At 37.5% G+C, this 288,358-nt stretch overlaps 3 protein-coding genes across 3 annotated transcripts; 2 read left to right on the top strand and 1 right to left on the bottom strand.

Annotated features, from left to right (window-relative positions):
* The first annotated feature begins 147,385 nt into the window (after positions 1-147,385).
* LOC150086425 (uncharacterized) lies at positions 147,386-157,800 on the top strand. Its single transcript, XM_090372163.1, has 2 exons — positions 147,386-148,384; positions 157,255-157,800. The coding sequence occupies exons 1-2, from the start codon at positions 147,386-147,388 to the stop codon at positions 157,798-157,800; spliced, it is 1,545 nt and encodes a 514-aa protein (XP_090228289.1).
* An 18,629-nt stretch (positions 157,801-176,429) lies between these two features.
* LOC150086424 (anaphase-promoting complex subunit 13) lies at positions 176,430-176,817 on the bottom strand. The gene has a single exon (XM_090371375.1). The coding sequence runs from the start codon at positions 176,730-176,732 to the stop codon at positions 176,505-176,507; it is 228 nt and encodes a 75-aa protein (XP_090227501.1). The 5' UTR covers positions 176,733-176,817; the 3' UTR covers positions 176,430-176,504.
* A 9,288-nt stretch (positions 176,818-186,105) lies between these two features.
* On the top strand, positions 186,106-278,907 carry LOC150086423 (maternal embryonic leucine zipper kinase-like). The gene is made up of 16 exons (XM_090372162.1): positions 186,106-186,171; positions 193,836-193,924; positions 199,013-199,098; positions 200,148-200,264; positions 206,183-206,326; positions 218,328-218,396; positions 221,865-221,957; positions 229,655-229,753; positions 232,602-232,763; positions 237,745-237,831; positions 252,346-252,453; positions 259,016-259,319; positions 261,715-261,790; positions 264,673-264,895; positions 268,085-268,188; positions 278,730-278,907. The coding sequence occupies exons 2-16, from the start codon at positions 193,858-193,860 to the stop codon at positions 278,905-278,907; spliced, it is 1,917 nt and encodes a 638-aa protein (XP_090228288.1). The 5' UTR covers positions 186,106-186,171; positions 193,836-193,857.
* Positions 278,908-288,358: the final 9,451 nt, after the last annotated feature.

Below are 288,358 nucleotides of genomic sequence, written 5' to 3'. Positions count from 1 at the left end.
AATTTTGAAATTGAGAAAGGACTTCAACAAGGAGACATAATATTGCTGAAGTTGTTTGCTGCTGCCCTTGAAGAAGCTTTCAGGAGCTTACTTTCAGAAGCCTACTGGTCATAGAAAGGAGTCAATGTGAATGTAGAGTACCTAAACTATTTATGATTTACAGATGATGTTGTGATTATAAGCCATAATCCCAAAGGTTTAGAGGAAAATCTTAATCAGTAATGCAGAATTAGTAAGGATTTTGGACTAAAGATGATTATGACTAAAAGCAAAAGTAATGATGAACAAGTATGCCACAGAAAGAGATGTAATCATTGAAGGAGCAGTAATTGAAAAGGTGGATTCATATGCTTACCTGGGACAAGTCATTAGCTGTAATAATAAATGATTGGAAGTCAAGAGAGGGATAGATTGCAGATGTATTGCATTCAGAAATATAGTCACATACTGAGGAGCAATAACCCAGTTTGTCTGAAACATAAAATAATGAACCAATGTATACTCCCCACTGTGACTTATGGAAGTGAAACTCGGGCATTCACAAAAAGAATGGAAGAGAAGCCAAAAACTACACAGCGAAGAATGGAACGAATTATAATAGGAATCAGATTGTTGGATGAGAAGAGAAACACATGGATTAGACAGCAAACGACAAGTAAAGGACATTCTTATCAAAACTTAAGAACTGAAATGGACTTGTGCAGGACACATAGCTCGATGACAGATGAACTAAAAAAATAACAGAATGGTACCCAAGAGGAGCTAAAAGAAAACCTGGAAGACAACAGAGATGGACAGGTGAAATTCACGAGTTCCGGAGTAGTTAATGGATGACCATTGCACAAAACAGAAGGAACTGGAAAGTTGCTGGAGAGGCCTTTATCCTGCAATGGATTGAAAATGGCTGATGATGATACACCTGGATGTTAAAAGAATTTTAAAACAGAATATTAAACTGAATATTAACATATTTAAAAAACTGAATATTTACAATTTTTGTTAATATTCAGTTTTTTGGTCTGTAGTGTTGATATGATTGACTTACACCATGCTTTAGTTGCTTGCAGAATGATCATAAAAAAGGTAAGACGAACATAATGAATTTAATTATGTAAAATATGGTTGCAAAATTTAAAAAAAAATTAGTTTTTGTTGATCTCATTTTAATTAAAAAAAAAAAAAATTAAAAAGTCATCATCACTAATTCGACAATCATGAAACATTGTCACCACAAACAAATTACTGTTGATGCTTCATCCTCTTCATTATAGTCAGATAAGAGACTTAAATCATTAACTTCTTTTGAGCTTCTAATACATTTAAAGAAGGCATGGTGAACTGGAGGGATGTATTTGAGAAGGTATAGCATATCTGTTTGCTTTAGAAAGTTCAGCATTCTAGGGCCATCGTACAACTTTTCTTGTTCAGTGCTTTTCAAGCTCTTAGGTCAACCCTCCTTGTTGGCTTAGACATTGTTTGCTGAAAGGGATGTCTTCATCCAATGTACACTTGTAGAAAATCATGAATGGGTTTTCCTTTTCATAATGCAGCCACTGTATATTCAACCAGTTTACATTTTCACCTTCAACATCCTTCTTCTGTTTGTTATGCCTTTTTCAAGAGCTTCTGTTTTCAAAAAGTCATCTTGTTGCATCTTTACAACCATAAACCTGTTGTGTCTTCTGGCAGACTTCATAATATTATACCATCAATCCGGAACATTGATAATCTTGTTTTTTCCAGCTTGCTCGAGTAGCCCAAAGTCATTTGGAAGGTAAGAGTGGCCAGAAACCACAAATTTGTGGTCTATGAGTTCAACCAAAGTTTCTTGAATCGTTTTCATTAATGATAAGGAACCTTGATGTTCTGATTTTGGCCAGTGCATGTGTCACTGTATAATATGGTATGCTTTTTTGTTCAACTTGCAAACCTAAATTAGAGCAGTACATATTACACTTATAGTAGGCCTCAGAAACAGTTAGTTTTGGGAATGGCAGGGCTTTTTGTAAATCTGTCATGATTGTATTGATGTCCAAATTTTCTTGGGCCTTTTCCTCCAACAGCCTCCAAATCGCCTTTCTTTTCTTCTTCCTCTTCTACATCAATCAACTATTTATACTTGTCACAAGTCTTGCAAGTGTCCTTTCGAAGAATGTGAAAATGTAAATTCTATGTTGAAGACGTGTCTACAGTACTACTCTTAAAGAGGTACAGTCTCTTTTTGCTCACACCATTCACAATAAAGCACATACATTTTTCTTGCATTCAAGTCGGTGCTAAGGAACTTCCTGTTTGGATTATCTTTTTGAGTATAATGACTTTGAAATGCTGGGAAAATACTAATGTTGTCTTTAAGTAACTGTTTTTGTTTGTCAGTTATCTTTTATGCTGTTACATGTTTACCCATTAAATCTTCTCCTGCAGTCTTCTCTTTCCTTACTTTTTCTAAAGTTATTGTCATCCTTCCATCAGACACAACAAGAGCGTTGAGAAAGAATTTTTTGCATACACATACTGTGATATTTTCATTTTGAATGTAAAACAGATTTGTACATTGCTTTCCTGCCTTACTGCCATTCCAAGGCCATCTTTGCTTTATAGGTTCTTGATGTATGAGACCACATAAATATGCATTCTGTCAAGGAAAATCTGCCATGGATATAAAATTATCAAATTGCCTTCTCCTTTCCTTTTCTGTTAAGGACTCCATGCATAATTTTTCCTTTGACAATTTCTAGGTCTGAAGGAAGTTTCCTGGCATGCTTCTTCTACTTGGCCTCTTAACATGCTGAATCCTTTCCTACATTTGTATTATCACCTCCATCTTCCTGTGCATCCCCATCTGAAACAAACACATTTCAAATCAGAACCAATGAATAATACTTAAAATTGTCTCATATCCTACCGCTAAAATTTCGAATGTGTTTAGTTAAAAATTTTCATAGTAGAATCTCAAGCCAACAATAAAGTTTAAATGTAACCAATAAAAATATAGCCTATAATTTACTGAATATAATTTTATAATGACTTGCTATCATCACTATTGAGTAAATAATCCAACATTTCTTGAGATTTCAACTAAAAAGACATCTTGCTACAACAATACAAACTTGAAACATAACCTCCATCACCCAAGCTGTTTAGGAACAGAATTGTGTAAGTCAGACTTAATTCACTATGATTCTAAACCTTTTGCTCATATCATTAGCTATTCAAAACAAGTGCTGACATTTTTTGGTTAGAACCCTAACTCTGACTTACTTTGCTATAAAACTAAACAGTGGACACCTATGGAAGGAGGGGTGTTTTTTTTTTTTTTTTGGCGCATCGGCTTCTGTGGTCATAATGCATCTCCCAAGGTTTTTGCAGTACTTTGATCCAAGCCCGAGGCAGGATTCGAACCCGCGACCTTTGGATTGCCAGGCAGGCGCTTTACCCACCCGGCTAGCCCGGTCGGCCTGGAAGGAGGGAAGTATGAACAACCCATATTTAAAAAACTGCTGACAAGGGGGACAATGGTACTCTTCTGTGTCACCTGCTCAGGAAAGTCTGGATTGGTCATGTGACATGATACAGTTGTTTAGCGTCATGTCCTTTTTCTCAGTATCTAACTTCTGCATCACCCATGAGTGCATGCATGCACACCTTTGACATCCCCAAATCTTTGTGGGTAATTGGAAACTCTTAGAAAGGCCTTTGTACAGATGTCCTCGGTTATCAATCACCTATCCTACACCAGTCAGTTTCTCCACATAAGCAGTGTTCAAGTATGTGGTGAGTGAGTTTGGGCATGCTGTGGTTCACCTTGAACAGCTGGTCATCACAAGTAGTCACCACAAACTGCAACATGCTTACCTGCCTTTTGCAAACAAACTTAAATTGGCTGCTCATTCTTCCTCCTTCAAACACACTTCAGAAGAAATGAGCAAGCCCAGCAGCAGAATTTTGGAAATTTAATTTTGTGCAATATTCCCACTTGCTTTATGCAATAATGTCAGTGGACAGCTTCCTTGTAGATTTAAGTACTGTTATATTTGAAATCAGCACCAGAGGATGTGCTGAAAGATTTAGGGTGACTGAAATTTTTAGTGTATAAGTTTAGCCCAGCTGTTAACAGTAATGTTGGCTTAGTAATACTCAGAACTGTAACATAATAACTCCCGTTTATCATTTTCATCTTGTGTATCTAATAAGTCAGTACATTCAAAATACATGTCATTATGGTGGTTCTGGGTTACAAATAATTGTCTTTATTTTATTTATTTGCAGTACTTAAAGCATATTGTGGTATTGAACCTGCCTCACTGTGTATGTGATCTGTCAATCTGCATATGATAGATCATTGCATTACAGGCAAGATAGACAATGCCCCCCTCCCACAAGTTATAATATATTATGTGGTGATAAATTTTATTGCGTTGCAAACTTATTTTTTTTAATAATAATATATTTTTTTTATTATTATCATTTTTAGGTAGAGCCCAGAGTTCAATTAGAGGAAATAACAATGAATATGCTCTTCGGTGGGAAGCGGTTGTGAAATATTTATAATTTTTAAACTCAGTGATTGTAAATATTAAAATAAATATCAGACATGTTCTTGTGATTAGTACCAATTGTTCCATACTAGCAGTTCTGGAATGTATTTATTTTTAACAAAGTTTGATTTAATAAAGCAAAGTCCCTTTTATTAAATTACTGTCTAAATTAAAGGTAGACATAAAATCAGTGGTAAAATCTGAATAAGTGGAGCTGCCAAACATGTCAAGTTGGTTTCCTCTTGCTCATCGGAAGGTGTGTGTGCACATGCGCTTATTCCATATATGATGCTATTTTTATTTCTTTAAGGTGTTATTACGTGGAACAAACATAAATTTCTGAATGGAACTGAATTTTACCTGCTGCTGGAACTCATTTTTGCACTGCATTTTTAACTTGCATGTTTCCTCAGTAACATAGAGCTTGTTGCATGAATTCATGCTGTCAGAGCTGATTTCCCCTTCTGCAGGTTTTACAGATAAGTTTCATAGAATTTTTTTGTATCTTGCCTAACCATCCACCTTGGCAGGGACAGAGTGATGTGTGTATTTTTTACCGGTGGCATAAAGGTTACCTAGCATTTAACATTTGTTTCCGTATGCATGGTTAAGAAAATTCCAAACATTGCCTGAGTATTTATCTTCAGACAGACCTATTTTGCGTGAAAGTTTGGTGTTTTGTTCTGCTATTTTCCCTCCTTACATGTTATCACTGTGTTTTACAGTTGTGTTTTTTTTTGGCACCCCACATCTGCTATTTTTCCTGTCACCTTTGAAGGAAGGTAATGCAAGATCATCTTAATAAGAGTAGAGCCACAAGGCAAACAGCATGGATTTGCTAAAAGCAAATGGTATCTGACCAGTCATGTCTTCATGGGTAGCACTGTTGGTAGAATCACTTTCCAGCCCCACACTGGGTGGAAAAGACAGTGTTCAAGTCCCATTGATGACGAGAGGAATTTTTATTGGTCATTTTCACAATGTGGCTGACTAACGCAGCAAAACAAAATCGACCACAGAACACATGTGATTTACAGACAGTATATACATAGCAATTATGGCCTTAGTTGCTAATGCCCATAAAAAACCCAACAACTAGTCATGATTAACTACCATGAGATTGTAAAGGAACTGGATGCAAAAAAAATAGCTTTGATATTTGGATATCCGTAAAGCCTTTGATTAGGAGCAAGTAACTAGGGATAAAGGAATGGTTAAGTTGTATGAGACAGAGTGGCTGTAAATGGCTGCTCTTTGTGTACTAATATGATGAGTGGTTGGTTGTTGGGCCCGTTACTGTTTTTACTATTTATTAATGATATTGATGTAGGTATTTAAAGATTATTTGCTGATGAAGTGCACACTGGTTGATGAGAGTAGTCAGGGTTTGTATTTCAAAAGGATTGAAATAAACTAAGCAGAACAGCTGGAAAGATAAAGTTTAACAGTGTTAATTGGAAGTTGCAATTTGAAACAGTAATCCCAGAATAACATCATTTGGGTGTATACCAAACTTCAGGTAGTCAATTGTGAGAATTTCAGACATAAAATTCAGAAAGGGATATTCTTTAACCAAGGAAGACTGATGGAAAGGTTCTGTATATTACAGCCCGCAAACTAGGCACCTATGTGGTGAGCTAACTGCAGAGTGTAAGGCTTTAAAAGGGATAAATAAAGTAAATGCTGTGGTGCAGCTGCAACCTACAAAAGTAACAGCAATTGTGGTGTAGCTTGTAATGGAGTGGGACAAAATTTGCTATGGTGGTGTTCCATAGAATAACAATGAAAGTCACATTACAGAAGTTGATACAAGATGCCTGAAAATATGGTCACATGACATCAGTACACTATATGATTCCTGCAAAGTCTAAACACGCCCGACAGTAGTGAACCATACTAAATGTAAGGGTGTCTAAGATTCGTGCCAGAAAATCCCATTCTTCCACCAGTGCACTTCTGCTCACTAAGTGACCGAGAAGTTGGCATGCAATATGAAGTACAAGGGCATCCCACACATGCTCCATCAGACAAGTCTGATGATCGTGCTAGCCATAACAGTCAGATATCTTGTTTCAAGATATTCCTCCACCGCTTGAGTTCTATATGCAGTTGCATTGTCGTGCATGAAAACATCAGGGCCTAACTACACCCCTAAAAAGTTGCACAAAGGTTTCAAGGATCTGTTCTCACTAACTGCACAGTTATGGTACTCCTGTCAAAAATGAGAGGTGTGGCCATTGATCATTATTCAGACCCACAAGAGGACACAACCTCCACCATATGTGTCCCTTTCTCTGATGTTGGAGGAGATGGTACTGCATTCCTCATTGTCTGCAGATGAAAAATAGTCTAAAATCTGTATGCTAAAATGAGACTCAGAGTACAGAACTGCACCCCATTTGTTAGGGCTTCAAGTCACGTGTTCATGGTACCGCTTTTGATTAACTCTGCCAGTGGTTTGGGGTTAATGGGATACATACCACTACCTTCCTTGCATAGAAACCACTTGAATTGTGCCGTCTGGACACAGTACAGTTGGAAATGTTTTCACCTGTGGCTTCAGCAACCTTGAGACATTGATGACAAAACATTGTAAGGTTCTGTCTTGCATTAGAACCAGGACACAGTCTGTTCTGCTTAACGTAGCCCTTTTGGTGACCTTGGCCATCTCTTATACTGGTTCCTGTTTCCTGAAACTGCTTCCATAGTGCTGAGATGAAACTGCATAACACATTAAGCAGTGGTGGCTCGTGACTGATGTATGAGGTTGGGGGTGCTGCTTCTTAGTTAGGTGCCTCCGTAGCCAGGTGGGAAGGAGCAGCAGTGCGTAGCACACGCTTCTTGATTAGACCGGGGTTCGAGCCCATCACCACCAAATACGGAGGATGCGGAAAGGTCAGGGAATGACCACCGCATATCCCGGAGCAATATGGCCTTAGTTGCTAATGCTCCTAAAAACCAAATAACTAAACTAAAACTTCTTAGTTACATTAAACTGCATTTGCTATAAGACATGGGAAAAATGTGTATTGGCAACCCACCAACCAGGCATTGACTCGACCACTGGGAGCAAAATGTGGAACTATCCAGCACACAGTTCTGCCTGTTAAACTTTAAAGTGGAAAACAATTTCGTGTTTTTATTTGTTTATAATTGAAATGATTATAAAATAGTTGTTTCCCCATGAATCAAAGGCCTTGGGCTATGGTGGATGGCCTGGGCTCTGTTTAATGTTTTAAATAAAGCATTTTTTTTTTTTTTTTCATTTATTGATTATTGGAAATAGAGGAGGAGTATAGTATATGCAAGTCCAGTTAATAAAAATATTCACTGTGTTGCATTGTTCTTCACAAAATTTCATATAACTCCGTTGGCTGTATATTTACATTTAAAAGGCTGGGAGTGCTGCAGTGCCTTACCAGCGAGCTACCCCTGGCATTAAACCAATCTGCCACCTCTCCCTATGATTGCCCAGCTTCAAGTTGTCCAGCAGCCTGCCAGCTCAAAGAATCATAAATGATGTCTTGCCATCCTGAATACTGGAGATGTGGCTATCCCACTGAGCAAGCCAAAACACCACAATGAAGTGGTGTGGTTACAACCCATATTTTTATAGGCATGAATAATTTGCATAATGTGTGGCTCTGTAAGGTGTTAAATCAATTTCTATTGGTTACTCGGAATTTTCACACCAGGATGCCAATTATATCCAATTCAGAAACACTATTTACAATAAATTATTCCTGAAAAACATTTTTTGTTAATTTTGTCAACCAGTGTAGTTTGAAGGTTGTGGCATCAGAGTCCAGCTACGGGCTGGTTACAAAGTCCTTTTCCACTTTTAAAAAATAATTCAAGAACCACATAGACAGTATCAAAAATGTTTTTTTTTTAATGAAAAGGTATGCAGTAGCGGATTAAGGTTGGTTGAGGCCCCGGGCGCAGAAGAAAATATTGGGCCCATTAAAAAAAGAGAGACAGGGAAAATAAAAATACATGTTAACCATTTTTTTAAATAAATAAAAAATATGTGCTATTAATGTTTTATTTCCAATAAAATTTGAATATAATATATGTATAATATAATTAATAATAGCATAATAATCACAAAGTTTTGAACTAATAGTTCAACTAATTTGTTGGGGTTTTGCGTGGGCCCTTCAGAAGTCGGGGCCAAGGGCGCGCGCCCGCCGTTAAATCCGCCTCTGAAGGTATGAACTCAGAGATTGAAGAATTCGAGTGCTGTCTTTGTTTGCTGTGATCTTATTCTTTGTGGTTAAGATAAAAAGATTGATGAACCAAGTCCGAACAACTTATTTAAAAAAAAAACTTTATTAGGGTAACCTAGAAAGTTACTTCATCTATCCAAGTGTATTGTGTCTGTAAATTGCATGTGTTCTCTGGTCGATTTGCCTGCTTTGCTGGACGAAAAAAAATCCCCAGGTTCCAGAGGGGCAAAATTTGTTGTCTATGCATGTGGCCGACTAGCTCAGTCATGGAGTGAAAAATTCCCATAAAAGTTCCAAGTCATCGACGTGATTCAATCCTGGGCCATTTTCACTCACTGCAGGGAAGACTTATGACATCACTATGCTACCTGCGCAGACTCTAAGTTCATTTTAAAATGTTGCCTAAAATGAAAGCACTTTTAATTCAACTTCATTACCATTGGTAGAGGCTTAAGCAGCAGCAACAAAAAAAAAAAAAAAAAAAAAAAACTTCATTGCACTCATCCATTTGCTCTAAAAGTTTGTCCAGTTCTTCCTTGAATTTAATTTATATAAGTTATCAACTTCCACAACAACCACCAATGGAAGTTTGGTCCAGTAATCAACCACCCGATGGCTAAAGGCACGTTTCAGCAAATCTACAACTGTCCTCAACTTGAATTTGTGCCCACTCAGGTGTGCAATCTGAGCATTAAGCTCAAACCATTCAAAGCCTTGTACACCTCAATCAGGTCACCTTGCAGGTGCCTAATCTCCAGACGTTGCAATTTGCAGAACTTAAATCGTTCTTGGTAAGAACAATACTTCGTTGCCTTCACCAATCTCATTGCCAGTCCTGGATTAAGGTACAGGCTAGTAGAACTCCTGCCCAGGGTGCCATTCTCTAAGGGACACCTTAAAAAACAATGAGGCAAGAAATATATATATATCCTTGGTAAAAGGGTGCCAAAAAATATTTCTTCCCAGAAAATACCTTGGGCCAGCGCTGTTCATTGCCATCTCTGTACTTCATTCCAGCTCTACATCCTTTCTAAAATGAAGATTCAGACCTGTAAGCAGTACTGAAGGTGTTGCTTGACCATTGCCTTATTACACCAATGTCAAAGAGAAAAATGTCTGAAGGCATCATTGTTTGAGATGAACTGGACATTGTAGGCAATTTGAAGATCATCTAACTCCCAAGTCTAGAAGTGATTCAAAGAATTGATTAGGCGAAAGTTTATTTAGTGTACTGGTCTAAAGGATGTCATCCGTCCACAGTTAGTGAACATTACTGGAAATTTTACTGGAACATTACTCCAAATAATGATGGAGATGTGATTTAGTCGCCAATAGAAGTTGGTTAGTGTTATTTTTCAAAATTAATCCTAGTCAAATTTAAACCAATTTTTTTTGTTAAAAAAAAAAAAAAAAAAGACCCTTTATATATACTGATTACAGTGAAAAGAGAGGGGTGGGGTGGTGAGTAATCAGGAAACTAGACAGCATTTATTCCAATGTAAAAAAAAATTACCAAAAACATTTATCCCATTTTAGGGCAAGTTTAAGAAACAACTCCAGAAAACGCATTTAGAAATAACTCTTCCCGAAGAAATAAATGAATATTGTAATCATAATAAAAAAAAACATTTTTTAATTTCTTGTTTTCTATATTTTTTGACGTTTGCATTGCAATAATTTACTTTTAACCTGTATTTAAAGTTTGAGAGGTTATAAAATTATGCACAAATATTAAAGAGGCCGCGAGCATTGGGGGTTAGACATAAAAACCAAAGTTTATTGAAACAAAAAGATATTTAAAATTAGACTTAAAAATAAAACAAATTAATTTAAAACATTAAAATACAAAGTAGGAGTAAAATCAAGCAAATGGGGAAGTAGCTTTCGCGGCAGAGGCTCTTTTACTTGAAAGGCATATTTTTTTTTTCAAAATATATCAGGATCTTTGAGTAAGAAACAAACAGACTTAAATGGCCTACAGCCCTTTGTTGCTACATTATCTGTTAACCTTGACGACACTGGTGACCTCGGATTTTCTTTGTTCTTCAGGAAGATGGGATATTTATAGCATGAGGGGGTGATACTGGGAGAGGCTGTTGTTGAATCAGTCAATAGACAGGAGGACAGGGTGGGCAAATGTCGCCTTTTTTGATGTTTACTACAGCACCAGGGGCTCGCATCTGGTAAGTATGGGCTTTGCACACCCAGGGCTGGATATCATTTTTCTCTTTCTTGGTGATTCCCTTCTCTCTCTCTCTCTCTCTGTCTCAGGGTAACTCGGGAATTTTTTTTTTTTTTTTTTTTTGGATGGTGCAGCATAAGCCTCAGACTTCCTTGCACCATGTGGCTAAGTAGTAGTAGTAGCAGCCACTTGGCATTTTAGGTCACGTGAAGCGGGCCAACTCGTACATCCCCACTGGTATGGCATTGCCGCGGGGTCTTGTCGATTGGCAAAAGCCGACGCCCTGCGGACGAGCTTAATAGATCTCTCTTAGGCAATACCCACATGTTCTCATCATCTTCCTGGGGTTCGGTTGAGTCTGGAAGTGATTAAAACAGATTCTGGGATGTGTTTTTAATTGTTTCCTGGTGTGTTTGACTTGACTCTTACTCATGGCTACTCTAGAGATGCCTGTTCCTCAGTGGTAGGAGAAGGTGAAGAGGGTTTTCTTTTTGCTCAGTCCTTCCCTAAATGAATGAGTGGTAGCTAGAATTTCTCTACCATGGGAGATATTATTTTATAAAATTTCTTGGGATATCTGTAGTTCTCTAGGAGTTGTGAGTTTTGTGATCTTGCTAACCTCTGTTCCTAAGTTTCTGGGATTTACACAGGTTATCACGATATCTCAATTTGCAACATGGCTTTCAAACATATTAGTCTGACGATAGCTTACCCTGGTATTTTACAACTAACTTGTAGCCATGAAAATAGAAAACTAGAAGTCGTAAGATTTATACTACATAAAGCTAAATTTCATATGGCTGTTATTTGCATACTCATAAGGAACTATATCCGCATGGAGTTAATCGAGTATCGTGTTTTTTAGTTTTTTTTTTTGTAAAATATCCTGTCCATAATACGATTTTTTTTAAACCAACGACTGTGCATAATGATGTCATCCCTAGAAATCGTGACAGTTGGGTCTTGATTTTTTTTTTTTTTTTTCCGGATAGCTTTCTAAAAATTCGGTAATTTCCAGAATAACTCTAACGTATCAGCTAACTATAACACCCCTGTATATATAATTCGAAAGGTATTTAAAAAAATAAAAACGTGAACCAATTACGTATATAATCCTAAACAGGATTAATTAATTTTAAATTACAAAATCATGCATTTGAGCGAATCGCATGATCGTTTTTGGTACAGTTGCCCGATTTTCATATCAAATATACAGTAAAACTCTTGGAAACCTGCGAAAACAGCAAAGGAAGAGACGTATCGCACACTAGGTGGCGTTGTCTAACCGCACAGACAGGCTTCAGTTATGGCGATCCTGGCCTTGTACAAAATGATGATTTAAGTTGGTATATATATATATATATATATTTTTTTTTTTTTTTCTTAAGTCAACCGTATTCAAGAATATTTGCGTATTTTATACAAGTAAATAATTCCTGGAACCTCAGGGACACATTTGTGAGTATGGGCTTGGCATACCCAGGATTCTGAGTTGGATATCATCTTTCTTGGTGATTCCCTTCTGCTTCTCTCTCACAAGGTAACTCAGAAATGTTTTTTTTGGCTGGTGCAGCATAAACTCCAGGCGTCATTGCACTTCATTCATATAAAGTTTTATTCCCATATTTCCACTTACATGCCTTTTTTTTTTTTATGAAAACCCCAAACACGAGAGGTATTAGAACCTATAGTACTTATTACCGTGCTAGGGTTGGAGGTTGAGAAGACAAAAGAAGATATTTCTTCACATTAGACTTGAACTTCTGTAGACTGTAATTTTCAGGAAATACGTAAGAAGGAAGGTTGTTCTAGAAAACGGCAGTTGAATGAATAAACTGCCCTCTTCTGAACGGAATCAAGAAACCTGAGAAAGGTTTTGGGGGTTTCACCCCAGTTGTGGGAACAATATTCCATGGTAGGGCAGATTTGCGATTTGTACAGAGTAAACAGCTGTTTGGAAGAAAAGTAACGCCGAGAGCGAAAGAAAAAACCAAGTTTTTTAGATGCAGAGGAAGCAATATCTAATATGCTGGTGCCAAGAGAGATTAGAAGTCAGGGTAATCCAAAAAAGAGATATATCATTTTTCTAGAAATCTGATTGTCACCCAAGATGAGCATAGCAGCAAAAGAATCCTTTTTGTGAGATATAAGACAAGACTGAGTTTTACAAGGGTTGAAATCAACTAAGTTGTCTTTGCCCCACTGGAGAATTACCTGGAGATTGGCATTTAAGGAATTGGTAGCGGATATTCAAGAAGTTGGAGCTGATTAAGCAGGGCAAGGTTTTTCAAAATGGAAAGTGGAATGCAATGTGCTATCATCAACAAAAATATGGATTGGATTTCCAGTCAATGGATGAAGGTCATTAATATACAATAGGAAAAGAGTGGGGGGAAGAACAACCTTGGAGAACACCAGCATTAGTGGAGAAGTTAGAAGAGAGAGAGCCATCTACGATCACCTTCAGTGAGCAATCATAGAGAAAGGTGGATAACCAATTACAAAAAACAGTTGGAAAACCATAAAATGAAAGCTTGTTTAGAAGATATTTATGCCAAACACGATCGAAAGCTTTTCAGATGTCAAGAGCAACTGCTTGTGTTTCACCAAACTTTTCCATTGAATTTGTCCATAAATGAGTAACATAAGTCGTATATCGACAGTGACGGAATCCATACTGGCGATCGTTGATCAGACGGAAGGTTTCTAGATAGTTTAAGAGTTGGTGGTTAATTGATTTCTCCATTACTTTAGAAAGAGTAGATGTAATTGCAATGGGACGATAATTGGATGGGAGGGATTTGTCACCCTTTTTAGGAACTTTAGCATTAGCATTAGCATTAGTAGAGGCATTTGATGCAAGAAAGCAAGCTTATGCAGCATCAGCCAAAAAAAAAAAAAAAAAAACCACTTCCACTTCACCCCTCTGTTCGTTCAAAATACCTGTCCAGCTGAGCCTTAAACTTATTTAGGCTATCAACCTCCACCACAAGGGATGGAAGTCTGTTCCACCAACCAACCACCCGCTGGCTAAAGGCAAATTTCCGCACGTCTATCCTACATCTGTCTTTCCTCAATTTGAATTTATGCCCTCTCAGGTGATTATTCTGAGCTAGAGGAAGAATCCCATCAGCATTGAGCATGCTTAAACCATTCAAGGCTTTATACACCTCTATCAGATCACCTCGCTGGTGCCTAGTCTCCAGACACTGTAATTTGCAAAACTTAAGCCTTTCTTCGTAAGAGCACCCCTTTGTTCCATTCACTAATCTTGTTGCCCTTCTCTGTACTCGTTCCAGCAGCTCTACATCCTTCTTGAAATGAGGCCTCCAGACCTGTATACAGTACTCTAGGTGTGGCCTGACCATCGCCTTATACAATGGAATAATCACCTCCTTATCCCTGCTGGAAAAATTCCTGTATATCATTGACAATACTCCATGAGCTACTCTTGCAGCCCATCTGCACTGCTCAGAGAACTTCATATCTGCCTGCACAATCACCCCCAAGTCCCTTTCATTCTCTACCACTGTCAGTGTTGTACCATAGAGTTGATACGTTGCTCTGGGGTTGCTGTTTCCCATGTGTAGTACTTTACATTTGTCAATGTTAAACTTCATTTGCCACCTCTCAGCCCATCTGCTCAACCTTTCCAGATCCTGTTGCAGAAGCATAGTGTCAGTAGTGTCCTTGACAACCCTGCCAACCTTTGTATCGTCTGCAAACTTGGACATTAATCCCGATATACCATCATCAATATCATTTATAAATACAGAAAACAATAATGGACCCAACACTGAGCCCTGAGGGACTCCACTAATAACATCAGTCCACGATGAGCAGTGTCCATTGATTACCACTCTCTGTCTTCTCCCCCTCAACCACCCCTTTATCCATAGCAACAATTTGCCTCCAATGTCACACTGCTCCAATTTGTGTAGCAGTCTTCCATGTGCAACAGTATCAAAAGCCTTTCTAAGATCCAAGTATATAATATCAAAGTTATTCCCTGCATCCAGTTCTTTTGTGACTGCATCATAGTATCCAATCAAGTTGGTCAGGCAAGACTTCCCCTTAACAAAACCATGCTGTGTCTGAGCTATAACTGAAGTCTTGTCTAAATGATCCTGCAGTGCGTCTTTAACCAGTGCCTCCATTAATTTTCCTGGAACAGAAGTCAAGCTCACAGGTCTATAATTACTTGTGTCAGCCTTTGATCCTCCTTTGTGAATTGGGGTCACATTTGCACATTTCCAGTCTATGGGTACCTCCCCTGAGTCCAAGGAAGCTCTCATAATTATGGCTAAGGGTTTGCTTACTTCCTTTGCTGCCTCCTTTAATATAACTGGATAGATCCCATCCACCCCGGGTGCCTTTCTTGTGTTTATCTTCAACAGTTTCTCCTCCACTTTACTCCCAGTTATTTCAAGATTCTGTAACTTACTGCTAGAGTTGAATACACCTCTGGCATTCCCCTCGCTGAATAACTCCTCATGTGTGAATGTCGATGCAAAATATTCATTTAGTTTGTTAGCCACCTGAGCAGGATCATCAACACTTGACCCATCAATATCAAGTGGACCAATCTGATTCATCCCTTTCCTTCTAGAGTTTACATAAGTAAAGAACTCTTTGCTGTTTTTCTTTGCATCCCTTGCCAAGGATTTCTCGTAATCTGCCTTCGCCTGCCTAACCTCCTTTGTAACTTGGTTGCATATCAACTTGTATCTATCATAGGCTTCTGTGTCATGTGTTAATTTGTAAGTATCCCATGCATTTTTCTTCTCTGCCATATGCCTCATTAGTTCATCTGACATCCATTTTGGCCTAAACCTTGAACAATATTTCTTAGTTGGTATGTAAAGCCTAGTAGCTTCCAAGATAAGTTCTTTGAATGCTTCCCATTTTGAATTTGCTGTTGGTAACATCATCAGTTGGTCCCACTGTATAGAATTTAAATACTGTCTCAGTCCATCGTAGTCGCCTTTACGGAAGCAATAACCCTTCCCTTTACCCCTAATGGTAGTTACCTCTTTGAGTAAATCCCACTTCAGCACACTGTGATCACTGCCACCTAGTGGTTCATTTATCTGCAGATTCTTGATGCATGAAGAATCACTGATGATAATCAAATCAAGAGTATTACTCCCTCTAGTTGCCTCCCGAACATGCTGATGTAGAAAACAATCATCCAATAAATCCACAAAAGCCCTGCTAGTGTGTGAGTATCCAGCCCCCAAATTCCAGTCAATATCTGGGAAATTAAAATCTCCCATTATAAGACACTCTGATTTACTGGCCCACTCTATTTCCCTGTACAGTTCCTTATTATACTCATCAGAGTCATTAGGCCTATAGCACACTCCTACTCTCAATTTTGATCTCCCAATGCTTATGTCACACCAAACTGACTCCACACTGCACTGTCCAGTGATGTCCACTGGCTTCACTTCCTTGGATTTTATGTGTTTCTTAACTAATAGCATAACACCTCCCCCCTTCCTATCCTGTCTATCCTTTCTGTAGACGTTGTACTCCCCAAATTGCAGTTCCGCATCCCTTATATCTGTGTGACACCACGTCTCTGATATCCCAACAATATCTGCCTTCGATGTTTTGAGCAATACCTCAAATTCATCAAATTTATTTACTAAACTCCTAGCATTGGTGTACACGCAAGTATACCTGCACCTGTTTCTATTCTTAGCTACCCTAACACAACCCATATGTTTACTTGTACCACAATGGCTCCCAGCAGTCTCTGAAATACCATGCATCTTGTTTTTCAGGCTTCTGCTCATTCTAATAGAAGCAGTGCAAGAATCGCTTTCACCTCTGCCAGTGGCTACTGTCAATCTATTGGTCTTTGTCTCCCCCCAAGCTAGCAGTTTTCCGACCCACCTAACACTGCCTCGATAGCATCAGCAAATATTCTTGCACCCTTTCTATTTAAGTGTATCCCATCCCTGTAGAAGCAATCTCTCCTGTTAACAAGTACAGTCCAGGCTGAAAAAAATTCTACCCCTTGAGCCTTGCACAATCTTTCCAGGGCCGAATTGATCGACAAGGCTCTCATCATATACTCCCTCCTATCGTGTCTGGGCAGAATTGCAGACACTTTCAAATTCAACCCTAATTCTCGGCTTTTGTTCAACAGTGACCTGTACTTGTTAAGTAATTCTGCCGGTCTCCTACTCTTAATATTATTAGTGCCAACGTGTACAACTATATCACCTTTTGTGCCCTTAAAAGATGATATTCGCTCTACAACGTCATCAACCTTTGCCCCTGGCAGACATACCCTGGTCCTGTTCCTCCTATCTTTTTTACAAAGCATGTTCCCCGTTTCCCTGACAATAGAGTCACCAACAACTACTAGTTCCTTCGGGACCAGCGCATTCTGCCTTGGGGGTTGTCTCTGTGTCACGCAATGCCCAAGTGCAAGCTCTGGCGTTGATGTGGGCAGCTGAGAGCTTGATGGGCCCCTCAATTTAGTTTCTTCGAGGGCATCCACCCTGTCCTTCAAGCTCTCATATAGGCCCAAAAGAACGCCGAGTTGTTGCCTGATATCGTTACACTCCTTGCATCGCGCACACACAAAGACATCCCCCTTGGCAGTATCAAGTCCCGTACCCGATTGCTCTGCAAACATCAAGCAAACAGTGCATTTTATAAGGCTGTGAGTCAGAGGACAACTGCCCCCCTCAGTTCTGCTCTGAGCCACAGCACTTCCATTAGCTTGAGCCTTTTGCTTTGCTGCTCTGGTCTGAGTCATGATTCTATTAATTTATTAATTAATTATGTTATGTTATTAATTATATTACGTTTGTAATCTAAGTCGTTATATGTATTTATTTAAACGTACAATTTAACTGCTAACGAAGTTCAACTAACGCTATCTAGTACGGTATATAACCTACGGTATATCTAGTACGGTATCACAATGGCGGGAAAGTTAATAACGGTAGCGGTAGTTACGAACACGTGGAAACCCTTACCGATACTTTTACAAGGCCGAGTAAAGAATAAATACACCAAATTAATCAAAAAATCACAAAATAATGTTATACTACTAAATTTAAATCAAAAGTGTTAGAAAAACAATAATTTCAAATCAATAAATAAGAAAAATCCACTTAGCGGCTTGGAACACGACCGTCACTAGTATACTTCTATTCCATGAGAAGTATTGGCAAAAAACTAATGTTTCATTTAACGAAGGACAAACCATAATCAGACAGAGCACACGATAAGCCTATAACACTGATTTATAAATGGCTTGCTGGATATGAGCAAATTTATAAACTTGCTGGATATGAGCAAATTTGCAAGCAGAAGGAAAAACACCTTTGGAATAGGAAAGTGAAAAAAGCGGCAAAGAACAGGAGTAAGTTCAGAGGCACAGGTTTTGAGAACAAGTGGAGACATACCATCAAGATCTGGAGCTTTCTTAGCATCAAGATTTGTCAAAATCCTTTTGACGTAAGACCACAGGAGGTATTTAATGGAGTGTGCTAGGAATGGTGGGAGGTGTTTTACCAGGATCATCGATAGAGGAGTTGGATGAAAAATGTGATGCTAGCAGGTCAGCTTTATCCTTGGCTGAAGTGACAACAGAACCATCTGGTTTTGACAAAGGTGGAAGCAGAGATGGGTTACGGCCGATAGCTTTGGCAAGAGACCAGAATGCTCGGCTAGCGTTAGGGCGAGAAGCAAGTTTTCTACCCTTAGCCTGTTCAAAATCTAGTTTGGACTGATTAATAACTGCTTTATAATTGTAGTGAGCTTTGATGTAGGCAGAAAACGAAACTGATGAATTGGAAACAAGCCAATTACGATATGCAACGTTCTTCTCTTGAACAGCCTTAGCACATTTATTAGAAACCCAACGTTTAGATAAAGGACGAGATTTTAAAGTGATAGATAGTTTAAGAGTTGCAGGAGTGGAATAAAGGCTTCCACTCCTGCAAGAATAATTTCACTGACACGATATGAGCAAACGTTAACATCAGAAGTTTTGAAAGAGTAACCCGACCAAGGAAAAGAAGAAAAGAAATCTCTTAGGTCATCCCATTTTGCATTGTTGTAATGCCAAACAATACGAGGTTGGGAATAGCCATGAGATAAAGGCTCCATTGGAGAAGAGACAATCACAAAGTTGTGATCTGAGATGCCTAAAGGACACTCACTTCGACCGTGTACTGTACTTAGAAGGGTTCTTTGCGAGAAAAAGATCAAGCGTATTGGCTCTATGGGTAGGATTGTCCGGTATTGTTGTAGATAAATGAACAATCTGTGCAAGGTCATTATTAATTACAAAATCCTCGGCATCTCGACCAGCTGGATCGGGGTGACTAGAAAACGGAAGCCAGCTGCAGTTGTGAATATTAAAATCACCAAGGAAAATTACCTCACTGTGAAGAAAGTTCGATTGGAGAAAGTCAAGTTGCAAAGAGAGGAAGTCAAAGAGCTCCAAGTGATTAGTGGAGTTGGGAGAACGGTAGAGACCACAGATGAATTTGACACAATGAGGTAGAGAGATTTTAATCCAGAGGAGATTACAAATTACCAAGTCTGACTGGGAACATCAGAACGGACATATGCACAAGTACCACCTTTGAGACGAAAGGAATCACACAGCGAATAATTTTGGCAGATAAGATGAGCAGTAGTTGAATCAACCGATAACTGAGATTCTGTGAGAAAAAGTACATGGTATTTGGCAGACTGCATTTCGAGGCAGCTATAGAGTATTGTGGAATGGTACCCAATAGTTTTTTTTTTTTTAACTTGCTCTCCATCAAAGAAATGGTATACGCTTGCAGAGTCTTAACATGAGTTGTTTATTACCTTAAGCCTGCAATTTAACGCAGATGTTTTAGTTTAAACTTTTCTCCAATTAGGTTCTGTAGCAACTCAATCATCAACGTATTACTTATGAACTATTCTTAGGTAAGGGAGAAAAAAAACAGATTCTTGACTTAAAACAAATTTAATGGATGAAATTTAGATGAGTTACATAAACACATAGAGATGAGTTCTAAAACACCATTGCATCTGAGGAGTACTGGCTTCTTCGGTGGGTCCTCTTCAAGCATAAACTGCCATCCCCCTCACACATATTTCAGATGTTACCAAAGTCCTTCATTACAGAAAGGTCACGGATCGTATCTTCACCCTCCGCTTACTCGTCTAAATTAAAATGATAGCTGGTGAAATCAATACGCCAAGTTTTTAGCAGACGTGCAATTGGAGACTGGCGTAGAGGCTCAGGATTGATAATGATTCCTGCCCAAAGAGATACTTCACAACGTCCATCCCACAATTATAAAAGTTACTAAAAGAAACTAACTTATTCGTACCTGTTTTCTGTTCGTATGTGCGTCTTGGTATCCTGATGAGTAAGTTAAAAGTGATGATAATAGGAAAGAATTAAATTAACTCTTACCACAGTTATCTTTTAGAATCTTTGCAAAAGTCTGTCGTAGCTTCTTGATCGAATTCTTACTTTGAAGACAAATAAGGAATAAGAGAAGAAGAGGTAGTTAGCCTGCGCGACTGCAGCCAACTGTATAACTTGTAGTTTGGATTACAAATGTCAATAAGTTTTTATAAAAGAAACTAGCATCCCTCACCACACATTCATACATACACTCCATATCAGCCACCAACAGCTCTCTTATGTTCCGTGTGACCAGGTCAATATTATTTCTTGTCTAGGGCCTAGGTACCCGACAGGAAATTATTTCCGATGGTACAAATTTGTATATCTCACACACACTAGTTATTTTAGTTGTTATTACTGGTAGTAGGTTTAAGCACATCAGCAACTAAGGCCATATTGTGCCATACATAATATTATCTGCGAATTTCTTGTGTTCTGTAGCTGATTTGTTGTTTGCTGGACATAAAATCTGAGTTAAGAGGAGGAAAGCCATGCTACCCTTGCCTGAGACCGACTAACTCGGCCTTAAAAATTCCTCGCGTCATTAGTGGGATTCAAAATCAGGTAAAGACCTAATTTCGAATCCCATCAACTTTTATAATCTCCATTCTCCCTACAAAATTATGGTGCCCTCATAGAATGTGGAGGGAACGGCAATTCTACCAATGCTACCAACGAGGGCAGTCATCGTAGCTTTTAGAAAAAGTACGACTATCCGTTAGAAAGTAAAAGAAAACAAAGCATTCTAAGTAGTAATTACATAACTGAATTTTCTAATGATTATCAGCTTCAATCCGATGGTGGTCATCACTGACTCAGTACAATAAAGAAAAAGAGCACAAAGAGAAAAGAAGTAAAATATACTATCAAAACGAAAATATGGACAATGGACAATTTTTGTCAGTAGTTCTTCATATACCTGTAAATAAAGATGCAAACTGAAAGAGTTTTTACGTATTCAGATGAGAGCATGCAGGGCAAAACATGTGTTACTGAACATTTCTGTCCAATTCAAGCACTGCCCTTTTCCACCCAATCCACCTGATTCCCAAATTATTATCCAGGATCTGAGGAAGTTCACCTGCCTTTTCCTTCTCAACACTCCTGGTGGGCACTGTACGTAAAATTTGATGGTAAGTCAGATTTTGTTATAACTTAGAGGTGAACAGAACAATTTCAGCATATTTGGATTCCAAAGGAATACGATGATGGTATTGTACTGCCCAAAAACAATTATAATATAATTCGTTCTGTGGCAAACAACATATTGTTGTTGCCTCTGCTGAATATTATGCATGAAAAAAGGAAAGTTGAGAGCACAGAAGAGAATAAACTTAATCTTATTCTAGCTTACAATCAAACAATAGCAAGAAATGAAGCTGCCATAATAGATTAATGATTTTTGATCGAATTGAAATTATTAGCATTAGCATTCGCAGAAGGACAAGATGCAGGAAAACAAGCTTATACAGCATCAACCAAATAAAAAAAAAAAAACCCTTCCCATTTCACTGATCCATTCGTTCCAAATGTTTGTCTAGTTCTGCCTTGAATTTATTTAAGCTATCAGCTTCCACAACAACCGATGGAAGTTTGTTCCTACAATCAACCACCCACTGTTTAAAGGCAAACTTCTGCACATCTTTTCTACAATTGTTCTCAGTTTGAACCTATGATCCCTCAGGTATGTAATCTGAGCAAGAGAAAGAAGCCGATCAGCATTGAGCATGCTGAAACCATTCAAGGCCTTATACACCTCAATCAGGTCGCCTCGCAGGTGTCTGGTTTCCAGAAGCCTTTCTGCATAAAAGTACCCCTTTGTTCCATTCACCAGTCTTGTTGCGGTTCTAGCAACTGTACATTCTTGCTGTAATGAGGCTTCCAGACCTGTATGCAGTATACAAGGTGTGGCCTGACCGCTGGCTTATACGAGGGGATAATCACCTCCTTATCTCTACTTACAAAATTCCTGTATATCATTGACAAGATCCTATTACCTACTCTGGCAGCCTGTACGTAAACTTCATATCTGACAGCACAATTACCCCAGGTTTCTTTCATTCTCCACTACCCTGAGTGTAACACCACTTAGTTGGTACATTCTTCTGGGGTTACTCCTACCCATATGCAGTATTTTGCATTGTCAATGTTAAACTTTAGTTGCCACTTCTCAACTCATTAACCCAACCTTTCCAGATTCTATTGCAGCATACTCGCATTACTATTATTAACAACCCTGCCAACCTGTGATCATATGCAAACTTTGACATTAAACTTGATATACCTTCATCAATATCATTGATAAATATACAAAACAACAATGGGCCCAACACCGAACCCCGAGGGACACCGCTAATAACATTAGTCCATGTACAACAGTATTCATTAATTACCACTCTCTGTTTTCTCCCACTCAACCATGCTTTTATCCATTGTAGCAACTTGCCCTTAATGCCATACTGCTCCATTTTGTACAGTAGTCTTTCATGTGCAACAAAATCAAACGCTTACTTGAAAACCAAGTATATCACATCAAAATTACTTTTTTTTATCCAGTTCCTTTGTAACCACATCTTAGTATCCAATCAAATTGGCCAGACAAGAATTCGCTTTGACAAACCCTGCTGTCTGAATTATTATTGTTGTCTTGTCTAGATGATTCTGCAATGCTTCTTTAACAACTGACTCCACTATTTTTCTGGAACAGAAGTCAAACTAACAGGTCTGTAATTAGTCGTGTCACCCTTTGTCCCCCTTTGTGAATTGGAGAAACTTTTGCACATCTCCAGTCCGTGAGGACTTCCCCAAAGTCCAAGGATGCTCTCATAATTGTGGCTCAAGGTTTGCTTACTTCGTTTGCCACCTCTTCAATATAACTGGATAGTTCCCAGCCACCCCAGGTGAACCTTTAACAAAATCATTTAACTCCTTGTTAGAGTTTGATAAACGTTTGGCCCTCTCCTCATTGAATAATTCCTCGTATGTGAATGTAGATGCAAAATACTCATTTAGTTCGGCAGCTATCTGGGAATGATCATCTACAGTCAAATCATTGATATCAAGTGGACCAATCTGATTCATCCACTTCCTTTTAGAGTTTATATAGGCTTGACGTAGCCGAGTGGCCAGGAGCCCGAGTGGAATAGCACACGCTCTTTGAATGGATCCGGGTTCAAGCTGTTAAATACGATTAACATTTGTATTGATTGGTTTATTGTAAACTCCACTAACGTGGTAGTCGTGCCGGAATATAAAGAAGAACATTTTTTTTTTAAAGAAGTCTTTACTCTTTTTCTTTGCATCCTTTGCCAAAAATTTTCATAATCTTCCTTCGCTTGCCTAACCTCCTTTGTGACTTGATTACAGACTAGCTTGTATCGACCATAGGCTTCTGTGTAGCTTGACAATTTATGTGCATCCCATGCATTTTTCTTCTCTGCCACGAGTCTCATTAGTTCATCTGACATCCATTTGGGTGTAAACCTAGAGTAGAATTTCTTAGTTGGAAATAAAAGCCTAGTAGCTTCCAAAATTACTTTCTTGAATGCTTCCCATTTAGAATTTGCTGTTGGTAACATTATCAGTTGGTTCCACCGTATAGAATTCAGACCTAAAAAATGTCTGAGACTACTGTAGTCGCCTTTACGAAACAGAAACCCTTCCCTTTATCCCTGATGGCAGTTACATCTTTAAGTAAATCCCACATCAGTACACTGTGATCACTGCCACCTAGCGGTTCCTTTATCTGTGCTCATTCCAATAGAAGCAGTGCAAGAATCATTTCTACCTCTGTCTGCGGCTACTGTTAATCTATTAGTGTTATCCTTGACAAACTGTTCCCGGTGAATGATCTCAGAACTGATTCTGTTGTACATTCAAATATTCCAGTTGCAAATTCGCTTTATACCACCAATATTCAGACAGACGAATTTACCATTGATGAGTTAACCTCTGTTGCTAAAAAGATTAATATTAAGAAATGTCCAAAGATAGACCCGGTTGAAAATATATTTATTTTGCGATGCTGCTTTTGCTTTTTAACAAATGTCTCCAAGAAGGTCTCTTTCCTGATATGTGGAAAATCCCGCTTTTAAAACTGATTACAAAACCAGATAAACCTAGATCTTATAGGTCTATAAGATCTAGGATCATTAAATCCTAGATCTTATAGGTCTATTGCACTTTTGCCAAATCTTGTGAAGTTGCTAGAGCGTCTAATGACTCTGCTTGTTACTGATCTTCTTCAGACGAAAAATATGGTGTTATCTAATCAATACGGGTTCTGTGTAGCAAAGTCCTGTGAAGATGCACTTGTTGAATTTTTTCGCAGCATTGGAGTTCAACATCAAAGTACACGTTAGCTACCTTTGTCGATTTCGAGGGCGTTTTTGACTCTCTATGGTGGCAGAGTGCTCTCGAACGGTTACGATCAGCTGGATGCTCTCAGCAATTATAGCACCAATTCACAAGCTATTTCAGTAATCGTCACATTTTAATGAAATCTAAATTTCAGGAGGTGTCTAAAGAAGTTTCACGAGGGTGTCCCCAAGGGTCTATCTTGGGGCCTCTTATATGGAATATGGTATTACAGGATTGGATTTCCCGTTGTGTCAGTAGTACTAAAATCATCGCTTATGCCGATGATCTTACTATCTTAATTCATGGTTCATCCAGATCTGCTATCGACAGTAATGCCAATGATGTCTTACAAAATTTATTTCAATGGACAGTGGATAATAAATTGACAACAAGTTCATCTAAGACTAAAATGATGATCTTTGGATCACATTTAAAACCTCAACGACCTCCTTTAGTGAAGATTAATAATAGCAGGATTCCACTTGTCTCTGAAACTAAATTACTTGGGATTACAATCGACTCAAAGCTTCATTTTGTCTCTCATTTAAATAATGTAACAACAAAGATCAGAAGATTCACTGGTGCTATTGTAAAAATTTCTCGTTCAGACTGGGGACTTTTCTAGAAGTACCATGAGAATCTATTATAACGCCGTATTCCTTCCTATGGCTACTTACTCTGCAGGTATGGTTTCACAGGGTTAGAACTGAAATTTCGATTGAAGTTGGCTACTATGCAACGTATAATATTCTTAAGCATGTTAAGAGCTTGTCGTACTGTTTCAACTTCTGCACTGCAGGTTCTTGCAGATGTATTGCCATTGGACCTTCACGTAGCTTACAGCGGTCTTTGCTATAGGTTAATAAACCAACTATCAACTGAATTTATGGGTTTGGTTCTGAATATTCATTCAGATGTTAAGCAAAAACGTAATCGTTTGTGGAATTGTAAGATTGGAAGAAATCAATCTTAGGGTAAACCTTAATGTGGCTAAACTAGGCAGGTTCGTAGTAATAATATAAGTAGGTGGAGTAGCCTGAGAAAGGAGTTTGGCAAAGCCACCTATTGAAAAGGGGCGAAACTAGGCTATCTACTGTTCGGGCTATAAAATGACGGGTTAGCGAATGAAGGGGGAGACTCTTTTAAAAGTTGTTAGTATTGGTGAAAAGGAGTGAAAGTTGGTAAGTGAGGGAGAACAAAATGCGTGGGAAAAAGAGAAGAGTAGAAATATAGTGAGGAGATAGAGTCGAAGAGAGTTTGTGTGAGAAAAAGGGATGAACGTGTAAGGGAGTTCGTTAAAACAGTAAGAATGAAAGAAGAAGATATACATAGATGACTAAGTCCACTGAGAAAGGCGATAATATCCTAGAAATCGCCCTGGAAACAGAAAGTGGCAGCCCTGATATGCAGAAGATAGCAGTTATAGAACGCAGTAAGAAATGGCCCTGGGAGCAGAAAGTAGCAGTCCTGGATGCAGTAAGAAATAGCTCTGGATGGCGGAAGATAGCAGCCCTAAATGAGGAGGAAGAGGAAGTAGAAGGCCCTTACGAAAACATCTCACCAGAACATAGAAGTGCCAATTTAGAATAAGCACACTATAGATTATTGGAAGGACTATAAGGAGATAATAAGAAATTTAAGGAGGAAGGTCATATGATTAATATACCCTAAGATATATATGTATATGTAGATGAGTTGAGTATTGTTATTAGAACATAGTAATGAATAGAGAAATAGAAGGAGAAATTAAATATCTCTTTAATTATGTATAATTACCTTCAGATTGGCTGAGTGTCCAGAATAACAATACACACCATTATCTTTCGGACTAGTGTTGTCCATTTGGCTATGACTACAACAACGTTAGGTTATTAGACTCTTATTGGATCCTTACATTACAACAGGGCCTACATACAGTAATATAATTATTCTTAATGTCTCTCGTATTCTTCCCTTCCAAAATTTCTTTAATTATACATCTCCTAAAACAATACAATTATCATATATCTATCTATTCCCTTTTGTTTAACGTATTTCAGCACTAATTCTTCACTAACCTATACTTACATTTATGTACTTCTTTGAATATTTCCCAAATTTCTTTTAATCCATTATCAGTGTCCTTACAGTCCTTTATATATGAGTTGAGTATTGTTATTAGAACATAGTAATTAAACATAGTTTGAAATGTCTAGGAGTTGAGAAGAACTATTCTTTTCAACTCCTAGACATTTCAACGAGCTAACATTGACTATATTTTTCCTCCTCGTCCACTTATTTGTCATGGACACTTACTAACAACACTTCTGTTTTTTTTTTTTTCATTTTTCTTACTGTTCGATTTCCCACTACACTATATTACTCTACGCTCTTCAACACTCCTGCATACTCTTTTCTCTCTCCCCTACATCCCCCTTAAACTTCTCTATCTTCTTTTCCACACCAACAATCCGTTTTCTTCTTTTTTTTCCTTTCTGCCTCTGTAAAATTTTTCATTCCTCCTCCCCTTTTTTTGTTCTCTTCCTCTCTACATCGTACTCCCAGGCTGCCACGCCTATTTTTGAGGCTCTATCCAATCCTATCATTACTATCAAACTTTGTTCCGTTTCATTTGTTAGTATTTTTCCTCAGACTGCCCTATAGCATGTGTCTCAATCTTCTTTTTGAATATTCCTCCTGTTCCGTTCCCAGACCGTACACCTTTTTATGTTAACCGACCATCCCCCTAAAACACTCAAATCTCATAACGCCTTGCCTTCAATAGCGTCGGAAAACACGCACCCCAATCTGCTAACCGCAGGGTCTAATTAGGAACCGATTGCTGGACAAGTACCCACATCCTGTTTGTTCTGACAGTGTTCCGATTAAAGTACGTGGGGTAAGGAAACGAGAATAGAGTAACGGTTTAAACAGACTATAGGCATTCTTACAGGTTACAAAATAGAAAAATTTAAATTAAAGTAGAAACAACAACAACAACAAAATCCACCACAGAATGAAATGATAAATCTGTGGCAGACCCGCTGGGATACGTCATCTGTTGGATCTGTTACTAGGACTTTTTTCCCTGAGGTGAGCTTTTGTGTAAAGCAGAAACCTGTCTGGTTCTCTTTAGACTTATATACATCCTTCCTCTTAACGGGACATGGATCTCTTAACGAAAAACTATTTCCTTTTGGTCTTTCTAGGACGGAAGCTTGTCAATGCGGGGAAAATGAAAATTGGAGCCACATTTTATTTGAATGTCCGCTGTATAATGACTTGAGAGATGTTCTTCGTTCGTCAGTTTGTACACTCTCTCATGGGCATGAAACTTTGCTGGTGGGAGACAAGAATTCTTATGTTGCTCTTCAGCAGTTTGGTATAACTATAACCAACTAACAGCCACATTTTGAAAAAGATCCAAAAAAGGGATAATGAATCATATTAATTTAGTTTCTGATTGGTTGGTTTAATTTTCTATGATTACACATGCTTCATCTTTCGTGCCTTATACTACAACCATATTGCGAGAACAATCATCCTCTATAACTTTTGCACAAACTTCAGCATTGCATCTGAGATGGATGCTCGGGTTGATACATCCATAAGCCTACCCTTGTTTCAGTTACCATTACTCAAAGAATGTACTGACATCAGGGACCAAATTGAGGAGTATCAATCAACGACAAATTTACTTTATGGATATGCTCAAAGAATGCATATCCATGCGAATGTCAGTACCACCGCTTCTGTTTTATTCAATTCTTTCTGGTTTCAACCTTTTTGCTTTGGCGACACTTTTAAATGATCCAGCTCCCGCGACACACCATGAAATAAAAAGTCATTTTTTTCTTTTTAGTTTAAACGTAACAAAAATATACTTAAACTTCTTTATTTGAAAAAACATTATATTGTGGGGAAATTTTGACAGCGCCCCTGAGCGCCTTTCCCTTTTTCTACCTTTTATATCATTGAGTACCGAAAATGGCAACTCACAGGACATCGAAAAAGGCATTATTATTGTCATAGCTTCTTTGACAAAGTTTGAAACTCTTTGGTTACAGTTATCGAAAAATTGCTTAATTCGACCCCATTAAACTCAATTTCAAGAAGCGATCATTCCTCCATTCGATAAGTTTTTCCAGTCTTTGGGCCCTTTCAAGAGGCACGTCTTTCTTTAGGTGCGTTCTCCATACTTGAACACAGTGTTCCAAGTTTGGTTTAACAATAGCCTCATGGCGAATTCCATAAATTGTTTTTCAAATGAAACTATACACTAATTCTAGAAATTTAAAAGGCGAGTTAGTCTAGAGAGTCTGGAATGATTCGATGATTATAAAGAAAGCGGTGTAGAAATTAGAAATCAAGGCCAAGTTTCTCCCCTCTGCTCTTTGTTTGAAGGAGGTGAAAGGCTCGACGGGGATCTACAAGCATTTCAAAGTCCCTAATCACTAACTGTTCTCAGCAGCAGGTTGACCAGTAGTGGGTAAGTCACTGAGGCTCACTGTCCTCTTCGAAAGCTCTTTTTCTCTAACGGTTTCGAGAATTTCCTCATCAGTCAGTATTTCGGCAGTCACAGGTTGTTGTCCACGGTCCACACATACGAACCCAGTGTGCAAGTTATGTTTCTCCAACCACACTGTTAATGGAATATTGACATTCTTTTCTTCAGTGTTTTGATAGACTTCTGGAGGCTTTAGTCCTGCCTTATTAAAACAGTTTTTGATGGTCTGTGATGTGACCTTGTTCCAAGTCCCATGAATCGGATGACATCAAGAAATGAGATTTTTCCTTTCTTTCAATAGGTTCTGTAATTTCCAATAATGAAAGTTTTCTAAAATGGCATTTAAAGCTTCTAATAACACCTTGTTTCATAGGTTGCAGAACAGAAGATGAGTTCGGTGGTCAGAATACAAGTTTGATGTCGTTTAGATTGAGAAGAATGGGGTGTGATCGTGCTGGAAGATTTTTAATGTTTCTAAAACACCTTCGGTTCTTGAATTTGCCTATTACTAAGAGGTTTCTGTTCAGTTCCACTGATATTTGAACAAATCAGAACAGTCAGTCGCTCTTTGGTTAATTTTTCGCCTGTGCACTTTTCACGTTTAAACATGTAGGTCATAAAACACAAAGGTTTCATCAGCATTAAAAATATCACTTTGACATAAACCTTTTCTTACATTTCACCACACATTTTCAATCCAATCATTACTCACTTCTTCGTTCACACCACCAGATTCGCCACTTTTCGTAACATAAACAACATTGTTTCTTTTGTTTTTGAATCTGTCAAGCCACCTGTTATCGCAAACAAAATCTACGTTCAAGTTGATCAGCCAATTTTTGATTTTGTAATTTCAGTAGAGGGCCACCAATAGGAATATAATTTCTTTTAAATTCAAAAGTGCCTTATTCAGATCAATTTTATCATACCACGTAACTTTTTTTCGGAATGATGCTTTTTCGAAAGCACTTGTAATTCTTTCGCGATTTTTCTAATTGGTTGACACAGTTAATGTTGTTGTTATTGATGGGGTTTTAGGAGCATCAACGACTGTGGTCATATTGCTCCGTGTATACTCTCTGTTAACCGCGTGTGTTCCGAGGTCGGATTTTCTGTTTGATGGACGAAAAACCCGACTTTCCGGTAGAAAAAACCATGCTACTATCGCCTGATACCGACTAACTCAGCCACGATGTGAAAAAGCCCATGAAATTTCCTCCCGTCATCAACTGGACTCGAACTCAGGTCTTTTCCACCCGGGTTTATGAGAACGGCAATGCTACTAACCTATGAGGGAAAAACAGTTGATGAGTTCAGTCTTAACTTTTTGCTAATGGACGTTTTGCATGTTCCATTATCTAAGTCACGAATAATTTTTACCATCTCGCTGATTTTCAATTTTTTTCTTTCTTTTCTCCCATGCCATTTCAAGGTAAAAAAAGAACTTGATTTAACGCAGCACAACAATTTAAAAATTCCAAGTATTTCTACATTCACCCTCAAAGATTTGAAATTGCAATGAATTCTTCATTTGGACTGAATCTGAAAGCTGAATGATTCATATTGATACAGACACAGAGAATTATTATTATTATTATCATCATCATCAGTTTATTCAACAAACACTCCTGTACAGAAATTTTCTAGGAGGGTGGCGCATACATACATCCAAATACACTTATTAGAGTGCAACATAGGATTAAATATCAGCAAATACATAAGATATATAAACATAGAGGAAGAATTACTTATATACAGAAATCATGCATTCACAGAAAAATTACAAAACAATATATGTACATAGAAAAAATTACAAAACAATGTATATACATAGAAAACTGACATCGTCATTTACGCTATGAATTGGTCCTCATTTTTATTCTCTGAACAAAAGGAATACCCTCAGTCCTATAAGAATCTTTTGGAATATAATATATCGTTCATTTAAGATTTTTATGAGTTCGAGGGCACTTGAAGTCTTTCTTCAATTACGTTCTTCATCATATCTGTAGTTTCGTATACAGATCCGCTGCAATGAGCTTCCTGTAAGTTTTCTCACGGCAGTACCTGTCCGGGTCTATTTTGAGGTCTCTAAACAGCTCCAGAGTATTGGCAGGAAACATCCGCTTTAATCCGTACTTGTGGTGGAGAGCGCTTCGGAGACTATGAGGGTTGTGGAGGCGGGCTCCAGGGCGGGGCCTAACTACAAGATTTTCAATTTGAAGTCGTGCTAGAGTGCAGATGTCGTGCTAGAGTGCAGATGTTACGTATTGTGGTCATCTGAATCCACGGAGCTGTGTTCAAGTTTGCGTACAGTATGGATTTCGAAATTGTGAAGGGCTTCCCGGCGATCCTATTTAACCACCGGAGCAACCAGTATTCCAGGCTGAGAAATTTCCTGATATAAGTATTTGGAGCAGAGGACCAAATTGTCCAAGCATATAAGGAACCAGGAACGATACATCTTTGGATATATTGGGTCAGTAGCTGCTGGTTTCGAATCCCAGTTATTTCCTGTCTTACAGCCCATATGGCAGCGAGAGTTTTTGTTCTCGTGTTCTGAAAGTGCCTTTGGAAGGTAAGGCCCTCGTCCCACGTCACTCCTAGGTCGGTGTATGAGTTGACTTTCTTAATCTGTGCTCCATTTATGCATAATTTGATTTCATTTTTTATCTTCTTATTAGTTATTGTCAGTTGTGCTGACTTGTCTGAGTTTAGCCACAAACCGATTTTGCGTAGGTATGTCTCCAGTTCATACAGCTTAGCGTTGGCATTGAAATTGACGTCGGACACCTGAGATCCTTCGTTAGAAACAACAAAATACTTAATATCATCGGCGTAGGAAATAAAATTCTGATTTCGCGCCAGAAAAGGCTCTAGGGCGGCAGCAACCAGCAAAGCTGATAAAACTCCTCCTTGAGGGATGCCCCAAGTGAAGGTGTATTCTGCACGGAATTCTTGGTGTTGTACAATAAGGTGCCTTGGCTTCAAAATGGTCTTGATGATCTGCAATAGTTTGCCCTCAATGCGGAAATAAACTTTCAATATATTTTCAAGTGCAAGTACCGACACATTATCGAAAGCTGCCTTTATGTCAAGGAATATAATGTCAATTTGGGCTTTTTTATTTAATGCGTGCTGCATTCTGAAGAGAGTCTCCAACAGATTAGTAGTAGTGGATCGTCTCGGTACTACGGTATGGAGGTGGGGTGGCCTGTGCGCGAAACACTGTTGGGTTAAAGCAGGAAGGATGGTTTTCTCAAAAAGCTTTAAAAGAGAACAACTGATGGATATAGGTCGAAAGTCTGAAGAAGCCTTAGGATTCTTCTTTTTTGGCACTGGTCGCACAAAGTAGTGATTCCATCTCTCGGGGAGGATTCCATCTCTCAAGATGTTTTGGAAAATGTGCAACAGCACATCAACAATATAGGCACTGCATATTTTTAAAATAAAGATAGGAAACCCGTCGGGGCCAATCGTAGATTTGGTAGGCAAGGAATTGATGGCATTGATGAGATCTTCTCTAGAAATCGTGACTGTTGATAAAGCATTCTCACAAACGCCTCCTCTCACTAAAATATTTTGTGCCATATTCTCCAGCTGATATCCTTGGGCATTTTGTGCTTTACCTTCAACTGGCAGCCTTTCAAAGAACTCCTTAGCCCAGTGTCCGAATGTGGTTTCTTCCATTTCAAATTTAGCGGCCTTTTTGCCCACGATTCTTTTCGAATATCGAAGCTTTCTTATAACCTCTTCGTAGCGTGAATGTCGTTTCTTTTTCAAGAAAATGGCTCTTTTTTTCTTGTAGTCGGTGAAGTCTTCATTCAATCCTGATTTTTTCCATCTCCTATAAGCCTTTTGCTTGGCCACAAACGCCTGTTTTAAATACTCGTTGAACCACGGTTTAGTTTTGTCCGTGACCCTTACCTCTTTTGAGGCACCCAGGTCAGCAATAAATAGGAGCTCTTTCTCTATCAAGTTGGCAGCTTCTTCCACCGGTTTATTGTATAGAGCATTCCAGTTGTAGGTCTTGAGATGTTTTAAAATAATCTCAGGTCTAAATGAACTTAAGAGAGTAAATCTTCTTGGTTTGACGAGTTTGCTCATCGATGCGCTGCTCACCTGCACTATTGGATAGGGGAATTTCACAACATATTGGGTTGTGATCTGACTGGAATTTAGTTTGAGGGGTGACATTTTTGATGTTTATCAGATTATGATATAATAAATCCAAATGCTGCTCTCCCCTAGTCGGAAGCGTATCAAGTAGGGTCAATCCTAAGGTTTGGAGGGTTGCATCAAGGTATTCTTTAACTTGATCGTGTCTTGGGCTAGACATATTAAAGTCACCAATTACAATCATGGGAATATCTGTGCCAAGATTCTCTGAAATCCACACAAGAAGCTCGGTCCTGGTGTCAGCACTGTGTTCCGGCAGAAAATAGATAAGGCAGACTTGGATTTCTTGAGCCTTCCTCGTGAAAGACGCGGATATGGCTTCAAAGTTTTCAGACTGACTTTGTTTAATTCTTATAGGATGTAAACTTTCATGATAAAAGATTGCAACTCCTCCACCCCGCTTATCTATTCTGTTGTTCCCAATAAATCTGTAACTGGAGGATTGTACCAGCAGATCCAGTTGCCTGTTATAATTTAGCCAAGTCTCCACTGTACACATAAAGTCATATTCTTCAAGGAGTAGGCAGGTCTGCAATGTGTGCAGTTTGTTAACAACACTTCTAACGTTCTGAATAAAAAAGCAAATGGTCTGGCATTCTCCAGAAGGGGCATTCCGTTGCTTTAGTGGCTATATAGGTTGATACGTACTACTGGTTCTTTGCACATATGCGGTGTCCTTTTCTCGATATCGTTTAACTAGTGAACCCACTGGCCAGTTGTTGTCTTCTAGGATTAGATTTAGGTCATCAGGGAAGCATGTGAGCAAAAATGACGCATAAGAAGGATGCCTTGTTTTCAGCTGTCTTACTTCTGTGTGGACTCCGAATCCTTGAGCAAACATGGCCTTTATGTCATTCGCCTAAGTGTTCTGGGCAAGCCTAGTAACAAAGACTTTCTCTCGGGTTCTGACGGCTGTAACATTGAACCTCCATACCAATTGGCCATCTGTAGGGAGGTTTGTATGCACTGTATCTACGTTAAAATTGTAGTTCGGAAATTGTGTAGAGGGATAACAGTTATTATTCCGGATCTGGCTATTGCGTACATTTGTTATGGAAGTTGCTCTTCGGTTGGTAGCCTTCGCCAAACTCTGATCCTGCTCTCTCTCATAAGTCTTCTGGGATAAGGTTTTCCTTGTATTCCCGTTTGATGTTATTTCCGCATATGTCAGCCTGGGATACTTTTCAGGGCACACTCTATCAGCTTCACACATGGCCGGAGAGAAAGAGCAAGATAGATCCTGTGGTGAGGGAGAAGGGGGAGGGGGCTCGGGTAGGGGTCTTAGATCCTTGTTGCATATATTCTAACAGGGGCTGTTGCTCATGATTATCTATCACCGGTGGTTGCTCGATTAGTCCTCTAGTTTCTCTGTTTCGCCGATAGGGAGTGACGGGAGGGATATTTAATATGGCCTCTTTTGGTCTATGTCCCACTAATGGTTCAGCATTAATAACCGAGAAGGGGGCATGAGCTTGGGCATCCTGTCCGCTTCTATGGAGTATAGCGCCATTCTCTTCACCTTCAGGCTCCAAGGTTTGAGGCACTCGCGGTATTGTTTGGTAATCTGGCTTATCCCATAGCATCATACAGCTTTTCAGGTCAGTGATCTGGCCTCTTATCGAGCAAATTTCCTGTTTTATTTCTTCGTTCTGTGAGCGGAGTTCTTGGTTGATAATGAGAAGGGTGGACAAGCACTCGAAAATTAGGGGAAATTTTTCTTCTAGATTATGCATGTATTCTTCGGCCTGGATTGCAATAGGTTTAAGAAATTCCCCGAATACTTCATCTGTTACGCTTTTGAGCATTTGTTTGGTGCCACTGAAAAAGGCGGTGTTTGACTGATTAGCCAAGGCCTTAGGTGGGTTTGCCTGTGTGCTGACAGGGGGATTTGCATGCATGAAGACAGTCCTCGGGACATGTATCACAACCAAGGACGTTTAAAATGTCATAATCGAGTCCTGTACTCGTCTATTTCCCATTAACATCTTTTAGACAGTCATTTGTTCGTTCATGGCCATAATTTTCGTGATCGTTCTCGTCTTCTTTATTATTTTCTAAATTATTACTTCTACCATTGTTTCCCGAGTCACTGTGATGCGCATCAGCGGTGGGGTGAGGGGTAAGCGTAGCCACTTCTTCCGATGTGTTGCATTCTTCGGTCGGCGCATTTCTTTCTCCCTGCCGGGGGGGGGGACTCGGGCTTCTGATTGGAGGTTCTTGCAGCGCGTATGTCAGGCAAAAGGCTAACTGAAGGTTCGAACGCTTTAGCAGACTATGGACGTCCAGTCAAGGTCACACAGCTTGTTCTGCTACATGCGTGGGGAGAACTGTCGCAACAAATGGACAATGGCCGAACACGCTGGTAAAGCAATTACAGCGACGAGCATGCAGAAATTTAAACAGTACTTATCTTTTGTCCATTCTTAAAACGAAATGGTCTCATCTGGCATTTGCACGAGCCCTTCTTGAAGTAGTAGCACTAAAAGGTAACTAAATACTGCTTCCTTAATAAACAAAACTCTTAATAAACAAAAGAGTAGTAACATATCTTACCTCTCTGTGATTTGCCGGGTAATTTATCTTCCTAGGTCTTCTTGAGAACCTATAACAATAGGGAAGAGGTACAGTACAAAAGAGGATTAAGAGATTGGGGAAAGAAAACAAAAAGCCAAATGTGGACGTGCACCCGCTGTGTGGGACATTCTATATGTACAAAAAAAAAATTACTACATTAGGGTTACCCGTAAATGATTACATTAACCCGTATTCGTGTCTGTAAATTGCGTGTGTTCTCTGGTCGATTTGCCTGTTTTGCTGGACGAAAAAAACCCCAGTTTCTGAGGGGGAAAACATTGCTATCTACGCCTGAGACCGACTAACTCAGCCACGGAGTGAAAAAATCCCACTAAAGTTCCTCGCGTCATCGACGGGATTCGGACTCGGGCCTTTTACACCCGGTATGGGGAGGATACCACTGTGCTACCCACGCAGACATTCTATATGTACAGTAAGGTGTAACGGAATTATCCTTATCCCCACTCCGTTACAGGTGACCAGTTGAACGCACCCCACAGACCTTCAGCACATACCTGCCACACGGGGTGTTCACGTTGTCTTTCTAGTTGATATAGACCATGAAGCGTCTTAGCCTGTTAAAATCCCCTTTCCCCAAATTGAAATAACAAATCTTCATCTGCCTTAGCTAAGGATTTCTGTACTGTCAACTCTATAATATCTGTAGTACAGGTGATCAGGTACAGAATATTCTTATCCCCAGTGCCTGATTCAGGTCATCTCTGTCCCTCACAGAAATATTTTAAAGGCATTAAAATAAGGTCGAGGAGTACCTTTAAACTGATTGTAATTCCGTTGGTCTCCATTAACTTGGGCACTGAAGGCATTGCGCCATTGCAAATCGGAAAATTTTCTTACTTGGCCTCAATGCTTTTCCTAATATGCTTGTTAGCGTGAGAATGCATAAGTACATGTGCTTTGAGTAACCATGATTCAAGCCAGTGACTGCTAAATACGGTGCTGTTTCTTGTATCCCTTTATCTTTAGGACTCGTTTAACCATGCGATCTTCCCGGAGTATAAACAGAAAATTTATTTATTGAAACATCCCATAACACTGCTCAAATTGCTCACATTTATGCCCTCGTGGATAGTATAGTTGGTAGAATTGGCGTTCTCCCCAAATCGGGTAGAAATGACCTGGGTTCGACTCCCTTCGATGACGTGACGAATTTTTATGGGCCTTTTACACAACGTGGCTGAGTTAGTCGGTCTCAGGCTAGGGTAGCATGGTTGGTTTTTCCTTCCCGAAACTCGTCTTCCTCCCTTTGTCTCTGTTTGGTGCTGGTTAAGACTCTGGAAGAAGTGTTTCCATATTAAGTCACTGTTTTCAGAGACACCAAGTTCCAGAAGCCCAGCCGAAGTTAAAGGAGGAAATATGGAACCGTAGGGTTCAAATTTAAACTGTTTGTTGACCAGTTCATTAAAGGGGTGACTATAATGACCGAGGAATCTCTCACCGAAGTTTGTGATAATTTCCAGACAAGGCTTCTGCAATACGATAAACGATAAAATTTTAATAGGTAGATTAACATATCCATTGTATCCGACTGCATCTTTGAGTATTTCAACATTTTTAGGTCCCTAAATACTAGGGGCTCTGCGCGTGTGTTTGTGCAAATTCGGCATTGGGTGAGTGGTGCAGCTGGGGTAGCTGTACTAGGCCTCAGAGCTCAGGAGCAGGGGCCCAACAGGAAAAGGGAATAATGACATTGAGCATCAATAAAAGAATGTTACAGGGCCTAAGCTTATGAGAAATGGGGTGGGGACCATATTGTACATTCAGGAATTGTAAATTATGAATACGGAACAGAACTGCTAATAAATTTTCTCTTTACTCACCCTCGCATCCACATATTTAATCTAATCTTAATGTTCCCTCTTAGTCACAACCATGGCACACTAGGTCTTATCTTTAATCACTATTATATGTATTTAGTATTTAAGAATTTAAGTGTAGTTGTTGCAGACCCCAGGGTTGCCCCCATTAGCCGCTTTTACACTTCTTGTGGTGAGGCTTGCGCCAAGTCTAGTCATGTGCGTGTAGTGTTTTGTGTTTAAATTTTGTGCTCTGTTCTAGTGTTATGTTGTGCGACCTGTCAACTTACCAAAAATCTCATCCTGGTATCATGATCAGCAAAGAAAGAAAGCTCGTCAGGCATTACTGTCTTCTTCAAGGAAAGAGTCCAAAGAACATGGACCAAATTTCATTCCATTGCATTTCACAACTATGTAAACTGTGTACAATCAATGGCAAGTGTAAGTTGGCTTCAATAGTTAGCCAGACAATACAAGTCCAAAAGGAAAATCCACAGGAGTAGCTTTCCCAATAATCAAATAGAAGAATCCTGAGAAGCAGTAGAAATCCGAAAGTACTTCTAATAGATAACAAAACATTGTTACCATCTAATGAAATGTAGTCACTGTGAGGAATCGTTGTTAGAAGTAACTTTTCAGTACACTAACTCTGAGGTACAAAGAGTCAGAAGAACAACAGTCTATCTCGAGTTAACTAATCGAAGTTCATCTCTCCTTTTGAAGACACCTGTAGCAACTGTATTAAGAGCATTAAATGCAACCCGAGATTGAACAAGAAAGGATTTATTTTCATTTGTGAAGAGTCCTGCAATCAGTTCAAGTTCTTGTTGGTAGTCCAAATAGTAGTGACAATCAACTAAGATATGATCCACGTTCTCTTCACCCTCACACAGACAAAGTGCAGTAGGAGACAGTTCCAATTTAAAGTTTACTTTAAATTAATGCAGCCATGACCCGACAGCAGGAATGTGCCGTACAATCCTGGAGAAAACCATAAAAATTCTTTCTTCTTCAACTCTCTAACTAAAGCTAAAAATTCGCTAGTTACACTACCAAGATTTGAGGTATTCCAATGTCTTTGCCACTTTTTTAATATAGATGGAATGCAGTCTTTTCCTTTCAGAAGCCAAAGAAACACTCAAATGAAGCTGCACATCTTTCAGATGATAATTCATTTATCTGTATTGGATCCACGTTTCACGTTTATTACTAAGATATTGTAAATGTGGAGCAAACGTTAATCTATAATTAGTTAACAAGCCCAAATATTTAGTTTCCTTCACAAGTGGTCTTTGTCATCCCTTAAGGTTAATTTTCGGAGGTCGGTTGAAATCCAGACTATTTTTAAAAAGCATCATATTAGTCTTAGTAGGACTTATAGTAAGCTTTTAATTTTTTGCCTTGGAGTGCAAATTATTCAATACCGTATTAGTCTTATTCTCCAAGTCAACTCTTGATCTACCAGCAATTATTATTGTTAAGTCATCTGCAAAAACAACGATTTTTGAGTTTAGAAAAGATTGAACTAACCAATTGTGCAATACCATATTCCAAATAAGGGGTCTCAACACTGATCCTTGCGGACACCCTCGCAATGGCTGCTTTTTAACATAATAATATTATGATTTTACCACCACATATCTGTTTGTGAAATAACTTCTAATCAACTTGTATAGTTGCAAGCAGCAGTCAGCAGCTGTTAATTGTTCAAGGGCAGACTCACACCATAGGGAGTCAAGAGCTCTCTCAAAATCTACGTAAATCGCTAGTGAGTACTTAGCCTTAGAACCTCTAATATGTGTTATAAAGTCGACCAGAGCATCCTCACACGATCTGCCAGGTGGAAATCCGTCTGACGCGCAGAAACCAGATCACAAGTTGTCATTAACTCAAAGACACGAAATGCCATAAGCCGTTTTAAGACCTTTGGTAAGACCTTACCAAAATTAGCTGAAAGAGCAATTGGTCGATACGACCTGGGTTCCTTCACTGGTTTTCCTAGTTTTCAAATTAACCTCAATAGGCCAACTTTCTATTCGTCAGGGAAATATCCCTCTAATAAACACTTATACATTTCCAGAAGCAAATATGGAAACAATTTATGAAACCTGAGTAGGAAAGCGTTTTCAATGAGATCCATACCAGGACGTTTAGTAACATTAACTTTCTTCAAAACGTTAAACTGAGCCATAACTGTTTGAGTTTGATATATTTCATTATCCATCTGAATAGCTGACTGGTCATACGTATTTTTCTCAACAACATCTGTTGGAAACAATTTAGTCAAAATTGCGTCAACGGTATCTTCCCAGTCTATCGTCTCTTGGGAATCAACTGTAACTGATCCAAATACGTCCGAGGAATGCAACTTGTTCCTGGAAATTTTATACAACAACCCCCATGGGTTCAATCCATTCAAAGCCTTAAAAGCCTCAATGAGATCACCTCGCAGGTAATTAGTCTCCAGACGTTGCAATTTGCACACCTGAAGAATTGCTTAATACATTTAACACGAACATCTACTAATTAGACAAAGTGGGCAGGGCCAGCGCTGGGAGTGCGCCCATGAGGCACTGGTCACAGGCGTCTCCTAGATGCGCTACTGCATATATGCGCGTTAAGATACGACATGAATTAGGCGATCTTACAAGGTTTTGCCTCAAGCGCCATAATCGCTAGCCCCAGCCCTGAAGATGGGTTAAACTATACGGAATTATTTTTAGTTTTTTTTTTTTATATATATTATAATTACAGGGTCGGGTTAAAGCAATTTTTTTAGAGCATTTTATCCTCAGAGAGAATCATTAGTTGGAGTATCCAATTGAAGATATTCTTATATGCTTGAAGGATGGTCAATTTAATCCTTAAAATATGCAGTCCGCTTCCCCAAATTGTCTAATACAAATGTTTAAGGTGGCGTATCTACCATTTCTGTCCGCTGACTAATCGCCTTGGTCTTTACACCCGTTCCAACAGATCCTTGTCCTTCTTGAAATGCGATGACCAATGACGATTGTTAGGCTCAGGATGCATCCTAACAAGCGTCTCATACAATAGGATAATCATCTTGTGCCTGCTGGAAAAACTCCAGTTATATCATTTACAGAACCCGATGAGCTGACTTAGCAGCCTGTCTGCATTCTTCCATTGTATTTTCGTGATGGCATTGGTTTTCCAACAATATAATTTACCATCAGTGTTCGAATGTTTCTCTTCATTCTTATAAGGAATCTGAAACATTTAACAATCCACTAATTGTGATTACTGTAGGTGAATTGGTAAACACTAAAGTACTTCAGAGTAATCGGCATCTCTTTAGCTGGTTCAATTAGCTTTCAAGTTGACTAAAAAATCTTCAGATCTGCAACTTTGGAGCATTGACCCAGTCTACAAGGTATCATCAGCAAGGTGTCCCTTCTTACCCAACAGGAACTGCAGTGTAGCAAGTAGGTAAACCATCAAATATCCTCCGATGGAAGTTATCGCTGCTTTGCTGTTGGGAACAGCAAAGACTGCAACGTAATATTGTAACCATCTATCCATCCGAGGATATTTACTCAACTGGGAGATGATTGTATTATCGCACCGTGTACTAAAACTAATTTTAAAATAATTTAAATAAATTATTTATAATCATTAGTATTAATGCAACTATTTAATATTTTTTTGGCTGCCTTTGATAGTTAGCTATTATTTATTATTACTGGGCGATGGATGTGTTGGATTCTCATTGAGCAGCACGTTCATTATTCCTACACCGGGTGCTGCATAGTGGAAACCCAACATGTCCATCAAAGGAGCTCATCGGGAGGGTAGTTAAGGGGAGAAACCAAAAAAACTGTTGGGTTTTAAGAACAGGGCAGAGGGTGGGCTAATTCAAGACGGATGAACTGGATCCCAACGATGGGGTGGGGGCACTGGTGCGGCAGATGTTTGCCTGTTAGGAGGAGGAGGCACACGGTGCACTCATCTGTTTGTGCTGGTGTCCTTCCGTAAGGGCAATTCCTTATACGGATCCAGTTCACTAATTGCGGATTCTTTTTTCCCTTTAGGCATCAACTAATTGACGGATTTTCATACCCGACTTTTCTAGTGAGGATCATTTCGTCCAGGATGCTTGCTTCAATCGAGGTTGGACAACTCAAGAACCTGTTGAAGAGGTGCTGACAGGAGTCCAATGGTGTACAATTTCTATATTCTTAAGGAAGTGCGTTTTCTTAAAGTTTCCAAAGAAGAATGATCTTCCTTCAAACCAATATGCACTTTACAATCTACTGATGATGGAAACGAGAGTGTAGATGAATTATAGAAACTTACTATTGCTGTTCCCCGTATCACACATTCAATACTTTCCACCATGATTAAAGAATGTTAGGAGCATGGCAAGGTGTTCCACTGTTACTTCTACTACTGTATACAAAAGGATAATATGCAAAACTTATCGTTGCCTACCCACAATCTACGTGACTTCATCTGGGGTCAACCACCCAAACTGAAAGTAAAATAGCGATAAGGGGTTCTCTGTTTCTGTTTTACTTTCAATTTTGGTGGTTGACTAAAACTTATCGTTGCTTACCCACCTATAATCTTCGCCATAATATTATAAATATACGACATATATACATTACAGGGACCTCAAATTTAAATATGGCCGGGGGCCTATTTCATCCTTAATCCGCGCCTGTTATACTAAATAACGTAATAATTAAAAAACAAAGACGATCCAATCAATTATTGATTTAAAGCTGACGAAATATTTCGAGTGTATGATGTAGTAACGGTCATGCCATTATGAATCTCTTTCCCATTGTACAGAAAGACCAGATAAGTTTTGATTTGTTTGTCTCTTTATTAAAAATGCGACTCCTCCGTTATTATCTTGAAGTAATTGTACTTTTTGTTTGAGAAATTGTATTCAAATAATTGTTGTCAATATTCGTGAAGAAGAGAGACCTAGAAGTGGGTTATCGGGGGTACTGACCAGCAGAGCCGTCCTGGTGCAAACTTCTTATTGCCGTCCCTACCCCTCGTTTATTTTTCTTATATCAATATTTTTGGGGTAATTTTAAAAAATATATTTTTTCAAAATAAAATATAATTTTATGTATTGTAAAATTTAATGCAGACAATAAAAGTTTCAGAGAAAGATTTGAAACTTTGTTTTTTAATATTGCCACTAGAAAAAAATTATAAAGTTCTTGTTTAATTCCAAAAAAATCAATTGTCTCCAAAGATATTTTTGCCACATCATTCACCACTAAATTCAAAATATGTGCAGTGCGAAGTACGAAAGAGGCTCAGGGTTTATATCTAAATTTTTTCCTAAATTTTTTTCCTTTCATGTTGGCCCCTAGCCTTGCCCACGCATGTTTTGAATATTAAATATGATTTCCCCAGGAGCTCACGTCTGGTGAGTACGGGCTTGGCACACCCAGAGTCCTCAGCTGGATATCATTCTTCTCTTTCTTGGTGATTCCTTTCTACTTCTCTCTCTCAGGGTAACTTTGGAATTTTTTTGGCTGGTGTAGCATAAGCCTCAGGCTTCCCTGCACCATATGGCTAACGATATGGAAAGCTGGGAAGTTCTGTGTAAGGATTACTGACTCGCTGGTTAACCAAGGTCAGTCACGTTACTGTTTTTGTCTGATAATAGCCGGCAAGGTCACCTGTCATTGTTCTTACAAAGAGGACCTTGCCTTTCAAAAGACTCCTAATTAATCTGCAGTAGTGCGACCTTAAGTACTGCATGTAGTTCAAATTAGGACTGTTCTAAGCTTATGTCTTAAATCTCACGTAACCCTTTGAATGTATTTTAAAGAATTCTAAAGATAAGTTTCCTGTAAAATTAGACTCGTGGAAGGGTCCATGTTGCATGAATTACAGGCAGACGAAGAAAAGCAGACGAAAAATGAAAATAACTCAGGATTAAACCCAACGGATCTTTTAAGACTTTCCGACGGTGAATCTGTGTTTCAACTGCCCCTCATCGTCAAATGGTAAATGGAGTGGGCTATACGAGGACAGACCTCATGACGTGGTATCAGAGCAGACAAATTGCTCCTTCTCTCATCTTCTTAACCATGAAGTCTCGCAAGTTGAAAAGCCAAATGAGATGACCACTAAAATCATTTTTCAAATCCTGGACACTCAAAAATTCATGATGGCCTCTCTCTCTTCTTGACTAAACTAAAAAAAATCAGGTCAGAAAACGCCCAACTTCGCGAAATAAACTATATTTTACTATAGAAAATTTTGGGGTTAATAGATCATTCAGTCCTACATGCAACTTGGAGAAACCCATGGAAAATTCCACATTTCCACTAACTCCTACTCCTATAGCATAAGTCACTTACACATCTATTGTAAAGCAACCTCCAGTATATGCTCCGGTTACTAGCCAATCTCAGAAACCATGTAAATATGGAAATCGATCGGTCAATCCACTCCTAGAAGATGTCATTTCCTCCAGGACGCAGGCAGATAGATCACATCGGAGGACAATGGAGGCCTCTAATCAGACAGGAAGACATCGACATCTCCCCCACTGCTGTTGTGGTAACAGCTATCAACTCTTCAATCTGAGCAGTCACCAGAACTAAAAGTTCAACCAAGGGTATTTTCTTCTCGAGATTCGAACCCCAACTGTCCTGTACAGAAGTAGAGCAGCATATCAGAACTCAACTGCAGATAGAAGTAAAAGTCATAAAAATTAATTCCAAACACGATTTGTACAGCTCTTTCAATATTCAGTGTCAACAAACGGACTTTGATCTATTACTAAAGTATCACTTTTGGCCTGAGGGAGCCATTATTCGGCCTTTCTATGGACGTTCCCCGCTCTTCCTGGTACTAGGTCATCAGCCAGTGACTTAGCTATCAAAACTAGTCAACGGGAATGACAATTCGTGCATTTTTCAGATTTTCTGGAATGCCTACTGGGAAGAAACTCCATAAATGATTCATCCATCTCTTCATCCTGCCGGAATTTGAATGATTCTAACTCTTGTGAAAACATCTTTCTGCCCTGTCACTTGCCAGCAATTAAGCCAAACAACTTATGCTTTACTGCAGCATCAAAAGATGCAATTATATGAAACATAATGATGAAATCCTTGCTCAGCTGACATCATGGAATCTCCATCCAGAACTGACAGTTTTTACTGAGACCTGGTTCTATCCTGAAGTTTCAATCTGATTTCAAGACAATGCTCTCTTTCACAGTTGCAGATGTGATTCTAAAGGGGGTGGAGTTGCTATTTACTTTCACAATCATCTGCGATGCTCTGCCTTTCCTATCTCAAAACTGCCTGATCAAGATTGTGAAATCACTTTTATCCGCATTGCCTCTTTGGTGATTGGGTGTCTATTACCGACCTCCCTCAGCTTTGTCAATAGCTTCTTTGTAACTCTTGACAATATTCTATCTCACTTCACAAGCAAATCCCTTAGCCTTCTGCTGATGGGAGACTTCAATATTAACATTCTTCAAAGCTCTTCCTCTCGAGTGCAACACCTCGTAGATGTCATTTCTTCCAATAGTTTCTCTCTTCTGACTGACGGAAATATCCCGACTAAAATGGGAGAGTCCCACAATTCCCTTCTTGACTTCGCAAATGGGGAATACTCACTAACTTATGCAGTACTGGATGCAACTATTTCTGATCATTGCCCATCCTAATGGTAATCGAAAATGAAGCAATTCTGGAAGAAATCATGCACAGTTACAGATCTGTCACTCCTGGCTCTCTCAATAAGTTCTGTTATGACCTCCAGAAGTCTTCATGGGATGGGGCGCTTGCTACAGATGATCCTGAAATTGCGACGAACTTCTTCGAGCATATCCTAAATAGTTACTGAAAATGCGCGTCATATAACAGTAGCCCAGGGAATAAAAACACCACCAGGCCAAGAAGGAAATTATGCCCATTCATCTCAAACAAAATTTGTAACATGCTAAAGAAACGGGACAAACTTGCAAGATAGCTAGAGCAACACGAAAGAAGGTAGATAAAAACACGAACGTCTTGGACGACCTGCTACCTGGGAGGAAATCGAAATCACAGATCTACGTTACAGATGTAGCTGAGAACGAGGTACTCATTTCAGATTACCATGATAAAGCCACAGCCTTCTGTAATCACTTCTGTAAAGGTTATTCACGCTTGAGATAACTTTATCTCAAGCGTGAATAACATTTTTAAAGACGAATTCGACTCTAGAGAAAATGCAACGAGAGAATCTGTCAAGTACTCAATGAAGAGCTCTTTTTTTCTAGCTCTGCTCTCAGATCAAGAGATTTTAGAAGCAGGACATCAATTAAAAGGAAAGGGAGCCCCTGGCTTTGATGAAACATCTCTTGCTCTGCTGAAGAAGGTCCTTAACTCAATTCTAACACCACTGAAGTATATTTACAATCTTTCCTTTCAATCTGGTAAATTCCCGTATCAATTCAAAAAAGCAGTCATTGTTCCTGTTCCTAAGGGGAAAAATTGTAACTCTATCAACAATTTTCGTCCAATAGCTCTACTCTCAGGTTTTGCAAAATTATGCGAAAAAATTCTTCATGGTAAACTCATGGGCTTCCTGGAAATCAGTCAGCTTATCCATCAACAACAGTACACTTATCGTTCAAAAAGATCCACTGACCTTGCAATTGTTGCCTGCTCTCGGATCATGGATTCTCTTGAAAAGAGCCACTACTCAATAGCACTATTTCTAGACCTATCTAAAGCTTTTGGCTGCATAAATCATAAAATCCTACTCAACAAGCTCAAAAATCTTGGTTGAGAGGAAAAATTAACCTTCTCCTTGAAGACTACCTTACTGATCGGCCATTTGTCGTAAAAAAAAAAAAACCAGTCTTTTTCAAATATTTCTTATTTCTCCAGGGGAGTACCTCAAGGCTCACTTCTCGGACCTATCCTATTTGTTCTTCACATTAATGAATTTCTCTCTCTTCTTCCATCTTCCCATCTAGTAGCGTACGCCGATGACATTTCCATTCTGATCACTGATAAAGACCCTAACCAGCTTCAACTCAAAATCTCTGCTTTGCTCTCTGTAATATGTAGTTGGCTTCATAAGAATCAGCTTATACAACCCAGAAATATCCAAATATATGGTGTTTCGGACGAAAAATAAACCATTAAATATTGATTTCGAAATAACATACAAAGGAAAACAACTCGGAAGGGTGAATGATGCCAAAGTTTTTAGGAATCTGGCTAGACAATAAGCTGAGTTGGGACAAATAAATGGTCACCTTACAACAGAAGACTTAGTCACTAGCAGGGATACTCGCCCGAGCATCTGCTGGTTGCCTCTTTTCCTTCTCAGACTCGCACTGCTTTCCTTAATACAGCCTCACCTCACACATGGATTCACTTCATGGGGTACTACGCTGGTGTGCAAAATTTAAGGACCAGTCAGGTTTTCACCTGTATCTTCTCATAGGATGGGCTGGATATGGCAAAAGCATACCAAAGGAACCTCGTGAGGTACAGAAATGATTAAGGAAACAACTCCGACAGAACAACGGAAACAAAACGGTACAGAGGGACTTGATTCAAAAATGGCAACATAGTACTGGCTGCCATGATACAGATGCATCACTGCCAAAGATGGAACAAAGGGAAGAGGTGGTCCTCAGTAGGAGATATGGCCACCTCTAATGTCGAAGCACCGCCTGTCCATACTTAGACCAATGTTGTTGATAAGTTCTTGCGGTAACATCGTCCAATCCTCTGTCAGCGCCATCTTCAGCTGGTGAACATTTTCTGGTGGGTGTGGATGTGCCGCTAGGCATCTCCCCAGAGTACCCATACGTGTTCGATGGGATTTAGATCGGCGGTGGAACGGGTAGGCCAATCCATAGGAACAATGTCCTCACTTTCCAAAAGCTTGTCTGCACGTGGGGCACAGTGGTATTGTCACCGTTCTCCCCACGCCGCATGGAAAAGGCCCTGGTTCCGAATCCCGTCGATGACGCGAGGAACTTTAGTGGAATTTTTTCACTTCGTGGCTGAGTTATTCGATCTCAGGCGTATAACAAGGTTCCCCCCCCCCCCGGAAACTGGGGTTTTTCGTCCAGAAAACAGGCAAATCGACCAGACCTATCACAGATCAGACCCCGACTGAGGACAAATGTCAATTCACGAAGCAGGCTAACAGCCTTCTACTATAAACACAACAAAAGAACAGATAAACACTCGAGGATTGCCCGCACGGACGAGACCCCGACAAAAAACAAACCGGACTTGACCATAGGTACTTCTACTGTGACAATGAAGAAGGAAGAACAAGAAGTGAACTTAATAATGAACACCCACGAAGTACACGACTAATCGCCTACAACCACAAGCAGAACCTGAGGACATCCAGGTAGCTGGAACAAAGGGATCCTTGTTCCTGTTCCAGGACAAATACCGGATCGACAACTGGGATGGAGTTGAAGTGTGTGATACGCAGCACAGCTGCCAACGCCACATGGCGATCTGAGCCAGCAACCTAGCCCGACTCTCTTTAAATCCTGGTAATTTTTAAACAAAATAATTCCATACATTTTATTTCATCTTAGACATATTAAGAGTAATAAATATTAATTAGTAGGAATTTATATCACCGACAATTTTAAATAAAAATATTGAAGATAACAAAGGCACAATACTATGCGTCACTCCCGCAAGCACTGAATGAAGAGTCTAAACGAGGCAAGTTTCAAATTTTTCACGAAAGAAATTTTTTATTTATTTACTTGCAATTTTTTCCACCCAATTAAATCTATTATATTTTCAAAATTACATAAAAGCTAAATTTGGTGAAGCTGCTTTTTGGAGAACATTTGATCGCAAATTTAATAGGAATAAAGAAGCAAAAAACTTTCTGCGATTGAAATTTGATGCAATATTCAGCGAATCTGTTTCTAGTGGGTAACCATCAATAAGGCGCATTCCATAACTTGCCTGGTGAACAAGATAGATGGAACGGAGAAATGTTGAGCCTTTTCTTTTATGCTATCGTTCCGACTCACTCAGTCGTAAATGAGTACACCTGCATCGTGCCATGATACAGGTGGGAAGATAAAAGGTGCCCCTCCTAGATTTGGGTCACTTACCCATGAGATTCGTACCTAAACATAAAATAAAATAAAATAAAATAACATGTTTAAAATATAAAGCAGTTGAACGATCCAGACAAACGATCCAACTAAAGAAAATGTGCGTAACATAAAACTATATTCGAGGGCTAACTAAAGAATTATTCGAATCCGGTTTTAGAAGCTCGGTTTCGGTTTTAACAACTCAATATGAAAACCGAATTTAACTGGTTAATAAAACCGGTTTGCAAGCCCTAGACTATGGACTAAGTTTCCGTGTCATTTGGCATCCAATACATCACCTTTCTTCTTACCATTAGGCAAATAACACTCTCTTGAGTTTGATTTATTTTAACTTCATTTAAAGCAATTCACATTTATTCCTACTGGTCAAGCATAATTCTACACTCAATTCCTGCGTTAATACAATACTTCTTCTTAAGCTGACAGCCCAACTGACAAACCTTTCTAAGCTAAACTCACCTTGACACAATTCAAACCACTATTTAATTTTAACATTCCTGTCTCCCTTTTTATCCCCACCTTTGTTCTCTCAGGTGAATTTCAGCAATCTGCTGTTAATAGTGCCACCTCCTTACTTCTGGAAACATCATATATGTGTTAATATTTAACTCTACCATTTGAGATGATTAACCCGTCCAAAATTATTAAATTCCATCCATTAATTTGGATGACTGCCATTTCACAATGGCAGTCATCGTGAAATAAGTGGGTATATGGGATGTGTTAGGGTAACTAATAATAAGGATAGGTGCATGTATACTTGAATGTACACCAATGCTAGAAGTATAGTAAATAAATTTGAAGTGTTGGTCAAGACATCAAAGGCGGATATTGTTGGGACTACAGAGACGTGGTGTCACACAGATATAAGGAATACTGAACTGGAATTTGGGGAGTACAATGAGTACAGAAGGGATAGACAGGATTGTAAGGGAGGAGGTGTTATGCTGTTAATAAGAAAATCATAAAATCAAAAGAACTGCATCCAGTTGATAGAGATGAACAGTGCACTGTTGAGTCAGTTTGGTGTGAGAAAGCAAAAATAAGAGTAGGAGTGTGTTATAGGCCTAATGGCTCGAATGAGTACAATGAACAGTTGTACAGAGAAATAGAGGGGGCCAGTAAATCAGAATGTCTTATAATGGGGGATTTTAACTTCCCAGATATTGACTGGAACTTATGGGTTGGTCACTCACACACTAGTCAGACTTTTGTGGATTTATTGGATGTTGTTTTCTGCAGCAGCATGTTCGATAGGCAACCAGAGAGGGTAATACTCTTGAGCTGTGTAAGATGTAAAATCTTACAAATATAATATTTTATAGAAAAGTGAGATTGATTTAAAATAAAACTTATAATATGGCAATATGGGGGAGCGAAACCATACGTAAAGAATATTACTAAGATCACTCGGAAAGGATTAAATTAGACAACGTCTATAGGAGGGGAGCGGTAGGCTGAAAAGCTATTAGCAACCTAGGGACACTGGACTCTCAGCTCACACAAACAAACCAAACAATAGAAACTAGTAGCAACTGCTATTAGTAGAAGGGTCAACTCTGGTAAACAATAGCGCGGTGGACCATGTGTTGTTGGGACATTTATTTAATCGGTGACACCTGAAGAAGATAATAAGGTGGTAAAAACGGAACAAATGCTGGGAATTAGATTTAAGTCTGTCTGGCTGGCAGTGATGGCAAGTTTTTAGATCGTGGGAAATTAGTCTGCTACAGTATAACTTATAAGCGGCTGACTTCAAAGGTACAGACAGCCTGAGAAGATTTACAAATTTCTTAAAATAAGAAGTTAGATCGAGCAACAAGGAATCAGCTTGAGAAAATAAAATGGGCAAATAAGAAGAGAGTGGAAGTTGATAAAATGAGTAAGATTGGTTAAACAGAAAACTAGGGCAGATTTGACAAATGTAGGCGGTACAGAAATTGAGATGAATAAAAAGTGAGTGAACAGGAGGAGAAAGTCTCAGTACCCCGAGTTGAGATCTTGTGGGTATTTATGGAAATGAGTAAGGGGGAGACAAAATTTAGATTCTTGTCGGGTTTGGGAAAATGAAATAGTAACATGGACAGTTGAGGGTTCTGTTGTGGTAGGAAATATGTGTCAGTTAATAGTTGAGTGTTTGGTCGTGGTGGGAAAAGAGAAGTGTAGCGCCCTGAGAAGTTTTCTTCTTGAAAAAGTTCTTAATAGATGGAGCGAAAAAACGAGAGTAGCACCCTATGAGTTTTTCCTTGTGATAAGTTTTAATAAAGTGGAGTGGAGAAGGAGTTAGCGTGAGATGCCCTATGAGTTTTCCTTGTGATAGGTTTTAATAAGGTGGAGAAAGAACGCCAGTCCCAGTGCAGCAAAGAGTTCCTAAAAATCATCTGTAGCAAATTCAGGTGTAGCTGATGAAAGAGATCCCCAGAAGGTACCCTGAGAGCCAGAAAAGCTTGGAACCTCCCCGGAAAGGAAAGAAAAAAGATAGAAGTAGGTGAGATATTGTTAAGTTCTGTAAGTTAACAAGGACTGTTGGTGAAACAGTATAGTGATTAATTAATGAAAAAGGGATAGCACTAGAAGTAAATTGATTGATAAATTATCTCTTAAGTAAATTATATATATACTAATAGATTTAATTAATTCAAAAAGGTTATTGTAAAATGCAAGAGAAACGAAAGATAGTAATAGATTAAATTGTTGTTCAAAGGATTATAATATGTTAGAAGGATAGTAGATTTTATATGAGAAGTTTTGACTATGTTTTAAGGATAGATAATTGAATATAGAGAGAATCTTGGAATATTCTAAGGATAGGTAATTGAACATAGTGTTTGTATTGATGAAGAATTGTAGGTCCAACTGATAGACTAATAACAAATAGAGACTTTAGGAAAGTTAAGAGTGGTCTTCAGTATATTGTAACAGAATGGCGAGAACACAGATTATAATGATGAAAATAACATATTGATTGTTAAAATAAGAATAATTTATGCAATAAGAATAATTTATGCATTTATGACTTACCCTTGTATGCATATTACATGTTTTTTATTCAATTGTATATTTTGTTGTATATACATATGTAAATAAACTTTGTTGTTGTTATTAATTCGTGTGCTTTTGATATTCCTGAACACTCAGCCTTTCTGAAGGAAATTATACACAATTGAGAAGTTCCCACGAATCTGGAATTCTCCTAGGAAGTTAAGTCAGATGCGTAAGTGGGGGAAATAAGAATAAAGTGGACAAACACATAAGAGGGAACAAAACGAAATAAGAACAATAAAACAATAACTAAATATATAAACAATCATCTTTGTTTTCCACCCCCCACAGCTGGTTATCAGCAGTGATTATTCGTGTATTAAGAATTTGCAGATAAAGGAACCACTAGGTGGCAGTGATCACAGTGTACTGATGTGGGATTTACTTAAAGATTTAATTACCATCAGGGGTAAAGGAAAGGGTTTTTTCTTCCGTAAAGGTGAGTACAGTGGTCTCCGACAGTTTTTAAATTCTGTACAGTGGGATCAACTGACGATGTTACAAACAGTAAATTCTAAGTGGGAAGCATTCAAGGAATTAATCGTGGAAGCTACTAAAAGTTTCGTACCTATTAAGAAATATTGTTCAAGGTCTAGGCCTAAATGGTTGTCAAATGAACTAATGAGACTCGTAACAGAGAAGAAAAATGCATGGGATGCATATAAATTATCAGGCGATACAAAAGCCTACGGCAGACATAAGCTAGTCCGTAATCACATAAGCTAGTCTGTAATCAGGTCACAAAAGAGGTTAGGCAGGCGAAGGCAGATTACGAGAAATCTCTGGAAAAAGATGCTAAGAAAAACAGCAAGGATTTCTTTACTTATATAAACTCTAAAAGGAAGGGGATGAATCAGATTGGTCCACTTGACATCGATGGTTCGACTGTTGATGACCCTGCTCAGATAGCAAACAAACTGAATGAGTATTTTGCGTCTACATTCACACATGAGGAGTTATTAAGGTTTGAAAATGGCAGAAGGTTATCAAATTGTAGCAGGGTGCTTAATGATTTTGTAATAACTGAGAGCAAAGTGGAAGAGAAAGCGTTGAAGTTAAACGTAAGAAAAGCACCTGGGGTGGATGGGATCTATCCAGTTATATTAAAGGAGGCGGCAAAGCAACTAAGCAAACCCTTAGCCATAATTATGAGAGCATCCTCGGACTCAGGGGAAGTCCCCACGGACTGGAGATGTGCAAATGTATCCCCGATTCACAAAGGGGGGTCGAAGGGTGACACGAGTAATTACAGACCAGTAAATTTAACTTCTGTTCTCGGTAAAATAATGGAATCACTGGATAAAGATGCATTTCAGGATCATCTAGACAAGACTGCAGCAATAATTCAGACACAGCATGTGTTTGTTAAGGGAAAGTCTTGTCTGACAAATTTGATAGGATATTATGATGTGGTTACAAAGGAACTGGATGCAAAAAATAATTTTGATATCATATACTTGGATTTCAGGAAAGATTTTGACACTGTTGCCCATGGAAGACTATTGTACAAATTGGAGCAGAATAGTGGTAAGGGTAAGTTGCTACAATGAATAAAAGGATGGTTGAGTGGGAGAAGACAGAGGGTGGTAATTAATGGGTGCTGCTCTTGGTCGACTAATGTTATTAGTGGAGTCCCACAGGGTTCGGTGTTGGGTCCACTGTTGTTTTGTATATTTATCAATGATATTGATGAAGGTATATCAGGCTTAATGTCGAAGTTTGCAGATGATACAAAGGTTGGCAGGGTTGTTAATGACAGTAATGGCAGTGTGCTACTGCAACAGGATCTAGATAATTTGGGCAGATAGGCTAAAAAGTGGCAACTGAAATTTAATCTTGACAAATGAAAAGTACTGCATATAGGTAGAAGTAACCCGAGAGAAACGTACCAACTGCACTTAAGGTGGTAGAAAACGAAAAAGATCTGGGAGTAATTGTGCAGTCAGATATGAAGTTTTCTGAGCAATGCAGACAGGCTGACAGGGCAGGTCATGGGGTTTTGTCAATTATATATAGGAATTTTGCTAGCAGGGAAAGGAGGTGATTGTCCCTCTGTATAAGGCGATGGTCAGGCCACGCCTTGAGTACTGCGTACAGGTCTGGAGGCCTCATTTTAGGAAGGAAGGTGATTTGCTTGAGCGTGTACAGAGAAGGGCAACAAGATTGGTGAGGGGAATGAAAGGATCCTCTTACCAAGAGAGGCTTAGGTCCTGCAAATTGTAGTGGCTGGAGACTAGGCACCTGCGCGGTGATCTGATTGAGGTATATAAGGCCTTGAATGTGTTGAGCACGTTGAATTCTGATGGGATCGTTCCACTTGTTCAGATTATGAACCTAAGGGGGCATAAATTCAAATTAAGAAAAGACAGATGTAGAATAGATGTGCGGTAATTTGCCTTTAGCCGGCGGGTGTTTAATTGCTGGAACAAACTTCCATCTGTCGTTGTGGAAGTTGATAGGTTGAATAAATTTAAGGAGGAACTGGACAGGCATTTGGAGGGAATGGTGTGATTTTTTTTTTTTTTTTTTGGCTGATGCTCATACACTTGCTTTTTTGCATCACATGCCACTACTACTACTACTACTACTACTAATTAAGGAATAAATGAACCATAACTATGTGCTACCCGTTCAAATAAATTTCAATAAAACATTCATATTGACAATATTCTTATCACAATACATCTACCTACATTTTATATGAACACAAAATTTTAAAAAAATGTAATTATAAAGATAATAAATTATTTTCTAAATTGTTATTCAAATGAAAATTTATAGCAATTATTTAAAATTCTCTCTGTGTATTGTACAAGAATAATTAGAAAAAACTGTACTATTGTAAAAAATAATTTAATATGAGTTAACTGAGTTGAAGATTTGTTGCTTTGGTGGTTGAGTTGTTTACAAAAAAAAGATGTCTTGGCTGAAACCACTTCCATTGCAGATTTTTAAGGAGCTGAACTCAACAGAATGCATTGGTTTCAGCCGAAACATCTTTTTTGATATAACTAATGAGATTTTTGGGTTTGTTTTTTATTAGATAACAACTGGATATTAGGCTCCATCTTAGTTGTATGCAACTTGAGTTGGTCTTCTAAATGAATATCAGATATCTGAGTCCTTAAATGACTTTTAATTTATGTAAGGTATGAAAAGGTTTGCTGGAAAGTTGCTGGAGAGGCCTTCATTCTGCAGTGGATTGAAAATGGCTGATGATGATGATGAAGGTGATGAAAAAGTTGATTCGGAACAATACGTAGTTGCAAAGCAAGACAGCAGTCGAAGAGCATGTTGACGTAAACGTGGGTATTCAACTGCATTTTTCCATATTTCAATAGAATCTTTTTTTGTATCAAAAAAGCCTTTATCATATTATCTTCTCTTAATTCAATTAATTCCATCGGTAGTTCCGTGGGTGCCGTCAGGATTTTCATTTCTAAAGTATGTTCTTCGAAATCAGAAAATCTATCATTGTATTCTTCAATTAGCGTGTCCAATGCGGTTATGTAGTCTTTGAAAGTGTCACATACAACATATTTCTGCTCCTTTAACATATTTTTTAGAGGGTCCTCGTAAAATTTTTTAATTTGTTCTCGCAAAGCCAAAACTTTTACTAAAATTTGTCCTTTTGATAACCAACGCACTTTACAATAATATGGCAAGTGGACATTATATGGTTCATCATCCAATATAAGCATGCTTCGAAATTGGCGATGTCTTAAAGCATTTACTCGAATAAAGTTAACAATTGCAATAATTTTGTCCAAAATATTGCTCAATGTGGAGGATTTAGGGCAAAGGTTTTGTTGGTGTAATATACAGTGGAACGAAATTAACTTTTCTAAATTGGGCTTTTCTTTTTTTAACGATGAAACGAATCCTTCTCGCTTTCCTCTCATAGAAGGTGTACCGTCCGTGCATACACTCTCCAGGTTACCAAGGTTTAGTCCTCTCTCAAGACACATTTCTTTAAAGTTGGTAAAAATATCAATTCCTCAAGTCCTTCCAGTGAGCGTACCCAAAGCCAGTAGTTCCTCGTAACGATGATTTAGAGTGAATTATTACCTGAAGTTGTTCTACATTCTGAGCTAATTCTTGTTGTCTATTAGTTAGTTTTTCTTGAGAGAGGTAATTGTTTGTATTTGTCATCTTTTTCCAGATCTAAACATCCTGCTGCTTCCACAATACATTCTTAATCAAAGCACCAAAAGCCTTTTCCTGGTGCTGTTTTTCTTTCTTCATTTTTTGAAGTGCAGATTTACGAGCTTCTCCTTCTAATTTTACATATTTATGGTCCTTGTGAGATAGATAATGTTGATTTGCATTGTATTTTTTTAATGTTGTTAGTGCTGTATTACATATCAAACAAACCATTTTGTCTTTCACAGAAATAAGAAAATACTACATCTTCCAATCTTCTTTAAATGTTCTGTTTTCTTCATTCAACTTTTAACTTTTTTGGACACGATGGGCAATCTAAAAATTAAGCAATTGTGAAATCAAACTTAAGAAATTAGAGGATTACAAAATTCAACACAAGAATACATACGTGTTTTTTTATCATTTGTGGTACATAAAAACGATTTTTAAATAAACAGAAAAAGTTAAACATGATATATTTTACTTTTTAGATAAAAAAATTTGTATTTTCCTTTTTAATTATCTGAATAATGTTTCTATATTGTGGGGAAAAAAATATAAAGCTTTTTATTATTAAAACGTTTTGAATATTTAATTTTAAAAAATATTAGTTTAAAAGTAGTAGGATTATTTAATGATTTTATTTAATCTTTGTGTGACAAAGGTCGCACATAAGATCTTAGAAGGCCGCGGGTTGCCCACCCCTGACATATGCTAATTGAGCACTTACTTCTAGCGACGAGCTGGACGTCTCCGTTGGAGACCTTCCGTTCCTTATTTGGAAATGCTATCATCTTTCATTCAGAGAATCATCTCACGGCATCCAGAGAATTGGTGAACGGATCATAGGTAGCTACACAGCTTCAGGGGTCATCTACTCCGCCAGTCGGCTTTGCTCCGTCTGTTCCAGGGCTGCCACAGACCAGCTATTTTGTCTCCAAAGACCTCCAGGGATTCATAGCCTTCTCAGGAGAAACGTTGTCAATGGGAGGGGGGGGGGCTAATAGACTGATACGTTTACGTTCTGTCCTAACTCTCTGATCCTGATCACCTCACTTCTTTCCCTTTCCTTTCGTCAATCTCATTTTCGACCACTACTTTACTCCCCTTCTCCAAAAGTCCAAACACATCAAGAAAAAAAAAACAAGACCACACCCTCATCTCCCTTTTTGTTCCCCAGAGCTCCATACGGCCCTTTTTGCAGGCACGCCCCTGTTCCGGACCTCAACCAATCTTTCCGTTCTATTAAACCTTTCTTTCTGTTTTATTCGCCAATGTTAAATTTCCCAGGCTGTCCCTTCTTCGCTTGATCCAACCTCCCATTTTGAATATCTTTATAAAATTTCCTAGGCCGTCTGCCCTTTTGAAGTCGGCCGAACACTGCCACAAACACCCAATTCCCCTTCTCACCATACCCTTAAAGTCTAAGAAACATGCCATCACAGACAGCCAGACGCCAGTCTTAATTTTAAACTGAGCTTTTGTCCTGTACCTACTTCCTGTTTTGTCTCACGGTGTTACCGATCAAAGGTGACGCACCGACTAATGCGGTCTCCTGTCCCATTGCTATCCCCAGAGCAACCCTTCTCACACCCTTCTACAAATGACCCCCCGCTACCTGTTCCTGCTGTCCCTGTTTGTTTTCGTGTATATTGGTAGCTGAAAGTCTATCCGCCTGTTGCTAGTAATTCACACGCTTACACCCTCCCTTCCTTTAAATTTCTCTTATTTTAAATCTCCCCGTGCGAACAACCCACTATCTTCAATTTGTTTAATTTGTAACATTTTATCTTATAATCTCACTATATCTGACGTTCCTCTTCTAATTAATCTCTTAGCTTTTTTCTGGAAACTCACACTTCTGGTAACACCGACAGTACTTCTAGCTCAGTTGCAATGTCTATAGCTTTCTTTATCTACACACAATTTAAATCCTGATGTTTTCAATTCATTTAGTTGACTGAGAGTACCTTCTATCAATACAATTGCAGTGTTCATATCAATTGTACTACTTTCATGGCTTTATTACTTTATTTACAATACTCATTATTTCATACCAAACAACTACACTTATAATTAATTTTAAAAAAGTAATTTCTGTTAACAAACCTTGTATTTCAGACCGCAATTTTGTATATTTTCCTTTGGCCTGTGCCTTGATTTCATTTAATGCAGTTGTACTGTCCCATAACTGATATTCTGCTGCTCCAACAGCTTTTATCTTTCTTTTCCAACTTGTTTCTGGTAGAGATTTCACAGTAATTTTTATGTGCCTTTTAAAAATATCCCACCTACATGGTGAAGCATGAGAATAAGAGGTTGAAGAAGTTTGACTTCTGGGAGGGCTTACTGGTGGAACATTGTTGAAGACCCACCCTGGGTTATAACGCCGGAAGAAGACTTGGTGAAGCGGTGCAATCATCATCATCATCATCAACCATTTTCAATCAACTGCAGGATGAAGGCCTCTCCAGCAACTTTCCAGTTCCTTCTGTTTTGTGCAATGGCCATCGATTTACTATCCACAAACTCATGAATTTCATCTGTCCATCTCCGTTGTTTTCTTCCAGGTTTTCTTTTAGTTCCTCTTGGGTAATTTTCTTAGTCATTTTCATTCTGTTATTTTCTTAGTCCCTCTGTCATCATGTCTTCGAGCTATGTGTCCTGCCCAAGACCATTTTAGTTCTTTAGTTTTGTTAAAAATGTACTTTACTTGAGTTTGCTGCCTAATCCATGTGTTTCTCTTCTTATCTAAGTCTGATTCCCAATATAATTCGTTCCATTCTTCGCTGTGCAGTTTTCAGTTTCTCTTCCATTATTTTAGTGAGTGCCCAAGTTTCACTTCCATAAGTCATGGTGGGGAGTATACTTTGGTTCATTATTTTACGTTTCAGACAAACTGGGATATTGCTCCTCAGTATGTGACTACATTTCCTGAATGCTATCCATCCAAACTTTATTCTTCTCTTGACTTCCAGCCATTTATCATTATTACAGCTAATAACTTGTCCCAGATAAGTATATGACTCCACCTTTTCAATTACTGCTCCTTCAATCATTATTTCCCTTTCCGTGGCATACTTGTTCATCATTACTTTTGTTTTAGCCATATTCATCTTTAGTCCAAAATCCTTACTAACTGTGCATAACTGATTAAGATTTTCCTCTAATTCTTTGGGATCGTGGCTTATGACCACAATGTCATCTGCAAATCGTAAATGGGTTAGGTACTCTTCATTCACATTGACTCCTTTCTGCGACCAGTCTAATCTTCTGAAAGCTTCTTTAAGGGCAGTAGTAAACAACTTCGGAGATACTGTGTCTCCTTGTCGAACTCCTTTTTCAATTTTAAATTTCCTACTGTCTTTGTCTCTAATAAAGGAAGTAGCATTCTCAAAAGCAATGCAAATTGCGTATAATCTTTGTAATTTTCCAAAAAATAATTCTGATGTTGTTGAAGAATATGCTGCATCAGATACAACTAAATTTATATTATGCGCGACAAGGAACGTAAAAAACTCTTCTATTTTCTTGTACTCTGTTTGTACCAAAAACTTTCCAATATTTGGTTCAAACAATCTTTCATTGCTTTCCCTCAGTGCCAATTTCGTGAAGATAAAAATTTAATTAACTCAATTACACGTTCCAAAATCATTCTCCAGTATTTTATTTATTTATTTTATTTCTCTTTCAAATTTTGATTTACAACATCCATAATTTTATTGGATTTTAACTGGAGGTCTAATTCCTTCCACTGTTGCATGCATATTTTATGATTTTGAGAGTTCTCATCAAACCATCTTGTGAATGACGCCAAGAACGGAACAGATCAGTTCTCATGAGAATATTGATTATAAAATAAATAAATTTACTGTAATATAAATAACCCAATATTGATTTTTTTTTTTTTGTGCAGTGAAATTATTGTATTAAGAAGCAACTATATTTTTTATATGTAAAAAAATTAAAATACCATCGGAATTCGGGTCCCCTACATTACCGGGCCCCGGGCGACGGCCCGGTTTGCCCATACCTAGATACAGGACTGACCCTGTACAGAACTTGCTGGATAACAGTGAAGTTCCTAGAAGACTAAAACGCCAACACCCGCTGGACTTAGAGTAGTGTTTAATCTGTTAATTAACCTAATCTATTCGGTGCGAATGCAGTTACCAGCTCTTAAGTAAACTCAATAGAAGTGTCATCACTGGACGTTTCCTTCATTCAAGACAATTGTTAACTACAGTTTCTCTCAAATTTACGTCGACCTGACAACGGTTTATTTTGGCATAAAATAACCAGCTTGCACTAGTTTAGTATACTGGGTATACCAAATCTTTCAGCTCACAAGATAGGCCATTAGACCAAGCCTTAAGAATACGTTTCTGATCAACATCCTTTACGACAATGATTGCACTTGATTCCCGACTTTTAACATAATGTTGTGATGAGTATTAAAGTAACTCTTTACCACAGATATCTTTGAGTTAATGCACATTGACCAAATTCTTACTTAGAGTGAAAATATTAGTCAGGCACTTTAGACCAAGGCTAGGTGCAACTCTTTTCTCCAGAAATCTGCTCGAAGAGAGAGATAGAGAGCCTTCTTCTAGTGAGTGAAACTATATAAATCTGCTACCACGTAAGAGAGAGCAGCTCCTCTCCTTGTTCAGTACCGCTGTCCAATGAAAACAAGAATCAAGGATGATTCAATCCACTCTATTTTTCATTTTCACTTCAATGATTTCAATGGTTTTCTTAGGTAATCGACATACTTGGGACTTGACAACGATTGGTTAGTTAACTGTTTCATTCGTTGGCTCTGCAACACTTGACATCAGCCTGCTTTACCACACATGCATATACACACCTCCTTTCCTCTTGTCAGCTTCTAAAAGTTTCCTTTACTGTTAATCGGATGAGGACCTGAGCACACATGCCAATGTACTCTTAATATTGACTCCTATCCTCTTTTGTTAGCATAGGTCCTTGTTTCTATTGTTTGGGAATAAAAGTGTTTCAATATAATTTTAACAGTCCAGCTAAACAGCAAATCGACCACAGAACACGTGCAATTACAGATATAATATACTAGTGATGATTGAATTGTCTACTGCACAGGACACTGCTCTACAATTAATATCCGGACACCTGCCTTTAGACAAAAAAAAAGAGTTTTTATTGTGTCATTTAATATTTTGTGCTGAAACCTTTTGCTTTCATGATAGCCTTCAATCTTCGCGGCATACTCTCAACCAGCTTTTCATAAATGCCAGGTGATACGTTCCTCCACTCGGCGTTGTTCTTTGGGTAATCTCGATGTGCACAGTGCACGTACCGGACGATTCAATACATCCTAAAGATGCTCGATAGGATTCAGATCAGTACTCTGGGCTGGCCAACCCAACTTTTCCACACCCATGTCTTCGAACCACAATGTTACAACCCGAGCAGTATGTATGGCATGGTGCGTTGTCTTGCTGATACAGGTATGGGCCTTTCCCGGAAGTATTGCCATAATGTTGGAAGTGCACAATTGTCCAGGTTGTCTTGGTATTGCATAGCATTCATGGTTTTGTGGATAACGACTAATGGACCCAAGTCAAACCATGAAAGGAGCCTCGTACCATGACACGGCCTCCACCAATCTTCACTGTTGAGAGGATACAATCAGGAAGGAACTGTTCCCCTGGCATTCTCCACACCCAGGTACAGCCATCAGACTGGTAGAGTGCGAACCTCGGCTCGTCTGTCCATAGGACTGTTTTCCACTGCTCTACAGTCCAGGATTTGCGCACCTTACACCATGTTAATCGGAGTCTAGCATTTGTTGGGGTGATCAATTCTGTTGAGTCATCTTGCATGCCCAGTTTTGCAATTGTCTGTTCGAAGCCTAGTGTGCGTATTTATCGCAGGTTCTGTGACGTGTTGCATGCATGGGACCTGTTTCCCCATCCATGGAGGGGTGTCCGGATATTAATGGTAGGGCAGTATAAATACGTGTTAAGACATGATATGGATTAGGCCAGTGGTCTCCAAAGTGGGGTATTAAAATTATAAACACCAGCCCTGCCAAAAATTTACCTAAATTTCATTCAATAACCAGAAAATCAGATAACATTCTGTTAATGTAAGATATCCAGAAAGTAAATTCAGCTGAGCTTATCCGATTTTATAAAAAATATGCCCAATCCAGCTTAATTGCAATCTGCCCTCATTGCGCACGCAATCCTGCTGACAGCCACTCCACGGTGGCTTCAGGAGGAGATTTTTGCGGGGTGAAAAAACCCAAACAGCACCCAGCTAAGCAATCAACTGATTATAGACCACAAACTTCCTCAAGCAAGATTGATAGATCTGCTGAAAAAGTTAATACCTTCAGCAAATAGAAGAAAATATCTAATGCTCAGGCTAAAGCAGGAAAACAGAGGAAACCACAACAAACTAGCTCTGTAGCCGAAGCCAACATCAGTAATCTCATACCTATTGGTAACATGAGATCAGAGTCTGAGGTGTGTAAAGTTCCAAAGGATAAGGCACCGCAGGTGGATTTCGACGTCGACAGCACAGAGGACAGAAACATCGAAACCTGTAGAAGAGCTCACGAGAATGATAACAAAAAAAAAAAAAAAACGGCAGAACTTACGAGAATGGTAAGGGTCTAATTGATAGCAGCACCTCTTCAGTCCATTATCGTGCAGCTTACCTTTCTTCGGCACACGCACATTCTAAATGTAAGGATCACCTTTTCAAAGGCAAATACAATCTCACTGTAGTACCACGCAAATCCAGGTTATTTATTTCCCGGCTCAGTCCACATACGAAGGTGGAAGTCTTACATGAATTCATCAGAAACGAAATCACAGTGGTAGCTGAGGTTCGTGCCCTTAGAACTAAACATCCATTCTACACTTCTTTCCTGGTGACCTGCAATATATTCGACGAAAGTAAACTATTAGATTCCCTGTATTGGCCTCCGGGATTAATAATCAGACCATGTAAAATCTACAACAAGAGTACAAATAATGTGGAGAAGAATGATAGCTAGCAATCACGGTGCAGAAACAACTCTTGTTCTCTTCTTTTCCAGGCCTCTGCTGCTTCTGTCCATACAGGGAGAGATGATGATGACTGTCAGCAATCTCTTCATATATTCTCTCTTCAGGAAGTAAGCCAACACTTAGCCATAATTATGAGAGCTTCTTCGGACTCAGGGGAGGTATCCATAGATTGGAGATGTGCAAATGTGACCCCAATTCACAAAGGAGGATCAAAGGCTGACACAAGTAATTATAGACCTGTGTGTTTAACTTCTGTTCCAGGAAAATTAATGGAGGCACTGGTTAAAGAAGCACTGCAGGATCATTTAGACAAGACTTCAGTTATAGCTCGGACACAGCATGGTTTTGTTAAGGGAAAGTCTTGCCTGACCAATTTGATTGGATTACTATGATGCAGTCACAAAAGAACTGAATGCAGCGAATAACTTTTATATTATATACTTGGATCTTAGAAAGGCTTTTGATACTGTTGCACATGGAAGACTGCTGCACAAATTGGAGCAGTGTGGCATTGGAGGCAAATTGTTGCTATGCATAAAGGGGTGGTTGGGGGGGGAGAAGACAGAGATTGATAATCAATGGACACTGCTCATCGTGGACTAATGTTATTAGTTCCTCAGGGTTCAGTGTTGGGTCCATTACTGTTTTCTGTATTTATAAATGATATTGACGATGGTATATCAAGCTTAATGTCCAAGTTTGAAGACGATACAAAGGTTGGCAGGGTGTTAAAGACACTATTGACAGTATACTGCTGCAAAAGGATCTCGAAAGGTTGGGCAGATGTGCTGAGAGGTGGAAAATGAAGTTTAACATTGACAAATGTAAAGTACTACACATGGGAAACAGTAACCCCAGAGCAACGTATCAACTCTGTGGTACTACAACTGATAGAGGCAGAGAACGAAAAGGACCTGGGGGTAATTGTGCAGGCAGACATGAAGTTTTCTGAGCAGTACAGACGGACTGCAAGAGTAGCTCATGGTGTCTTGTCAATGATATACAGGAATTTTTCAAACAGGGATAAGGAGGTGATTATTCCCTTGTATAAGGCAATGGTCAGGCCACACCTAGAGTACTGTATACAGGTCTGGAGACCTAATTTCAAGAAGGATGTAAAGCTGCTGGAACGAGTACAGAGAAGGGCAACAAGGTTAGTGAATGGAACAACGGGTTGCTCTTATGAAGAAAGGCTTAAGTTTTGCAAATTACAGTGTCTGGAGACTAGGCACCGGCGAGGTGATCTGATAGAGGTGTATAAAGCCTTGAATGGTTTGAGCATGCTCAATGCTGATAGGATTCTTCCTCTTGCTCAGAATAATCACCTGAGAGGGCATAAATTCAAATTGAGGAAAGACAGATATAGGATAGATGTGCGGAAATTTGCCTTTAGCCAGCGGGTAGTTGGTTGGTGGAATAGACTTCCATCCTTTGTTGTGGAAGTTGATAGCTTAAATAAATTGAAGGCTTAGCTGGACAGGTATTTTGAACGAACGGAGGGGTGAAATGTGAGTGTTTTTTTTTTCTTTTTTTTTCCGGCTGATGCTGCATAAGCTTGCTTTCTTGCATCATATGCCTCTACTAATGCTATATATTATCAGAACTGTAGGAGTTTAGTGAATAAAATTGACAAATTTAGAATCTTGCTTTGCTCTCTGGAGTTTGACGACGTATATATCTTCACAGAAACATTGCTGCACGATGGGATTCTGGATTTGGAAATGGCAGGAGTGGGCTATACTGTAATCAGAAGAGACAGGGGATCTAGGGGAGGTGGTGTTGCGTTTATAATCTCAAACCAATTTGCAGTAACAATGCACAGGGCTTTCCACAATATTAAAGGAATCTTTTGTCAGCTGACAGGTTCAGAACAAAACTATTCTCATTGCAGCTATCTACCTTCTGCCTCAGCATGAATTGTTGAGGAGGCTTCCATCCTGGAGTGGGTTGATAATGAGTGCACTTTACTTTACTTTTTACCTTCTGCCCCAAGTCGACCTTCTTCTTATGGAGAGGCTGTCGAGCGCTCTGTGAGTTTGAAACTTTTTTTCACCAGTCGGATGAGGTTTACTTGTTTGGAGACTTCAATACTCATGCTTAAGAATTCTAATAAATGCTCAACAGGAACCAGGATCATTGATTCCGATGGCAAGCCTATAACCTGTGACAAAACTAAAGCAGATCTTTTTCTCCTCCTTTTCCGAGAACACTAGCTATCAATTTCAAGTCATTAAGGATGATACACTCGGTGGACACAGCTGATATCATTCAAGCGCTTCGGAAACTTACAAAAGATTTTCAGGTGGCCCAGATAAGATTCCACTTATCTTGTGGAAGAAATGCTTTCCACAACTTAAAAATATAATACTGCATATATTCAATCTTTCCGTTAAGACTGGTATTTACCCCGCTCACTTCAAAACAGTTAATGTTATTCCTATCCCAAAGAGAAGCACAATCCACTCACTAGTGAATTACTGTCCCATCTGCCTTCTGAACTCGCTGGCAAAAATTCTGGACACTGTCATTCACAACCGATTAATGGAATATTTTCATCACTTCATCTGCGATTGCCAACATGGCTTCACCAGAGGCCGATCAACTACCACTAATCTTCTCACTATCTGGCAGCAGGTTCTAGACACCGTTGATCGCAGAGGACAGGTTGATGTGATCTATACAGACCTTACTAAGGCTTTTGACAGTGTCTCGCACAATCAACTTGCTAAAAAACCAAGCTGCTATGGAACACTTGACCCTTTACTATCCTGGTTGATGAGTTATATTTCATATCGAAAACATAGGGTGATCATCGGACAGAAAGTCTCAAGGGAATTTTTTCCATCGAGAGGAGTACCACAGGAATCATCTCTTGGGCCTCCTTTATTCACCATCTTTATCAACGGTCTACTGCAATTTGTTGAGAGAGGTGTTATTAAGATCCTAATGTTTGCCGATGATGTGAAACTATATTCACGTATCAGCAGTCAAGATGGTGTATTTATCCTTCAGGTTGCTCTCAATTCTTTTTTCCGATTGGGTTGCTTTGAATAGTTTGGAGATTAATCCTAGGAAATGCACCTCTATTTCCTTTGCATCTTCGAGGAAACCAAAGACTTTAGTTAATCACTATTACATCAAGGAGATGCTGATTTCCAGAGTTGACGAAGTTAAAGATCTGGGAGTTACTTTTACCGCTGCATGTGGGTTTCATAAACATGTTATAAATATATTAAACCAAGCGAAAAAACAAATTGGCTTCATTAAACGGCAGACGTACAGATTTCAAGATCCTCAGTTCTCTGTGCTCGTATTCAAAACAACTGCTCCCTATACTAGAGTTTGCCTCTCCTATATGGAACCCACACTATGCATACTTGATAAGCAAATAGAATCGCTCCAGATGAAATTTATCCACTATCTTTCCAGACGTAACCCCATGTTTTACCACAGAATCTTCTACCGGAATTTCTGTTCCTACTTCAAGCTTCAATCTCTGGAAACTCGACGAACTGTTCTTGATTTAAAACTGTTGTACCACATCTTCGCTGGTTCAACCTACCTGCCGGATCTTCTATGCCATATTGACCTTCACGCTCCAGTGGTGGCAACTAGACAGAAGACTACATTCCACATCGGGAACTCCAGATTAGAGATATCCAGGAACTCCTTCTTCAAAAGAACATTGGTACTCATGAACATGTTTCACTTGGATGTGAGCCGACCGGGCTAGCCGAGTGGGTAAAGTACCTGCCCGGCAACCCAAAGGTCGCGGGTTCGATTCCCGCCTCGGGCTTGGATCAAAGTACTGCAAAAACCTTGGGAGGTGCAATATGGCCACAGAAGCCGATGCGCCAATAACTACCAAATCAAAAAAAAAAAAAAAAAAAAAAAAAACTTGGATGTGGCTGTGAACAAGAAACAGTTTCACAGAACTATTTGGAGTAGATTGACTGATTGACGAATGAGTTCTGGGCTAAAGATGTCATCATTAATTCGTGTGTTGGTGTGTGCTGATGTCTCCTGCAGCAACCTTCTCTCTTCGATTTTTCATGGCGCTGGACTTGACGTCGTGAATATCTTTTTTATTTCCGTGAATTGGACTTTTCCCGTTTGAATGAACTTTCATTGTACAAAGTGTATTGTTCTACTATATATTTTTATGTTTTGTACAATATTTGTTCTGTTTTTTTTTTTTTTGAACCATTTGAACCCAAAGATCTGAACCATTTGACACATTTATTTGCAATGAGCTTAGAATGAATTACGTACTTAAATAACGTGTACCTGCCACTTTCGCTCCTCCCACTTGACCTCAGCCAACTAAAGTAGATTGTTTGTCATGTGATTTTAAAATGCCAAAATGATTGGTTTATTGCAAAGGCAACTTGCTCAAATCACGAATAGAAATTTTTTAAACGTGAATGAACAGGAAGTGCATGTAGTCTTAGATATTCAGAACAGAAGCACGTCAGGGAAGAAGTCCATTAGTACAAAGAAATAGAAGTTATGTGTAATTACTCTTATGTGAAAGGTTTTTGACAAAAGAAAGGTAAAAAGGATTAAGTGAACTAAGCCTTGGAGGATATTTCTCAAGCTGCACAAATCAGAAGATCTTGGTTAATGTTCGTGGAGGAGGAACGAGCGAAGATAATTTAAATTTTTTTTCTTGGTAGATGGTAAACGCAGATAGTACAAAGAACTACTGTGGTTAACAGAAGTTACGTCTTATAGGAATTATATCATAAATGAAACGTTAATGACAAAAGAAAGGTAAGTTTCTTTTAAAACTTTCCAAAGGTTTAGGAACTTTCTTGGAAGGGTAGTCCGTAGAATATTTTTGAAGTTTTAACGGGTCCAACCAAGGGGTTGTGATCTGCCTGAGGATTTTAAGGCACTAAAGAGATTAAATAAACTAAGCATCGAAGGATATTTCTCAAGCTTCACAAATCAAAAGACCTTGACAATGTTCGTGGGTGGGCGGTTACTCAGAACGAGAAAAGATAATTTGTAATTTAATTTTTTTGATTGGTAGATGGTAAACGCAGATATTAAAATTTGCATTATACAAGATAGAAATGGGATTAGGATCGATTCTGTACATTACTTAGTTAATCATTTGTATGATTACTTTTGTTTATAATTAAAATTGATCTAAAAGTCAAAGTACTGTAAGAAATCAATCTTAAGGTGAATTTTATTAGTAATCATAATGTAGCAGAGGGGAGAAATTTATTGTAACATGTGGCGAAATTAGTTAAGGCTGTGGTGCGGGTATAAACAGGTGGGGTGGCGTGAGAAATGAATCTTGACACAGCCATCTGTTGAAATACCAACCCACGCGATGGAGGCACCGGATACCGAATAAGGGATAAATAACAAAGGGAGTTGACGCCTTAAGTTTTGGGTAGTGAAAGACAAATTGAGGAGTCAAATGGCAGAGAGGAATTAACCTCGAATTCTTACTGATCTCAGCGAATATCCCCCCCCCCCAACCTTTGATTGATTGGGGTAATTCGTCAATCAAATCAAAGATTGAGGAGTAATTCGTCGAGATTTGATTGGTGGTGGTGGTGGGGGGGTAATTATCCCCTCTTTGATTTGGAGGGGGGGGGGGCGATTCCCGAGATCAGTAAGAATCATATTTCTAAATTACTTTCAACCAAATTTATTTAAATGTTCAATTGAAGTGGCGCTGTTCGAAATAATAATACAATTTAAACTAAATAGATCATTTTCGTTTCTCTTCACTTATGGATTGAATTACCCCCCCCCCCCCCTCCAATCAAAGACAAGGATATCATTGCATCTACCGAAGCGAAGCGTTTAAAATGGTATCGACGTGTAAAACGGATGAAAGAAATCACACATGCAAAGGCAATCCTAGAACGGATACCTCCAGGAAGAACACCAAAGAGAACATGAATAGATTGAGTACGGGAGTGCATGACAACTCAAGGTCTAACACCGCGACACCTTGAATCTTACTTTCTGGCGGTAAAATATTACCACCAAAAATTACTTGCAGGCTGAGGAGTATTCTCATTGTAAATGGAAATACTCCTCTTTAAAAAAAAAATCAGGTTGAAGTTTACAATAGGATACTGATGCCTTGCACTTCAGAGGGCGTGGCCTGATGCCGTGTTTTGACAGGCGTTGCTTCTCCGAAGAGGTCACGCGATGTGTCCGTACCCTATTGTAAAGTTTACCCGAAAAGATAGTGAGTGGAGTGAAACCCAAGTCGGAATCCAACAAAGTTAGGATGTCAGATCTAGACAGCCAAGAGACCAAGGAATGTCAAAGGTCGGAGTCAGGGGAAGGAGCCCTAGGTTCGTGTTAGAAGCGGGAGACCCCCCCCCCTATATAGAAGACTTAGAGTACGAAAGTGAGAAATTATATTAAGTATACGATAAGTTAAGGAAAGGACTGTAGTGCAATAAAAGGAAATTAATAAGAAAGATATTATTAGAGGGTGAAACGGAGGGTAAATCCATACTGAGGTGGATATTGATGACTAGATTATTTATACTAGTATAGGGTAATGAGTAGCGTAATAGGAGGAAGAGGCTGAATTCAAACAAGAAGGTAGAGGGAAGGATTAATAGTAAGAATAAGAGGTTAAGGAGAGGGAGATAAATTTATGTGCATAAGATAACTTTGAGTTTTGAGTTCCTGCATATATTGCTGTGGTAAGGACAGATAAGGTTTTATGAATGTTGGAGATTATGGCGTAAAGGAATGATGAATAAGGTATTAAGAGTAGGAAGGGAGAATTATCTATCAATAATATACCTGAAAATTAATTAATACATTAGAAGTATATTTGAAATGTATTGTAATAGGAGGGGTGAACATAATGGATGAATCAAGGAATGTAATTACTTAGGGTACATTAGCCAAATTGCGGGGATGAAGATGTGAAGATAGAATCGAAGTTAAAACAAACTGATAAGCACTATTACAAATTATAAAGAGAAAATTAATAAAAATATAAGGTAAAATAAAATACCCCCCCAAAACAGAGTGGCTTTATTTCATCATACACATTCAAGTACAGTACACGCAGTTTGTACTTTTAACTTCAATTTAATTTTGTTTGGTATTTTTTTTATTTGTGATCTTTTAAAATTATGTGATTTTAGATGTAATGCCTTCCTTGCAAATGATAAATAAATTTTTAAAAATATTAAACTTTTTATTCCGTGATGCGCGCTAGTACTTTTAATAAAGGGCCCCGAAAAATCTTTTTGTCCATAGAGCAAAAGTACCTTTGTTCGGCCCTGTGTACTTGTTTTTCATTTCTACAGTTCTGCATTCTAATCTGGACCCAACGGAATTTGATAACCTGATTGGCCACAAATCCTCCACTGCTTGTAACTCCAGTTTATTGGCCCATTAACTTTAGCCAAGTCCCAAAGATCTGAACCGCTTAACAGATTTATTTGCAATGACCAATGAGCTTAAAATGAATTACGTAGTTAACTAACGTTCACTTACCACCTTCCTTCCTCCCACTTGACCTCAGGCAACGAAACTAAAGTAGATTGTCTGTCATGTGATTTTAAAATGCCAAAATGATTGGTTTATCGCAACTTGCTCAAATCACGAATAGAAATTTAGTCAAACGTGAATGAACGGGAAGTGCATGTGGTCTTAGATATTCAGAACAGAAGCACGTGGGGGAAGAAGTCCAGTAGTACAAAGAACTACTGTGATTACTCTTATAGGAAACGTTTTTGACAAAAGAATGGTAAAAGGATAAAGCGAACTAAGCCTCGGAGGATATTTTTCAAGCTGCACAAAAATGTTCGTGGGGGAGGAACGAGCGAAGATAATTTAAATTTTTTTCTTGGTAGATGGTAAACGCAGATAGTACAAAGACCTACTGTGGTTAACAGAAGTTACGTGTGATTGCTCTTATAGAAATTATATCATAAATGAAACGTTATTGACAAAAGAAAGGTAAGTTTCTTTTAAAATTTTCCAAAGGTTTAGGAACTTTCTGGGAAGGGAAGTCCGTACAATATTTTTTCTTCTTATTAGAGAGATCTACTTTTTGAAGTTTTAACGGGTCCAACCAAGGAGTTGTGATGTCATTGAGGATTTTGAGGCACTAAAGAGATTAAGTAAACTAAGCATCGAAGGATATTTCTCAAGCTTCGCAAATAAAAAGACCTTGACAATGTTCGTGGGGGAGGTTACTCAGAACGATCAAAAATTATTTGGTAGATGGTAAACGCAGATATCAAAATTTTCATTAAAGAAATGGGATTAGGATCGATTCTGTACATGTAATTAATCATTTATGATTACTTTTGTTTTAATTAAAATTGATCTAAAAGTCAAAGTACCCCAACCCTAACTGAAAGTGTTCTCTTTACCAGAAGCGTTTTGGGGTATGGCGAATATACCTGATCATAGGCACCTATGATGATTCATAGGGGTCCAACGGAGCTAAGAGTTACTGGATTTAGAATTTAATTAAAAAGTGTATTGACAATTGTTAGCTAAATTATTTTTATAAAAATAAAAGGAATTTCTGATTTGACCTTAGAGGAAATATGTAATTACGCTTCTGCCCTTTATTCCAACTTTTTTTTTTTTTTTAATAGGAGAATTTCGAATTATCACCTAACTAAAAGATGCTAGTTATGGGATAAGCAGGTATTTTTGCAATGTGATTTTGGACTAAAAAGGAGAGTTCTCGGAGTTTCGTTAGGAGAGAGATTGAATGAAGAAACGGGGCAAGTTATTCGGAAGGCTCCCCTGAAATTTATAGTACAGAGAGATATGACGAATTCGCGAGTTCAAGTCAGAACTTGTGAATTTTCTGGTTTAGAGAGTTGACTTAGTTGTTAGATAAGTTCAGTGGGAAAATTAGGAGGAAAGACAAAAGGAGGGAATCAATCGTCCAGCAGGAGAGCCTGGGCTATGGGAAGGAACTTCAATATAGATCCAAAATCACTATGGTTATTAGGAAGGTAGCAGAGTATACCAGAGGAGATCATCAATAGGTTTAAAGGAACTGGGCTTTTTCTCTTCTTCTGAGTTAAGACGTGGAGGAACTGCAAGACAAAGTCAGAAGGAATGACGGAGATAACCTGTATATTATATTGACTATTAGCAGATATCTGTGAATATAGGTATACTTATACACTTAATTCGCGGACTGGTGCACAAGATCTTAATTGTCATCATCTGAATCTTCTGTGGATTTCTCCTTCTCGAAATACTTTCTCCTGAACTTTACACACATTCTTCACCGTCGTATAAACACATTAAATGCTTCCAAGCCATTTTTCGAAAGCTGCGAAGTGCTATCGTTGTGTCAGGAACACTTGCCTTTCAGAGCTGTCTTCGAACGTGGAAACAGGAAGAAATCACATGGGGCTAAGTGCTGTGAAATGGGGGGATGTGGTAGAACCGCGGCGCCTATGACAGTGATCACTGCCTGCACAATATTAGCTGTATGGGGCCAGGTATTATCTTGATGGAGAAACCACTTCACACCGGAAAGTTCGGTCACGTAGGAATATGGCCATCCTACAAAGACACTCATTACCATCCCTTCATTCATATCTTTAACTGTTTCCAATGTATTTAAGTTCCATCTGACACAATAACTAATCACATATCGCTGTTCAGTCTGTATGTCCTACACAATACTTGCTTCAAAACGATCGTCAGTGACAAGCGGATAAAAAAAAAAACTCTTCACGCAATGCTAGTTCAACAAGTACTGGTGTGCACACAGTATGCTCAGTAGCGATCAGTGATAGCGCCTCTATTGACAGTTATGAAAGTTTCTCGCGGTAAACATAAAACCTTGTACCAGTTCGGACCACATTACGACATCTACAGCAAGACTCCTTTATAATCGACAATTCCGTGAACTTTGAGTCGATGGTCAATATACTGACCTTATGCATAATAGCGTTAGATGGCTTTCTAGAGCTACTGTGTTGACGCGATTTGCTGCTTGTCTTGATAAAGTGAAATTATTTTTAAGACATGAGGTTTGAATCCTAAATATGAAGAGCTAGAAGGCACTGATTAGTTACAAAAAATTCTATTTTATGGCAGATGTCACTTCACATTTAAATGTGTTAAGTAAGAAATTACAAGGAAAAAAGGTAACCCAGCAGTTATGCTTTTGGAAGAACTGCTTTCGTTTGAACACATTGTGTTTTTGAAGGAGACATATGAAGTAGCAATTAACATTTTCCAATGTTAAAAGAATATTAAGGCGGTACTAAAAATAATCCCAATCCTATTAAAAATCAAGGACATGTATGGAGTGCAAGACTAAAAAGCCTGAAATTGAGGATTTGGAGAAGCAAAAGGCTGCCCTTGCAATTTTACACAAATGGACGGCAATAAAAGAGTTGAAAAAGCATTATGAGAGCTTCCTTGGACTCAGGGGAGGTACCCATAGACTGGAAATGTGCAAATGTGACCCCAATTCACAAAGGAGGATCAAAGGCTGACACAAGTAATTATAGACCTGTGAGCTTAACTTCTGTTCCAGGAAAATTAATGGAGGCACTGGTTAAAGAAGCACTGCAGGATCATTTAGACAAGACTTCAGTTATAGCTCAGACACAGCATGGTTTTGTTAAGGGGAAGTCTTGCCTGACCAACTTGATTGGATACTATGATGCAGTCACAAAAGAACTGGATGCAGGGAATAACTTTGATATTATATACTTGGATCTTAGAAAGGCTTTTGGTACTGTTGCACATGGAAGACTGCTACACAAATTGGAGCAGTGTGACATTGGAGGCAAATTGCTGCTATGGATAAAGGGGTGGTTGAGGGGGAGAAGACAGAGAGTGGTAATCAATGGACACTGCTCATCGTGGACTGATGTTATTAGTGGAGTCCCTCAGGGCTCAGTGTTGGGTCCATTATTGTTTTCTGTATTTATAAATGATATTGATGATGGTATATCGAGCTTAATGTCCAAGTTTGCAGACGATAAAAAGGTTGGCAGGGTTGTCAAGGACACTACTGACACTATGCTGCTGCAACAGGATCTGGAAAGGTTGAGCAGATGGGCTGAGAGGTGGCAAATGAAGTTTAACATTGATAAATGTAAAGTACTACACATGGGAAACAGCAACCCCAGAGCAACGTATCAACTCTGTGGTACTACACTGACAGTGGTAGAGAATGAAAGGGACTTGGGGGTGGTTGTGCAGGCAGATATGAAGTTCTCTGAGCAGTGCAGAAGGGCTGCAAGAGTAGCTCATGGAGTATTGTCAATGATATACAGGAATTTTTCCAGCAGGGATAAGGAGGTGATTATTCCATTGTATAAGGCGATGGTCAGGCCACACCTAGAGTACTGTATACAGGTCTGGAGGCCTCATTTCAAGAAGGATGTAGAGCTGCTGGAACGAGTACAGAGAAGGGCAACAAGATTAGTGAATGGAACAAAGGGGTGCTCTTACGAAGAAAGGCTTAAGTTTTGCAAATTACAGTGTCTGGAGACTAGGCACCAGCGAGGTGATCTGATAGAGGTGTATAAAGCCTTGAATGGTTTAAGCATGCTCAATGCTGATGGGATTCTTCCTCTAGCTCAGAAAAATCACCTGAGAGGGCATAAATTCAAATTGAGGAAAGACAGATGTAGGATAGACGTGCGGAAATTTGCCTTTAGCCAGCGGGTGGTTGGTTGGTGGAACAGACCTCCATCCCTTGTGGTGGAGGTTGATAGCCTAAATAAGTTTAAGGCTCAGCTGGACAGGTATTTTGAACGAACAGAGGGGTGAAGTGGAAGTGGGTGTTTTTTTTTTTTTTTTTTTTTTTGGCTGATGCTGCATAAGCTTGCTTTCTTGCATCAAATGCCTCTACTAATGCTAATGCAAGACCAAATTGTGTTCCATGGGGAGTAACTTACCGGACAAATATAAATTTGAAGATATTTGCCTTTGGACTTATCTCAGTTTTTGGTTCCACGTATTTCTGCCAGCAAATATTTGCGAATATGAACTACATTAAAAATAAAACCAAGAAACAGTCTGAACAATGCGAGGCTCTCAGCATTTTTAAATATGAAAATCAGGGCATGCTCATCTGTTAAGAGACTCAAGAACTTCAGCAGCAAATTCCACATTAATTCGTACCTAATTGGATGTTTATGTATTAAAAAATATTTCAAAAAAAAATTTTAATAAAACGCCACTCAGTTCCATTTGTTAAAACTCCTTCCTCTCAGTTTGAGCTGAGGCGCGTATTCTTTTACTGTATTTTTAATTAGATCAAAAATGGCTCTTCACTCAAAAGGTAGAGATCCCTGTGAGATAGAGTCGCTAGCCTTAATGAGCCCATGTTTGTTCGAGTTAGTACAGTGAAATTTAGTATTACTATCTGGCCAGTGGATCTTTCAGAAAAAAAAAAATAAAGTATAAGAGGGAGGTGTCGAATTAAGATAATCTGAATAAGTTGATAACAGAATACTTTAATCTCTGGTTATTGTAACAGTGTATATGTTTATGAAGTTTTAAAAAAATTGTAGAATCAAATATATATATTTTTTTGTGGTGGTGCACAGTGGCGTAACTAGCGTTGTGGGGCCTTTGAATCTTTTGGAATTTTTGCATTTTTTTTTAACCATAAACCATTTTTTTTTAACCATTCTTTGAACTAATATTAAAATAAAAATTACTATTTTTCTCGAGGGGAGTATTTTATTCCACCGGGGATGAAACTCACCACCCGTGGATTCAACACTGGTAGGAACAACTCTTGGTAACCGAATAATCCCATTACTGCTGCTTACTTTTCTGAAGGCTCCAGAAACGTACTTGTTATCGAAATAATCCAAAACTTCTTCAACACTAAAGGGAATATTTTCTTTCAAGTATGCCATATCCCTGAAGATCGGGTTGCCAGGTTTCGTGCGTATACAGGACGCCTGTCAACCCTATTTAAGTTTTTGTCCTGCATCCTGTATTGACTTTGATTACGTCCCAAATGTTCCATATTCAATAAATTACAAAAAATCTCTAGTTAGAGCTATTTTTTTTGCCACAGATTATCAAATTCAATCTTTTCAATTCTTGTGGTGGTTGCTTTATTATCTAGTTTTTTATACATGTGAATTGGAACCCCAAAATGCCAAAACGTAAGTGTAAATTTCGCGATGAATTTTCTGCACAGTGGATATTTATTAAACTAGGAAAAAGTCCTTTTGAATCTATTTGGGCAGTATGCAATTTTTCATTCAATATCGAAAATGGTGGAAAGTCGGTATAAACCAACATATGCCGCCCGGGCTAGCCAGGTGGGTAAAGTGCCTGCCTGGCAACCCAAAGGTCGCGGGTTCGAATCCCGCCTCGGGCTTGGATCAGAGTAAAATGCAAAAACTTTGGGAGGTACATTATGGCCACAGAAGCCAATGCACTAACAAAAAATAAAATAAAATAAACCAGCATATGCTAACTGATAATCATAAGAGATGATTCCCTCAACTAGTACCAAAGAAAGTGATAAAATAAATTTTTATCATTAAAATAAATTCAGATGAAGACTTTGTAATGGCCTGCTGGACTGATGATATACAGTGCTGACAAACAGTCAGCTCTACTGAGTGTTTGAACATACTGCTACCAGAAGTATTTTTTGATTCCAAAATTGCAAGCAATTCATGTGCCAGGACAAAATCTACTGCAATAATTAAAAATGTAATGCAATAATTGAAAATAATAAATAAATAAATGAAACTCAGCAGGCAATTAGTTATTTTATTCATGGAAATTTAAAATACAAATGTCCAAGCTCGCGTTTAACTCTTAAACTTCACGAAGCGGGAAATGATTTTCTCCCTTCACGGTTGGTTTTAAATCTTGAATAGATTGCCTGGTAAAATCTTAGAACAGGGTAGTGTTGCTGGGCATGGCCAACGAACGGTCGAAGTGAAGGATGTGATTGCTCCTCCCCTCCTAATAATCAGCCAATCAGAGAACTCTGGAGACAGAGAGAGAGCAGCACATCACCATCTCTCATCAAGCGCCATTTCTCTACACTGTATAGTATTTTAGGGCAAGAACCTCATGCTACGTGGTAGAATGATCAGCACCAAGAGTTGCCTCCGTTGCCGAGTGGGCAGGAGCGGGAGTGCAGTAGCACACGCTCTTTGAGTAGACCGGGGTTCAAGCCCCTGACTGCTGAATACGGTCGATCTGCCAACCTGCACTGGACCAGCGTGGCAAATTATGGTCCATTTCCCTCAGCATGAATTGTTGAGGAGGCTTCCATCCTGCAGTGGGTTGATAATGGCTGCACTTTACTTTACTTTACCAAAGTAGTTAAATTGACATTGTTTTAATTATCTCATATTGTGAATACCTTCGCAACGTAAAGTACTCTATAGTCTATACTACAGCACACCACCCGGCATCTCTCATATCTTGGAGTTATACTTCATAACTAGGTTGCCAGGGTATCTGCTCGTCCATTGATGAGAAGCCAGTAAGGTTCGAAACGGTGCCACATCTGGGTGGTGGTAGCTGCTGAGAATAAATAACATTAGTCTTCTCCACTGGTGAAGCCTTTACCCCAGGGGCTCACACCTGGTGAGTATGGGCTTGGCACACCCAGGGTTCTGAGCTGGATATTGCCATTCTTCTCTTTCTTGGTGATTTTTCTCTCTCTCATATTTTTTTTAGCTGGTGCACCATAAGCCTCAGGTTTCCTTGCACTATATGGCTAGTAATAATAATTTATTTGAGGTAGTGCAATACCATGGAAACTCGTGAAGGTATTCACAATATGAGATATAATTAAAACAATGCCAATTTTAACTACTTTTGTAGATGGCTGCGAATTAAACTGTTGCACTAACCTATATGCATGACAATTCTCTAACATACTTTAGAGTCATTACTTAAAAAGAGGGAGACAATGTGTGAAATGCATAGGTAATGTAAGAAATAAGATTTATGTGACACTTTGCCTTGGATTTTTGGCATTTTATAGAAAACCTAGACATTTCATACAATTCCTAATTTCATATTTTTCCAGTACCATATGCCTGTAAAACCTATAAATTAAAATATTAAAAAAAACCCACTTGTTTTGCTGAAACATACGGCAAGGAGATCACATCCTTTACTGCTTTAAAGATTGCCGATTGACTAATCGCTTTGAACCAGTGGGCAGAGCTAGGCCAGCTCTTCACTCTTTGTTAAAGATCCATGGTTAAGCACCATAAAGTAAACTTCAACCCTTTCTTTTTCTGGATATTTGGCAAACTGAGATGACAGCAGCATAATGTTCATTTTTTGCCTTTTATTTCTGAACTTTAATGAATTACTGCAGCCTAACTACTGTATATGCAACCACTTTATTACATTATATTCGGTTTGGGACATTTGGAAACCAGAAGCCCCTATTTAGACAGTCATTTAAATGACTTTAACGTGAAATGTAATCGACTTTGCTGAAGTTGTGGCATAACATTATAATAAGGGTGTGGTTTAAACATCTACATGTTGTAAATAAAATAACTATATGATGTTTAAATTGCAAACTCTGAGAGTAGCTGTCAGTCCTGATTAAAAGTCACGTATGAAAAATATTTATTGCAAAAATTGGTTATCGGGAGCTGTATAATAGTCATTCTGATTACTGTCTATCAAAATGACTATTATATAGGTCAGGGAATGACCACCGCATATCCCCGGAGCAATATATAGCCTTAGTTGCTAATGCTCCTAAAAACCAAACAACAACAACAACAACATACAGAACTTGGCAACCAGGCACCTCAGAGATGACCTAATTGAGATTTATAAGGCTCTGTTTTCTATTACAATCTATTTTTAGATTGTAAATTTTTTTTTTTTTGATAAAATGTGCTGGTCTTTAAAGCACTAATGTATGTTATTATACTTTTAAAAGAATGTAACTTTCCAACATCTAATGTTTGTATTGTATGCTGCAAGCTTTAAACTATGTTGTTGATAAGTTTCCTTAACTGGAAAATAGAAATTCAAACAAGTAAAAGCTGTCACAAATATCAAATTAATATCTTAGCATAAAAGTATGTAAAAAATGTATACTTATGTTTAAAAAAAAAACTGCTTTTTAAATTTGTGAACTTTCCAGTTAGCCTTTTTAAAATTCAGTTTCAGTGATTATATAGTGAAATGTTCTTCATATTCATTAATTAGTACAGCTTGCCTTTAAAAGATATAGTCATGCTTTTAATGAAAAAGATCATGTGATTCATTGATACTCTTATGTAAATGAATATCCATTTTATTAGGTGCACCTATGCTTTTCATGAAATGGAGCACTCCTTTAATTGTGCATTTCTGTCATTGATATAAAGCAGGTGGCGAGATGTGTAGAGGTACTGTAGGTGTGCAGTTAAGTGTCAGAATGGGCAAAATGAAAGATTTAAGTGGCTCTCAAAGTGTGCAGGCTCGTTAGCATCACTGAGTATCTCAGATGCAACCTTGCTGGGGTTTTCATGTACAGCTGTGTCCTGGGTGTATCAAGATTGTTACCAATCTTGATACATCCAAGATCATATCTGAATCCAAATAACAACCAGCCAATGACAATCCTGTGGTTGGAAACTTGTTGATGCACGAGTTCAATGGAAGCTGAGAAGATTTGTGAAGGGTAACAGAAGGGCTACAGCCAGTGAAATAAACCAAAGAGACATTTTGGAATGTATAATTTGTACTTTGTCATAAATAAAGTATTTCAGCCAATGACCAAACTTGATAGTCTCCCCATTTTTGTCAGCAAAAATAAAAGGGTACAATTACAGTGTGCTTAGGAAAGCCAACACTGAACAGTTCAGGTTTAGAAAAATTTTGCCTGATATAATGAATCCTAGTTCCAGCTGTTTCATGCTGATAGGTGGACCAGTATATGGTGAAAACAGCATGGGTCCATAGGCTCATCCTGCCATGCATCAGTAGTGCAGGCTGTTGGTTGTGATGTAATGGTGTCTGTTGTTTTTGTGATGTGTATTAGGGCCCTGTGATATCAGTGTAGCAAAATTTGAATGCCATAGGTTATCTGGAATGGTTTCTGACTAGACACATCACTTTGTGGCTGCAGTATATAGATCTGTGAATGGATTCTTCCAACAGAATAGTGTGCCATATCATAAGGCTAGAATTGTACATAATATGTTCCAGGAATTTGAGAGTGAATTTGGCTTAATATGGATGGTTCTGTCATTTACCACTTCATTCCATAGGTTCTCAAACAAATTGAGCACCTATGGGATGAAATGGAATGAACTCTGGAGATCCTCATCCATGCAATTTGCAACAACTATGGGAAGCCGTTGAGTCAATGTGGACCAGCAATGGTGGCATACTTTCAACCCCTCGTTGGGCATTGCTACATAATGAATGCATGTTGTTCTCAGGCCCAATAAGAAGAGGGTGTAAGAATTAGTCTACACTTTCTGCACCTGTAATTCTTCAAGAAGCATGGCCAAAACCTTAATGTTAAGTTTTTTTCAAGTAATTAAATAAGTTTTAATAATCTGCAAAAAAAAGTCTGCAAACAATGTTTTATTTTAAGTTATTTTTATCATATTAATTTATATATTAGAATTAGCGGGTTGCTTTTTAATTCATGTCAACACATGGGGGCTTCTGCACACACACACACACACTCACCCCACAAGGGTGAGTATGCACCATTGTCTGTTTTGAAAGCTGAAGGGGACCTACTCCATTAGGCAGATGTACCTAATAAATTGGTCACTTAGTGTATGTTTTGCTTTTTTATATATATATATATATATATATATATATATAAATATTAAGTTAATTTTTTTTTAATAACTGTTATTGGAGAATGGGAGTTAATTATTTTATTTATTTATTTTTTTAATTTTTCAGAGAATCTGGATGTCTTTGTCGTACAGCATTTTGGCATAGTAAAGGAATCAATGATGTTGAGATCTGATTAAAAACTTTATCACTTTACTTCGAGCAAAATTTAAAATAATATGAGAGGCTATAGAAAGGTATTTAAAATGCATTATTTGTTATACTGAAATACTATCAACTAGGAACATACAATTAGGAAACTTGTTAAGGACAAACTCCAAAACAAAAGCCAAAGAGCAGTTTTTATTTTGAATTAAGAAATGTGTTTTTGAAACTGAAATAAGTAATAACCTACAGAAAGCAGCTGAGGGGTGTGATAAGGAAACAAGAGACTAATATAACACACATTTCTCCATAGAGAAAGCTGCAAGGAGCATATTTGGAAAGCAGATTCCGAAAGTCTGTGTAAAAAAAAAAAAAAAAAAAAGTGGGCAAAGAATGGAGAAGCTGCAAAATTAACAAAACAAAAACGGATGAGTATATACAAGAAAAGGGGATGCTGCACAATTGAGTGCTTACCAAGAAAAATTAAGAAAGAACTCCACAGAGAAAGCACAGATTTTACAACTAAAAAACTTCTTTAAACATGGATGTGAAAGAAACTGATTTGGGAACTGCTCTAAAAGAAATAAAAACAGAAAAGTTTAAACATGCTGCTATGAAATGGGAAACAGAAGCAATTACCTATCCAGAAACAGTAAAAAAAGAAAATAAAAACAGAAAGGAACCATTCGCTGAAGAAAGACAAATGGGAATTCTACTTGCTAATTACAAAATCCTAGATCAAGAGTTGCCAATGGGAAGAGAAATTGAAAAATGTGCTTTAGTAACTGAGGAAATAAATTTCCTTAAAGACTCCAGTGAAGAAATGATTCAGAAGATGATAACAAACATAGAACATATCCTTGAGAAATCTGTTACAGGACAAGACAGTGGAATGTTGAACAAGGAATCTTTTACAGAAACTGGGGTGGAGCAAAGTGTACAAACTGTCAAAGAAAACACAGAAGAGCAATCCACCAATAATGCTAGAACAGAAGACAATGAAATTGGGGATGGGGAATTGTTTGTAGGAAGTGAACAGTTATTAACTGAAAGATGTATATCCATGAATGAGAATTTCATTACAGAGAGGCTTTCTGAGCAAAAAGTCTTAATAAATAGAAGAAATACAGGCATTGAATCTATTGCATGGGAAGAAAATAAAATGGCCAGCAAATCAACTGAAGGTTTTGAAATAAGTTTAGCAACAGTCAAACAAAATATAGATGAGAAATTTGTTTCGCAAACAGAACCTAAAACTTTATCTATACCAGAGAATTTATTTGAAGATTCTAGTGCAGGAATGCTGGATGAGGAATGGATGTTAAGAAATTCAGAAAACCTAATTGAGGAAACTGTTACAAGGGAAGATATGGATTTGATGAGCAAGGGATCTTGGGTAGAAACTGAAATGAAAGAATCTATTACAAGAGCAGACAATGAAATGATGGATAGGAAATCATTTATAGAAACTAAGGACCGTGAAAGATCTGCAACAATTGAATTTATTTTAAATGACAAATTTGATTTGCAAATACAAACAAAATCCATAACTCCCAGAAAAATCTTAGATAAGGACACATTACTTCAAAAAGAATCTCAAAGACTTGTATTAACTAGTGAGCCAATCAATTCCCATGAAGTTTCCCATGTAAATATGCTTGCAAAGAAACATTTATTAACAAATATAGAAAGTGTGAATGAGAGTTCTCTTATGCTAGAAGATACTGAAATGATGAACAGAGATTTTGTTAGAAAGACAGATGATGAAACAGTGAGGATGTTATTTCCAGACTTTATTGACCATGAAAGACATGCAGAAATCTACAAAGAAACTAAAAATGAGAAATCCTCTGAGAAGACACAAGTAAAAAGTGTGATAATTGATAACATAATTGTAGATGAAGAATCGGTGTGTGAAATCATAGAGTTGCCCGAAGACTCTAGTGTAAGAATATGTACTGAGCAGCAAATGTTAGCAAATACAGAAATCCTGCACGAGGAACCTCTTACAAGAAAAGGTATTGAAATGATGGACAAGGAATATTTTATAAGTGATGTGGAACAATGTGTTACAGCCATCATGGAAAACATAGATAAACAGTTGGCTGCACAAAGGCAAGCTGAAACTTCAATTTCCAATAAAATCTTAGACATCTTGGCTAGAAAAGAAAAAACATGTGCGATAATGAGTAAACCAGTAAATTTTCCTGAAGATTGCAGTGTAGAAATACTTTCAGAGCAACACTTGTCCAGTAACATAAAAAATTTGAGTGAGGAATCTACTACAACAGCAGAAATGAGAAATAGAGAATTGTTTGGAGAAACTGAGGCTAAAAGACGTAGAGAAAATATAACTGAACAGTGCTCTGAGAAAACATGCATCAAAAATTTAACTAACGACAAAATCTTAGCTGAAAAGTCATTAAGGGAAAGTAAGGAATGTATGGCAGTAAGTGAAATCTCTAGTTCCAGTGCAGAAATGCCTGCCAAGCAACAGATATTAATTAATACAGAAACTCCAGTAGATGAATCTGCTACAGGAAAGCACAGTGTAGCGGAGAAGAAATCTTTAGTAGAAACTAGATTGGAAAGATGTATAACATCCATCAGAAAATATATCAATGAGAAGAAACATTTCTACACTGAAATTTTTAATGTAAATAAGGAAAACTTTAGTGAGCAGGTTATCAAGAAAACACAAACTGATACTACTGCAATGGATGAAATAAAACTATTTGCCAAGTCAGAGGTATTAATAAATAGTGAAAACACAAGTGTTGAATCTGTTACAGAGACGGACAATCAAAATCATGTAGCAGCTGTTGAAATAGAGGATTCCGATGTACAGTTTGTGAAAGAAATTGCACGGAATAATTTATATAGAAAAAATTTCAAAATTGCTGCTGTGAACGGAAATGAAAAAGAAACTTCAACCAATAATTCAAAAAATGAATTGCCTGTTAAAGCAGTAGCTAGGAAAGAAACCTGTGACGTTTTACATGTAAAATGTAAATATTGTTATGAAGACCTTGATGAAAGAGACCCAAATAGCCATAAATGTCCTGTCTTGCATTATTGTGATTTATGCCCATCTATATTTACTACAATTAATGGGCTACAGATTCATTTGAAACAGCACAACAGAAGTTATTTAAAAATAACAGTAAAATCATACAAAAGAAAACTCTTAAGTACTGAACCCTTAAAATGTCCATGCTGTACTATGGAATTTTTAACTGAGGAAGCTTTTAGTCATCATATTATACAACACAACATTCCTCCTTTACTTTCATGTGTCTTGTGCAAATCTACGTTTATACATAACAATGATTTAAAAATCCATTTAAGAAGACATACTGGCGAAGTGCCTTTCAAATGTGTTTCGTGTCTGAAGGGGTTTGTATCAAAGACTGAATTGAAAAAGCATGGGATACAACACAGTGGGGGAAATGCTACAGATACAGAAGCTAAAAAAATTATTTCAAACCACCAAGAAATCTTAAACCAAGGTCTTTTATGTACAGGAAAAAAGTCTAAACTTCTGACTTATCATGCCCTAAGATGTCCGTATTGTTCTGAAGAGTTTTTCACAGAAGAAGCTTTTAGTCTTCATATTAAACAACACACCTCTGTTCCAATACTTTTCTGTGTTCTGTGTCCAGCTACATTTTCATCCAATGCTAAGTTAAGAGTTCATCTGAGAAGGCATACTGGTGAAAAGCCTTATAAGTGTACATCTTGTAAGAAGGGATTTATAACAGTCTTTCAGATGAAGACACACCAATCAAAACCTCATAAAGTTCAGAAGAGAAAAACAAAGTCTAAAAAGTGTTATAAGAATATACAACAGAGGTATAGAGTTTTCAGTGGAACTAAAAAGCCAGCTGTTTTTAGTACTAAGAATCTAAAATGCATACAGTGCGATTTAGAATTTTTGACAGAAGAAGATTTTACTTTGCACCTAGAGAAGCATACAATTCCTGTCTCTCCATTTTGTGATACTGAACGTTCAAATTTTACAAAACTTGTGGATGAAAGGCCATTATTGTGCAATACCTGTGGTAAAAGATTTGTTTCTTCTTGTGAACTCAAAACACACATCTTTAGAATTCACAAAGAGAACTTGCACAAACCTACTTCAGATTTTTTCGATAAAAGAAAGACATGTCCTTTCTGTTTCAAAAAGTTTTCCAGAGAATATTTGTATCAGCATGTTAAAAGAATGCATAAAGAATATAAATGTAAAAAATGCTATTGTACCTTCACCGACCAGTTGATCTACCAAAGACACATGAGTCTTGAACATGCACATACAAATTGGAACTTGGCAGTTCCTGAAAATGAGCCTCGCACAAAAACAGCCCCAGATGGCGAAGCTTTAAAACAACAGTTTGCAAATGAAGAAACCCTAAATTCACGTGTGCAAGATTGTGAAATGAATCTCTGGAAGCTGGGAAACTCGCAGAATTCTCTCTTAAAACTAGCCCCCAAAAAAAATGTAGAAAAAGAGATTCATAGACAAAACCTACCTGGAATATCAGCAATAAATGCTAAGAAACAACAACCAGGGCCAGGTAATGAATTTCACAAAGGTCCATATAGCTCTGCAGATTATGCAACTAAAATTGAATTTAGTAAACATGTAAAAGAGCATAAGTTACTATCTTGTACATTCTGTAAATATAAATGCACAACTTTTGATAACTTAAAAATTCACTTGAGAACGCATACTGGCAAAAGACCTTTTGTGTGTCATATATGTAAGAGTAGTTATATAACATTTAGTAAATTGAACAAACACGTTTTAGAAACTCATACGGAATGTCAGAATATTAAATCCATCCAGACTGATCAAAGGATCTTGGGTAATGAAGCACTAAAATGCCCACATTGCACTGAACAATTTATTACCAAAGAAGAATTCAACTCGCATGTAGCAGAACATTCACATCCCGAAGTATATTACCGCAGTCTTTGTAATTCTCAGTCGCCAAAACCTTCCGAGTTAAATCTTCATATGGGAATACATAAAGATGAGGGAACTTTTAGATGTTTTACCTGTGGTGTTCACTTTACAGATGCTAGTCAACTAAATAATCATGTATTAAAGATGCACAAAAAAAATGGTCATAAAAAACCTACGCCCAATTCAGAGAAAAATAGAACTAGATGCTATTTCTGTCAGAAAATACTCCACACAAAATATCTAGACAACCATTTAAAACTGATCCATAATGTGTATAAATGTAAAAAATGCCACCAGTTGTTTCATAGTCGCGTAGCTTACATTTCACACATGAAAAACCATTCTGTGCAATGTGAAACAAAAATCCCTTCGTTGGACAATCAAATTTCACAATTTTGTGAGGAAAACACTTGCGAGACACTCGAAAGCAAGGACAGCGAGAGAGAATTGCCCATTAGCAGTGTTATCCTAAAATGTCCTCACTGTCCCGCAGAATTTATAACTGAAAGAGAATTCAGTGTACATATAATGAAGCACAAAGTTCCTCCGTTACTTTCTTGTGTTCTGTGTGAATATAAATGCAGCATTGGTTATGAAATAAGAGTACATTTGAGGAAACACACAGGTGAAAAGCCTTTCACCTGTAATTTGTGTCAAAGTAAATTTGTGTCTGTCACAGAACTGAAGAGACATATTTCAACAACCCATACCAGAAACTTGTGCACAAAAAGAAATAATGACAGAAATTCAGTTCTGGGTAAACAGTCACTGAAGTGTCCCCATTGCCCACAGGAATTTAGGACTGAGGCATCTTTTAGTTCTCACGTAGAAAAGCATGGTCTTCCGCTGTTAGTTTCATGTGTTTTATGTAGTACTAAGTGCAACTCTAATTACTCTTTAAAAGTCCACTTACGAAAACATACGGGTGAAAGACCCTTCAAGTGTCCTACTTGTCAGTTAGGCTTTACTGTAGTCAGTGCATTAATGAGACACATTTCAAATGGTTTATGTAAAGATCCATTGAAAGAAAATAAAGCAGAGTCTAGAACTTTCTTGAAATGCCCACATTGTCCAAAAAAGTTTGTTACTGAAAGAGTGTTCAGTATACACATGAAAAAGCATAAAGTCCCTCTTTTACGTAAGTGTGTTGTATGTAACTATGAATTCAAAAACAATGCTGCATTAAAAATTCACCTGAGAAGGCACACTGGTGAAAAACCCTTCAAGTGTCCTACCTGTGAATCAGCATTTGCATGTTTAAAAGATTTAAGAAAACATCAACTTCAAATCCATGGCATAGAAAATCCTTCTGTATTTACAAAAGGAGGGGACGAAGAAGACGGTAAAGAATTAATTTGCTTCACCACTGAATTTCCCCCCAAATATCTAAGTAATAATGTTTGTGCCACAAAAAAAGTAGAAAGCAATGGATTTTTACAAGATATATTTACACAGGACTTCTTTTGCACGCTTTGTCGTACTTACTGGAAAGCAGATAAATGGGTATGGCATATCTGCAGCAAAAATACAGAGGTAAGTTCCAGTTTATATTCTTAAATATTCCATGAACAAATTATGACTTGGGTGCAGTATGTAATGAGTGTGCTGTTACTGATTTAGTGTGCAGTATATAAATTTTTTTATTTTGTCTTTTTAATACTGATTTTCATACAAAGATAATTGTTTTGCGTTTCAAAAGCATTCAGTTTGATATGCTCGAAGAGTAATCTAGATAGGGGAGTTCATGTCATAACATATCCAATTATTTGTAGAGTTATGCCTGGATATGGGGGAAATAGTAAAAATTTCAAAACTCTAATCGTGAAGTGCATTAAAGCATATAGTCGTAGTAGTGGCCTGTGATGCAAGTGTATGAGCTTATGCAGCATCAGCCAAAAAAAAAAAAAAAAAAAATCACACCATTCCCTCCAAATGCCTGTCCAGTTCCTCCTTAAACTTATTCAACCTATCAACTTCCACGACAACAGATGGAAGTTTGTTCCAGCAATTAACCACCTGCTGGCTAAAGGCAAATTTCCGCACATCTATTCTACATCTGTCCTTTCTTAATTTTAATTTATACCCCCTTAGGTTTGTAATCTGAACAAGTGGAAGGATCCCATCAGAATTCAGCGTGCTGAACCCATTCAAAGCCTTATACACCTCAATCAGATGACCTTGCAGGTGCCTAGTCTCCAGCCACTGCAATTTACAGAACTTAAGCCTCTCTTGGTAAGAGGATCCCTTCATTCCCCTCGCCAATCTTGTTGCCCTTCTCTGTACATGCTCAAGCAAATCTACATCCTTCCTAAAATGAGGCCTCAAGACCTGTACATAGTACTCAAGGCGTGTCCTGACCATTGCCTTATACAGACGGACAATCACCTCCTTTTCCCTGCTAGCAAAATTCCTATATATCATTGACAAAACTCCATGACCTGCCCTGGCAGCCTGTCTGCATTGCTCAGAAAACTTCATATCTGACTGCACAATTACTCCCAGGTCTTTTTCATTTTCTACCACCTTAAGTGTAGTAACACACAGTTGGTACGTTTCTCTGGGGTTACTTCTATCCATATGCAGTACTTTGCATTTGTCAAGGTTAAACTTCAGTTGCCACTTCTTAGCCCATCTGCCCAAATTATCTAGATCCTGTTGCAGTAGCACACTGCCATTACTGTCATTAACAACCCTGCCAACCTTTGTGTCATCTGCAAACTTCGACATTAAGCCTGATATACCTTCATCAATATCATTGATAAATATACAAAACAACAGGGAACCCAACGTCGAACCCTGCGGGACTCCACTAATAACATTAGTCCACGAAGAGCAGCACCCATTGATTACCACCCTCTGTCTGCTCCCACTCAAACATTCTTTTATCCATTGTAGCAACTTACCCTTAATACCATTCTGCTCCAATTTGTACAATAGTCTTCCATGTGCAACTGTCAAAAGCTTTCCTGAAATCCAAATATATGATATCAAAATTATTTTTTGCTTGCAGGTCTGGAGGCCTCATTTTAAGAAGGATGCAAAGTTGCTAGAACAGGTACAGAGAAGGGCAACAAGATTGGTGAGGGGAACAAAGGGTTTTTCTTACCAAGGAAGGTTTAAATTCTGCAGAGTCTGGAGACTGCACCTGCGAGGTGATCTCTTATTGAGGTGTATAAGGCCTTAAATGGGTTGAGCAAGAGCAACGCTGATGGGATTCTTGCTCAGATTACGAACCTGGGGGGACATGAAATCAAATTGAGGAAAATCAGTTGTAGACTAGATGTGCTGAAATTAACTACCCTGCCCTTTAGCTAGTGGGTAGGGTAGTTGATTGCTGGAACAAACTGGGTATTAGGGGCATGCGTGTGCATTACTACAAAAGGCTATGAGGTATCGGTGCATTATGTTTGTAATAATATCTGTTCTTCAATCAGTTTGTCTTTTGCTGAATGAAAAACAAGTTTCTCTGATACAAAGCCATGCAGTCCTTGCCCATAAGGATCAGGCATCGAGATTTGAGCCTAGATTTTGTATACGATTATTAATTGTACATTAGGAAATTGGAAGGGCAACAACTATAAAATTGGTGATAAACAAAAATCAAGCGTTGCTGCAAATACCACAGAATTCAATCAGTGTGTTAATATTGAGCAGTCGCAATTTCACCTGCCTTTACTTTTACAGCACTTGTTTATTGATTGCTTAAGGATGACCAGACGTGTGCATCACAGCACTTCACTTGGGTGCCATTTGAAGTGCATATGTGTCAGTGGCAGTGAATGTGTTAGGAATGAATGTAAAAATTTTTTTTTTTTTTTTGCTTGAAAAAATAGCGGACGAGGCACAGCTCAAAATCTGATTGTTCCTATTCAATTTAGAAGACCCCTCTGTGCAACCTAGCAGCCACCATTAATCACCATAGTCGGTCCTCCTTCAAAGGATATCCACCGCCCTAGCGTGATCAAGGCAGATCTTATTGACATTGGATACCTTTATACTTGTGAATCAAATGCTGCGCCAAAACCCATATATAAGCAACTGCCTTCATTCTAATTGTTTTCAAGTGAAATCGCTTCACTCCCTTGCTAGACATTCACCTCTGCCCAGTGCTGAAAATAACATTATTTCTTGAAAACAGAGTGAAATTGCTCAACATTTGTTTGCATGCTATCGAAGCCAAGGAATATACTTGTAAATTCTGACTCCCTAAAGATAAAAATTGCTGACTCAAATGATTTTAATTTTAAGAGTCTGGGAGATTAAATCAAAAATTAATAGCCAGGATTGTAGTGTAGTAACAACCTACACATTTTTCAGTCTTGTTACATATCATACGATAGCAATATTATTGAAGTAATTGATTGGACTCTTGGTACAAATAAAAGAAAAGAGTAAATTTATCAAGAAAGTCGGTTATTTATATTGCAACTTATAGTGATTGTTTAGTATGTGACAAACATTGCAGAAAATATGGAGAGAATTTACAAAATAATCATTAGTTGACTTTTCTATATGCAGCTGGTGAACTTTCTTACATTTATACTCCAATTTTCCTTTTTTTAATAATTTTTATTATTATTATTTTTAGGGAGAACCTAAGGTGGAATTAGAAGTAATTACAATAAAGATGCTCCTCGGTGAAAGCCTGTAATAGGACATCACCTTTTCGCTTCATCATAGAAATATGATAACAGTGATTTTGACGAATTGTTCCTTGACAATCATATCAAGTGCGGATTTATTTTAAGAAAATGTTTTTATTGTTAATAAAATAGTCTGATTTATTAAATTAGTACTGTTCAAGCAAGGGTAGACATATTTTTCATGTAATTTTACCAGAATAGTAATAAAAAAAAAACTTCCTGTTTTACTCCAGGACAACCACACAGTCAGAGGAATACTATCAAGGAATAGATACACGCTTGTTTCACTAGAAATTTTTTTTTTTATAAAGAGAGAGAGAATGAATATAATATAAATAGGAACAATCAGAGAAAATCTGATTGTTCCTGTTCAATTCAGAAGACACCTCCGTGCAACCTAGCAGCCACCATTAATCATAGTTGGTCCTCCTTCAAAGGATATCCACCACCCTAGTGTGATCAAGGCAGATCTTATCGACTGCTGAGTGCAGAAGGGGACTTTCTGTGCCAACAATTATTTCACTAAGTGCATCCACATTCTTTGTACAATTCTTATAAGCATGGCCTCATCCGACACAATGGCCACAGAACTCTTCTACATTACAATACTTTGCTACATGTCCAAATGCCACACATCTGTAGCACTGTGTCGGCAATAGCAGGTCATACACTCGGTGTGAACCCCAGTTAATATATACAGTAAAATATAGAAAACAGTGAAGCACATACCATTCCCCTGCAAAAGAATAGGCTTTTCTATGTAAATATATTTGTTTATTACAAAATTCTGGTTAATATGGCTTACAAAGTTCTTTTTCACCTCATGAGAAATAAATATTGTCATTTTGTATGTTTAATACAAATCTTGGCAGAATGATCCAATTATTGCCAGAGCGATATATATAATACAATTGTTGGGAGAGCAATCCAATCAAGTGCACTCTGAAAAACATCTTTCATCTATGTCTGTTGTTAAATTAACAAACAAATTAAGTTGTTTACGTGCACTCCCTCGCTCTCCATGGGAATAAGGTTAGTTGCAGTTGTTACCCCAGTTCAGTCTTTTGCTATATTATACAGCAATCTATTTTTTGTGCCATTTTATCTGGGCTAATGTCTTTTTCAGAACTTGTCTTAAACAAATTAAATTAATTTAATGTTAAATCTTATCTAGCAGTGTTTATGGTGACAAAATGTAGACAGACAGAATTAAGCCTGGAAATTAAACAAAATTATACAAGAGGCTGATAGGATGGAAAGAAGCAAAACTGACATTGCAAAGGAATACAACATCCCTTTACCTACTTTATCTACAATACTGAAAAATTGAAATAGATTAAGTGCATAACACTGGAGCAGCAATGAAAAAAACAGGAAATGAATTTGTGGTGCAAAATATAAGGTTGTTGTTTTGGTGTTTATTGGCGCATCGACAACGGAGATCATAGTGCGCCAGTTCATTTGTTATACAATGTTCTCTTTATATAAATCTTGTTCAAATGTACAAGGTTAACTGTTTCTGTGGTATTATACTATAATTTACAGCAGATGGTATATGTTGATTGTTTGTATGAATCTAAAAATATCTGACACGTGTTCCTTGTCACCTAAAAGATCTTTAAGGGTGATGTTTAGGTTTCCTTTATATAATGATGAAAAAATTCGGTGTCGATCACTTTCATATGTTGGGCATTCTATAAGTATACGTTTAACTGTTTGGATAGTATTACATATTTGGCATCTTGGGGTTTCTTCTGCACGTAATAGATAACCATTTGTGTAATGTGTATGGCCTATCCTCAATCTGGTCAGAACAACTTCTTCTCTCCTTGATTTCCTTATGCTCGTTTTCCAGTGCTCAACTTTTGGTTTTATTTCATATAATTTATTCCATGTTTGTTTTTGCCAGTGTTCTTGCCATTGAGTTAGACAGCGATTTTTAATGATTGGCTTGTAGTCCTTATGTGGAACTGTGAAATATTGTTCTTGAAGGTTAGTGGTTGATTTTGCAATTCTATCCGCTTCTTCATTTCCTTTTATCCCTTTATGTCCTGGTATCCAGCAGAAAAGTATCTCTTGTTTTTTATTTGTGAAGCATGTTAGTATCTGTTTAATTTTCCAGAGTACTGGATGGGTTATATTGCTTGTGTTTTGTATGGCTTGGATTACACTTTAATGAATCACAGTATATTACTGTTCTCAGGTGGTAGGTGGTTCTGAAATGCTCCAGGGCTATCTGAACTGCTACTTATTCTGCAGTGTAGACACTGCATTCTTTTGGGAGTTGGCATGACAATGTAATATCTGGGAATACTGCTGCTGCTCCTACATGGTTCTCTGATTTTGATCCATCTGTATATATTGGTATGTGATTGGGATATTGCATTCTATGTGCTGCATGCAGTTGTTTTCTATTGTTCCCATGTTCTGTGCTTGATATGAAATACTGAAGTCATCTACATATAGTGCATATGACACTGTGGGTGGTAGTTGTTTTGTGATGCTATTTATTTTTATGGAGAATAGTATGGCACTCAGGACAGACCCTTGGGGAACTCCTTCTTCTTGTTTATATGATTTTGACATGGTGTTTTGTACTCTAACTTGAAATGTTCTATTTTTCATGAAATTTTGAATGAATAGTGGTAAATGTCCTCTGAGTCCTGCATCGTGAATATCTTGTAATATACTGTGTCTCCATGCTGTGTCATAGGCCTTTTCTATGTCAAAAAATACAGTAACCATATGCTTTGAGGTTATAAATGCATCTCTTATATCTGCTTCTATTCGTACAAGGTGATCTAATGTGGATCGATTGTGCCCTAAACCCACACTGCATATTGGTGAACCACTTATTTGTCTCAAAAAACCAGACTAATCTTTTGTTGATGATCTTCTCTAGTACTTTGCTTAAGCAGCTTGTGAGGGCTATCGGACGATAGTTGTTTGGGTCCTTCTGATCTTTATTGGGTTTTTGGAAAGCTAATACTATTGCATGATGCCACGCTTCAGGATATTGGTTTTCTAGAAATATGCGGTTGTACAGTTGAAGGAGGTTTTCTATCTCTTTCTGCTTTAGGTGTTTAAGCATATCATAGTGTATGTTGTCCGGTCCAACTGCACTTGGTTTTGTTTGTGATACTGCTTGACGCTTGACGTAATTCATGTATTGTAATTGGTTGGTTGTAGGGTTCAATCCTTTTAGTATTAAAATTAATTCTGTTTTTTTCCGTTTTCTCCTTATAGGTCAAAAATTCAATAGTGTAGGATTGTTTTGACGATACTTTAGCAAACGTTTCACCTAATATATTAGCTATCTCTGATGGTTCGGTAATGCTTTCTCCATTCCAATGTAATACTAGGGATGGTTGGTTTTTATACTTCCCATTCATTTTTCCTATTTTATTCCATATTATTTTTGTGTTTGTTTTTCTATTTATAGAAGAAGTAAACTGGATCCAGGAAGTTTTTCTGGCTTGTTTCCGTGTATACCTAGCTAGTGCTAGTGCTTGCTTAAATTTTATCAGATTATCCGTTGTAGGAGATCTCTGGAACTTATTCCAAGCTTTGTTTTGTTGTCTTGTTTTCATGCAAAATATAAGGTACTTTATATGCAACATAGGAGGGAACAATTTCAAGCCAAATCGGAATGTCATGGATTGCTATCCATAATCTTGTTATTGCTTGGAAAAGTAATAATCAACTGCTTCAGAATGAGTGGCTTTGGAAAGAACATCATCAAATGTTGTTGTTGACAAATGTTGATAGCAACAGTGAGGAAGGGAGGAATTTGAAGGAGCATATGGATTATTTTTTAGCAAATCTGAAGAGTTTGTGAAGGTGGATGAAGTTGCTACCACTGCAATGCCAACACCAGAAGAGCTGCTGGGTACCAGACAAAACGATGATGTTTTTGTTTACAGTGAAAGTGAAAAAACGCGTGCATTGTCACCTAAAAAAAGTTGCCCAAAATGCATTGAACATAATAGAGAATGTGTTGGCCTGCAGTGACATTGATAAAAAAAAACTTGCATTTGATAACGTCTGTGCTATAGTTAAAAATGCATATAGGAGAAAAACTGTGCAAACAACATTGGATTCTTTCATTAAATTAGATTAGTTTATTAAAAAGTTAATGGTTTGTATGTCTCCATTTATATTAAGATTGTAATTCTTTTTACCGTGATACTAAAATATTGTATATATCAAAATATGTACAGTACAATATTTTCATTTCCGTTAATATTGTTTTTCTCTTAGTTTATCTTACAAATAAAATAAAATCTTTAAAAAATGTTATTCCTATTATTGTAGTGTTAGACGAGGCTCTTGTTTTTTATTTTATTAATTTATTTTTGATATTTATTCTTAAATATACAGTATGTACAAAAAAAAAAATTTTTTTTACACTTTTGGGAGCATTGTTACTACAAACCTCATTATTAGAAAACGTGAAAATTTAGGTCCCTTGAGCTTTGTATTAACGAGATTCCACTATACTCGAGTCCGAGCCCCAAGAAGCCTTCTTGTGGCTCCTGGAACTTTGACTATAAAATCAAAGGCAGAAGTCCCTCTGGCTGTAAGTCTAGACACTACAGTTATTTCAGAAAACACGTGTTCTTTGGGGATTCCACACTCTGATAGATTCCTCTGCCATAATTCTTCTTAAAGTGTTCCTTCATAACAGAGAGAAAATCTTTATTGCAACTAATTGAATACAATGTACATAGATATAAGTGAAGTTGCAAACCCTGAAGCCTAGTTTTGGATCTTGAACACTCTGAAATCTTCAGAATGTCCTCGGAGGCGGCTTCAGTAGCCATCCTGTTGTTCAATGCTAAGGTTGGAAAGAGACAAAACAGCCCAGAAAGGGGAACTATAGGAAACTTTGGAATTGGTGAAAGACTTGTGGAATTTGCAGAATCTAGAGGAAGTAATGAACCATTTCAAGAAAAGGGTGAGCAGAAAGTGGACATGGAAGAGCCCAAATGGATTAACAATTAATGAGATCGACTTCATCCTCACTGACAGAAGATATATCATGAATAATGCACGGAAACTGAACTTGGCCTGTTATAACGTACGATCACTCATCGGTGAAGACAGGATATTAGAGCTGGAAAAGGAATTAGAAAATGTGAATTGGAATATCATCGGTTTGGCTGAAACAAGAAGAAGAAATGAATCACTTAAGTTTATCAAGTGGAAATCTGCTGTACACCAATGGAAACAGTGAAAGGAGTGAAGGTGGAGTTGGGTTTCTGGTCCATAAAGATTTTAAAAACAACATTTTGGAATTCAAAAGTACATCACCAAGGGTGTCAAGACTAATACTCAAGATTTATAAGAGGTACAAGCTAAAGATTATAATGATTTATGCACCAACATTGAGCCACGATGATGAAGAGGTTGAAGAAATGTACACCGAAATTGAGTCTTCTAGATGAGCAGAAAACCCACTACACTATTATTATGGGGGACTTCAATGCTAAGGTTGGAAAAAGGCAAAACAGCACAGAAAGAGGAACTATAGGAAATTTTGGAATTGGTGAAAGACGTGGAATTTGCAGAATCTCAAGGACTGTCAGTAATGAACACTTTTTTCAAGAAAAGGGTGAACAGAAAGTGGACATGGAAGAGTCCAAATGGATTAACAACTAATGAAATCGACTTCATCCTCACTAACAGAAGATATATTGTGAATGATGTTACCGTCCTGAATAAGGTAAATGTTGGAAGTGATCACAGAATGGTAAGATGTACACTTGATATAAATGTAGGAAAGGAAAGGAAAAAACTGACTCGAGTAAATAATACAACGGTCTTTGAGATAACAGAAAAGGAGAAAAAGCAGTATGTACTGGAACTTAAGAACAAGTTTGAGCTTCTGCAGACTGCTCAGGACCAAGATATCGACGAGGAATATTACAACTTTCTGAAAGTGATAAAGCCCAAGAAACCTATAGGGAAACAGAAATCCAAAGAAGAAAAAATTAGTCAAGAAACACTTGTCATGATGAACCGAAGACGACAAATAAAGAGCAAGAAAAACACTGACAGGGAGAAAATTGAGTATACTGAGTTATGCAAAGCCATTAGAAAGAGACTCAGAGAGGACATAAGAAGATTTAACACAAGAAAAGTAGAACAAGCATTAAGGGAAAACAAAGGATTTAAATCAGCAGCCATGAGCAGTAATACAGAAAGACAAATGACACTGAAACTGAAGAATAGCGATGGTGTACTTATAAACAGCAGAGAAGGCATAATTCAAATAGCAGAAGACTACTATAGAGAATTATAGAAGGAGCAAGGAAATGATGCCAGCAGTGGGGAAGATGGATTGCAAAGTAGCAACACATACGACATACCCGATATTCTTCCTGATGAGGTAGAACATGCATTGAAGAAAATGAATTGGAAAGCCCCGGGGGAAGATGAAGTTACTGTAGAGTTGTGAAAATTGGGAGGAAGAGACATAACACAAAAACTGGCAAGGCTCTTCACAAAGTGCATTAGAAAAGGTGTGACGCCTAAGCAGTGGAATAATGCAATCAAAGTTTTGCAGATAAATTGGAAATTATAGACCAATTAGCTTGTTATCCCACATCTACAAGTTGTTCACAAGGGTCATTACTAACAGATTACTTGATGAGAATCAACCGAAAGAGCAAGCTGGCTTTAGGACAGGATTCTCAACTATGGATCACCTTCACGTAATATCACAGCTAATGGAGAAAGCAAATGAATATAAAACACCATTATGCCTGGCATTTGTGGATTATGAAAAGGCATTTGACTCCATACAGCATAAGGCAATGTTTCGGGCACTGGAAAGACAAGGCATAGATACTCCATACGTTATGATTTTGAAGAAAATATATGAGAGTGCTACATCCTTTATTAGACTAGACAAAGACAGTAGCAAATTTAAAATCGAGAAAGGAGTTCGAGAAGGAGACAATATCTCCGAAGCTGTTTACTGCTGCCCTTGAGGAAGCTTTCAGAAGATTAGACTGGTCGCAGAAAGGAGTCAATGTGAACGGAGAGTACCTAAACTAGTTACGATTTGCAGATGACATTGTGGTCGTAAGCCACGATCCCAAAGAATTAGAGGAAAATCTTAATCAGTTATGCACAGTTAGTAAGGATTCTGGACTAAAGATGAATGTGGCTAAAACAAAAGTAATGATGAACAAGTATGCCACGGAAAGGGAAATAATGATTGAAGGAGCAGTAATTGAAAAGGTGGAGTCATATACTTATCTGGGACAAGTTATTAGCTGTAATTATGATAAATGGATGGAAGTCAAGAGAAGAATAAATTTTGGATGGATAGCATTCAGGAAATATAGTCACATACTGAAGAGCAATATCCCAGTTTGTCTGAAACGTAAAATAATGAATCAATGTATACTCCCCACCATGACTTATGGTGAGTGAAACTTGGGCACTCAACAAAAGAATGGAAGAGAAGCTGAGAACTACCCAGCGAAGAATGGAACGAATTATATTGGGAATCAGACTGTTAGATAAGAAAAGAAACACATGGATTAGGCAGCAAACTCAAGTAAAGGACATTCTTATCAAAACTAAAGAACTAAAATGGTCTTGGGCAGGACACATAGCTCGATGACATGATGACAGATGGACTAAGAAAATAACAGAATGGTACCCAAGAGGAGCTGGAAGACAAAGGCGGAGATGGATAGATGAAATTCATGAGTTTTTGGGTAGTAAATGGATGGCCAGTGCTCAAAACAGAAGGAACTGGAAAGTTGCTGGAGAGGCCTTCATCCTGCAGTAGATTGAAAATGGCTGATGATGATGAATGTTAATGTCCTGAACAAGGTAAATGTTGGAAGTGATCACAGAATGGTAAGATGCACACTTGATATAGATGTAAGAAAAGAAAGGAAACAACTGACTCAAGTAAATAATACAAAGGTCTTTGAGATAACAGAAGAGGAGAAAAAGCAGAATGTACTGGAACTTAAGACCAAGTTTGAGCTTCTGCACTCTTCAGGACCAAGATATCGACGAAGAATATTACAACTTTTTGAAAGTGAGAAAGCCCAAGAAACCTATAGGTAAAAAGAAATTCAAAGCAGAAAACTCAGTCACAATTGTCATGATGAACCGAAGACGACAAATGAAGAGCAAGAAAAACACTGACAGGGAGAAAATTGAGTATACTGAGGTATGCAAAGCCATTAGAAAGAGACTGAGAGGACATAAGAAAATTTAACACAAAAGAAGAATTTCCTTAGATGTGGTGGACATCCCCATGGATTGAAGATGTGCAAATGTGTCCCCAATTCACCAAGGTAATGAAAGGGTGAGACGAGTAATTAGAGACTTGTTAGTTTAACTTTTTAATTTGGCCCACGAAGTGGTCTCAGACACCTAGCCACATGTGTGGAGCACCCTGCCTTGTCATGGTGTGGGCTGGGCAGGCTTCAGCATGGCTAAAGGGGAACGCTTGTTCTCCTATCAGGACTCCCAAACCTGATAGGTAACTTTGGATCTCAGAACGTGAACAAGAGGAAAAGAGGATATCTTCCAGTCGCTTGTCCAGGTAGTCCAAGACCACTGCCTGACATTGTTGTTACCACTGTTCAGACTGTCGGGCCTCCCACATCTCATGCGCCGAGTTGAGTCTGGATATGCTGCTTCTGCAATAGGAGTTTCACTAGAAAGACTGGAAGGGGAGTGCATATTAAACGTGCGCACCCGGTGGAAGCAAATTTAGCCATTGGCACTCTCTGCATCAAAGACCGCTGGACTGAAGAACAGGTTTTGCTTGGTGGCTCATGCGGAAGCAGTTCTCCATAACACGGGCCAGAAATATCAACCGGAATCTACAAGCCTTGATTCCCCAGAGAACGACAAATGCAATCAAAAGTAGGAGGAAGTTAAACTTCTCTCAGGATATTTTATTCCATATCTTGTGTCTCAGGGAATCCACATCGTCGGAGACCGACCCTCCTTTACCAACTGAGCATGCCTCTAAGAGAGGGGCTGTATTGGCCCTCTCACCGGAAGTGTACTGTGCTGCTGGCGAAGGGGCTCACACCTCTCCTCGAGCAGTGCTACCTTCTGCTGGATTACCACGCAGTAATCTAGGTTTGGGTCTTTATTCTGTCTCAGTGGTTAGTTTAGTACAAGACGTTTGAGAAAGTGTACCCATAAACATGACAAAGGAGGCTTTTTGTGCTGATACAATTTGCTCTCTTGGGGAAATTCCTGACCGAACGTGTAACCACCAGATGTTAAAGAGTATGTTGACACTTCTGTCAACATACTCTTTAACAATCTATCTAGTTCCTTAACTTTCAGGAACTAGATAGATTCATTAGTATAAATATTGCAGGATCAGAGATTACTCTTAGAAGGCCTAGAGATCGCAGGGAGAATGAAGATCAGATTGATAGTGTACAATTGACTAGAAGATGTATAAGGAAAAGAGAATGTGCTCAGACACAGCAGGTGTATTGGAAAAATAGGAAGAGACGTGCGCATTGGATCCCGCTGCTATTGCTGACAATATTATTTGCTCTCAAGATTTCTTCCAGTTTTGGAAAAATATATTTTGTGACAAGGAGTCTATCCAAGATGATTTTTGTAGGTCTCCTATTGCTCATGATGAAGATGATGAACTGGTTAAGGTAATTTATAAACTAATTGTCGTCCATGAATTTAAGGCTGCTTTTCCAGCGGTGTCCCGTCCGGATGTGTACTACCAGTTCTTCTGAGAAACATCCCTCCGTAAATTATTGATCCTTCCATACATTTCTATGGTCTGACGGTCTGCCAAGGTCGATGTATGATGCATATACTATATTTGTGCCTAAGAAATCAGCATTAGTTAATTCCTCAGACTTGGGACGTAATACTGTGTCTCCAGTGTTACTTCGAACTTTTCATAAAATTTCGACTATGTGGATGATGACAGTGGTTACTTTTGACCCACGACAGAAAGCCTTTCTGCCTATGGAGAGTGTTGTTAAAATGTTTTCTGCTCCAATATTTGCTGACTCAACTCTGTAGGAAACTAAACCATCTCCACTTGGCTTCATTGCACCTGCAGAATGCCTTTGACTGTGTCTCTTTTCAAGCTATCTCAGTGGCACTTTGCAAGAAGAAATTTCCAGAGTCCTTTATAAGTTATATTTGCAGACTGCAGGATTATAGTTACACCAGCATGAGGTTTTCAGGCAATTGTTTGAGACTGCACCCAACATGAGGAGTAAGTCAGGGGACCCCTTTGTCTTCCCTGCTGTTTAACATGGTGCCTAGATGTGTTGTTGGGTGATTTTCCTAAGCATGTTGGCTTTACTATTAATACTGATATAGTGAAAAGTCTATCAATCGCTGATGATCTCATCCCGGCAGCTAGTACTGCTACAGGTCTACAACACCTGTTAGACTGGACCTATATTTTTTTCCAAAAGCGAGGATGACTAATAAATTTAAACAAGTCATGGACCTTGTCCCTAGTACCATCCAACAGGGAGTATATAAAGATTGAGTGCGGTAGATTTTTAGTTGGGGATAAGAGATTACCATCAGGCGAGGTAGACAAAAAATGGGTTAACTTAGTATTGAGTTCACTCCTGGTAAGTTGCGCTCTGGATTACCTGCTGATGAGGCTTAGAAAAGCACTACTCAAGCCCCAGCAGTGACTGTTTATCCTCAGGACTTACCTCTTACCTAGGTTTTACGGTCATTTATTTCTGGGAGAATAACAGCTGCCAGGCTTAACAGCCTGGACACCTAGGTGAGGACTGCTTAACAACAAGACTTGGAGACCTGTCATAGGCTGAAGACTCAATATTATAGTGGTTTGCAAAACTTAAATACCAGTCAGGTTTTCACCTGTAGCTTCTCATAGGAGTGGCCCGGATATGGGAAAAGCATACCAAAGGAACCTCGTGAGGTACAGTAATGATGAAGGAAACAACATCGACACAACAACGGAAACAAAACGTTACAGAGCGACTTTATTCAAAAAGGGAAACATAGCACTGGCTGCCATGATACAGATGCACCACTGCCAAATATGGAACAAAGGGAAGAGGTGATCCGCAATAGGAGATATGACCATCCCTAATGTCGATGCAGGCTTTTCACCGCCTGCCCATACTTAGAACAATGTTGTTGATAAGTTCTTGCGGTAACATCGTCCATTCCTCTTAGAAAACAGGCCTTGTGCGTCGGGTTGCATTATATAATCAAAGTTTCTTGCGACGACCGACCAACTGGTTAAAATAGATTTATTAAAATAAAAATGATATATACATAAGATAAAACAGAAATAAAATAAGATAAAAGCGTTAAAATACAACAAGATAAAAGAGTTAAAATATATATAATAAAAGCGTTAAAATACATAGATAGTAGCTTTCGAAGCAAAGTGCCTCTTCATCAGCTAGTGTGTGAATGGTGTACTTCAGTATATATTGATGGTTACAATAGCACAAGTCAGCTGGGCATGATTATGTATCATGAGTCTGGTGTCCGTAAAGCAGAATTACATACACGTGATGATCGCCAGCGCTCATCGCACTGCAATACAGTATATTCTATAATAGGGTGTAAGGGTACCCCCTCGTCCGATTCATGTAAAGGAGGAACTGGTGTTTTCACCTTAAAAAAATATTTAGATTGTAATTTCCTCCTCGGAAATTGCACACATCGTATATGATGGTGACGCAAAATCCTGACAAGACGTTCTGATACGCCCGGATAATAGGGGATGTAGGTGGTAGAGATAAATTGATTGACGCGAGGCGGGTTAGATTTCGTAACAAATCGGTGAGCCTGAAGCTCACATCTATCTAGAACATGAGGTGGATAGCGGCAATTTGAAAGCTCCGCCCTAATTTTAGAAATCTCCAACTGCCTGTCATCAGTCGAACTAGAGTGCATCCAAGCGTGGGAGAATAAGGTGCGAGCAGTGCTACGTAAATAACCAGGGTCGTGCGCAGAACAATAATTGGTAAATTGGCTGCGCACATTGGCTTCCTAAAAACGAAAGTTACTAAACCCGAATCCACACGCTGGACTAACACATCCAAAAAAGGAAGGGTATTATCAACCTCTAGTTCAGTCGTAAACTGAATGACGAGCGACAGGGAATTGAGATATTGCAGTAGCCCAGATTCTGGCCCCTGGGGTACAATTGCAAAAATATCGTCAACATAACGACACCAGAGAGTGATAGGAATAGGTAAGTTCAAGAAAATCTGACTCTCAAGTTCCTCCATGGCGATATTGGCCACGATAGGACTAACAGGGGCACCTATAGCTGTGCCCTGTAATTGGCGGAACAGAGAGTCATTGAACATGATCACACCCCCTGTTAAACATAGATTGAGAGCAGTACAAATATCATCTGTAGAGAGGAGGTTCTATCTCCCAATGTGGTATCCCTGCTCAAAAGACATCTCGCGCAGGAACAGAAGTGAACAGAGAAACCACATCAAAGGAGACCATAACGTCGCTCTCAGAAATAATAATATCTTTAATAATACGCAGAAAATGCGTACTACTGGAAACAGTGTAAACAATTTTCCCAACAATGGGTGCTAATAACTTGGCAACATGTTTAGAAAGTTCATACGTAGGTGTATGACAACAAGAAACAATGGGCTTAAAGGAACATCAGGTTTATGGATCTTTGGAAGTTCAAAAAACTGCGGTAGTCGACAACCTATCGCATGAAGCTTCCAGAAGACGTTCTTGGTAATCTTATTGGCTAAAAACCAAGAATTCACAAGTTTATTAACTTTGGATTCCAACTTCTCCAGCACTTTCACAGGGGAGTCTTACACAGTTTCATAAACCTCCCGATCCTCTAATAGAGCGAGGGATTTACGAATATACTCCGACTTGTTCAGGACAACAGTGCTCTGCCCCTTACCTGCAGGCAAAACTACAATAGTGCCATCTTTGCACAAAGAAGAAAGCTTGCTTTCTTGCATCATACCACTAGTAATGCTAATGTTAAATTCAAATTACAGGATGTGAAGTTTATATTAGATTGTAAGACGTTTTTTTTCAGCCAGTGATTCACTGATAGTTGGAACAAGTTACTCTCACAGGTAGTTGAGGCTAGCAGTTTGAATAAATTCAGGAGTCAACAAGACATGTATCTGTGTGAGGAGGAAAGCATATAATTTTTGTTTTCTTTTCTACTTGGGGTTTGTTTGTTTTTTTTTTCAGCACTGCAAAAGCCTGTGGCTTCCTTGCACTATATAGTGAATAATATTACTATATCTTTGCTGTAGCATTAAACTAAATTTCTTCTGAACTGACCGGCAATATGTATTTTGGGTGTTAGGTGTGTGTGTTACTACAAAGGGCCATGAGGTACCAGTGCGCAAAGGTTGTAATAGCATCTATTCTTCAATCAGTTTGCCTTTTGCTGACTGAAAAACTTAAGTTTTTGGGTGAGAAAGCCTTGTCGCCCTAGCCCTCACCCACCAGAAGTGATCAGGTGTCAAGATTTGTTTGTCCTGATTTTGTATACAATTATTTGCACATTAGGAAATGGAAAAGCAAGAACTATAAAATTGATGACAAACAAAAATCAAGCGTTGCTACAAATACTGCAGAGTTCTTTCAGTGTTTTAAAATCGAGCAGTTGTTGATTGCTTAAGAATGATTACACATATGCATCACAGCACTCGCTTGGGTGCCATTTTAAGTGCATATGTGTCACTGGCAGTGAATGTAAAAAAAAAACTTTTTAGTTGAAAAACTATTTACTGACATTATGGAAGTGATTCCTTATACTCAGAATCAAATGCCATTCCAAAACCCTTATAATAGTACACTGATGAGCCAAAACATTATGACCACCTACTTAATTTGACGTTGGCCCTCCATTCGAAGCCAAAACAGCTCGTACCCAGCGAGGCATGGACGCTACAAGATTTCTAAATGTATCTTGTGGTATCTGGTACCAACATGTAAACCAGCAGATCTTTTAACTCCTGTAAAGTCCATGGTTGAGATGCTACATATTGGAGTTGCTGTTCCAACACAAACCACAGCTGCTTGATGGGATTGATGTTTGCAGAACTTGGACACAAGGGCAATAGCTGGAAGTCTTCCTCATGTTCCGCGAACCAGTTTCGAACAATATGGGCGGCGTAGCATGACGCCTTATCCTGCTGAAAGACGGCACCGCCAGAGAGGAAAACTGTTGCCATGAAAGGGTTTACCTGGTCAGCAATGATGTTTAGGTCAGTGGTAGATGTCAGAGTGCCTGGCACATGGATGACTGGACCCAGGGTATCCCAGCAGAACATCGCCCAAAGCATGACACCGCCTTGTTTTTGTCCCACGGTGCATCTAGGCGCCATCACTTCCTCAGATAAACGACACGCATGTACCCGGGCTTCCATATGGTGCAACAGGAAAATGATTTGGGCCAGATGACCTTCTTCCAATCACTGAAGGTACACTTTCGATGCTTGCGTGCCCATTGTAGGCGCTGTCACCGGTGAACTGTGACTAGCATTGGCACTCAGAGCAGCCTGCGGCTATGCAGCCCCATTTCCAGCAGGGTTCGATGTACTGTGTTGTGACACGTTACTGCCGTCATCAGCATTACAATTACCGGTGAGTTGTTCCACAGTCACCCTTCTGTTGCCATGTGCCATCCGGGGAGAGCCTTTGCTCACGTCGAGCTGTGGTTGTCCAACACCTCGCCGGGAGTTTGTAGGTTTCCCCTCCTTGGACCACTTTCGGTAGGCACTAGCCACGGCTGACCGTGAGCATCCCACCAGTCGTGCCGTTTTGGTTATGCTCTGATCCAGTCATCTGGCTATTACAATTTGGCCTTTGTGAAACTCGCTTAAGTCCGCTGCCTTTACCATCTGAAGAACAAGAGTAACGCTGATTAACGGAGCTCAGTATCAGGTGTTTTTTTTACCGTGTCCCAACCCGTGCCGTAGTTCACCTGCAGTTGCTTCGATTTGCATAACGACTCGCTGGTCACGTTTTGGCTCATCGGTGTATAATGAACTGCCTTCATTCTAATTGCCTTAAAATGCAGTTGCCCCACTCCCTTGCTAGACATTCATGTCTGCCCTGTGCTGAAAGTTCATTATTTCTGAAGACGAACAGGATGACCACCATTTGGTTGCATGCTATTGGAGCCAAATGATTTTAATTTTAAGACTGGGAGATTAAATCAATAATTAATATCAAGGACTGTAGCATAGTAGCAACCAACACCTTTTTCAGTCTTGTCACATATCATGCGATATCAATATTGAAGTAATTGATTGGTAAGAAGGACCCAAGGTACAAATAAAAGAAAAGAGTATACCAGAATAGTAATTCCGTCAAGGAATAGATGCACGGTTGTTTCACCAGAATTTATTTTAATAAAACTTTAGTAAACTCCCCTTGCCTACACCACCACCACTACTGTTGTAAAATCGGAAAACACACTTAACTAAAATGGGTACCATATACTGAAGGGGTCAGAGCTTCCAACTGCTGCAAGGGAAGCAATGAGTAGAAGGGGCTAGGCTACTAAACACTGCTACTCGCAAAGATCAATCGGAAGGGGTACCAGATTGTAAAGACTAACCAGGATTTTTTTTTTTTTTTTTTTTTCCTCTCTCCCTCAGAAGGTTGTGAATAGAAGAAAACATAGTGAAGCACCTTATACCTAAATCCAGTGCTGGTCACATCTCACAAATCTACCATGAGAACAGCTAACAAAGAGTGGTAACATATTTAAAAAATATAATCTTTGTTTGGAAGAATTCATTTATTTAAACAATTTCATTAAGTGGCAGCACCACACAATCAAAAGTTAGCTATTTTCGATTGTAATTAAACCATGATACTTAGAATAGTAAAAAAGAAATAGAATTTGATTCTGCTATGCAGATTTCTCGTTTACTTGTCTGGAATTGAACTTGATTAAAGTTATTATATGAAATATAGTTATATCAGAATATAATAGTATATGATTACGAAAAATAATGAACACGCTGTAATATTTTTATATGCCCCACTGCCGCAGTACAAGATTCCGAAAGAACCTCATGTACTTCCCAGTGACTTATATCACTAGTTGACTACCATAATCCACCCATATTTGATCAAGCAACTTTTTCACTGCTTCTTTTGAAAATTTTTATTGCTTGAATAAACAGCAACAGTTCAGTTTTTTACTTTTCATTTGCCTTTGAGAGCTGTTACCGCACCAAGTCACCCTATATTTTTGCTACTACTATACTTGTAGAGTAATATTCACTTCTTGTAGAAGGCTGTTTCCTTTTTTTCAGCGTACGCTCGCTAGGGAAAACAGCAGTTGAAACCCTATGCCATCTTTATGAGTCCGGTAGTGTTTATAAAACGGTGAGAAAGTATATGACTTTTGTCAGAGAGAACTGAGTAATGTCAATTAAGGAGCATACTTTTGGATGAAATCTGAACCTGATAACTGTGGGGTGATTGCTGTCTGGAAATTCCTTGTGTAGGAACGAACAGACTTTAGACCTAGTGACTACTGCTGGACAGTCTGGAAATGCCACCCCATGCAGATGTGAAGTTCCTCTTTCTCCTCATAAATTCCATTTTTTTTACCGGGTCAGATCTCCGAAATAAGTCCCTGGGATTTTCTTTTCCCCAAAAAATTAGCCTTTTGACCAATAGAAGGATTGGAAACTCAAAAAGGGGGGACATACAGATGATCCAAATACCTGTCCAGCTCAGTAGTATAAAATGTAATTTGAACACAATTTTTTATAAAATTATTTAGAATGTAATTATTTTTAATCAAGTTAATTTTTAAAATTAGTGGTATTATTTGAACACGTTTTTTTCAAATTTAGCAGCATTATTTGAACATTTTATTAATTATTTAGTGGGTAATCAACAAATTAGTGTTTATTTTGAACACTATTTTAATTGAGTGTTATTTAGAATGTAATTATTTTTAAAGTATTCATGAGCAAAGCAATATTTTTAAATAATACAAATTAATATTTCCCCAACTGAAAATATAAAGTATCCATGAATTTTTTTATTTTCACTAAGTAACACTGATTTTAATGAATGAAAGTCTTTTCTTGAATATTATTTACAAAGAATCATATATTTTGATAAAATCTTGGGAATAACTAACAATGATATCACAAAGAGGAACACGAAACCTCCAGTCCTTCCTGGTGGTTACAGGTGTCTGAAGTTCTGAAAACTTCTGGCAGTTGAAATCCTCTAATTTAGACCTGGTATTTTCAGTTTTTCTCACTCTATATGGCCATCTTTATACACTACAATATATTTATCTTTTGACTTGTAAGCATTACACTTTGTCTTCGACGCTACTATCTTCTATCGGTTTGGGATATCTTGGATGCAGTGCGACGCCATGAATAAAAGATTTCACTTAATGTATACCTCTCCACTCGTCTTGTAATTTCTTCTTTTTGAAGTTTAATTTTAAACCTGTAACTACAGGGTTTAACAGAGCCATACATGTTAATTATACTGATTTCCCTACAGTGGAATTTTCTTTGGAGCCTCCACATTTCAAATGAAAACTATCCATATACTTACCGAAAGTAAATTTTGCATCGAGCCAATATAAGTAGAATTGCACCCACCATAAGAAATATTGTAAACAGTATTGTGAGCTTCCACGGTAGGAACTACATTTGCCCTATATTTCAAGACGGCATGGAGTTTACTCGTGTTTGGAACAATCTTAAATTCAGTGTTCTTAAATATGTTAATAAATTGTCTATACCAATACTGTATATACGGAACTTTAATAAAATGTTTGTGATCCCCCCAGTCATTTGTTGTACCTGTCTCCAATTTATATTTCGCCTGTTGGCTAATCTGCATAATGGTACCTAATGAATAACCACTATTTAAAATCTTTTTGCAATGCGACGATAATTGGAAGGGAGGGATTTGTCACCCTTTTTTAGGAAGGAAAAACACCTTTGGAATAAGAAAGTGAAAAAAGGCGGCAAAGAATAGGAGTAAGTTCAGGAGCACAGGTTTTGAGAACAAGTGGAGAAATACCATCAGGACCTGGAGCTTTCTTAGCATCAAGATTCATCAAAATCCTTCTGATATCCTTTTGACGGAAGACCATAGGAGGCATTGAATGGAGCGTGTTGGGAATGGTGGGAGGTGTTTTACCAAGATCATTAATACATGAGTCTGTCAAAACCATCTGGTTTTAGCAGACTCATGTCAAAACCATCTGGTTTTGACAGAGGTAGGAGCAGAGATGGGCAAAAGTTGCGGCCAATAGCTTTGGCAAGAGACCAGAATACTCGGATACAATTAGGGCAAGAAGCAAGTTTTCTACTCTTAGCCTGTTCAAACTCTGGTTTGGACTGATTAATAACTGCTTTACAATTGTTGTGAGCGTTGGTGTAGCCAGAAAATGAAACTGAAGAATTGGAAACAAGCCAATTACGATATGAAACATTCTTCTCATGAACAGCCTTAGCACATTTATTGGAAAACCAAGGTTTAGATAAAGGACGAGGTTTTAAAGTAGAGTATGGAATAAAGGATTCCATTCCTACAAGAATAATTTCACTGACATGATCTGAGCAAACGTTGACATCAGAAGTTTTGAAACAATAATCCGACCAAGGAAAAGAAGAATAAGAGAAATCTTGCAGGTCATCCCATTTGAGCGAATATCATCTTTTAAGGGCACAAAAGGTGATATAGTTGTACACGTTGGCACTAATAATATTAAGAGTAGGAGACCGGCAGAATTACTTAACAAGTACAGGTCACTGTTGAACAAAAGCCGAGAATTAGGGTTGAATTTGAAAGTGTCTGCAATTCTGCCCAGACACGATAGGAGGGAGTATATGATGAGAGCCTTGTCGATCAATTCGGCCCTGGAAAGATTGTGCAAGGCTCAAGGGGTAGAATTTTTTTCAGCCTGGACTGTACTTGTTAACAGGAGAGATTGCTTCTACAGGGATGGGATACACTTAAATAGAAAGGGTGCAAGAATATTTGCTAATGCTATCGAGGCAGTGTTAGGTGGGTCGGAAAACTGCTAGATTGGGGGGAGACAAAGACCAATAGATTGACAGTAGCCACTGGCAGAGGTGAAAGAGATTCTTGCACTGCTTCTATTAGAATGAGCAGAAGCCTGAAAAACAAGATGCATGGTATTTCAGAGACTGCTGGGAGCCATTGCGGTACAAATAAACACATGGGTTGTGTTAGGGTAGCTAAGAATAGAAACAGGTGCAGGTATACTTGCGTGTACACCAATGCTAGGAGTTTGGTAAATAAATTTGATGAATTTGAGGTATTGCTCAAAACATCAAAGGCAGATATTGTTGGGATATCAGAGACGTGGTGTCACACAGATATAAGGGATGCAGAACTGCAATTTGGGGAGTACAACGTCTACAGAAAGGATAGACAGGATAGGAAGGGGGGAGGGGTTATGCTATTAGTTAAGAAACACATAAAAACCAAGGAAGTGAAGCCAGTCGACATCGCTGGGCAGTGCAGTGTTGAGTCAGTTTGGTGTGACATAAGCATTGGGAGATCAAAATTGAGAGTAGGAGTGTGCTATAGGCCTAATGACTCTGATGAGTATAATAAGGAACTGTAGAGGGAAATAGAGTGGGCCAGTAAATCAGAGAGTCTTATAATGGGAGATTTTAATTTCCCAGATATTGACTGGAATTTGGGGGCTGGTTATTCACACACTAGCAGGGCTTTTGTGGATTTATTGGATGATTGTTTTCTACATCAGCATGTTCAGGAGGCAACTAGAGGGAGTAATACTCTTGATTTGATTATCAGCAGTGATTCTTCATGCATTAAGAATCTGCAGATAAATGAACCACTAGGTGGCAGTGATCACAGTGTGCTGAAGTGGGATTTACTGAAAGAGGTAACTACCATTAGGGGTAAAGGGAAGGGTTATTGCTTCCGTAAAGGCGACTACGATGGACTGAGACAGTATTTAAATTTTATACAGTGGGACCAACTGATGATGTTACCAACAGCAAATTCAAAATGGGAAGCATTCAAAGAACGTATCTTGGAAGCTACTAGGCTTTACATACCAACTAAGAAATATTGTTCAAGGTTTAGGCCAAAATGGATGTCAGATGAACTAATGAGGCATATGGCAGAGAAGAAAAAAGCATGGGATACTTACAAATTAACACATGACACAGAAGCCTATGATAGATACAAGTTGATATGCAACCAAGTTACAAAAGAGGTTAGGCAGGCGAAGGCAGATTACGAGAAATCCTTGGCAAGGGATGCAAAGAAAAACAGCAAAGAGTTCTTTACTTATGTAAACTCTAGAAGGAAGGGGATGAATCAGATTGGTCCACTTGATATTGATGGGTCAACTGTTGATGATCCTGCTCAGGTAGCTAACAAACTAAATGAATATTTTGCATCGACATTCACACATGAGGAGGTATTCAGCAAGGGGAATGCCAGAGGTGTATTCAACTCTAGCAGTAAGCTACAGAATCTTGAAATAACTGGGAGTAAAGTGGAGGAGAAACTGTTGAAGATAAACACAAGAAAGGCACCCGGGGTGGATGGGATCTATCCAGTTATATTAAAGGAGGCAGCAAAGGAAGTAAGCAAACCCTTAGCCATAATTATGAGAGCTTCCTTGGACTCAGGGGAGGTACCCATAGACTGGAAATGTGCAAATGTGACCCCAATTCACAAAGGAGGATCAAAGGCTGACACAAGTAACTATAGACCTGTGAGCTTAACTTCTGTTCCAGGAAAATTAATGGAAGCACTGGTTAAAGAAGCACTGCAGGATCATTTAGACAAGACTTCAGTTATAGCTCAGACACAGCATGGTTTTGTTAAGGGGAAGTCTTGCCTGACCAACTTGATTGGATACTATGATGCAGTCACAAAAGAACTGGATGCAGGGAATAACTTTGATATTATATACTTGGATCTTAGAAAGGCTTTTGATACTGTTGCACATGGAAGACTGCTACACAAATTGGAGCAGTGTGACATTGGAGGCAAATTGCTGCTATGGATAAAGGGGTGGTTGAGGGGGAGAAGACAGAGAGTGGTAATCAATGGACACTGCTCATCGTGGACTGATGTTATTAGTGGAGTCCCTCAGGGCTCAGTGTTGGGTCCATTATTGTTTTCTGTATTTATAAATGATATTGATGATGGTATATCGGGCTTAATGTCCAAGTTTGCAGATGATACAAAGGTTGGCAGGGTTGTCAAGGACACTACTGACACTATGCTGCTGCAACAGGATCTGGAAAGGTTGAGCAGATGGGCTGAGAGGTGGCAAATGAAGTTTAACATTGACAAATGTAAAGTACTACACATGGGAAACAGCAACCCCAGAACAACGTATCAACTCTGTGGTACTACACTGACAGTGGTAGAGAATGAAAGGGACTTGGGGGTGATTGTGCAGGCAGATATGAAGTTCTCTGAGTACTGCAGACGGGCTGCAAGAGTAGCTCATGGAGTATTGTCAATGATATACAGGAATTTTTCCAGCAGGGATAAGGAGGTGATTATTCCATTGTATAAGGCAATGGTCAGGCCACACCTAGAGTACTGTATACAGGTCTGGAGGCCTCATTTCAAGAAGGATGTAGAGCTGCTGGAACGCGTACAGAGAAGGGCAACAAGATTAGTGAATGGAACAAAGGGGTGCTCTTACGAAGAAAGGCTTAAGTTTTGCAAATTACAGTGTCTGGAGACGAGGCACCAGCGAGGTGATCTGATAGAGGTGTATAAAGCCTTGAATGGTTTAAGCATGCTCAATGCTGATGGGATTCTTCCTCTAGCTCAGAAAAATCACCTGAGAGGGCATAAATTCAAATTGAGGAAAGACAGATGTAGGATAGACGTGCGGAAATTTGCCTTTAGCCAGCGGGTGGTTGGTTGGTGGAACAGACTGCCATCCCTTGTGGTGGAGGTTGATAGCCTAAATAAGTTTAAGGCTCAGCTGGACAGGTATTTTGAACGAACAGAGGGGTGAAGTGGAAGTGGGTTTTTTTTTTTTTTTTTTTTTTTGGCTGATGCTGCATAAGCTTGCTTTCTTGCATCAAATGCCTCTGCTAATGCTAATGCTAATTTTGCATTCTTGTAATGCCAAACAACACGAGGTTGGGAAAAGCCATGAGATAAAGGCTCAATTGGAGAAGAGACAATCACCGAGTTGTGGTCTGAGGTGCCTAAAGGACCACTCACTTCGACCATGTACTTAGAAGGGTTGTTTGTGAGAAAAAGATCAAGCATGTTGGCTGTATGGTTAGGATTGTCCGGTATTCTGGTAGGTAAATGAACAATCTGTGCAAAGATGAAACAGTCTTGTGAGTATTTTACCTCGGGATAGCAATGAAGTTCTGTGTTCAAAAGAAGTTGTTTGTATCCATTTCCAATTTCATCACAAAGAACAGCAAATAACCGACTGTTCAGAGGTCTTGATTTAACGAAGTTTATCATTTTTGCCACTACATCTAAACGTCTTTAAATTCATTTGGCATACGTTTACGAAACAAGGCTTGTCTTTGAAGATTCCAATGAACTCAAGTAATATAAGGAACAATTTCTAGATTTTGAAGCCATTAACACCACTGCGTTTTCCTATCCTTGCTTTGGCACCATCGGAACATACGTCACCGCACTGTTGCCAGTCAATTTTATTTTAAGTTTTATTAGAATTGAGACGTAAAAATATCTATGGTAGTGGTTCTTACGGATAATGGCTTGCAAATGAAAAAATCTCCTTGAACACTTCTTTTGAATATTCATTTTACAAAACACAAGTGTGCCGCATCTCTAATATCTGTTGATTGTCCAGTTCTAATGAAGACTTTACTAGCTCGCACCTATTTATTAGCTAAGTTTCTACATCACAAATACGCCGAGAGAGTGTATAATTTGAAAGTGAAATAAGGTCCAAGGCTTTTGCTGCTTTTTCACCGATCATTATTTTCATATCATCTTTCACTGCAAGTAGCACATTTTCACCAACTCTATGGGCATTGCCCGATTTTGCAATTCACAGTCTCACTAAATATGAAACTTCCAATGACTTTAGTATACTTACTAACTGAGGAAGTAAATGTTCTCTTCCTGAAGTTCGTTTAATTTTATTTTAAAAAATCTTCCAATTTATTTTTGAAATGAGCATATGTTTCTAAATGAGAATGCAAATTGGCAGTTTTAAATTTTTATTCCCCAAAACTTTCTTGCACAAAACACATTGGGGTTTTGGTTTACTTTCAATTCCACGTAACACCTAATTTTATATATGCTTCATCATAATTCCTCATTCCCTTTTTTTTTTTCATTATTTTCTTTTTCAGAACTGGTGCTAGGACTTTGTACTTCAACATTACGGGTTTCTGCACTAAAATCTATTTCACAATTATTGTTGCAACTGGTTTTCGTTTCAAAAATCCAGTTTTAAGCCACTTATCCATATTGTTTAGTTTAGGGTATAGAGCAACAAGTTCAGTATAGGGCTGACAATTAAATCACCAAAATAATTTCAATGTCATACATAATTTTAACAAAATAAACTGCAGGTAGCACATTTTCACCAACTGTATGGGCATTGCCTGATTTTGCAATTCGCAGTCTCACTAAATATGAAACTTATGGGCAACAAGATTGGTGAGGGGAATGAAGGGATCCTCTTACCAAGAGAGAGCTTAAGTTCTGCAAATTGCAGTGACTGGAGACTAGGCACCTGCGAGGTGATCTGATTGAGGTGTATAAGGCCATGAATGGGTTGAGCACACTGAATTCTGATGGGATTCTTCCACTTGTTCAGATTATAAACCTAAGGTGGCATAAATTCAAATTGAGGAAAGACAGCTGGAACAAACTTCCATCTGTCGTTGTGGAAGTTGATAGGTTAAATAAATTTAAGAAGGAACTGGACGTTTAGAGGGAATGGTTGTGTGATTTTTTTTTTTTTTTTTTTGGCTGATGATTTCGCTTGCATCATATGCCACTATTACTATTACTTCTAATGGCTTCATTCTGGTTACCAATTGAGGAAATAAATTTTCTCTTCCCGAAGTTCAATTTTATTTAAAAAAATCTTCTGATTTATTTTTTTAAATGAACATATTTTGTTCCTAAATGACAACGCAAATTTGCGGGTTTAAAAACTTTCATTCCCCAAAACTTCGTAGCACAAAACACTGTACATTGGGGTTTGGTTCACTTTCAATTCCATTCCATTTTATATATGCTTCGTGTGGAAAAGACCCGAGTATGTATAGGGCTGATATTTAAATCAATAAAATAATTTCAACATCATACATAATTTTAACAAAATAAACTCATCTGACGTACACAATCAAATATTCGCTCCAAAATGAAACAAAAATCTGCACACACTACACTTTATGAAAACGCAATTTTCTTTACCGTCAGGGGCGCTGATATAGAATGTTTCATGGTTGCCAACTTATGTATTTTTGCCACTTAATTGTTATAAACCTTAAATAACAAAAAATATATACTGTACTTTACAGTACTGTATATGTAAAAAAAAAAAAAAAAAAAAGAGTGCTCTTTTTACGCAGCAGAAAAGAAAATTATTATTGTTATTAGCCATATGATGCAAGGAAGCCTAAGACTTATGCTGCATCAGCCAAAAAAATTTCCCGACTTACCCTGAGAGAGAGAGAGAGAGAGAGAGAGGAATCACCAAGAAAGAGAAGGCTGATGATATCCAGCTCAGAACCCCGTGTTTGCCAAACCCATACTCACCAGATGCGAACCCCTTGGGTTATTGACCAAAAATCTCGAAATTTTAACCTTAAATTTTTTTGGCATTCTGCTAGAATTTTGTTTTCGCGTTTGTGAAAGAAGTCATGATGCACTTTTATTGTAAATGATCGTAGATTATTTCTGTTATTATTTACACCAGAATATGAAATAACAACGCCAAGAAAAAACGCTCAGCTCAGTAAACAATCAATTTCTCTGTATTTTTACATACGTATTAGCAATTTATTACAAGTGAAGAAAAATTATGTTGTAATTTTATTTGTGAAAAAAAAAAAAAAAAAAGGTGGAAATTCAGATCTTGGGTTCCCTCCATTATTTCAACCATGCTTAGACTAAAAGTCAGGAAGAGGGCAGATTGGCAGGTAACACTCACTGCTTTCCCCCGTCCCCTGTCATCCTATGTTGACATGCCGAGGGTGTTTATCCTCCCTATTTTAAAATCGGTAACTTGTTTTCCGATTTTAAAACAGCGGGATGGGGGAGATAAACACCCTACCTAAGCTAAGAATCCCCCTTCCTCTACGATACAAACAATCAGAAACAAAACGCATTAACAATAATCATTCAATCACAGAACTCGACTGTACAATCACTCCGTTCTACAACCACGCCACTGTGCGAAGACAAGGGTTATATTATAATATATTTCAGCCAAAAAAAATATTTTCAATTTTATTTTATGTTTGTTATTTATTAGTGGTGGGGTAGACAAAATTCAAATATTACTTATTTATTTACCAATAATATTTGTCTTCCCGCGAACAACCTATAACGAACTCGTGGACCACAGGTTGAGAAACACTGCTCTAACGCAAGCCACCGTTAAATGCCCTCATGGGTATCACAGATGACAGGATTGCCGTCCTCCTCACATCGGGTGGAAAAGGCCTGAGTTTGATTCCCGTAGATGACGTGGGCAATTTTTATGGGCCTTTTTCACAATATGGCTGAGTTAATCGGTCTCAGGAGAGGGTAGCATGGTTTTTTCACCCAGAAACTCTGGTATTTCGTCCAGCAAACAGAAAATCGACATTAGAACATGCAATTTACAGACATTATAAAAGCAACTCAGTATTCCATGGATCTTGGAAACATTATTCGCAAAAATTAGAATATGGTTCCTCGCGTTTCCGTATGTTCTAACGCAAATCTGCCGCCTTTAGTTGGTGGAAAGATGGCATTCATTTTAATGTCTGCGCGGGTAGCACAGTGGGATCGTTACCCTCCTCCCCACACCTGGTGGAAAAGGCCCGGTTCGAATCCCGTCGATGGCGCGAGGAACTTTAATGGCATTTTCCCCCTCCGTGGCTGAGTTAGTCGGTCTAGGCGTTGATAGCAAGAAACTGTGGTTTTCGTCCAACAAAACAGGCAAATGGACCAGAGAACACCCGCAATTTACAGAAACAAAATACATGGGTAGATGTAATCATTTACGGGTGACCCTAATAAATAATTTGGTTGGTTGGTTTGGCATTCACTTTAACACAAACCACCGGTAATTAGCAGCCTGTCAGCCTAATAAGTGGGAGGAGCTACACTTGTCTATCATTGCTTATCGCAAAGATCGATGGGACGAGGTATCATTGCAAAGATTAACTAACAAACCTTCTTCCATGATTTTATCTAGTCTTTCTTTTTAGTAATCACTCCAGGTCCATATTTTTCTTCAGCTTCTTTTGAAATGTTATATGATATATTACTATGTTAAAAACATTACTGTTCTCTTCATTATTTTAAATTAATTAAATTAAATTTAAATTAATTTAGTATTTAAATTAATTTTTTGGCAAATACTTTTGTGCAGATTGTCATGCCAATGAAGCATCTATTTTTTTTAATTAATGTTACCAATAATTAGTTCCATTACTTTATTATAATAAAAAAAATTAACTACTAATAATTTTTAAACCGAATTTTTTTAAATGCCAATGTTTCCTACTACAGCAGTTCTAATACTGTACTTTCTTTTTGGATGTATCTTCCTTCTGAAAGTGCTATTTCAAGAAAATATTTCTTATATAGTGCCAGAATTTAAAGATCAGCTACTAAAAATTCCAGAAGCTCTCAGGAAACTAAGGAATTGACTGACTGCATATAATTAAACATTTTGAATAAGTGCAGAGTCCATAAATAGATCTAATTGAAAACTTTTTTTTAAAAAATGGAAATAAGTAATAATACTTGAATAATTACTTCAATAATTCAGTACAAAAAATGTACTGAACAAGCATTATGTGCTTCAACACATATTTTCATTTAATCAGTTTTGAAGTCTGATTAATGAAATAGGATTAAGCAACCTGCAGAAGAGCTGGCAAATTTGTAAATGAACAATTTGTTTTTATTCTTACAGTATTATTGCATAAAGGATAAATAGTTCTATCAGAATATCACCAAAAATGGCCAGAAAAAAAATAAACTTGAAGACAAAATCTGATACTGGAGGAGTGTTAATTCAATTAAATTGTCCATATTGTCCCTTGAAATATAATACTGGGGATGCTTTTTGTTCCCATATAAAGAGTCATAAACTTCCTTTACCTATTGCTTGTGTTGTATGCAGAGCTACATTGTCAAATTATTGTTCTTTAAAATATCATTTGAGAATCCACACTGGAGAAAAACTAGCCAAGTGTATTTTTTGCAAAAAAAGATTTATAAGCAACTCACGCTTAAATGTCCATATTTCACAGACCCATAAAGAAAAGGTCTTTGAAAAATTTAGCCAGAGCTTAAAATGTCCTTTCTGTCCTTTACAGTTTTCTACGGAACATTCTTTTACTTCACATATAAAAGTCCACAGACCTCCTCCATTACTTTCTTGTGTTTTATGCCCATCTAAATTTACTTATCGTGATGCTTTCCGAGCCCATTTGAGAAAGCACACTCATGAAAGGCCATTCAAGTGCGTCACCTGTGGCACAGGATTTATATCAAACCGTTGCCTTGGAAAGCACATTTCAACGGTACACTCAGATAGCTTGCTTCAGAAATCCATTAAAAAATTGAAAGATAATATTATTTCTGATTGTCAGAAAGTGTCAACAAGAAAAGGAAGTGATGAATCTACAGTAATTTGTACTGAAAATTCTTATCAACAATTGACTAAAGAAAAAGAAAAGAAAAGAAAACTTTGTAAAACCAGAAAATGCATTAAAAAAAAAAAAACATATTCATATAAAAAATGTCAGAAAAGAGAAAATGCCCCATCTTTAACTCAGTCATCAGCAGACTGCCTTAAGAGGTTCTCCTGTACAGCTTGCAAGGTACACTGGAAGGCAAAAGAAAATATATGGCATATCTGTAATAAGGAATTTAAGGTAAGTTACGAGTTTCATAATTATAAAATTGGGACTTGTGATATGGTATTTATCTTTACTTTTATAAAGCTGAAATCTATATTTAGTTAATAACAAGGAAATGGAAGTTAGAATATTAACCCTCTGTTGCTAACATAAATTTGAGAGATACCACTTTTGAAAATTTTTTTTCTTTTTTTTTATTTTATTTTAAATTTGGAAATAAAATCGAATTCTCCTGTATATCTTTTCCCACCAGTAGGCTCTAATTATAGATTATTTTCTGTCGTCGTTTTGATAAATGATAAGTTAATTTTATTTTGGCATTTAACTGACGCACTGCAAGCAGTAATGTCTACGTTTCTTTTAATCAATTCCTGCAGTATATGGCATGTGTGAAACTTTAGTGAGAGTTGGCAATCTTTCTGTAGCACTTTGGTTTTTCCAGCCTTGCAGAAACCAACATAAACAGCTGACAAAAACACAAGCTGTTCATATGACATTTGGTAGATGCCACGTGAGCATCTTTGTAATAATTCAGACAATAAATGATCTTAAATTCTGAGAAATGTGAAAATATTATTATTGGTTTCTATTGTTCACTTTTTTTTTGATATTTTGCAATTGAGTTTAGCAAATCATAATTAGAGCACCATTTTCAATTTAAAATATATAAAAATTAATTTTTAATAATTAAAACAAAAAAGATATCTCAGATGCCATACGAGCATATTTTATTCCGTTTATGGTCCAAGTGATGGAGAGTTAACAGCAATTGTCTAGATTTATTTATATGACTTTGTATGTTTAATTATATATATATTTTTTATTACTTATGTCAGTGTATACTATTTTAGGTAATCTGAAGAACTTTGAAAATACTAAGATGATAAAAATATGTTTGAGAATATCTAGCATCTAGCTATTATCAGCAACTGTCGGGTGTGGGTATGGTGCATGGTGACTGTGATCCAGGTCCTTTTTTTTTGTATGTCCTTGTATCGGGGTGGCTCCTAGGCAAAGCCCATCTCCACCTGGTTCATCTGTGATGGCACTGTGAAACGGCCTGATAATAGTATTAGTGTGTGTGTGTGTGTTTGGTGTGTGCTTTTGTTAGTGTCAGGCCACTTCACCACCAGGGAGCAGCCAACACCTGGGCAGCTGCTGCCCGGTGCCTGTCCCCAGGCACGAGTAGCTGGGCCTGGGTGTACTATTCACTATGAATGCATTAATGTACAAATCCCACATCTGATCCATCTTCATCAAAAAGTAAGGAACTATAACACCATGGTTAATAAAATTTCTCACTGAGAATGGGGCTTGAAACAGCAACCATTATCCCTCTATTAAAAAGCAGTCTTTGTACTAATCATAACCTATGTGTCAGGAGCCTGGTTTGCTAAAGCAATAACTTTAGTAAATAAAAGAAAATTAAAAACAATCCATCATACCATCCTACTATCTATCACTAAAGCTTGCTTCATGGTTAGCACGCATGCTTTACAGGTGCTGGCCGGTGCATTACACTTGGACCTTTGAGGTCGTCCAGAGTGGATTACTATACAATCTCTCCAAGGGTAGATCCCTTACCTGTATTGAGTTCACTATTGACCCCGCAAACAGCGCTAGAGAGGAAAAAGCCAACTTGCTCTTTACCTCCAAAGGACCTTGCAGCAGAGATGGGATCAAAGCACAAAGGGATCTATCACCAAAAAAATTCATCCCAGCATTCTCAAGAATCTACCCGGAGCTTCCTAAATGGTTCTTCCCGGGACTCCATGCCCTCCTTTCTCTTCACCAGGCACAAGTCTTTCAGAGAAAAACTGGCTGAGTTCAGGATTGTGGAGGATCCAAACAGCTGCTGCGACTCCCCTGAGCCTTCCTAGCATCTGCTCTACCACTGCGACATCTATGAAGACCTCAGATGTATCCTCACAACGAGAATCCATTACCTCCCCAAGAACATGGAACACCATGTTCTAGACACCATGGAAGACTACTCAGCCTTCACCTCCTTTGCCAAGGACTTATTCCAGAGACAGAACCTACTTAGGACATAAGAATACTGGGTATAGAGATGTACCCTGTCATCTGAACCAACCCAGCGATAGGGACCCTCTGTCCACCGGACTGCCAAAATGAAGTGACCACTACCACATATGGAACTTGTGTCCCATATTTGACCTTCCTACCAGATTCGACACTCACATGGACTTGACAACAATCACCGATGAAGACATATCGCAGCTCTGCTGCCGATGCACCATTTGGAGACCTGAACTAGGTACTCAAACCCGGTTCCCTTTAAATCCCCAGGTGTGTGTGGGGGATACTGTCTCCTCCCCCTGCCTCCCCTCTTTTCTGTGGTGGGCTCATCCCCACTAACATTCTGGGGTCACCTTCCCTATCATCCCCATATTTACAGGCAAGTTCTATGTGCCTGTCCCCCCAAACCTTCAGTCTTTTTCCCTACTCCAACCTATCAAACCTACTGCGTATGCCCTTTACATAAACTTAACTTTAAATAATGCCTAAATTTAACTATCTTAACTTAAACTCTAATTCGGCTTTAACTTAACTTCCAATGCTAAAAAAAATTTTTTTTATTATAGGCTTTTGCCACTGAAATCTTTGGAAACTAGATGGTAGGGCCTGTCAGAGTAAATAAGTGATCCCTCTACTGCCTGATCTACCTCCCTGGGGCAAAGTGTGAGCAAAAGAGAGAGTCCCACTAGGGGACCAATGGCTAAAAGGTCAGAGGAACAACATAACATGACATTACACAACACAACCATACACTTTTTGAAAATCCTCTGGCCTTCACAGAGTTCTGTGTTACACAAACAGAGTACACGATGCGGAGATGGAGGAAACCCCTGGGGCCTTTAAACACTTCACACTCTTTACTCACCGAAGGTAATACAATACTGGTGGGTTGCAGGTGACTAGGTGCTGAGTGCTGCCAGGCCAGTAGCATTTCTTGCATGTTACTGCTAGAAAAAAAAAAAAAAACATGGGGCCAAAATTTTTGGGACCACCACAGCCAACTACAGCCAGTTGACTCCTGGTGTGGTTGTCATATGCAACTGTTAAAGATTTTCTGTCTTACTAGTTATAATCTTGAACGCATTTTTATTGGAGAATCAGCCCTTATAGGTTGTGCATATAAAAGGCCCAGATTAAGTTTGCTGTCCAGATTTGAAAATATTCCTTCATGGAACAGGAAGGACTTTCTTTTGATTTTTTTTTTTTGTTTTCCACATCACGATGGGATTAGTCTCAAATCGAACAAACTGACTGTAGATACGTGCAGTTTAAAAACATTATATATATGTATATTGACTTCATGTGGCTTTAGTTATCTTACTGCAAGTTCTAAATGTATCATTTTTGTAGAAACAGAGTTTCTTTCAAATTGAGTTGTGGTTGCAGATTTTTTCATGCCATAAATTAATTTATGGCATTGGAAAGTTTTTTTTTAGGAAGTTTGTAAATTTCTTAAAAAAAGAATGGTCAGAAAAATTAATGGTTTGTACATGAAATTAGTCGCTGTTTTACTCCAAGTTTGAGTCAAACGCTATCATACACTTAGACTTGGTAATCACTTAATGTATATTTAGCATCAGTCAGACACTACCAATCATATGCTTAATTAACATTGTGAAAGAATCTTCTCTTAACAGAATAGTATGCTTTCCTCCCATAAATAATATTCTTCTGCTCTCCATCCTGTTCCCTGAGATGATCCTGAATGGAATGACTTCTAACTGGAAGCTTTCAGCATAATATAAATATCCAGCAGGCTGGCTCAAGGGTATATGGCACCCCTATGCCACATTGACTGATGGCACTCCCTCCTGCCAATGCAAAGATTTTAATTTTTTAGAATGATTTATTTTACCAATTTGTGGCAAGGTTTAGGGGCTTTGGCACCCCTAGGCCAGTGCCTACTTGGCCTTATCCTAAAGCCGGCCCTGATAACCAGTCTCCTGGGCAAGGTTCATGCTGGAGTGCCTGTCTTCACATGCTCAAAGCAGTGCCAAGAACTGGTAGTTGTGGTTCTGATTTCAGGAGAAAAATCACAGGATAAGGAATGTTTTTACAAGATCTGTTTCAACTGCATAGTGTTTGTAAATAACGCTAACAAAATTATAGGGGTAGTTCTATGTACCAAAATAAATAAAAAGCTCATATAAACATATACACAAGGCTCAGATGGATTGGCGTGCACTGAAATATTGCTTTAGTTCATCGCATACATTAGTAATATCACGTACATACTTGATTATTAAAACTTAAGATATTTTATTAATGAGCATTCTGTTTTATAAAATTTTCTATTTAAACCTTGCATGTGTCCAATTCTGAATGTGTACTGAGCCACAGCTTCTTGAATTTCACAATATGACTATGAAGATTTGAATGCTAAAAAAAATAATAATAAAATAGTAAGAAAGGAATAAGTAAGATTAAGCAGATGCACACATAGTAAAATGTTTATTCATACTGAGTATGTGTCTGATTATTCATATTAATTATTTTATTTGTTATCATTGAAAAACTCCATAGCCATTTTTTTAAATTTGAACGGCTCTGTAACCATTTAAGAATGTTAAATCTGACTTAAATCATAAAAATTAAAAAATGTCTTATAATGAGGAATTTTAACTTTCCAGATATTGAATGGAACTTGTGCATTAGTCCCTCACAACTGTAGCAGAACTTTTCTGGTTTTCTTGAATGACTGTTTTCTACACCAGTATGTTATTATTATTATTATTTTTTTTTTTATTATTATTAGTCATATGGTGCAAGGAAGCCTGAGGATTAAGCTGCACCAGCCAAAAAAAAATTCTGAATTACCCCGAGAGAGAGAGTGTCAGAAGTAGAAGGGAATCACCAAGAAAGAGAAGAATGATGATATCCAGCTCATGACCCTGGGTGTGCCAAGCCCATACTTACCAGATCTGAGCCCCTGGGGTTGTTAGAGTGACAACAAGAGAAAACAATAGTCTTGAAGTGAAAGGGATTTTCCTTTTGTAAAGGTGCCTGCAATGGTCTTGGACAGTTTTAAATTGTTTTCAGTGGACTGGCTGATGATGTTACCAACTGAAAATTCTGAATGGGAAGCAGAAGCTACACTTTTTTACCAACTAAGAGAGATTGTTCAAGGTTTAGACCCTAATGGGTGTCAAATGAACTGATGAGACTGAGAGAAAAATGCTTGGGATGATTATAAATTATCAGGAGATACAGAAACCTACAATAAGTACAAACTAATCTGTAATAAAGTCACTAAGGGGTGGGGGTAGGCAAGCTAGTGAGATTATAATAAGTCTTTGGCTAATAAGGAATCATAGAAAAGTAGCAAAGAATTTTATGCTTATGTTAACACCAGAAAGAAAGGGATGAGCCACAGTGGTTCACTAGATATAAATGGCACAACTGTTGATGATCCTCTTCAGGTAGCTGACAAATTGAAGAGATATTTGGCATCTACATTTACGTATGATGAAGATTTAAAGATAAAGATACCAGAAGTATTTTGTCATGTACTTAAATTTCAGTAAAGCTTTTGATAATGTTCCATGTGAGCTGATGTGCAAATTGGAACAGTGTGCATTTTAAGAGCAAGTTGTTACTGTGGTAAAGTTGGATGGTTGAGTGGGAAGGGGGAAGAGGGAGAGAGAGGGAGTGTGTGTTGAGGGAAGAGTAGTCAATGATGAATTTAGACAGAAGGGATAAGGAGGTGGTTATCTCATTTTTTAATGCAATGGTTAGGTTTGGTTTAAGATTTTTCTGGTACATTAGCAACAACAGATATTATGCACCACAATGGTTAGGCTACATTTTGTGTACTGCATACAAGTCTGGAAGCCTCATTCTTAGGTAAGATCTGTTGGGATTTAGGGAAGAACAACTAGATTAATCAGGGGCACAAAAAGGGTATGTTTACTGAGGAAGATTTTAGCTCTGAAAATTGCTGCTTCTGGAAACTAAAGGTTGTTGGCATCCTTACCCTTTCTCAGATGACATAATTTTATATTGAAAAAGGATTGTTGCAGGATAGATACGTACAAAAATATACTTTAAGCCAGGTAGTAATTGATTGTTTAGGTGGAACAGACTTCCATTTTTGTTTTGACTGATTCCATATAAACTTGCTTTCTTGCATCATTTGCCACTACTAATCAGTGCTGTAGTCATAAAATTAACAGAAGGTATACTCTATGAACATTACGAAAAGCAGAAAGTATGCTTGTTAGTTGAATTTGCTTTGGTTGCAAATAAGTCGCATAAAACTATAAGTATTGCCTAAGAATCAAATTCTAATAAATTTATTTTTTAAATTTTCAGTAAATATTTTAATAATATTTATTTTTTCGAGTCTTTCAAAAACCAGCAGGTATACGCTATTTACCTAAAAAATCCAGTGGGTATATGGCATGTATCTGCATATACATTCCACTACAGCCCAGCTACTAATACTAAATCAAGATGTGATAATAATAATTCAAATCTTTTCCATATTCATGCAATGTTTTCAGTATAAAATATGTATTCTTTTTATTTTAATTTTAATTTTTATTTTATTGTTTCAGGCAGTTCCAAAGGTTTTCTTGGAAAAACTTAATTTGAAGGTGCTTTCTAATGAAGATGTGGTGAAATCAAATCAGAATCCTCTTAAGTATGTTTGTAAACATTGTGGAGAAGGCTTTCTTATGTGGGAGAAGTTGCTCGTCCATGAATTGATTCATACAGTAAAGAATCACAAATGTATGAGATGTAGCTTAAAATTTCATACTAGATATGAATTACTGAAACATATGGTTTACCATACAGGAGAGAGGCCCTTTAAATGTGCACAGTGTGGTATACAATTTTGGAAAGAAACTGCATTGCAGAAACATTCACATCTTCATCAGACCCAAAATAAATTTCATTGCGAAATTTGCGGGTTTACTTACCAAAATGAAGCTTTGTTAGAAAAACATTACCGTATCCACACTGGAGAAAAGCCTTATACATGCAGTGTATGTAACAAGGCATTCTCTCAGAAAAACAACTGTAAGCAACATGAAAGTACTCATAAACAAAATTTACATGTGAAGCAGCCCAAGATTTTTTCATTTTTTCAAAAATAATATCATTAAAGAAAAAAAATATCAATGTTCCCAAATAATAAGAGGGAGAGTGTATGTTAATTTGTGCATTTATTTTTAAATCTCTATAGTATTTTACTTTATAGCTCTAAAGCTATAAAGCTCTAATACTATAAAGTATTTTTCAAACCTTCTAACACGGAAATCCATTTAATTTTTCTTTAAATATGTTAGATTTTTTTATATGTAAATACTGATAATCTGTATTGGACTTTCATGTTTTGTTATTCTTGAAAATGCTGTTAATGTTTTTGGATTGTTAAACTTATTTGTTAAATTATAAAATCTCATGTTAAATTCTACCTCATATTAATAATTTATAATCTTTTCCTGTAATATTTTAAAGCACTGATAGTTTTGCATGTTACCACCAAATTTTGAGTGGTGAATGATTTTATTCGGAAGTTCACAATCATTTAGATTTGACTATAATTATTACTGATGATTAAAACTGGTGAAAACTAAAATTTGGGTATACTGTTATTTAGTGATCTGGAATATGTTAACGATATTAAAATACTGAACTTTGTTTATTGCAATAATTTTAATTCAGGTGATTTGCTGTGATATAATATTGCTTCTGCTTTTATTTTTGTATGTAAATAGACACTATAAACAAAAGCAGTGTATATATATATATTTTATTATTTTTTTTTTCAGCATAGTTGCTGTCTGTTCAGTTACTAATTGATAAATTGTAATTCACAGAAATGGTTAGAGCAGTGATTCCCATATATATATATATTTTTATCTTTTACTTTTTCTACAAAAGTGTTGTAAAGTTGTGGGTAACACTTTGCAGCAAAATAATTTTTAAGAGCTAAGCAGTGTTTGAAGCTCAAGATTGGAATATGAAGGTCATGGGATGATGGCTATTAAATATATAAACTCTGAAATAAATGTTCTGGTATAATGGAATAATGTATTTATGGAATACAGTGCGCGCGCACACACACACACACACACACACACACACACACACACACACACACACACACACACACACACACACACACACACACACACACACACACACACACATATATAAGAATTAATATTAGCTGATAAAATTAAAACTGAATTGAAATTAAAAGTTTGGGCATCTTGAAAGTATAACAAGGCTTTTCAGACTTTTTTGCATATCATCAGCAATGCTATATGGAAAATGCATGCTATAAACAACAATATATACAGTGAGTTATGACACTGATGAAGGCCCCAAAGTCAAGAATGGCTGCTATAAAATTGTAGTTCACACATGTGCTAGTCAGTTTTTTGAGTGTCTGCATGGGTTAGCATTGTGGTCTTTTTGACTTTGAACATGGAAGGAATTTAAGAGCACGATGCGAAGGTGCCAGTATCTGAAAATGGTTAAGTGTTTCCATTGTGTGGTGTTATGAATGTACCATGACTGGTTGAACAACTAGCCAAAGGTCAAACAACAAAAGATGAATACAAGATATATCAGACGACACATAGACATCTGACCTCCCAACAAAAACCAGAGCACCCTGTTCATTTTCGTAAGCATGAAATTCCACAATATAGCCCTCACAAATCATCCAATAGTAAATGAAAAACATGACCCAAGGCAAAATGACTGTCAACTTTCCTATCCAAAAGTGTTAAACCCAACTGTCACTTTGAAAAATTCTCAAGGCCTCCTTAGAAGGCTAACGTAGATTTCTATATGCCAATTTCTGTCAATGATATGTTAGATCTAATAAATTTCTCAACTATATAGGCCTCTTTCAGTATAACGTAAAACTAGATAATGTATTACTTATCACTGCATTTAGGAATCTATTAGCTTAGCTAGTATTGTCAATTAATCAATTAAATTTATTATTCTTATTAATTTTCATTGTTAATCAATTAAATTGTATTTAAATGGAAATCATGCTCCACACTGGAGCAGCAAAGCAGTGGGCACAAAGTAGCGAGAATGCTGTGGCTCAGGGGAGAACCAAACTGCAATTCTCCAAAGCATTGCAGCCTAAACAAATGTGCAATGTTCTGAAACAGAATGTGATCTAGCCAAGGTCTATGTCTTTATGTATGCAAGGTGCAGAGAGTATGAAGAAATTAAGCACCAACTGAGTGTTTTGATGGACGTATATGAGAGTTTGAAGAGTAGGGTAGTTGCCCTCAAAGAAATCAAAATGGAGCCCATCAAGCTCTCAGCTGCCCAACTTGATGGCAGAGCTCACTCTTGTGCATCAGGCAACACAGTGGCAATCTTCAAGGCAGAATGCACTAGTCCCACAGGAGCTAGTTATTGTTGGTGACTATTGTTAGGAAAATGGGAAATATAGTGCATGTATATGTATTGGGAAATAAAGTGCATTGGGCCAAAAAAGGATAGGTGGAATAGAACCAGGGAATGTCTGCCAGAGGCAAAAGTTGATGATGTTGTGGAACAGATATCTTTTAAGGGCACCAAAGACGATATTGTTGTACACGTTGGCACTAATGACATTAAGAGTAGGAGATCTACGGACAAGGAGATCTAAGAGTAGGAGATCTATACTTGTTTCATACCAACAAGTATAGGTAAATGTTGAATAAAAAGTTGCGAGTTAGGGTTAAATTTGAAACTGCAATTCTGTCCAGACACGATAGGAGGGAGTATATGATGAGAGCCACGTCAGTCAATTCAGCCATGGAGAGATTGTGCAAGGCTCGTGGGGTAGAATTCTACCCAGCATGGTCTGTGCTTGTTAACAGTTAAATAGAAAAGTTAAATACACTTAAATAGAAAAGGTGCAAGAATATTTGCTGATGTTATCAAGGCAGTGTTAGGTGGGTTGAAAAACTGCTAGCTGGGAGAGGATTCACAGACTAATGGATTAGCAATAGCAGCAGGCAGAGGTAAAAATGGTTCTTGTACTACTTCTATTGGAATGAGCAGCAGTCTGGAAAGCAAGGTGCTGGGGATATTAAGAACTAGGGATTATCATGAAACAAATAAATACATGGGCTGTTTTAGGGTAGCTAAGAGTAAGAACAGATGCATGTATACTTGCATGTACACCAATGCTAGGAGTTCAGTAAATAAATTTGATAAATTTGAGGTGCTGTCAAGACATCAAAAGCAGATATGTTGGGATATAACAGATGTCTCACACAGATATAAGGAATACACAACTGGAATTTAGAGAGTAAAATGTGTACAGAAAGGATAGGGAGGGAGGAGGGGTCATACTGTTAGTTAAAAAACACACAAAATCTAAGGAAGTGCATCCAGTCGACATCAGTGAACAGTGAAATGTGCCGCCTCCGTAGCCAGGTGGGAAGGAGCAGCAGTGCGTAGCACACGCTTCTTGATTAGACCGGGGTTCGAGCCCGTCACCACCAAATACGGAGGATGCGGAAAGGTCAGGGAATGACCACTGCATATCCCGGAGCAATATGGCCTTAGTTGCTAATGCTCCTAAAAACCAAACAACAACAACAACAACAACAGTGAAGTGTTGTCAGTTCAGTGTGACATAAGCACTGCAAAAGCAAAATTGAGAGTAGGAGTATGTTATAGGCCTAATGTCTCTGATGAATACAAGAACACCTATACAGAGAAATAAGAGTGAGCCAATAAATCAGATTGTCTTATAATGGAGGATTTTAACTTCAAAGATTTCAACTGGAATTTGTGGGTTGGTTAAACGCACATTAGCAAGGCTTTTGTGGGCTTATTGGATGATTGTTTTCTAAAGCAACATGTTCGAGAGCCAACCAGAGGGAGTAATACTCTTGATCTGATTATTAGCAGTCATTATTCATGCATTAAGAATCTGCAGATAAAGGAACCACTAGATAACAGTGATCACTGTCTACTGATGTTGGATTTACGTAAAGATATAACTACCATCAGGGGTTAAGGGAAGGGTTTTTGCTTTTGTAAATGTGACTACAGTGGTCTCAGGCAGTTTTTAAATTCTATACAGTGGGACCAACTGATGATTTTACCGACAGCAAATCCTAAATTGGAAGCATCAAAGAAATTAATCTGGAAAACTACTAGGCTTTTCATACCAACTAAGAAATACTGTGCAAGGTTAATTGGAAGTCAGATGAACTAATGAGACTAGTGGAAGAGAAGAAAAATGCATGGGAAGCATATAAATTATCAGGAGACACAGAAGCCTACAGCAGATATAAGCTAGTCTGTAATCAAGTTAGACAGGCGAAGGCATATTACGAGAAACCTTTGGTAAAGGATGCAAAGAAAAACAGCAAAGATTTTTTTATGTAAACTAGATGGAAGAGGTTGAAACAGATTGGTCTACTTGATATTGATGGTTCAACTATTCATGATCCTGCTCAGGTAGCTTACAAACTGAATGAGTATTCTGCATCTATATTCACACATGAGGAATTCTGTAGGGAAGTGCAGGCCAGAAGTTTATCAAACTCTTAACAGGAAGCTGAATGGTTTTGTAATACCTGAGAGCAAAGTGGAGGGGAAATTGTTGAAGTTAAACATAAAGGCACCTTGGGTGGATGGGATCTATCTAGTTATATTATGGGAGGCAGCAAAGGAAGTAAGCAAACCCTCAGCCATAATTATGAGAGCATTCTTGAACTCAGCAGAGGTCCCAACTGACTGGAAATGTACAAATGTATCCCCAATTCACAAAGGGGATCAAATGGTGATATGAGTAATTACAGACCTGTTAGTTTAACTTCTGTTCCAGGAAAATAATGTAATCACCGGTTAAAGAAGCAATGCAGGATCATTAGCATTAGTGGAGGCATATGATGCAAGAAAGCAAGCTTATGCAGCATCAGCCAAAAAAAAAGAAAAAGACACTCATTTCATTCCTCCGTTCATTCGAAATACCTGACTAGCTGAGCCTTAAATTTATTTAGGCTATCAACTTCCACAACAAGGGATGGAAGTCTGTTCCACCAACCAACTACCCGCTGGCTAAATGCAAATTTCCGAACATCAATCCAACATCTGTCTTTCCTCAATTTGAATTTATGCCCTCTCAGGTGATTATTCTGAGCAAGAGGAAGAATCCCATCGGCATTGAGCATGCTAAAACCGTTCAATGCTTTATACACCTCTATCAGATCAACTCGCCGGTGCCTAGTCTCCAATCAAATTGGTCAGACAAGACTTTCCCTTAACAAAACTATGCTGTGTCCGAGCTATTACTGAAGTCTTGTCTAGATGATCCTGCACTGCTTCTTTAACTAGTGCCTCCATTAATTTTCCTGGAACAGAAGTTAAACTCACAGGTCTATAATTACTTGTGTCAGCCTTTGATCCTCCTTTGTGAATTGGGGTCACATTTGCACATCTCCAGTCTATGGGTACCTCCCCTGAGTACAAAGAAGCTCTCATAATTATGGCTAAGGGTTTGCTTACTTCCTTTGCTGCCTCCTTTAATATAACTGGATAGATCCCACCCACCCTGGGTGCCTTTTTTATGTTTATTCTCAACAATTTCTCCTCCACTTTCCTTTCAGTTATTATAAAATCATCTAGCTCACTGCCAGAGTTTACTTCATCTCTGGCATTCCCCTTCCTGAATAACTCCTCATGTGTGAATGTAGATTCAAAATACTCGTTTAGTTTGTTAGCCACCTGAGCAGGATCCTCATTTGTTGAACTATCAATATCCAGTGGCCCAATCTGATTCATCCCTTTCCTTCTAGAGTTTACATAGGTAAAGAACTCTTTTCTGTTTTTCTTTGCATCCTTTGCCAAGGATTTCTCATAATCCGCCTTTGCCTGCCTAATCTTCTTAGTGAATTGGTTACAGACCAGCTTATATCTATCATAGGCTTCCATGTCACCCATTAATTTATATGTATCTCATGCATTTTTCTTCTCTGCCATATGTCTCATTAGTTCATCTGACATCCATTTAGGCCTAAACCTTGAACAATATTTCTTAGTTGGTATGTAAAGTCTAGTAGCTTCCAAGAAATTCTTTGAATGCTTCCCATTTCAAACTGTTGATAACATCATCAGTTGGTCCCACTGTATAGAATTTAAATTCTGTCTCAGACCATTGTAGTCGCCTTTACGAAAGCAAAAACCCTTCCCTTTACCCCTCTTAGTAGTTACCGCTTTGAGTAAATCCCACTTCAGCAAACTGTGATCACTGCCACCTAGTGGTTCCTTTATCTGCAGATTCTTAATGCATGAAGAATCACTACTGATAATCAGATCAAGAGTATTTACTCTCTCTAGTTGCCTTCCGAACATGCTGATGTAGAAAACAATCATCCAATAAACTCACAAAAGCCTTTCTAGTGTGTGAGTGAACAACCCACAAATTCCAGTCAATATCCGGGAAATTAAAATCCCCCATTATAAGATTCTCTGATTTACCGGCCTACTCTATTTCCCTGTACAGTTTCTTATTATACTCATCAGAGTCATTAGGCCTATAGCACACTCCTACTCTCAATTTTGATCTCCCAATGCTTATGTCACACCAAACTGACTCAACACTGCACTGTCCAGCGATGTCGACTGGCTTCACTTCCTTGGTTTTTATGTGTTTCTTAACTAATAGCATAACCCCTCCTCCCTTCCTGTCCTGTCTATCCTTTCTGTACACATTGTACTCCCCAAATTCTAGTTCTGCATTCCTAATATCTGTGTGACGCCATGTCTCTGATATCCCAGCAATATCTGCCTTTGATATTTTGAGCAATACCTCAAATTCATCAAATTTATTTACCAAACTCCTAGCATTGGTGTAACGCAAGTATACATGCACCTGTTCCTATTCTTAGCTACCCTAACACAACCCATATGTTTACTTGTACCGCAATGACTCCCAGCAGTCTCTGAAATACCCTGCATCTTGTTTTCCAGGCTGCTGCTCATTCCAATAGAAGCAGTGCAAGAATCACTTTCACCTCTGCCAGTGGCTACTGTTAATCTATTAGTCCTTGACATAATCTAGACAAGACTGCAGTTATAATTAAGACATAGCATGGGTTTGTTAAGGGGAAGTCTTGTTTGTCCAATTTTATTGGATACTATGATATGGTGACAAAAGAACTGGATGCAAAAAATAATTCTGATATCATATACAGTGTACTTGGATTTCAGGAAATCTTTTGATATTGTTGCTCATGGAAAACTACTCTACGAATTTGAGCAGTATAATTGTAGAAGAATCTAACAAATTGGATTCTTCCACCAGCATAGACCTCAGTGCACCAATTGAACTGTGCAGTTTGCAATGCAATGTCGAAGGCCGTCCCATAAATGTTTGATCAGATTTAAGTTTGGTGATCGTGCTGGCAATGGCAGTCATTGGATATTTTCAGCTTTAAGATATTCTCCAGCATTATGTGCAGTGACAAATTTCAATCATGAAAAGAAAATCTTTGTCAGCTGCACACCTAAAAAGTCACATGTGGTTTTGAGGATCTGTTCTCTGCACAGTTACATTATCCCCATTAAGCACATTAAAAGGGGTGGACAATCATTATTATGCACCACATGAGAACATGGCCACCATAAGTGTTCCTTTCTCTAACGTTGACTGTGTTGAATCCAGGGGGAGTAACCAAAGGTGTTTCACCCTTGCTAGAATAAAATTCCCCCTATGAAAAATAGTAATTTTTATTTTAATATTCATTCAATGGCCTCAGATATTGAAATTTTTGCCACATTTTTTAAAAAAATTTAATGGAAATTTTGTTACTGCATTCCTTAGGGTCCATATTATCAGTTTACACACTGTCATTATTATAAAACATGAATTCAATAAATTTATGTCAAATAAACACAATGCAAAAATTCACATCAAATAAACCAGGGGCTCACATCTGGTGAGTATGGGCTTGGCATGCCCAGAGTCTTGAGCTGGATATCATAATTTTTCTCTTGGTGATTCCCTTCTACTTCTGACTCTCTCTCGGGGTGAATATTTTCAGCTTTAAAAAATTCAGAAAATTTTTTTTGGCTGATGCAGCATAAGCCTCAGGGATCCTTGCACCATATAGCTAATAATAATGATAAGTGAGGTACTCATTAGATGGTACACAGAGAAAATAAATCACTAAAATTAAAAAGATTAAATTAAATGGGCAGTATTGTAACAAAAAGCCACTATATCAAGTGTTGACATTTTTTTCGTTTTATGGTTTTCAGGTTCCCTTTATTTTTACACAAACCATCTCTTGATAGTGTTTCACACAAATGGTCTTCTTGCAACTAATTCTTTGTATATCTTAAACAAGGCAATGACTGGATCACAGGCCATGAATAGGTTTGCCTGAATTGGTACCTCAGTGACGTTCCTCATTGGTTCTTCAGAATATTGTAATTAGAGAGTGTCTCACGGCTTTCAGGGTAAGCGCTAAACTGTCTAGGCAGACAGCGGAGTCTACTGCAGCCACTATTTCAATCGTTAGCAGTTTCACTTTATGGTTTTCACATTCCCTTTATTCATTTTTTTTTTCACAGCAAAAGTTCACTTGTGGCTAATTCTTCCTTTTTTTTTTACTGCAAACAAGACAGTTTGGTTGCAGCCTATAAACAATACATTTTATAATCAGAATAAAATTATAAACATACATATATATGCATTTTATAATCATAATTTATTTATAATAAAATATCTGTAGGCTAAATCAGGACTTATCAGAGAATAGAACTGTACCCAGTTGTCAGGGCTCTAAGTCATGTTTATGATACCAGTTTCAAAAAGCTCTGCAGTCGTTTGGTGTTAATAGGATACAAACACTGGCTTCCTTACACAATGACCACTTGAACTGAACCTTCTTAGCACTGGTTAGCATTAGCAGAGGCATATGATGCCAGAAAGAAAGCTTATACTGTACAGCATTAGTAAAAAAAGGTCCATTTCACACATCCATTTGCTCTAAACGTTTGTACAATTCTTCCTTGAATTTATTTAAGCTATCAACTTCCACAATGACAGACGGAAGTTTGTTCCAGCAATCAACTACCCGTTGTTAGAGCCAGATTGCAGCCTGTTCTGGTTGACGTAGCCCAGCTCTTCTTATAATGGTTCCTATCTCCTAAAACTGCTTCCACAGTGCCAAGACGACACTGCGTGACTCATTAAGCCAATATGCTACCTCTGGCTTCAAGTTATCAAACAGATCACCATCTCAAAGCAATATTTAAGTGACGATGTCTTGTCATCCTGATTACTGGAGATGTGGCTATCATACTGAGTAATCCAAAAAAACGGGAATGAAGTGATGTTGTCACAAACCTTATTTTTATAGGCATGAACAATTTACATAATGTGTAAATTGTGGTGGTAAACCAATTTCTATTGGATAGTCAGAATTTGCATCCAGGCTGCCATCATAACAAATATTCGGCTTCAGCAGCACACAATTGTTCACAATAATTTTTTTTTTTTTTTTTAATTTTGTCATGCAGTGTACTTAAATATGGTAGTGAGTTGAATAGGATCACCAAAGTTTCGTGAACACAGCAGACCCAAATGCCTTAAGTCACCACACACACACACACACACAACACACACACACTGTATAAATAAAACTGACAAATCGGGACTATTCCTCATGGTGCATATAATGAATTGTTTTTAAGATGTTATTACAAATTCGGATCGGCCCATTATTTCATACTCCTTCAAGTGGAGCTTCTGAGCAGCAATTTGCTCATGCCCTCAGTCTGAGTAAATTGGAACAAATTATTATTATATTAGGGTCTCCCATAAATGATTACATATACCCATTTATGTATTATGGCTGTAAATTGTGTGTGTTCTCTGGTTGATTTGCCTGTTTTGGTGGACACAAAAACCCCAGTTTCTGGGGGAAACCTTGCTTTCTACACCTGACACTGACTAACTCAGCCACGGAGTAAAAAATCCATTAAAGTTCCTCATGTCATCGACGGAATTCGACCCTGTGCCTTTTCCACCCAGTGTGCAACTCCGCTGTGCTACCGTGCAGATAGTAAATTGGAACAAAGACTATGTATTTTATGATACCCTGCTCGACAAAATTATACATAAAATGGTTTTCACGAATATCTTATTGTGGACAGTGTCGCTGAAGGCGAATATTTGATGTAATAGACAAATTCCGAGTATCCAGTAGAAATCGATCTACCTCTTTATAGAGCCACACATTATGCAAATCATTCATGCCTATAAAAACATGAGTTGCGACCACATCGCTTCATTCCCGTTTCTTTTTCTTTTTTTTTGTTTTCTCTGGGATAGTCCATCACCAGTACTCAGGATGGTAAGTCACGATTGGATGACCCGAAGCCGGGAAGTTGCAGCGGGTGGTGGCATGTTTGCTTAATGTGTCACACAGTGTTGTCTTGGACAAGATATAGGATAAGGGCTGGCGAAGGTCGCCTGAGGGCTATGTCAACCAGAACTGACCGCTATATCACTCCAACAGCAAGATGGAACTCTACGATGTCCTGCCATCAACTGTCCCTTGAGGTTGCTGCTGCCACACTGAATATTTGTTGCTGCTGCCACACTGAAAATTTGTTGCTGCTATGGGTATTACATCAATCCTCCATGTAAAACTTATATCTATTTCTGTTCGCTGATTATCATAAAGATATTATTAAAACATTTCTGGTCAGGGTGTGTTAAGAAGGCTTAATTCAAGTAGACTCTACGCTAGGAATCCAGTGGTTTTTGAATCCCATTAACGACAAACCACTGCAGAGTTCGCCAAAACTGGTGCCATGAACATGTGACTTGAAGCCCTCACAAATGGGGTACAGTTCTTTTCTCTGATGAGCCCTGTTTTAGACTACAAATAGAACTGTGTCCCATTTGTGATCAACTGTCGCGCCCCTCTTCATGTTTTTGACAGGAGTACCGTAACTGCACAGAGCCACTGAGAATGCATTCTCGAACGCTATCTGCTACATTTTAGGGGTGCGGTTGGCCCAGATTTTCTTTTCATGCATGGCAAGGCCACTGCATATAGAGCTCAAGTGGTGGAGGAGCCTCCTGAAACTGAAGAAATCTAATGATTGCAATGACCAGCACGCCACTGCATATAGAGCTCAAGTGGTGGAGGAGCCTTCTGAAACTGAAGAAATCCAACGATTGCAATGACCAGCACGATCACCAGATATAAATACGTTCGAACATGTGTGTGGAGCATCCTTAGGCGTTGCATTGCAAGCCGAAAACCAACTTCTTAGTCACTTGGCAAGCTAAGTTCTCCGCTGGTAGAAGGATTGGATTTGTTGCCACAGAATATTATATAATCGCTCTTATATCGCTCAGATGCACTGTCAAATCCTCTGTCAAGACTGTTTAACTGTTGGAGCGGATCGTACACCACTGATGTCATGCAACCATATTTTCGGGCATCTTGTGTCTACTTCTATATTGTGATCTTTTTGGCAATTCTTATACAACCCCTATAAATGCCCCTTACACCTGTCCGAAGTTTCTCCCTGTCTCCTCATTCCATCGTTATTCAATGGTGCACCACCACCGTACTAAATTTTGTCTGATTTCATCACAAATTGCACGTCTTACACCACGTTTTCTACGTGTTCTGTTAATTTTTTTGAGCAGTGTATTAATTCACTTTGTGTTCAATGACACACATCATATTATACTGTGCCCTTTGTGCTATAAGAACTGTCTGGATCCACCCAGGACTCGTCTTTCTTTTTTTTTTCTTTTTGATAATTTTTTCGTGAGTTATATTTATTAATTTAAAGGCTATACAGCAGAAGAATTTTATTAACCTCTACGAGCAGATAAATAAGGAAAATTATTATTATTATTATTATATAGAGAGGGCATAAATTCAAATGGAGGAAAGTCAGATGTAGGACAGATGTCCAAAGTTAGCATTAGCATTAGCATTAGTAGAGGCATTTGATGCAAGAAAGCAAGCTTATGCAGCATCAGCCAAAAAAAAAAAAAAAAAAAACCCCACTTCCACTTCACCCCTCTGTTCGTTCAAAATACCTGTCCAGCTGAGCCTTAAACTTATTTAGGCTATCAACCTCCACCACAAGGGATGGCAGTCTGTTCCACCAACCAACCACCCGCTGGCTAAAGGCAAATTTCCGCACGTCTATCCTACATCTGTCTTTCCTCAATTTGAATTTATGCCCTCTCAGGTGATTTTTCTGAGCTAGAGGAAGAATCCCATCAGCATTGAGCATGCTTAAACCATTCAAGGCTTTATACACCTCTATCAAATCACCTCGCTGGTGCCTAGTCTCCAGACACTGTAATTTGCAAAACTTAAGCCTTTCTTCGTAAGAGCACCTCTTTGTTCCATTCACTAATCTTGTTGCCCTTCTCTGTACTCGTTCCAGCAGCTCTACATCCTTCTTGAAATGAGGCCTCCAGACCTGTATACAGTACTCTAGGTGTGGCCTGACCATTGCCTTGTACAATGGAATAATCACCTCCTTATCCCTGCTGGAAAAATTCCTGTATATCATTGACAATACTCCATGAGCTACTCTTGCAGCCCGTCTGCACTGCTCAGAGAACTTCATATCTGCCTGCACAATCACCCCCAAGTCCCTTTCATTCTCTACCACTGTCAGTGTAGTACCACAGAGTTGATACGTTGCTCTGGGGTTGCTGTTTCCCATGTGTAGTACTTTACATTTGTCAATGTTAAACTTCATTTGCCACCTCTCAGCCCATCTGCTCAACCTTTCCAGATCCTGTTGCAGCAGCATAGTGTCAGTAGTGTCCTTGACAACCCTGCCAACCTTTGTATCATCTGCAAACTTGGACATTAAGCTTGATATACCATCATCAATATCATTTATAAATACAGAAAACAATAATGGAACCAACACTGAGCCCTGAGGGACTCCACTAATAACATTAGTCCACGATGAGCAGTGTCCATTGATTACCACTCTCTGTCTTCTCCCACTCAACCACCCCTTTATCCATAGCAACCATTTGCCTCCAATGTCACACTGCTCCAATTTGTGTAGCAGTCTTCCATGTGCAACAGTATCAAAAGCCTTTCTAAGATCCAAGTATATAATATCAAAGTTATTCCCTGCATCCAGTTCTTTTGTGACTGCATCATAGTATCCAATCAAGTTGGTCAGGCAAGACTTCCCCTTAACAAAACCATGCTGTGTCTGAGCTATAACTGAAGTCTTGTCTAAATGATCCTGCAGTGCTTCTTTAACCAGTGCCTCCATTAATTTTCCTGGAACAGAAGTTAAGCTCACAGGTCTATAGTTACTTGTGTCAGCCTTTGATCCTCCTTTGTGAATTGGGGTCACATTTGCACATTTCCAGTCTATGGGTACCTCCCCTGAGTCCAAGGAAGCTCTCATAATTATGGCTAAGGGTTTGCTTACTTCCTTTGCTGCCTCCTTTAATATAACTGGATAGATCCCATCCACCCCGGGTGCCTTTCTTGTGTTTATCTTCAACAGTTTCTCCTCCACTTTACTCCCAGTTATTTCAAGATTCTGTAGATTACTGCTAGAGTTGAATACACCTCTGGCATTCCCCTTGCTGAATAACTCCTCATGTGTGAATGTCGATGCAAAATATTCATTTAGTTTGTTAGCTACCTGAGCAGGATCATCAACAGTTGACCCATCAATATCATGTGAACCAATCTGATTCATCCCCTTCCGTCTAGAGTTTACATAAATAAAGAACTCTTTGCTGTTTTTCTTTGCATCCCTTGCCAAGGATTCCTCGTAATCTGCCTTCGCCTGCCTAACCTCCTTTGTAACTTGGTTGCATATCAACTTGTATCTATCATAGGCTTCTGTGTCATGTGTTAATTTGTAAGTATCCCATGCATTTTTCTTCTCTGCCATATGCCTCATTAGTTCATCTGACAACCATTTTGGTCTAAACCTTGAACAATATTTCTTAGTTGGTATGTAAAGCCTAGTAGCTTCCAAGATACGTTCTTTGAATGCTTTCCATTTTGAATTTGCTGTTGGTAACATCATCAGTTGATCCCACTGTATAGAATTTAAATACTGTCTCAGTCCATAGTAGTCGCCTTTACGGAAGCAATAACCCTTCCCTTTACCCCTAATGGTAGTTACCTCTTTCAGTAAATCCCACTTCAGCACACTGTGATCACTGCCACCTAGTGGTTCATTTATCTGCAGATTCTTAATGCATGAAGAATCACTGTTGATAATCAAATCAAGAGTATTACTCCCTCTAGTTGCCTCCTGAACATGCTGATGTAGAAAACAATCATCCAATAAATCCACAAAAGCCCTGCTAGTGTGTGAGTAACCAGCCCCCAAATTCCAGTCAATATCTGGGAAATTAAAATCTCCCATTATAAGACTCTCTGATTTACTAGCCCACTCTATTTCCCTGTACAGTTCCTTATTATACTCATCAGAGTCATTAGGCCTATAGCACACTCCTACTCTCAATTTTGATCTCCCAATGCTTATGTCACACCAAACTGACTCAACACTGCACTGTCCAGCGATGTCGACTGGCTTCACTTCCTTGGTTTTTATGTGTTTCTTAACTAATAGCATAACCCCTCCCCCCTTCCTATCCTGTCTATCCTTTCTGTAGACGTTGTACTCCCCAAATTGCAGTTCTGCATCCCTTATATCTGTGTGACACCACGTCTCTGATATCCCAACAATATCTGCCTTTGATGTTTTGAGCAATACCTCAAATTCATCAAATTTATTTACTAAACTCCTAGCATTGGTGTACACGCAAGTATACCTGCACCTGTTTCTATTCTTAGCTACCCTAACACAACCCATGTGTTTATTTGTACCGCAATGGCTCCCAGCAGTCTCTGAAATACCATGCATCTTGTTTTTCAGGCTTCTGCTCATTCTAATAGAAGCAAGTTTGCCAATAGCCTGAATAAATTTAAGGCTGAGCTGGACAGGTATTTGGAACGAACGGCTGGGTGAAATGGGAGCGTTTTTTTTTTTTTTTTTTTTGGCTGATGTTGCATAAGCTTGCTTTCTTGCATCATATGCCTCTATTAATGCTAATGCTAATGCTAATTATTATTATGTCATATGGTGCAAGGAAGCCTGAGGCTTATGCTGCACTAGTCAAAAAAAAAAAAAAAAATTAATTTCTGAAACTACTCAGAGAGAGAGATAAAAAGGAATCACCAAGGAAGGTGATTCCTTTTTATCAAGAAAAAGGAATCACCAAAAAAGGAATCACCATATATATGCATTTTATAATCATAATTTATTTATAATAAAATATCTGTAAGCTAAATCAGGACTTATCAGAGAATAGAACTGTGCCCAGTTGTCAGGGCTCTAAGTCATGTTCATGATACCAGTTTCAACAAGCTCTGCAGTCGTTTGGTGTTAATAGGATACAAACACTGGCTTCCTTACACAATGACCACTTGAACTGAACCTTCTTAGCACTGGTTAGCATTAGCAGAGGCATATGATGCCAGAAAGAAAGCTTATACTGTACAGCATTAGTAAAAAAAGGTCCATTTCACACATCCATTTGCTCTAAACGTTTGTCCAATTCTTCCTTGAATTTATTTAAGCTATCAACTTCCACAATGACAGACGGAAGTTTGTTCCAGCAATCAACTACCCGTTGTTAGAGCCAGAATAATGATATCCAGCTCAGGACCCTCGATGTGCCAAGCCTATACTCACCAGATGTGAGCTCCTATTTATTTTTTTGTTTAGTCGCATCAACGACGACTAGGGCAATATTGCAATATTGCTCCTTAATATATTGTCTGAAAATTGCTGTGTTCTGTGTATCTATTTTCGGCTTTGCAAGACAAAAATCCTACACTTCTGGGATTGAAAACCTTGCTAGCCTCTTCTGAGCCGACTTACTCAGCCACTTTGTGTAAAAGTTCCATAAATATTCTGCATATCATGGCCAGGATTCGAACTTATGTCTTTTCCACCGGTGGTTTGGAGGACGGCGATTAAGATACGTTGGTACACACGATGGCTTATATACGAGTGTTTATAACGTTCTTTAGTACGTAGAGGATATGTAGAGCCATATATCTCCTAGAAGTGCTTTCGTACGCATAATTTACGCGTCAAGCGCTATGATGCAGTCATAAGCATAGTCAAAAATAGACTTCGCCAGAAGGGTTGGGTGGTCCGAGAAGAGCCCCGATATCAAACTACAGAAGAATTTCCGAAACCCTACTTCGTGTGTGCAAGAGATGGTTCACTGTTCCTTCTCAATGCCCAAAAAGTATGCACGGGGCAAGATCTCTAGACTTGTCATCGTATGAAGAAAAACAAATATAACAATAACTTAAGTCTCAAAGAAGCAATAGCCCAGGAATTTGGTAGACAGCCTATTGTCCCTGCAGTCAAGGCACTTCAGGGGACGTTGAGCTGCTGGGGGCCTCATCAGCGGATGACTACTGTCCGCCGTCGATGACCGCTCATGTCGGTAGGTTAAAAGGCACCTATATAATGGATAAATCTTCTCCGAGAAGTATATATATTTATATATATATATATATATATATATATATATATATATATATATATATAATCTTTATTGTACAAAGGATGTATACAATTTACCCTTCACGGCAGGAATGCCAGGGGCCTTCACATTGGCTGGTGTACAAAGGCCTTGAGGACGGGGCCCACATCGAAGTTCGGGTTCATCCCCCAGGGCCAACAATATAATAGGTTTTAGTTAAAATAAATAAATTTTCTGTTTATACTCCGGGACGACCAAACGGTCAGAGGAGTTCACAAGATAGACAGAATACAAGAAACAGCACCGTATTCACGGGCTTGAACCCCGGTCATTCAAGGCACGTGTACTTATGCACCCGCGCACCTGACCACTAGGCTACGGCGAAGGGAATAAAGTAATAAAAATATCAACTCGTATTTTAAATTATTTACATATTTTGCATTTTATAAATTAATGATGTAATATGATTGTTCCCAATAGGCGTCACTAACGCAGTGTCATCTGTTTGGTGTTTTTAGTTTCTATTGGTTGCAGTCCATGTAACACTTTTTTTGGCGCAAATTAAGAATTGGTTTGGTAGTTCGGTGTAGGTGTGATTTGAATTGTAAGTGTTGATGGTGCTATCAAAGTTTGAGGAGATTGAATAATTACCGTAGTATCTCTGATTGCTTTTAAAGTGTTTAATTAAGAAAAAAAAATCAACCCGTAATCCGTGGAGCAGAACCAGCAGCTTATGGAATGGAAATTGGTATGTGTCGTCTGTACTAACTTGATTTCATTTTATTGCGGTCGAGATGGAGTTTTGATTTCCTGTTAAAATATCAAACCGACGTATTACATTTTAAGTTCTAATTTTAAGTTGACCCGCCACTACTAAATACGATTAACGTTTGTATTGATGATCTGAGTGGTCGTGCCGGAGTATAAACAAGAAGTACGCAAGTGTGAGTTCGTGGGCTAGGAAGTGTTTTCCGATCTGAAGTGTTCTCCCCCCCCCCAATTCGTTTAGCAGGCTTCATAACATGCAGATCTGCCCTGGATTCACATAACGTACAACATGGTGCAATACAGTCCATATAGCCGACGCGCTTAGCCAAACATTGAAACAACAAAGGAATATCAGGCTTAATGTCCAATTGCAGATGATACGAACGTTGGCAGGGTTGTTAATGACAGTATGCTACTGCAACAGGATCTGGAAAAGTTAGGCAGATGGCCTGAGATGTGGCAACTGAAGTTTAACATTGACAAATGCAAAGTACTGCACATCAGTAGCAGTAACCCAAAAGAAACGTACCAACTATATGGTACTACACTCAGGGAAGAGGAGAGTGAAAAAGACCTGGGGTCTTTTTTGTGCAGTCAGATATGAAGTTTGCTGAACAGTGCAGACAGGCTGCCAGAGCAGGTCATGGAGTCTTTTCATTCCCAAAGACCATTGTTATGTATAGGTACTTAATAATAATCTTATATTATTATGCAATATTACACTTAGTACTGGAAATATTTTATAATAAAAATTCTGAATTACTATATGATTTCAGAGAATATAGGCTTAGTGGTTCGCAATAAAAATATTATGTTGAATGGGGTTTACAAGTCAAAAAATGTTGGGAACTGCTGAACTATGTTATATGCTGGAGTGTTGATAGCTTAGGCTCATGTTTTATACAAGTGGCCTGCAGCTGTAAAACTAACTTGAAGATATAGAATTTATAATAAGATGCAAAAACATAGTATCAAGTTATAAGGTGATGTTATTAAAAAAACAAGGTTATTGCAGTGGTAGAGAAAACTACACTTTAACAGACAGAATGGGCTTAATGTTTCTTGCCATTTCAGAGATTAAAGTTTAGTGAGCAGTATAATATGGAAACATTTCAAATTTCACCATTTATGAGAGTTCTGCAAATAATTTGATGTAGATAATATAAATCTGTTGTAGCTCTTGTTTTTGTCTTGTTTTTTGTTTTGATAATTTGATTTTTCAGATGATTTATTTTGCATAATGATATCATACAAAGAAGCCAGTACATTTAGATGTGTCAAAATCTTTTAATGGAACACAAGGACAGTTTTTTAAAAGTAGATCACATCTTAGAAAACTAGAACTTTAGGAACACTATGCATTTTGATTCAGATATGGAAATTTGGGTTTGATCTGAGACAGTTAAAAGATTAATCAGTTTTTAGAATCCTGCATAATTCTTTTTTAATAACATACAGAATATTCCAGAATATTAAAAATTGTTATGTAGAGTGGAAAAACTTTAGTCTTTTTTTCATAGGAAATACATTCTGGATCAGACCAATGCTGGATATAATCACATTGGGGAACCTGGACACACGTGGCCTCTTCAATTGGGACTGTAATTAGCTTATCTCAGGCAGAGGGAGTAGAGTTATTTTGGATTTATTCATTTGCGCAATATGCAAATCATCCTGTGAACATGTACAGTCATAAGATGTGTGGCCCATATCAAGATTAGTTGTCCTGGGTGGAGATTACTACAAAAGGAAGCAGAGTTGTTTAATTAGCCACAGCTGCAGTTGTGGGTTAATCATGTCATCAGTTGTTAATTATTATAAAGTTACTGAGGAAGGGAACGAAGTAAGTCCAAATTCTAAATTTACACTGGTCCAGATTTTAGTGTAATGTTTTCCTCCTCCATAGTTGTTTGTTTGTTATTTGGTTTTTAGGAGCATTAGCAACTAAGGCCATATTGCTCCCGGATATGCAGTGATCATTCCCTGACCTTTCCGCATCCTCCGTATTTGGTAGTAACGGGCTCGAACCCCGGTCTAATCAAGAAGCGTGTGCTACGCACTGCTGCTTCCCACCTGGCTACAGAGGCGCCATCTCCGTAGTTGTCAATATACAAGTGGTGTGAAGGTAAAAGTATATTGGCTTGGCTCAATTCAATTCTGTCAGGACACTTTTCTCCCACATATTGTAGTAATATGTGGGACAAAAGTAAAAGTCTGGAATATATAGCTAAAAGTGAACACTTACTTTTGGGCCAAGTGCTGTAAATCAGAAGAAAACTCAATTTTATTGAAAGTTAATCAAGGTGTGCAGCAGCACACCTAGCCAAGTTCTTAACAAGCTGCCTGCAACTTTTACTCGAACCAACAAATACTTGTGTTCACGCCTCTGTATCTCTGAACATGAAAAAGCCAGATTAAAATCTTGGATTTCTGAAAGACTGGACCCTTGCGACAAAATATACCAAATTTCATTTCTCTGAGATGAACCACTGTCCTTCTGTAGAGCCTCAAGCATAGTAGTTTTTGTTGTCTGACTGACTCATCAGTTAGACAACAAAAACTAACATATTCTAACATATTTCTGATTAACTTAGACTTGAAATTTGGTACAGTTACGGGATGATCTTTCCTGGTAAAGGGAAAATTAATAAAACTATGACAAATTATCTGAGGTTGTTGTTTGGTTTTTAGGAGCATTAGCAACTAAGGCCATATTGCTCCGGGATATGCGGTGGTCATTCCCTGACCTTTCCGCATCCTCCGTATTTGGTGGTGACGGGCTCGAACCCCGGTCTAATCAAGAAGCATGTGCTACGCACTGCTGCTCCTTCCCACCTGGCTACAGAGGCGCCAATTATCTGGGGACTTCGTGTGTTAAAATAACAGCATGAATGATAGTTTTTAATTAATACAAATGATACATTTTTCGTTTAAACAATGGCAGTTACACTGCAGACTATCATTTGCTATACATGACCTTGCTTGTAGCTGTCATTGTTTAAAGGTGGATCATTTCTTGCATGGCCCAGAGAAGAAATGGTATCCAGCTAATTGTTATCGTTATTTGCCAATATAACTTAAGTGTGTTAATATGTTGAAAGTTTAATAATCATGCAAAAAGATTTGATATCTCAACAGAAAATAAAAACTTGTAAAAAAGTGTTTTGCAAAATCCTCCACCATGAAAAGATTTGAGATCAAACAGTGATGCCAAGTTCATCATAACCTCAGCCATGAAAAGTATTGATTTCTAAAAGTTGAGCCTACAATTGATAAATTTAGCATAACTGAAAGAGTGGGAGAAAAAAATAAAAATGTAAAAGTCTATATACATGAACTAACTTCAGCACAAGTAAAAAAACATAAAAATGTGTACTAAGCTATAAATACAAATGAATTGCTGATGCTAATAGCTCAGAGTTCAATCAGTGTGCTGACAGAATTGAATTGAGCCAAGCCAATATACTTTTACCTTCACACTACTTGTATATTGACAACTTAAGAATGGCCACCTGAATGCATTACAGCACATTGGATTCTGTGCTGTACTGCATAATGTTGAATGTTTATGCACATTGACATAGCAAGCACGTTAAACACATATATTATATAGTTATATGCTTTGCTTTACCATACTTACCTTGTTCTTTTGGTTCCAAATGTAATTTTTTCAGAGTGCTTTCATAAAGATTGTATTAACGAATGTCTTAATTTTAATTTTTCATCCCTATAACTAGTTCCATGAATATAAAAAATAATAATTATTATTATTGTATTGTATTATATTATTTTTATATAGTTGTATATTTAATTTTAAATGGTTATATTTCACTTATAAAATTCTAATATTAATCTTTGTTTCTCTTTCAGGGAAATGCCATTTCATCGAGGGAATTAGCATAATTTAAAATGGAATATCCAGTTTATGGTTTCTCTTCTGAAAATGTGTAAATCAGGACATATTAAAAAAGCTCAATATGCATGTAATGTATAAAGGCAACTTTTGCAGTTGTGTTGGATTTTATGCAAACAGTTGATTTGGGAGAAATTGGTAGTTTTTCAGCATATGTTATGTACAAATAACTTAAAAATTTTGAACAATCATAGAGTCTTTATAAATTGATCTTATTTGAAAGATTTTAAAAACATTGTGTTATGAAGTGGTGGTAATTAAATAATGCAATAATCTATCAGTCAGATAACTTGTAGAAACAGTCAGAAAATAATGGATAATTATATCAAAATAATTCCAAAATCGAACACATCAAAAGTGAACTTAAAGACTGCATCTGATTCTCAAGAAGCATGCAATACTAGTGATAAAAATTTGATTACTCATTATTTAAAATGTCCATACTGTCCTCTAAAATTTACTACTGAAAATTCATTTTTTTCTCATGTAAAGAGTCACAAACTTCCTTTGCCATTAACTTGTGTTGTATGTGCAGCTGTATTCTCACATAGCTCTTCATTAAGATACCATTTAAAAATTCATACAGGAGAAAAGCCTTTTAAATGTATAATTTGCAAGAAAAGATTTCTAAGTAACACAAAATTAAATAATCATATATTGGAAACTCATAAAGGTGTCTTTAAAAAATTTAATCATTGCTTAAAATGTCCTTTTTGTCCTTTACAGTTTCCTACTGAAAAAACTTTTACTTTACATGTAAAAGTTCACGAACTTCCTCCATTGCTTTCTTGTGTTCTATGCCCATCCAAATTCACACGCCATTCTGCTTTGCAAACCCATTTGAGGAAGCACACTGGGGAAAGGCCATTCAAATGCATCACTTGTGGCAAAGAATTTGTATCGGCTCGTGGTCTGAGAAACCATATTTCAGTGGTACACTCAGAATGCTTGTCTCAGAAATCCATTCAGAAAATTAAAGATAGTAAAGTTTTGAGTAATATTTCTCTAAATGTTCCACATCTTCGGGAACGGTCATTAAGGAAAGGAACTGATAAATGCGCAGCAAGTAATGAAAATTCTTGCCAACAGGTGACTAAGGAAAAAGAAAATAAAAGAGAAGCTCATAGAACAAGAAGATGTTTTAGGAAAAAAATAACATACTCGTCAAGCAAAAAACATCACCAATCAGTGAACACTCCCTCTTTAACACATTTGTCAGTAGGGCATCTAAAGAGATTCTATTGTTTTGGTTGCAAAGTACGTTGGAGGGTGAGTGAGAAGATTTGGCATATCTGCAATAAGAATTCTAAGGTGAGTTATGAGTTGCTTAATTTTAAAAAGGTTTTCTCTTTATTTATTATTTAACATATGACTTTATAGTATAATCATTATTACTTTTTTTATAAACAAGAGCTTATATGACTAGTGATCAGGGTATGGAAGCTATAATATTTGTCTCTATTATTTATTATTATTTTAATTATTATTTATAATTTGCTACCAAACATTAATTTTTTTTCTCATATAGTGTCAGACTTTTTTCCAGTAAATTGTGTTGTATTTACAGCATTCTCATACACCTCTTCATTTATGTATAATTGTAAGAAATATATAATTTAGTCAAAAATTAACATTCTCACCAAGTAGAAAGTGTCACAAATCAGTGAACACTCCATCTAGAACAGACATCGATAGGACATCTAAAGAGATTACTTGATAGCACAAATTTTATCAATTTGCAGTGCATTATTTTTAAATTTGAAATATTTTTTACAAATTTCCAGCTTTTTGATATCTGAAGATAAAGCAACAGTAGCTGTTTTGCAGGATCAGTCCTGTCAATTTCAATGTGAGAACCTACCAGATGTTATGAAAGAAGAAAGAACTGATGTACAGTGGTACATTTGGTTAACTGACAAGTGTAGAAGGAAGCTTGAAATATAACAAAGTATCCCAAATCATGCTTGGAATTTTTAACAATTCCTCGTAATAGGGCTCAGTGTGAGAGGTTGGAGGGAATAAAAAAAAAAACAAAATGTACTTCATATACTTTCTGGTGAAAAGTTGGAAATGCTCTTGATAGCCAAGTGTAGACAGTAAGAATATTTCTATAAGCATTACTTTGACTCAATATTTCTGAAGGGGCAAAATTTGCTAAGAGGTATCTTCCCTTGAAGAAATCATGATCATGTAATACAGTCCAAACAGAAATCCATAGGGGGAAAAAAAATACAATCCAAACAGTAATGCACAAGCAGAAAAATCTTAAACTGTACTGGTAAACAATCCTATGCTGTGTCTTAATATAAGGCATGTAATGTTGTGAATGAAATTAAATTCCAAGTCCAAAGTCCGAATTTTAAAAAAATCTCTTGCATGCAATTACCAAATCTCCAGTTTTTTTAAAGTCAAAATGTGGCAGCTATGTGCCATTCACTGTCATGCAAGATGACTGGTACTTCCTCTGGTAAATGCAGGCAAAATGCAATCAACCACAATAGCTTGTTTCTGTATTGTCCATTACCTGTTAATGTCTATTAACAAAGCAGTGAGATGCACCTTATGTTAACCAGTGGGTGGATAGCCAAGACACAGTTCATCTTGTACATCCACTTTTCTCTCCATTTTGAAACAGCTTTACCCACATGGCCACAGCATCATGCATGTAGGCTTCCTGCAAACCACATAGTCAAATTATACATTTCCCATTTCACCCATCCATTCGCTCCAAATGTTTGTCCATTTCTTTCTTGAATTTATTTAAGCTAACAACCTCCACAACGACAGATGGAAGTTTGTTTTAGCAATCAACCACTCGCTGGCTAAAGGCAAATTTCAACACATCTATTCTGCAACTGTCTTTCCTCAATTTTTGAATTTATGCCACTTCAAGTGCATAATCTGAGCAAAAGGAAGAATCCCATCAGCATTGAGCTTGCTCAAACCATTCACGGCCCTATCCACTTCAATCAGATCACCTAGCAGGTGCCTAGTCTCCAGTGCAGACAGGTTGCCAGAGCAGCACTGGAGAGTAGGCACCTGCTAGGTACTGTCATATCTAATGGTACAATCACCCCCAGATCTTTTTCATTCTCCATTACTCTGAGGTTACTGCTGCACATATGCAGTATTTTACATTTGATAATGTTAAACTTCAGTTACCACCTCTCAGCCCATCTGCCCAAATTTTCTAGATCCTATTGCAGCCACATACTGTCGTTACTGTCATTAACAACTCTGCCAACCTTAGTATCATCTGTTAACTTGGACATTAAGCCTGTTATACCTTCATCAATATCATTGATAAATATAGAAAACAACAATGGTCTCAACCCCGTACCCTGGGGGACTCCACTGATAACATTAGTCCACGACAGTGTCCATTGATTACTTCTAGTAGAGTAGGAGACCGGCAGAATTACTTAACAAGTACAGGTCACTGTTGAACAAAAGCCGAGAATTAGGGTTGAATTTGAAAGTGTCTGCAATTCTGCCCAGACACGATAGGAGGGAGTATATGATGAGAGCCTTGTCGATCAATTCGGCCCTGGAAAGATTGTGCAAGGCTCAAGGGGTAGAATTTTTTTCAGCCTGGACTGTACTTGTTAACAGGAGAGATTGCTTCTACAGGGATGGGATACACTTAAATAGAAAGGGTGCAAGAATATTTGCTGATGCTATCGAGGCAGTGTTAGGTGGGTCGGAAAACTGCTAGCTTGGGGGGAGACAAAGACCAATAGATTGACAGTAGCCACTGGCAGAGGTGAAAGAGATTCTTGCACTGCTTCTATTAGAATGAGCAGAAGCCTGAAAAACAAGATGCATGATATTTCAGAGACTGCTGGGAGCCATTGCGGTACAAGTAAACACATGGGTTGTGTTAGGGTAGCTAAGAATAGAAACAGGTGCAGGTATACTTGCGTGTACACCAATGCTAGGAGTTTAGTAAATAAATTTGATGAATTTGAGGTATTGCTCAAAACATCAAAGGCAGATATTGTTGGGATATCAGAGACGTGGTGTCACACAGATATAAGAGATGCAGAACTGGAATTTGGAGAGTACAACGTCTACAGAAAGGATAGACAGCATTAGCATTAGCATTAGTAGAGGCATTTGATGCAAGAAAGCAAGCTTATGCAGCATCAGCCAAAAAAAAAAAAAACCCACTTCCACTTCACCCCTCTGTTCGTTCAAAATACCTGTCCAGCTGAGCCTTAAACTTATTTAGGCTATCAACCTCCACCACAAGGGATGGAAGTCTGTTCCACCAACCAACCACCCGCTGGCTAAAGGCAAATTTCCGCACGTCTATCCTACATCTGTCTTTCCTCAGTTTGAATTTATGCCCTCTCAGGTGATTTTTCTGAGCTAGAGGAAGAATCCCATCAGCATTGAGCATGCTTAAACCATTCAAGGCTTTATACACCTCTATCAGATCACCTCGCTGGTGCCTAGTCTCCAGACACTGTAATTTGCAAAACTTAAGCCTTTCTTCGTAAGAGCACCCCTTTGTTCCATTCACTAATCTTGTTGCCCTTCTCTGTACTCGTTCCAGCAGCTCTACATCCTTCTTGAAATGAGGTCTCCAGACCTGTATACAGTACTCTAGGTGTGGCCTGACCATCGCCTTATACAATGGAATAATCACCTCCTTATCTCTGCTGGAAAAATTCCTGTATATCATTGACAATACTCCATGAGCTACTCTTGCAGCCCGTCTGCACTGCTCAGAGAACTTCATATCTGCCTGCACAACCACCCCCAAGTCCCTTTCATTCTCTACCACTGTCAGTGTAGTACCACAGAGTTGATACGTTGCTCTGGGGTTGCTGTTTCCCATGTGTAGTACTTTACATTTATCAATGTTAAACTTCATTTGCCACCTCTCAGCCCATCTGCTCAACCTTTCCAGATCCTGTTGCAGCAGCATAGTGTCAGTAGTGTCCTTGACAACCCTGCCAACCTTTGTATCGTCTGCAAACTTGGACATTAAGCCCGATATACCATCATCAATATCATTTATAAATACAGAAAACAATAATGGACCCAACACTGAGCCCTGAGGGACTCCACTAATAACATCAGTCCACGATGAGCAGTGTCCATTGATTACCACTCTCTGTCTTCTCCCCCTCAACCACCCCTTTATCCATAGCAGCAATTTGCCTCCAATGTCACACTGCTCCAATTTGTGTAGCAGTCTTCCATGTGCAACAGTATCAAAAGCCTTTCTAAGATCCAAGTATATAATATCAAAGTTATTCCCTGCATCCAGTTCTTTTGTGACTGCATCATAGTATCCAATCAAGTTGGTCAGGCAAGACCTCACCTTAACAAAACCATGCTGTGTCTGAGCTATAACTGAAGTCTTGTCTAAATGATCCTGCAGTGCTTCTTTAACCAGTGCCTCCATTAATTTTCCTGGAACAGAAGTTAAGCTCACAGGTCTCTAATTACTTGTGTCAGCCTTTGATCCTCCTTTGTGAATTGGGGTCACATTTGTACATCTCCAGTGTATGGATACCTCCCATGAGTCTAAAGAAGCTGTAATAATTAATGATTAATGAGTCTCTAATAATTAATAATTAATGAGTCTAAAGAAGCTCTAATTGTCTCCCCCCAAGCTAGCAGTTTTCCGACCCACCTAACACTGCCTCAATAGCATCAGCAAATATTCTTGCACCCTTTCTATTTAAGTGTATCCCATCCCTGTAGAAGCAATCTCTCCTGTTAACAAGTACAGTCCAGGCTGAAAAAAATTCTACCCCTTGACAGGATAGGAAGGGGGGAGGGGTTATGCTATTAGTTAAGAAACACATAAAAACCAAGGAAGTGAAGCCAGTCGACATCGCTGGACAGTGCAGTGTTGAGTCAGTTTGGTGTGACATAAGCATTGGGAGATCAAAATTAAGAGTAGGAGTGTGCTATAGGCCTAATGACTCTGATGAGTATAATAAGAAACTGTACAGGGAAATAGAGTGGGCCAGTAAATCAGAGAGTCTTATAATGGGAGATTTTAATTTCCCAGATATTGACTGGAATTTGGGGGCTGGTCACACACACTAGCAGGGCTTTTGTGGATTTATTGGATGATTGTTTTCTACATCAGCATGTTCGGGAGGCAACTAGAGGGAGTAATACTCTTGATTTGATTATCAGCAGTGATTCTTCATGCATTAAGAATCTGCAGATAAATGAACCACTAGGTGGCAGTGATCACAGTGTGCTGAAGTGGGATTTACTCAAAGAGGTAACTACCATTAGGGGTAAAGGGAAGGGTTATTGCTTCCGTAAAGGCGACTACGATGGACTGAGACAGTATTTAAATTCTATACAGTGGGACCAACTGATGATGTTACCAACAGCAAATTCAAAATGGGAAGCATTCAAAGAACTTATCTTGGAAGCTACTAGGCTTTACATACCAACTAAGAAATATTGTTCAAGGTTTAGGCCAAAATGGATGTCAGATGAACTAATGAGGCATATGGCAGAGAAAAAAAATGCATGGGATACTTACAAATTAACACATGACACAGAAGCCTATGATAGATACAAGTTGATATGCAACCAAGTTACAAAGGAGGTTAGGCAGGTGAAGGCAGATTACGAGAATTCCTTGGCAAGGGATGCAAAGAAAAACAACAAAGAGTTCTTTACTTATGTAAACTCTAGAAGGAAGGGGATGAATCAGATTGGTCCACATGATATTGATGGGTCAACTGTTGATGATCCTGCTCAGGTAGCTAACAAACTAAATGAATATTTTGCATCGACATTCACACATGAGGAGTTATTCAGCAAGGGGAATGCCAGAGGTGTATTCAACTCTAGCAGTAATCTACAGAATCTTGAAATAACTGGGAGTAAAGTGGAGGAGAAACTGTTGAAGATAAACACAAGAAAGGCACCCGGGGTGGATGGGATCTATCCAGTTATATTAAAGGAGGCAGCAAAGGAAGTAAGCAAACCCTTAGCCATAATTATGAGAGCTTCCTTGGACTCAGGGGAGGTACCCATAGACTGGAAATGTGCAAATGTGACCCCAATTCACAAAGGAGGATCAAAGGCTGACACAAGTAATTATAGACCTGTGAGCTTAACTTCTGTTCCAGGAAAATTAATGGAGGCACTGGTTAAAGAAGCACTGCAGGATCATTTAGACAAGACTTCAGTTATAGCTCGGACACAGCATGGCTTTGCTAAGGGGAAGTCTTGCCTGACCAATTTGATTGGATACTATGATGCAGTCACAAAAGAACTGGATGCAGGGAATAGCTTTGATATTATATACTTGGATCTTAGAAAGGCTTTTGATACTGTTGCACATGGAAGACTGCTACACAAATTGGAGCAGTGTGACATTGGAGGCAAATTGCTGCTATGGATAAAGGGGTGGTTGAGGGGGAGAAGACAGAGAGTGGTAATCAATGGACACTGCTCATCGTGGACTAATGTTATTAGTGGAGTCCCTCAGGGCTCAGTGTTGGGTCCATTATTGTTTTCTGTATTTATAAATGATATTGATGATGGTATATCAAGCTTAATGTCCAAGTTTGCAGACGATACAAAGGTTGGCAGGGTTGTTAAAAAAGACACTACTGACACTATGCTGCTGCAACAGGATCTGGAAAGGTTGAACAGATGGGCTGAGAGGTGGCAAATGAAGTTTAACATTGACAAATGTAAAGTACTACACATGGGAAACAGCAACCCCAGAGCAACGTATCAACTCTGTGGTACTACACTGACAGTGGTAGAGAATGAAAGGGACTTGGGGGTGGTTGTGCAGGCAGATATGAAGTTCTCTGAGCAGTGCAGACGGGCTGCAAGAGTAGCTCTTGGTGTCTTGCCAATGAAATACAGGGATTTTTCTAGCAGGGATAAGGAGGTGATTATTCCCTTGTATAAGGCAATGGTCAGGTCACACCTAGAGTACTGTATACAGGTCTGAAGGCCTCATTTCAAGAAGGATGTAGAGCTGCTGGAACGAGTACAGAGAAGGGCAACAAGATTAGTGAATGGAACAAAGGGGTGCTCTTACGAAGAAAGGCTTAAGTTTTGCAAATTACAGTGTCTGGAGACTAGGCACCAGCGAGGTGATTTGATAGAGGTGTATAAAGCCTTGAATGGTTTGAGCATGCTCAATGCTGATGGGATTCTTCCTCTAGCTCAGAATAATCACCTGAGAGGGCATAAATTCAAATTGAGGAAAGACAGATGTAGGATAGACGTGCGGAAATTTGCCTTTAGCCAGCGGGTAGTTGGTTGGTGGAACAGACTTCCATCCCTTGTAGTGGAGGTTGATAGCCTAAATAAGTTTAAGGCTCAGCTGAACAGGTATTTTGAACGAACAGAGGGGTGAAGTGGGTTTTTTTTTTTTTTTTTTTGGCTGATGCTGCATAAGCTTGCTTTCTTGCATCAAATGCCTCTACTAATGCTAATGCTAAAACTCCGTTGGTCTGTCTGTTCTGTCTTCTCCAGCTCAACCATCTTTTATCCATAACAGCAACTTTCCCTTAATGTCATACTGCTCCAATTTGTACAACAGCCTTCTGTGTGCAACAGTATCAAAAGCTTTCCTGAAATCCAAGTATATGATATCAAAATTAATTTTTGAATCCAGTTGCTTTGTGACCACATCATAGTATACAATCATGTTACTTTTTTTAGAATTATTTTCTAAAAATTTCATGTGGATATTGTAACTGATTTTAAGGTATATAAACCATAAGCATAATCTACAACTTGGGTAGAATCATAATCCTAGAATGACGTACAACTTTGTTAGAAAGAAACTGAACCTAGTATAATGCGCAACTTTGGTAGAAGCATACTGGAAGTAGCTGAAAGAATTCTTTGGAATAATTATTGCTTGGTGCAAACTTCTGAGCAGTGTTGACAAACTGTTAGGGCAGCTTGTGAGTCTTTTTCATTGTTCTTTAAGAAGTTGTATAGTTATATCAGTGGTTTTCAACTGAGGTGCTGCAACAGCATTCGAAGGGTGCCACATAATTTAGGTTTGAGTTACTTAAACTTATAGGGGCACCTCCGTAGCCAGGTGGGAAGAAGCAGCAGTGTGTAGCACATGCTTCTTGATTAGACCGGAGTTTGAGCCCGTCACCACCAAATACGGAGAATGCGGAAAGGTCAGGGACTGACCACCGCATATCCTGGAGCAATATGGCCTTAGTTGCTAATGCTCCTAAAAACCAAACAACAATGACTTAAACTTAATTTTTTTTTAATATATATAATTTGTATTATGAATTGAAATTTTGCTTATAGTTATATTATTGTAATAACTATCTTAACATTTTTTTTACTATCACAGAGAGAGAGAGAGAGAGAGAGAATCGGATATAACAAGCAGAAAATTGAGTAGGGGTACCACAAAATAAAATAAATTACTTAGGGGTGCCGTCATTAAAAATAACCACTTTATATAAAATTTTATTGGATTGACGTCATTGGATCAACAATGACTTAAACTTAATTTTTTTTTAATATATATAATTTGTATTATGAATTGAAATTTTGCTTATAGTTATATTATTGTAATAACTATCTTAACATTTTTTTTTACTATCACAGAGAGAGAGAGAGAGAGAGAGAGAGAGAATCGGATATAACAAGCAGAAAATTGAGTAGGGGTACCACAAAATAAAATAAATTACTTAGGGGTGCCGTCATTAAAAATAACCACTTTATATAAAATTTTATTGGATTGAATATTTCATATAAAAATCTCATTTTAGAATGGGGATGAACCTTGTATACAGAAGAGTAACCACGTTAACATAAAGGGATATGCTTACCGAGACAGACTTGAGTCTGTAATAACATTTGCAAACCAGACATCTGTATGGTGACTTCATTGAGCTGTTTAAGGCTTTAAAAAGGTTGAGTAAATTGAATGCTTAAGGTGTCATTACTCTTTCTAAGGTGATATGCACAAAGGGACATAATAGTCCTCATGTGTAACACAGTGGTTGTGATGATCCTTGTTCTGTGTAGTGTTGATCGAACGGTATTTCAGAAAATGTTTTTGATACTCATAAATTAGTTTTTAATAAAGATCTAAATCATTTCTGCTTTCAATCAATAGCGTAAATTTTATTAAAAATTTTATTAATGCTTTTTTGTTTATTAATATGTATTCTGTAATTTTTTTTTAGGCAGTTCCCAAGGTTTTGCTGGAAAAAGTTGATGTGCAGATGCTTCTCAACGGTAATACAATGAAATCAAATAAGAAACCCTCTTCTAATCATGTTTGTGGGCATTGTGGAGAGTGCTTTTCTATGTGGGAAAAGTTGCTCGTTCATGAATTGATTCATACAGTGAAGAATCACAGATGTAAGTGGTGCAGTATGAAATTTCATACAAGATATGAACTAATGAAACATACAGTTTTCCATACAGGAAAGAGACCATTCCAGTGTGCACAATGTAGTGTGCAATTTTGGAAAGAAACTGCACTTCAGAAGCATTTACGTGTTCACGAGTCGCAAAATAAATTTCCCTGTGAAATTTGTGGGTTTACTTATCAAAATAAAACATTGTTGGAAAAACATTTCCGTATCCATACTGGAGAAAAACCGTATGAGTGCAGTGTTTGTAATAAGGCATTCTCTTTGCAAAAAAACTGTAAGCGACATGAAAGTATCCACCAACAAAATTTACACATAAAGCAACCCAAGATTACTTTATTTTTTCAAAAATAAAAGTATTAAAAAATTTGTTCCCAAATGAAAATTAGGTAAATGTTAGAAATAAATATGTGCATTAGTTTTTGCAGTTATAAATTATTTTATTCCTATTCTGAAACTTCTGTGAAATCTAATTTGAAGAATTAGAAGTGTAAGAAACAACAACAAAAAAAAAAAAAAAAAATCCACTCAATTCAAGTCTCCAAAAATGTTACATTTCATAGGTGAATGCAGGTAGGATGTCAATTATCTGAATTGATTTGTGATCAAAACAGTTTGGATGATGAACTGGGATGATTGATCAGTTCAGAAAAAAAATAAAATAAATGATTTTTTTTTTTTTTCTTTTAAATTTTGAAATTGTTGATATCTCCACATTCATTTATCAAACTGAAACCAATTAACACCTTCAGTTTTTAATTTCACAAAAACTGAAATTAAGTATGTAAATGAGGATTTTATTAATTTGCTAAGAGACATGTCAAATTAATGTTTGGAAGCATTATGGGAGCTTTCATCCAGATTGCACTAGCAATGCCTGCGACTAGTGTCTGAAGCTGTAATACAAATTGAGACTGACAAAGAATAGACCTACAGGGTGCATGATCATGTCATCTTCAATTTATGTTAAACTTTGTGTGGATAAAGTGTATTTTAAATGAAATAAAATGACCAAGCAATATGACCCCATATTTGAAAACCTCCAAGAAAATCAAGAGGAGAAGTAGCTTTTCTCATCATTCACATTGCTGCTCTATCAGCAAAAGTTTACCAATCCACATGCTGCATGTCCATGTTTCTCGTTTTCTACCTTTTTTATTTACCATTTAAAAAATTTTTTATATAAAATAAAAAGATTAGTGAATATGTATTTTAATTACTCAGCAGAGTAATGAAACTACAAATTCTGCCCCATGACTCAATCTCAGGTGAATGCTGGATACAGTTAATTGTTCATTGTCAAAAATGATTAGTTGAAACTCCTGATCTAGTGATCATGCCGAAGTATAAACATTTTAATTTTATTATTATTTTTTAAAACTTTACATGAATTTTGTAACAAACAGCCCTTCATTGATGGCTAGAAGTGGTGCCATAGCCAAGTTGTCAATGCATAAGTACACATGCTTTGAGTGACTGAGGTTCAAGGCTGTGACTGCTATATACGGTGGTGTTTCTTGTATTCTCTCTATCTCATGAACTCCTGTTACCATGTGGTCATCCTGGAGTATAAACAGAAACTTTTATTTTTATTTTAGTAACAAACATTCTTTCTCTCTTCATTTGTGGCTAGAAAATCAAAAGTTCAATAATTCCTCTTACATGTTTAATTTCATTTGCAGTATTACGTAAAAGTCCACAAGCATTGTACCTCATGGTTTTCAGGTGCTAAAATTCCTTGAATGAAGGAGCTGATGACTGTTGTAGTGAATGGGACATTGGTTAGCAGAGTGTTAGATTTCAACTCGAGGAATTCTGTACAGATGTGGAGGACAGAAGCTTATTAAACTAACAGGGAGCTAAATGATTTTGTAATAACAAAGTGGAGGAGAAATTGTTGAAATGAAATATAAGAAGGGCACCTGGGGTGGATGGGATCTGTCCAGTTATATTAAAGGAGGCAGCAAAGGAAGTAAGCAAACCCTTAGCCATAATTATGAGAGTGTTCTTGGATTTGGGGGAGGTCCCCGCAGACTGGAGATGTGCAAATGTATCCCCAATTCACAAAGGGTTACAGATCTGTTAGTACACGAGCATTGTGTTAGTACACAAACTTTAAAAATAGCTGAAAATGCCATCATTTTAAGTGTATCTTGTATCGTGATTACCTTCATGAGTTGCCATGATATTGCACTACCTCCAATAAGTAACACTTCACCAATGGAGAAGACTATTGTTACTTATTCTCAGCAGATACCACCACCCAGACTGCACCATTTCAAAGCTATTTGGCCTTTCCTCGGTTTGAGTACCCTGGTGATGCAATGATGACAATGTTATGAAGTATGAAGTATAACTCCACGATATGAGAGATGCCTGATGGTGTATGAAATGAATCAGCCTAAACACATTTTAGGGCTTATGTCTCAGGCTGCGTGAAAGTTTAACTGTTTTTTTTTAAGTTTAACAATAGTCTACAATTGGTGAAGAGTTACTTATTCGAGTAAAGTGTGTTGCCATACGGCACCAGGGGTTTCCCCCATCTCCGCATTGCTTTCATTGTGGGTGTACCAGTTGACTGGAAATGCTAGTGATTTAAAAGTGTATGGACATTGTATATGTGTAGTGTTATGTACTATTGTTCATCTGGTCATTTAGCCGCTGGACCCCTACCGAGGCCCAACGTTGCCCTAACTTTTGCTCCGTGGAGGCAGACCAGGAACCCAGCAGACTTGGATTTACTCTGACAGGTCCTGCCGCTTACTTTCCTGAGATTTCGGCGGCAAGGACCTTAAAAAAAAAAAAAAGATTTTGAATTTGCATGCATGCGTCATCGAATGTTGGGGTATCACTTAGAATGAACAAGCCGAAACTGGGTAAAACTATACTTTGAGCAAAATTTGATTTGGTGTGTGGGGCATCGCTTGAGTACAGATAGAGTAGGGCCGAGGTGGAAGACGGGTGTTAAGGTAGAAGTATGGGGGCAATAGGGAAGGTGCCCCCAGATGATCAGTGCGGCATGCTCATGCCCCACCAGGTGAAGAGAGAGGGTCAGCAGGAGAGTGAGGAGACAGTGTCTCCTCCCACCAGGGAAGGGAATAAAGTCAATGCTCAATTCATCGCCAACAAGGCGTGTCGGCTGCGGGGTCTAGATTGGTGTGTTCCAATCCAGTCACTGGTTCAGTTCAGGATTGTGGCCTTTCATGCAGTTGAGTTCCACGTCCGTTTCTCTAGATTCAGATGTAGATGTTTTTGTTAAAACTGTGTAGTCACATTTTGTGATGGTGTTTTGGCTTCTGTGACCCGCGGGCTTAATTCTGGTCTCCGTCCTTAGTCTTGTCATAATATAGTGTTGCTATATTAATCCTCTGCAGTTTTCTTTCATATTATCCAGTTTCCGTCTCTGAGTCAATTTGCGTTTTGATTGGGTTGTGGGTTCATTTGTTGAGATTGTATGGTTCAATGCCTAGTGAATAATTCCTGGGCATAATCGGTGAAGGCTGTGTATGAATCTTTGTCATCCAGGATATATTGTTCCTGGTCTTTGGGAGAGTGTTTCAATTTTGTCGCCAGTTGACAGTGGAGGTCATCAAATTGGTGGCAGTCAAACATTAGGCGAGTCCATGTTTCTTGTTTGCTGCAGGTGCAATTTGGATCGTCTGCTATTCCCAGTGCAGTTAGTTTGGCATTTAGGGCGCCATGTCCTGTGAGCAGGTAAGTTGCAAATAGACCTGGTGCATACTAAGTTGGGAGCTTTAGATGGAATATGTCCACAGTGGGGAAAAACTTCCTGCTTATCAGGCCTTTTGTAGGGGTGTCCCACCGTGTTTGCCACACCTGCAGCAAGTGGGCCTGAAGCCTGCTTTTTTTCTGCCGCACGGTTTCCTGGGTTTGCATCAAAGTCCTGGTGCGTGAAGCGGTACCATTACTAAGCTCAGAGTATGCCTCTCTTAACCACGTCGAGGTCTATGGGGAGGGTTCCAGCAATGATTTGTAGGGTGTGAGTACTCACCGTGCTGCAGGCACGGGTGGCAGTGAGGAGCATTATTCTGTGTATAGAATCTAGAATTCGTAGGTTGACAGCAGTGCCGGCCTTTTTGTACCATGCACCCGCTGAGTAGGTTACAATTGGTAGAAATGCTGCTTTGTAATAGAGCATCATTGTTCGTTGTTTTAGTCCCGTCTCGCCGGGCGATCCTGTTTATCATGCGGTGCAGCTCCGTATTTTTGTTCTGAGATAATTGAGTTGAGGTTTGAATGATAAGTGGATATCCAGTATGACTCCCAAGTATTTAAGTTCTGTACTTAGCTGTACAGTTGTGGTGCCAATCTTTATTTGGGGTGGTCTGCGGGTGTCCAGTGCTCCCTTTAAGAGTATAGAATTTGTTTTTGTTGGTGAAATCTGGAGTAGGTGCAGTCTAGCCCAATCCTGAAGGATTTTCACGGCACGATTTGCCAGTGTTTCTAGTTATGCTATAGAATTAGCGTCTATTGTCAGGACGAGGTCTGCAAAAGTTTGCGAGCAGACCCCTTCCAGGTCTTTATGTAGGAATTCATCCATTAGGAGGTTCCACAACGTTGGTCCTAGGACTGATCCCTGTGGGCAGCCTCTCAAGATTTTCCTTATTTCTTTGTATGGAGTGTTGATCTTTATTTCTCTATCAGTGAGGTAGCTCCCGAGCACACTGAGTTTGGTGCATTATAGCCTTAGTTGCTAATGCGCCAATAAAAACCAAACCAACCGGAGCACACTGAACAGGTTGCCAGACACCCCTGCCTGCCCGAGCCGACCCAGGACGCTCGGCCACCATAAGGTGTCGAACTCTCCGGCAAAGTCAATGGATATGGCTAGGAAGTATGTTTTTTCTCTGTTCCTTGTGCTTGAGTAAGCTTTTGAGGGTGTCAACAGTGGATCGACCTGATTTAAACCTGTACTGGTATGGTGAGGGTAGGTTTGCCAGTTGGTAATGATGGTTTATTCTTGATAGTAATAATCATTCAAAGAGTTTGCTAATGATGGTGAGGAAAGCTATTGGTCTATAGGAGGATGGCTGTTTTTGTGGTTTTGTTGGATTTTTAATTATTAGTTTGACAGCTGTTTTCCAATCGTGCAGGTATGATCCTGCTTTCAAACACAGGTTGAAGAATTGGAGCGGTAGGTCTGGTTCTGTTTCAGCGACTTTTTTGATGATTTCCGGCTCCAGGAGGTCTTTGGTGAATTGTGGTTCTTCGTTCTCTGTTTGGTAATTGTCATTGCTTATACAGGTCTGGATTTGTTCCTCCGTTTGTGGTTCTACATGGGGATGGAAGGTGGCATCTAAGATCTTTATTGATGCTTCCCACAAGCAAGTTTTGTCTCCTTGTGGTGTGACTGTGGTCGTAAGTACCTCCCCTCTAGGGAGTTTGTTCGTTTCTACTTTGTACACGACACCCCAGGGGTTAGTGTTTCCCGTATTTGTCACTAGCCTCTCCCAGGATTCTCTTGATTTTCCGTATAAGGGCTGTATAGGAGTTTCGTGCTCTCTGTATAGATTTCTGAGCGCTTTTACCTCCTGTGCAGGCCACGACCGTCTAGCCCTTTGGAAGTTTGTCCTTTTGTTCTGTACTTCCTTGTGAAGTTGTAATTCATGGCTCCACCATGACACAGCCCCTGGTTTCGGCCGTTTTCTTTTGATCGAGATGTTGGCAGCTTCTGTAACGATTCCTGTGATGGTCCTTTGTAGGTCATCAGGGTTTCTGGCAGTGGTTCTTGTATTCTTTTATTCTTGTTTGCTGTCAGGGTTTCCTGGAATAGGTCCCAGTTTGCTGTTTGCAGTGCATACTGGTGTAGAATTCTTTCTGCAGGTTGTTGTTGTTGTAGTTGTTATTTGGTTTTCAGGAGCATTAGCAACTAAGGCCATATTGCTCCGGGAATATGCGGTGGCCATTCCTTGACCTTTCCACATCCGTTGTATTTGGTGGTGATGGGCTCGAACCCCGGTTTAATCAAGAAGCGTGTGCTATGCACTGTGCTCCTTCCCACCTGACTACGGAGGCACCTTTCTGCAGGTGGTTGTTGATGCAAGTTCCTTTTGAGTTGATAGGTCAGGACCCTATAGTTGGATGTAGTCCATGAGTCCTGGACCATCCAATCAGTGATGTTGCCTGCTATATTTCGGGTGGCGAGGGAGACCGATTGTTGCCTCAAGTTGGAGGTTACAGAACGGCAGCTGGTTTGGTCTGTTGAGGACAGCGATGGAAGAGCTTGCAATTCCTCCAATAGCTGCCTATTCCTGGTACCTTGCCTGTCGGAGGTGTGGCTGTACCAAGCTGGGGATCTGCAATTTGCATCAGCCCCAATAATGATTTTTTCTCCTCGTAGTAGGTTGGTGGCGTGTTCCAGGTATCTAGTAGCTGTGGTGATGTCCTAACCGGGTCTGCAGTATAGGGAAATGACATAAAAGGTGCCAAGTGCAGTGATGACTTGGGCACAGGTGGGATATTTTGGTGGCTGTAATGTCCGGATTTCTAACTAGGATTGCAACCCATGGAGTGATTTCTTCTGCCTGTATTAATTTATAGTTGAGTAGATACCCCTGACGAATTTGGAGTGGGTACGGTTCCTGCAGGATGATGATGTCTGCTTTAATTTCGTCAGCCTTCAGCCTAACATTCGAAGTAGTGGAATATCATGGCATCTCATTGTGAAAGTATTCACAATATGAGATACACTGAAATGATGCCTTTTTCAGCTATTTTAGAGTTTGCTGCGTACTAACATGATGCTCTTGCACTAACTTGTACATCAGTTAAACTTTAACACAGCCTGAGGCATAAGCCCTAAAATGTGTTTAGATCTGTTAGTTTAACTTCTGTTCCAGGGAAAGTAATGGAGTCACCGGTTAAGGAGGCATTGCAGGATCTAAACAAAACTAATAATTCAGACAGCATGGGTTTGTTAAGGGATAATCTTGTCTGGCCAATTTGATTGGATACTATGATGGATCACAAAGGAACTGGAAGCAAAAAATAATTTTGATATCATATATAGTAAGTCCCTGACTTACGTAAGAGATATGTTCCAGGACTTCTTATGTAAGTCGAGTTTTACGTAACTTGGGAATGACTAATAAAGTATTGCTACTATATCCCTGATATGCCAAAATTACAAAAACCACATAATATCCTCAGAAGAATGAAGAAAAAGTTATATTTTTCAATTAATTAGTGTATATATAGAAAAATAGTTAGTTTTTAATTGAAGTAATTAAAAATATATCTGGGGACAGCGGTGAAGTAACCAAAGTGGCACATAAGAACAGAAAACAAAAGGAAAGAAAAACGTGTTATTGTACTGTAAAACTGATATGTATTTTGCAGTCTTTGTTATTATATTTGACTTCATCAGTGCGATCCCTTCACTGCTTCTCGTATTCCGTCTTTATGTCTATTATTATGTTCACTATTGACACTGACAGATCTAAATTCCGCACGATATTTGTTAATATTTGAACATTTTCATACATCCTTATTTTAATTTTCTGGTCCAAATCGATTGCTTTCCTTTTCTTGGTAGATTTACTAGTATCGCTGCCACTTATTCTCTTAGTTAGCACCATGAGAATAGTCAAAATGAAATTTTCTCTAAAAGGGTTAAGGTGGAAACACACTATCACCTCACACAAGCTCACATTTCTGGAGATCACTACCAAAGAACAAAGAAAATTTGTGTTTTCCAGTTTATTGGGCTTTTCTGTTAGTGCAATTTATTATAAGCGGGTAGTAAACTCGATCTTATTGCATTTACCGATAGTTGGAATTCTGTGGGTTTTTACGTTATTATTATGAAATGTGTGTCCCCTTCACTCAAATCTTCATTTATATAAAAAAAAATTTCAGAATCTTCTCTTCATTCCTATTTTTTAAGCTTGTTACTTCGTATCTCATTTGTGTGTCATGTTCATCCTTATTGATTTTTTTTTTTTTTTTTTTTTTTACTGTTTTAAATTTTACAATCCTAAAAAAAATAAAAATTTATGTGTCTAAAGTTACGTAAGTCAGGGACTTACTGTACTTGGATTTCAGGAAAGCTTTTGATACTGTTGCACATGGAAGGCTACTGTACAAATTAGAGCAGTATGGCATAAAGGGCAAGTTGCTACAATGGATAAAAGGGTGATTGAGTGGGAGAAGACAGAGTGGTAATCAATGGATGCTGCTCTTCATGGACCAAGGTTACTAGTGGATTCCCCCAGGGTTCTGTGTTGGGCCCATTGTTTTATATATTTATCAATGATATTGATGTTTATCAGGCTTAATGTCGAAGTTTGCAGATGATACAAAGGTTGGCTAGGTTGTTAATGACGGTATGCTACTGCAATAGGATCTAGAAAAGTTGGGCAGATGGGCTGAGAAGTGACAACTGAAGTTTAACATTGACAAATGCAAAGTACTGCACATGGGTAGGAGTAACCCCAGTCAAACATTGTGTGATATTACACTTGGGGTAGTAGAAAATGAAAAATATCTCGGAGTAATTGTACAGTTAGATATGTTTTTTGAGCAGTGCAGGCAGGCTGCCAGAGCAAGTTGTAGGGTCTTGTAAATGATACAAAGGAATTTGGCTAGTAGGAATAAGGAGGTGATTATTAGTAATGGCCACATGGTGAAAGGGAGCCTATGGCTTACGCTACACCAGCCAAAAAAATAAAAATAACCAAAAATACATAAAATAATAAGAATAAAAACAAATTAATAATAATAATAAAATTTAAAAAAAAATAAAAATTAATAAAAGAAAAGGAAATGGACAGCCTATGCATTTCCCTCCTCCCTTAGGTAATTATCCAGTTGACCTTTGAATTTTCCGAGACTGTCAGCCTCTACCACATTTTTTCAACATGATACAGTTTACTGAGCCATTAATGAAAAATGCAGGGAGGTCTTGCTAATTGTGCTTCACTGAAAATTTATTTCTTAAGATTTTAAAAATAACTAAATGTACTTGGCTATCCTTGTAGGTAACTTATTCCAGTAATTTATAACTCGCTGGCTAAAATAAAACTTCCTGCAATCCAGTCTAAACAAGTCCCCCGTAACTTGAAATTATGGCCCCTAGTTCTAGAATAATTTATAACCATGAAAATTTCATCCTTATTCATTTTGCTTATGCCTCTCAGAGCCTTAAACACCTCAATCAAGTTTCCTCTAAGGTGCCCAGTTTCCAAGCTCTGCAACCTACATATTTGAAATTTTTCCTCATATGGATGCCCTTTTGCTGATCTCACAAGGCGAGTTATCTGTTTTTGGACACTTTCAAGAAAAACAATGTCTTTCTTTAGGTGCGGTCTTCATACTTGAACACAGTATTCCAAGTGTGTTCTAACAATAGCCTTATATAATGGGATTATGACGTCCTTATCTCTACTAGCGATTGTTTGATAAATCATCGATAAGGCACCATGCAACCAGTCTACAATGCTCGGAGAACTTCGTATCATAATACCCAAGTCCTTTTCCTCCACTACTGGCTTTATTTCAACTCTGCCAAGTGTACAAGTTATTTTGGGATTACTGTTCCCCAGGTGCAATACCTTACAGTTTGCTGGATTAAAGCATAGCTGTCATTTTTCTGACCATAGCTAAAAGAATTGATTATTATATGGCATTACACTTGAACCTTTGAAATGTGGCAATCATTAACTATTCTATCAATCTTTACATCATCTGCAAATTTAGACATCACGCCCTCTATCCCTTCATCGATGTGATTTATGAAAATCAAAAAGAACAGTACTAGTACTGATCCTTGGGAAACCCCACTTCTTGCATCAACCAAATCTGAGGAAATGACCATTTATCACAACTCTCTGTCTCTTGCCCTAAAGCCATCCTGCTATCCATCTAAGGATTTTCCCTGTGATTTCAACCTGTTCCAGCTTATAAAGTATCCTTTGTATAAGGCAATGGTCAGGCCACACCTTGAGTACTGTGTCCAGGTCTGGAGGCCTCATTTTAGAAGCATGTATAGTTGCTAGAATGAGAGTACAGGAAGGGGAACAAAGGGGTGCACTTACCAAGGAAGGCTAAGTTCTCTAAATTGCGTCTGGAGACAGCATCTGCGAGGTAATCTGATTGAGGTGTATAAGGCCACGAATAGTTTGAGCAGGCTCAATGCTGATGGGATTCTTCCTCTTGCCCAGATTACGAACCTGAGGGGACATACACTCAAATTGAGAAAAGACAGTTGTAGAATACATGTGCAGAAATTTGCCTTTATCCAGCAGATAACTTAAATAAATTCAAGAAAGAAACTGGACAAACTTTTGGAGTGAATGAATGGTTGAAATGGGAAGTGTTGGTTTTTTTTTTTTTGGCTGAAGCTATATAAGATTTTGATAAGAGGCATATGATGCAAAAAAGAAGGGGCAAAATCTGCTAACACATTTTTTCAACAAAGAGATTCAACACAATATAGTTTACTGAGCCATGAATAAAAAATACAGGGAGGTCTTGCTAATTGTGCTTCACTGAAAATTTATTTCTTAAGATTTTAAAAATAACTAAATGTACTTGGTTATTCATGTTAATGTTACTGAATGCATAACTAGAATCCTCATCAGCTGTGGAGATATGTTCCTGCACAGTACCATATTTGGCAAAGCTGAACTTGGAAAGATGGGGGTCCTATAGAATAGGGAAAGAACAATAAATATGCCAATAAAATATATGGAAAAAAAAACCAGGAAACTATTTTCAGGGTTGAGAATATGAGGAAACAAGACAAGGTGATAAAAACAAGATACATGCTCACAAAATGTTAACTATTTTCCCAGGTTTACCCTACATCTGATGTAGCAAAAAAAAAAATTTCTTACATTTCCCAATCTACAAGTCCAAAAACTTAAATATGTCCCTGCCTCATACAAGGGGTTGATCATTTAATTTGTGGACTGGTGCAAAATCTTGCACCAGTCCACAAATTACCACATGAATTTTCCATAACTGCCACTGGAGGTGCTCTCCCTGATTGCTATCGAGCAGACTGTGTGCATGCCAGTACTTGCCAAGCTAGTGTTGTGTGAAGAGAGGTTTTTTAGCCACGTATCACTGACGAACATTTTGAAGCAAGTATGTTGAACAGTGATATGTGATTTATTGTATTCAACTGGGTTTAAATGCATCAGAAACAGATGTATGAGATGTATAATGCCAGGCCCCATATGACTAATATTGTGCAGGCAATGATCACTGCCATAGGTGTTGAGGTTCTGCTACATCCCCCTTATTCACTGAACTTAGCCCCATGTGATTTCTTCTAGTTTCCATATCTGAAGAAAACTCCAAAAGGCAACCATTTTGCATCCGGCACAATGCTTTCCACTTTCTTCTCAGTTATCAAGAAATAACTTAGCTCCCTGTTAGAATTTGATATATTTCTAGTATCTCATCACTAAAAAATTACTTGTGTATCAATGTAGATGCAAAATATCTATTCAGTTTGTCAGCAACCTGAGCAGGATGATCAAGTTATTCCCTTCATATCTAGTGGACCAATGCAGGGCTGTGCAAATGGGGAGTGTATTGGATGTGCCGCACCAGGGCCCTCCAATTGAGGGAGGCATCAAAGCCTCGACATAAATAAAAGAGGCTCCTTAACTCCTTTTGCATCCATGCCCCCAAGTACCTTTGCACAGCCCTGGACCAATGTGATTCATCACTTCTAACATTTACATAAGTAGTCTGCTGCTTTTCTTTGTCAGAGACCTCATACCACTGTTGGTTTCTGTATCACTTGATAACTCATGCATCTAGTGAATTTTTCTTCTCTCTGACTGTCAACATCCTGGTCACTTCTAGTCAGCCCCACTGAATGGAATTTAAACTGTTTACAATGTAGTAGTTTCCTTTATGAAAGCAAAATCTCTTCCCTATACACTTGACAGTTATATCTTTAAGTAGCTTCCACATCAGTACATTATGATCACTGCTACCAAATGGCTCCTTTACTTGGATATTCCACATCAGTACATTATGATCACTGCTACCAAATGGCTCCTTTACTTGGATATTCTTAATGCATGAGGAGTCATGGCTGATAATCAGATCAAGAGTATTGCTTTCTGTCCTTGCTTTGCTAACATGCTGGTGTAGAAAAGTCATCTAAAATTCAAAAAACTGAGAAAAGCCTTGCTATCGTGTGAGTGATCAACCCACAAGTGCCAGTCAATATCTGAAAAGGTTAAAATACCCCTTATAAGATTGATTTACTGGCTCACTCTATTTATTTATCATTGTTATATGGTCTGTAACATACTCCTGTCATTTTTGTTTTCAGCACTTGTTATGCCAAACTGACTCAAGATTGCATTGCTCACCCACACTGACCTTGGTGCACTACCCTACATAGATTCTATGTGCTGCTTAGCCAAGAGATTAACTCCTGGACATTAAAAACACTACAGGACAAAGTATGCTACTACACTGACTGGCTTTTATCAGAACAGTATTGTGTATAGTTTGGCTGGGGTGACCCATACATAATAAATAAAAAATTGTCATTAACTGTACACATTGTATTCACATTATTTAAATTCCACATCACTTATGCCTGAGTGGCACCATGTCTCCGATAGCTTTACAATAACTCTTTGATGACTATTCAAATTCATTAAATTCGTTTACTATACTTCTAGCATTAGTGTATGTGCAAATTACATACACTTGATTTTGCTCTTAGTAGCCCCATAGCCCATATATTTACTTGTCCCACGAAGACCCCCAGCAAGCCTTGTTATCCCCAACACCACTTTCCAGAAGATGTACATCCTATTAGAAGCAGCACAAGAATCACCAAATTCAGATCCAATCCTTTCACCCTATTCTATTTAAGTAGTTTCTCTGTGATGGGGTAAAAATTTTCCCATGCTGGGAAAAATTCTACCTCTTGGGTCTTGTAGTCTTTCCAGGGCCAAACTGATTACTAAGGTGCTTATCCATACTCCCTTCTATAGTGTTTGGGCAAAATTGAGATGCTTTCAAGTTTAATCCTAAATCGCAACTTTTTCTAAACATTGCCCTGTATTGTTAAATAAATCCTAAGATTTATATCATTATCAGCAATGCATTCAAAAATATTGCATTTTGTGCCCTTAAATGATGAAAACTGTGCTATGTTATCAACTTTTGCCTCTCTACCTATCCTTTTTACAAAATATATTTTCCATTTCTCTGACAATAGCTATTAGTGTTTTCATTATGATTAGGTTTATTTTCATTTGAGATAAACTTGGTATTCCATAATTTTATTCTGGCATCATTAAGAATGACTTGTTGGTTTGTTATTGTAGTATATGGGGTTTATGGTATTTTTTTCTGTAATGGTGGTGGTTATTTTTATTTATTTTTTTTTTAGTTTGGGTTTTTTGTTTCCAATCAAGTTCAATCTCCCTCGCCCCAGCTTTTTTTTTCAATGTTAGTTGAGATTTTAGTTCTACTCAGAATCAAATGGTTGCACTCACTAATTTTAGAGGGATTTAACAGTTTTTAGTTCAAGTCTTTCTGTTACACCTGGCTCTTCAGTGATGGAGGTGACAAAAAAAAAAAAAAAACACACCACAATGGCCACATGAAGAATGGCATTTGTGGTCATATGCTGGCATGGCTGTCTAATTGGCATTCCTTTGTTTATTAGTGGGCCTTGCATTTGGTATTTCAATAACTATTTGTCTATGCTAGTTTCAAGACAACAGCATTGATGTGCATTTTATTGTGAGTACACGTGTTGGCCCTAGTAATCCTCTAGGGTAGAAAATATCACCTGCACCCTCAAGGATTAATCCAAACAAATAAATCCGGGGAGAATGAGAAGTGGACTGTAGGCAGGTTGGGGTAAAATCTCAGCTGTATTCTTGCAACAGCTCAACCATCACACAGGCTTTGTGGCAGGATATTCCATTTTACAGAATCAACAGATGCTGTAATGGGTCTGGCTGCTGCTTTCATGGAGTAGCTTAAAAAATTTCCTTTGAAATAAAGCTGTATTCTCTACTGATTGTCTGTCTGCCTGGAACCCAATGAATGTAAAGAATAAGCAGCATTATTTCATTTTGCTTGGTTCAGTCAAGCATTATTCCTGTCTCCTAGAATTATTTTTATAGCCTTGAGATGACACTTTCAGATGCAACGAGGAATCTAGTAACTACATCTCCATTTTTCCAACATGTCTCCACTACCGACACCCATCCAGATGGTATCTCCTTGCTACATACTGTCCTGTAAAAGAAAGTCTATCATATTCATTCTTTTACTTAGAAATAAGAGAAAAATACCACTTAAGCCTGTTTTTATGAATGGGGTGTGGTGGTATTGTTAATGACACAGGCTGCCAGGGCCAAATTGTGACTACCTAAGAAGGATGCAACTATATTATAATTTTAATATTTTATGATATAGTCCAGTCTGATCTAGGTAAGTAAAACATTCTCCCATATTTTTGCAAGAATGTGAAATAATGCCAGTGACAGCTGGACATCTTTAAGTGATGAAATGTACTTGAGCAACAGTTGGACAGTCTTTAACAAATGAACTGTCAGTTGTATATGGTAAGATGTGCATTGGGGAGCACTGCATTGATTATGAGGTTCAGGTGAGTGAGCTGTAAGCTCAATCCTTAGTCTCAATAATATTACTTCCTCCCTGCCTCCTGCTTTGTCGGAAGCTAGAGAGACACAGTTTTGGATCTGGCTTTATCTGGTAAAGTTTTTTCCCTAGGTAATCTCTCCAGATCAGTGGCCAACTATTAAAATATGCTCGATGATAGATTTATAATCAGTATATAATCACTTGAAAAGACTGAAGTTGAAGCACATGGTTCTTTCACTGCAAGAGCTCCTCCTTCATTTCCTGCTATGTTCTGGATTCTGATTTGACTGGAGGGAAGGGAAAGGGTGAAATTTTCATCTGTAGGCCTTTTATGCAATTTTATGTATAGTTCACAAAGGTACATGACGTTCATAGTCATACATTTCTCATCTTTTTCACATTCATAGTTATACATTTCTCATTTTTTTCACATCATTACTTCAAGATATACTTAGATAAGAATTACTAGATCACTACATCCATAGGTATTATTCATATTCTCCTGATTAAGTGGCATCTTTTCATCCAGGGGAAGGTCATGGCTATATTTGGATCCAAAAGTGTTTAGTTGTTACGTATCACATACGTTGATACGTTGCCCAGGGCAACGTATCAACTCTGTGGTACTACACCGACAGTGGTAGAGAATGAAAAGGACCTGGGGGTAATTGTGCAGGCAGACATGAAGTTCTCTGAGCAGTGCAGACGAGCTGCAAGAGTAACTCATGGTGTCTTGTCAATGATATACAGGAATTTTTCTAGCAGGGATAAGGAGGTGATTATTCCTTGTATGAAGGCATAACAGCTTGGCCACAAGTCAGGCCACACCTTGAGTACTGTATACAGGTATGGAGACCTCATTTCAAGAAGGATGTAGAGCTGCTGGAATTAGTACAGAGAAATGCAACAAGATTAGTGAATGGAACAAAGGGTTGCGCTTACAAAGAATGGCTTAAGTTCTACAAATTACAGTGTCTGGAGACTAGGCACCGGCGAGGTGATCTGATAGAGGTGTATAAAGCCTTGAATGGTTTGAGCATGCTCAATGCCGATGGGATTCTTCCTCTTGTTCAGAATAATCACCTGAGAGGTCATAAATTCAGATTGAGAAAAGACAGATGTAGGATAGATGTGTGGACATTTGCCTTTAGCCAGCGGGTAGTTGGTTGGTGGAACAGACTTCCATCCCTTGTTGTGGAAGTTGATAGCCTAAATAAATTTAAGGCTCAGCTGGACAGGTATTTCGAACGAACGGAGGGGTGAAGTGGAAGTGTTTTTGTTTTTTTTTTTTGGCTGATGTTGCATAAGCTTGCTTTCTTGCATCATATGCCTCTACTAATGCTAGTACCTGACAGTGATTCAGCAATTCTTTTTGTTAAGTTTTGTCAAAAATGCATTTCAAAACGATAAAAAAAATTAACAAGCTCTATCTCCAAAATTGTTCAATGGAATCATCAAATTAATTTATCCAAGTTTTTTACAAAGTGATATGCCTCTGGACTGCTCTAAATATAGTACTTGAATTTTCAGGGCTACTTTGTGTTGGCATATATCAAATGAAAGGTTTTGATTCTAAATTATTTCCGGATCCTTAAAAGCAATTGTTCATAAAATAGAAAGGGGCTATATTTCAGTCAAGTAAATGGAGAGCACAAGTTCTTTACAGTTAGTTTTCAAACAATGCACACATCTATTACAGAAAATTTTTGCTATCAGCAAGAAAAGTATGATGAGAAGGATAAAGGTATAGATGAATTTTGTTTTTGAGGGGAGAAAGCCTAGCTTCCTTGCATCTTTTGGCCTTTACTAATACTTTTATAGTCAGAATTTTTGGTTGAATATGGACTGGTCTGTGAAGGCCATTTCATATTCAGTCAAAACTAAAAATATATATACAATAATGTTAATAAAAGGGCAAAGAAGCTAAGCTTTTGTTATATTAAGAAGGAAAAAACAAGTCTGTACAACTTTTATCTCTCATATCATACATATTCTTTTCACTGGCAGAAGGTACTGATTCAGCTGTCCCTTAAATTTCACGATACTATCAACTTCAATCACTCAGGAAGGCAGTTTATTCCAGTGGTCAACACTGGCTAAACATTTTCTTGCGTCTAGTTTAGTAGTTTTCCCAATAGCTTATATTTACGATTTCCCTGGTGTTTGTGCCACAATTCAATGTGAAAATTCCACCATTGTTCAATCTGTTTGCTTCCTTTCTCCTCAACTACACTTCAATCAAATGCCCATGAAAAGCCTAGTTTTCAAGCTTTGTAACTTGCATTCAGTCAGGCAATATACAGTAGTGTTGTTCCAATGTACAGTAGGGCAACGTGCCACTTGGAAAATGTTAACCTGCTAAAGAAATCATCGTTGCATATTGCAATTTTTTTTTTTTTTTTTTTGATATGCAATATAAATTCTGATTACACTATTTTCATTTGCATATAAGTGAAAATAGTGTACCTTTCAAAAATGATATAACTTGCTCTGCTGTAAGAGGTTCCCAAACTTTTACACCTTGTACCCCTTACATATTTCATAAATTTTGTGTATACCCTCCCAATCTTTCAGAACAAGGGCAAATAAAAAGATTTGATACAAATTCACCTATGAGTTGGTTGGTTGGTTGGCTGGTTCTTGGGTTTTATTGGCACATTAGCAGCTAAGGCTATAATGCGCCACAACCAGGTGATATATAAAAATTTTTGTTTCACTGACCTAATTACTTAGGTCACCATGTCAAAATATAAAATAACAAAGGTATAGAATGCAAAAAGATAAATCAATAAAGAAATAACAATAACAAGTAAATATTAAATACAAGTAAAAACCTTTATTTATTTATAAAAGCTAAAAATAGCAGACACATGGTCATTGTCAGATAAAATCTGACTGAGTGTATACGGCTCAGTCAAATGATTAAAAGCAGTAAAATGGATATTGCTAAAATCTGGACAGTCAACTAAAATGTGTCTGATTGTTAAAATTGTGCCACAGGACTCACACATAGGAGGGTCAACAGCCCTCAGCAAATACGAATGAGTCAAATGACTATGTCCTATGCGGGTCCGGGCAAGAACAACTTCTTCCTTACAATTCCTGCGCAGACTAGACTGCCATGGTTCAATTACAGGCTTTATACGATATAGTTTATTCCCAGTCTGTCTATTCCACGAATCCTGCCATTGGGAATGTATCTTTTGGTGTATTATTTGCTTGTAGTCTGTATAGGGGACTGATAGGCACCGATTATTATTGGGAATTGCTGATTTGGCTGCGGTGTCAGCCAAATCATTTCCCCTAATCCCAATGTGGCTGGGAATCCAGCAGAAGCGGATATCATATTCACGTTCACGGAGGAAGTGAATCTTCTGCTGAATGCAAGGCAGAACTGGATGAGAATTATATCTCACACTTATTAAAGCCTGTAACACGCTGAGAGAGTCGGAATATAAAATGAACCGTTGGTATTGGCATTTCACCTATGAGTATACATACTTTTATAAATTAATATATACTTCAATAACATTGGTTTCAAAGACTAAAATGAAACACACTTAATACTTAGATTAGTGGGATAGTTTGTGCACACCATATTTTGTTAAAAAAGTGCTTCATAAAAAGATTACCCACAAAAATTGAGGCGCATTCCTCCAGTGGGGCCTGCCCTACACTTTGGAAACCTCTGCTCTAGTGGAAAAATGCATATAAGTTATTCTCCATTAACATCAAGTGAGTGTAACACTATACCGCCTATGCACTATATTTCCAAACTTGTTGCCAAGGGAATGTTTAATGACAAAGTTAAATACCAAAAATATAGCATTAGCATTAGTAGAGGCATACGATGCAAGAAAGCAAGATTATGCATGAGCCAAAAAAAAAAATAATAAATAAATAAAAAAAACCCATTTCACCCCTTCATTTTTTTTTTTTTTTAATGATAAATTTTAACTTGGGTAAGGTTTCTGAGTAGTTTATCCCATTCTTTACATGCCTACAAGAAACAAGTGTCTCTGTGTAACATGTAAAGGTTTCCACATCATTTTTAGTTTGTAGCACATGAATTTAATGTATTAGATTTTATAGGAAACTGGCAACGCTAATTTCAATTTTCATTAAGATTAAGGAACAGGGGGCTGCGAAGCAAAATGTTTTTTAGCGATAATTACTGCTGTTCCACTTATATTTAATCTGCAACGCCTATATAATTTTGTAGACTACGGTAAATTACTAACTTTTTTTTTTTTAATTACAATTCCTGCACAATAATGAAAAGAGAACAGAAAGTGAATATTATGCAGATTATATAAATTACATCTTACAAATATACAGCACACCTAAGGTACAGGAAAAAAATGGTTGTGCAGGCAATTTAATAATGAGAAACAAAAAAAATTGGGTAGTAACATATGACAAGTATTTCTGCAGATTTATCCAGAAGTAGCAGCTGGTGAGTGGCCAGGAATTCTGTTCAGTGCTAAATCCGTCCATTTCTGTTCTTGCTCTTTCAGAGTTTCTAAGGGATTGCCATTATCCGGTTCCAAATCTGGAAGTTCAGTTAATGGAATATCAATCATATCAAACGGTAACTTCTCTTCTTTCCATTTTCTGTCGACGATGTCAATAAGCCTTCCTTCTATTCGAACACAGCTATCCATTATCTTATAGGAATACGAAATCAATAAATAAAATACACAAAAAAGCAGCTAAAAACAAATGTCCAAAAGTAGCAATCAACGCTTATTGCTTATACGATCTCAGCGCCACTATTTTCACTACGGGAAGAAGGTAAAACTGCAAATTTAAGTTTGTCAACAAGTACAGGCAGTTCTCTCTTTACGTGTTTTCGCTTTGCGAGTTCTCGGGTTTACGAGTTTTTTTTTTTTTTTTTTTTTCAAGTATCAACAAAATCGAAAATATGAACATTAATTGCAAAAAATGAATGTTAAACATTCATAAATACCGCATTTCAAACCACGCGCGTAGCTATACAATACAGTGTACCCAGCTTTACAATATTAATCCGTTACCCGTGAAAATATCGCAATGTGAACCCTATTATTATTATTATTATTATTATTATTATTATTATTATTATTATTATAACTATATGGTGCAAGGAAGCCTGAGGCTTATGCTGCACCAGCCAAAAAAAAAAAAAATTCCCAGTTACCTTGAGAGAGAGAAGTAGAAAGGAATCACCAAGAAAGAGAAGAATGATGATATCCAGCTTAGGACCCTGGGTGTGCAAACCTATACTCACCAGATGTGAGCCCATGGGGTTATAACACATTGTTTTTTGGAAATTCGTTCCACGACCTCGGAAGTTGAAAATTTTGCTATATAACTCTCTAAAAGGTCGTTTTTATAGTGTAAGTTGTATTAGTTACGAATTCAAATCATTAAAATGCAGTACACTTTCATCGTTATCATATGTTCTGTTATAAGAACAAGTTTTGAGTGCCTTTGTGACATTTTTCTAAAACACATTTCTGGAAGTCACAACCATAAAACAATAAAAACAATTTGCACTTTCCGGTTTATTGGGCTTTTCTGTTACTGCAAGCAATTATAAATGGGTAGTAAACTGGATGTTATTGAATTTGTGAAAATACCGATAGCTGGAATTGTGTGGGTTTTAAGGTTATTATGGTGAAATGTGTTTCCTATTTACTGAAATCTTCACTCGTATAAAAAACATAAATTTTCAGAATCTTCTCTTCATTCCTTTTTTTTTTTTAAACTTCGTAAACTTGTTACTCCGCGCAAATCGTGTTATTTGCAATTTGTGATGCGTTCCGTTAAAAAATGCTTATGCATCTATTGAAATTTATAAAGAAAATAGAAGATTATCTTGGAAACAAACGTCTCTTGAAGCATTTCTGAAGAAGACGACTCCTTGTGCAACAAACCAACGAGTGCCGAGCCAATAATAAGTGATCAACGAGCGTGCATTTAGTCGATGATGAAGAATAACCATTCTTTAAAATTTGTAAGTCATAAATAATTTCTTTATTCTTATAATTTGCTTGATTTTACAGGCAACGTATTCATTTCTTTCGATAAGCAATCATTGTTTAAACATAAACTAATTAGCTAACTAATTTCATTGTTGAGAACGAAACCCATATTTTTAACATTATATCTATGGGATTTAATTCCCGCTTTACGAGTTTTCCCTTTACGAGCGAGAGCTATAAACGAATTAACTCGTAAAGTCGAGAACTACCTGTAAATTGAATCGGTTATGTGACTCATGTCGAACCACACTAATCTTGTAATAGGATTTTAGGCGCATCGGCAACTAAGGCCATATTGTTCCTTCTATACTGTTTGTAAATTTCATGTGTTCTCTGGTCGATTTTCTGTTTGCTGGAAAAAACCAGAGTTTTCAGCATGAAAAAACCCTCGCCTGAGACCGACTAACAGCCACGTTGTGAAAAAGGCCCATAAAAACTCTTCACATCATCGACGGGACTCGAACTCAGGTCTTTTTGGGGAGGACAGCGATTCTGCAAACTGTGCTAACCACGAGGGCACCGAACCCCCACAGATCACAGATTAATTTTATTTAAGTAACTGTGATCGAAACCTTATATCCTGACCATCCATGCTGGTTAATAATGTAAAAATTTCGGCTGGTAATGCAAACAGCATGTAATAATAAAAAAAATAAAAAATAAAAAAAAAAAATATATATATATATATATATAAATATAAAAGTAAGAAATAAAAACTATGTACGGACGACATAAAAACATACAGTCAAGAACAAAACAGGAGAAACAAGAAAAAATGCATCGCTACATACAAATAGAGATAGTCAAATATCTCTATTTGTATGTAGGAAACTAGAAAATTTCGATATAATGGAGGCGTTAATCGTCCGATTATGCCGAATCTGATCAGAGGAAACGAAAATACTGCAGCTGTACTTATGTTACTGAATATTTTTAAAAAAATTCTCTTTTTTAGACACTTTCAGTTGGCAGAGGCAACTGAATTTTGTACATCATTAAAAATGTGCAAAATTCGAGGTCAGGATTACGACCTGACCACTTAATGATATCTTGTTAGTATTGTTTATACCGAAATACAGTGGGACCTTTGGTCAACGGATACCATGGAGGGGGGGGGGGCTCTGCAGTGTCCATTATATATAAGTACCTGTTAATTGGTGGATTTTTGAGACTTCAAGAAGAAAATATATAAAACAGTCCACGTCTGCGGTGTCAGCTTTCCGTTTGTTTTTTTTTTCTTTAAAATATTTCCAATTTATGTTTCTACAACATTAAACTTAGAAGGAAATTGCAATTCTATGAGCTGCAGTTAGCATTAGCATTAGCAAAGGCACATGATGCAAGAAAGCAAGCTTATATAGCATCAGCCACGGAAAAAAAAAAAAAAAAAAACCACCCTTATTTCACCCACCCACTCCCTCCAAATGTTTCTCAAGTTCTGCCTTGAATCTATTTAAGCTATCAACTTCTACAACGACAGATGGAAGTTTCTTCCAGCAATCAACCACTCGCTGGCTAAAGGCAAACTTCGGCACATCTATCCTACAACAGTCTTTCCTCAATTTGAATTTATGCCCTCTCAGGTGATTATTCTGAGCAAGAGGAAGAATCCCATCAGCATTGAGCATGCTCAAACCATTCAAGACTTTATACACCTCAATCAGATCAACTCGCAGGTGCCTAGTCTCCAGACACTGTAATTTGCAAAACTTAAACCTTTCTTTGTAAGAGCAGCCCTTTGTGCCATTCACTAATCTTGTTGCCCTTCTCTGTACTCATCTCAACAGTGCTACATCCTTCTTAAAATGAGGCCTCCAGACCTGTATACAGTACCCAAGGTGTGGTCTGACCATTGCGTTATACAAGGGAATAATCACCTCCTTATCCCTACTAAAATATTTTCTGTATATCATTGACAAGACATCACGGGCTACTCTTGCAGACCGTCGGCACTGCTCAGAAAACTTCATATCTACCTGCACAATTACCCCCAGGTCCTTTTCATTCTCTACCACTGTCAATGTGGTACCACAGAGTTGATACGTTACTCTGGGATTACTGCTTCCCGTATGTAGTACTTTACATTTGTCAATGTCCTTTTGCCACCTCTCAGCCCATCTGCTTAACTTTTGTAGATCCTGTTGCAGCAGTGTACTGTCATTAGTGTCATTAGCAACCCTGCCAACCTTCGTATCGTCTGCAAACTTGGACATTAAGCATGATATAGCATCATCAATATTATTTAAAAATACAGAAAACAACAATGGACCCAATGCTGAACCCTGAGGGACTCCACTAATTACTGTGGTCCACGAAGAGCAATGTCCATTGATTACCACTCTCTGTTTTCTCCTACTCAACCACCCCTTTATCTATAGCAGCAATTTGCCTCCAATGCCACATTGCTCCAATTTGTGCAGCAGTCTTCCATGTGCGACAGTATCAAAGGCTTTTCTAAGATACAAGTATAGAATATCAAAGTTATTCTTTGCATCCAGTTCCTTTGTGACTACATCATAGTATCCAATCAAATTAGTGAGACAAGACTTCCCCTTAACAAACCCATGCTGTGTCCGAGCTATAACTGAACTCTTGTGTAGATGATCCTGCAATGCTTCTTTAACCAGTGCCTCCATTAATTTCCCTGGAACAGAAGTTAAACTAACTGGGTCTGTAAATACCTGTGTTTCCCTTTGATCCTCCTTTGTTGATTGGGGTTATATTTGCACATCTCCAGTCCATGGGTATCTCTCCTGAGTCCAGGGAAGCTCTCATAATTATGGCTAAGGGTTTGCTTGTTTCTTTGCCACCTCCTTTAATATAACTGGATAGATTCCATCCACCCCAGGTGCCTTTCTTGTGTTTATTTTCAACAATTTCTCCTCCACTTTACTCTCAGTTATTACAAGGTTTTCTCGCTTACTGCCAGAGTTGAATACATCTCTGGCATTCCTCTCTCCTCATGTGTGAATGTTGATGCAAAATATTCATTCAGTTTCTTAGCTACCTGAGCAGAAAGGTTGACCCATCGATATCAAGTGGACCAATCTGATTCATCCCCTTCCTTCTAGAGTTTACATAAGTAAAGAACTCTTTGCTGTTTTCCTTTGCCAAAGATTTCTCGTTATCTGTTTATCTAAACATCTATTTAGGCTTATATCTATCGTAGGCTTCTGTGTCACATGTTAATTTATATGTATCGCCTGCATTTTTCTTCTCTGTCACATGTCTAATTAGTTCAGCTGACATCCATTTAGGCCTAAATCTTGAACAATATTTCTTTGTTGGTATGAAAAGCCTAGTGGCTTCCAAGATTAATTCTTTGAATGCTTCCCATTTTGAATTTGCTGTTGGTAACATCATCAGTTGGTTCCACTGTATAGAATTTAAATGCTGTGTCAGACCACTGTAGACACCTTTACGAAAGCAAAAACCCTTCCCTTTACCCTTGATGATAGTTACCTCTTTGAGTAAATCCCACTTCAGCACACTTTGATCACTCCCACCTAGCGCTTCCTTTATCTGCAGATTCTTGATGCATGAATAATCACTACTGATAATCAGATCAAGCGTATTACTCCCTCTAGTTGCCTCCTGAACATGCTGCCGTAGAAAACAATCATCCAATAAATCCACAAAAGCCTTGCTAGTTTGTGAGCGACCAACGCACAAATTCCAGTCAATATCCGGGAAATTAAAATCCCGATTATAAGAGACTCTAATTTACTGGCCCACTCTATTTCTTTGCATAATTGCTCATTATGCTCATCAGATTCATTAGGCCTATAACACATACGTACTCTCATTTTTCCTTTCCCAGTGCTTATGTCACACCAAACTGACTCAGCATTGCATTGTCTACCAATATCAATTGGATGCACTTCCTTAGATTTTATGTGTTTCTTAACTAACAGCATAACCCCTCCTCCCTTCCTGTCCTGTCTATCCTTTCTGTACACATAGTCCTTCCCAAATTTCAGTTGTACACTTCTGATGTCTGTGTGACACCATGTCCCAACAATATCTGCCTTTGATGTCTTGACTAGAATTTCAAGCTCATCGAATTTATTAATTATACTCCTAGCATTGGTGTAAATGCAAGTATACATGCACCAGTTTCTACTCTTAGTTATCCTAACACAGCCCATGTATTTACTTGTTCCACTATGAAATTTCAGTGTATATGATTTAAATTTTATATGAATATAAAATTGAAATTATGTAAATTAGGAGGGCTATATTGTGAAATCACGTGCTTTTGTGGACTCGTGGCAAGGGGGCTTTACATTGCCTATTTGCCACAAAATTGATTTCAATACAAGTTTCTCTGATATTGAACTACTTTAAAACAAGTGACAGTGCCAAAGGTTTAATCTCTCATTAATTTAATGGATGAAACCCTGCTATTACAGAACATTTCATTTTGGACATGTAAATTCGAAATGACCTCTAATAATAATAGCAAAGAGAACAAACGTTTGTAGGAAGGAAAGAGGAAAATTTTATACCAGAAATCTTTGAATTTTATGGAAAAGCTTTGTAAATATCATCTGCTTCATGTGTGGGCTTCTCAGCAGGGTGTATATGTGTTTAGCCACTAACTCAGAAAAAACGGTTGCAAAGAAATTTTTCGATTTGAGCAGCCACCACACTTCAGTTTACTGTCCATGTAACATAGAGGTGATTGAGGTAAAAGACTTTAAGTGTGGTCAAAGCATGTGAGACTAGAAATTGAAGCAAGATTTATTCTGGTAATAGTAATACACTGGTGTGCAAAATATTTAAGGACCAGTTAGGTTTTCATCTGTAGCTTCTCATAGTAGTGGCCTGGATTTGGGAAAAACATACCAAAGGAACCTCGTGAGGTACAGAAATGATGAAGGAAACAACACTGACACAACAACGGAAACAAAACGGTACAGAGGGACTTTATTCAAAAATGGCAACATAGCATTGGCTGCCATGATATTGATGCATCACTGCCAAAGATGAACAAAGGGAAGAGGTGGTCCTCAGTAAGAGATATGGCCAGCCCTAATGTCAATGCAGGCTTTGCACCCCCTGTCCATACGTAGAACAATGTTGTTGATAAGTTCTTGCGGCAACATCATCGTCCATTCCTCTGTCAGCGCCATCTTCAGCTGGTGAACATTTTCTGGTGGGTGTGGACGTGCACTAGGCATATCCCCAGAGCTTCCCATATGTGTTCAATGGAATTTAGATCGGTGGATTGGGCAGGTCAATCCATACAAACAATATACTCACTTTCCAAAAGGATATCAACAGCTGCAGTGCGAAGGGGTAATTATAGCTTTGTATAAGGCCTTATTTTTGAAAGATGTAGTAGTAGTAGTAGTAGTGGCACGTGATGCAAGAAAGCAAGTGTATGAGCTTATGCAGCATCAACCAAAAAAAAAAAAAAAAAAAAAAAAATCACACCATTCCCTCCAAATGCCTGTCCAGTTCCTCCTTAAATTTATTTAACCTATCAACTTCCACAACGACAGATGGAAGTTTGTTCCAGCAATTAACCACCCGCTGGCTAAAGGCAAATTTCCGCACATCTATTCTACATCTGTCCTTTCTTAATTTGAACTTATGTCCCCGTAGGTTCGTAATCTGAACAAGTGGAAGGATCCCATCAGAATTCAGCGTGCTCAACCCATTCAAGGCCTTATAGACCTCAATCAGATCACCGCGCAGGTGCCTAGTCTCCAGCCACTGCAATTTGCAGAACTTAAGCCTCTCTTGGTAAGAGGATCGCTTCATTCCCCTCACCAATCGTGTTGCTCTTCTCTGTACACGTTCAAGCAAATCTACATCCTTCCTAAAATGAGGCCTCCAGACCTGTACGCAGTACTCAAGGCGTGGCCTGACCATTGCCTTATACAGAGGGACAATCACCTCCTTTTCCCTGCTAGCAAAATTCCTATATATCATTGACAAAACCCCATGACCTGCCCTAGCAGCCTGGCTGCATTGCTCAGAAAACTTCATATCTGACTGCACAATTACTCCCAGATCTTTTTCATTTTCTTCCACCTTAAGTGTAGTACCACACAGTTGGTACGTTTCTGTGGGGTTACTTCTACCCATATGCAGTACTTTGCATTTGTCAAGGTTAAACTTCAGTTGCCACTTCTTAGCCCATCTGCCCAAATTATCTAGATCCTGTTGCAGTAGCACACTGCCATTACTGTCATTAACAACCCTGCCAACCTTTGTGTCATCTGCAAACTTCGACATTAAGCCTGATATACCTTCATCAATATCATTGATAAATACACAAAACAACAGTGGACCCAACACCGAACCCTGTGGGACTCCACTAATAACATTAGTCCACGAAGAGCAGCACCCATTGATTACCACCCTCTGTCTTCTCCCACTTAACCATCCTTTTATCCATTGTAGCAACTTACCCTTAATACCATTCTGCTCCAATTTGTACAGTAGTCTTCCATGCGCAACAGTGTCAAAAGCTTTCCTGAAATCCAAGTATATGATATCAAAATTATTTTTTACATCCAGTTCCTTTGTGACCACATCATAATAACCAATCAAATTTGTCAGACAAGACTTTCCCTTAACAAACCCATGCTGTGTCTGAATTATTGCTGCAGTCTTGTCTAGATGATCCTGCAATGCATCTTTAACCAGTGACTCCCTTATTTTACCCGTAACAGAAGTTAAACTAACTGGTCTGTAATTACTCGTGTCACCCTTCGATCCCCCTTTGTGAATTGGGGATACATTTGCACATCTCCAGTCCGTGGGAACCTCCCCTGAGTCCAAGGATGCTCTCATAATTATGGCTAAGGGTTTGCTTAGTTGCTTTGTCGCCTCCTTTAAAATAACTGGATAGATCCTATCCACCCCAGGTGCCTTTCTTGAGCTACTAGTACGAGTACAGAGAAGGGTAACGAGATTAGTGAGTGGAACATAGGGTTGTGGTTCCAAGATAGGCTTAAGTTCTACAAATTGCAGCGTTTGGAATTTGTAGTATGAGTATTTGTAGCTCAAACCATTCAAGACTTTATACACTGAAGTGTATAAAGCCTTGAATGGTTTGAGCAAGCTCAATGCTGATGGGACAGATTCCGCACCTGAGGGGATATAAATTTAAATTGAAGAAAGACAGTTGCAGGATAGATGTACGGAAATTTACCTTTAGCCAGTGGGTGGATGATTGCTGGAACAAACTTTTATCTGTGGTTTTTGAAGTTGACAGCTTAAATGAATTCAAGGCTGAACTAGACAAACTTTTGGAGTGAACGGAAGGGTGAAACGGGAAGGTTTTTTTTGGCTGATCCTAATTTCTTGCATCATAATGCCTCTACTAATGTTAATGCTAATAAGCATGCTTGCTGCCATCATCTGGCATATATGCTAATACTTCCATAGTTGAAGAAGTGAATGAAAATATAAAGCTATTTTTGTTATTAAACACGTTATTTTATTAAAACAAATACGACATTCACATAGCCAATATGTGTCTGAATCGACCGATAGTAATACCTCCCTAATAGTAATTTAAGTTCATTCTGTCATTTTAATAAAAATAAAGTGGTAAATGATTTGTTCAATTGAGAAGCAGTCTTTGGTTTCGGAAAGGACAAAAATCACTGTTGTAGCGCAGAGTTTCTGAACTTTTTTATAATAACAGTATTAATTTAATTTATTGTGACTGCCTATAAAATATAAAGGGTTATCCACCTATATGTTTTAACTTTTGAATTATAATATTGAATATTTTAAACAAATTAAAACATTTTTCAGGACTCACCTCAGATATTTCATGAATTTTGAATGCTTTAGTTTTAACCCTCGGCATATATAAATGATAAATATTCTTCCACTAGGTGTCAGTCTTTCTCTATTTCAGCTTTCTGAGTTTTTATTGGTTCCGTTTCATGCCGTACATTTTGGGCGAAATTTGAAAATTGTTTATGTCATGTGTATGTAATTTAGCTGAATTGTAAATATGGACAGTATTCTTAAGTTTAATTTACGATGTTATACCTTTTCAGTGTGATGATTGCATTAGGATTTCTTCTTACCGTTAATTCTGTTTGAGGTAAAAAAAAAAAAAAAAAAAGAGATAAATAGTAATTAGTTTTTAATTATGTTTTTTTGTTTTCTGTGAGTAAAATCAAAATCGGTAATTACCTCCCAATGATTATGCAGATTATCACAAACTCTCAGAAGCCGCTGTATACGAATAGTGGGAAAATGGCGCAATAATTTTCAATCCTGGTCTATTGTTGCTTCCCAGATAGCTAACAATGATTGAATTCTTAGAATACTTGCGAAAAGTAAACCTCTTGGATGTTCTTGGCAACCTGTATTTTAAATGGTTTATGCCACTGCAGGGGTGGTGTCAGGACGCGTCCCCTCCCCAAATGAATGTAAAAAATATATATTTTTATCCCTCTCGCGAATGAAAAATCTACGTACGCCTCCATCTGGACTTCGATGATTTGTCTGGCCAGGGGTGTACCTAAAGCAGATTAGGGGATAACTTTTCCCTTCCTCCTTATCAAATTTATGCGCACCTTCTTGTGACATTACAATCATGATTAGAGCACTTATTACATTTATTCCTTCAAATAAGGCTACTGACTGACTACAATTGCTCCTATAAACTAATTGGTCTTTTTCCCTTCCAAACAAAATGTTTATTTATTTGTTGCAGTTATTTTAGAAATAGTTGATGTGAATAAGTTCAGTATTGGTGTAGTTGGGTTCAATTTTTTTATTTTTTTATTTACTATCAGTTTATGCTCTTAAAATATGCTCTAAATTTATGCCCTTAAAATAAATTAATTTATACTATGTGAATAACCCCAGAGGATCACATCTGGTGAGTATGGGCTTGACACACCCAGGGTCCTGAGCTGGATATTATCATTCTTCTCTTTCTTGGTGATTCCTTTCTACTGCTGACTCTCACTCTCAGGGTAGTTCAGAAATTTTTTTTTTTTTTTTTTTTGATTGGTGCAGCATAAGCCTCAGGCTTCCTTGCATTATATGGCTAATAATAAATCAGTTATGTAGGATATTAAATATTAGTCAGTGATGCTTTTTTTGGAAAATTCACAGTGTGCTGAAAGTCCATAATTATTCAAGGGCAATAAATAAAAAATTTTACAATATCCCTTAATTGTTATAGAATTCTCATATTTAATAGTGCCATTAAAGCTGTGTGAAAATAACTGTGCAAGATTGATTTACTTTGCATGTTTATTTAATTAACACAGCAATTGCCACAAGACCAAGCATTTTGCCCCCCCCCCCCCCTTTTAAAGCATTAGTCCATGTGACAACATTTATGGTTAAAGTTCACTTTACTATCTGAGTGGCATTATAGATGACATATTTTTTAATGTAAGGTGAAACTAGGGTGTCTAGCAGACCCATATATGATGGTTTCTTTTTTTTTTTTTTTTTGTATAGGTCATGGTATAATTATATTTTATGCAGTTAACCTGCTAACTGTTATTTTGCTTTGTTATGTGATTTCTATGATAAATGTTATTTATCATCTTTAAGAAATAAAATGTAAAAGAATCACTGCCACTTATTTATCAATTCCTGTAATTCAACTTTGGTTCTTGTCTTTATTAATTTAACTTTATTAAATTGTTAAATCTTGGGTAATTATGCTTACCTGGTCGTACTGAAAGAGACTGTGAAGCAGTTCACCGAACCATTAGGATTAATCATGAGGTCATCATTTGTCTTAGAGAGTAATGCCATTGAACTGGAGAAGTGCCAATATCTAGCTGATCCACAAAGGTGGGGGAAGGGAGCTAAGAACGAGATGGGTAAATATGGACTTCCCTAATGGGTTATCCTGTCAACGAGGTCAGTTTGACCTCATTGGCAGAGAAACTAATCCCTTGGGCAAGGGGAGTAGAGTAGAAAGGAGAGTAGAAAGTAGCTGTTTTTAGATCCCAGATGGAGTGTGAAGGCTGCATATCTAGTTGGAGGACCTTCAGAGTAATGGATCTTGTAAAGTCTGTTTCAATACTGCTTTATAATTACAACTGTCTGTGTTATTTGGTTTGTCATAATTGGTTTTTCACCTTGACTGTCAAACAGTGGTCTCCTTGTCCCCGCACATTGGGTGGTTGTTCTCACCCCTCTTTGGACCATTTCCACCACACCTTCACTACAGTGGCCCTTGGTGGCCAACAATGCCTGTGGCTGCTGAGATGCTCGTTCTTTTTTATCACTGCAAATCATTCCCTGTTCAAACTCTATCAGGTCCTTCCCTTTTCCCATTGCACAGACTTCGTACTGACGAACTGAGAGGCATTATCCATGCCATTACTATATATGCGTCACCAGTCGGGAATGTTGATTTTATGTGATATGAAATGTGTTCACTTATGGAAATGGGTGGTCATAATGTTTTGGCTAATGGGTGTATCATAGACAGGACACCACATACAGGAGGTATCATACATACCATATGCCTTTCTAGCCACTTTACTAAAAGTTATGCAACTTTCAGGAGAGATATATTTCACAAAGGTGATAGGGTAACCTTCAGGTGACATTGACATCAGCCCTATCACCAGTTGGATGCTTTCAAGAGGGGGGGGGGTAGGATGGACCTTGATCTTCTATCAGTGTACAGGTGAAATTATGCCCACCTCCAATAAAAATGGATTGTTAGTGCTTATTATTATTAGCTACATGGTGCAAGGAAGCCTGAGGCTTATGCAGCACCAGCAAAAAAAAAAAAAAAAATCCCGAGCTACCCTGAGAGAGAGAGTCAAAAGTAGAAGGGAATCACCAATTTTGATTGATAGTGATGTTGAAATACTGTAGACACTTGCATTCTATTGCTGGTAGCCATTAAAAGTGATTATGCACTCACTTCAAAACTTTTTTTTTGTGTATTCTTTGTGACAGCCATATAATAAGTGCAGTATTAAGAACTGTATAAAAACATTAGCATTAGTTGAGGTATATAATGCAAGAAAGCAAGCTTATACAGCATCAGCCAAAAAAAACCTTCCCATTTTGCCCATCTGGTCACTCCAAATGTTTGTCTAGTTCAGCCTTAAATTTATTTAGGCTATCCACTTCCGCAACAACAGATGTAAGTCTGTTCCAGCAATTAAACTACCTGCTGGCTAAAGGCAAACTTTCGCACATCTATTCTACAACTGTCTTTCCTCAATTTGAATCTATCCCCCTCAGGTTCTTAGTCTGAGCAAGCAAAAGTATTCTGTCAGCATTGAGCATGCTCAAACCATTCAAAACCTTATACACTCAATCAGATCACCTCGCAGGGCGGTACCTCCATAGCCAGGTGGGAAGGAGCAGCAGTGCGTAGCACACGCTTCTTGATTAGACTGGTGTTCGAGCCCGTCACCACCAAATACGGAGGATGCGGAAAGGTCAGGGAATGATCACCACATATCCCCGGAGCAATATGGTCTTAGTTGCTAATGCTCCTAAAAACCAAACAACAATAACAACAACATCGCAGGTGCCTAGTCTCCAGATGCTGCAACTTGCAGAACTTAAGCCTTTCTTCGTAAGCACACCCCTTTGTTCCTCTCACCAATCTTGTTGCTCTTCCCTGTACTCAGTCTAGCAACTCTACTTACTTTCTAAAATTAAGCCTCCAGACCTGTATGCCGTACTCAAAGTGTGGCCTGACCATTGCCTTATACAAAGGGATAATCACTTCCTTGTCTCTGCTAGAAAAAGTCCTATATATCATTGACAAAACTCCATGACCTGCTCTGGTAGCCCATCTACACTGCTCAGAGAACTTCATATCTGGCTGCACAATTAACCCCCAAGTCTTTTTCATTCTCCACCTCCTTGAGTGTAGTACCACACAGTTGGTATGTTTCTCTTGGGTTACTGCTAACCATATGCAGTACTTTTTGTATTTGTCAATGTTAAACTTTAGTTGCCACTTCTCAGCCCATCTACCTAACTTTTCTAGACCCTGTTACAGTAGTTTTCTAGATCCTCTCTTTAGTGTCGTTAACAACCCTGCCAACCTTTGTATCATCTGCAAACTTGGACATTAAGCCTGATATACCTTCATCGACATCATTGATTAATACACAAAACAACAATGGGCCCAGCACCAAACCCTGGGGTACTCCACTAATAACATTAGTCCACACAGAGCAGTGTTCATTTATTACCACTCTCTGCCATCTCCCACTCAACCATCCCTTTATCCTTTGCAGCAACTTGCCCTTAATGCCATACCACTCCAATTTGTACAGCAGTCTTCCACGTGCAACAGTATCAAAAGCTTTCCTGAAATCTATGTATATGAATATCAAAATTATTTTTTGCATCCAGTTCCTTAGTGACCACATCGTAATATCCAATCAAATTGGTTCGACAAGACTTCCCATTAATAAACTAATGCTGTGTCTGAACTATTACTGCAGTCTTGTCTAGGTGATCCTGTATCATCTCTTTAACCAGTGACTCCATTATTTTCCCTGGAACAGAAGTTAAACTAACAGGTCTATAATTATTTGTCACCCTTTGAATCCCTTTTTTGAATTAGGAATACACTTGCACATCTCCAGTCCATGGGGACTTCCCCTGAATCTAGCGATGCTCTCATAATTATGACTAAGGGTTTGCTAACTTCCCTCACTGCCTCATTCAATATAACTGGATAGATTCCATCCACCCCAGATGCCTCTTTTATGTTTAACTTCAACAATTTCTACTCTACTTTGCTTCCAATTATTGCAAAATCACTTAGTGCCCTGTTAGAGTTTGATAAACTTCTGGCATTCCCCTCCTTGAATAACTCCATATGTGAATGTAGATGCAAAATATTCATTCAGTTTATCAGCTACTTGAGCAGGATCATCAATAGTCGAACCATCTATGTTAAGTGGACCAATCTGATTCATCCCCTTCCTTCTACAGTTTACTTAAGTAAAGAACTCTTTGCTGTTTTTCTTTGCATCCTTTGCCAAAGATTTCTCATAATTTGCCTTTGCCTGCCTAACCTCCTTTGTGACTTGATTACAGACTAGCTTATAGCTTCTGTAGGCTTCTGTGTTGCCTGATAATTTATATGCATCCCATGCATTTTTCTTCTCTGCCACGAGCCTCATTAATTCATCTGACGTCCATTAAGGCCTGAACCTTGAACAGTATTTCTTAGTTGGTATGAAAAACTTAGTAGCCTTGTTACTATTTTATTATTTCCTTGCACCCTGTGTTTTTAAATTCTATACAGTGGGATCAACTGATGATGAAATTTGTTATTGAAACTACACTATAGCACTTGGCTAACAATGAATTGCAAATTGTTTTGTGGCATTATCAAAATTAAGCACATTACATATGTGCGATATTTGAATATGCGATGTACTTAATTTTAACTGTGATGCTATGGAATAGCCTGAATTCTGTGCAGAATTCTTTTGTGCTGTCAAGTGTCATTCAATACATTTTAAAAGATGCAAATCAAATATATGTATAGGTGTTTTATTTGCATTTTTAAATGTGTGATATGATATATAAATGTGAGTTCTTCAGATTTGTGATATCATTGAAATTATATCCTTGTGAAATGCTTTTCTTTGTAAGAATAGATCATCTCAAACTAAGCATAGCCATCCATATCTTGTTCTAATTTTAAGTTCTTTTGTAATTGCCATACTTTCTGCTGCTACTGTTTATCTAATTTGCCAATTTTCATTCATTTAATCTCTTCTTAAATCACTGGTATTCCACATTGATTGACTAAATACAGTATTTCAAACACAGTATTCAATACCTGATTAAACTTCTACCTGTTATACTTTCTACCTGTTGTACAATTCCCAGTATCTTCAGTTTTTCACAGGAAAAGAATACAGTTTGAGTTATTGTTCTCATTTTCAAACTTGCAGTCAAAATAATTCTGCAGTAACTTGGTACAATTCATTTTTTGTGCTAATTATAGCCATGGGAGAGAACTGCAGTATGGCTATGCATTGCCAAAAAGGCTATTGACTCGGTGTCTCGATTTCTTTACATAGGTTGATAGGTCAAAGTACAATCATGTAAGGTGTGTACCAGGTTTTTTAAAGTTTAAAAAAAAAAAACATGTTCACTGAATTTACAAATAAGTCAAAATTAATTTAATTAAGAGATTATTTCAGGCTTAAAAAAATTTGAAACCAGTAGTAATGTTGACTATATATGAGTGCTGTTTGATAAAGAATGTTCATAATTTTTCATGAACAACCATACTGTTTATATTTCTAGCTGAACTGCAGAATTTAAGGCCAAAACCAAGCAGCATCACTTGAAAACTGTGTAGTTGACTTATGCTAATGATATGACTTTGGCAGTCGGTCATATTTATGCCTATCAGTTTTGCCTATGTAACAATAGACGTGAGAGACGAGAAGCAGTATGCTGCACTCAAATTTTGTTTCTGTCTCAAGAAAACATCAGCTGAACTGTATGAAATAGAGGCTTATGGTGAATTTCTACACTTCCATATAGCACAGCTTGCAGGTGGTTTAGAATGTTTAAAGATGAACATGCTTCAATCACAAAAAGCATTAGTCCTGCAGCTCCAATCACTGTTGTCACCACAGAAACCATGAACATTAATTCTTTAATCATGGGAGAAGATCATTGCATAACAGTAAGGCAACTGGAGAGACATTGAGAATATCAGTAGAAAGCATGTGCAGCATTCTCCATGGCTATTTGTATATAATACATCTTTGTGTATGCTGATTTCCAAGACTACCCACACCTGAGCAACAGCAAGTTCACATGGAGGTTTGTCAGGAGCTGCAATGGATAGTTACTGAAGATGGTGAGGTTCTGCATAAGGTGAGAATGGCAGATGAGATGTGGTTTCATCATTTTGACCCAGAGAGTAAGCAACAAAGCTCTGGCAGTCTGTCACCTCCAACACCGAAAAAGCAAAAGTTGTGGCTTTTGCAGTAAAGATTATGGTCATCTCTTTTTTGACATTCAAGGAATGGTTTACTAGCATGTTGTGCCATGTAACTGTTATGGAACCTTACTACAGAACTGTACTGAACACTTTGCTAGGTCACGTTTGTCACAAATGACCACAACTGCATGCAGTTAGGTGGATGCTGCATTATGACAATGCGAGAATTTACACATTGCTCATATTCTCTTCAAGTACTTGGCCAGCATTAATGTCAGATGTGTTCCTCATCTGCCTTACAGCTCTGACCTTGCAGGTGCCTCCGTAGCCTGGTGGCATGAGCAGCACACACTTCTTGATTAGACTGGGGTTCGAGCCAGTGACCACCAAATACAGAGGATGCGGAAAGGTCAGGGAATGACCACCGCATATCCCCGGAACAATATGGCCTTAGTTGCTAATGCTCCTGAAAACCAAAACAACTGACCTTGCACCCTGTAATTTTTTTTATTATTTCCAAAGTTAAAGAAGGAGCAGTGAGGAAAATGTTTGTAGTCCTCAGATGTTTTAAAGACATCAGAGGCGATTCTAAAATGCATGTCAAAAATAGCTTCCACCATGTTTTTGAAGAATGTCAGAAATGTTGGAGTAAATGCATTTTCATCACATGGGGACTACTTTGAAAAGTAAGGTCAAAAATGGATGATTAATAAAGGTATGTTGTGAAATTATGATCATTCTTTATTGAACAGTCCCCATATAATTAATTTTTTTAAAGATAATTGAAAACTATGTTTGATATTTCTCTTTTATTAAAATATCTTTAGGAATAAAAATCAGTTCTCCAAAATGCCAGCATACTCATCTTACACAGTGCTGGAGGGCAAATATACACTCCATGAAACTATAGGATCTGGTAAGAAGTAACTTGTGTTTCCAGTAATATGTATTTTTACTAAACAGTGTTTTAGGATTTCTTTTGGATTTGAAGTCATATGTTTTATGTACTGTATTTATTGAACTTTGATAAGTTACAAATGAATCATTACAAATGAAATGAATTAAATGAGTCATGTTACAAATGAAATAAATAAAATGAGTCACAAAAGAATGTTTTATGTAAAATTGACAGTATTCCAGAAATATGAATCCCAGCATGAGGTCTCACATTTAATTGCTACTCTTTCTTAAAAAAAACATCAATACTATTTAGGTTCAGATTATGTATTTTTTTAGAAAGGTATTAAACTGTTTATTATATATTACCCTTGGCACAATCCATTATTTGTATAGCTAACACAATGAGGTACTCTAAACTTATGAAAATTAACAAAATAGGTTATTTTCCTAGTTTGGGCTTCATGTACCCTTTATAAAGACAGCATTTTAATTATAAATAAAAAACAGAAAGCTTTCTCTGCATTCTCGTGCACATTGCACCTTACACAATGAATTGCCTTAGTTAGTTCATTGGCATAGTGTACAGCCAGTTCTCGTATAACACGTGTTTACACTATGTGAATTCGATCATACATGATTTATAAATAGGGGAATGATATCGTATATAACACGAACCGAATTCGCTTATGCACGATTCGCCGTTGTGTTTACAAGAAATGGTAGTTGAACGCAGAATCATCCGAACTGAATGCAACACGATAGGAATGAAGAGAAGATTCTGAAAATGTATTTGTTTTTTATATCAAGGAAGGGGAAACACATTTCACCATAATAACGTAAAAACCCACACAATTCCAGCTATTGGTATTATCGAAAATGCAATTAGATCGAGTTTACTACCAGTTTATAACAGATTCCACTAGCAGAAACGCAGCTGGAAATTGTTTTTATTGTTTTGTGGTAGTGACCTCCAGAAATGTGCTTTAGTAAAATGTGAGCTAGTGAGGTGTTAATAGTGTGCCTCTGCCTTTACAGTGTTGTTTATTCAGTTGCTACACATGCACAGCTTTGTTTATGTGTATCAAGTGTGCCTCCTCATTTTGTAATTGTGCTTTATTCCCTAAAAATGAGTAAAATACTTAAAAGGTGTGAAAAGGAAGCGTCCTGGTGAAGACACTACAGATTCAGAGAAAAAGACAAGCAATATCGATAGACAGAGGCGGACTGGGTCAAAAATTCTTACCGGGGAAAATTTGTAGTGGCCTCATACTAGCGTTTATGGCTAAAATCACACCGGCCTCCATCGTCTTCCGGCCTCTGGCCCACTGGGGTTTCCCCGGTAAGGCCAGTCCGCCTCTGTCGATAGAGAAACAATATGAAATTGTGAAACACTTTGAGCAAAATGAAAGACCATGTGATATTGCACGTGCTACAGGTCTAAATGAGGCAACACCAAGAATTAAAAAGAATACAGAGAAAATAAAACAAACTTTCATAGCAGGAACAATTCAAAGTGTAACAAAATCCATTAGATCAAGACACGAAGAATTGGAAGAGATGGAACGGTTGTTATCTATTTGGATAGAAGATCAAACAAAGAACAAGTTTGCTTACGATGGAAGCAAAAGCATTAGCAATATTGTATTATGTAATAAAATACATAAGTATGCGCATCATAAAATACTTATGTATTTTATTACGAGCTTGCACTCCTCAAAGTAGCATTTCTCAACAGGGAAGGGTTTTTTTTTTTTTTTGTAATAGTAAAATATCAAGGGCAGTTTGCTTTATATTTGGAGAATTTCCATTTTCAAATAAGCAGTACATTTATATCAATAGGGGAATTATGTATTGGTTGGTTTTGCTACATTTGTGAATAGATGCACTCAGGTTACGGAATAAAATCTTTACCTGAACTGAATGAATACACAGTTGAATGAATGAAACTGAATGAATACACTCAGTAGTTGCTTCTGGGTTGCCACATAGAGCTTGATGTCATCCATGTACATCAGGTGGGTGAGGGTGTACAGGTTTTTCCTTCCTTCCTTTGAGGTTGTATCCATTCTTGCTGCCGTTGAGCATGGTAGACAGTGCGTTGAGTGCTAGGCAGATCCACAGTGGGCTCAGGTCATCTCCTTTAAAAATTCCTCTCCTGATGAGGATCAGTCTAGTTGTGATGTTCTCGACCTTAATGGTGGTACTCCATTTCGGCATCGTTGTTTCTAGAGCGTTTGTCACTGTCCGATTGACTTTGTAGATCTTAAGCCCTCTATTAGCCAGCTATGAGGCACTGAGTTGAAGGCTTTGCGGTAATCGATGTAGGCCGTGTACAGGTTGTGCTGCTTCTTGTAGGTTTGCTCTATAACTGTGGCATCTATGGTTAATTGCTCTTTGCATCCTTTGCTCATCCACTTGCATCCTTTCTGCTGTTCAGCCATTATGTTCTGGCTCTCCAAGTGGTCTGATATCTTCTTGGTTATGCAGCTGGTCAGGATCTTATACATTGTTGAAAGACAGGTGATTGGTCTGTATTTCACCAGGTATCTTGGTCTTTAGGCTTCAGATATGTGATTCCTTAAGTGAGAAACTTCAGGATTGTCTCTGAGTGCCTTCTCATTTGGGTGAACTGCTCTGCTAGGTCCTTGTGTGCAAGTGAGCTTCTTGTACCAGTAGTTGTGGATGTTATCTATTCCTGGGGTTCACCAGTTGTGGGAGTTGTTGATGATCCTGCTCAGGTAGCTAACAAACTAAATGAATATTTTGCATTGACATTCGCACATGAGGAGTTATTCAGCGAGGGAAATGCCAGAGGTGTATTCATCTCTGGCAGTAAGATAGATAATCTTGTAATAACTGAGAGTAAAGTGGAGGAGAAATTGTTGAAGATAAATACAAGAAAGGCACCTGGGGTGGATGGGAATCTATCCAGTTATATTAAAGGAGGCAGCAAAGGAAGTAAGCAAACCCTTAGCCATAATTATGAGAGCTTCCTTGGACTCAGGGGAGGTACCCATAGACTGGAGATGTGCAAATGTGACCCCAATTCACAAAGGAGGATCAAAGGCTGACACAAGTAATTATAGACCTGTAAGTTTAACTTCTGTTCCAGGAAAATTAATGGAGGCACTGATTAAAGAAGCACTGCAGGATCATCTAGACAAGACTTCAGTTATAGCTCGGACACAGCATGGTTTTGTTAAGGGAAAGTCTTGCCTGACCAGTTTGATTGGATACTATGTGATGCAGTCACAAAAGAACTGAATGCAGGGAATAACTTTGATATTATATATTTGGAACTTAGAAAGGCTTTTGATACTGTTGCACATGGAAGACTGCTGCACAAATTGGAGCAGTGTGGCATTGGAGGCAAATTGCTGTTATGGATAAGGGGATGGTTGAGGGGGAGAAGACAGAGAGTAATCAACGGACACTGCTCATCATGGACTAATGTTATTAGTGGAGTCTCTCAGGGTTCAGTGTTGGGTACATTATTGTTTTCTTTATTTATAAATGATATTGATGATGGTATATCAAGATTAATGTCCAAGTTTGCACACGATACAAAGGTTGGCAGGGTTGTTAAGGACACTACTGACGCTATGCTGCTGCAACAGTATCTGGAAAGGTTGAGCAGATGGGCTGAGAGGTGGCAAATGAAGTTTAACATTGACAAATGTAAAGTACTACATATGGGGAAACAGCAACCCCAGAGCAACGTATCAACTCTGTGGTACTACACTGACAGTGTTAGAGAATGAAAAGGACCTGGGGATAATTGTGCAGGCAGATATGAAGTTTTCTGAGCAGTGCAGATGGGCTGCAAGAGTAGCTCATGGTGTCTTGTCAATGATATACAGGAATTTTTCTAGCAGGGATAAGGAGGCCATTATTCCCTTGTATAAGGCAATGGTCAGGCCACACCTTGAGTACTGTATACAGGTCTGGAAGCCTCATTTCAAGAAGGATGTAGAGCCATTGGAACGAGTACAGAGAAGGGCAACAAGATTAGTGAATGGAACAAAGGGTTGCTCTTACGCAGAAAGGCTTAAGTTTTGCAAATTACACTGTCTGGAGACTAGGCACCGGCGAGGTGATCTGATAGAGGTGTATAAAGCCTTGAATGGTTTGAGCATGCTCAATGCCGATGGGGTTCTTCCTTTTGCTCAGAATAATTGCCTGAGAGGGCATAAATTAAAATTGAGGAAAGACAAATATAGGATAGATGTGCAGAAATATGCCTTTAGCCAGCTGGTTGTTGGTTGGTGGAACAGACTTCCATGCCTTGTTGTAGAAGTTGATAGCCTAAATAAATTTAAGGCTCAGCTGGACAGGTATTTTGAACGAACGGAGGGGTGAAATGGGAGTGGGGTTTTTTTTTTTTTTTTGGCTGATGCTGCATAAACTTGCTTTCTTGCATCATATGCCACTACTAATGCTAATGATTGTTATTTCTCTTTGACATCATCCATCTGTGGAAGCGGATCTGTTTTGCTTCGACTTATGTCTAGTGGTAGTGCTAGTTCTTGGAAGTGATACCAGATTAGGTCTGCTGGAGCAACTTTCACCATTTTTATTATTATTATTAGGCTTCCCATGTAAGAAGCACCCCATTTATTTGCCTACCATATTCGAGCTCAATAGAAATCTAATTAAATTTTTAGAAACAATTAAAGTATAAATCTTCTGTGTACTTTTCCATGTATTTCTTTTGGAAATCAATGATGAAATGGGACAAGCTTTATTGAAAGTTGATGTCACTAATTTGAATGCTGCTCTGATGAAGAATAAAGAATAACTTAGTCATGAAGGATCTCCAGACAGTATTTAGCCACTCAGTTGAGAAGGAAACATGCAACTGCACATATTTCTTCCCCCAAAATAAGGCTCATAGTTAAAAAGAAATTTATAACTATGAGCATATGGATTATTAATTATGTAGTATAATATAGCACATTAGTGTGCAATGTTAAATTGCTGTGGCAATGGCATTGATGCCCAGTGAGATTCAAAATTATATACAAAAGAAATAGAATATTTAATTTTATATGGTTACACATACCATATTAAACAACTTTATTAAATTTCTTAAATTTTTTTGCAGGAGGTTTTGCAAAGGTCAAATTGGCAACCCATATCATAACAGGAGAAAAAGTTGCTATTAAAATAATGGATAAGCGACTACTTGGTGTAAGTTACAGTTATTATTTTAGTTATTTTATTTTGAATACATAGATTTAGTTTTATAAAAACAAGCACAACCCTATTTAGCTGCAGTTGTCGTGCACTGATTTTTTTATATATTTTCTATAAACTAAATGAAAATTCATTTTCATTTAGTTTAATAGACCTGATACTTCCCCTTTCTGTTTACCTGTGATGAAACAAAATATCTTCAGTCTCCTCCAAAGTGTGTGTATACATCAACTTTAGAGATTTAAAGTTTTGTCAGTTTTCACTACATTTCCTTGCATTGGACGGAGGGTGTTGAAAAATCTTGCAAATTTCTGCTCAAAAGAAATGAGTGACACATATGTATTAGCAATAAATACTTCATCATTCTGTCTGAATATAAATTGGTAGTAGGGCATTACAGAAAAAAACTTAACTGTAAATAAAGAAAAAAAAATCTCATTTAGTTAATTTTGATTTTAGTTAAAATGTCTAACAGTTATTTTAACATTAAATGTTAAAATATCTGTTATCAATGATGCATATTGAAATTGAAAATTTACATAACCCTGACAGATATTTTAATATTTAATGTTAAAATTATTAATTAATTACTAAATTATTTTTTCAAATAATAATAAATTAATTTTTTCTTTATTAATTTTTCATGTTATATAAGAGAATCAATTTTTTATAGACAAGTTTATAAATGGTAGCTACACTGACTAAAAAAACAAATAGACATAGAGGATATTGTAGAATGAAAAAAGTAACAATGAGTTAATTTTTATTATTTATTACAAATTTTTTCATAATTTTTTAATGGATTTTTAATATTATGATTTGATTTTTGACAGTAATTTTACTCTAGTGTTGGGCAATAAAGTCAAAATAAGAATAACCGTTTATGTATAAAATTTTTTAATTTTTACAGAATTTCACAAAAATACTTATTCCACAGTGCCCATCACTACAAAAATGTACTGCAAAGTTAAATATTAAGTTTTTTTTGTCAAATTATGAATTCAGTTCTATGATGTTTTTAATCTGAATTATCCTTTCTATAGGATGACCTTCCAAGAATCCATTTAGAAATAGAAGCTTTAAAAATGCTTAGCCATCAACATATCTGCAAGCTTTATCAAGTGATCGAAACTGATACTAGAATATTTTTGGTATTGGAAGTAAGTATTTTTATTGATATGTAAGAGTACTCGTTAGATAAATTGTTGTTAGATAACTCGTTAGATAACAGATTGTTAGATAAATCTTCCCATGCAACATAGGATTTTATTTGGATTAGTTTAAATCTTCATTTTGGCTGAGTTGACTGGTTTCAGGCAGGAATGATAGAGTTCCCTCACCCATCAGGAAATTTGGTTTTTATCCTACTGAATAAACCAACTTTAGAATACATACTGTTATGCATATATGCAATATAAAACTAGCAACATGCCTTTAATTTCCTTGTTTAAGGAAGGTATATCAATTTAATCAGTTGAGTCTTCACCGTTTCATTGAAACAGTCTTACTTGCAGGTGAAAATATTACTCTCTACATAAGCTAAATTATCTAAGTCCATTGCCCATACCATTTGTGTGGTAGTGGCTGGAGTCTTGGATTCGAACCCAATTTAATTGTTCAGTACCTTGGGCCACACTTTTGTTACTTTTACCCAGGTTTCTTTGATATTGCTGATTGCTTTCACAATGCTATAATTTTTTTGAGAAGTCCTTGACTGTTTCTGACTGTAGCTCTACTAGATAACTGTGTGTCTTAGGTAATAGGCTTTAAAAGTTACAATAATGTCTTGGTTCATAGGCTGCAAAAGAAAAATTGTTTGTTTGACAGAAGAAACAATTTTTAGATTTATGTTCAAATAATCCTATAATATGGCAAAAATGGAAGTTCTTTGCAGTAAATTCCCTGCTTACCTGTGTTTGAGCAAATGCATCATTCAGTAATCTTTTGGCCACCCGCTGATGGAAGTTTGTTCCAGCAATTAACCACCCGCTGGCTAAAGGCAAATTTCTGCACATCTATTCTACAACTGTCTTTCCTTAATTTGAATTTGTCCCCTCAGGTTTGTAATCTGAGCAAGCAGAAGAATCCCATCAGAATTCAACGTGCTCAACCCATTAAAGGCTCATATCTGGTGAGTATGGGCTTGGCACACCCAGGGTCCTAAGCTGGATATCATCATTCTTCTCTTTCTTGGTGATTCCTTTCTACTTCTGACTATCTGTCTCATGGTAACTCAGGAATTTTTTTTGGCTGGTGCAGCATAAGCTTCAGGCTTCCTTGCACCATATGGCTAATAATAATAAAGGCTTTATACGCCTCAATCAGATCACCTTGCAGGTGCCTAGTCTCCGAAACACTCAATTTTCAGAATTTAAGCCTTTCTTGGTAAGACCACCCCTTCGTTCCCCTAACCAATCTTGTTGCCCTTCTTTGTACTCGCCCAAGTAACCCCTACATCCTTCCTAAAATAAGGCATCTGGACCTGTACGCATACTCAAGGTGTGGCCTGACCATTGAATTATACAAGTGAATAATCACCTCCTTTTCCCTACTAGCAAAATTCGTATATATCATTGACAATGCCCCAATACCTGCTCTGACAGCCTGTCTGCATAATTACTCCCTGGTCTTTTTCATTTTCTACCACCCTAAGTGTAGTACCACACAGTTGGTACGTTTGTCCGGGGTTACTTCTACCCACATGCGGTATTTTGCATTTGTAGATGTTAAACTTCAATTGACACTTCTCAGCCTATCTGCCTAACTTTTCTAGATTCCTTGCAGTAGCACACTGCCCTTACTGTCATTAACAACCATGCTAACCTTTCTAGGTGCCTCCGTAGCCAGGTGGGCAGGAGCAGCAGTGTGTAGCACACGTTTCTTGATTAGACCGGGGTTCGAGCCCTTGACCATCAAATACAGAGGATGCGGAAAGGTCATGGAATGACCACCGAATATCCCCGGAGCAATATGGCCTTAGTTGCTAATGCTCCTAAAAACCAAACAACAACAATCTTTCTATTATCTGAAAACTTCGACATTAAGCCTGAGATACCATCATCAATATCATTGATAATATACAAAACAACACTGGGCTGACTCAACACTGAACCCTGGGGACTCCACTAATAACATTAGTCCACAAAGAGCAGCGTCCATTAATTATCACTCTGTCTTCTCCCACTCAACCACCATTTTGTCCATTGTAGCAACTTGTCCTTAATACTATACTGCTCCAATTTGTACAGTACTCTTTCATGTGCAACAGAGTCAAAAGCTTTCCTGCAATTGAAGTACATGATATCAAAATTATTTTTTGCATGCAGTCTCTTTGTAACCACATCATAGTATTTTAGTACTTTGTAACCACATCGTAGTATCCAATCAGATTTGTCAGGCAAGACTTTCCCTTAACAAACCCATGCTGTGTCTGAATTATTGCTGGAGTCTTGTCTAGATGATCTTGCAATGCATCTTTAACCAGTGACTACATTATTTTACATGGGACAGAAGTTAAACTAACTGGTCTGTAATTACTCGTGTCACCCTTTGTGAATATGGGGATACATTTGCAACTCTACTGTCCGTGGGGACATCCCTTGAGTTGCAGGATGCTCTCATAATTATGGCTAAGGGTTTGCTTAGTTCCTTTGCCACCTCCTTTAATATAACTCGATAGATTCCATCCATCCCAGGTGCCTTTCTTATTGTTTAACTTCAACTTCTCCTCCACTTTGCTCTGTTATTACGAAATCCTTAAGCACCCTGTTACAATTTGATAAACTTCTGTCATTTTTCTTCCTTAATAACTCCTCATGTGCGAATGTAGATGCAAAATACTCATTGTTTATTTGCTATCTGAGCAGGATCATCAACAGTTGAACCACGATATCAAGTGGACCAATCTAATTCATCCTCTTCCTTTTAGAGTTTATATAAGTAAAGAAATCCATCCTTGCTGTTTTTTTAGCATCCTTTGCCAAAATTTCTCGTAATCTGCCTTCACTTGCCTAATCTCCTTTTTGACTTGATTGCAGACTAGCTTGATTAGCTTATACAGTATCTGCCATAGGCTTCTGTGTTGCCTGATAATTTATATGCATCCCATGCATTTTTCTTCTCTGCCGCGAGTCTAATTAGTTCATTTGACCACCATTTAGGCCTAAACCTATAACAATATGTCTTAATTGGTATGAAAAGTGTAGTAGCTTCCACAATTAATTCCTTGAATGCTTCCCAATTAGAATTTGCTGTTGGTAATGTCATCAGTTGGTTCCACTGTACAGAATTTAAAAACTGTCTAAGACCACTGTAGTCACCTTTATGGAAGCAAAAACCCTTTCCTTTACTGCTAGTGGCAATTATATCTTTAAGTAAATCCCACACCAGTACACTGTGATCACTGCCATCTAGTGGTTCCTTTATCTGCTAATTTTTAATACACGAATGATCACTGCTGATAACCAGATCAAGAGTATTACCCTCTCTGGTTGCCTCTTGAACATGCTGCTGCAGAAAACAATCATCCAATAAATCCACAGAAGTTTTGTTTGTGTGCGAGTGGCCAATCCACAAGTTCCAGTCAATATCTGGAAAGTTAAAATCTCCCATTACAAGACATTCTGATTTACTAGCCCACTATTTCTCTGTACAATTGTTTGTTGTACTCATTTGAGTCATTAGGCCTATAACACACTCCTACTCTTATTTTTGCTTTCCCAGTGCTTATGTCACACCAAACAGACTCAACATTGCACTGTCCACCTGTGTCAACTGGATGCACTAAATTTAAGGAGGAACTGGACAGGCAATTGGAGGGTATGGTGTGATTTTTTTTTTTTTTTTTTTTTGGCTGATGCTGCATAAGCTCCTACACTTGCTTTCTTGCATCAAGTGCCACTACTACTACTACTACTTCCTTAGATTTTGTGTTTCTTAACTAACAGCATAACCCCTTCTTCCTTCCTACCCTGTCTGTCCTTTCTGTACACATTGTACTCCCTAAATTTCAATTCTGCACTGCTCATATTTGTGTGACACCATGTCTCTGATATCCCAACAATATCTCCCTTTGATGTCTTGACCAGCACTTCAAAATTCATCAAATTTATTTACTATACTTTTAGCATTGGTTTACATGTAAGTATACATGCACCTATTCTTAGTTCCCCCAACAAAGCCCATGTATTTATTTGTTTCATGATGACTGCCATCAGTTCCTGAAAACCCCAGCACCACCTTGCTCCAGGCCGCTGCTCATTCTAATAGAAGTAGTGCAAGAATCACCTGTGGCTACTTTTAACCTTTTAGTCTGCAAATTCCCCCAACCTAACAGTTTTCTGACCCACCTAATGCTACCTCTATAGCATCAGCAAACACTATTGCATCCTTTCTATTTAAGTGTATCCCATCCCTGTAGAAGCAGTCTCTCCTGTTAAGAAGCACAGACCATGCTGAAAAAAATTCAACCCCATCAGCCTTGCACAATCCCTTCAAGGTCGAATTGATTGACAAGGCTTTTATCATATACTCCCTCCTATCGTATCTGGGCAGAATTGCAGACACTTTCAAATTTAACACTAACTCACGACTTTTTTTCAACAACGACTTGTACTTGTTAAGTAAATCTGTAGATCTCTTACTCTTAATGTCATTAGTGCTAACGTGTACAACAATATCACCCTTTGTGCCCTTAAAAGATGATATCTGCTCTACAACATCAACTTTTGCAACTGGCAGACATACCCTGGTCCTATTCCATCTATCCTTTTTACACAATATATTACCCATCTCCCTGACAATAGAGTCACCAACAACAACTAACTCTTGTGGATCCAGCACATTCTGCCTTGGAAATTGCCACTGTGTTGCCTGTTGCACAAGAGTGAGCTCTGGTGTTGAGTTGGGCAGCTGAGAGTTTGATGGGCCCTCATATTAATTTGTTTGAGGGCATCTACCTTACGCCTCAAGATCTCAATGATGACCATCAGAATGCTGAGTTGACGCTTTATTTCTAGACACTCTCTGCACCTAGCACACACAAAGACATCCTCCTTGGCTACATCATGTTCTGTTCCAGAGAGTTTGGCAAACATTTCACAACTTAGCGTAAGGAAAGTGAAGTTATTGATGAAGTTAGAATAAGGAAATTGAAGTTTTAGAAAAAGGCTGAATGGATCATTGCAAGTGGGAAGAGCAATAAAAACAGTGGGTAAATTTAGTTGAAGAGGAGATTCAAGGTTAAGTAATTTGTGACATGTAAGATTAAAAGGAAGGAATCACTATATGTAACTTGAACAGATGAGAGAACTGCTGCAGGAGAAAATCTCTGAAAAGTGAGACACTTGACAAATATGAAAATCCTAACTGGAACTGTTTAACCAATCTTCTGGGACTTCTGAACAATTCTGTCCTTATCACTCAAAGTCGCATTGTGTCTCTTTTTTCCAATCTAAAAACTAGTCTGCGAAATGGTTCCACCTAATCATATGCTTCAAATACTCGAACTAAATGCTGATCTAATCCATACTGATTTAAGCTGTTTTTATTTGCTTGAGTAATCCTGATTTGCATCATCACCACATTTATTAATTCTTACTAATCAATTCCCATAATTATATGATTATTTTCTATATACATGCCATTTTGTTATCTTGATGTGGGAAAGCTTGTCATTAGTAAACATTTTGTTTTTCATGTTTTTCAAATTTCATTGTGCCTTGAGGCCATAATCACACTTTGCCTGATTGTATTTTACCCTGTTATACTGCCATTCAGATAATGATTCTCTTATTATTATTATTATTATAATATATATTTTTTTATGATATCAATTTTTCTTGACTTAGTATTTTTTTTATATCAATTTTTCTTGACTTACAAATGGAACATTAATGCAAACATGTATTCAACTATGATGAAAGTTTATGATAAAAACTATAAGAATTAAAAGAAAAAAAAATTCTATAATTCATTAAAACAATATATCAGACCTAATTATATGAAATGTGCAATATTTTAAATGTTATTACAAGATAAACTACTTAAAATGGTCTGAAATTAATTTTGTGTATTTCAGTATTGTCCTGGGGGTGAGCTCTTTGATTATATTGTAGAAAAAGATAAATTAGAAGAGGAGGAAGCTAAGATATTTTTTCGTCAGATTGTATCTGCAGTAGCTTACATTCATAATCAAGGATATGCCCACCGAGATTTAAAACCAGTAAGTGTTCATTTATGTAGAATTTGTTTCAAATTATTTTAAAACTAAATTCAACTTATGAAACTGAAAAATTGAAAAACTATGCACATAAACAAATAATAATCAAACAATATAAGTTAGTACAAATGCATCATGTCTATATGCTGTAAATTAACAGAAGTTATTATAGTAGCATTGTTTCATTACATCTCATATTGGAATGCCTTCACAAGGAGTTGCCTGTTTGGTTATATTTTGAATAAGTAATGATTCCTCAAGAGAAGAGACTATTGATACTTATTCTCAGTGGATACCACCACCAAGATGGCTGTTTCAGAGCTATGGTATAACAGTTGAACCAATTCAGTTATGAAATTAAGTCCACAATATGAGAGGTGCCAAATGACATTCAGTACTTTTAATACTTAATAAAAATTCAGGGAAAAGGCCTCAGACTGAGGGAAAATTTACAGACATAAGTTAATGCAAATGCATTATGTCTATATGCAGTGAAGTAATTATACAATGCCACTGTAATAACTTTGGTTAATTTACTGCATGCACTAACTTATGTCTGTAAATTTTTCTGTAGTCTGAGGCCTTTGCCCTGAATTTTTATTAAATAATTACATTTTTAAACAATCAATTTTTTCAAACAACCATTTTTTGATGGAGTAATATCTACTGTTATTTGCTTCATTTCATTTATGTGTTTCTTTTTTGTATTGCCTGTAAACAGAACAATTTTATGATAATATCTCCCCCCCCCCAAAAAAAGACAATCTTTACCAGAGCAGTTTAAAAAAAGATTCAACAGTTATACAACTGACCAGTGAATAATGACAAGAAGCAGCTAGCCACTGTTCGGTAGTATAGCCTGACTGAAATTGAAACGTTTGACATGATTTATTTAATTTTAAGATGATAAAAGTGGAATAAGATCAGTTAAAAAAAAAAAAAAAAAGCTTATTTATATGTGTAGCTTCTCCTTTTTAAGATCGGTTAAATATTTATTTATTATTTTTTTTAAGTTGAGGTTGCACTACTTTGTTTCTGCACTATGAACCATTGTAAAGACTTGTCAAGAGGGAACTGAATGTAGCCATTTTAAGTGTTATACCGAAATTCTTTCCAAGTTATTTTTAACACAAGTCCTTTCGAATTTTATTTTTTATTCCAATAAAGAGTTAGTAATTAATAATGACTGCTATTATTTGTAAATACAATTGATGATGGCAGCATGTCCCTGTAGAACAAAGCCATAATACAGTAAAATCTTGTTAATACAAACTCGGTTTATACAAAGTACTCGTTTATATAAAGCACATACCATTCCCCTATGAAAGGATAGGCTTTTCTATGTAAATATATTCATTTATTACAAAATTCGGTTAATATATAATATCTTTATTGCAGGCAGTGAATGGTTACATGATTGCCTGATGCAATAATACCCATAACAGCGACAATGCTAGGGGTTTAACATGAAATAACTAATACAGGAAAAATTAAATAAAACATATAATTACATATTTTACATATAAAATTGATATTAACATGGGAAATGAAAGAACATGAAAAGACAGCAGTCATTCGTCTGAAGACGAAAGCTGTTCCCTGATGATGCGTCTTCTGTACGATTTGTCCTCTGTGAACTTTTTGTAGTCCACATCTATCTCCTGGATGTTGTGGAGCATCTCCATGGGCAGGAATCTATCACCTATCCTGAGCCTCCACGCCACAGACTGCAGAGAGGGGAGGGCTCTTAAGGGTTTCGGGGGGGGGGGGGATCCTCCAATTGCACATCTGCCAAAAATTTGGTGTATTGACTTCACCTGCTATCATTTTAATTGACACGAGCAAGCGGAGGGCGAATATCCGTTTGGAGACTTTTCTGTAATTTAAAAGTTGAGTGATATCTGAAGTATGTGTGAGTGGTGGCAGTTTATGCTTGAAGAGGACCTACCAAAGAAGCCAGTACTCATCGGATGCAATGGTTTTTAGCATCGTTTTCGTTGCCGACGCCCAGATTTCTGAACCATAGGTGATGACTGGCTGCAAAAAGCGTCTACTCAGGCTCTGTGACATGAAAGAGGTGTTGTTTGGGAAGCCATCTTGATCTGAAGACCTTGTTGTGAATGTCTGCAACATGGTGTTTGAAACTGAGTTTAGGGTCGAATATAATGCTGAGATCTCTGTGCTTGGTGATTGGGGTGATGAGGGTTCCGTGGATTTCCAGGTTTAGTTGCGTTGGGTTTGATTTGAGTGAAAACACCATTTGTGCAGATTTGGATTTATCTTAAGAGAAAACTGTGCCAAGCATGTAATCAGATTCTTCATGCTGTTGATAATGGTTTCAGAATCAGGTCAGGCAGTCCCGTTGATCCAATAGAGGAGCTTCATGTCATCTGCATAACTGATAAATTCCGTTTGCTGGCACAGGAATGGGTGGATGGCAGCCGTAAAGAGGAGCCCTGAAAGAACTCCGCCCTAGGAACACCACCACAAACTTTCCTTGTGAAAGATTTTTTATTCACAGTCAAGTGAAGGACCCTGGTTGTAAGTAGCAACTTCAAGAATTCCAGTATATTGCCTTTTATCTGGTATCCGTCCTCACAAAGTTGCAGGAGGGGCTGGATGTCTATGCTATCGAATGCAGCAGACTGGATATCCGGATAAACAATTGCCATCTCAGCCCTATCTTGTAGAGTCCCCAGTATGGTGTTGGTGGTTTGCAGTAGGTTGGTAATGGTGGACTTGTGTTTCAAGGCATAGTGAATGAATGGGTATTCACATGGCAGAACCTGGTTGGTTAGGATGGGAAAAAGGCACTTTTCCATGACTTTGAGGAGACATGAGGCTTTCATTATTGGCCTGAATTGTGAAATTGAAGTTGCTTCTTGTGTTTTGGGAATTGGTTGGACAATATATTGATTCCAGGCTGTTGGGAAACTTTGCATTGTGAGGATTCCATTAAAGATATCTAGGAGTGCATCAATGATGAAAACACGAATGCTCTTAAGAATGAATTGTGGGACCCCATCATATCCAGTGCAAGACATTGGTGGGATATTTAGCATTTAGCATTATTTTAGCATTAGTAAAGGCATATGATGCAAGAAAGCAAGCTTATACAGCATCAGCCAAAAAAACCCCTCATTTCACCCATCCACTCACTCCAAATGTTTGTCTAGTTCTGCCTAGAATTTATTTAAGCTATAAACTTCTACAACGACAGATGAAAGTTTGCTCCAGCAATCAACCATCCGCTGGCTAAAAGCAACTTCTGCACATCTATCCTACAACTGTCTTTCCTCAATTTGAATTTATGCCCTCTCAGGTGATTATTCTGAGCAAGAGGAAGAATCCCATCAGCATTGAGCATACACAAACCATTCAAGGCCTTATACACCTCTGATTAGTTGTGACCTTCTCTGGCTGTATGGTTTGTGCTGGAGCATAAATTTTAATTTTCCCTGGATTTAACGCTACAGCTGTGGAAATCTGAATTAAGCACAGCAGCTAACTTTTGACTTTTAAAAAGCTGGAGAGATCAGGTAATTGCAAGCAGGGGGAAAAACAGGAGATTTTTGGAACAAAACAAATAAAAAGAAAGGAGATTTTTCCAGACAAAAGCAGAAGGTTTTTAAAAAGTTCACACTACACTAAAAATTAAATTTCACTGCCAACATACACATTTTATATTAAAATATACACATAAGATTGTTTACCAGTACAGTATGCTTTCAAACATTAGCTTAACTATGATTTTTTTCTCTCTATGGATTTCTGTATAGATTTTTTGTTAGACATCAACTGATTTTATTGCTTCAAGAAACACAGTTGCAGACTTTGTCCTCTTCAGAAATGTTGAGCCAAAGTTTTATTCATAACTAATGACCCTACTGTCTAGACGTAACCATCAAGAGCATTTCCAAAGTTTACCACAAAGAGGATCTGAACTCAGTTTTTGCTTTCTCACCTGGATGAATATTCTCTCACACTCAGCAATATCATTGATGGCCTGGATAAGCTTTCTTTTTGTGATAACCATGGAGGCGGGACATCTCGCTGACAACTGTTGTGAATGCTCTTTAGGTCTGACACTGACTTAAATCTTAAATCTGGTTTGGCTTAAATCTTGTGATGTAGTCTAGCCATTCGATCGGATTAAGTTGTTGAGGGAATTCAGGCCTTGCCTTAAACGGTGCCTTCCCGATTGGGTGCCTCCGTAGCCAGGTGGGCAGGAGCGGCAGTGCGTAGCACACGCTTCTTGATTAGACCGGGGTTCAAGCCCATGACCACCAAACACGGAGGATGTGGAAAGGTCAGGGAATGACCACCGCATATCCCCAGAGCAATTGGCCTTAGTTGCTAATGCTCCTAAAAACCAAATAACAAACAAACAAGCCTTCCCGATCTTGATTGTTTTGTCGATGTAGGCTTTCATGGCTTCAGATTTGCTTCTATTAAACTGGGCACGGGCTCTTAAGTATGCAATCCTGTCTAGTGGGTCTGTTTTGCTTTCCATTTTGCATGTAGTCTTTGTTTATTTTGAAATTTAAGGCTGATATCTTGGGTCCACCATGCTTTGCTTTGAGGGAGATTGAAACTGGTTTTGACGCTGCAGTTCGAGCAATAGACTGCAGCCAGCAGGTAAGAAAGTGCAGCCCAAGCTGTGGATGACATTGGTTTAGGGCTTCCCAAGGAAAAATGAATGCTGCAAAGCAGCATTTCTCTGGATTGAGGAATAAAGGGCTAATCACTGTCTTCTTAACTGGTGCCTGATTTTGCCAGGATGTCCTGGAAGTGATTGGAAGAATGAAGGCTACTACTGGTAGATGGTCTGACATGAAGGCTGTTTCAGGCTGGCTGTCAATGGTGAGGGTGTCTGTTGCAAATATTAAGTCTAACTGGTTAGCACCTCTGGTAGGGGAAAAATTCTGGAGGGTCAAAACTGCAGCCAGATTAGAAGATAACAATCTGTGAAGACTGTTGGCCTGGGCTAATATTAAAGTCTTCACACACAAGTAATGTTGCTTTGGGGTGGCATTGATTAATGATCCAGTTGGAGACCTCTTGTAAAGTGTTCTTTACTGTGGTAGGAGGATGTAGACTGTGCACACGTCAAGTCTGTGGCCTTGAATGTTGAGCGAGGCTCTTGCAGCTTCAAACAGTTCTGTTTTTAGAGTGGCTGAGCTAGCCAGTGAGAATTTGTGTGTTGAAGAGAATGCCTACACCACCACCAGTCGTCCGTGCCCTGGAGGCAAAAATGCCCGAGAAGCAAGCGGGTTGAGAAAATGCGAGGTCTTCTTCACTGGGGGACAGCCATGTCTCTGTGATACAAATGATGTCATGCAATCTTGACAAGAGAAGAATTTCCATTGTCTTAAGTTTATTTCTCAAGCTTCTAGCATTTTGATAGAAAATTGTGCACATTAAAGAAGTTTGGATGTATGCCCTTGTTGGAGCTCTGATGGCCTTCATCAATCGTCTGTGATTCGTTCTGGAGGTAGTTCTCACCTCAATCTTCATATGTTTTCCCTCAGGCATTAGTGGCAGGTGATCATGTCGCTGGCAAGCTTCTGTGAGAGTGTTTGAACCTTTAAGAAGGTCCTGTTCAGTATAACTGGAATGTTCCTCCCAAAACTTAGACTTAATGGCGGGTCTGAGTCAGGCTTTCCTTTCATTATTTGTGGTTTCAATCCGTTGGGGATACTGCATCCTGGTAGAGGTACGCTTTGTAGTGTAGAAGTGTTTCACTAGTGCCCCTGCTGGCCAAGGTGATGCAAGGCTGAGTAGTTTGTAGTTATTCTGCTGTAGTGATTTTGAATGATGCATAGTATGGTTGTTTGGTTGTGAGCCTGGTAACTTCTGTGTTTATACCTAAGTCTTCATTCAAATAAGACCACATCTGTTCAACAGTTGTCTGTGGAGAAAGCCTGGAGACAAAAATTGATTTTTCATGTGAAGAGATTTTCAGCGGAATTGCATGTATTTTCATTGAGTTTGCAGTCCCGACTGTGGGCTTCATGTTGTAGTTTGGCTTTTCTGGTGCATTTAATTGGTTTTTTGTGTATTTCTGCTTCCCTTTGCATGGTGTCATCTTCTTAGAAAATTTTGGGTGTCCTGGTTTGGTTGTTTCTTCAATGTGGCGGCGAGATGAATAATTTCGGGATGATTTGCTGTGGTGCAGAAATTTCGGGGTGCGATTTGGTTATTTGGTTGATAGAGAGACTCCGGTGCCTCAGATTGTAGACTTTGCATGCTGGGAATTGGTTGCTCCTCTTCCTCTGGTACGTGCAGCCTGATCCTTAAGCTGGGGGCATTCTTCCAAGGTGTCCGGACGGTTGAATGATTAGATTTAAGGACATCTGCAAATGTAGCACATCGGCTTACTTCTGAGTCTTGGATGGAATAGTTTTGTATCCGAGACGGGAGAGAATGGGTGGTGCTGTCCTTCTGTGATTGATGTGAGAAGGGGTAAGAGGAGATTTGGAGTTCAGACACTCCATTCATTGCGTTGAAAACTCTTATTCGCTCCTAATGTTTGTTCCTTGAATGTCTCGGTATTGATCCTGAGTGGGGAATGATATTCATCAGTTGTCTTTTCCTGTGATCGAGAATGATTTTTTCCTTGGGAAGAACACTGTTTGTTCTTGCCTTCTGAAGAGGGCTGTTGGATTCGCCCTAATAAGGGATGTTGATCGAGGCCTCAGTGGAGTTGCTTCTTCTGGGATTTGTAGGGGGGAAGGAACGTGACTAGATTTCGTTTTACACTCAGGACAAATTAACACGATATTGGTCTTTTCATAATTTTTATAAATCTATATAAGGTCCTGCGTGTTGAGAAGGTTGGCAAGCACTCTGGAATCCTCGGACTTATTCAGTTCGATTTTATTGTAGATGTCTAGAAGAATAAGCTTGATGTCTTTGTTACATCGGTGCAGAAATGTGACGTTATCATGCAGTTCTGTGAGGTTCGTTTTCATCATACCGAAGCCGAATTCCATTTTCGAAATGACGTCGGATGAGGTCTCCTGGAGGTTCCTTAGCTCGTTTTCAGTGAAGTTGATTCTTGACATCACAATTTCAGAACTTGTCTTTAAATTAATTTAAAATTTATTTATATTAAATTTTATTTAGCAGTGTTATGGCAACAAAACATAGATGGACAGAATTAAGCCTGGAAATTAAACTAAAAATTATACAAGAGGCTGATAGGATGAAAAGAAGCAAAACGGACATTGCAGAGGAATACAACATCCCTTTACCTGCTTTATCTACAATACAGAAAAACTGATAAGACTTGAAGTGCATGACAATGGAGCAGTGATGAAAACAGGAAATGAATTCATGGTGCAAAACACGAGGAGCTTGAAACAAAACTTTGAGTGGTACCAACAAATGTGTGCATCTAATTTGCCAATATCTGGTCCAATTTTGCAAGAAAAGGCAAATTATGTAGCTCAGCAATATGGGATTAGCAACTTCAAATGCAACAGTGGCTAGCTCCAAAGATTTAAAGACAGGAATAACATGGTTTCATGAAATGTTTGCGGTGATTCTGGATTAGTCGACAAAAAAAAGGCTACAGACTGGTTGTGTTCTGTATGGTCCATCCTTAAAAAATATGATGCAAAGGATATTTTTAATCTTGACGAGACAGGTTTATTTTATAATTTGCTGCCAAACAAAACATTTGCTGTTCGAGGAGAATCTTGTCATGGTAGAAAATTAAGAAAACAAAGGCTGACTGTTCTGTTATGCTGCAATTCAGATGGCAGTACAAAACTACACCCACTTTGATTGGTAAGTTTTCCAAGCCAAGATGTTTTAAAGCAGTTTGACCAACTTCCCTGTGATTATGAGGCCAATAGAAGTGCTTGGCTTACGGTCAAAATTTTTTAGTCTTGGTTATCAAAATTGGACAGAATGGCTTCAGAAAAAAGGAACATTTTGATGATTCTAGACCGTCGTACAGCACATTCTGCCAAGACACTTAAGTTGACAAATATATGGCTGTTGTTTTTACCCCCACCCCAATACCACCAGTTTAATGCAGCCACTGGATCAAGGCATTATTTATAACCTCAAGAGAGCATACAGAGCTTGCCAGATAAGGAACTTGATCCGCAACATAAAGGAGGGAACAATTTGCAGCCAAATTGAAATGTCTTGGATGCTATCCGTAATCTTGTTATTGCTTGGGAAAGTATTACATCAAGTGTAATAATCAACTGCTTCAGAAAGAGTGGCTTTGGAGAAAAACATGGTCCAGCAGACAAATGTGATAGCAATAGTGAGGAATTTGAAGGAGCATATGGATTTTATTGGCAAATTTGAAGAGTTTGTGAAGGTGGATGATGAAGTTGCTACCACTGCAATGCCAACACCAGAAGAGTTGCTGGGTACCAAACAAAACGATGATGTTTTGTTTGGTACCAGTATAATATACCGGTGCAAGCGGAAGTGAAGAAGCATGCACACTGCCATCTAGAAAAGATGCCCAAAATGCATTGAACATAATAGGGAATGTGCTGGCCTGCAGTAACATTGATAAAGAAACTTGCATTTGATAATGTCTGTGCTGTAGTTAAAAACACATATAGGACAAAAACTGTGCACACAAAATTGGATTCTTTCTTTAAATTAGATTAATTTATTAAAAAGTTAATGGTTTGTATGTCTCCTTTTATATTAAGATTGTAATTGTTTTTATTGTGATACTAAAATTTGGATATATCAAAATATATACCGTACAATATTTTCATATCCATTAATATTGCTTTTCTCTTAGTTTATCTTACAAATAAACTGTATGGTATCAGTGTAAATACACCATAGTTAACCCATAAACTTGAACTACGTATGTAGCGTAGAGGGAATCGTTTTAATTGTATCTCATATTGTGGTTGTAAAAAAAATGTTATTCCTATTACTGTATTGTTAGACAAGGCTTTTGTTTTTATTTTATTTTATAAAATTTATTAATTTATTTTTGATATTATTATTATTATTATTATTTATTATTATTCTTAAATATACAATATTACCAAAAAAAAAAAAAAACCTGTAAAATTTTGACACTTTTGGGGGACCTTGTTACTACAAACCTCATTATTACAAAACGTGAAAATTTAGGTCCCTTGAACTTTGTATTAATGAGATTCTACTGTATTTTTATTTTTCTATCTTTACAGATGCCTCCACATATAGTAGTCTGATTTATGAATGTTTGATTTTATAAGCAAGAAGTTTTTTATACCTAAAACTCTGTTTATCTATTTAGAATCCAATTCAACATTTATTTGTAATACAGTAGAACCCAGATAAGAAGTTTTTCGAGGGACTGGAGGTTTAGAACTTCTTATGAGGGAAAACTTCTTAGAAGGGAAAATGACCTAAGGTTATGAAATATTAACTGCACAAATAAAAATGAAAAGATACAAATACATAAGTTAAAGATGATTTTAAGTACTATTTCAGAATTTGTAAATATTTTGCTCAGCCTATGGGAAGCATTTTTAAACTGAGGATTTCTAATTGCCTAACATTCTGTTCATTAAACTCATTACCAAGTTGTAAGGATGAACTTCTTTGGAGTTCATCCTTCCAACTATAACTTTCACAATTAGAAAAATATAATATAATTAGTATAATCAGTATAGTTAATAATTATTATACTCATAAAATCAGTATAATACTAGCAGTACCCCTTGCAAAAATTTCACAATTGGTAGCAGAGATTTTCTCTAACTGTTCTAAAGAAATGTAGTCTGTGTTTGGTCATGAGCAGGTAAGTCAGTACATGTTGAATTATTTCTGTAAAATAAAACTATTCTTTCTTTTAAGGTAGGCAATGCTAGTAGAGAAAATTGGCCTCTAAAAATATTAAATATTTTTAATATTTGGAATTTTTATATTATTCCATGTTTCTGCTCACCTAGGAAGAAATATCTTCAATTTGAGACCAAATCAGTTAGGCTTATCGTACACAATGGTTACAACTAGCTGTACTCGTGAAAAATTCGCAGTTGGTAGCAGAGTTTTATTATTATTATTTTTTTTTTTTCGGAACAAAGGACATGAAAAAATCCTTATCAACTTAGACAACTGTTTAACAGTTAACATTGTCCTGTAGCTCTATCTATGAAGTGAATATTGAACTGTTCTCGTTTGTAGTACAAAACTGGCCCAGTCTGTAAAATAAAACTATTTGGAATTTTTAAATTTTAACAACTTTCTGCACACCTAGGAAGAAATCTTCAATTTGAGACCACTTCCAACCCTATCAATTAAGCCTATCGTTCACACTTGACTGTCGAATGAAAACAGCTTCCATATTAAATATATAAATTTAATAATTATTATACTTGTATAATCAGTATAATATAATATAATCAGTATAATTAATATTTGTAGCATTGAAATAAAACTGCCAAGGAGGGACAAATAATTAGGGCCAGTATGGTAGATAGACAAAAATATGGTGGTTCTTTACAGAATTACCAAAAATACTAATGGTAATCTATAGAAATAAAGTTTTATAAATTCAGCTTTCAACATACCTTAAAAGGTCACAATTACAATAAGACACAGCAACACTCCATTAATTCAGAACTATTCAAAACCATCAGAACTTAACGGCAAATGCTTCATGTGGTCGATATCCACTTATGGATATTAATGAAAACAATTGCAATACGTCACTTCCATTATATCAAAATGTTTATACTAAAAAGGTTTCGGGGCTTAAAGCCTCAGACTATGGAAAATTTAGTAATTGAACAAGTTAGTGCATAGCATCATTTTAGTTCGTAGTAAATCACCGAAGTAGGTGAAATGACATCGTTTTTGTTACATCTCATATTGTGAATGCCTTCACACGAGTTGCCCTGATATTGCACTATCTGGTGGTATCCTTCACAACAAGCTGCTCTGATATTTCACTACCTCAAATAAGCAAAGATTCACCAATGGAGAAGACTAATGTTACTTATTCTTGGTAGATACCACCACCACAGGATTGAGGTGGTGGTGTCTGTGGAGAATAAGTAATGGCAGATACCACCACCACCCAAGGGTGGCGGTATCTGCCAAGAATAAGTAACATTAGTCTTCTCCACTAGCAAAGCATTGCTTATTCAAGGTAGTGCAATATCAAGACAACTTGTTGTGAAGGCATTCACAATGAATTTTTTTTAACTGAAACATGATTTACACACAAAAAATATTTAGTTTCATCAGCACCAATTTATTTAAGTTTAGCAGAATGAGGTAATCTGTAACTAAATTATCATTTATCAATGGTTTTGCTCAAAACAACATTCCAAACTCCCCATTTTTATGCTTCAAAAAGATCAAGAGATTTGACTTGATGAACTTCTCTGTTTGTTTAACATAATAAACTCATCCCTTTCCAAATCTCTTAAGCAAATTTTTACCATTCGTGTCAAGTATAACATTCACTTTCTAAACTATTACTGACTTAATGATTACATTTGATTTCAATAGTATTCATTCTTTATACTTAATTTAGACTGTCGAGTATTGTTTTGCTTAATTTCTTTGAGTACTACATGTTTTTGTTATCAAATTAACAAGCATGCAATTGAATATCTTATTTTCTTGTCTTCACTTCTATTTTACTTCAGTTTCACCTTTATAATTCAATTCACACAGAAGAGAATATGTAATTAACTATTTCAACCTTAGCATTTTACTTTTTTTTTAACCGAAACATTTTTTCTCACTTTTCTCTTTCAACTGAGTAACTAACTGCATGAGAACGAGTGGTGCTGTTGTTACATATATGCGACTGCCTCTGTTAAACTTTATGGTTATGTATGAATAGGTCCCATTTAAATTAGACTAAATCAGAAGAAATCAGATTATATTGCATGTGCAAAAAATTTTTTGAAAAATAGTTTATCTTGTATGTGTTTATTGTGAAGTTCTAGTTTTATTAAATAATGATACATATGAGAGAAATTCTTTCTGAAACATTCTTTTTATATAGGAAAACCTTCTTTTAGATGAGGAACAGAATCTCAAATTAATCGATTTCGGCCTCTGTGGCAGACCCAAGGTAAGTTTTAAAACATTTAATGATATTGATTTTATTGATTTTATATCATAATGTGAATTTTTGAGTCTCATAGTAAAATCCGATACTACAAGACGTTCCACCCTTTTTAAAAAAATAATTGGGAACCCTTTTGCTCTATAAATACCAAAGATAACAGTTGCACAATACTGGAACATTTTATGGAATTACGATGTAGTTGCATCCTTAATTTTTCTGAAATTAGTAATTTAGTGTACAGTAAACCCCCGCTATTCGCGGTCGCTGATTTAATATAAAATGAAACCTAAAAAAATGTGAATTTTAAAGCTGTGAACATTTTCTGCCATAAAAAAACATGGGCATGGCTAAAATCATCTTTCCGGTCAAAACAGCGGTCAGTGGGTGGGGGAGAGGGGTGACAAAATCGCGAGCGTGGATGTTTCTCGCTAATCCTTGTTCAGTATGTGCTATGCACTTGTCATGGAAGGCTTCGCCGTTTGCTTTTAATTTATATGCTTATAAATTGAATAAATTTATAAATTAATATGCTTACAAAAGTGAAAAATCTACCGTTTTGCAGTGTGTTAGTGAAAACAGACTTTTTCGAGTGTGTTAATGGAAGAAAGTGACTTTATTGTGGAGAAGTTCTTTTCTAACCTCTACAAAAATATGGCTACGAATAACAGGGGAAATGTGAAAAGATCAAAGAAGGTGATGACATTAGCGAACAAAATTGAGTTATTAGACAGAATTTCTAATGGTAGTAGTAGTAGTAGTAGTAGTGGCACATGATGCAAGAAAGCAAGTGTAGGAGCTTATGCAGCATCAGCCAAAAAAAAAAAAAAATCATCACACCATTCCCTCCAAATGCCTGTCCAGTTCCTCCTTAAATTTATTTAACCTATCAACTTCCACAACGACAGATGGAAGTTTGTTCCAGCAATTAACCACCCGCTGGCTAAAGGCAAATTTCCGCACATCTATTCTACATCTGTCCTTTCTTAATTTGAACTTATGTCCCCGTAGGTTCGTAATCTGAACAAGTGGAAGGATCCCATCAGAATTCAGCGTGCTCAACCCATTCAAGGCCTTATAGACCTCAATCAGATCACCGCGCAGGTGCCTAGTCTCCAGCCACTGCAATTTGCAGAACTTAAGCCTCTCTTGGTAAGAGAATCCCTTCATTCCCCTCACCAATCGTGTTGCTCTTCTCTGTACACGCTCAAGCAAAACATTAAAAATTCACATTGGTGAAAGTATCTCCTCAGTGGCAAAACATTATAAAATCAATGAGTCAACGGTACGATCAATCAAGAAATCGGAACAAAAAATCCGCCGTAGTGTCCATGAAAACGTGCTAATTGCTTCAAACATTTGCTCTGTAACTTGTGATGTTAAATTAGAAAAAATGGAAAAAGCTTTAAATCTGTGGATAGAAGACCGAACTCAAAATAAAATTCCGTTAAGTTCAGTCATTGTTCACGAAAAGGCAAAACTCGTTTATCAACACTTTAGCGAAACTGGTGATAGCACCGGTGGGATAGGTTTTTTAGCTAGCAAAGGCGCTGATTTGAAAGATTTGTTTGAAATTTCTAATAAATATTACATTTAATATTAAATTGTTTCTATTTTCATTTCGATTTTTCACTATGTACTGTCTGTGTACATAGTCATATTATGAAGGTACATATAATACATACATAGACAAAATTTTAGACTAGTTTTTCTTATATATTTCATACTTTGGAACGGAACCCCTTTATTACTATGGGAGCCATAACTCAGTTCTGGCTCCCATAGTAATAAAGGGGTTCGCGTTTTCGGTATTCCCGACATTTCTCAGGAACATATCCCTCGCGAATAGCGGGGGTTTACTGTAATTATGTTGTATATGAGGGGAGGGTTTGAAAAGTGTATGGTATGTTAAAAATTTCTGTACTTAATGCATAACACTTCAAACAGTAACCACCAAGTTTCTTGTAGTTTCAATAAGATATTTTTTTAATTACAGATCCTGAGGTCAACAAAGTTGTATGAATAAGGAAAGATGGACACAGTCACCATGCAGTATTTGAGATAAAAGGGACTAATGCCAAAGGCAATTCACGAGGAGATGGTTACCACACTGGAGGAGGATGCCACTTTCTATTCCATAGTTAAGAAGTGGGAAACAATATTTAAATGAGGGAGGGAGAGCCTGGCAGATGATCAATGCTGTGGATGACTATCAACTTTCACTCCAGAAGTTGACAGTGTGCACGATCTGGTGATGAATGATTGAGTAACAGTTCAGTACATTGCCAGCAACTTCAGCATCTCATCTGAATGTGTGTACCCATATTAACAGGTTCTTGCTTTAAGGCAGATGATGGAGTGTTGCTAGTGGATTACCTTTAAAAGGGCCAGAGCCACAGTGGCATGTTATGCAGACCCTCTGATGGTTTGTGTGAAAATGCCAAAAAATGGAGAGGAAAACTGGCAAAGGAGTGTTGTTCCATCAGGACTATGCAGATGCTCACAAGTTAGTGATTGCAGTGGCTGCATTGCATGAGTGCTGCTTTAAAATCTTGGACCATCCCCCATATTCATCAGATCTAGCACCATTGGACTTTAAATTTTTTCATAATTTTAAAACATACTTGACTGACATCCATCTACCCACTGAAAGTGAGACATCATTACCAATGGATGCATTTCTGGAGGCCTAAGAGAAAACTTTCTTCACAGCTAGAATCAATGCATTTTGGCATCAGTTGCAAAAGTGTATAGACTACAAAGGGGAACTGTGTTGAAAAGTAATATGTTACTAGACTCCTCAGATAAATCTTTCACCTGGGCCACAAACTTTTCAAACACCCCTCATGTCTATTATACTTAGTTTACAAAAATATTAGTATATAATATTTTTGTAAACTAAGTCATTTTTTGGAATGCTTTTGCTGGTCTGCAGAAGGATTGTGATTTCAGAAATCACAATATTTCTGTAGACTGGCAAATTACAATTTTTCACAATTGTAAACATCCATCAGTTTTCTCAGTCAAACTTATTTCACTTTTCATGATTTATTGATTCACAATCCTGTATTTTAAAGATTAGTAGCTGTGCATATATTTGCTCTGATAGTCTGTATTAGAAAGTCTGAATCATTGAATTCAAGTGTTTTAACATTCTCTCTTGTTATCTATTGCTTGTTTATTGACTGTAATTTAGCATTTCAGTTCTGACTATCTGTGTGATTAAACTGTATTTCCCATTCTTTTTTATATTTAGTAAATTGCATGCTAGATTTAGAATATTATTGGAATAGAATATTTAGAATAATTTAGAATATTATTATTAGAATAGAATATGTAGTGCAATAACAATATTAGTTTGCCAACATTCATTATAACAGGTATTTATATATTTATATATTTAATATTGGTCTTCAAAATTTTTATGAAATAAATGGATTTCGTCAATTTGTATAGCTCAATTTTTTTTTTTAGGGTGGAATGAAAAACCATCTAGATACCTGTTGTGGTAGTCCTGCATATGCTGCACCTGAAATAATCAGTGGTTTTGAATATCTCGGTTCAAAAGTAAGAAATCTATTTTTATAGACACATAGACTATTATAAAGTAAAACTATTTCTTACAAAAGATCATCACAGTAAAATGCTCTTAATTTAATATATCAGATATCTTTGAGTATAGATATTGAATGAACATTGTATGAAAGCTAGGCTTTTACTGCACTAGCCAAAGGTGTGTATGAACATCTAGCTAGCCTTTGAATCTTCCCCAAGCTTTGACCACCTATGGAAGACTTATTCCAATGATTGGAATAACTTGATTTCTGATCATTATTCTGATAATGATTGAAATTGACTAAAGTATGTTGTTTATCATTTCCTGCAGTCCATTCTAGAACTCCTCTCCTAGTTTAAATTCATGATCCCTGGTACCAGTGTCATTTAATGATATGAAAACTTCACCCTCATTCATACCATTATCCCCTCTCGGAGCTCCATAAATCCAATTGAATTTTCTCCAAGGTACCTAATTACCAAGCTTTGCTGTCCCCCTCCCACATACACACGCGAGCACGCACGCATGCATGCATGCGAAGTTTCTACTTACCCCTCTCCCCTTCAATTTCATCAGGTATGCTGCCTATTTTTATTTAGATGTGACTTTCACTCTAGGATCTATACCTACAAATAGGGCCTTACAATTATCTTATGTAGTGCAATCACAATTTCCCTATGTACAAGTTTGATAATTCACTGCCACCTGTTTGCACTGCATGGAGAACTTCATTTTGGTCTAGACCAGGCCTGGCCAGCCCAAATCGTTCTGCAGGCCACCTTGACGAACCACAATTTTCCCGCGGGCCACAATAAAATAAAACAATCTTATAAAAATCAAATGCCATAAAAATTTATTTTATTCATTCATTTTTATTATATATCTACATCAATGAGATATTTGCTTTTCTTTGTGATCACTCAATTTTTAAAAATCTATTTCAATATTGGTAGTTTCACATCTTAATTGATTTTCCAGATTTTCATCTGTTATTGAAACTCAAGATTTACTTTTAATAAATTTCATTTTTGAAAAGAAAGTCTCACAAACATGTGGATCTGAAGGTATTCACAATTTCTGTGCAAAAACTCTTAATTTGGGATTCTTTTCCGCTGTCACATACATGTTGTTAAAGTTGATTTTGGATGTTTTGGTGTGAATGTGTTTTAATTCATTGTTGCACCATAAATCAATTACTTTCATCTACAGAGTTTCCAGATCGAAGAAGGGAAGGAGTGGTGGGGATTCGGGGAAGTACAGCTGGCCTAGTATTATATTTCTTGTGCCTAGTGCAGCTAGTGATTGATTTCTTACTGATGTAGTCAGTATTGTAAAAATCATCTGGTGAGCCATGGATTGGCCAGGCCTGGTCTAGACTGTAGTCCCAAGCTCCCAAAGACAATGAAGGAGGATCTCCTTCCTTCATCATAATAATACAGTTTTTAGAAACATTTTTCATCACTTCTTTTAATTCATTCTGACCTCTAAGCCACAAACTTGACATTTTTCAGCTGTAAGACTGCGTTAAGATACTCTTCAAGGAGTGTTATGTGATTCTGATCATTAACTGCTTGTCTGACTTTTCACACAATCTGCAAATTTTGATATCCTTTCCTTTATCTCCTCATTGAAATAATTTAAGAATACCAAAATCAGCCCCAGCACCTATCCCTGAGGGATTATCTCTAACCCTAATCCAGTCTGATGAGTAAACATTAATCATATAGTGAGCACAGTGGTGTAAAATTTATGCCAAAAAAAAAAAAACTTAGATAGTTAAATATTTATTAGAATTACATTAGTGCAAATTTTAGCCTTCCTCTGATATAGCATTCAGTTTGGTCTGCATCATTAATTATTATTTAATTGTACAAGTATAACCATAAAAAGACTTATGTTGTTCTGTGTTCACGCAAAATGTGCACTTAAGTAAAGCACCATCCTCTGTAATTTTCTCTGAATTTTTGGTTTCCCTTTGATTTTTAGTTCTATTGCTGCCCTGTATTTGGCTGTAAGGTGGTCAAGATTTTTTTTAAAAAGAAGTTTCTGTTAAAAATATTTGCTCTTATTATCTATAAGTATCAAAATGAACAATATTTTAAAGTGCTCATTTTAAACTGTTTCCTGCTTCTTTCTTTCCTATGAACAAATTATACTCAAGTGGAGTATTTTGTTCCCCAATGTTTTTTCCCCCAAGTCTGCTGAAGGGTCAGTTTCAACCCCTTTGCCTTCTATTGTGTAGCTTTCTCCTATTCCATTTAAGGATCTTACCTATGATCTCAATATTTCCCATCTCGTGGCAGTACCTCATGCAGGACTTAGTCAAATGCCTTGCTTTAGTCCAAATAAACATTCTCAAAGTACAGGGTGTTTGGAAAGTCACTATACACCTGTATGACAGCAATGTGTAAAATTATATGAGTGGTACGAATCACTGCCATTGTATGGTCTGATATGAGACTGTGCATCTAGTGGTGTGTGTGCCTTAGTCAGTTCACTGTGAGATAGCTATTGTGGAAGTCGATTATGGAGTGCATTAATGATGGTTTTGTCATTGAAGGAGGATATTTTATTGGTTGAGAATATTTTTAATGAGTGTGGTGAGTATACACACAAAGCATCCGAGAAAACTTTTCTAAGAACATTTCCAAATATGCCAGTACTACATCACATGTGACGGCATTAATAGACAAATTTTGTGATGTAGCTGTACACAACGTGGAGCATAATGGAAGGTCACTGAAACTGACAGAAGAGAAACTCCTGGATATTTCAGATTCAATGCTGCAAAGTCCTTTAAAATCAAGGTTGAAATTGTCACGACAACAAAACATCTGCCTTGCAAGTGCATATTTAGCAGTAAGGAAGAAGCTTGCCTTTCCCCATATAAAATCACAGTTGTCCAAGGATTAAAAGCAGCAGATCGCCAAAATCGAATACGTTACTGCCACTGGTTTCAAAAGTTCCTTACTGAAAATACCAGTGGTATTCTGGACCTTGCGTTCTTCACTGATGAGGCATCGTTCCATTTTTCAAGGTATGTGAATGCTCAAAATACCCAATTATGGACATCTGAAAATCCACACAGTCTACATCAAACACCTCTCCATCAAAGGTTAGTGTTTGGGTTGCTATCTCCAGAAGAAGAATCATTAGGCCTATCTTTTTCAATGAAACAATAACTCTGAGTTACTCTTCCAATATTCTCTACCAATTCATCGGCAAAATGAATGAGAAAGAAATCATGAATGGGTGGTTTCAGCAAGATTTTACCACTGCCCATACTGCTACAAAATTGATGACACTCCTAGATGAAATTTTTGATAATAAAATAATCTGAAAAAATTTCGACCCCTTGTTCCCTAGACTTGAATCCATCTGATTTTTATCTGTGAGAGCAGCAAAAAATAAAGTATACAAAACCCATGATTACTTCAGGAACTCCAAACTGCTGTAACTTCTTACATTAGCATTAGTAGAGGCATACGATGCAAGAAAGCAAGCTATGAAAGTATGCAGCATTAGCCAAAAAAAAAAACCAAACCCCCACCATTCGTTCCAAATGCCTGTCCAGCTCAGCCTTAAATTTATTTAGGCTATCAACTTCCACAACAAAAGATGGAAGTCTATTCCACCAATCAACTACCCGCTGGCTAAAGACAAATTTCTGCACATCTATTCTACAACTGTCATTCCTCAATTTGAATGCCCCCTCAGGTTCTTAATCTGAGCAAGAGGAAGAATCCCATCAGCATTCAGCTTGCTCAACCCATTCAAGGCCTTATACACATCAATCAGATCACCTCGCAGGTGTCTACACTCCAGTACTGCAATTTGCAGAACTTAAGCCTTTCTTGGTAAGAGCACCCCTTTGTTCCCTTCACCAATCTTGTTGCCCTTCTTTGTACTCATTCTAGCAACTCTACATCCTTCCTAAAATGAGGCCTCCAGACTTGTACACAGTACTCTAGGTGTGGCCTGACCATCGCCTTGTATAATGGGATAATCACCTCCCTGTCCCTGCTAGCAAAATTCCTATATATCATTGATAAGACTCCATGACCTGCCTTGGTAGCCCATCTGCACTGCTCAGCGAACTTCATATTTGATTGCACAATTACCCCCAGGTCTTTTTCACTTTCCACTTCCCTGAGTGTAGTACCACATAGTTGGTACATTTCTCTTTGGTTATTGCTACCCATATGCACTACTTTGCATTTGTCAATATTAAACTTCAGTTGCCACTTCTCAGCCCATTTGCCATACTTATTTAGATCCAGGTGGAGTAGCATACTGTCTTTACTGTTGTTGACAACCCTGCCAACCTTTGTATCATCTGCAAACTTGGACATTAAACCTGATATTAGCATTAGCATTAGTAGAGGCATTTGATGCAAGAAAGCAAGCTTATGCAGCATCAGCCAAAAAAAAAAAAAAAAAACCCACTTCCACTTCACCCCTCTGTTCGTTCAAAATACCTGTCCAGCTGAGCCTGAAACTTATTTAGGCTATCAACCTCCACCACAAGGGATGGAAGTCTGTTCCACCAACCAACCACCCGCTGGCTAAAGGCAAACTTCCGCACGTCTATCCTACATCTGTCTTTTCTCAATGAATTTATGCCCTCTCAGGTGATTTTTCTGAGCTAGAGGAAGAATCCCATCAGCATTGAGCATGCTTAAACCATTCAAGGCTTTATACACCTCTATCAGATCACCTCGCTGGTGCCTAGTCTCCAGACACTGTAATTTGCAAAACTTAAGCCTTTCTTCGTAAGAGCACCCCTTTGTTCCATTCACTAATCTTGTTGCCCTTCTCTGTACTCGTTCCAGCAGCTCTACATCCTTCTTGAAATGAGGCCTCCAGACCTGTATACAGTACTCTAGGTGTGGCCTGACCATTGCCTTATACAATGGAATAATCACCTCCTTATCATTGCTGGAAAAATTCCTGTATATCATTGACAATACTCCATGAGCTACTCTTGCAGCCCGTCTGCACTGCTCAGAGAACTTCATATCTGCCTGCACAACCACCCCCAAGTCCCTTTCATTCTCTACCACTGTCAGTGTAGTACCACAGAGTTGATACGTTGCTTTGGGGTTGCTGTTTCCCATGTGTAGTACTTTACATTTGTCAATGTTAAACTTCATTTGCCACCTCTCAGCCCATCTGCTCAACCTTTCCAGATCCTGTTGCAGCAGCATGGTGTCAGTAGTGTCCTTGACAACCCTGCCAACCTTTGTATCGTCTGCAAACTTGGACATTAAGCTTGATATACCATCATCAATATCATTTATAAATACAGAAAACAATAATGGACCCAACACTGAGCCCTGAGGGACTCCACTAATAACATTAGTCCACGATGAGCAGTGTCCATTGATTACCACTCTCTGTCTTCTCCCCCTCAACCACCCCTTTATCCATAGCAGCAATTTGCCTCCAATGTCACACTGCTCCAATTTGTGTAGCAGTCTTCCATGTGCAACAGTATCAAAAGCCTTTCTAAGATCCAAGTATATAATATCAAAGTTATTCCCTGCATCCAGTTCTTTTGTGACTGCATCATAGTATCCAATCAAGTTGGTCAGGCAAGACTTCCCCTTAACAAAACCATGCTGTGTCTGAGCTATAACTGAAGTCTTGTCTAAATGATCCTGCAGTGCTTCTTTAACCAGTGCCTCCATTAATTTTCCTGGAACGGAAGTTAAGCTCACAGTTCTATAATTACTTGTGTCAGCCTTTGATCCTCCTTTGTGAATTGGGGTCACATTTGCACATTTCCAGTCTATGGGTATATACCTTCATCAGTATCATTGGTAAATATACAAAACAAAAATGGGCCCAACACCGAACCCTAGGGAACTCCACTAATAACATTTGTCCACAAAGAGCAGTGTCCATTGATTACCACTCTCTGTAGTCTCCCACTCAACCATCCCTTTATCCATTGTAGCAACTTACCATTAATGCCATCAAAGGCATCACACAAGAAGAACTAAAGAAGGTTTTTGAAAATAAAATGAAATGTGTTCAGGCCTGTTTGAATTTCCATGGTGGTCAATTTCAACATCTATTGTAATGGACTACTTATGTAAGTAAAACTGGGCAATAAGAAATGATTTGTAACAATAACATTAAAAACTTACTTTCCTTTGAAATAGGTGTATAGCAACTTTCCAAACATGCTGTAGTAAGTACCTGAGAAATTAGTCAGTAACAAGTCTTCTCCCAGAAAGATATAGTTTTTTTTTTTTTTTTTTTGCATTTATACTTTAGATAATTCAAAATATCAGGTAACTTTCAACTAACTCACAGTTTATTTCTCTATGAGAAGTAAAACCAGGTTAATTTGAAAATATTTCCTGTTTTGCATTGTCAACTATCATATGAAACATAACAGAAGAGTAGGACAAGGATTTTGGAGAAAATTAAAATAATAAAGTTAATAACAAAAGCTAAACTGAACTTATGAAAGAATTTGCAATTTCTCTGTGAATATGTTTTCTGGTTTTTAACTGCAACATGATTTTCATGTTGCAGTTAAAAACCAGACTGGAAAGGGATAGGAACTGGAAAAGGGAAAAATACCTATCTGTGCAGTGAAATATTTAAATTTAGAAAACAAGCTCTATGAAAATGGTGTTGCCAGTTTTTGTTAAGAGCAGCTCAAAGATAGTAGTCTTTTTCAGATTAATGCTATTCTCATTATATAATTTTTTGGTAGGTGCCTTTAAATGAATAAACAGTTTCATTCATTTTGAATAAGTTATTAAAGGAAGTTACACTGAATTTTAAAAAATGAAAAAATTATGCTTAAAGGTGACATAATTTATGGACTCATTTTAATAATGAACAATTCTTTATATTTAATGAATGTTCTCTTTCTCAAATGTACAAAACAACAATTCATTAAATATAAAGAATTGTTCTCTTTCTCAAATGATGAAAGGCACTGAGCTCTGGAAAGTTGAAATTTAAACTTAAATGGACAAATGAAGAATGGAACATAAATTCATCATTGTAAAGCTGTATTTTGTGAATGACTACTATATAACAATTTCTTGAAGGCAATTTTGAGCAAAGTTTGGTTTATGGACATATTCTGTGAGAATCCATTAATTCCTATGTTATAGCACACAACAAACAATATAGCAAATCAGAAACAGCTGAAGAAACAATTGAAAGAGAGAGAGAGAGAAACAGTCCTGCAATGCCCAAAGAAGCTGACAAAAAGGAAGTACAAAGGGTGAGGTATTATGGGAAACCAAGGTGTTGAAAGTGCAAGTAACAATTTAATACTGACAAACTGTCAAAGCCACTTGAGAATGTAATGCTGACATGGGACAGGTCTAACAAAAGTTCTGTGATAGTGATTGAAGTAGTTATTGGTGGAATACAGCTCCACATTGGGAACTCTCATCCACACACAACAGTTTTTGTCCATTTTTAAAATTTGATGGCAGAATTCAGTTTTCCAAGACTTATTTCCTCAATGTCAGCTTAAAAAATTATAAAAATTAAGTTTTTTTAAAAATATGTCCATGAATTGTTTGTTACTCTATATCTTAACTAGCCTTTAATTACTTTCTTCTTACTCTTGCTTTGCATGCTTTTTTTTTTTTTGCAAATCTGTATGCATAAAATTGATTTATTCTTCAAGCTTTATTCTGTTAAATACAATTGCATCTATCACTTTTTCTAGGCTGATATCTGGAGCATGGGAGTCCTCTTGTATGCTTTACTTTGTGGTTGCCTTCCATTTGATGATGAAAACGTCACAGTGCTTTACAGAAAGATTCAGGTATGCCTCCCACATAATTCATACTTGTTTTTTATGTATAGAAAATTTGAGAGAAAGTTTGCCTTGTGACATGAATTTATGATAACTGAGTTTTATAATTGTACTTTTAGAACTAAAATAGGGAATTATGACTGAAACGTTTTTTTGCTCTTCTTCCTTTTGTTCCGAGGCCTCATTTTAGGAAGGATGTAGAGTTCCTAGAACAATTACAAAGAAGAGCAACAAGATTGGTGAGGGGAACAAAGGGGTGCTCTTACCAAGAAAGGCTTAAGTTCTGCAAATTGCAGTGGCTGGAGACTAGGTGGCGAGATGATCTGATCTGATTGAGGTGTATAAGGCCTTGAACGGGTTGAGCAAGCTCAATGCTGATGGGATTCTTCCTCTTGCTCAGGTTACGAACCTGAGGGGGCATAGATTCAAATTGAGGAAAGACAGTTGCAGAATAGATGTGCAGAAATTTGCCTTTAGCCAGTGGGTAGTTGATTGGTGGAACAGACTTCCATCTCTTGTTGTGGAAGTTGATAGCTTAAATAAATTTGAGGCTGAGCTAGATAGGCATTTGGAGTGTATGGATGGGTGAAATGGGAGGTTTTTTTTTTTTTTTTTTTTTTCTTTCTTTTGACTGATGCTGCCTAAGCTTGCTTTCTTGCATCGTATGCCTCAACTAATGCTAATGTTAACATAGGGAACAAGAAAAGTGTGAAGTGTATGCTAATGAAATCAAGCTTTTTGCCAGCATCGCCTCCAAGGATATTCTGGAAGATATCAATATTAGAATTCATTGCATGGTCCAAGAATAAAAGCTTACCTTTATGGATTTGGAATCCATACATCTCTGTCAGTGAAACGTTTACTCCTTGTGTGTTTTACCCATTCCGAAAGTCATCCCTCCACTCTCCAACAACCCACTGATCTCAAAATAATTCCACACATTTATCATCTCCAAACCAAACTTTTATTGGCTATAGTGGATACTGAACCAGCAAATTGTATAGTGCAGGACCACTCCATTAATGTCAAAATGTATATGTTGAAAAATAGTGGTTATTGAAAGAGATGATATGGAAATTTCAACTTCCACCCATACTCAGAACATAAATAGCACATGCACTTAATCAGACTCATGCTTGCAACTATCTGTGAGAGGATGATGAATTTTTCCTGTCAAGATGAAGATGGGTGTTATATCTGAACCTAGCTTCTGAAACCACTGTAACTAGTGAATCCCTGTCTTAATTTCAGTTTCAACCCACTTTACTATTTATCCAAAATAGGTTGAAACTGTTGGATTGATTTTTGTCAACCCAAACACTGCTACACATCTAACTTTTAGATGAAGACCATCGTAAATTTTCTGTGAGGGTCTTCATCAAAAAAATAATAAAAGCCAGCACATGGGCATCATCCAGTCATAATATCTTGTATTAGTGTCACTGCTGTTAATATCGAAAAGATGATGCAAGGAAGTTGAAGCAATACAGCATTAAAAAAAAAAAAAAAAAAAAACTTTTTATCCATTTCATTTGCCCATTTCTTTAAATAATCTAATCCTCCTTTAAATTTTATTAAAACTCTGTTTTCACAGTACTAAGCAAGTTTATTCCAGCAATCACTCTCTGGCTAAAGGTAAATTTCTCTGTCTATTCTACAGCTATCCCTTTCCAATTTAAATTTATATTCCCTTGTGCATGCTATCTGAGAAAGTGTCAACTCCCATCTGCATTTAGTTCAATTTTTCAATCTTATTCAATCTCTTTAAAATCTTAAACATTTCATTTAGGTCTCTGCAGATTCCTGGTTTCTAGCTGCTGCAAATTACAGAACCCCAGTCTGTTTTGGTAAGAATGCCTTTTTTTGTGCACCATCTCATTGCTCTCTCTCTCTCTCTCTCTCTCTCTCTCTCTCTCTCTCTCTCTCTCTCTCTCTGTGAGGCCCTGCTAATGTTGCAGCCATGTCTATATTCATGATTGCTTGTGATCACTATTTGTCCAGCTGTCACCTAATGATAGTGATAGTTATATGTATGCCCCTTAACAAAGCTGTGTCTGGTACTCATGACAACCATGAAGATAATAGTGGATAATTTGCTCACTGCTTGCCAGGTTTTAAGTGCCGAGTCACTTGACAACTTGGGTATTTATTTTCTGTTTTAGTTGTTTTCTGATTAGTTATTTTGATTAATCTTTTTTATATTAATCCATATCATTCTTCATTGTAAATCCTGTAGCTATGAAGGGACTTGTACATTCATCATAGTTTGCAAATCATCTCTATCCACCAGCTGTCATCAGTTTCAGCAACATGAAACTTTCCATACAGCTATTCTCTTCCAATAATAGGAATCCACAATCTGTTTGGCCTTTTATCTTCAAGTAATCTGCCATCCGTGGAGGCAACTCATCCTGCATAAGGCTAAATTTATAACCCATCCCTAGGACAATTCCTTTGGTATGTAAACCTCTTGGCTTGCCTGCATCCTATCTTAAACAGACTCGAGAATCAACAAGTCAAAGATTGCTGTTAATTTTATCAGTTCTTATTTTTATTTCATGTTTGCTTAGCTAAATATATTTGATAACTTTAATCAACTGATAAAAGTTAACAAGAAACAAATAGTATCCTCTGTTCATGTCCATTTTTTTTTTTTTTTTTTTTTCTGTTCTCCATATGTGGCGCTTTTTTTTTTTTTTAGTTCTCCATATTTTGAGTACAGTTTTTTACATACATTACAACTTTTTTTTTTTTTTTATTATATAGCAAAATTGTGATAAACTGGATAGGAAAAAATTCATCATGTTCATGTCATAAATTATGTGCATTTGTAATGTAAGGAAATATTTCTTTCTAGAAAGGTGAATATGAAAAGCCAGAGTGGTTATCAGAAGGCAGCAAAAAATTGCTTGCACAGCTGTTACAAGTTGATCCAGAAAAACGAATTTCCATTGAACAACTTTTAGATCATCCTTGGACTATGGAAGGATATACTACTCCAATTAATTGGAGGAGCAAGGTAATATTCTTATTATTTTTTTTTTTACTTTGTTTTTTTGTTATTTTATTTTTTATTATTATTATTATTTTTTGGCTGGTGCAGCATAAGCCATAAGCTTCCTTGCACCATGTGGCCATTACTAATACTAAATATGCTTTTTTGTTATATCTGAATTCCAAGTTACATTCTTTGTTTTTAATGTCCCTTGGAAGGACAAAACAAAGCAGGAGAAAGATATTATCTTGCTTTAATGTTGTTTCTTTTTTGATATGGACATTTGGCATCTTATACTTTTGCAAAAACAGAACCCCTTTGACATTCTGTTGTTGCCCACATTATCTGATTTTAAAAATAGTTCATATTCTCGGGTCTTCAGTTGGTTAGGATGAAATATAAATTATTTAATTTATTCCGTATATGCAAAGATCTCGTTATATAAAGTTATTTTGCAGATGTGAAATGCATTACCTTATACAGGGAAATCAAATTTCATTAAAATGAAATATAATAGTGTGGAAGGAAATAAAAATGTTTATTTTATTTCATGATTGTATTTTATTTATACTTGCAACTTATGACGCTACTGCCAAAGGCAGAACCCAAGACTTTCCAAATGGCACCCTGAGGCTTTCATGTAATTATACTTAACAGCCATTGCTATGGCAGTGCCCTGTTAAGTCTCCCAGAAGACACACAAGTGTGCCCATATTATAGATTAATTTAAAAGTGAAGATCCTAAATACACTTTGAAATCCCTCCCTCATTCACCATTTGCTTTTGTGCAGCAAAAGCCCGTGGATTACATGCACTATATGGTAAATATTATTACTACTATTTGTGATACTTCCACCCTTGCAAAATAACTGAAAATAGTTTCATTCCTTATTCGCAGACCACTCCTCCCTCCATATTCTTGATCCCTGCTCTACACAGGGCGCCTCCGTAGCCAGGTGGGAAGGAGCAGCAGTGCGTAGCACACGCTTCTTGATTAGACCGGGGTTCGAGCCCGTCACCACCAAATACGGAGGATGCGGAAAGGTCAGGGAATGACCACCGCATATCCCGGAGCAATATGGCCTTAGTTGCTAATGCTCCTAAAAACCAAATAACAACAGCTCTACACAGACTGCTTGAACAGTTAGGATATACATATGATAATATTGATAATGTCAGATATGATCATATCAGACATTCATTATTACATGTTCATATAAATATTTAATGTAAAATGTTTAACATAGATAACACAGATAATACAGTAGAATAAGGCATGAAAAATCTGCATAACAAAAATAATTTGCATCAGTGAATGTTACCCATGTGATAGTTGAGGGTAAAACACCCACTTTTATTGTTCTTTTTCATCCTATATCAACTTGGAAGTGGAAAATCTTAAGTGTTTATTGAATGATACCCCATGATTTTTGTGCATGTCACAGCTTGGTAAGGCATTGATAGACTGGAGCAGGTCAGACCTAGTGGGATGTGACACAAGTGTGTGGATTGTCACAACATGTCATCAGTAGACTAAATTATTACAAAATATGAAAACAGAATTAATAATTTGTCACATCTGTCCATTGAAAGCTTCACTAAGAGCTGACCATTCCTGGCTTTAATTGCTTTTCCGAGCCTGATAGTTGATTGCCAGGCAGCTGCAGAATGAGTTCTGTATCAAGTAGGAAGCAATGTATCAGTTCAGACCATATGAAATAATTTTAATCAAAGAGAGTGTTATGCTTTCCAACAAATGGTTTGCTTTTCATTGGCCACCATAGGATCCATAGAGACAGAGTTCTAAAACATTGTGGTTTGATTATTAGAGTTTTCTCTTGATAGTTAAGTCTAGATCCAGCTTACATTATTGATGACTCCATGCCTGGCACAAACATGGAACCTACAGGTTCTTTGTATTTTTCAGGAATGGTATCAGTTTTATGGGGTTATGGATTATTACTCTCGGAAGCATTAGGAATAGGTCACTGACGGGTCATAGGCACAGAAATGTATTCTGGAATCATGAATTAGTGATATTGAAACATTGTCTGGAGAGAAAAGAGAAACAGTGATGAGTGCAAATATGATGTACTTCTGAACCAATTAACATCAGCAATTTGAAAGAAATATTGTGATGTAGTGCACTGTTTTTGTGTGATACTATCATGCCTGCAGCATGATAGTATCACACAGTCCATTCTTTGCATTGACCATTCTGTGTTGAATTGGATATAGGAGATGAAGTGTGAGTTATTACCCTATCCTCCATATTCACCAGATTTAGCTCCTTGTGATTATTACCTTTTTTTGGGCTATTACTAAAAGATAATTAAGAGGATGTCATTTCTCATCAGTTGAAGAGGTCAAGATGGCATTGCACAAATGGTTTCAACACCAATCACAAACTTTCTCAATAAATTTAGGCATCAATGTTGTTGCATTAATGAAAGGCAAATTTTCTCACATCCAGTCCAATTAACTTAATTATCCCACTTTACAAATTACTAGTCAGACTATATCTTGAATGGATAAATGTGCCTGCTGTACTGGAATCCATAGGATTATAAATAATTAGGCTTATAACCATTAAAATAAGAATATCTTTAATCACAAATAGATACCTGTAGCTTTCGAGACTAAACGTGCCTCTTTGTCAACAGAAAATCTAAACTTTAGAGATAAAATTATTCTAACGGACACAGTTGTGCATGCAGTGAGGTGTGTGAGGGCACGAGGTAGGTCATTCAATCATTAAAATCGTGTTCATTGTTGCTGCATGGACGTGCGTAGTTTCTCCAGCATTTGTCTAGACATAAAACAGTTGCCTCTAAGATGGGGTGTAATCTCATGCCTTTGCAGCGGTTCATGGGTCTCGAATTACACAATATATTGAGTGACTCTGACCAGAGGCGGTGGCGAAAGTGTCGGGAGTGGTCGATTACTTCATAGTCCCGCTTGGGATTGAGGTTGTGGTGGGTGGACCGGAAGTGTTCCGCGATTACGGACTGGTCGGCCTCAGCAAGGCGAATCGCTCTGTCGTGTTCTGCAAGGTGGTCTTGAAGACATCTCAAAGTCTCTCCTATGTAGTAGCTGTCACAGTCTTTGCAGGCTATGCGGTATATTACACTGCTGCATTAGAGAGGGGTGACCGGGGTCTTTACATTGAAAACTAGAGAATGTAAGTTTCTACCAGGTAGCTGCGCGCATTTTATGCGGTATTCTCGGAGGATTTTTGAGATCCGGTCTGACATGCCTGGGTAGTAGGGAATGTAGGCGGTAGGTACATTGTCCAGAGTTGATGGTGGTCTTGGGTGGACTGTGAGCTCCTGTGCTTGTAATAAGCACTTGTCTTATATGTGTGTTGGGTAGCCACAATTGATCAAGTCTGTCCTCACTCTAGAAATCTCGTTGCACCTAGCTTCATCTGTGCTGGAATGGCTTCAAGCCCTGGAGAATAGAGTGTGGGCAGTGCTGTTGAGACGACTAGGAGCATGGCCAGATCTGTAGTTTGTGAACTGTCCACACTACATTGGCTTATAGTATACTGAGGTTTCTAGATGTGGGCCCACATGTTTTAATAGGACATCAGGAATGGGAGAGATCCGTCCTTCTAACTCTAGAGTGAACTGGATGAACACAGACAAGGAATTGAAATATTCTAGCAATGTTGTTTCAGAGCCACGTGGTATGTTGTTTCAGAGTTGCTTCAATGTTGTTTCAGAGCCACTGCCTACATTCCCTACTATCCAGGCATGTTGGGCCAGACCTCAAAAATCCTTTGAGAATACTGCATAAAATGCATGCAGCTGCCTGGTAGAAACTTACGTTCTCTAGTTTCCAACGTAAAGACCCCGGTCACCCCTCTCTAACGCAGCAGTGTAATATACTGCATAGCCTGCAAAGACTGTGACAGCTGCTACATAGGAGAGATTTCGAGACATTTTCAAGACTGCCTTGCAGAACATGACAGAGCGATTCGCCTTGCTGAGACCGACCAGTCCGCAATCACAGAACACTACTGGTCCACCCACCACGACCTCAATCCTAAGCGGGACTATGAAGTAATCGACCACTCCCACACTTTCGCCACCCCCTCTGGTTAGAGTCACTCAATATATTGTGTAATTCGAGAGCCATGAACCACTGCAAAGGCATGAGACTACACCCCATCTTAGAGGCAACCGTTTTATGTCTAGACAAGTGCTGGAGAAACTACGCATGCAGCAACAATGCCAGTTTAATGATTGAATGACCTATCTTGTATCCTCACATGTCTCAACTGTGTCCGTTAGAATAATTTTATCTCTAAAGTTTCCATTTTCTGTTGTCAAAGAGGCACGTTTAGGTCTCGAAAGCTACAGGTATCTATTTGTGATTAAAGATATTTTTATTTTACTGGTTATACGCCTAATTATTTATAATGTCTTGACTGGTCTGGAAATCTCATTTCAGGAATATTTACCTAGTTGAAAGGGTAAAAAAGGAATGTAATAATCTTACAGGAAAAGATAGCTTTGTAAGCTGTAAAGTTTGGAATCTGGGCACCTGTGTGGATATCTAATTGACATGTTGTGTGAAGGCCTTAAAAGGGTTGAGCACACAATGAGAGGAGAATATTTTCTCTTTTTATGATGTTAGACACTAGGGAACATAGATTTAAATTAAGTTAATTGGAGCGGATGTGAGGAAATTTGCCATTTGTCAGAATGATTAGCTGTCATAAGTTACCTCTTAGTCTTGTAGAGTTAGAGGCTAATGCAGATATAATGGAGAATTTGGTAAATATTTGAAGTAGATAAAATATAAAAATAGGAAGACATTGTTTTTATTTATTAATTTATTTTTATGGGTTTTCTTCCTTTTCTTGTTGATGGCAGATACTACGAGTTTTGCTTCCTTGCATCAGTCTGCATTTTTAAACTAATGCTAACTGTGCAATATTATTAAAACTTAAATTATAGTATCCCATAGTATAATTTAAGTAAATTGCATTTTATTTCAGAGTAGTGGGCTTGATTTAGATTGTGTCCTCGAACTTGCAATGTTTTGTGGAAAATCAAGAAAGGCTGTCGAACAACTGTTACTTGAGGTAAGTTTCAATTTGTGGACGTTATTTCTTCTGATTTAGTCTAATTTAAATGAGGTTTATTCATACATAACCATAGATGTGATAAATAGTTGTTCCCCTATTACCAAGAGGAAAATAAATATTTCACGTATTTTACTGTAAAGAGTAAGGAATATTTACAATGTGTGATAAAATATTTAATTCTAAAATATGAATTGTGATATCCTTCATTAAGCTCATTCTGTTAAAGAGAATAATTAGTAGCAGTAGAACTCTTTATTGTTCTGCTATAGCACATATTTTCGTAACGGTGAATGATATATTAGGGAACAATGCAGTATAACTTGATTTTCGCATTGGTTCTTGTGCAATTCCCTCTCCGAGTAACACCAGGTGAATGAAAACTTGGGCACCAAGCTGAATAGCAACCTGCGCAGCAATACATGCAAGTTTACGAAGCTTAAAAAATGTCAAATATATGAGAGCTATATTTCCCATTTACTGTAATTGTATTGGTCAGAGACACGCTTGTCATTCGCTGTATTCACAAGATAACACGTGATATCGTAGGCTGACTCATATTTTCACGAGCTCACATTTTTCTGTTCGAACAGAATTTTCATAAGGCTAGATAGCTTGAGCGGAGGAGAACATTTCTGGAGGTCAGTACCATAAAATAATAAAAACAATTTGCAGTTCACAGTTTATTGGCCGACCAGGCTAGCCGGGTGGGTAAAGTGCCTTCCTGGCAACCCAAAGGTCGCGGGTTCGAATCCCGCCTCGGACTTGGATCAAAGTACAGTAATACCCCGACTTACACTACCCCGACTTACGCGAACTCGGAGTTACGCGGTTCTTGATTTTTTTCGTTTGGCAACACTGCTGCCCACTATCTTCAGGGTCGTTTTTCATGTGTTATCGATATAAGGTGCGACGGCGGAGAGTGAGAGCGAAAGATGAACAAAATTCAACTTTACTGCGCATGAGCTGCACACATATACAAGAATTTTTATTCCAACTGTCATATTTATATGTGTGCATTCGAATTCGTTTGTCGGAAATTACATCGTTTTCACAAGAGAAATGGATCGCGTCGGTCGAGCCGTATACAGTTAGTCCTCGTATAACACGTGTTTACACTACATGAATTCGATCATACACTATTTATAAATATGGTAACGATATCTTATAATATAACACGAACCGAATTGGCTTATGCACGATTCGCCTTTGTGTTTACAAGAAATGGCAGTCGAACGCAGAATCACCCCAACCAAACGCAACACGATAGGAATGAAGAGAAGATTCTGAAAATGTATTTGTTTTAGGGGAAACACATTTCACCATAATAACTTAACAACCAACACAATTCCAGCTATCGGTATGCAATTAGATCGAGTTTACTACCAGTTTATAGCAGAAACGCAACTGGAAATTGTTTTTATTGTTTTATGGTAGTAACCCCTAGAAATGTGAGGTGTTAATAGTGTATCTCTGTCTTTATGGTGTTGTTTATTCAGTTGCTACATGCGTGCAGCTTTGTTTATGTGTATCAAGCGTGCCTCCTCGTTTTGTAATTGTGCTTTATTCTCTAAAAATAGTAAAATACTTAAAAGGTGTGAAAAGGAAGCGTACTGGTGAAGACACTGCAGATTCAGAGAGAAAAAGAAAAGCAATTATCGATAAACAGAGGCGGACTGGGTCAAAAATTTATAGTGGCCTCATACTATGGTTTATGGCCAAAATTACACGGGCCCACCGGGGTTTCCCCGGTAAGGCTTATGGCCAGTCCGCCTCTGTCGATAGAGAAAAAATATGAAATTGTGAAACGCTTTGAGCGAAATGAAAGACCATGTGATATTGCACGTGCTACAGGCCTAAATGAGGCAACGGCGAAAAGCACATGACAATTGCAAACTTGACAGAAGGTCTTAGCTCAGTTGAAAAGGGCTTAAAAATTTTAGAAAACATAGACTACAACGAAGAACACGTTATAGTTACAAAGCAAAGAATGAAAAAATTATTAGCTTGCTACGAAGAAATTCTGCGTGAAAAAAAGAAGTCTCTGTGTCGTCAGACGAATTTGTTAGATTTTATGAAGCCATCGACATCGAAATAATTTTTTTACGTAAGTCATTTATTTTTTTAATGCATATTTTGTATTAATATGTATAAAGAACTTCAATTTTATTAATATTTTTCTTCTAAACTAGTGTTTTTGTTAGTCCCTGGTCCCAATTAAACAAAATTTATATGTATTTATATGCAAAGTTGTACCCCGACTTACGCGAATTCGACTTAAGCGATTTTCGTCGGACCCACCTATCGCGTAACTTCGGGGTATTACTGTACTGCAAAAACCTTGGGAGGTGCATTATGGCCACAGAAGTCGATGTGCCAACAACTAAAAAATAAAAAAAATAGTTTATTGGGCGTTTCTGTTAGTGCAATCTAATTATAAATGGGTAGTAAACTATCCTACTGCATTTGCAATAATACTGATAGCTGGAATTGTGTGGGTTTTTATGTTATTATGGTGAAATGTGTTTCCCCTTCCACGAAATCTTCAATCATATAAAAAACAAATTTTCAGAATCTTCTCTTCATTCCTATTTTTTAAGCTTCATAAACTTGTCTCACTTGCATAATTTGTGATCCTGTGTTCGTCGTTATTGATTGGTTATCTTTTTTACTGTTTTAAATTTTACAATCCAAAAAAAAAAAGAAAATGTCTGTGAAGAAATATCAATCAAGCAAAACATATCTTGTCAAGATAAAGCTCTATATTTACTGTAATATTTATTTATTTATTAGAAATTTAAACCTGTGTTAGCAATTTTATTGGGTTTCTAACTTTTTTTTAGTGTTTTACTTACCAGAACTGAACATTTTTTGAGTGCTCTACCCTATCCCTATTTTTCCCATAAGCCTTGATGTTTTTAATGTGCAAAATACCATAATGTAGAGATTTTTAGGAACACAGGTGCTTCTATTGTAATGAGCAGCAGCCTAGAGAGCAAGTTGCTGGGGATTTCAAGAGCTGCTGGGAGTCATCATTGAACAAGTAAATACATGGGCTGTGTTGAGTAACTAACACAGACAAGAATAAGAACAAGTGCATGTATACTTGAATGGGTTGAGCATGCTGAATTCTGATGGGATCCTTCCACTTTTTCAGATTACGAACCTAAAGGGGCATAAATTCAAATTAAGAAAAGACAGATGTAGAATAGATGTGCGGAAATTTGCCTTTAGCCGGCGGGTGGTTAATTGCTGGAACAAACTTCCATCTGTCGTTGTGGAAGTTGATAGGTTAAATAAATTTAAGGAGGAACTGAACAGGCATTTGGAGGGAATGTAATTTTTTTTTTTTTTTTTTTTTTTGGCTGATGCTGCATAAGCTCATACACTTGCTTTCTTGCATCACATGCCACTACTACTACTACTACTTGCATGTACACTAATGCTAGAAGTATAGTAAATAAAATTTATGAATTTGAGATGCTGATCAAGACATCAAAGGCAAATATTGTTGGGATATCAGAAACATTGTGTCACACAGATATAAGCAGAGCAGAATTGGAATTTAAGAAGTACAACGTGTACAGAAAGAACAGACAGGGTAGGAACGGAGTAGGGATTATGCTGTTAGTTAAGAAACACATAAAATCTAAGGAAGTGCATCCAGTTGACACAGGTGGACAGTGCAATGTTGAGTCTGTTTGGTGTGACATAAACACTGGGAAAGGGAAAACGAGAGTAGGAGTATGTTATAGGCCTAATGATGCTGATTAGTACAATGAACAGTTGTGCAGAGAAATAGAATGGGCCAGTAAATCAGAATATCTTGTAATGGAATATTTTATCTTTCCAGATATTGACTGGAATTGTGGATTGTTCATTCACATGCTAGCAAGACTTTTGTGGATTTATTGGAGGATTGTTTTCTACAGCAACATGTTTGAAGGATAACTAGAGGGAGTAATACCCTTCATCTGATTATCGGCAGTGATTATTCATGCATTAAGAATTTGCAGATAAAGGAACCACTAGGTGACAGTGATCATAGTGCACTGATGTGGTATTTACTTAAAAATGTAACTACCATCAAGGGTAAAGGAAAGGGTTTCTGTTTTCATAATGGTGACTACAGAGGTCTCAGACAATTTTTAAATTCTGTACAGTGGGATCAACTGATGATGTTAGCAATGGTGAATTCTAAATGGGAAGCCTTCAGGGACTTAATCTTGGAGGCTACTAGGCTTTTCTTACCAATTAAGAAATAGTGTTCAAGGTTCAGGCCTAAATGGATGTCAGATGAATTAATGAGGCCTGTGGCAGAGAAGAAAAATGCATGGGATGCATATAAATTATCACGCAACACAGAAGCCTGTGACAGATATAAGCTAGACTGTAATCAAGTCACAAAGGAGGTTAGGCAGACGAAGGCAGATTACCAGAAATCTTTGGCAAAGGACGCAAAGAAAAACAGCAAAGAGTTCTTTACATATGTAAACTCTAGAAGGAAGGGGATGAATCAGATTGGTCCACTTAACATATGTGGTTTGACTATTGATGATCCTACTAAGTAGTTGATAAACCGAATGAATATTTTGCATCTACATTCACACATGAGGGGTTATTCAAGGAGGGGAATGCCAGAAGTTTATCAAACTCGAACAAGGAGCTAAGTGATTTTGTCATAACTGAGAGCAAAGTGGAGGAGAAATTGTTGAAGTTAAACATAAAAAAGGCACCTGAGGCAGATGGAATCTATCCAATTATTAATGAAGGAGGCAGAAAGGGAAGTAAGCAAACCCTTAGCCATAATAATGAGAGCATCCTTAGAATCAGGGGAAGTCTCCATGGACTGGAGATGTGCAAATGTATTCCCAATTCACAAAGGGGGTTCAAAGGGTGACACAAATAATTATAGACCTGTTAGTTTAACTTCTGTTCCGGGAAAAATAATGGGGTCACTGGTTAAAGATTGAAGTCTGCTGACGAGGCTACTAGAGACGGTCGTTTTCAAAGCCGCTAAGTGGATTTTTCTTATTCATTGATTTGAAATTATTGTTTTTCTAAAACTTTTGATTTAAATTTAGTAGTATAACATTATTTGGTGATTTTCTGATTAATTTGGTGTATTTATTCTTTACTCGGCCTTGTAATTGCATAAAAGTATCGGTAAAGGTTTCCACGTGTTTCAACTCCGCTAACCGTTCGTAATTTTCCCGCCTTTGTGATACGATATACCGTACTAGATAGCGTTAGTTGAACTTCGTTAGCAGTTAAATTGTACGTTTAAATAAATACATATAACGACTTAGATTACAAACGTAATATAATTAATTTTATTTAACATAATTAATTATACATATAACCACTTAGGTTACGTAACATAAATAATTAGTAAAAACAAATAATTAATACATAACTTGATACGAAAGTTATATAAAGGGATTTCGCAGATAACACTCGTTACTGAAACGTAAATATTTCGTAGATAACACTCGTTACTGAAACGTAAATATTCCGTAGATAACACTCGTTACTGAAACATAAATATAGCGTTATAACTGTGTTTGGATACAAGTTTAGGATTTAATTTTGTACAGAAATTGAAATTTTATTGAAAGTAAATCTAAATCATGACTCAAACCAGAGCAGCAAAGCAAAGGGCTCAAGCTAATGGGAATGCTGTGGCCCAGGGGAGAACTGAGGGGGGCAGTTGTCCTCTGAATCACAGCCTTGTAAGATGCACTATTTGCTTGATGTTTGCGGAGCAGTCAAGTATGGGACATGATACTGCCATGGGGGATGTCTTTGTGTGTGTGCGATGCAAGGAGTGTAAGGAGATAAGGCGACAACTCAGCGTTGTTATGGGCCTATATGAGAGCTTGAAGGATAGGGTGGATGCCCTCGAAGGATTACAAGTGAGGGGCCCATCAAGCTCTCAGCTGCCCACACCAATGCCAGAGCTTGCACTTGGTCATCGCGGAACACAGCGGCAACCCCCAAGGCAGAATGTGCTGGTCCCAAAGGAACTAGTAGTTGTTGGTGACTCTATTGTCAGGGAAACGGGAAACATGCTTTGTAAAAAGGATAGGTGGAATAGGACCAGGGTATGTCTGCCAGGGGCAAAAGTTGATGACGTTGTAGAGCGGATATCATCTTTTAAGGGCACAAAAGGTGATATAGTTGTACACGTTGGCACTAATGACATTAAGAGTAGGAGACCGGCGGAATTACTTGACAAGTACAGGTTACTGATGAAAAAAAGCCGTGAATTAGGGTTGAAATTGAAAGTGTCTGCAATTCTGCCCAGACACGATAGGAGGGAGTATATGATGAGAGCCCTGTCAATCAATTCGGCCCTGGAAAGATTGTGCAGGGCTCAAGGGGTAGAATTTTTTTCAGCCTGGTCTGTACTTGTTAACAGGAGAGACTGCTTCTACAGGGATGGGATACACTTAAATAGAAAGGGTGCAAGAATGTTTGCTGATGCTATCGAGGCAATGTTAGGTGGGTCGGAAAACTGCTAGATTGGGGGGATACAAGGACTAATAGATTAACAGTAGCCACCGGCAGAGGTGAAAGTGATTCTTGCACTGCTTCTATTGGAATGAGCCGCAGCCTGGAAAATAAGATGCAGGATATTTCAGAGACTGCTGGGAATCATTGGGGTACAAGTAAACACATGGGTTGTGTTAGGGTAGCTAAGAAAAAGAACAGGTGCATGTATACTTGTGTGTACACCAATGCTAGGAGTTTAGTAAATAAATTTGATGAATTTGAGGTATTGCTCAAAACATCAAAGGCAGATATTGTGGGGATTTCAGAGACGTGGTGTCACACAGATATAAGAAATGCAGAACTGGAATTTGGGGAGTACAATGTCTACAGAAAGGATAGACAGGATAGGAAGGGAGGAGGGGTTATGCTATTAGTTAAAAAACACATAAAATCCAAGGAAGTGAAGCCAGTCGACATCGCTGGACAGTGCAGTGTCGAGTCAGTTTGGTGTGACATAAGCATTGGGAGATCAAAATTGAGAGTAGGAGTGTGCTATAGGCCTAACGACTCTGATGAGTATAATAAGAAACTGTTCGGAGAAATAGAGTGGGCCAGTAAATCAGAGAGTCTTATAATGGGGGATTTTAATTTCCCAGATATTGACTGCAATTTGGGGGCTGGTCACTCACACAGTAGCAAGGCTTTTGTGGATTTATTGGATGATTGTTTTCTACATCAGCATGTTCGGGAGGCAACTAGAGGGAGTAATACTCTTGATTTGATTATCAGTAGTGATTCTTCATGCATTAAGAATATGCAGATAAATGAACCACTTGGTGGCAGTGATCACAGTGTGCTGAAGTGGGAGTTACTCAAAGAGGTAACTACCATTAGGGGTAAAGGGAAGGGGTATTGCTTTCGTAAAGGCGACTACAATGGACTGAGACAGTATTTAAATTCTATACAGTGGGATCAACTGATGATATTGCCAACAGCAAATTCAAAATGGGAAGCATTCAAAGAACTTATCGTGGAAGCTACTAGGCTTTACATACCAACTAAGAAATATTGTTCAAGGTTTAGGCCTAAATGGTTGTCAGATGAACTAATGAGGCATATGGCAGAGAAGAAAAATGCATGGGATACATACAAATTAACACGTGACACGGACGCCTATGATAGATACAAGTTGATCTGTAACCAAGTTACAAAGGAGGTTAGGCAGGCGAAGGCAGATTACGAGAGATCCTTGGCAAGGGATGCGAAGAAAAACAGCAAAGAGTTCTTTACTTATGTAAACTCTAGAAGGAAGGGGATGAATCAGATTGGTCCACTTGAGATCGATGGGTCAACTGTTGATGACCCTGCTCGGGTAGCTAACAAACTAAATGAATATTTTGCATCGACATTCACACATGAGGAGTTATTCAGCGAGGGGAATGCCAGAGGTGTATTCAATTCTAGCAGTAAGCTAGAGAATCTTGTAATAACTGAGAGCAAAGTGGAGGAGAAATTGTTGAAGATAAACACAAGAAAGGCACCTGGGGTGGATGGGATCTATCCAGTTATATTAAAGGAGGCAGCAAAGGAGGTAAGCAAACCCTTAGCCTTAATTATGAGAGCTTCCTTGGACTCAGGGGAGGTACCCATTGACTGGAGATGTGCAAATGTGACCCCAATTCACAAAGGGGGATCAAAGGCTGACACAAGTAATTATAGACCTGTGAGTTTAACTTCTGTTCCCGGAAAATTAATGGAGGCACTGGTGAAAGAAGCACTGCAGGATCATCTAGACAAGACTTCAGTTATAGCTAGGACACAGCATGGTTTTGTTAAGGGGAAGTCTTGCCTGACCAATTTGATTGGATACTATGATGCAGTCACAAAAGAACTGGATGCAGGGAATAACTTTGATATTATATACTTGGATCTTAGAAAGGCTTTTGATACTGTTGCACATGGAAGACTGCTGCACAAATTGGAGCAGTGTGGCATTGGAGGCAAGTTGCTGCTATTAATAAAGGGGTGGTTGAGGGGGAGACGACAGAGAGTGGTAATCAATGGACACTGCTCATCGTGGACTAATGTTATTAGTGGAGTCCCTCAGGGTTCAGTATTGGGGCCTTTATTGTTTTCTGTATTTATAAATGATATTGATGATGGTATATCAGGCTTAATGTCCAAGTTTGCAGACGATACGAAGGTTGGCAGGGTTGTCAAGGACACTACTGACACTATGCTGCTGCAACAGGATTTGGAAAGGTTGAGCAGATGGGCTTCGAGGTGGCAAATGAAGTTTAACATTGACAAATGTAAAGTACTACATATGGGAAACAGCAACCCCAGAGCAGCGTATCAACTCTGTGGTACTACACTGACAGTGGTAGAGAATGAAAGGGACCTGGGGGTGGTGGTGCAGGCAGATATGAAGTTCTCTGAGCAGTGCAGACGAGCTGCAAGAGTAGCTCATGGTGTATTGTCAATGATATATAGGAATTTTTCTAGCAGGGATAAGGAGGTGATTATTCCCTTGTATAAGGCAATGGTCAGGCCACACCTAGAGTACTGTATACAGGCCTGGAGGCCTCATTTCAGGAAGGATGTAGAGCTGCTGGAACGAGTACAGAGAAGGGCAACTAGATTGGTGAATGGGACAAAGGGGTTCTCTTACGAAGAAAGGCTTAAGTTTTGCAAATTACAGTGTCTGGAAACTAGGCACCAGCGGGGTGATCTGATAGAGGTGTACAAAGCCTTGAATGGTTTGAGCATGCTCAATGCTGATGGGATTCTTCCTCTAGCTCAGAAAAATCACCTGAGAGGGCATAAATTCAAATTGAGGAAAGACAGATGTAGGATAGATGTGCGGAAATTTGCCTTTAGCCAGCGGGTGGTTGGTGGGTGGAACAGACTTCCATTCCTTGTCATGGAAGTTGATAGCCTAAATAAGTTTAAGGCTCAGCTGGACAGGTATTTCGAACGAACAGAGGGGTGAAGTGGAAGTGGTTATTTTTATTTATTTATGTTACTTTTTTTTTTTTTTTTTTTTTTTTGGCTGATGCTGCATAAGCTTGCTTTCTTGCATCAAATGCCTCTACTAATGCTAATGCTAATGCTAAAGAGGTGATACAAAACAGCAGTAACAGTTCGGACACAGCATGGGTTTGTTAAGTGGAAATCTTGTCTGACCAATTTGATTGGATATTAAGATATGGTCGGCGCCTCCATAGCCAGGTGAGCAGGAGCGGCAGTGCGTAGCACACACTTCTTGGTTAGACCGAGGTTCGAGCCCGTGACCACCAAATATGGAGGATACGGAAAGGTTAGTGAATGACCATCGCATATCCCCGGAGCAATATGGCTTTAGTTGCTAATGCCCCTAAAAACCAAATAACAACAAGAAGATATGGTCACAAAGGAACTGGATACAAAAAATAATTTTGATATTGTATACATGGGTTTCAGGAAAGTTTTTGATACTGTAGCACATGGAAGACTGCTGTACAAATTGGAGCAGTATGGCATTAAGGGCAAGTTACTGCAATGGATAAAGGGATGGTTGAGTGGGAGACTGCAGAGAGTGGTAATAAATGAATACTGCTCTATGTGGACTAATGTTATTAGAAGAGTTCCCCAGGGTTTGGTGCTGGGCCCACTGTTGTTTTGTGTATTTATCAATGATATTGATGAAGGTATATCAGACTTAATGTCCAAATTTGCAAATGATACAAAGGTTGGCAGGGTTGTTAATGACAATAAAGACAGTATGCTACTGCAATAGGATCTAGAAAAGTTAGGCAGATGGGCATATGCCCTTCAAGGCCACATACGACTATATTCATATCTCTCATGTAGTCTCTCATCTGTTATATTGAGAGAGGTGCAACCACATATTAATGGCAATAAAAGTAGGAAATTTGTCATTGTATATCACGACACCAAAAGTTAGCCCACTTCTTGGCAAGTAATCTTCATAACAGCAGAGGAGGTATATAGTATGGTATATTTTGGAAGGGGAAATAATTTTATTTTTACTGTATTGTATGTTTACTTTTCCATATACCACATATTTCTCCTTACTCCCCTCCCTTCCAAGAAAGGGAAAAAAAAATAAAAGCTACACGTGTGCAGTACTGTGTATAATAAGTTGCCAAATGCCATAACCAAGATTTGGTAAGAATCAGCTCCCAATGTTGCCAGATTTGAGACATTCTACTGTATCAGAAAAATATATTTTCTAATAAAAACTGTTTTCCTGATATTTATGGTAAAGTGCAGTACAATACCTCATTGTTAAAACCAGGAAATTTCAGAAAAGAAATTTTAAATAAATATAGTTAAATTAATGCTCTATAAATTCCAGAATCCAGTAAGCTTAGGATTAAACTGTTGCCAGATTTCAGGATAAAAGCTTATTGACTGTATTGCCTTTTTTATTTAGCATAACAATGAACTACACTTTGTTTTTGCTATACTACAGATGCTGTACAACATACGTAAAAGGTAATGTACACAATAAATAAACAGCACAATGATACTGTAAAAAGATGTAAAACTTTTATTTGTCATGCATATCTTCCCATTATGTTATTTTACTTGTATGTGTGAGAAAATTGCTCCCAACATGAACTTTTGATTTAGGAATGCACAATGTTCACAATTTGTGAGAGATTGCTGCATACTTATCTGATTATGTAATTTAATTTTCAGTTTATATCTTATACCACTGTAAGGAACTCCTGGGAGGATGAGAGACATTATTAATTAAATCAACCTTTCTATATGCAGTGAAGTGTTCTTGTTATTCACAATATCTATTTATTCTGTAATCTTATGTAAAATATAAAATATGCAAATACAAAGAACAAATGACTTCTGGACTAATTTTAGCTTTGGCTCATATGCATGTGCTGAGTGTTATTGCACTGTGTAGAAAGGCATTCTTTTATTTTTGAATATTGTAGTCCAGATGAAGACAACTGATCTAATAACTCGTACCTGCATCAGTTAAATTGTGTGAAACCCAGTGATCTTTGGTCTTGCTTATTTTCACCTTGCCCTGGTACCAACAGTATTGCTACTCTTCACATGTTCATTGCACATTCAACTGTTCCAGCATCTGTAATATGAAAGTTCATCAGATTAATCAGCCACTCTTTTAGAAAAGGTATAAGGTTCAGTTCCCATTGCATGTTGGTGGAATTCTCCATAAAGAGCCCCCCCCCCCAATTCTGCAGTTATTTGTTCCTCAGGCAGAGATTTTTCCTTTCAAAAGTCTTCCCATATACCGTCAGTCCTCGTATAACATGTTTACACTACACGAATTCGATCATACACGATTTATAAATAGGGGAACGATATCTTATATAACACGAACCAAATTCGTTTATGCGCGATTCGCCTTTATGTTTACAAGAAATGGCAGTTGAATGCAGAATCACCCCACCCGAACACAATGCAACACGATAGGAATGAAGAGAAGGTTCTGAAAATGTATTTATGTTTTTTATATCAGTGAAGGGGAAACACATTTCGCCATAAAAATGTAAAAACCAACATAATTCCAGCTATTGGTATAATCGCAAATGCAATTAGATTGAGTTTACTACCAGTTCATAACAGATTCCACTAGCAGAAACGCAACTGGAAATTTTTTTTTTTATTGTTTTATGGTAGTAATCCCTAGAAATGTGCTTTAGTAAAATGTGGGTGTTAATCTCTGCCTTTACGGTGTTGTTTATTTAGTTGCTACACGTGCACAGCTTTGTTTATGTGTATCAAGCATGCCTCCTTTATTCCCTAAAAATGAGTAAAATACTTAAAAGGTGTAAAAAGGAAGCATCCTGGTGAAGACACTGCAGATTCAGAGAGAAAAAGAAAAGCAATATCGATAAACAGAGGCGGACTGGGTCAAAAATTCTTACCCGGGAAAATTTATAGTGGCCTTATACTATGTTTTATGGCCAAAATCACATCGGCCTCTGGCCCACCGGGGTTTCCCCGGTAAGGCCAGTCCACCTCTGTCGAGCCGACCAGGCTAGCCGGGTGGGTAAAGCGCCTGCCTGGCAACCCAAAGGTCGCGGGTTCGAATCCTGCCTTTGGCTTGGATCAAAGTACTGCAAAAACCTTGGGAGGTGCATTATGGCCACAGAAGCCGATGTGCCAATAACTACCAAAGGAAAAAAAAAAAAAAAAAACTGTCGATAGAGAAAAAATATGAAATTGTGAAACACTTTGAGTGAAATGAAAGACCATGTGATATTGCACGTGCCAGAGACCTAAATGAGGCAACGCCGAGAATTACAAAGAATGCGGAGAAAATAAAAACAACTTTCATACCAGGAACAACTCAAAGTGTAATTAAAATCCATTAGATTAAGACACAAAGAATTGGAAGAGATGGAACGGCTGTCATCTGTTTGGATAGAAAATAAAAAAAAAACCAAGTTTGCTTACGATAGAAGCAAAAGCATTAGCAATATTTTATTACGTAATTGTCGTAATAAAATACGTAAGTATTTTATTACGATTATTTATTACGATTATTTATTTATTACAAATGTGTGTTCAATCTTGGGTGGTCGGCACCTAACCCTATTTTTCCCATAGGGCCTGTTGTTTATATTGCACGATTTTGCATTGCATGAGGGTTTATAGGAACACAACTATCGTGCTATATGAGGACTGACTGTACTAGTATACGTGAAAACTGGCCTAGCATACATGCAATTTACAGACATAATACGTTGGTCTCTTACAATGGCATTCACCGGGCCAGCCTCCGTAGCTGAGTAGTCAGGAACGGGAGTGCAGTAGCACACACTCTTTGAGTAGACTGGGTTTCAAGCCCCTGACTGCTAAATACGGTCGATCTGCCAACCCGCACTGGACCAGCATGGCAGATTATGGTCCATTTCCCTCACCATGAATTGTTGAGGAGGCTTCCATCCTGCAGTGGGTTGATAATGGCTGCAGTTTTTTAAACAACTCCACCTACTGGATAGGTTGCCATAATGTCTGGAAGCAATGAAAACTGTATTGATTGCTTCCAAACATTTATGGAATTTATTGCTTCCAGACATTTATTGCTTCCATATGTCTTAATTCAGTGTGTTATATTTTTATGCACCACACTGCTTTAGCATGTATTTCCACTGTTCCTTTGTGATGTAGTTATTCTTTATTTCTGTTATGAATATCTGCATTTCTTAATTTTGCAAAATGTATTAATAACAACATCTAAATTCACTTTATAGAACACACCATTATAGCCAAATAAAATACATTTAAAATTTTCTATAAAATAATATCTTGTTTAATTTCTTGGGAGAAATTAAGCGATACCACATGGACACTGATAATTACCAGTCAGCTCCATACTTTAGACTCGACAATGATAATATGCACACGAATTTCAAAGCAGCGTCAAATTGACCTCTAAATGGTCGGGTTATTGGAATGTTTTTTGTAAAGTTTTCTTTCCTTCATTTTTAAATAAACTCAATCATTTTTTGCTTTAAAAACTTTGTGGAGTGTAGTGTTTTTTAATCTTTTATTAGAATTAGAAATTGTGCTTCCTGTTTATGCATTTTTCTATTAAAAGTACTTAAATGCAACACTTGTTATAAGATAATCCTCATTAGAAAGGAAAGAATCAAGTCATTAAATCTTGTGCTCTGTTTCCAATTGTGTCAAGTGTATGTGACTCTCTCTCTCTGAAGAAAGTGAGCTTAATTTTTTGAACGTTAGTCTCGAAACCTCTTAATTGAACAGTTGTACATCACTTCATTTAATTTTCAAATCATATTTCTCAATATTTCATGTAATTCAGTATGCAAAAATTTTATTAAATTCTATATTTTAAATAATTTAAGTTCTGTAATGAAAATATTCTGTAATACTTTTAATAATCTAATACTTCCATAATCTACTGTAATTGATAAATAATAAGGCTCACAATCTTATTATTGTAATTAATTTTATGCTAACCTTTTTTTTTTTGTATATTTTATTCATTTATAGTGGAGGTTTGACTATTTCACTGCTACATATTTCTTGCTGGAACTGAAGAAAAATTCTGGACATCCTCTGCAGCTGCATCAAATCAACCAGCAGCAGACAGAAATTAAAGTATGTAATCCACTTGAACTGTATTACTGAAAATATTAGAAATAAGTTCTGTTAGATAACAGCATACAAATTCTATTATAATAACTGTTAAAAAAAAAAAAAAAAAACATAAGTGAGGAATTTTATCTGATTTTATTTATGGAAATAAAGAATAGAAATGAAGGAACTTTTATTTCTGTTCTAGTTTCCAAAAGTCTGTTTAATATGATCTTAGTTTTCTTGGAGTTAATTCCTTTTAAATGAGCTGTTCTGTGATATACTACTTTTCAAACAAGCAACTAGTGCTCTCTGGCAGAAGAGTATGTTTATTTGAGTGCTATCACTGGTCTGATATTTTGATTGTATTACCATCTCCTCAAAGAGTGAATGAATATCAGATGGCACAAATTGGCAAAAACAGTTAATGAGGCTGAAATTTGGAGCATTGCTGTATGAGGCTCAAAATTCGCGATCACAAAAATTAAATTTAGATGAGAATCAGGCCATTGCTCCTCTATCAGGGAGAGATGTTTTGAAAAGTGGTATATTCACAACTTATCTTGTAGAAGATAACTTGTTGAAAAAAAAAATCTGCTTCTAGATTAGAAATAATGGGATGGGAATATTCCTTCATTCTATTTATTTTCATGGTTTTCCTTTGGCTTGCTGCTTGCTTAGCTTTAATATTCCAATGCTATTTCTTTTAAGAATTACTAAAAGTCAGAATTTGGATTATTAGTTTATAATGCAACAGAAATTGGAAATTATAGACCAATTAACTTGTTATCCCACATCTACAAGTTGTTCACAAGGGTCATTGCTAACAGATTAGAAAGAATACTCTATGAGAATCAACAGAAAGAGCAAGCTGGCTTTAGGACAGGATTCTCAACTATGGATCACCTTCACATAATATCACATTTAATAGAGAAAGCAAATGAATATGAAAAACCATTATGCCTGGCATTTGTGAATTATGAAAAGAGGCATTTGACTCCATATAGCATAAGGCAATGTTTTGGGTGCTGGAAAGACAAGGCATAGATACTCCATATATTATGATTTTGAAGAAAATATATGAGAATGCTATCTCCTTTATTTAGACTAGACAAAGACAGTAGCAAATTTAAAATTGAGAAGGGAGAGTTCTGCAAGGAGACACAATATCTCCGAAGTTGTTTACTGCTGCCCTTGAGGAAGCTTTCAGAAGATTAGACTGGTCGCAGAAAGGAGTCAATGTGAATGGAGAGTACCTAAACTATTTACGATTTTCAGATGACATTGTGGTCATAAGCCATGATCTCAAAGAATTAGAGGAAAATTTTAATCAGTTATGCAGAGTTAGTAAGGATTTTGGACTAAAGATGAATATGGCTAAAACAAAAGTAATGATGAACAAGTATGCCACAGAAAGGGATATAATTATTGAAGGAGCAGTAATTGAAAAGGTGGAGTCATATACTTATCCGGGACAAGTCATTAGCTGTAATAATGATAAATGGTTGGAAGTCAAGAGAAGAATAAATTTTGGATGCATAGCATTCAGGAAATATAGTCACATACTGCAGAGCAATATCCCAATTTGTCTGAAACGTAAAGTAATGAACCAATGTATACTACCAACCATGACTTATGGAAGTGAAACTTGGGCGCTCACCAAAAGAATGGAAGAGAAGCTGAGAACTACACAGTGAAGAATGGAAAGAATTATATTGGGAATCAGACTGTTAGATAAGAAGAGAAACACATGGATTAGGCAGCAAACTCAAGTAAAGGACATTCTTATCAAAACTAAGGAACTAAAATGGTCTTGGGCAGGACATAGCTCGAAGACATGATGACAGATGGACTAAGAGAATAACAGAATAGTACCCAAGAGGAGCTAGAAGAAAATGGCAGTGTGCTACTGCAACAGGATCTAGATAATTCGGGCAGATGGGCTAAGAAGTGGCAACTGAAGTTTAACCTTGACAAATGCAAAGTACTGCATATGGGTAGAAGTAACCCCAGAGAAACGTACCAACTGTGTGGTACTACACTTAAGGTGGTAGAAAATGAAAAAGATCTGGGAGTAATTGTGCAGTCAGATATGAAGTTTTCTGAGCAATGCAGACAGGCTGCTAGGGCAGGTCATGGGGTTTTGTCAATGATATATAGGAATTTTGCTAGCAGGGAAAAGGAGGTGATTGTCCCTCTGTATAAGGCAATGGTCAGGCCACGCCTTGAGTACTGCGTACAGGTCTGGAGGCCTCATTTTAGGAAGGATGTAGATTTCCTTGAGCGTGTACAGAGAAGGGCAACAAGATTGGTGGGGGGGAATGAAGGGATTCTCTTACCAAGAGAGGCTTAAGTGCTGTACATTGCAGTGGTTGGAGACTAGGCACCTGCGCGGTGATCTGATTGAGGTCTATAAGGCCTTGAATGGGTTGAGCACGCTGAATTCTGATGGGATCCTTCCACTTGTTCAGATTACTAACCTACGGGGACATAAGTTCCAATTAAGAAAGGACAGATGTAGAATAGATGTGCGGAAATTTGCCTTTAGCCAGCGGGTGGTTAATTGCTGGAACAAACTTCCATCTGTCGTTGTGGAAGTTGATAGGGTAAATAAATTTAAGGAGGAACTGGACAGGCATTTGGAGGGAATGGTGTGATTTTTTTTTTTTTTTTTTGGCTGATGCTGCATAAGCTCATACACTTGCTTTCTTGCATCACGTGCCACTACTACTACCGCAAAGACAACGACTGAGATGGACAAATGAAATTCACAAGTTTGTGGGTAGTAAGTGGATGGCCATTGCACAAAACAGAAGGAACTGGAAAGTTGCTGGAGAGGCATTCATCCTGCAGTGGATTGAAAATGGCTGATGATAATGATGAATGCAACAAAAAACAAATTAAGATTTTGTCAAAGGTGCTTACCTTCAACATATACCATATGTATTAAAAATTAAAATGAAGTTTTTTTCCATGCTATTAGTGAAAAACAGAGGGGTGGGCATTTTATGGATGAGCATAACAGATTTGTAACATTTCAGACAATGGGCACTGCTGTTTAGTTTCTTCAGTTATCGGTGATTGATATCAACTAAAATATAATGCTGAAGTCATTTATTTCTAATGCAGTAATAAAACATCTGAAAGGGTACTTTTGTACTGCAGGTTTGGTTTTACTTTCCTTATATATATGGACACAAACAACTGTTTGATTTTTCCAGCTTTCTTTTCCTCCTGTAATTTTTTTAAAATTTTCTGCCTTTTAATATATTTTTATTGTAAAATGGGGTTTGAAAAGGTACAGTTGTTGTTACGGTGTTGTTGTTACGGTGTTGTGTGCATAATACTTTTATTGGCTTTTAAGCTCAGTGTTTTGATAAATGACATTTGATAAAACATATGTTCTTTAATTTCATGCGTACCAAATTAATGGCAGTTTGGTTTGCAAAAAACTTGCTGGTCATATGGTTCACAAGTGAATTTCTTAATTCTGTGGGTGCAATAGTACTGGTGTGCATTCTGCAACTGGATTATTCAGCATCATAGAATGTGCAGTACATAATTTTTTTTTTTTTTTTTTTTTCAAGAATTGTGCATCCCTTAGAATAGAAGTCTTATCATCTTTACATAAGTTTTTTCCTTGTACAGCTTTCCTTAAATCTAAGAATTTAATCACTGCTCATTGAACATAAATTAAGCAGAAAAAGTTTTTGTAAGTTTGCTTTTGTAATGACCTACATAAAATCCTTCAACGTAAAATAAGGAATTATTTATTTTTTAAATTGTTTTGTTTTAATTAATTATGTTTTATCTGTGGAAATTCATGTATGTTTGGCCTTTATTCAGGTTTTACTTTAAAACATTCAATAATCCTTGGAAAACAGGCCTTGAGCTTCGGTTTGCATATCACAACTTTCTAGTGGCAACTGATATGTCGGTCATCACTAGAAAGTTTTGCGATTCAATAATCCTACAATATCAGGGCCCATCATATTTAAATTTGTCTCATATAAACTTCCCAGTAGTGTTTACAGGTGCTGATTGCACTCTGTTTTTTTCTGACGCAATGGTTTTAAAGCTGTTCTGGAAAATTGATGGTCATTATCAAACTAATTTTATTTTATTTTATTTTTATGTTCATATTTGGCATGTGTAGCAAAAGCCAGGGGCTTCCTTGCATCAATATGGCTAATACTAATACAGTCAGCCTAACAATTCAGAGGATGACAATGGCTTTACCTAAATCAACACCACATATATAAACATAGAAAATTTTTACAACAATTGATGAAATACTGTTGAAATAATATTGATGAAATACTTATAAATAAAAAAAAATAAAATGTATAAGTAAATACAATAGGAAGTGAGGACTCAGTAAACTAACAAAATTCTATAGAATTAAAATTTAAAAGGTGTAGATACATCATAGATAACTCTTAAGAAACTACGATGGTAGTTTGAGAGGCATCATTTGCTCTCTATCTCATATTGTGCTCTTCCTTCACAATGAGTTGCCATGGTATTGCACTATCTCGAATAACTAACGCTTCACTAATAGAGAAAACTATTGTTACTTATTCTCAGTGAGTACCACCACCCAGACGGCACCGTTTCAAAGCTATTGGCCTATCATCAGTGGATGGGCAGGTACCCTGGTATTGCAGACATGACAATCCAGTTATGAAGATAATCACACAATATGAGAGATGCCAAAAGGTTTATATGATAATATTTAAAAATAACTAAATGCACAAGGCATAATACGTTAAGAGTTTAATATCTGTATAATATTGGTGTAGATACGCCATAGATAACTCTTAAGAAACTACGATGGTAGTGTGAGAGGCATCATTTGCTCTGTATCTCATATTGTGCTCTTCCTTCACAGTGAGTTGTGAAGGAAGAGCACAATATGAGATACAGAGCAAATGATGATACAGAACACAATTTTGTATCCTCATTGATGATTAATGAGGATACAAAACATAAACTTTAAACACAAAACACAAACTTCACTTTAAACTTCAGTCACTCCTGATCTTATTGCGAACACCAGTATTTGAATCATTTGTTTTTAAAGTTGAAGGGCAGCCAGAGTGAGGATCATCTCATTGTAAAATTTAGAGAGGGGGGGGGGGACAAGTGGCCCCTTTAAACTTTTTTCAAAGACTGAAAAAGTCTTTGAAGGACACAGCTGTTTTTAACATTTTATGGATTTATTGCACTTTTTCCTAATTTGAAAAAATTTGATGCACATTCACTGCACAGCAAAAATAATTTAAAATGTGACAAAACACATTTTAAATTATTTTTAAAAACACCTGTTTACTTGTGTGCTAATTAGGCTGACTGACTGCAAATAAACGGCGATTCACACATTACTGTGTCTAGACAAGTCAGCAAACATATTCCGACAAGTAACAGCTCAGTACAATGCTTTAATTTCAAAGTATGAAGTCAGTCCTCCCACTTTTTGAAAAGGGAGGTTGTATAGCTCGAATAGTCTTTTCTGTAATGTGAGGTTGATAGCCCTTCAAAAGTATTTTTGACAAATTCACTATAATATAATCTTTGCAAGCCAGTAATAAATATTTAAAAATTTAAACCAAACTGCTATTATTTCACCATAATAAGCACAAGTAAATGTTTTAATCTTGAAATAAAATTGAAATGCAGACATGTTCTGCATTTTTATGACTTTCATAACAGTATTTTATCTGGATATTAAACCCTTTCCTTCATGAGTTTACTGAACATGTACAGGCTGATTGGTAATGTTCTCTACTGATGGGCTCTGTGGAATAAATTTTTTTTTTGGAATTTTTATAGAATTATAAAAATGACACTTTGTGCCTGAATGATTTTAAATACTAATTTTTGCTTATTTTGACTTGATTGCAAAGTTGAGTGAAATTATTGAAAAAATCAAATCAGAAAATTTTTAAAAATTGTTTAAAAAATTCATGATTATTATTATTTTTAATACAGTAATATCCTCTATAATATATCTATTTATTTATCATTTAATCCACTTTCATATAAGAAATTGGAGAATTTCAGCTTTTTAGTAAAATCAGACAACAGCCAACAAATAAGATCTTTATTTTTCATAGTTGTTACATGTTGTGAGCTATTAAAACTGTGTCTAGTATTAGCTGGAAATGCAAATAAATGAGAGATATCAGCATGTATTGGAAGATTTCAAATCAGTTTGCACATTTAATGGACACTTTGTTTGAATTGTATATGAAATGCCTTGGAAAACAAATTTACTTTGTACTCTTCAGAGCCCACACATGCACAACATAAATTTACATGGGTGTACTCATGAACAGATTAAATGAAATCATGTTATGTTCAATTAAAAATTGTCTTGCATGCAGTCGTTACTATGTGCACCCTAGGTTACCAATGTTTGTTCTTAATTCTATGATAGAGTAGTGCATACAAGTGTAATGTATTATGTTAATGATCAGTTGTTTATATATGCCTTTTTACTAAAAATAATTGAGTTGTATTGTTATGCTTATTTTGGTAAAAAAACATTTTTTTTCACTTGAGGATATCAATTTATATTTTTAAGACATGCAGTCGAAACTTGGTATCAGAATTTGAGTTGACTTCTCCTCGCATGAGAGTATCATTAGACAGTGGTCTGAATAATGCCGATCTCTTGACATTAGGCAGTCCCAAAAAGGAATCGACTAAGTATTCTCCAGTGAGATGTGAGTCGCTCTTAAATGTCTCTGATGAAAAATCATCTCTGTTCGAAACGCCTACTAGACATTTCTCAGTTTCTAATAAGGAGAATTTTGCCTTCCCATTTATTCCATCAACCAAGAAATCAAAGAAAAGTAAAATTTCTGTGAAAGGATCTGAAAAGAAAGGTATGTGAAATCAGTATTGTATAGTGTTAAAAAAAAAAAAAAAAAAAAAAAAACTTTAGACTATGATTATGTTTTATGGGAGAAAAATTGTACATCTAACTGTATTTTTTAAATATTTAAATATAATTTTACTTTGGAGAATGAGAAGGAATTACAAAATAAAAACTAGTACGCTTATCACTGTACAGTTGAGCCTCACTAATTCTGACTAAATGTACCGTTGTATTATCATTTCATAATGTTCTGTTCTTTATTTTTCTTAGAGAATAGGAATATTTTCTGCATTCTTCATCAGTAGCAAATTTATTAAAGAATATTGGGGTGACGTTTCTTTTTTCTTCATTTTCTGCATTACAGACTTTTCACCTCGAAATTCCATTTCTGTTTCATCTTTTTCTAGCTGCATTTTTACACCATCTTTGATTCCATCTAAATAAATAACAGCATCATTATTATTTAATAGCTTATTTTTGTGCACTTACTATTGCACTCTATCTTACTTCATTCCAACTTGTAGTCCGCTTATAGATGGCACATTTTATAATTTTTAATACTGGTGTATGTTTTCCCCTCTTGTCAGAATAGTCAAAAAAACCAAATGCTCTTCAATTCTTTCCTTTGATATGAATTTTTACAGCTGAGTATGACTCTATAATCCATAGGTTTTATGAGAGTTACAGTAAAGAAAGCAATTTTGTATTGCCATTGTCACTCAATAAAATTTCAATGGAAGGATGTTCAGGGTTCATTATGTAACAATGAAAATGCTTTAATGTTTTCAATTGTGTGTAACTTTTTTATTTTTTGAATGATTTACTTTTAGTATTAATAGTGGCCAGATGGTGCAAGGAAGTTGGGTGATGCAGGCTTTTGCTGCATCACCCAAAAAAATAAGATTTCCTTATTCTGTCCTAAATACAATGATGTTCTTATTTTCATAATAATTACACAATACACCAACCGATGTTATAAATAGTGTTATGTTTATTAAAATAATGTTGTTAATAAAATAAAATTTCAATAAAAACTGATAAAAAACTGACTGTACAATATAATATGAATTTAAACTGCAAAGAATTATTTACAATAAAACAATGTAGATGAAACACAGGATGATAAAAGCGCTAAAATACCGTAGCTTTCAGAGGCATCCGCCTCCTTTTTCAACAGTGAGGCTTATCGTATGGCACATGCTTAAATATCAGCAGGCTCATGGTTCTCAGCACATGGTTCCACAGGAGCATGGGCAGTGCTCTCCTCATGTGCACTGGAACCGGAAATGGCTCGAGAGTGTGCCAGTGCTCTGAGAGAAATACCATTAATAGAGACAGGAGAATCTACATTCATCCCCTCTTCGAGGCAGTGGTTCTTGGACGGGATGAGCGGTTCTGCCTGGCACACTCCCAAGCCATTTCCAGTTCCAGTGCACATGGGGAGAGCACTGCCCATGCTCCTGTGGAACCATATGCTGAGAACCGTGAGCCTGCTGATATTTAAGGATGTGCCGTACGATAAGCCTCACTGTTGAAAAAAGGAGGCGGATGCCTCTGAAAGCTACGGTATTGTAGCGCTTTTATCATCCTGTGTTTCATCTACATTGTTTTATTGTAAATAATTCTTTGTCGTTTAAATTCATATTATATTGTACAGTCAGTTTTTTATCAGTTTTTTTGGAATTTTATTTTATTTTATTTATAACATCGGTTGGTGTATTGTGTAATTATTATGAATATGAATATTCCCAACCCCAGAGGCCTATTTGAAGATGTCTTATTCTGTCCTAAATACAACGATATCCTTATTCTGTCTATTTTGTAAATTCCTCTGACCCTATGTGGCCATCCCAGAGTATAAATGGAAAAGTTATTGTATGGTGAAGCAAATGAAGTGCCACAAGATGTGGAATATTCCTAAATTACATACTTGCACTTGTAGTTGATGCTTAATGCATTTCTAATTTGTATCTTATGCATTAAGAAGGTGCTACAAATTACACTATAGGGAATCTCTTAGTGTGATTTGTAGCAGTGCGCAAACTATTTCATACAACTAAATTTGAATAGTAATAGGAAACAAGTAGGATAGTGTCTGTTAAAGAGATGATTTTTTGATATCGTTAATTATAGGTTGATTAGAATTCTCTTCCATGACCTCTTGGAAAATACTTAAGTGAACTATTTCAGAAACATAATGCAGTAAACATAAATTATCATTGCTGAATCAAAAATTGAATAAATTGAATCTGATTAATTCTTATATAGAAACTATACTTTTTTCATTTTTTAAAATTACTCTGGTCTGAAGGCCTCATTTTAGAAAGGATGTTGATGTTATGTGGTTTTTAGGAGCATTAGCAACTAAGGCCAAGCTGAAATTATGGTTCATTTTTATTTAGGTACACCTTCCCGTTCCCTCGATACTGCTCTTCACGAGTTAACTCAGATGCTGACACCTTCATCTTTATCTAGACGGTGAGAATTCAAAACTTAATGAATCCTTTATTTTAATAATAGTAATCACTTTGAACATTATTAAAACAGTACTCAGCAAAGTCCTTGTAGACTCAGACAAGGTTGTGTGTGAGTGTGAGTGTGTGTGTGTGTGTGTGAGAGAGAGAGAAAGAAAGAAAAAAGAACAATGTAAGTTAACACCTTAATGGTGATACACCAGATTCGGACATTGCTGGGCTTTAAGACTCCAATTTTCTTTTTTACTGAGGGGAAAAAAAATTGGATTTTTTAAAATTTTGCTTGTATACCAATGCCATATTAATTACTCTTTATTGACCTTTATTAATAGATTGCAATACTTATTAAATATAATTTTTTAAATTAAAAATTTAATTTAAACCATGTATTTTTACCATATAAAAATACAATACCATGTATTTTTTATACATGGTATTTCCAGAAAAATAGAACTTAATTAACCACTTATTGGGTGTGCAAAAAACCATAACAGCAGCAGGTTCATTTTGCTGTTACTTCAATCATTTTTATGGAGAAAAAGTGGGGGAGGGATGCTACGATGTGGTCACAAAGGAACTGGATGCAAAAAATAATTTTGATATTGTATACTGGGATTTCAAGAAAGCTTTTGATACTGTTGCAAATGGAAGACTGCTGTACAAATTTTAGCGGTATGGAATTATTGTATGGGCAAGTCGCTGCAATGGATAAAGGGATGTTTGAGTGGGAGATGGCAGAGAGTGATAATAAATGGACACTGCTGTACATGGACTAATGTTATTAGTGGAGTCCCCCAGGGTTCGGTGCTGGGCCCATTGTTGTTTTGTGAATTTATCAATGATATCAATGAAGGTATATCGGCTTAATGTCCAAGTTTGCAGATGATACAAAGGTTGGCAGGGTTAATGACACTAAAGACAGTATGCTACTGCAACAGGATCTAGAAAAGTTAGGCAGATGGGCTGAGAAGTGGCAACTGAAGTTTAACATTGACAAATGCATGTACTGCATATGGGTAGCAGTAACCGAAGAGAAACGTACCAACTGTGTGGTACTACACTCAGGGAGTGTAGTACCACACAGTTGGTACGTTTGTTTGTACAGGGAGTGTAGTACCACACAGTTGGTACTTATACCTCTTGGTATAAGACAATGGTCAGGCCACACCTTGAGTACTGTGAGGTCTGGAGGCCTCATTTTAGAAAGGATGTTGATGTTATGTGGTTTTTAGGAGCATTAGCAACTAAGGCCATATTGCTCCGGGTATATGCGGTGGTCATTCCCTGACCTTTCCACATCCTCCATATTTGGTGGCTCATGGGCTCGAACCCCAGTCTAATCAAGAAACGTGTGCTATGCACTGCTGCTCCTGCCCACCTGGCTACGGAGGCACCTTTTAGGAAGGATATAGAGTTGCTAGAACGACTACAGAGAACGGCAACAAGATTTGTGAGAGGAACAAAGGGGTGCGCTTACAAAGAAAGGCTTAAGTCCTGCAAGTTGCAGCATCTGGAGACTAGGCACCTATGAGGTGATCTGATTGAGGTGTATAAGGCCTTGAATGGTTTGAGCAGGCTCAATGCTGACGGGATACTTCCTCTTGCTCAAACTAAGAACCTGAGGGGACATAATTCAAATTGAGGAAAGACAGTCGTAGAATAGATGTGCGAAAATTTGTCTTTAGCCAGAGGGTAGTTGATTGCTGGAACAGACTTCCATCTGTTGTTGTGGAAGTTGATAGCTTAAATAAATTTAAGGCTGAACTAGATAAACATTTGGAGGTGACTGGATGGGTGAAATGGGAAGGGTTTTTTTTTTTTTTTTTTTGCCGATGCTGTATAAGCTTTCTTTCTTGTAGCATACGCCTCCACTATGTTCAATAGGGAAACTTAAAAAAAATTAATTTTCAGTTGTGATAGTACATCCTGTGATAAGATTGAAAAAAAAGCAGAAATTGAAACTCTGTGGAAAGTTACCATAGCAGTGTATATTTTTTGACATACGTGGCACTGTAAAGAATTTGTTTATGGTTAAACTTTCTCTATTAAAAAATACTTAATGATGGATATCAAAAATGAATAATTATATTGGAGGAATACTAAAATTCACATTTAAATAATTTTAGATATTTAAATTTATATGTTTACTGATTTTAAATTTGTTTTACTGTTTGCTGTTTATAAAATACATCAAACGGACCAGCTAGATGTTAATTCTTCTGGACAAAGAAAAAAAAATTACAATAGCCATTCCAAAACTGCCTCAATTTTTTCTGTTCATCTCATGTGATGTTAAATAATGGACAAACAAAATTGATAATTTTTGGCTGACTATATAAGCCTGCCTCCCTTATTATTTTTTTCATAATACTAATTATTATTATTTTTTTCAATATCTTTAACATAAACTATACCAACAGTATACCTTAATAGAATTATGCTTATTCTTTATATGCATATGTTGATCTTTTGTTTCTCATATTGTCAGTAATACTAAGTTATATTTAAAATTGTGTTGATAGTTGTTAATATTTAATAAAGTCTATAAAAACTGATAAAATTCTTCTGAATTTTATTCTCTATAATTTTGAAGTAATATTTTCAGATTATCTCTGTCTGGGGTGCCCAGCATTTCCCGTATTGCATTCCATTGCCATTCTCAAAATTACTTTTTAAGCAGCTTAAGTTTATTAAAATATCATATACAGTTTCACTAAAAGATGCAATAATTTGACATCTTGTATGGATGACTTTCTGGAGTGCTACTGGCCTACATGGTTCTATATTTTATCATACATTTGTTCAATTTTATATTAATTTTACTATTTCTTAATGTATGGAATTTGAGTTCTCCTATTGATTATTTAATTATTTATTTTTATGTAGGACAAAGTCAGTGGAATCAGATATTGATGTTTATTTACATACACCACAGCAAACTCGTATTTCAAATGCTTTGAAAGATTCTTCAAAGTTGTCTTCATCTGCTCGTAAGTTAGTTGGAAGTATTGAAAAAGGACTAGATCGTATAAAAAATATTATGCTTACTCCTCACAAGCATTTTATGTCTTGCTCAAGTTCGCTTGCCCAGAGACCAAGAAAATTTAAGGTTAGTAAAGTTTTATACCCTCTTTCTTTGAATTTAATCAAGTGAAGTTTTCTGACTTATAAGAATCTGAAATCAATTTTAAAATCAATCTCAAATAATAACAATCCAATATTTACATATATAAGAAACATTTTTAAAAAAAAATTATCATCATCCAAATCTGTTATACCTAATAGTGTATCAAGTCACTGATAGTACAAATCATTCCTTCCTGACTATCATCTTTCCAATAATTGTTTTCTTCCTTGATGTTCTTTTTTCCTGTTAGATCTCTGTGCTACCCAGAACACACCCTCTTACCTTTAATGCCTGTGTAGTGCCATCAATGCACTTTTCCTCTTGGATTGCCCGTAGGTCTGTTACCATTTAAATTTCACTTTGAATATCTCTTTAGCTATATTCTCCTATCACCCACCCATTTTACATGCCTATGCCAATTTAAGTTTTCCTCACTTATCTGTGACTTGGTGTTAGTTACCCCAAGATTTTTCTTATTTCCTCATTTGTAACGCGGTCTTGCATTGCATCCATCTGTTAGTTTCATTTATTTTTCAGAAGACTAGTTTCTGAAGATTCTAATTTTTGACCAATTTTTTTAAAATTTCTTATAAGTAGCTAATTTTTTCTCTTGTCTAATTCCTCTTTTTCTCCAAATAACTTAAGTGATTCCTGCATTTCTTTTTTTTTTTTCCATGTCTAATCTTTTAACTTCATTAAATATACATTTTAAACATGCAAAACTATTAACTCGTTCCCAATTTTGTTTATATTTTATTTTGTTTATTTATTTATTTAGCCTGCACGCAAAATTTTATTTGTCTCTCCATAACTTTTGTTTTTGCAATTAGTTTGAATGCTAAATTCCCTGTTACCTTTATCTAATTTATTTGTGAATTCTTGAAGATCTTGCAGGCTACTATTTAACAGCACAATATTATGTGCTTATAATAATGATCCAGCTTTTACATATCATTTTGTTAGGAACTTAAAAATTATAATAAATGGTGATTAGGTGCAGCCCTGCCTCACTCCAAGTTTAACCTAAAACCATTTTACAGTGCTTAAAGCCTGACTGCAGATTTACCATTTTTATTTAAATTTTTATTCTCCTTAAAAGATTATCCTTGATGCCATATTTTTCTAAAATTTGAAAGAATGGGTTTCATGATCAACAAATATTAAATACAAGTTCTTGCATTCTCATGAGTTTTCTATGATATTTCTTAGTTCATATATTTTATCCTGGCATCCTTTTGTCTAAAATGTTCTTCCCTGAAGTTACATCACTTCTAACCCTCTCCTCTAAGATATGCATAGATTTTACCTGATTCACTGAGGTGTGAAATTCTGTAATTTCCACGTTGTTTTCCCTTTTTATTGCCCTGGTACAACTAATGCTTTGGGTCAGTCTCCTGAATTTTGTCCTTCAGAAACTTTATTTTCCATAGGCATTAACTTAGTAATAGGGATGGTATCATGTCTCTAGCTGTGTTATTTAACAAGTTGTCAACATATTTACCCCATATTTCTAAAACTCCTTTCTTTTCTGTTATTTTAGTTTTGTCCCCATCAATTAAAATGCCTTTATTTTTAGTTATTTACTAGGTGTGGCTAAAATGAAATGGGAATCATTGCTTTCCAGTGTTTTTTTTTTTTTTTTTTTTCCTGCACAGATCAGCTTTTGTTTCATTGCAATTGGTTAAGTTTTGATTGAACTGTGCCTCTTTTAAGTGAATCAGTGTTTTTACCCTTCAGCAGAAAAATGAGTGATCATAATTTAGAGCAAAGAATTGCTATTAAATTTTTAGTGAAACAGTTTAAATGGTACAGTTATGTTGGAGATGTTATGGAAAATGTACAGTGATGAAACCACAAGTCAGCCATTTGTAAGAATGGTAAAAATGGTTCAGAGAGGACTGGAAGATGCTCACCCACAACAACAAGAACACCACCAACTTCAGTGATAGATGAGAATGTTGAAAATATTTGAGAGATTATGCACCAAGACTGCCGAATGAGCATTCAACTAAATGCAGAACAGTTACAAATTGACAAAGAAACAGTAAGAACAATTTTGACAGATGGTTTTTGTATTGTCACAATGCACCATGTTATTCCTCTGTTGCAGTGAGAGAATTTTTAACGAAAAACAAGATCACAACATTGGAGCAACTTGTTTTCCAGATTTGGAGCCATGCAACATTTTTTTTTCTGTTTCTGAAAATTAAAATCCACTTCAAAGGAAAATGATTTGAGGAATTAGTAGACATTCAGAAGAACACAATACAGCAATTAAAAGCAATATCTTCTGAAGTCTTCAGCTTCTATTTTAGATTCTGGAAATCGAATGGGGCGCTGCATAGGCATGGCTGAAGAGTCTTTGAAGGGGGATAAAACATTGAAATTGTTGTATTTAAAATAATAAATGGTTTAAAAATTATTTCTCATTTGTTTTTAGCCGCACCTAGTATTAACCCAAATCAATGGTGTACCTTTTCTAGCCTGCATGCAACATATCGATAAAGTTTTATAATATCAGTAATATAAATAAATAATTTTATAAAAAAGATAACAATACTTGAATATTCCTAATGGGAACTGTTGTTGCATATTTGTGCACAATTAACATTTCAGTTTTCTCACCTTTCATTTGTCCTGAAATAAATACTTTTTAATAATATAAACTATGGGTAGCAGTGGGCTTGTATATTTTCCTTTGCAGACTGATGAAGGGGTCAGTAAAAATAGAATTTGTAATGATTTTGGCCTTTTTATTTCCTTTTTTACATTTAAAAAAAATGTTACAGGATATTATTTTGTTCTTTCATGTCATTCTTTTTGTCTTCTTCATGCTTCTTTTTTCACTTAAGTTTTAATTCTGTAATTATGTTTTATTACCAAACATTTATACAGGTATATGTTCCCCCCCACCCCTCTAGTCTTGCTATTCAAAGATTATATTCAGGAGAGATACAAACAGCCATTTAGGCAGTTATATTCAAATGTCATGTAATTAATCATATTGTTTAACCTTTAAGGATTGTTTAGCTATAAAGGAATTTATTTTTTAAGAGCTGCTTTTTCTTCAAGAAAATGCAATCTTATTTGACTTTTATATATAATAAGATGTTTTTACTATTTTTAAAATATTTTTTTTAATAATGTATGTGGTGTATATATATTTTTTAGACTCTTCATAATGTATCTACAAGTACCACTGTAGGTCCTGAATACCTTTTGGACTCTCTCTATACTGCTCTTTTAAAGAAAGGCATTGTCTGTAAACAGAAAGGGTTAGTATGTTTATCCTTTTAACAACCTTACTTTCTAATCATTATTTAATATGATATGGAGTATCTATCCATAAGGTATTATAAATCTATGCAGAACCTAATACAAATTTTTATGAATATTTTCCTTATGAAATAGACCTATTAGAACTGAAAGATTGCAAAATTTACTAAGATGGAATTTCTGTTCATTCTGGTCATCTACCAATACTCATAAGTATGGGTGTAGAGTATAAATATATAATGGCAATTCAGAAAATAAGACAGTTTGCATATTAATACCATGTGAGTATGTTAGCATTAGCATTAGTAGAGGCATTTGATGCAAGAAAGCAAGCTTATGCAGCATCAGCCAAAAAAAAAAAAAAAAACCCACTTCCACTTCACCCCTCTGTTCGTTCAAAATACCTGTCCAGCTGAGCCTTAAACTTATTTAGGCTATCAACCTCCACCACAAGGGATGGAAGTCTGTTCCACCAACCAACCACCCGCTGGCTAAAGGCAAATTTCCGCACGTCTATCCTACATCTGTCCCTCCTCAATTTGAATTTATGCCCTCTCAGGTGATTTTTCTGAGCTAGAGGAAGAATCCCATCAGCATTGAGCATGCTTAAACCATTCAAGGCTTTATACACCTCTATCAGATCACCTCGCTGGTGCCTAGTCTCCAGACACTGTAATTTGCAAAACTTAAGCCTTTCTTCGTAAGAGCACCCCTTTGTTCCATTCACTAATCTTGTTGCCCTTCTCTGTACTCGTTCCAGCAGCTCTACATCCTTCTTGAAATGAGGCCTCCAGACCTGTATACAGTACTCTAGGTGTGGCCTGACCATTGCCTTATACAATGGAATTATCACCTCCTTATCCCTGCTGGAAAAATTCCTGTATATCATTGACAATACTCCATGAGCTACTCTTGCAGCCCGTCTGCACTGCTCAGAGAACTTCATATCTGCCTGCACAATCACCGGGCGCCTCCGTAGCCAGGTGGGAAGGAGCAGCAGTGCGTAGCACATGCTTCTTGATTAGACCGGGGTTCGAGCCCGTCACCACCAAATACGGAGTATGCGGAAAGGTCAAGGAATGACCACCGCATATCCCGGAGCAATATGGCCTTAGTTGCTAATGCTCCTAAAAACCAAATAACAAACAAACAAACAAACAGCACAATCACCCCCAAGTCCCTTTCATTCTCTACCACTGTCAGTGTAGTACCACAGAGTTGATACGTTGCTCTGGGGTTGCTTTTTCCCTTGTGTAGTACTTTACATTTGTCAATGTTAAACTTCATTTGCCACCTCTCAGCCCATCTGCTCAACCTTTCCAGATCCTGGTGCAGCAGCATAGTGTCAGTAGTGTCCTTGACAACCCTGCCAACCTTTGTATCATCTGCAAACTTGGACATTAAGCTTGATATACCATCATCAATATCATTTATAAATACAGAAAACAATAATGGACCCAACACTGAGCCCTGAGGGACTCCACTAATAACATTAGTCCACGATGAGCAGTGTCCATTGATTACCACTCTCTGTCTTCTCCCCCTCAACCACCCCTTTATCCATAGCAGCAATTTGCCTCCAATGTCACACTGCTCCAATTTGTGTAGCAGTCTTCCATGTGCAACAGTATCAAAAGCCTTTCTAAGATCCAAGTATATAATATCAAAGTTATTCCCTGCATCCAGTTCTTTTGTGACTGCATCATAGTATCCAATCAAGTTGGTCAGGCAAGACTTCCCCTTAACAAAACCATGCTGTGTCTGAGCTATAACTGAAGTCTTGTCTAAATGATCCTGCAGTGCTTCTTTAACCAGTGCCTGCATTAATTTTCCTGGAACAGAAGTTAAGCTCACAGGTCTATAATTACTTGTGTCAGCCTTTGATCCTCCTTTGTGAATTGGGGTCACATTTGCACATTTCCAGTCTATGGGTACCTCCCCTGAGTCCAAGGAAGCTCTCATAATGATGGCTAAGGGTTTGCTTACTTCCTTTGCTGCCTCCTTTAATAAAACTGGATAGATCCCATCCACCCCGGGTGCCTTTCTTGTGTTTATCTTCAACAGTTTCTCCTCCACTTTACTCCCAGTTATTTCAAGATTCTGTAGCTTACTGCTAGAGTTGAATACACCTCTGGCATTCCCCTTGCTGAATAACTCCTCATGTGTGAATGTCGATGCAAAATATTCATTTAGTTTGTTAGCTACCTGAGCAGGATCATCAACAGTTGACCCATCAATATCGAGTGGACCAATCTGATTCATCCCCTTCCTTCTAGAGTTTACATAAGTAAAGAACTCTTTGCTGTTTTTCTTTGCATCCCTTGCCAAGGATTTCTCGTAATCTGCCTTCGCCTGCCTAACCTCCTTTGTAACTTGGTTGCATATCAACTTGTATCTATCATAGGCTTCTGTGTCATGTGTTAATTTGTAAGTATCCCATGCATTTTTCTTCTCTGCCATATGCCTCATTAGTTCATCTGACATCCATTTTGGCCTAAACCTTGAACAATATTTCTTAGTTGGTATGTAAAGCCTAGTAGCTTCCAAGATAAGTTCTTTGAATGCTTCCCATTTTGAATTTGCTGTTGGTAACATCATCAGTTGGTCCCACTGTATAGAATTTAAATACTGTCTCAGTCCATCGTAGTCGCCTTTACGGAAGCAATAACCCTTCCCTTTACCCCTAATGGTAGTTACCTCTTTCAGTAAATCCCACTTCAGCACACTGTGATCACTGCCACCTAGTGGTTCATTTATCTGCAGATTCTTAATGCATGAAGAATCACTGCTGATAATCAAATCAAGAGTATTACTCCCTCTAGTTGCCTCCCGAACATGCTGATGTAGAAAACAATCATCCAATAAATCCACAAAAGCCCTGCTAGTGTGTGAGTAACCAGCCCCCAAATTCCAGTCAATATCTGGGAAATTAAAATCTCCCATTATAAGACTCTCTGATTTACTGGCCCACTCTATTTCCCTGTACAGTTCCTTATTATACTCATCAGAGTCATTAGGCCTATAGCACACTCCTACTCTCAATTTTGATCTCCCAATGCTTATGTCACACCAAACTGACTCAACACTGCACTGTCCAGCGATGTCGACTGGCTTCACTTCCTTGGTTTTTATGTGTTTCTTAACTAATAGCATAACCCCTCCCCCCTTCCTATCCTGTCTATCCTTTCTGTAGACGTTGTACTCCCCAAATTGCATTTCTGCATCCCTTATATCTGTGTGACACCACGTCTCTGATATCCCAACAATATCTGCATTTGATGTTTTGAGCAATACCTCAAATTCATCAAATTTATTTACTAAACTCCTAGCATTGGTGTACACGCAAGTATACCTGCACCTGTTTCTATTCTTAGCTACCCTAACACAACCCATGTGTTTACTTGTACCGCAATGGCTCCCAGCAGTCTCTGAAATACCATGCATCTTGTTTTTCAGGCTTCTGCTCATTCTAATAGAAGCAGTGCAAGAATCTCTTTCACCTCTGCCAGTGGCTACTGTCAATCTATTGGTCTTTGTCTCCCCCCAAGCTAGCAGTTTTCCGACCCACCTAACACTGCCTCGATAGCATCAGCAAATATTCTTGCACCCTTTCTATTTAAGTGTATTCCATCCCTGTAGAAGCAATCTCTCCTGTTAACAAGTACAGTCCAGGCTGAAAAAAATTCTACCCCTTGAGCCTTGCACAATCTTTCCAGGGCCGAATTGATCGACAAGGCTCTCATCATATACTCCCTCCTATCGTGTCTGGGCAGAATTGCAGACACTTTCAAATTCAACCCTAATTCTCGGCTTTTGTTCAACAGTGACCTGTACTTGTTAAGTAATTCTGCCGGTCTCCTACTCTTAATATTATTAGTGCCAACGTGTACAACTATATCACCTTTTGTGCCCTTAAAAGATGATATTCGCTCTACAACGTCATCAACCTTTGCCCCTGGCAGACATACCCTGGTCCTGTTCCACCTATCTTTTTTACAAAGCATGTTCCCCGTTTCCCTGACAATAGAGTCACCAACAACTACTAGTTCCTTTGGGACCAGCGCATTCTGCCTTGGGGGTTGTCTCTGTGTCACGCGATGCCCAAGTGCAAGCTCTGGCGTTGATGTGGGCAGCTGAGAGCTTGATGGGCCCCTCAATTTAGTTTCTTCGAGGGCATCCACCCTGTCCTTCAAGCTCTCATATAGGCCCACAAGAACGCCGAGTTGTTGCCTGATATCGTTACACTCCTTGCATCGCGCACACACAAAGACATCCCCCTTGGCAGTATCATGTCCCGTACCCGATTGCTCTGCAAACATCAAGCAAACAGTGCATTTTATAAGGCTGTGAGTCAGAGGACAACTGCCTCCTCAGTTCTGCTCAGAGCCACAGCGCTTCCATTAGCTTGAGCCTTTTGCTTTGCTGCTCTGGTCTGAGTCATGATTCTATTAATTTATTAATTAATTATGTTATGTTATTAATTATGTTAAATATAATTAATTATATTACGTTTGTAATCTAAGTCGTTATATGTATTTATTTAAACGTACAATTTAACTCCTAACGAAGTTCAACTAACGCTATCTAGTACGGCATACAACTGTCGTATCACAATGGCGGGAAAATTACGAACGGTACCGGAGTTGAAACACGTGGAAACCTTTACCGATACTTTTATGCAATTACAAGGCCGAGTAAAGAATAATTACACCAAGTTAATCAGAAAATCACAAAATAATGTTATACTACTAAATTTAAATCAAAAGTTTTAGAAAAACAATAATTTCAAATCAATAAATAAGAAAAATCCACTTAGCGGCTTGGAACACGACCGTCTCTAGTAGCCTCGTCAGCAGACTCTCGTCAGCAGACCTGCTGCAACCAAATGTGCTTTTATGGGCATGAAGCATATTACATACTGAATAAAATTTAAGCACATTTGGTTGCAGCAGGTTTAGTGTGTCTTGTGCTGTGGTTTGAACACATTGGCTTCACTTTTGGATTGCATCACTATTGAACAACATGCAGTAATTTTATTTTATTTTTGTAATCTGAGAGAGATTAACAGATGAACATTTGCTCAGTGCAGTAAAAGTATATCACTCTAAGCAAGTAAGGTGTAGGAGAAATGGTTAAAAATTTAAATTTGTACATCTCCCTACGGCAGACCGAGTTGATTGACAAAGAACATTTGGGTTATTCAAGAATGTCAAAAAGATTGATAACATTCCTCAAGTTAATGATCTTGTTTAAGAAAAATGAGATTACCATCAAGCAGGTGTCAAAGCATGGAATGGAATGGAAACATACTTCATTGCTAACAACCAAAACATTCAAAATTGTGCCTTCTGCCAGTAAAGTGATGTCAACCCATCTTTGAACACTACCAGGAATGTGGACAGACTGTTAAACACCAAGGATTGCTCTCAAAAGGAGTTATTTTGCATCACAACATTGCACAGCCTCACATGGCAACATTGTGAGTGAAGTAATTCCACAATTGAAATTTGTACATCTCCCTCACTATTGGATAGTCGGTATCTTTTCCTATCTGAATATACCTTTTAAGACCATTCAAAGGAGTATCAATTTTCAAATGATGAAGAGGTAAAAGACATGATTCATACTTGACTCGAGACACAACTGATGTATTCTTTGTTGAGTCAGGAAGAAGATGAACCAATATAATAAGTGTTTGGAAAAGCAGAGTGGGTCTCATTCCGTTGCTTCTCCAAACAATTGTAAAATGTGATTACATTGAAAAATTAACAATAACCATTTGTCTGTTTTTCTTTTGCAGTTTAGTAAAGCAATAAATTGTCTTTACTTTTTGGATTTCTCTCTTATGTTACTCTAAAGTCTTTTAAATTTATTTCTTTCCTACTTGTTAGAAATGGTTCAGACTGCATTATGAATATGAAAACACTTCATAACAGGAAAGCTATTAAAAAGGGAAAAAAATGTAAAAATCAAAAATTGTAACTAGATAGATGCAATTTTTCAAATTTCACTAAAACAAGTTAGCTTTCCTTGGTGAATAAAATGCTATGTGTGAAAAATTTACATCAGAGGGAAAGGCAACTTGAAGATGAAGGCACTGAACTAAAATAAACTGCTATGACTTGGACATTGTTACAAATATGTCTAATATCACTAATTATTAACCTACAATATATATGTGATAGACAGAAACAAAGAAATTAGGCTTGAATCATTATTATCGATAAAAATAAGGTGGAAGAACCAAATCTCAAAGCACAATTAAGTAGTATTGAGATTAGTCCTGAAAATGACTAGTTGGATTATTTTTAAAAACACTATGCATAAATTGTCAATTTTTACTGCAGAGAATTTCTTTAAACAGATTCATTGTATTCTACTCTTTCCTATTCTTTGATAAACTTGGAAGAGATTAGTCACCCAGTTATTTCATTTAATTTTTATTTTTGTTCTTTATTTTTAAATTTTTTTCATTATTCTTTTTTTTTCTTTTTTTTTTTTTCTGATGCTGTTAAGTTTGTTTCCTTGCATCATTTTTTGAATACAGTCAATTCTACTATAATGCACATTTTAGCAATACAAAATTGTCCAATGCAACTGATATATTAGGGAACAATGCAAGTAACGCGATTTTCGCATTGGCTCATGCGTGATTTTGTCTACAAGTAACACCAGGTGAACACAAAACCTGGCACCAAGCTGAACATAGCTGGTCAGCAATACATACACGTTTATGAAGCTTAAAAAAAGTCAAATGTGTGAGAGCTATATTTCCCATTTACTGTATTGGTTGGAGACACACTGTTGTCTTCGCTGTATTCACAAGATAACAGGTGATATTGTAGGCAGACTCATGTTTTCAGTAGCTCACATTTTTCTGTTCAAACAGAAATTTTGTGAGGTGTGATAGCATGAGCAGAGGAGCATATTTTTGGAGGTCACTACCATAAAACAATAAAAACAATTTGCAGTTCCCAGTTTTTATTGACCTTTTCTGTTAGTGCAATCTAATTATAAATGGGTAGTAAACTTGATCTTATTGCATTTGTGATAATATGGGTAGCTGGAATTCTATGGTTTTTATGTTGTTATGGTGAAATGTGTTTCCCTTTCCATGAAATCTTCAATCATATAAAAAAACAAATGATCAGAATCTTCTCTTCAGTCAGTACTATTTTTTAAGCTTCATAAATTTGTTACCCCATATCTCACTTGTACAATTTGTCACTTGCTCACTTTTGCAAATTGCAAGAAAACATGGAGTGAAGTGTCTAATTTTTAAATTTTGAATACATATTTTCGAAATACATGTTAATTTCGAATGTAACTAAAATATTTGTATGTTGCTGATATAGCCTATTTGGTAAGAAATAGTAAAGCTTTTCATTGGAAACTTCAAATAGTATCTAGAAACATGTAATTTTCTTATATTATTATAATAGAGCTTGCCTTATTAACTCAGACTTGTTTCATTTGAACTTTGCAACCCTCAGAACATCTTGCCAACATCAGCTGTTGTGACAACAAACAAGAATTCTTGATGTGTGCAAGCACTACTTTGACCCATATCATCAGACAAATGTGGGTCTATGTTACCCTTCTCCCCCCCCCCCAACTAGCAGTTTCCCTGAACCTTTAAGGTATCCTCAATAATACTGGCAAAAATCATTGCACCACCTTTTATTCAAATGAAAACTCTGTCAACAAAATAGATTCCTTGTACCTACAAGTGTGGGCCATGCTGAAAAAAATTTTTCCCCCAAGAGTCTTGCAGACTCCCTCAAGTATTGAGTTAATCTACAAGGCTTTCAGCATATAATCTCCTGTCGTGTCTGGGCAAAATTGCAGACATGGACACATTCTGACCTAACTCGATATTTTTTCAGCATGGCTATATTTATCCAACAGATCATCAGGTCATGTTTGTTTAATATTGTTAGTCTCCACGTGAATAATAATGCTCTCTTTACCCCACTTTAAAATCTAACAGTATGTTGGTAATATCAGTTGTTGCCCCCAATGAACACCCTGATTCTGGTCCAACTATCTTTATTACTTATGAAATCCCAATCAAATGTATACTAATATATTGAAAATAATGTTTATTTTAATCAGTGCTTCAATTTATGTTGTTGCTTTGTTTCATTTGTGTTTTTGCTTCATCACAGTTTACTCATGTACAGTGGAAGTACCCTCATGGGTAGTACAGTTGGTAGACTCTCACCGTCCTCCCCACACCAGGTGGAGAAGACCCGGGTTCGAGTCCCGTCAATGACGTGAGGAATTTTTATGAGACTTTTTCGCAACATGGCTGAATTAGTCAGTCTCAGGAGAGGGTAGCATGCCCCCCCACCCCAGGAACTCAGGTTTTTTGTCCAGCAAACAGAAAATTGACCTCTGAGCACGCAATTTACGGATAGTATAATCACAGAGCAATATGGCCTTAGTTGCCAATGCTCCCTGAAACCTTATCACAACAACAGTGTGGAAGTGATTACATAACATTCTGATTTGTTATCAAACTCTGACACATTACATGTCTACTACTGTTGCTTGCTTTGTACAGTTCTTGTGGTTATCAGTGTTGTTACTCTGTTAAAAAAAAAAAGTACTGTATCTGTACTCCTATCAATGTGACTGTTTTACAGTAGAGTTTTACAACCCTTTTCTAATTCTTTATGTTTTGAATGATTTGTATAGATTTTCAGCGACATTGACAATTTCATTCTTACTGATGACTTTCTCAAAGAAATAATGGACAGTCAAAGTATTTTTTATTGACCAATTTTAATGTTTTCTTCCTATCCACATCCACCTTTTTATGTACATATTTCTGCTTTGCATCAATAAACAATTCTGAACAGCTGCATTCTTGTTTCTTTGGTTGTTTGGTATCAATTAAGCTGTGCCTCAATGATTATAATAAGTGGTGTCCACTGTCGTTACTGCTTAGCAATTTCATTATATAATGAGATAAAAAGATTAAATATTAAATTACATTTTTTTATCCACACAAGAAGGTAAAAAATTCTTTAATTTGAAAAACCAATTGCATATAAACAGCTGTTACCTTTGATTGGGTATCTCAGTAGTAGTTTATTTTTTTAATTATTCAAGGAACTAAATGAAATTAAATGTATAAGTTAAATAAAATCTCTTAAATATACAATAAATAGATTTCAGCATTTATTACCATTTTTTAATAAAAAAAATGGATATTAACCAGATAAAAATAGATAGATCATTTCTCTTAAGTTTGCTGTTTTTTACTTTATATTATTGTCTCTTTTCTTCAGTAATGTCTGAGTTTTGTGACAACTGTAAAATGAGGGTAGAGAAACTTTTGCACATTTCAAGCCATCTGAAACCCTATAGATTATAGTTTTAACTACTATACATTTAAGTAACAGATTATTAATGCATAGCACAAGAATTACACATACTGTATATTTCTATTATTACTAATAGTTTATTTGATTACAATTATATTATATTTATAATAATGATTAATGTAGCATTTTTCTTATGGTAACGCTATATTATAGCTTTATTTTGATTTATTCGATTATTATGCAGTCAGATAAATCATTTGCCACAAAGACTGCAAAAGTTATAGTTATAGAGCTATAATCTCATTTAATTGCAGTTGTCTTTGGAGTTAACTGTACCACTTTTTGCAGGTGGGGTAGTGACATGTATGACCGAAATTTTTCATCAGTGAAACAAGACAAATTTCAGCCATAAATTTCTTACTAATTTCTAAAATGACATGCTCAAGCAAACTCCCTTGTGAGAATATAACAAATTCAATGTGGACTAATTTCGAATGACCATTTAAAAAAAAATCTAAAAGAGACCAAACGTACATTTTGTGTCAGTCCGTGCCTAATCATATGGAACTTTTCATTCACTTCAAATCATTATTTGTGCAGTTTTCATTAAAACTACATGCTGTGTGGAAAAGGATGGACTGATCTTGGGGAATCTCCTCTCAAGACTGGAGGAATTCTCTCTCTCTCCTTCCCCCCTCCCCTTCATGTGAAATTTATACACACTACATCAATACCTCATAGTCTTGGTTATTTTTTCCAAATAAAACAAAAAATTTAAGGCAAACCACACACAGAAAACACAATTTTTGAACACTACACTGGTGCCACATACTCTTAGTTGTCTTAGTGCAAGTTCAAAACAATTCAGGTGCCCTGTTTGATAATCCCTCTTTCTCAGGTTCATTATTAGGATGATGTGCACTCTGGGAGGTTGTATTCTCTGAGCATTTTTCAGAGTTGGAACGGGACTGAATAAAAAAAAAAAAATAGAATTTGTATGAGGAAGCAAAGTAAAAATTATTTCAAGTTAGAAACATATTTGATTACAAATTGTTTAAATTGAAAATTAGTTTTTAAATTTTAATAGTCCCAAGTTTTTGCACCCCCATTGAAAATATAAAAGAAAAAAAAAATTTGGGCACTCTAGTTGCATTTCATTTTTATTAATTTTCTCCATAAAAATAATTTTATCTGTCTGTCTCCTTCAGGTATATTATTCAAGGCAAAATGCATAATAATTATGGGAAAGTAGTCCTTAGCTTTGAACTTGAAGTTTGTCGACTTGCCGACACCCATTTCCTAGGAGTGAAAAGAAAGCGATTGAAGGGCGATTCTTGGCATTATAAGAAAGTCTGTGAAGAAATATTACGTTTGGCACTCTTGTAAAAAATGTCAATGTATTAAAACTAATTCATAAAAAAAAAAAAGAAATTGTATCATATGTAATGTATTTTTTATTTTTTGTACAGACTACTTAGATTGCTGGCTTTACCTCAGTAGCTGTCCAAAAGAATCACTTTAGTTTCATATATTGCAAATTAAAACTATATTTGTATTAGTATTGTGTGATCATTCCCATTTCACATTCATTGAACAGGTAGTTTCCAAGCAGAGTTTTATTTCTGTGACCAAAATATTTACATGAATTACTAATTTTTGTTTAAATTAAAATTTTTATACAGATATTCCTGTAGCACCAAAAAATAATAACTTATGCAAGTTATTAATATGGAATATCCCCAAAAAGTTATTTAATTCACTTAAGTGTATTTATGAGTAATTTATATTTCCTTAGTAAAAAAAAAAATTAAAGTAATAATTCTGAATTGCTAACACATCTTTCAAATTGAAACTTTGTAAAATGGGAGTTTGTATTATGATGTGTTACCTTCTCTGTTGTTTTTTTTTTTTTTTTTTTATATGCTGATTTCAAAACAGACGTGTGTGTAAGGATTTTCCACAAATTAGAAAAAAAGAAAATATGCTCTTTCTTATTTTGTAAATTTATTTAATTTATCCAGAGAACTGAAGATACGCCACAGCAAATAATTTTCTTTGATAAAATTCTAGATATATTTGTCTCAAACGTGGTTCCTTTTTCATGCATTATGTCAGAAGTCACCCCTTCAGTGGGACTGTAAGGAATAAACCAAGCTTGAGCTTATATCATAATTGACTTGTGTGGTGTGAGGTAGCAGGAAGCAAAAGTAAAATAAGAGTGGGAGTGTGATTCAACTAGAAGACTGAAGAGTATGATGAGGACCTCTGTATGTAGATACAAAAATTTTTAAATCGACTAGGTGACCATTAGCTGTATCAGCATATTAGCAAAAGCTAGGGTGCAAGGATGTTCGGGATCTGATCTCACAATCCTGATAATACAGAAGTCCATAGTAGTGGTTCTGTGGAGTGCTAGATGGATGATGACAACTGAGGTGTTGGTTGTTGAGCAAAGAGAAAAGGGTTCTAATTTCAGAAAAGGGGGATGAACAGTCGAAGATGCTAATATAGCTGCTGTCAGCTTTGAAAATAATAAAGTGAGGGATAATATAGTTGAATTATGAAATTATTTTAAACCTGCCACAAATGCATAAATACTATTAAGAAAATAGTGAGGAGGAGAAAAATATGTAGGTGGATGAATACAAAAACTAATTTAATAATTAGTTTCTTATTCACCAGTTTAATTAAGCAAAAAATAAAACAGATGGAACAGTTATAGAGCAGCAGAAGAAAGCCCAAAACCACGTAATTTCAGTTGATCTGTAATAACTACCATAGAAATGGTTTGGCTGGAAAGGGTGAATATGAAAAATTACTGGTTAAAAGAACAGAGGACAAGGAGTTTTACACATAAATGCCAAAAAAAAAACAAAAAACAGGAAATTGTCAGTCCATTATGTAACGGACATTAGAAATTCAATGATAGCCTAGTTAATACATTGAATGGATAATTCACATCAATCTACAGATGAATTGTTTCAATGTGAGGAGAAACTGCTAGTGAATTTTACTGTATAATCAGCAATGTGGAAATTTCAGAGGATTTTTGGTTAAAAAAAACTTCAGCCTTAAGACAAGTAAGAGCCCTGGGAAAGATTATATACCTAGACATTAAAAGAAACAGTGAGGGAATGTTTCAGATCACCATGAACACTTTGTTAGACTCAGTTGATATCTGTGGACTAGGAAGTGACAGTGCATTGTTAGTCCAAAAAGGTTCCAAGAATGAATTGGTTACTACAGACGAGTCACACCCCAGTGATAAGGAAAATAATAGCAATTAAGAATGAAAGATAGAAGCAGCTAGATAGATATTATTTTGTCAGGTAAACAGCATGATTTTGTAAAGAGGAAACAAATTTGGTAAATTATTCAGTCATCAAACAGCAGAGTCATACATATCAGGTGCCTCTGTAGCCAGGTGGGCAGGAGCAGCAGTGCGTAGCACATGCTTCTTGATTAGACTGGGGTTCAAGCCTGTGACCACCAAATACGGAGGATGCCGAAAGGTCAGGGGATGACCACCGCATATCCTCGAAGCAATATGGTCTTAGTTGCTAATGCTCCCAAAAACCAAATAATAACAACATACCTATCAGGAAGCTAAATGATTTTGTAATAACAGAGCAAAGTGGAGGAGAAATTATTGAAGTTAAACATAAAAAAGGCACCTGGGGCAGATGGAGTCTATCCAGTTATGTCGAAGGAGGCAATGAGGGAAGTAAGCAAACCCTCGGCCATAATTATGAGAGCATCCTTAGATTCAGGGTACGTCCCCACAGACAGATGTGCAAATGTATCCCCAATTCACAAAGAGGGTTCAAAGGTCGATGCAAATTATAGACCTGTTAGGGGGAAAAATGATGGGGTCACTGATTAAAAAAGATGCAAAATCACCTAGATAAGACTGCAGAAATACACTGGTGTGCAAAATTTAAGAACCAACACTATTTCTAAAGATTACAACCACAAAATCAAACAAAACAGCCTGTGGCGATTTGCATAACTGGCCTTTCAGTAGAAAGCTGGTGCACATGCAAAAAATTTGAATCATAATGAGAGGGCTCATAAACAGATAAAAAGCAATTCAGCAGTTATGTACAAATTACCAAATGGCGAGTGAGATTGTTACAGATGTTCAATTGGTTTCATACAGTGATACAGACAATCGAATGGCCAGTAGACAACATCTGGATGACTTTAATCCGGGGTTGAATAATTGGGAAGCTTTGAGGAAGGTTGAAGTGGGAAGAGTGGTTGCAGAGTTCGGTATCGTCCATAGCATCATCTCACGTGAATGGTCAGCCTTCAGAACGACAGCTACAGCTGTTCGAAGGATCAGTGGTGGTTGTCACGAAAAACTGCCCAATGATGACCGCTATATACTCCTACAGGCCAAGAGGGACAGACACCAGACAGTGGGATCCATTGCAAAAAAAAGGAGGGCCGGATATCGCAGTTTACTATGGCCAGGTGACTCCACAAAGGTGGACTATTTGCCCAACGGCCAGTATGCTGTGTCTGTTTAATACCTGACCATCGGTTACAGTGGTGCATCGAACCGAAGGACTGGACAGCAGCACAATGGGATAAGGTACTCTTTACTGATGAGAGTAGATTCAGTCTCAGCAGCGATTCTGGACATCAGCTAATTTGGTGAGAGGTTGGCACATGGTATCACCCTGCAAACATCTCTGAAAGGGATCAATATGGCGGTCGAGGTGTTCTCATCTGGGGAGGCATTATCTTCGATGGACATACACAACTCCAGATACTGGAAGGCGGTACTGTAACCGGTGCATGCTACTGTACTGAGGTAATCCTTCACCATATGCATCTGTTCCGAGGTGCCACTGGCCCCACGTTCGTGTTTATGGATGATAACGCCACACCCCTTCGCAGTGCAGCTGTTATGCTTTTGGAAAGTGAGGGCATTGTTCATATGGATTGGCCTGGCCGTTTCTCCCAATCAAAATTCCATCAAACACATGGGATGCTCTGGGGAGACTCCTAGCTGCACGTCCACACCCACCAGAAAATGTTCACCAGCTGAAGATGGCGCTTACAGAGGAATGGGCGATGTCATCTCAAGAACTTATCAACAGCATTGTTCTAATTACGGACAGGTGGTGCAAAGCCTGCATCGACATTAGGGGTGGCCATATCTCCTACTGAGGGCCACCTCTTCCCATTGTTTCTTTAGAAGTGATGCATCTGTACCATGGCAGCCAGTGCTATGTTGCGATTTTTGAATAAAGTCCCTCTACCATTTTGTTTCCGTTGTATCGGTGTTTCCTCCATCATTTCTGTACCTCACGAGGTTTCTTTGGTATGTTTTTCCCATATCCAGGCCACTCCTATGTGAAGCTAGAGGTAAAAACCTGACTAGTCCTTAGGTTTTGCACACCAGTGTAGTTCAGACTCAACATGGGTTTGTTAAAGGAAAGTCATTTCTGACCAATTTGACTGAATACTACGAGGTGGTCATAAAGGAACTGGATGCGAAAAATAATTTTGATATTATACAGGGTGTTTCAGTTAAACGTTTCAGAACTTCTAAGAGGGGTAGGGTACATCCTGACAACTCGAAATCATATAGCAATGTGGGGTCGGAAATGCTTTCCTGAAGCGGTATTGTACACAGAAGTCGTCATGCGACGTCGTGCAGCACAGATTCGATTTTCGGTCAATGTATGGGCCAGTATTATGGGAGATCACCTCATCGGACCTTACCTGTTACCGTGTCGTCTAACCGGACCTATCTACTTGATCTTTCTGCAGCAAGTATTGCCACAACTTTTGAGAGATGAACAGATTTCTGCATCGACGCAACAGACAATGTGGTTCCAACACGATGGAGCCCCTGCCCATTATAGCGGAGATGTTCGTAACTACCTGGATGTCACATTTGGTCAACAGTGGATCGGACGTGGTGGTCCCGTGCGTTGGCCTGCTCGGTCACCCGACATGTCATGTCTTGATTTTTATTTCTGGGGTCATATGAAATCGCTAGTTTATGACACCCCTGTTGACAATGCTGAGGAGCTGGTTGCAAGAATCGCAGCTGCCGAAGAAATTCGAAATTCGCCTGGAGTATTCCAGAATGTTCGAATGTCCATGCGTCGGAGATGTGAGGCGTGCATTGTAGCCCGTGGAAGAAACTTCGAACACTTACTTTAATCCATATACCTTTTGCTTCTTTTCATGTATTATTAAAACGATTTCTCACTTACGGTCTCTTTTCTGTATGGTGCTTCTGTGTACAACACCGCTTCAGGAAAGCATTTCCGACCCCACATTGCTATATGAATTCGAGTTGTCAGGATGTACCCTACCCCTCTTAGAAGTTCTGAAACGTTTAACTGAAACACCCTGTATACTTAGATTTCAGGAAGCTTTTGATACTGTTGCACATGGAAGACTGCTGTACAAATGGGAGTGGTATGGCATTAAGGGCAAGTTGCTGCCATGGATAAACCGGTGGGAGATGTCAGAGAGTGGTAATAAATGGACACTGCTCTAAGGGGACTAATGTTATTAGTGGAGTCCCCCAGAGTCCGGTGCTGGGCCCATTGTAGTTTTGTGTATTTATTAATGATATCGATGAACGTATATCAGGTGTAATGTCCAAGTTTCCAGATGATACAAAGGTTGGTACAGTTGTTAATGATACTAAAGACAGTATGCCAAATGCAAAGTATGGGTAGCAGCAACCCAAGAGAAACATACCAACTGCGTGGTAGTACACTCATGGAGATGGAGAATGAAAAAGACGAGGTAATTTTGCAGTCAGATATGAAGTTCGATGACAATGCAGAGCAGGTCATGGAGTTTTGTCAATGATATATACGAATTTTGCTAGCAGAGACAAGGAGGTGATTATACCTTTGTATAAGGCAATGGTCAGGCCTCACCTTGCGTACAAGCCGGAAAGCTTAATTTAAGGAAGGATGCAGAGTTGCTAGAACGACTACAGAGAACGGCAACAAGATTGGTGAAAGGAACAAAGGGGTTCTACCAGGAGAGGCTTTAATTCTGTCAGTTGCAGCATCTGGAGATTAAACAACTGTGAGGTGATCTGATTGAGGTGTACAAGGCTTTGAATGGTTTGAGCAGGCTCAATGCTGGTGGGATACTTCCACTTGCTCAGATTAAGAACCTGAGGGGGGCATAGATTCAAATTGAAGAAAGACAATTGTAGATTAGATGTGCAGATGTGTGCCTTTAGCCAGTGGGTAGTTGATTGCTAGAACAGACTTCCATCTAGACTAACATCTAGGGAATGAATGGATCAGCGAAATGGGAAGGTTTTTTTTTTTTTGGCTGATGCTGTTTGTTTGCTTTGTTGCATCATATGCCTCAATTAATGCTAATGCTAATCAAAGCAAGTGGGAAACTTGTTCTGATAGTTATAGTTTAATGGCAGGTGCAAAAACAGGATTTAAAAATATGAGTGTGTATATTTACGGAATTTTAACTTTGAAATGTCACAAAACGAGTGGCCTATATACAATATGACCCATGATTTACACCCCCCAACTCAATGAAGAAAAGAGCCAGGTTTAATTTTGTAATAAATAATTAGCTCCGAGAGCCAACTCTTATTCCATATTATACAATACACGACGTAATTTCATCTAGAGAGAGAGAGGGTTCTGAAACCAATGCACACAGGATTATTGAAGTGACCAATATTCTACAACAAGCTATCTTTATGTGAGGAAGTGCGGTTGTTGTGAGGTTTAGGCAAATCCTTAAATTTAGTATTATTTAGGATGCACTAATTCCTGAATGCTTTACCATGAAACCACTAGCATTAGCATTAGTAGAGGCATAAGATGCAAGAAAGCAAGCTTATGTAGCATCAGCAAAAAAAAAAAAACCAAAAAAAACCCTCCCATTTCACCTCTACATTCGTTCCAAATGCCTGTCCAGCTGAGCCTTAAATTCATGTAGCCTGTTAGCTTCTACAACGAAAGATGGAAGCATGTTATACCAATCAGCTGCTCACTGGCTAAAGGCGAATTTCCGCCTTTATCTTTTCTCAATTTGAAACTATCTTTTCTCAATTTGAAACTGTGCTCCCTTAGGTTCTTAATCTGAGAAAGAGGAAGAATTCCATCAGCATTCAGCTTGCTCAACCCATTCAAGGCCTTATACACCTCAATCAGATCAACTCGCAGGTGCTACAATTTGCAGAACTTAAGCCTTTCTTGGTAAGAGCACCCATTTGTTCCCCTCAGCAACCTTGTTGTCCTTCTTTGTACTCGTTCTAACAACTCTATATCCTTCCTAAAATGAGGCCTCCACACCTGTACTCAGTACTCTAGGTGTGGCCTGATCGTTGCCTTGTATAACGGGATAATAACCTCCCTGTCTCTGCTAGCAAAATTCCTATATATTATTGATAAGCCTCCATGATCTGCCCTAGCAGCCCATCTGCACTGCTCAGCGAAATTCATATTTGACTGCACAATTACCCACAGGTGTTTTTCACTTTCCTCTTCCATGAATATAGTACCACACAGTTCGTACGTTTCTCTTCGGTTATTGCTACCCATATGCAGTACTTTGCATTTGTCAATGTTAAATTTCAGTTGCCATTTCTCATCGCATTATCTCAACTTATCTATATCCAGTTGAAGTAGCATACTGTCTTTACTGTCGTTAACAACTCTGCCAACCTTCGTATCTTCTGCAAACTTGCACATTATGCCTAATATACCATCATCAATATCATTTATAAATACAGAAAACAAAAATGGACCCAACACTGAACCCTGAAGGACTCCACTATTAACATTAGTCCACGATGAGCAGTGTCCATTGATTACCATCCTCTGTCGTCTTCCACATAACCATCCCTTTATCCATTGTTGCAACTTACCCTCAATGACATTTTTTTTTTTTTTGGTAGTTGTTGGAGCATAGGCTTCTGTGGCCATAATGCACCTCCCAAGGTTTTTGCAGTTCATTGATCCAAGCCCAAGGTGGGAATCGAACCGACCTTAGGGTTCCCTGGCAGGCACTTTATCCACCCGGCTAGCCCGGTCGGCCCTCAATGACATACCTCTTCATTTTGTACAGCAGTCTTTCATGTGCAATAGTGAAAAAAAAAGATTTTATGAAATCCAAGTATATGATATCAAAATTATTTTTGGCATTCATTTCCTTTGTGACCACATCATTGTATCCAATCAAATTGGCCAGACAAGACCTCCCATTAGCAAACCCATGCTGTGTCTTAAATATTACTGCAGTCTTGTCTAGATGATTCTGCAATGCTTCTTTAACCAGTGGTTCCATTATTTTCCCCGCAACACAAGTTAAACTAACAGATCTATAGTTACTTGTGTCACCTTTTGAACCCCCTTTGTGAACTGGTGATACATTTTCTCACCTCCAGTCCAGGGAGAACTCACCTGAGTTCAAGGAAGCTCTCATAATTTTGGCTAAGGGTTTGCTTACTTCCTTTGCTCTTTCTGTTAATATAACTGGACAGATCCCGTCCACCCCACGTGCCTTCTTATATTTAACTTCGACAATTTCTCCTCCACTTTGCTCCCAGTTATTAGAAAATTACTTAGCTCCCTGTTAGCGTTTGATAAACTTCTGGCACTCCCCTCATTGAATAACTCCTCATTTGTGAATGTAGTTGCAAAATACTCAATCAGTTTATCAGCTACCTGAGCATGATCATCAATAGTAAACCCATCTATGTTAAGCGGTCCAATCTGATTCATTCCTTTCCTACTAGAGTTTGCATAAGTAAAGAACTCTTTGGTGTTTTTCTTTGCATCCTTTGCCAAAGATTTCTCGTAGTCTGCCTTCGCCTGCCTAACCTCTTTTGTGACATGATTACAAACTAGTTTATACTTGCCATAGGCTTCTGTGTCACCTGATACTTTACATGCATCACATAAAATTTTCTTCTCTGCCACGGCCTCATTAATTCATCTGACATCCATTTAGGCCTAAACCTTGAACAGCATTTCTTTGTTGGAATGCAAAGCCTAGAATTTTTCAAAATTAAATCCCTGAAGGCTTTCCATTTAGAATTCAACGTTGGTAATATCATCAGTTGCTCCCACTGTACAGAATTTAAAAACTGTCTGATACGTCTGTAGTCACCTTTACGAAAGCAAAAGCCGTTCCCTTTAGCCTTGATGGTAGTTTCATCTTTAATTAATTCCCTCATCAGTACATTGTGATCACTGTCACTCAGTGGTTCTTTTATCTGCAAATTCTTAATGCATGAATAATCCCTGATAATAATCAGGTCAAGAGTATTTCTTCCTCTGGTCGCCTCTCGATCATGTTACTGTAGAAAAAAGTCATTCAATAAATTCAAAAAAGTCTTGCTACTGTGCGAGTGACCAAACCACAAGTTCCAGTCAATATCTGGAAAGTTAAAATCACCCATTAGAAGACATTCTGATTTACTGGCTCACTCTATTTCTCTGCACAATTGCTCATTATACTCATCAGATTCATTAGGCCTATAACACACACCTTTTCTAATTTTACCTTTCCCAGTGTTTATTTCACACCATACACACTCGACACTGCATTGTCCACCAACATGAATAGGATGCACTTCCTTGGATTTTATGTGTTTCTTAACTAATAGCATAACCCCTCCTCCCTTCCTATCCTGTCTATCCTTTCTGTACACATTGTACTCCACAAATTCCTTATATCTGTGTGACACCACGTCTCTGATATCCCAACAATATCTGCCTTTGATGTCTTGACAAACATTTCAAGCCCATCAAATTTATTAACTATAATCCTAGCATGGTGTACATGCAAGTATACATGCTCCTGTTCCTAC

Source organism: Mastigoproctus giganteus, chromosome 4 (genome assembly GCF_048544385.1).
Source record: "Mastigoproctus giganteus isolate SK-2022 chromosome 4, ASM4854438v1, whole genome shotgun sequence".
NCBI classification, from domain to species: domain Eukaryota; kingdom Metazoa; phylum Arthropoda; class Arachnida; order Uropygi; family Thelyphonidae; genus Mastigoproctus; species Mastigoproctus giganteus.
Note: the sequence above shows the minus strand (reverse complement) of the source record. Positions and strands in the feature narration are given on the sequence as shown.

Bases quoted from the DNA above. Each gene is read 5' to 3' on its own strand.
- LOC150086425 (XM_090372163.1), top strand. From the start codon at position 147,386: ATGGATAATTATATCAAAATAATTCCAAAATCGAACACATCAAAAGTG. The intron at 148,385-157,254 runs GTGAGTTATGAG...ATTTTTTTTTAG, and splicing joins TCTGCAATAAGAATTCTAAG to GCAGTTCCCAAGGTTTTGCT.
- LOC150086424 (XM_090371375.1), bottom strand. From the start codon at position 176,732: ATGGATAGCTGTGTTCGAATAGAAGGAAGGCTTATTGACATCGTCGAC.
- LOC150086423 (XM_090372162.1), top strand. From the start codon at position 193,858: ATGCCAGCATACTCATCTTACACAGTGCTGGAGGGCAAATATACACTC. The intron at 218,397-221,864 runs GTAAGTTTTAAA...TTTTTTTTTTAG, and splicing joins GCCTCTGTGGCAGACCCAAG to GGTGGAATGAAAAACCATCT. The intron at 268,189-278,729 runs GTTAGTATGTTT...TGTCTCCTTCAG, and splicing joins ATTGTCTGTAAACAGAAAGG to GTATATTATTCAAGGCAAAA.